The 288,358-nt window shown below is 43.7% G+C and overlaps 3 protein-coding genes across 4 annotated transcripts; all 3 read left to right on the top strand.

Moving 5' to 3' along the window:
* Window positions 1-15,328: 15,328 nt before the first annotated feature.
* LOC141098514 (XK-related protein 6) lies at window positions 15,329-22,922 on the top strand. The gene is made up of 2 exons (XM_073586371.1): window positions 15,329-15,561; window positions 21,203-22,922. The coding sequence occupies exons 1-2, from the start codon at window positions 15,378-15,380 to the stop codon at window positions 22,165-22,167; spliced, it is 1,149 nt and encodes a 382-aa protein (XP_073442472.1). The 5' UTR covers window positions 15,329-15,377; the 3' UTR covers window positions 22,168-22,922.
* Window positions 22,923-62,187: 39,265 nt separating this feature from the next.
* On the top strand, window positions 62,188-193,750 carry PINX1 (PIN2 (TERF1) interacting telomerase inhibitor 1). Of its 2 annotated transcripts, none has more exons than XM_073586368.1 (7): window positions 62,188-62,366; window positions 65,067-65,176; window positions 66,537-66,629; window positions 67,827-67,905; window positions 77,952-78,044; window positions 101,742-101,821; window positions 193,000-193,750. In XM_073586368.1, the coding sequence occupies exons 1-7, from the start codon at window positions 62,348-62,350 to the stop codon at window positions 193,579-193,581; spliced, it is 1,056 nt and encodes a 351-aa protein (XP_073442469.1). In that variant the 5' UTR covers window positions 62,188-62,347; the 3' UTR covers window positions 193,582-193,750. The 2 variants fall into 2 exon arrangements, with proteins under 2 accessions (XP_073442469.1, XP_073442471.1); XM_073586370.1 differs by lacking the exon at window positions 62,188-62,366 and adding an exon at window positions 63,922-64,014.
* Window positions 193,751-258,913: 65,163 nt separating this feature from the next.
* On the top strand, window positions 258,914-264,602 carry SOX7 (SRY-box transcription factor 7). Its single transcript, XM_073586367.1, has 2 exons — window positions 258,914-259,265; window positions 263,350-264,602. The coding sequence occupies exons 1-2, from the start codon at window positions 259,037-259,039 to the stop codon at window positions 264,228-264,230; spliced, it is 1,110 nt and encodes a 369-aa protein (XP_073442468.1). The 5' UTR covers window positions 258,914-259,036; the 3' UTR covers window positions 264,231-264,602.
* Window positions 264,603-288,358: the final 23,756 nt, after the last annotated feature.

Here is a 288,358-nt window from a genome sequence, read left to right as displayed (position 1 = left end):
TTCTGCTGGTGCAGTCACTGTGTACATACATTACATTACTGATCCTGAGTTACATCCTGTATTATACCCCAGAGCTGCACTCACTATTCTGCTGGTGCAATCACTGTGTACATTACATTACTGATCGTAATACAGAGATCCGTTCAGTCCCTCCTTATTATGCCGCCTGATTGTCTCTCATCATCCTGAAGACATTTTTCCTTTGTCAGAGATCCTGGTAGTGATGTATTGTCCTCTGTAGCGTGAGAGGAGAGGCCGTGCGGGGGCCGGATCGCACCACGTCCCCTTATAAAGATATATATTCATAATTATGAAGCGCAGAACTGAGATTTTCCAGAACGTAAAATTTGTCTGAAATTTATTACACAGATGAGATTCAATTATGAGTTCGGCAGAGTTTCCTATAATAAAACGATATTTAAAATCCGGGGAAACTTGTGTTACGCATCGCGGCGACTGCTCTGCTGCGCCATGGAGTAATGGGGGTCCGCCACCCCAACGACACAGCGTAGACCTCCAGCGGGGAAATTCTGTAGCGGTCATAAGTGGAACATCAGGTCCAAATGTCTAATTCTAAGAGCTTTCTTTTGTAAAGAGCCATGCGGAGGAATCACCTTTATATCTATTTAGAAGAATGTTTCCATTCCCTGACAGCAAGTGGTGATTATTAACCCCTTCATGACCGGAGCCTTTTTTCAATTTTTCGTTTTCGTTTTTTCGCTCCACTTCTTTTCAGAGCCATAACTTTTTTTTTGCTTTTCCATCAGTATGGCCATGTGAGGGCTTATTTTTTGTGGGACGAGTTGTACTTTTAAATGACACCATTGGTTTTACCATGTCGTGTATTCGAAAATGGGGGAAAAAAAATTCCAAGTGCGGTGAAATTGCAAAAAAAAAGTGCGATCCCACACTTGTTTTTTGTTTGGCTTTTTTGCTGGATTCACTAAATGCTAAAGCTGACCTGCCATTATGATTCTCCAGGTCATTACATGTCTAGGTTCTTTTTTTCATCTAAGTGGGGAAAAAAAATTCCAAAGTTTGCTAAAAAAAAAAAAATTGCACAATTTTCCAAGATCCGTAGCGTCTCCATTTTTCGTGATCAGGGGTTAGGTGAGGGCTTATTTGTTGCAGGCCAAGGTGACGTTTTTAATTATACCAATTTTATGCAAATACGCTCTTTTGATCCCGTTATTGCATTTTAATGCAATGTCGCGACGACCAAAAAAAACGTAATTGTGGCGTTTTGAATTATTTTCTCGCAGGAATTTAACTAGTTAAGGCTGGTTTCACATTTGCGTTTTTTAGCGCTGGAAAAAAACGCATATGTGCGCATGCGTTTTTTCCCCTATATTTAACATGGGTGCGCATACCTGCGCGTTTGTAAGCGCATGTATGCGATTTTCATGCGCTGCGTTTTTTTGGGGTGTGCGTTTGTATTTTCCAGACGCAGCATGTTGCATTTTTTGGCCCTGCAAAAAAGCGCATGCGCACATATGCGCACGTTTTGCGCTAAAAATGGCCATTATAGCCTATGGATGCGCATATGTGCGCACTGGCATGCTCATGTATGCGTTTTTTTGCACATGCGTTTTTTTTTGTTAACCATGGAATTTAGGGGTTTGGGTTAGAGTTAGGGTTAGTTAAGGGGGTTTAGGGTTAGGGTCAGGGTTAGGGTTGGGGTTTGGGTCAGGGTTAGGGTTAAGTATGGTTTGGTTAAGGGTTAGGGTCAGGGTTAGGGTTAGGGTTAGGGTCAGGGTTAGGGTTAAGTATGGTTTTGTTAAGGGTTAGGGTCAGGGTTAGGGTTAGGGTCAGGGTTAGGGTTAGGGTCAGGGTTAGGGTTAGGGTCAGGGTTAGGGTTAAGTATGGTTTTGTTAAGGGTTAGGGTCAGGGTTAGGGTTAGGGTTAGGGTCAGGGTTAGGGTCAGGGTTAGGGTTAGGGTCAGGGTTAGGGTTAAGTATGGTTTTGTTAAGGGTTAGGGTCAGGGTTAGGGTTAGGGTTAGGGTTAGGGTTAGGGTCAGGGTTAGGGTTAGGGTTAGGGTTAGGGTTAGTTAGGGTTTAGGGTTTGGGTTAGGGTTAAGTATGATTTGGTTAAGGGTTAGGGTCAGGGTTAGGGTTAGGGTCAGGGTTAGGGTTAGGGTTAGGGTCAGGGTTAGGGTTAGGGTTAGTTAGGGTTTAGGGTTTGGGTTAGGGTTAAGTATGATTTGGTTAAGGGTTAGGGTCAGGGTTAGGGTTAGGGTCAGGGTTAGGGTTAGGGTTAGGGTCAGGGTTAGGGTTAGGGTTAGTTAGGGTTTAGGGTTTGGGTTAGGGTTAAGTATGATTTGGTTAAGGGTTAGGGTCAGGGTTAGGGTTAGGGTCAGGGTTAGGGTTAGGGTCAGGGTTAGGGTTAGTAAAGTCATGGTTTGGGTTAGTGTGAGGGGCCACCTAATGTTGGAAAAAAACGCAAACGCGGTAAAAACGCACTAAAAACGCATACAAAAGCATAAAAACGCTGCGTTTTTTTCATGCATGCTCATAAAAATGCTTGAAAAAAACGCAGCAGTTGTATGCTTTTGTATGCGTTTTTTCAATGCGTTTTTTTGCGGGAAAAACGCGCTGCAAAAAAAAGCAAGTGTGAAACTAGCCTAATAGGCGTGAGCTGATCGTGATTCCGATCGCGCCTATTGCGGGCACATGTCAGCTATTTATAACAGCTGACATGTTGCGGCTTTGAGGCAGGCTCACCGCCGGAGCCCACCTCAAAGCAGGGGAGTCTGACCGCTGACGTACTATCCCGTCAGTGGTCAGAAAGGGGTTAAATTGGAACGAGGTGAGAGCAGGAAGTAAGGTAATATTGTGATCTCCTGCCCCGTACAACCTCTAGTGACCCAGGAACCTTCCTCCAAGTTATCACCCCTCTTACCAATCACAGCCTGTTCCTGTAATATCTCCCCGTATACAGCCTTTGTTGATCTTATGAGAATGGATACAAGAACCTTTCTCCATGTTATCACTTCTGTTACCAATCACAGCCTGTTACTATAATAACTGGCCACGTACAACCTCTACAGTTCTTATGAGAATAGATATAAGAAGTTTTCTCCATGTTATCAGCCCTCTTACGAATCCTAGCCTGTTACTGTAATAATTCCCCATGTACAGCCTCCATTGACCTTATGGGAAGAAATACAGGAACTTTTCTCTGTGTTATCACCCCTCTTAGTGATCGCAGCCTGTTAATGTAATCACTCCCCATGTCTACCCACCCTCTATTGGCCTTATGAGAAGTGATACAGGAACTATTCTCCATATTGTCACCCCTCTTACTGATTATAGTTTGTTACTGCCATCTCTTCCTGTGCAGCATCCAATGATGCCATTGGGGAAGCTTTTGGGAATACTGAAACTTTTCTTTATGTTCATACCTTTCCTTACCAACCACAGCCTGTTACTCTAAATATTCCCAATGTACAAGCTACAGTGACCGCAGTAGGGATATGTTCAGGAACCTTTCTCCATGTTATCACCCCTCTTATCAATCACAGCCTGTTACTGTAATCACTTCCCCCCCCCCATGAGCACCCTCTTTTGGCATTTTCAGAAGGAATACAGTAACTTTTCTTCATGCTATGACCCCTCTTCTTAATCATAGTTTGTTACTGTCTTCTCCTTCTATGTAGCCTCAAAATATGCTCCAATAATTACCCATATACAGTCTTTATTGACCTTATGGGAAGGAATACAGGAACTTTTCTCCATGTTATCACCCCTCTTACCGATCATAGTCTGTTACTGTAAATATTCCCAATGTACAGGCTACTGTGACCCCAGTAGGAATATATTCAAGAACTTTTCTCCATGTTATCACCCCTCTTAATGATCACAGCCTATTACTGTAAATATTCCCAATGTACAGGCTACAGTGACCCAGTAGAAATATATTCAGGAACTTTTCTCTGTGTTATCACTCCTCTTACCGATCACAACCTCTTACTCTAATCACTCCCCTTGTGCAGCCTCTATTGTCCTTATGAAGAGGACTATAAGAAATTTTCTCCATGTTATCACCCCTCTTACCGATCACAGCTTGTTACTGTAATCACTCCCAATGAGCAGCCTCTATTGGAATTTCCAGAAGGAATACAGGAATTTTTCATTATGTTATGACTCCTCTTATTAATCATAGCTTGTTATTGTCATCTCCTGTGCAGCCTCAAAACATGCCAAGGTGGAGAGTCTTTGGAAAACGGAACCTTTTCCTTTTGTTTGTACCCCTCTTATCCACACAGGCTACAGTGACCCCAGTGGGGAAGCATTCAGGAACTTCTCTTCATGCTATCACCCTTTTTCCCAGCCACAAACTATTGCTGTCATCTTTACCCTAAATAGAGCCTTCCAGTGACTCCAGGATGCTATTCAGGAGTTTTTCTTTATGTTATCATCCCTCTTAACAAATGGAGAGAATACGGTCTTCTGCTGTAATATATTGTATATGTCTTCTTTATTTTTTGCTAAATAGGGATAAATCAAACTGAACATTTGTTGATTTTATGACTCAGATCTAGATTGCAGATGTTTTGGGTTTCTTTGTAACGATTTTGATAAAGATATGTGCAAGTAAACATAGAAATAAGTGACATGTTGAGAACTTTGCACATCCTATTGTTTTTTGAAAAATTGTGCATCTCAGGCTTTGCTTGAGACAAATCTTTAGGGAAACATACATTTCCATGCACATTTTACAAAAATTAGTCTTTAAGAGGAAAATAGATAAAAGATGCATATAGATGTTAAGCCCAGGTGTTTTCTTGCTAAGGTATCTTCTTAAAAATAAATTATACAATGTAGATATTATGGTCATCTAATATGATGTTCTCTTTTTTTGGAATTCAATTTTTCTTTATTTGTGGATATAAAATTTGTGCAAATTTATCTCTGAACCTCAAGTGGCAAAAGGGATAAATGAAGATTCTTAGTACAGGGCAGGATGTGGCATCAGAAGAAACACACCAAAGACAGAATTCCAGTATTTGGTATCGGGTTCTGCGCTTGTGACTGTGACTGCGCTTGTGACTGTGACTGCGCTTGTGACTGTGACTGTGCTTGTGACTGTGACTTTTATGCTGTGTGTTCCTTTAAAAGGGACATACCATTTTGTTACTCATCATGTACTGAATGATTGTTCTACCGAGGGAGAAGAAAGTTCTGCCTGAGCTGCCTTTTCCATGTCAAGAAAGCCTCCCAGGGTTCTCGGGCATGAAATGAGGTCAGAAGATTTCAAGAGAAGGCGAGGAATGTTTCGTATTCCCCATGTGCCGCTCTGTTCATGTTGTATTCCTGCTGAAACACACAGGAAAAAACAAAGTACTGATCTCTAACCTGTGCGGTTTAATCCCAATCACTGAATAGGGCCAGGGATCTTAATTAACTCCCATAATCTTGTACGCTGTTTGCCACCACTGATAACGCTATTCCTTGGATTTTGGAAACTGCACAGAAGGAGAAAAAATTGAGTCTTACACTGAGCTGTGCAGCTTAAAGAACCAATGAAAGAAACAGATACAAATCTCAGAGAGGAAAAGAAAAGCTTTATCTGTCCCCAGACAGCCGAGCCAAGAAACCCACAGATCTTATGTAAAAGGCTGTGACTCCTTGAGAAGACATGATTGTACCTACACCATGAATATACTAATCCCTGCAGAAAATTCATATCATATCCTATTACAGTGACCTAATCAATCGTTAGCACATACATTGTCATAAGGGGCATGTACATGTCTATAAATCACATACAGAAATCTATAGAAAGAGCAATCTGTCATGTACATTACTGATCCGGTACTGATCGTGAGCTACACTCTGTATTATACCCCAGAGCTGCACTCACTATTCTGCTGGTGCAGTCAATGTGTACATACATTACATTACTGATCCAGAGTTACATCCTGTATTATACCCCAGAGCTGCACTCACTATTCTGCTGGTGCAGTCACTGTGTACATACATTACATTACTGATCCTGAGTTACATCCTGTATTATACCCCAGAGCTGCACTCACTTTTCTGCTGGTGCAGTCACTGTGTACATACATTACATTACTGATCCTGAGTTACATCCTGTATTATACCCCAGAGCTGCGATCACTATTCTGCTGGTGTAGTCACTGTGTACATACATTACATTACTGATCCTGAGTTACATCCTGTATTATACCCCAGAGCTGCACTCACTATTCTGCTGGTGCAGTCAATGTGTACATACATTACATTACTGATCCTGAGTTACATCCTGTATTATACCCCAGAGCTGCACTCACTATTCTGCTGGTGCAGTCACTGTGTACATACATTACATTACTGATCCTGAGTTACATCCTGTATTATACCCCAGAGCTGCACTCACTATTCTGCTGGTGCAGTCAATGTGTACATACATTACATTACTGATCCAGAGTTACATCCTGTATTATACCCCAGAGCTGCACTCACTATTCTGCTGGTGCAGTCACTGTGTACATACATTACATTACTGATCCTGAGTTACATCCTGTATTATACCCCAGAGCTGCACTCACTTTTCTGCTGGTGCAGTCACTGTGTACATACATTACATTGCTGATCCTGAGTTACATCCTGTATTATACTCCAGAGCTGCACTCACTATTCTGCTGGTGCAGTCACTGTGTACATACATTACATTACTGATCCAGAGTTACATCCTGTATTATACCCCAGAGCTGCACTCACTATTCTGCTGGTGCAGTCACTGTGTACATACATTACATTACTGATCCTGAGTTACATCCTGTATTATACCCCAGAGCTGCACTCACTATTCTGCTGGTGCGGTCACTGTGTACATACATTACATTACAGATCCTGAGTTACATCCTGTATTATACTCCAGAGCTGCACTCACTATTCTGCTGGTGCAGTCACTGTGTACATACATTACTGATCCTGAGTTACATCCTGTATTATACCCCAGAGCTGCACTCACTATTCTGCTGGTGCAGTCACTGTGTACATACATTACATTACTGATCCTGAGTTACATCCTGTATTATACCCCAGAGCTGCACTCACTATTCTGCTGGTGCAGTCACTGTGTACATACATTACATTACTGATCCTGAGTTACATCCTGTATTATACCCCAGAGCTGCACTCACTATTCTGCTGGTGCGGTCACTGTGTACATACATTACATTACAGATCCTGAGTTACATCCTGTATTATACTCCAGAGCTGCACTCACTATTCTGCTGGTGCAGTCACTGTGTACATACATTACAGATCCTGAGTTACATCCTGTATTATACTCCAGAGCTGCACTCACTATTCTGCTGGTGCAGTCACTGTATACACACATTACATTGCTGATCCTGAGTTACATCCTGTATTATACCCCAGAGCTGCACTCACTATTCTGCTGGTGCAGTCACTGTGTACATACATTACATTACAGATCCTGAGTTACATCCTGTATTATACTCCAGAGCTGCACTCACTATTCTGCTGGTGCAGTCACTGTGTGCATACATTACATTACTGATCCTGAGTTACATCCTGTATTATACCCCAGAGCTGCACTCACTATTCTGCTGGTGTAGTCACTGTGTACATACATTACATTACAGATCCAGAGTTACATCCTGTATTATACCCCAGAGCTGCACTCACTATTCTGCTGGTGCAGTCACTGTGTACATACATTACATTACTGATCCTGAGTTACATCCTGTATTATACCCCAGAGCTGCACTCACTATTCTGCTGGTGTCCGGCAGGTGGCACTTTTGTCTTTGATGTTTTTGCTCTTCCCTTAGATATATAGTGATCAGATTGTGGTAGACATTGTCGTTCCTCCATGGATGAATCCACAGTTTAGGTCCCTCCATCCTATTTAGCGGTATGATATTCTGACTTTTAATACAAATTATCCTGAGCAGTAATGATCGTTTATTGCATTATTATCAGTTGATTACATTGACACATGATTTATTTTTGCACTCAGGGTGAGGAGAAGCCTTTATGCTTTATCTGATGCATTTTCTACTTAAAAAAAAAACATTTAAATTTCCCTGGAGAATTTTATTGCAGCTCATGATAAATTCACTGAAAATTGTTTGCCCCCAGAGTAGAATGTTACCTTTCACTTAGAGCCTGTAATAAGCTTTCCCCGAGGATTTCCGCAGCTTAATCTATTTGCAAAATGTTTAACCTCAGCATAGCAAGTGTCTAATCAGGCAGCCATGATTATGGAAAATAAAACTCCAACATTTGTACAATATGGAGACTGCTGAGTCCGAGGGAAATGCTGAGATCACATTTCCAGGAGGTCCATTAATAAATATCGAGACAGATCCAAGATAGCATAGAGCAGAGTGGTGCAGATGTATTAATGTATTCATTGTGGCATTCCAGATGAACACCTGGCCATTAAAGTTGTGGGGGATAGGGAAATATAGAAAGAGCCAAGTATTGGGCTATCAGAAAGAGACAATGTGCACGGATCGGGAGTCAATAAGAAACTTCCACCAAGCACCGATCAGGAGGGGTCAGTAAGAAAGATCCACCATGCACCAATCAGGAGTCAACCAGAAAGAGCACCATGCACCAATCAGGAGTCAACCAGAAAGAGCACCATGCACCAATCAGGAGTCAACCAGAAAGAGCACCATGCACCAATCAGGAGTCAACCAGAAAGAGCACCATGCACCAATCAGGAGTCAACCAGAAAGAGAACCATGCACCAATCAGTCAACCAGAAAGAGCACCATGCACCATTCAGGAGTCAACCAGAAAGCACCATGCACCATTCAGGAGTCAACCAGAACGAGTCACCATGCACCAATCAGGAGTCAACCAGAAAGAGCCACCATGCACCAATCAGGAGTCAACCAGAAAGAGCACCATGCACCAATCAGGAGTCAACCAGAAAGAGCACCATGCACCAATCAGGAGTCAACCAGAAAAATCCATTATGCACCAATCAGGAATCAACCAGAAAGAGCCACAGTATAATGATCAGGAAAAGTCAACCAGAAAGAGCACCATGCACCAATCAGGAGTCAACCAGAAAAAGCCACTATGCACCAATCAGGAATCAACCAGAAAGAGTCACAGTATAATGATCAGGAAAAGTCAACCAGAAAGAGCTACCATGCACCAATCAGGAGAGAATCAGAAAGCGGCACCATGCACCAATCAGGAGAGAATCAGTAAGAGCCACCATGCCCCAATCAGGAGAAAATCAGAAAGAGTCACCATGCACCAATCAGGAGGGAATCAGAAAGCGGCACCATGCACCAATCAGGAGAGAATCAGAAAGCGGCACCATGCACCAATCAGGAGGGAATCAGAAAGAGCCACCATGCACCAATCAGGAGAGAATCAGAAAGCGGCACCATGCACCAATCAGGAGAGAATCAGAAAGAGGCACCATGCACCAATCAGGAGAGAATCAGAAAGAGGCACCATGCACCAATCAGGAGAGAATTAGAAAGTGCAACCATTCATGAATCAGGAGAGAATCAGAAAGAGTCACCATGCACCAATCAGGAGAGAATCAGAAAGCGGCACCATGCATCAATCAGGAGAGAATCAGAAAGCGCAACCATTCATGAATCAGGAGAGAATCAGAAAGCGGTGCCATGCACCAATCAGGAGAGAATCAGAAAGCGGCACCATGCACCAATCAGGAGAGAATCAGAAAGCGGTGCCATGCACCAATCAGGAGAGAATCAGAAAGCGCAACCATTCATGAATCAGGAGAGAATCAGAAAGAGTCACCATGCACCAATCAGGAGAGAATCAGAAAGAGCCAACATGCACCGTCAAAAAGAATTCGCTATTGTCCACCAATCAGGAGTAAAATAGAAAGAGCCACCATGCACCGATCAGGAGGAGTCAATCAGAATTAGGCCTGTTTCACACTTCCGTTTTTTCAAATCCATCAAAATCCGTTGTTTTCTGTTAAAAAACGGATCCGCCATTTTTTGCAGGATCCGTTTTTTTTGTCCCATAGACTTCCATTAGCGGTTACCGCGGATCCGTCAAAAAAACGGATCCGGTTTTTAAAAACGGATCCGTTTGCATCCGTTTCCGTAAAAAAAACAGAAACGGATCCGTTTGGCGGACACAAAAACGGAAGTGTGAAACAGGCCTTAGGAAGAGTCAATCTACACCTATCAGAAAGAGCAGACCGATAAATATAAGAAGGTACTAGCCCTGCACCCAGCACCCACCATTCTGAAGAGCTGACCCCAATCTACCAGAATTAGAGTAGTAGGCCCCCCCACCTATCAGAAAAGCCAACTGGCACCTAATAGGAGGAGCTGACCGAAATCCCTCCGAATCCATCGGCTTGGCAATATTCTAGTAAATAGTAGTTTTGATGTTAGTAGGGTCAGCTATTACATTATATCCCCTATATACAGTATAGGTAATACTTGTTAGATTGTTGGTAGCTTAATTATTCAGCCCCCCAGGAATCATTAGTGACAGCGACCCTGGTTCTCATTCTGTACAATCTGTGAGGTTTCAGTAGTTAGACCCCACCAATGTCGGTGATACATGTCATATTCTGCAATGCCCCTTTAAGCTTACCGCTAATTACTAATCACAGATATCTTCCAAAGAATCTATCAAGAAATATTGAATTCTTCTGCAGCGCCACCACAGGCGAAAAGAGAAACTACATGTCGCCAATTAACCTCAATAGGGAGACACTTTTTTGCAGCTACTCTCCACTTAGAGAATTATTTTTCAGAACAAGACAACCCCTTTAAAAAGAAAACTCCTGGCAGAATTCATATTGCAAGAGTTTGAAGAACACCAGAGAGAAAATCCTTGCGTCATGCGCCGTAATTTTGGGGTCAGTTACACGTAGACAATACATCCTCCATCGTAGCTTCTGGCAACGGAAATGGTCTCCTCTATGTATCGCTATCATAAGAATTTCCCTTAAAGTGCAGTAAATCTCACTTTATTCTTAGTTAACTGCCAATTAGTTAAATTAATCTCACGATATTTGGATTTGTCTGAAATATTTTCCTTTTGCTCTCCTGGCAGCAGTCTCCAGATAACTCATTATTTTGCTAAGCGTGTTCATTACACTTGATATATTACAATCTCCTGGCATTACATAGCATGATGTATTTAGGCAAATTGTAATAGATTAATGGAAGCCTAGGCCTGGCCAAGATATTACTTGTACAGTAAATTGGAAGAAGGATTCAATAGTCCGTGATAAGATTTAAAATGATAGTTATACAACTGTGAAACGCGTTGGTGCGTGGCATTTGTTGTCTGCCAGGAAGGGATTCCACAACTCCATATTGTCACCATCCATGGTCAATAGAAGAAGATTTTGGTTAGAGAAGCTTGTGGTGGTGGGGGGTGATGGTCAACAACATTTTTATTTTGTGCTGATTCATTTCTTATAAAATTGCCTGGCCAGAGATGAACCACAGAAAAAAACAGACTTGGCAATGCTGTGAGAGGCGGAGAGCTGATGGAAGTGTTTGTCACATGGCTAAACTCAGCTGGGCTGTCCTTATTTGAAAAATTTGAGTCATCACTCCTATCACTTTCTAATCGATCAGGAGGTTAGACCAGGAGATCAGAGCTGTATCCTTACATGTCACACACTGAGAAACCTTGCTCTAAGCTCTAGTGGAGGCGTGTTCTTTTCCTGCTGTGTTGCTTCCTGCTTCTGATTGGGTAACTCATAAAGGGAGAAGAAGTACACGCCCCCCCAATTATTATTATTATTATTATTATTATTATTTATTGTTATAGCGCCATTTATTCCATGGCGCTTTACAGGTAAGGAGGGGTATACATAAAAACAAGTACAATAATCTTAAACAATACAAATTATAACTGGTACAGGAGGAGAGAGGACCCTGCCCGCGAGGGCTCACAATCTACAAGGGATGGGTGATAATACAGTAGGCGAGGGTAGAGCTGGTCGTGCAGCGGTTTGGTCGATCGGTGGTTACTGCAGGTTATAGGCTTGTCGGAAGAGGTGGGTCTTCAGGCTCTTTTTGAAGGTTTCGATGGTAGGTGAGAGTCTGATATGTTGTGGTAGAGAGTTCCAGAGTAGGGGTGATGTGCGAGAGAAATCTTGTATGCGATTGTGGGAAGAGGAGATAAGAGGGATCGGAGGTTGCGTGCAGGAAAGTACCGGGAGACGAGGTCACAGATGTATGGAGGAGACAGGTTGTGGATGGCTTTGTATGTCATGGTTAGGGTTTTGTAATGGAGTCTCTGGGCAATTGGGAGCCAGTGAAGGGATTGACAGAGGGGAGATGCTGGGGAATAGCGGGGGGACAGGTGGATTAGTCGGGCAGCAGAGTTTAGAATAGATTGGAGGGGTGCGAGAGTGTTTGAGGGGAGGCCACAGAGCAGGAGGTTGCAGTAGTCAAGGCGAGAGATGATGAGGGCATGGACTAGGGTTTTTGCAGATTCTTGGGTGAGGAATGAACGGATTCGTGAAATATTTTTGAGTTGAAGTCGGCAGGAAGTGGAAAGGGCTTGGATATGTGGTTTGAAGGAGAGATTAGCATCAAGGATTACTCCGAGGCAGCGAGCTTGTGGGACTGGGGAGAGTGGGCAGTCATTTACTGTAATTGATAGGTTCGTAGGGGGGTCACGTGAGATGGGGGAAAGATGATGAATTCTGTTTTGTCCATGTTGAGTTTCAGAAATCTAGCGGAGAAGAAGGATGAAATAGTGGACAGACATTGAGGGATTCTGGTTAGTAGGGAGGTGATATCTGGTCCAGAGATGTAGATCTGTGTGTCATCAGCGTAGAGATGATACTGAAAGCCATGAGATTCTATGAGCTGTCCCAGGCCAAAGGTGTAAATGGAGAACAGCAGGGGCCCAAGGACTGAACCTTGTGGGACTCCGACAGATAGGGGGCGAGGTGAGGAGGTGGTGTGTGAGTGGGAGACGCTGAATGTCCGGTCTGTTAGGTATGATGAGATCCAGGATAGGGCCAAGTCTGTGATGCCGAGGGATGAGAGGGTCTGTAATAATAGGGAATGGTCCACTGTGTCAAAGGCAGCCGACAGGTCCAGGAGGAGGAGGACAGAGTAGTGTCGCTTGCTCTTGGCGGTTAAGAGGTCATTGGTGACCTTAGTAAGGGCAGTTTTAGTGGAGTGGTGTGACCGGAAGCCAGATTGTAAGCGGTCGAAGAGGGAGCAAGAAGAGAGATGGGAGGACAGTTCAAGGTAGACGTGTTGTTCCAGTAGCTTGGAGGCATAGGGGAGAAGTGATATAGGGCGATAGCTAGATACAGAGGATGGGTCAAGAGAGGGCTTTTTGAGGATAGGTGTGATGGAGGCATGTTTAAAGCTTGAGGGGAAAACACCAGTTGTTAGTGATAGGTTGAAGAGATGGGTTAGGGTTGGGATGAAGACTGTGGTGAGGTTTGGGATGAAGTGGGATGGGATCGGGTCGAGTGCACAGGTGGTGAGATGTGATCTTGAGAGTAGAGTGGAGAGTCGATCTTCTGTAATGGTGGAGAAGTTGGTTTTGAAGGTGGAGGGCTGGGAAGTCGGGAGGAAGGGTTCTGGGGGTTGTTGAACTTTCTCTGATGTTATCAATCTTCTGCTTGAAAAATGAGGCAAAGTCTTCAGCTGAGATGAGTGGGGAGGGAGGAGGTGCTGTGGGGCGGAGGAGAGAATTGAAGGTGTTGAATAACTGTTTAGGGTTGTGAGACAGGGAGGATATGAGAGATGAGAAGTAGGTTTGTTTAGCTGTGGCGAGTGTGGTCTTGAAAGTAGTGAGGGACTGTTTGAATGCGATGAAGTGCTCGTTGGAGTGGGATCTTTTCCATCTGCGCTCAGCAGCCCTGGAAGCTCGCCTCAGCTCTTTGGTCAAGCTGGTGTGCCAGGGCTGTCTGTTGATTTTGCGAGCTTTGGTATGTGTAAGTGGGGCAGCGGATTCCAAAGCTACAGCTATTGTGGTGTTATATAGAGCGGCAGCGTCATCCGCATTGTGTAAGGAACTTATATCTGTGAGAGGGAGGAGGGATTCAGAGAATGAGTGTAGGTCAAGGTGTTTAAGATTTCTGCGAGGGTGTGAAAGTTTGTGGGGTGGGGATTCTAGACAATGAAAGATATCTGATAATGCCCACTTGGACTTATGTAAATGTTAACTCATTAAGTGGCAAATACTAACGTTGCTAATTTCTCCATAACAGAGAGTCGTAATTAAAAAAATAAAAACTTTTATTCTGCTCCGCTGATACTATTACATGAAGTGTCCAGTTCAACATGAAAAATTTGGTGAAAAGTCCTCTTTAAACCCTATTACATGCCCCTAGAATATACATTTGGAGCATCAAGCACCAGAAACTATCTGGAAATTCTTGGCAGCACCTAGCTGTTGCGGAAATCTGGGACTCTACTTATCACAAATATTAATGTTTCACAGGATTTACTTTTACAGGAGATACACCATTCCAAATTTGGGCCATACAACAGATTTAATCATCATATAGTGCATATGTCAGGATTGGTTCGTCTTATGTTTGGGCCAGTTGGTCACTGGTTCACAATATTTTCCTGGATACGCATGGTGGAAATGAATTTCTCATCTGGACTATGCATCTGTCATTATCTTGGATCGCCACCTGGTGGCCAAAGTAAAAAATAAATACATATCTATATCCTTTTTCTATTCGACAGCTCACAATTTTTCAGGATTTTTTTTTTTTTTTTTAGATTTAAATGGATTCTCTGTCACCTCCTGCTTCCAAAAGGGAAGGTGAGATGCACTTACATTGCTACATCAACGTATGTCTGTCAGGCCGCATACATATTATGATGAATTGGACAGGATATCTGCTGGCCATCTATGTATCCTGTCCTGTTTATGTAACGTTACGATTGCTTCTTACTTCCTTATGCAGGAATAGGAGGTTATGGAGAATCCCTTTAAAACTTCCAAGACATACTTGGACAGGTAACCTTTTGTTAAGAAAATCTAAGTGTTCAAGTTCATACTAAGAGAATAAAATAATATTATTATTATTATTATATTATGGCTAAAATGTGACAAATCTTTTATTTTTATGTATATAAACATATATGCTCACTTACATATGGTTTGGAAGTTGCCTTTTTGTCAGTATAGTCCCCTGATCATAAATGATCGTCTGTAATCCATGGAGGAACCGTATGATTTCTCTACAGTGCCGCCGCAGGACAAATAAAGTATTACACCAATGGGAAATCCATAGGAAATAATTTATTGTGACCTAATTTTAGGAAAATATCTCTGAATTTCTGTTCTGCTTTTATTCTACAACAGTTACATAGACATTTATCACGGGGATGTGATCATGACGACTGTTTTACTTTTTATCTAGATACATACGAACCATGTACCTGGGCATTCAGAGCCAGAGGCAAAAAGAACATCAACGTCGGTTTTATTGGGCTATGATGTATGAATATGCAGATGTCAACATGTTACGCCTCCTGGAGACCTTCCTGGAGAGCGCCCCCCAACTGGTGCTACAAGTCTGCATAATGATACAGAAGAACCGCGCGGACGCACTTCCATGTAAGTAGATGTCAGTGCAGCCGTTATCGCAAAGATTAAGGGTTGTTGGATATAATTTGCAAAAAATTGTAAAAATTGTATCAAACAATATAAATATCATAGAACTAATCACTAAGCCAATTCTAGCTTTGGATGACCCTAACTTTTAAAATGTTTCTAAACTTTTGCAATAATATATTTCAACATCCGTGTTCTTTTTTTTTTTTTTTAAGTACAGCGATCCCCATGTTGCATTATTAAAAAAAATATATAAATTCTACAATTGCTAATGTTTGGTCCACCCAAAAAAAAAAATAGAATAAAAAGGGATCAAAAAAGTTGTATGTATCCCACAATGGTACTAATAAATACTAAAATGCCCTGAAAAAATCACCTTAATACAGCTCCAGCAACCTGAAAATAAAAAAAAAGTTATGGGTCTCAGAATATGGCACCACAAAGATAATATATGGTGGGTTTTTTTCAAGATTTAGTAAAATTTTTAAAAGATATAGTAAAATAGTAAAATTGAAACTACGCTCCTCAATATTGAAATTATAACACCAAGAGGGAAAAAGTCGTGGACTGGTGGAAATCGGAGGATGGAGACGTCACTGATCTGCAAATGATCAAAAAATAGAAATAATATTTTAGAAACATCCAGTTTACCCAATCTGGAGTCTGAATCACATGCAGAAATCATGTCACTTCCAGCCTCCGCTGCTACCCCTGAGGTTATTAATGGTTGTCTGAGGAAAGATCTGCTGCTGAATGCACTTGGGAAAATCATCAAGATCCTCTGCTGGCAGCTCCAGTGTGATCTCCGACCAATGATGTCCCAGATGTGCTTGATTTCTGCACGAGGCTCGTACTCCAGACTGAAAGAATCCAGAGATCTTGAAAATACTGTTTCCATATTTTCCTCATTTGCAGATCAGTGACATCTCTATCCTGTGATTTCCACGACTCCACGATGTTTTCTTCTTGGTGTTGTGATTTCAGTGTTGAGGAGTGTATATTTTTGGTTAACACCAAAAAAACAAACAAACCCAAAAGCCATTGGAGACTTGCTTATTTTCCATCTCATCCCACAAACAATTATTTCAGCATGTTTTTCAGTGCTAGTCCTCAAGATGGTGAAGGCCCAGGGGGCACGTCATGGGTACTGTTATGAATGAGTTACCGGAGGAGGAAAAAACAAAAATACAAGCTAAGTCCAGAAAACCGGAGAGGTTGGTAGCTAGCAGATTGCAGACCCCTGATCCTATTCACAACAACTAACAGTAGCCGTGGAGCTTTCCTATAGTGGTCCTAGACACCTCATCACAGCCAGAGAACTAAATAAGCCTAAAGAAAGAAAGGGGAAATCTAATCTGCCCCTGAGCAGACCCCAAAGCAATAGACAGCCCCCAACATGTATTGTCAGTGAAAACAGATGAAAACACAAACACAGACAGAAAGACAGGCAGAGCAAACGATGGGGCCCAACTAACTAGATAGGAAAGGACAGAAAAGATGCTGGCTGCAATCCGCAAAAACCCTGCCAAAAATGTCCCAACACGTCTGATAGGAAAAATGGCCCTGAAGTCACTAGACTTCAAAATCCCTATATCAGCACTCCGATATATTCTGAAGACAGAGCAAAAGAGAATTAACCGATCAGGGACAAAAATGGAAATTCAGCAAAGCCCTAGCCGGGGCTGGCTGAACACAAAACTAAAAAAATCAGACAAAATCTCATGGAACAATAACAGAGCAAAATCTTAGCTTTAGAAGACAGGAACTGAACTGGAGGCCAGAGCTCAGAGCAGAGAAATCACCAGCAACCCTACAGGGCGTCGGCAGCCTTATATCCACTCAGAGATTCCAGATGTCCAATCGCAATCCACCTGTTCAGGTGACAGGTCTCTCCCATCCAAATCAGTTTTACCACCTCCTTTCACCAGCAGAGAGAGTTCATCAGACATCAAAGGTGAACGAGAAAACGAGCTCATAACAGGGTACCCTCCTTATATTATAAGACCATTGAGAAGATTGGGGCCTACAGTTGAGAGTTAGAAGATACTTTACTATTATTCCTCTTCATTTTTTAATTTTGTTTTAGTTGCATTTGATATAGTGGATTCTTTTTTTTAATCCAGTTTCTTCTGATCTTAAAAAACAATGTTGAAAAAACCAGCCGGAGATATTTCTGCACACGTTGAAAGTCAGAATTCAATCATGCCGTCCGCGCTCCCTGTGGACAGAAGGTAGAGAACAATGTGATAGTCTGGTGAGAAACAGAGTGGCAGGCAATAATAGACGAGGTGTGGATATTTCCACACATCTCAGTGGTCCGGTGTGTAGTCATTGAAGGTACATCGAAACACAAAGAGGAAGAAAGTGCTGTCAATTTACTGAGTCAAAATGACAAACAGGTCTACACTGCTCTCCAACTGATTTGTACGAGTAAGAGCAACATAAAATACAATGGACAACTCGACATTCCAGCCGGTAATTATGGCAGTCGGTGATGGTGGCTTGTAAGAGACATTAACCTCTTACAAAGAGTCAGTCCCTTTTTTAGCCCAACCAGGACTTGTTTTGTTTCCTGTTGGGCAGTCAGCCCAAGTGTAATGTTGTAAAAACATGTTTATTCCAGGCACTTTATAGAGTAATTTGTGACTGTGGGTACGTGTCTGTGTGATCTTGATTAGTTCTTAGGTGCCACTCCTTACCTGCCCTGAGTATGTAGGCATAAAGCATAGTGTGTGCATTCAGGGTTAGCATGAGAAAACAGCATTGAATGTTGCCTAGATTATTTAGCTGCTGGTTTCCCTCCACTCAGGTGTTAAGTTGCAGAGGGAAAGTCAGCCGGCACACTTCTGGTACGGCTGAAAATGGATCATTTGCGTTAACTTCTTACAAAGAGACAGAACCTTTAAAGGTGTTGTCCAGGACTAAATTATTTTTGACTATGAGCCCAAAAACTACCACATATGTCTGATCTATCTTGCGCAAGCTAAGAGCATGGACCAACCTTCTTCCGAGCTGCTGACGGGAAGTGACTGCTGTCATCATGCTGATTGACAGACGCCTCCTGTGATGTTATACAGCGGTGAGCCGGCTGTCAATCAGCATGACATCAGCAGTCATACCCTGATAACATAGCAGAGCGGAAAAGAAGCTGCTGCACTGTCAACATGACGTCAGTGAAACCGCAGAATCGCTGATAGGAGCGAGCAGTGACTGCACTGAGCTGGCAGAGATCTGTGCTGGGCAGAACAAGCAGGTAGTTAGCAGCTACCCGCCTCTAAGTTTTTAGTAAAAAAAAAATATATATTTATGGATAACACCCTTAAGTTGTCCCCTTTAGTCTGAATTAGTTTTGTGCTTATCACATCTTTATTTTATGGCTTTAGTCATGTGACGTGTATAAGTGGGCACACATGGTTTTGTGTGCAGGACTGGCAAATATAGTTCATAAGTGACACCATCTACCTGTCCTGGAACAGTATTTTATTGAAGTAAGACTGAGGGGAGTGTGTGCATGTGTCATTGGCATGGGAAAGCAGTTATGAGCTGGACCTGGGTTAATTAGGTGCTGGTTTGCCTTCACTTGGGGTCAGTCACAGAGGAAAATTCAGATAGTAGATGCTAATGTAAGGCATCAGCTGGACAGTAGATACGTGTCACTGAGGTGGTTAGCTTTGGTGATGTGCAGCCCAGAAAAGCAGAAACCAGCACCGTTAGTGCTGAAAGGGTTTTTTAATGGGCCCAGATTTTTGGTCTGGTTTTTAGGAACGGCCAGAAGAGTTGGGTGGGCATAGTTATTTCCATTCTCACTTCCAGGTTTTGAATGGCTTATTTAAGGGATCTGACCAGCCTCAGTGGTGTCTGTGAGTCAGAACTGAAAGAGCTTTTGGTGCTAAACTCCTTGAAAGTAAGTTGAGAAAGAGCTGGACTTGTAAATGGTTTTGTTTTTCTTTATCCTGATTTGTATGCCGGAGAAAGACTGTTTTTCACCAAGCATCCTCATGCCTGTGCCTACCTCAACCGCTGTCAGTGAGAGTGTGAACCCCTATATTAGTCTTCTTCATAAAGGCCAAGAGTGAGGGCCTAGAACACTTATAGTATGGTGGCCCTACCCAGGTTACTGCAGAGGGGAGGTTGTTTCTGTGAACTGCAGAGTAGGAGTTGTCCTGTTAGCAAGCTTGAGCAGGGGAATTGGAAACGAGGCTTGCCACAGTGTAAGGAAGATGAATCTTTGAGGACGGCAGGGAGAGCAGGTAAAGTGTGTCACCAGAGTAGGAGGAGAGGTCAACCCCTGAAGAGTTGTAAAGTCCTGGAATGACAAGACCACACGCAAGAGGACCTAGGCTGAGGAACCAGAACAACTGCAGGAAGCAATGGCCAGAGTAAGAGTGAACTGCTAAGTAAGTGGAGAGTATGACATGTCAAAGAGATGGGCTGAGTAGTGACAGTACAGTGAGAGTGAAGCAGAAGAGGAAGGTTCAGCCTAAAGTGAGAGTCCTTGCTGTCACTTGTAAGTAAGCTTCAATGAAACACTCCCCGACTACCCCTTACATGTGAGGTAATGGGTACTTCCACAATCAAAATTGCCTAAATTCTTTTTTTGGCATGCACTGATTCCAATATTTCTGTCTATCATGGTGGTGAATTCTCAACTCACTATCTTCCAGTCGAAAAACAAATGCCAAAATGATCCTTGTGGTCCAATGTAGGATCAGAGCAAGTAAGCTAGGTTAGATATTTCTAAAGACATTGTAATCTTCAATTAACGTTCTTTGCTGAGTGGTAGACTTAGATAGAGATACATAACCTCACTGTGGTTTCTATAGACAGTGAGAATCTAGGTCAAGGTTTAGACCACGCATAGTGGAAATGACCTGGTGGTTGGATTCGCTTGGTACCATAATGATTTTCAAAAAGGTTTTAGATTGCCTGGTTGTTAAATCCACTTCAGTTTACAGTATTAACTCCACTAAGGGTTCCCTCAGGAGGTAACATCCAAAGAGTTGACAACAGTTGTAGAGACCATTTGGTGTGAAATAGAAACAGAAATGTGTCATCGTGTCTGATTGTCTTATGGTGTCAAATGTTAACAGACAACCATGAAGAGCCATCAAGCAAGCCATATTGTTTTTTTCTCATCATTTCATTGCCGTCATTTTCCTTTTACTAGGAGATAAAAAATTATCTTAACCTACGCTTAGAGATTTTGACAACAGAGGTGTAAGTTTTTAATTAGAAGCTGACGTTGGCAGTAATGCTTGAATGCAACTAAAGGAGAGATCTGGAAAAGTGGTGAAGAAGTAAAATGTTGCTTGTGTTAGAAAGTTATTATAGAACGTTTAGACGAGTTCTCCAAGTTGGACAATCCCAACTTGTTTGAAGGTTCTCTTGATGATAGGCTAACTGCAAAGAGGCTTCTTGTTGAGACCTCTTGTGATCATCTGTGATCCACAAAGAAACCTGGTAGTATGTGCTTAATTTCCCTGTAGCATCACCTCTCTTGACTCCACTCGAACTCCAGTTTCAATAATAGGGAGTATGACAACGTTTTAATTGCTTTTTCTTGCAGAAGCTGAAAAAATGAACGTATGTATTACATAGATCTATGTCATTAACCTTTGTCTATTGTTTGACTACTTTCTGGCAGGTGTTTCCTCTGTGGCTTCCCTGATGTCCCTAGCTTGGGTGCTAGCCTCCTATCACAAGCTCCTACGGGACTCCCGGGATGACAAGAAGAGCATGAGCTACAGAGGGGCACTTATTCATCTCTTCTGGCGACTTTTCACCATATCATCTCGAGTTATATCTTTTGCCCTCTTTGCTTCAATCTTCCAGCTCTACTTTGGGATCTTTGTAGTAGTTCACTGGTGTGTCATGGCCTTCTGGATCATTCATGGTGGGACAGACTTCTGTATGTCCAAATGGGAGGAGGTCCTCTTCAACATGGTGGTAGGAATTGTGTACATTTTTTGCTGGTTTAACGTCAAGGAAGGCCGGACTCGATATAGAATGTTTGCTTATTACACTGTTATTCTGACAGAGAATGCTGCCTTGACGTTCCTATGGTATCTCTACAGAGACCCTGACACAACTGACTCCTATGCCGTGCCAGCACTGTGTTGTGTTTTTCTTAGTTTCGCAGCCGGGATCGCATTCATGCTTCTCTACTATGGTGTGCTGCATCCCATGGGGCCACGAGCTAAGATATTTGCCAGCTCCTGTTGCGCCGAGCTGCTCTGGGGCATTCCTTTGCCCCCTGATGTTGAGCCCATGGCACCCCAAACCCCTGGGCACCGAGGGGGCCAGGCAACGCCTACCAGAGCGGTGGCGGAGCAACAGGACGATCTAGCAGCTGACACATGCTTGCCCGTTTTCCAGGTGAGACCAATGGTGCCATCTACTCCATCTGGGCGCCCTTATTACCCAGAGGGGCCCCTGATAAAGATCGACATGCCAAGAAAACGATACCCAGCTTGGGATGCTCATTTCGTTGACAGACGATTGAGAAGGACTATCAACATTCTTCAATACGTCACCCCAACAGCTGTAGGTATAAGATATAGAGACGGTCCTCTCTTGTACGAGCTTCTCCAGTACGAGTCTTCTCTTTAGTGCTCCGAACCCAGAGGAACCTTATTTTTGTTTACGAGAAACACAGTTCAATGAGAAAAAAAAACAAAAAAAAAAAAACGTAACACAAAGAGAGAGCTTGTCCCAAGCTTCATTTATGGTCGCTATATGTATACAAAGATATTCTCTATGTTTTGTAAGTAAAAACAAAAAAAAATACGAAGACTAACCTTTGGTGTTTTACACACGAGAAACAGTATTGAAACATCCATGCTACTTATCCAGGGTGGAGAAATGAAGTCTCCGCTCCGTATTTTATACATTGTACACCAAGTGTAGAGAATTCATGGGACTGGTGCTGATAGAACAAACTAACCTTCAACTGCCTTATGCCCTTTGGTGCTGAGTTTCATTAACTACTGTCACCTCTCTAATGCAAAACCGGTGGTTATTCAAGTCAAGAAAGTGATGAAGCCTTTTTGTTTTTTGTTTTGTTTTTTTTTTTAAATTTCCTTCGTCCGACTACTACTTTTTACGAGGCCAAGATCGGAGACGGAACGCGGAAACGAGGAAGGGACCTGTGTGGCTCTTGTGCTTAACCCTTTCACTGCTGGCCCGCCTCTCCCAACAGCAGCCAAAGGGTTAACGGCGAAGAACAGGGGGAAACAAAAAAAGGGAGCTATGTGATGGTCAGCTGTATCCTGCTTGCACTGTATTCACATAGTAATACCATTTTTACTTTCAAAAAAAGAAAAAAAAAATCCAACAACATAAAAGGAAAGAAAAAAAAAAAAGAAGACTAACAACGGTTGACCTTTTGATCACAAACACCAAAAAAAAAAAGCTGTTACAAGGAAAGAAAGAAAGAAAGAAAGAAAGAAAGAAAGAAAAAATCAGTAATAATTAAACTCAGCATGGTAGCAAAAAGAATGAAGACAATTTAAAGGCACAATACTTGGTTGGTGACTGTAAAATTCAATTTCTTCTAATTTCTCATTTTTTTTATATATTATTTTTTTTAATTTTAAGGTCGTTGTTACAAATACTCACTAAAGTCCTATTTGTGTCTCATGTTCAATCTGAGCCTTAAGGTGATCTTTAGTGCTATTCTCTATATCTAAGGTTATATTCCTCTAACAGAGATACAATTACTGGTGCTTGTTACTTCTTCTTTCAGTTGTGATTGGCTAAAAACCGTTCACATGGTGCATTCTAGAACTGCGGTGAAATCACGGAAATGAATGAGACAGCTGCTAGAATTTTTTTTTTTTTTTTTGTATTTCACCCGCAGTTCTATAAGATAATATCTCTTTCTGTAAAAGCTTGACGAACAGTACTGTGTTTTTAGTTTATCGAAACCGATAACTGAAAATAAAAAATATATATTGTTTTTACAATTTATTTTTTTATTTTATTTTTTTTATGTTTTTTGGTCGTTTTTCTCAGATAAGTGCACAAAACATTCATTTCTGGTGTATTACAAAAAAAAAAAAAAAAAAAATTTTTTTTTTTTTTTTTGTTCCTCAAATTCACACCTCGATAGACTGTATTTAGAGTATTGCTCCTTTAAACGGCCATCTTGTTTCAAAGGCATTGTTTCCCACATTTGCTCTACTTGGCAAAATAAAATGGTAAAAAAAAAAAGTTATAAAAGATATATAAATATATATATACATATATAGAGAGAGTATATTTAACTAAATACTGTTAGTCTTTTCTGTGTGTGCAGTCGAAAAGGAGTTTGTTTTTTTTCCAAAAACTCAAAAGTTCCATCGCTCAATCCGATGTTGCGCCGTTCAACGTTGTGCATTGCAGTGAAAATTTTTTTTTTTTTACCCTATTTTTTTATTATTTTTTTTAATGCTTTTTTTCTTACCTTTTATCGTCCTGGTTATTCAACAAGGTGTTGCAAGATGAGATTAAAAAAAATAAAAAAACAAAACAAAAAGTGAATAACTAAGTTGTTTTCCGAAATATACATTTTTGGATCCTTTTCTTTGTGTGTCTACAAGGGATCATGGGAATTTATTCACCATTTTTATTGACAACAAAAAATAAAGACCGTAGCCTATCTACCAAGAAAAAAAAATTAAAAAAAAAAATTGAATGGTTTTGCTTTACGCCAAACTGTTCCGTAAAATTTCGATGATCCCGAAAAGCGATTTTAGGTTGTATTTCTACTATTTAAAGTTTTTGCTTATGGACTTTTACTTTTATGTGTGTATGTGTATGTTTGTTGTTGTCTTTGTGTGCATGCTATATTTTTTTATTATTTTTTTTTATTATTTTTGCTAATTCACCAGGGACTGTTTTTGAATAATCTAGTGCAATACAGTTAGAATAAAAAATAATAAAAAAAAAATAATATATCAAGACAGAAATATTAATTAAAGAGGTTTTTCAGGATGTGAAAATTGATAACCAATCAATAAACCTGGGTCCATCTCAGCTCATCGAAGGAGTCGCGGCCGCGTCATTAATTACCCTAATAGCTCCATGCTGTCTACTAGTGGCAGTGCCTGGTATTACAGCTTAGTCCCATTCCAAGTGGAGAACTCCGAGCTGAAATAACATCCATAGCCGCTACTGAACGTATCGAGTCCTTCCTAGTAAAAAGTGAAGAAAATGGGGAAACACTGCGGCCCCTTTAAATATCTGATAGGCTGAGTTTCCAAAAATATTTGGCCATCTATTTTAAGGAAAATCAGTCCGTTTTCTATAACTCTGGAAAACCCCTTTAAAATAAAAACTGTAAGGGTTTGTTCACATGTGATGTTTCTTCCCTAATTTTTCATTTTCCTATATCTTTTTCTTAAGGGATGGAAAAATATTTTCCTATAATAAAAAAATATTATTATTATATATATTTATATAATTTGTTATATTCGATTATATTATTTATTAATAACAACAATTATTATTTATTATATTTATGTTATTTATAATCATTTTGTTTTTGTTCATAATGATGCTAATAGCAATTATTACTATTATTATTATTATTATTATTAATAAATTATAATATAATAAATATAATAAATAGCATATATGCATATATATAACAAATATATAAAATAATAATTATTATTACTGTTGTTCTAAAATATATATAAATGTATATATATATATTTAGATATATAATTTGTTATATAAGATTTATTTTATTATTCATTAATAACAATTTTGATTATTTGTTACGTTATTAATTATAATTTTATTATTGTTAATAATAATGCTAATAAGAATTGTTATTATTACTATTATATACATTATAATATAATATATATGCATATATAAATATAATAATAAATATACTATAACAAATATCTAACATAATAATAATTATTATTATTAATTGTTATTAATAATTATTAATATATTATTAATAATATATATATGATTTGTTATATAGGATTTATATTATTTATTAACAACAACTATTATTATGTATTATATTTGTTGTTATTCATTATTATTTAGTTTTCATTAATAATAATGCTAATAAATGTTACCATTATTATTATTATTATTATTATTAATATTAAAATATTAAGTAAATTATAATAAATAATATAATAAATGATATACATATATATATATATATATAATATAAAAATTGCTATAGTAGTTATTATTACTGTTGTTATTATTATTATTATCATTATTAAGAAAAAGGGAAAATCACATGTAAACAATCCGAGAAAAAAAAGACGAATCAATGCGTAATTAATATTTGATGGGGAAACTTAAAAAAAAAAAATTGACTAGTAGATATTAAAAAAAAAAAAATGATACCGTTTTGTATTCTGGTGCGTTAACATTTTGGTGAATGCTGAGTATTTTTTGATTGGCTGTGACGATATCATCCTCAAACACGCGATGAAATCTGTGTAGCGGAAAAGGCTTTGATGATGGTTATGACTAGCGCTCGGCCTGACGGGAAGGATAGAAGAGATAGGAAGAGAGCAGCACAAGCGGGCGGCCGCCTCTCTGCTGTCACACCGGTGCGACCAAGGCAGATTTCGGTCTGGGTGGAGGCGGCCCGCATCTGCCATACAGTTCCGGGAGGGGAAACCCCTTTTTAAGGCTACGTACATAAATTGAATTTGATTCTATTGGGAGCCGCTGATTTATACGTACCGGGATCTATCAGGTTTCCGTCAAGTGCTTTTAGTGTCGTTGGAGGAGAGATGACACTACTTTTAGCATGAGAAAGTAATGGGCCTCGCGGGTTCATTAAAATATTATTAGGCTGAATGTGACTTTAAGGATTACTTAAGATCAGATCGCAATTATTATATTTAAAAATGAATATTTTGACCGGTGATTTTCTGGGTCACGATGCAGCAAATGTCAATCACACTTCAAAAAAAACAAAAAAACAAAACCAATCACTATCTCTGGTGCGGTGCTAGTGCTGCGAACGGGACATTCTTCAAAAGAGGTTCTGCAGCAGCTACTATTAAACCAGTTAATTCAGCCAAATAAAGACTTTCTGTTGTGACCTTAACCCTTATGTATAATGTCTTAACGAGTTGGTCATTAGACTTCCAGAATTCCTGGGAAACTTTTGTGTATTGCGACACTTGCCATATGCCAAAAGGTTCCCCCCTATCTGTCTGTTACATCTCGTTTACTAACCTGGTGCAGGAAACTGTAATTATTACCACGTTTCCGAGCTGTAGACCTCAACCTTTGGTGCTTTTTTTGCTAAAACATTTCGTGTCAAACGTTTGCGTTGATGGCAAATTTCGCAAATCAAATTTTTTCAGTCAAATTGTACAGGCCATCCAATGGGAAAGTTCGGTATTAAAAAGTGATCATCCTGAGGTCCTAAATTCTCCATTTCTTTCCTTAATACAAAAGTCGGAACAGAGCTCCAAATTCTTTAAACCCTGCGCAACCAACGACTTTGGTGCCTAAATGTCCACGCGAAAATTTCATCCTCTCGAAATAACACATTTTACGGAAGAACATTTTTTTATAATACACATGTATATAATTTTTTTTATTTATATGCTTTCGCGGCATAGATTGATGGCTTTCATTTGGTACCAAAATAAGAGCAGTATTTTCATTTTGGAAATTAGTATTTTTTTATTTATTTTTTATTATTAATATATTTTTTTATTTATTATATGAAAATAGTTCACAATGGTGTAAAATTTAAAAAAAAATAAAACATTCTCACCTTTCAGCTCTTCTACTGCTCTGGTTCTCTTTCTTTTTTTCCTGATCCATCACTGCTCTTCTCTTCCTTCTTCAGTGATTTCATTCCATCCTAGACATGTGACCGCTGCAGCCAATCACTGTAAGGCGGTCACTACTGCAGGCAGTGTTTGGCTACAGCGGTCACATGTCTGAAACCACTGAAAAAAAAAAAATGAAAATAAAAAAATTGGTGATGGTTGTGGGATGTATTAGAACTGTAGCAGCAGGGAATCTGATTACTTCACATACATATCGACTTTATGAGGTACGGACAGATACATACAGATGTACAAAAAATAAAATCTGGCTGATTTAGAGGGAGTTTACTGCATATTGTGGATAGGCTGAACTTAAAGCGGTTGTCCAAAATGAAAAATAAATAATAATAAAAAATAATATAATAATAATAAATTATATATATTAATATATATTAAAAAAGCTGAAAATGTGCTAAAATGAAAAATAAATAATAATATAATAAATTATATATATATATATATATATTAATATATATAAAATAAGCTGAAAATATGCTAAAATGAAAAATGAATAAAAAATAAATAATAATATAATAAATTATATATATATATATACTAATATATATATTATATAAAAAAGCTGAAAATATGCTAAAATGAAAAATAAATAAATAATAATAATTTATATATACATATATATATATTAATATATATAAAAAAAGCTGAAAACATGCTAAAATGAAAAATAAATAAATAATACATAATATAATAAATTATATATATATTAATATATATATATATAAAAGCTGAAAATGTGCTAAAATGAAAAATAAAAAGTGCTTACCTATTCTATACCCTGACCATCCAGAGAGGACACCCTTGTGTTGCTCCGAGTGTTTGTTTACCCATTTAACAATAATACGATATATATTTTTCTCACTAACTCCCTCTAGTGGTGAATGCAAACAGATAGAATTTTGCAATTTGGAGCTCTGTATCCACAAATCAGTGCTGCGATCACTATAAAGATACATTAGGAAATTAATTTTGCATTGAATTTCAGACCTTAAAATGAAATGGTGCTAAAGGTAGACAGTTTAAAAAAGATTTCCCAGCAAACTGTAACCTTATTCAGAACATACTGGAAATCATTTTTATCGCCTGCAGTACCGCTTATCACCACACGTTGCGATCGCTATTTTCCATAGACGGCAATTAAACAGCGCCCCCCCTCAACATTAATCTACCTGAGGTCTAAAAATCTTGTAAAAAACAATATCGCAACACATTTTCTGGTGCTATGACCATACACACTTCAGGCCAGTTCCTTAATAATTTACTTGTATATTGTTACCATAACTAAAGCGTGATGCCAGACTTTGTATTTTCAAATACGTTCCGATAAGTCAAACTTCAGAAAATTTCTTCTTTATAAAATTCCAAATTAGTGTATTATGCATTGGACTTGAGGAGGTTTCGATATTACGTATATAATTCGGAACGGGTATTTCCTGTTCTAGAAGCCATTTGGGGCAATGGTTTTCTGCATGCCTCCTATAATCCCACTATAGTAGATTGATTCTAAAGTGGCTTCAATTATGTTGTCACTTAGTTATTTTTGGGCTGAGGAGTCCCCCCGAAATTCCGGCTGCTTTGGATCTCATAGGACAGGTATACCCAAAAACCACATTATCAGTGGTCTTGTACATACGCTTCTATGTTGGATGGATCTGACACGCAGATATGGTCCACAAATCATAGGGTCTATGTATAATGGGAAGATAATGTCCAGCTCCCACGTCCCATTAAAATTGACACGGCTTTATGAAATATTCCATAAAGATAAGAACGATTATAAGTGATCCGAAACGCGTTGCATCTCTACACCAGTGTCTTTATGATATCTATGTGGAACACCAAAGTTTTCTCGAGTTTAATGGATCACGGAGCTGGATGTTTCTTCGATAGTCCTGATATCTTCTCTTAGCTCCTGTGCAGAATTTTGTGTCTTGTTGGTTATGCGGTCATATGTTGTTTTATTTCCTCTACTGCTTCCTTATTTTTAGGGAGAAAAGGGAAAGGACAAAAAAACAGATTTAATTTAGGAGATTCCCTCCATCTTATTTTTTTTTTCCTTTTATAAACAATTAGGATCAGACTTTCGGAACAAGAAGAAACTCTCGTTAATCTGTTTCATCTCTGTTCGGCATTTGCCCCTTCTTCTTCCTACGAGAGCCGATACAACCCGTGAAAAAAAAAAACGTCATATGGAAGAGCTGATGTTCCAAACATACTGTGCAAGTGACCACAAAGAGGGTCACTATGGAGCCACAAAGAGAAAAAAGTAAACAGAATCCGAGTTAAAGCTTGAAAGATTCCAACCTTATTCCATCTTTTTTTTTTTTTTTAAATCATCCACCATATCACGCGTTTCAGAACAGTATAACGATAGAGAAAAGTTGGAATCTTTTATACTTTTTCCTTGGATAGTGGATACTTTTCTCTCTTCGTTGCTCATACGTCTTTTCTTCATGGAGACGCTACGGTTTGTACAAGAGCTATATAAAAATAGCCAAACCTTTAAATAAGACTGACTGCAAATGGTTGCAAAAGTATAGATACCCTGTACCAAACATCAAAGACTGTTTTTTTTAGAGTTTTAGGAGAGTCATGAATCAGAATTATTTCCATCCGAACTACGTTAAGTTGATGATTTCTATGTTCTAAAGAGCACCTGAAATATAGGCCAACTATAGATCGTGAAGGTCAAACTGACGTCTCAAAAACAAGAGGTCATTGAGACGAAATCCCAAAAAACATAACCGTATTGCCAATGTCAGCTTATGATGCCATAAGTAGAAAATGCCAAGCAGGATTAACATTATGAATGGCCATTAATTCTCAATGTTCGCCAAGAGCCAGAACCAAATGGCCAAGCATTTTTAAGCCTAATATCTACTGGAAGTCTACCTAGTTCACGTAAAGTTGGGCCAAATTATAAAAAAAGTATGTCACAATTGACTTTCTTTTCACGTCTCAGGCCAGCCTCATGCTGAAGACTTAAGTCACCTAAGTCACCTGTCTTTCGAAACTCGGCATTTCCTTGATTTGTAGAGTTATTCTTCGATACCTACTTGTGTCATTTCTTGGTATATTTTAAAAACACATCTACAGTTGAAGTATTGTGAAATATTATCAGTTGCCTATAAGGCACATGTGTTTCTGATGTGGTTACGGGAACCACGTATTGACATCTTCATGTTTGATGGTATCTTTTTAAGCTTTGAACGTACTAATCATAGGGTTCGAAATGGACAAGATACCAAGATCTGTGAACAATGTATTAATATGGTTCTGTCCACTGTGCCACCACGGCTTCCATTCCTAAAGGTCCTTTAGATCTCCATGAGGTTTCTGCTGTTTAGGGCCATCAAAAAAATCAGATGCCCAACAGAAGAGAACACAATTTCTATGTTCAGAATTAATTTACAAAATTTGACTATTTTTATAAACAGCATAGACACTATCTAATGAGTAAGTATCAAAAGTTTTGATCTTTTGGAATCTCGGTGCTGAGACCTCTATCGAGTCAGAAGCTCTCATCCAAAATCTACTCGCCTTGGAGACTAAAGACCAGGTTACGGCCTATCTTAAGTAGAGAGTGCTCGGCTAAACATTTCTTCCCCTATTTTTGGGGTCTCAGCATTTGGAACCCCCAATAATCAAAACTTAACTTACTCTTTCAGTTTGGCAAACTTGCCTTGAGAGATACTTCTGATTTACTTAGCCTGCATTTCCGACCAACTGGCAAGCACTGTCTCAACTTTCTTAATTTTTGGTCAAAGACAATAGATAAATGTTGTGGCCAGACCCATTTGATTTCTGTGGACTTGAGCAACATTAATATGGAGTAGCCACTTGCCTAGAGCATGATCAGACATGTTGTATTTTTGATCCCGGGAAGGAGGAAACTCATCCACTTCTCCATATTGAAATATCCGTCCATACTTGGCTGACCCAAGAGTGTTTGTATGGGAGACTTGCAAGGAATAGCTGTTGGCTAAATGCATGTTCAACCATCATCGACTTCATATGCACGGCCGGTACTATATTTTATCTACCATTGCATTATAAGAAGACATTATATGATTTGATTTTTGTTAAACTTGTGAAGTCTTCCTTTTTCTTCTAAGAAAACAACAGGAAATGAAACCTGTTGGCATGAACTCTATATTTTTGATTTTCTTGTAAAACAGTGCAATAACTAAGCGTGATCGCGTGATCTTTTATCAACTGGGAAAGGGAAATGGAAAAAGACAGTGTGTACGTTTTTGTCTTGATCGGTAGTCATGTCCTTACTTACCCTTTCTGGCACGAGGCAATGAGTAACCTGATTTATCATTTTACCCATCAAGTAGCAATGATAGACGTTGGATAGGGTAGATTAAAAGTTGGGTAAAAATATTCCCAAATTTGATACAGAAATTAGATGTTATCTGTCCGATGTTCTAACCATTAGGATTTCCCTTCTCAAATATATATATGTAGGCTTAAAAGAAGCATTTATCTACCAGCTTACTTTGGAGGGGGGAACAATATCAACAGCTCAAGAGATCCAACCCATCTAATTTATCAGTTGCCCAACCAGTGACTTTGGAGTTACTTATGGCTTTAGGTGGCCCTACAGTTGATAGAGACGCTATCAACTTTTGTACCCTAGAAGAAGCAGGGACGTCATAATATTACTGAAACTTAAAATGTACTTACAGTTTTGACTATTTTTACACTATGCAGATCTGCAGTATACCGAGCCCGGAAGACCTCACGGTCATTCGAATGACTTTGCAGAGGTGTTCCACCTGAGCATGCGCGTAGAATAGTGCATGAGCTCAAATAGATAGACTATACACCCATACACAACGTTGTGCACATGTGTGACAATACACCACGCTGTGCGCAAGTGCGCCAACAGACAACGCTGAGCACATGTGCACCAATACACCACGCTCTGCGCATGTGTGCCAATATTCAATGCTGTGCGCATGTGTGCCAATACGCAATGCAGTGCGCATGTGTGCTAATGCACAATGCTGTGCACATGTGCACCAATACACCACGCTGTGCGCAAGTGCACCAATATACAACGCTGAGCACATGTGCGCTAACGCACAACGCTGTGCACATGTGCGCTAATGCACAACGCTGTGCACATGTGCACCAATACACCACGCTGTGCGCAAGTGCACCAATATACAACGCTGAGCACATGTGCACCAATACACAACGCTGTGTGCAAGTGCACCAATATAGAACGCTGAGCACATGTGCACCAATACACCACGCTGCGCGCATGTGTGCCAATTTACAACGCTGTACGCATGTGCGCCAATACACAATGCTGTGCACATGCTCTCAGGCAAGAGCCAGGAGCTTCTGCTTCCTGAACAGCGTACAATTTACAAGTCTATTGAGTGGTGATCTATGGTGGTATCAGGACCCAGACTCTCATCGATCTGCATGGTGCTTAGGTACATTTTAAGATACATTAGACAATCTCACTGTTTTCTATGGGACTGGCTGAGCATCTAACATGGTTGGCCAAAATTTGCTTGGCAGATGTAAAGAAAAACAGAAGGATTGGGCATGTTGAGAATCAACATGCCCTATCTTTTGTTTCCTTCTAAACTCAGGCCAGAGTTGGGTGGCAGTGCTTGTATCCATCTCCAATTTGGAAACTCATATATGCTTGGAACAACTGAGCATGCAAGGGGTGGGGGAAGGTTAGAAGGGATAGTCCTGGGTGCTATTGAAGGCTTAATTACTTGCAATTAAAACTATTAACACTAGACTAAGAGTCGTATGAATCAATAATGTTTTTAAAAGATATTCCCTTTTAACATCCGCTGTGGCTGACCACGATACATGAGAGAGGTTCCCAAGCTACAAAAAAAATTGGGAACTTTGTTTACGATACACAAACCTAAAACCCCATTAACGGCATCGCGACACAAGCACAGTCTCTCCATTTTCTGTAAAAGTCTACTTACCTGGATTTGCCAAAACTAGAAATAGAAGAAAAGTATCCTAGAAAGGAGAAATATTTCTTCCAAGAAGATGGATCTTGGGATTCAAACTTTTTTTAAGTTGATCTCTTTAGCACATTTAGGCAAATATCAAAGTTATTGGCTGGTGGAATAATACTCAGTTCTAGGAGACAGTTTAAAAGCCAAAAATCGATCATCTAGAAATGAAGGAAGTATTTCAAATGACTTTTATTGATTTTTTTTCTGCTATTTTTGTCTGAAGATTAACCAACCACTCAGCAGAGTTTAGGAAGTGGAAGTGCTTTTTCTCGCACCGTAACGGGGCCAGAGATATTACTATTAGGGAAGTTTCGAGTTTAGGATTATTTTGTCCTTTTTTATGGTGTTATGTGAATCCTTAGCCTATGAACAGTCTGATACTTCTGTGCCACCTTAAAAGTCTACTGCACCCATAGACTTCTGTGGGGCGTAACTGGACCTCCTATACCATTGATTTCAACTCAATCCATATGACTACACCATAGACTGTACGATAGCTTTCCCGAAGGAGATGTGTTTGGAGATCTCCCCTTTTCCATGCAATGACTGACACCACCACTTTAATAATGTCCAGTGTTGGCCAAGGACGCCATATTTCATGTTGAGCTCGTAAGGGTTATAATAATGCATTTTGGTTGTTTGGGGCCACGTAAATGCAATATTAAACCAACGGAGTAAAACAGACCACCATAATGGGCCAGGCTTCATATCTATCGTGTGCCTATAATTTACAGTTACGGTGAAAAATAAAGGTATTTATTGAAGAAGATGACCATTGATGGGCAGAATTGCTGTTTTCAGGTCTTTTTTTTTTTCGTCAAAAGCACAAATTTCAGGGTTAATTTAATGTCAGTATTAATTATGATATTCAGGTAAGTACATTTTGTAAAGGAATATTATGTAAAAGAAAAAAAATGTATAGAGACTTTATGGCTAAAAATCCAAAGTGTCAACAACAACCAAAAAGCCCAAATTGAATATCAAAAGTGCTATTTCGTAACAGTTTTTAGAGTAGGATGAATGTAATTGCAAGAGTGGATAGAAATCCAATTGTGGCCATCGACAGGCGAAGAACTCCTCTAAAAAGGGTATGTCCATTTTGAATGGGTCCTCGATCCAGCAACAACGAGGCCATTTTGGACATGTGCCCTCGGTGCTGTGGATCCAATTGTGGTCATTATCAGGCAAAGAACTCCTATAAAAGGGTATGTCCATTGTGAATGGGTCCTCCTTCCAGCATCGGGGCCATTTTGGACATGTTCCTTGGGTGCTGAGGATCCAATTGTGGTCATCAGGTGAAGAACTCCTCTAAAAGGGTATGTCCATTGTGAATGGGTCCTCCTTCCAGCAACGGGACCATTTTGGACATGTTCCCTGGGTGCTGTGGATCCAATTGTGGTCATTATCAGGCAAAGAACTCCCCTAAAAGGGTATGTCCATTGCGAATGGGTCCTCCTTCCAGCAACAGGACCATTTTGAACATGTGCCCTGGGTGCTGTGGATCCAATTGTGGTCATCAGGTGAAGAACTCCTCTAAAAGGGTATGTCCATTGTGAATGGGTCCTCCTTCCAGCAACAACGAGGCCATTTTGGACAAGTGCCCTGGGTGCTGTGGGTTACAAGCCATTTAGCTTTGGTCAGGGTCTTGAGGTGCAGTGGTAGTAAGAAACGTTCTGCCCAACAATCCTCTAGTCACAGGGTATCCCAATACTGAGATACCCAGCGATCTGTGGTGGAGCCTGACAGTAAGTGCTAAATTCCTAAGCAGCAGCACTGCAGGCGAAATGGGGTATTACATCTTTACATAGAAATGATTGGGCATCTGTTTAAGCCACGGAAGTGCAAGATCTTATAGACCAAAAGCCATGAAGGTCTTGAACGGGGGGGAACCTTGCTACTATGATATGAGTGTCCCCTAAAATATATGAAAATGGTCATTATACTCTATCCTTTTCAATTTTGACCATATAACACTTAGCCATAAATTCTCAATACTTTTGTATGTGCCACCTTCTTTAGAGCCAAGTGGCCAGCATACATAGAGATCTGACTTTTTTTTTTAATTAATCCCCTATGACCGACCATATTGCCGACTGGTAGAAGTATAAACAACAGAACTTTGACATCTCATGTCTCCAGCATGAAAACTTTCTTGGATCATCAATCATCTGATCTGTCATGGTGCCTTTGAAACTGGTGCTTCATGTTACAATAAACCAAGGTGGCCATTACCAATAGTGTTGTCTAGATACTCCTAAGCATTTCGAGCTTGGCCATGAAGAAGTTGGAGAGATTTGCCGGTGTTCAGTGTTTGCCAATATATGTGAAGGACATATCCAACTTTGGTTGCCATTTGATCTTAACGTAATACCCCCTTAAAAGGGATTTCCAATTTTTCTAATCTTTTTTTTTATCTTACACTTATGCACAAGGAATCAGAACCTTCCGAAATAATAAAAATATAACTTCTAGTGCCCACTCTTAACCATGTTTCAAAATATGACGTCCCTCTTTTCCAAGATGAATTATCCTTAGGATAAGGTCATAAATACCACTCGGCACCACTGTCAATCAGCTGTTCTTCGTAGGGGTGGTGGCCGAATATTCTTAGTTTTGGGGCTGCACAACGCAACTTCATCAACTGCATAGTGGCCATGGCCAGATAAGGACCATCTGCCCGTTTTTAACTGAATAGGCATAGATCTGCAGTACCCCATTGCGACCACTATGCCATCCTTTACCGCTCCACAACTAAGAACATCCGGCCATCCCCGGGAACAGCAGATCAGTAATGGTGCCGGGTGTCCAATTGATGACCTATCCTAAGGACGGTGCATTGATACAAAAGCACCGGACAACACTTATAACTAGTTCAGCACTGCTGATAAGGTCCACAAATGCCTCCACCTTTTCTGTGGGACATCTGCTTAGAAAGGTGTCCTCGCTGTGGGCTACTTGTAGTGCTCTTGCAGGCCAGTTGACACATACGGAAGACATATTTTTTTTACCAAGTATTAGGAAAGCTCTCTCACCATGAATAAGAGGGCTAGAAAAAAATACATAGCCCTGGAACTCTTTTAAAAAAAAATCATACAATTTTTTTTTCTTTTCACGTAACGTGTGACGGACATTGGTAAAATGTTGTGGCGGAGATTGTAAGCTAGGCTGGTCCATATATCGTAAGGGTTTCTCCATACCCAGGTCTTCGGCAACTTTGGGATGACAGTAAACGTGAGCCGTAAGGATGATTACTGAACAGCTGGGCAAATTTTTCCTTTATTTCTTTCGGAAAGTGGTTGAACTTTGGAAAGGTTTCTCGACTCAAATAATTGAGTTGCGTTTGAGTCGTGAGTCATCTCCGGCATAATGAGACTCTGAAGTTATGATATCTTCATGGGCCACCCTTCCCTTTTCCTTGTGTTTCCATGAGTTGGCTGACATTACACCATATGAGACTGCAACCTGTGATGACTTATGCCTATCTGAAGACAAGATCGCGGGCCAACATCTGAGGTTGTCCCAATTATGCCACCAGCTTTTGGACAGTGGCCAACATTGCATTGCAGCCATTGGCTTTTCTCGTAGAATGTGAAGGGACACAATGTGATGTTATGGAGATCCTTCTAAACCCAGACCAAGGCAGTATTACTCTCAGGTACACCGCCCTCCCGGCAAACGTCAGCATTGTCCATTTGCCGATCAAAGCCAGTTCCTTCCAGATTTTCAAAGAAAAAACTTCTGCAGGTGCTATCCTCTAGCCTTATGCTTCACCAGAACATCCAGGAACCCTTTACTTCAGGACTTCTACATCTCCGTACTTAGGAGACTATGTATTGCCTCCATAATGACCAGTGGATATTATGTACATTTTTTTAATTTATGTTATGCAGATCAACCAGCAACCAGACCAACCTATAGCCGCAAAAATATGCTTTCAATTAGGTTATGAAATTGTGTTTGTCAACATGCAGGTGACTAAACATTTACAGAGAAAAGTGAGGGAGTATATTGTATGAGGCCCGATATACGCAGGCCTGTATGGATAAAGACGGAATTAAATAATCTGATGTACCTACTATGACATGCAGTCCTGGGGATTTGAAGATATACCTTACACTCAGTACATCCTGTATTATACTGCAGAGCTGCACTCACTATTCTGCTGGTGCAGTCACTGTGTACATACATTACATTACTGATCCTGAGTTACATCCTGTATTATACCTCAGAGCTGCACTCACTATTCTGCTGGTGCAGTCACTGTGTACATACATTACATTACTGATCCTGAGTTACCTCCTGTATTGTACCCCAGAGCTGCACTCACTATTCTGCTGGTGGAGTCACTGTGTACATACATTACATTACTGATCCTGAGTTACATCCTGTATTGTAATCCAGAGCTGCACTCACTATTCTGCTGGTGCAGTCACTGTGTACATACATTACATTACTGATCCTGAGTTACCTCCTGTATTAAACCCCAGAGCTGCACTCACTATTCTGCTGGTGCAGTTATTGTGTACATACATTACATTACTGATCCCGAGTTACATCCTGTATTATACCCCAGAGCTGCCCTCACTATTCTGCTGGTGGAGTTACTGTGTACATACATTACATTATTGATCCTGAGTTACATCCTGTATTATACCCCAGAGCTGCACTCACTATTCTGCTGGTGGAGTCACTGTGTACATACATTACATTACTGATCCTGTATTATAACCCAGAGCTGCACTCACTATTCTGCTGGTGCAGTCACTGTGTACATACATTACATTACTGATCCTGAGTTACATCCTGTATTATACTCCAGAGCTGCACTCACTATTCTGCTGGTACAGTCACTGTGTACATACATTACTGATCCTGAGTTACATCCTGTATTACTCCAGAGCTGCACTCACTGTTCTGCTGGTGCAGTCACTGTGTACATACATTACTGATCCTGAGTTACATCCTGTATTATACTCCAGAGCTGCACTCACTATTTTGCTGGTGCAGTCAGCATGCACATACATTAATGATCCCTAGATGCATCTTGGTCATTACTCCAGAGCTGCACTCACTATTATATTGTGTACATATATTACATTACTTATCCTTTATTATTTTTTACAGCTGCAATTACAATATTGAAGACTTCAGAGCTGAAATCTCCCAGCATTCCCTGCTGTCTATATGCTTGCAGACTGCATGTTCTAGTGATTTGCATTCAGTATTGTCTTTATACCAACAGCTGTACAGTCATCTGATATAGGTAACACTAACTGCCCTTCTGCAGTGTTGGGGGCTCTGTAAACTGTTAGCGGTGTGCCTGACTGTTTTCAATAATCAGCAGAATAGTGAGTACAGCTCTGTTTGTTTGTTGTTATTTTTTTTGCAAAAGTTGCCAAAATGTATCCAGTTTAAAACAAAGAAAATAAAACTTTTCAAATATTATTTTCAAATTTTTGTTATTTTGCATTTACAGCTCATGTGCACTCCTATGCATCTCCATGGTAACAGACAACAAAACAACCCTTTTGTAGTCTGAGCCTGACACATTTCCTTCCATCCGTCCTCCAACTTTTTCTAACTTATTAGAAAGGCTAATCCCTTAAAAAAAAAAAAAAAAGGGAGCCTCTTACTTTTCAGTTCTTCTAAAATCAGGCGATAAACGTTACGATACCTATTTTTGACCAATGCTTTTCAGACACACACTGTATACTCTTCTCTGTAATGCCCCCAGACTCTGATTTTATAGAAGTTCATCACAGAAAAATAGTGTTAAAAGGTTCCACTTCGGACCTCATACGTCATTGATGAAACTTGTTCTGTCGGTGCTATGTGTTGCTCAGTTCTGGGTTTATTTGTTGGAGAAAATAGCAAATATTCCTAAATTTTCAAAAAAAAAAATGTTCCTACTCATTTCAGACATTTAAAGGGAATGTGTCAGCATGTGTTTACTTATGGAAGTAGTGGTATGGCTGTCTAGGCGCTTGTCCCCCAATAAAAATGATACCTTACTTGTTTAGATCTGATGTACCAGTCCTGAGAAATCTAACAGAGATGCTACATGCAAATCACATTGGAAGTGCACGAGGGGGCGTGTCATTTTAACTTAGAAGATGGACACGCCTCCTCACTGCACTTCCTGCCTGATTTGCATATAATTTCTTCTCTAGATTTCTCATGACTGGCACATCGGATCTCTGCGAAAGAGGTGTCATTTTTATCAGGGGACAAGCGCCTATACGGTCCTATCCTTACTGCCAGATGTTAAAAATGTGCAACAGTTTCCCCTTTAAGTGATATTAATAGACATGAAATTACAGAATGGCAAGAACAATCGCTTTGAGTTTATCTGTTTCAGCACTTTTTAACGATCCACTTTCAAAACTATGCAATATAAAACGGTCCTCAGTTAACTAGATGGGTTCCTAAAGTGTCGCTTCACCTTAAAAAGAAAAAATCCTACTAAAACTGAAGAACGTCCATACTGCAAAATATCAACCTCAGTCTCAAGTCGCAAATGTGCTAAAAAAAAAAGTAACTGACAACCAACAGCCAATGGCATTCGTGAAGGCTTAAAGGGAATCTGTCACCCCATTTTTCGAATTTGAGCTGCCGGCTCCGCCATCAGGGACTTATCTACAGCATTCTGTAATGCATTCTGTAATGCTGTAGATAAGCCCCTGATGTAACCTGAAAGATAAGAAAAAGGAGTTAGATTATATTCACCCACCGGGGGGGGGGGGCGGTCCGGTCTTGGTCTGATGGGTGTTGCGGTCCGGCGCCTCCCATCTTCTAACGGTGACGTCCTCTTCTTTGCTGCTCCGGCGCAGGCGCACTGCTCTGCCCTGCTGGGGGAAGAGCAGAATACTGCAGTGCGCAGGTGCTGGACCTCTCCCAGCGCTTGCGCACTGCAGGACTCTGCTCTGCCCCCAACAGGGCAGAGCAGTGCGCCTGCGCCGGAGCCACGACAGGCAGCAAAGAAGAGGACGTCACCGTCAGAAGATGGGAGGTGCCGGACCGCAACACCCATCAGGCCAAGACCGGACCTGGACCGCCCTCCGGTGAGTATAATATAACTCATTTTTCTTCTCTTTCAGGTTACATCGGGGGCTTAGCTACAGTATTACAGAATGCATTACAGAATGCTGTAGATAAGTCCCTGATGGCGGAGCCGGCAGTTCATAGTCGAAAAATGGGGTGACAGATTCCCTTTAATATATTGAGGTATAAATGTTTATTATTGGGTGGGGTGATCCATTAAAGGAAATCCACCATAATGACTTGTACAATATATACAAATGCTGCTAACACTAAGATAGCAAATATATATTTATGTTCAAATTTTCCATAGACTTCCAGGAAAATGTACTTGTAAATTTGAGGAAAATAATTATTTTTTTCAGAAATATCAGCAATTGTGACCAACGAGTGTCTGATATTGTTGAAATGCTGAACTGCAATACCAGAAACAATCCTCAGGCGGCTGTAACACAGATTCTGGGTGAAGGGATGGAAGTAGGTTTCTTTCAATCTTCTCAGAATATTGTATTTTACAACAATACACAGTTTCCAGAAGGGACAGGAGGACGTTTAAATATACACCGTGCTCAACCTAAAATGTGCTCCTGTCCTTGGTCAATGATGCTAATCCAAATTTAAATGGCAACTAATTCAATAATGAATAATCAATTTAATAATTAATCATTGCTTTATTGGCCCAGTTGTATAAAAAGCACAAAAAAAAATGGTTGAACACAAAACCACAAAAATTAAAAAAAAAAAGGCAGAAGAGAAAAATCCACAGCGCTCCCAGGAAAAAAGTTCCTTTTTGGAGATGTTTTGAGCAGTTTTTATTTTCCTGGAGCGTTTTAGTCTTAAAATGTTTTTTGTTTTTTTTTTTTACTAGGTTTTTTTTTTATATCCAGCATTTTTTTTTTTTGCAGCCTCAAAAAAGTGACATATAAAAAAGTCACTTTTTTTTTTTTTTTTCAACCAGACCTAGTTCTTTCAACATTAGTCAACAAACCGGTATTGGAAAGTGAAATAATCTTTTTAGGCATCAGATATAAACGATAGCACAAAACAAAAAATCAGCAAATAAACTTAATAAAATCTTTTTATTTTAATCTCAAGATAGTAAGTTAAAGCCAAATCTGTGTAATTATTATGCTTCCGGGGTCCCTCATTGTTCTGTATCTACCTCACCTTTATTAGTTCCGGATCTTGAGAGTAAATGGTATATGTAGATATAAATATATATAGATACACAAATATATATATATTTTCTTTTTTTTTTTTTTGCAATAAACTACAAAGCTAAGCAAAGAAAACAAGATCCTCAGAATTCCGAGTATAGTAAGGCAGTGAAATGCAATTCATTATTTGGGTGTTTTTTTTTTCCTTCCGGTAAAGTGTTGTCCGGATCTGTTCGTTGTATTATTGTTTTTCTTTTTTTTTAAAGGTATTTTATTTCAGATATAATAAGCGCTTATCATATATATTATCGTCTCCACCCTCTCCAGTATCGATGCTGCTTAAGAAAATGTGTACAGAATACGTGATAGGAGAGTTTCACAAACTTTCCCGAAAAGTTCGTATTTTTGGAATTGGTGGGCACACGAGTGATGATAACATTTGTGAGTCGTATGAATGTAAAAATGTAGATACGCAGCTTTGTCAATATGAAGGGTAGCTTATTAGGGGGGATTTTTTTTTTGAAAGCTAAAAAAAAGTTCATTTCTTAATAGAACTAATATTTATTCAGCAATTCTGGCATCAAGCATTGATTTTAAAGAATGATTTCAGATATTTCCACGCAAACAGAATTGATGCAAGATTTTTCGTCCAGGTTTAGACTGTCCGGTGGCAGAAAAGTGGATGAGATTTTAGAGCAGCTGTCATTTCACTTGTCATGTGAAAATATGAGAAATTACACTATTTATGGTCATTGTATGACTTGCATCTGGCCTTTTTAGCAGTTCAACCCCTCTGCACGCTTGGTTTCCAATTATTAGTCTTCCTTTAGCTCAGCTCCAAAGAAGATGGAGATTAGCTGCTATGATGTCCCCCATACACTGCACACAAAGAAGAGGAGATCCTGCTCCCCAATCTCTCTGTAGTACAACATTAAAAGCAGCATTAGCAGTATTGAGCAGTGTAGTTGTGAATCCACCTCTTAAGTGAGATAAAACACTTACTAGTAGATGCATTTTCCTCCTTTTCATTCCTTTCCCATTTTCCGACTCCCTTATCTCTCTGTAGTACAACATTAAAAGCAGCATCAGCAGTACTGAGCAGTGTAGATGTGAATCCACCTCTTAAGGGAGCTAAAACACTTACTAGTAGATGCAGCTTCCTCCTTTTCATTCCTTTCCCATTTTTCCAGCTCCCCTCTCTCTCTGTAGTACAACATTAAAAGCAGCATCAGCAGTACGGAGCAGTATAGTTGTGAATCTACCTCTTAAGTTAGATAAGACACAAGTAGATGCAGCTTCCTCCTTTTCATTCCTTTCCCAATTTCCGACTCCCCTATCTCTCTATAGTACAACATTAAAAGCAGGATCAGCAGTACTGAGCAGTGTAGTTGTGAATCCACCTCTTAAGGGAGCTAAAACACTTACTAGTAGATGCAGCTTCCTCCTTTTCATTCCTTTCCCAATTTCCCACTCCCCTCTCTCTCTGTAGTACAACATTAAAAGCCGCATCAGCAGTACTGAGCTGTGTAGTTATGAATCTACCTCTTAAGTTAGATAAAACACAAGTAGATGCAGCTTCCTCCTTTTCATTCCTTTCCCATTTTCTGACTCCCCTATCTCTCTGTAGTGCAACATTAAAAGCAGCATCAGCAGTACTGAGCAGTGTAGTTGTGAATCCACCTCTTAAGGGAGCTAAAACACTTACTAGTAGATGCAGCTTCCTCCTTTTCATTCCTTTTCCATTTTTCCCACTCCCCTCCCTCTCTGTAGTACAACATTAAAAGCAGCATCAGCAGTACTGAGAAGTGTAGTTGTGAATCCACCTCTTAAGGGAGCTAAAACACTTACTAGTAGATGCAGCTTCCTCCTTTTCATTCCTTTCCAATTTTTCCCACTCCCCTCTCTCTCTGTAGTACAACATTAAAAGCAGCATCAGCAGTACTGAGCAGTGTAGTTGTGAATCTACCTCTTAAGTGAGATAAAACACTTACTAGCAGATGCAGCTTCCTCCTTTTCATTCCTTTCACATTTTTCAGTCCGCAGCATGGCTGTATCCCTAATGTCTGTATAATCAAACCTCCTGCTTTAATATCTCGTTCCACATGTTTTACTGCTGTGATCACATGGGAAAAGATGTTCTTGGAGGAGGGAAGAGGACAAGACAAAGGAGTCACAGACGCCCCTTTGGAGGTGTATATACAGGGGTATATTTACTGAGCCAAATATGCCAGAATTATGACTTAATTTGTGCCAAAAAGATGTCTTGCATGCCTTATTATTTATATTACATATAATTTTTCTCAAGAGGAGGAAACCAGGATCACTGGAATGTGGGTGTGACAAAATGGGCTTGTCTTAAATGTCCACCGTGTGAAACAAAATTTGGTGCAGATTATTGACTCACAGTAAACCGACTAATAGATGGTGTGAACATAGACTTAGACCATCCACCAAATTTACCAAACAGCATGAACCACTTTTGTTAAGACTGTCCAAAAATTAGCCAGTTTTAGTGAATCTGCCTGAAAGTGATTTTTTGTTGGATTTTTTTGGCTTTTTTACCCACTCTGCTTTTTTTTTTATCTTGGAAGCAAGATTTGCACAATTAACATATTGTAAATACTAGTCATTTGAAATAATTTGGCACATTTAAAAACTGTCCAAAAATTAGCCAGTTATAGTGAATCTGCCTGAAAGTGTTTTTTGCTGGATTTTTTGGCTTTTGCTTTCTTTACCCACTCTGCTTTCTTTTTTTTCTTGGCAGCAAGAGCTGAACAACTAACATATTGTAAACAATATATAAATAAGGATATGACAGAGAGTTGGTTTGGGGTCCAGTTTCACAGATTTCTGATTTCTTATATTATCTAACAATTGTAATTTTCAGTGTTCTTTTTGGTGCAGATTATTGGCACAAATTACACCAACAAATAGGTGGTACAAACTTAGACTCGACCATGCACCAAATTTATTGTACAGTGTAAGTCATTTTAACTAATTTGGCACATTTTAAAACTATCTAAAAATTAGCCAGTTATAGTGAATCTGCCTGAAAGTGGGATTTTTTTGGCTTTTTTTTTTTTTTTTTACTTTACCAGCTCTGCTGTAAACAATTTGAGCAGATCTATCCTTGCATGATTCTTGAAAATTTCCTACGTAAACTTACAGCAGCACATCCGCTTTCGTGTGACCGTACCTTTAGTGTCTCAAACTGTGTTAAGTTTATCCCGGTCATACTAAAAATGATCACATAAGTATTAACAAAACAAAAAGAAAATGCATGCATTTATGTACCTGGAAAAGATTTATTCACGTGAGACGGTAGTTTATAATATTGAGATTTGCGTGAAGGTAGTTTATAATATTGAGAGAGGGAGGGCACCTTGGTATGAAAACCATTTGTGAACCCAGCTGTTGTTTTGTATCTATCATGATATAAGTTGGTAGTTCAACTTTTTTAGGTTTTCACAGTAATAGTTTTACATGAAATTATTACAGGCGGTTGTCAAAAAAAGCCCGGGAATTAAATGTTATGCTTTCCGGATATCATTTGATGGCAGCGCCAGGTTTAACATAGAATGTTTTTAAATGACAAAGAATATTACAAATCCATTGATAATGGAAGAAGGGAAAATATTTATTGATGTTTTTTAAGAAGTAAAATAATTGATGTCGTTGTGGCGCTGTGAACATCTTCGGAAGTAGGAACGTGGTTTTTGAACAATGTGTGACTCTGTAAACAATCTGTAAATAAAGACCTGACGGAGGTGGTTTTGGGGCCAGTTTCAGAGATTTCTTGTCATATCTCTAACAGTTGTAACTCTCAATGTCCTCTTAAAATAAAAGTGATTATTAAATACGGTAACCTTTTTTTTTATTTTATTATAAAGTATACTGCACAATCACATACTGTCAATGTAAAAGGAGAGTCCAATTTTTTAGAACTATTTAAAGGGAATGTGCCATCAGAAAATAATAATTATTATTTTGTTTTTGTGTTAATTATTTTTTCCTATTTTTTTTTCATCTCAAAATCTGCATTAAAAATGAGAAATCTTGCAATTCTCACACTGACCACTGGGGCTTTTTAGACTCCAAATTTCCTGTTGTTTCAGGAAATGCACATTTACATGAGCAGCAATGAACAGACTTCTGAGCCTATCATTGATATTGAAGCATCTAATGAGCATGTGCAAAGGTCATTGTGATAGAAGGAGGAGGCGAGCTGTGACATTTCCTATTGTGATTGCAGGATGGTGTATTATCAACTGTGTATAGAGAGATGTTATCAGTTATTGAACAGGAGGAGGAGGTGAGCTGTGTCATCACCTATTGTGAATGGTGGATCCTGTGTTATGTAAAGTACTGTATATAAAAGTGTTATCAGTCATTGTACAGGAGGAGGAGGTGAGCTGTGACATCACCTATTGTGAATGGTGGATCCTGTGTTATCTACTGTATATAGAGGTGTTATCAGTCATTGTACAGGAGGAGGTGAGCTGTGACATCATCTATTGTGAATGGTGGATCCTGTGTTATTTACTGTATATAGAGGTGTTATCAGTTATTCTACAGGAGGAGGAGGTGAGCTGTGACATCACCTATTGTGAATGGTGGGTCTTGTGTTCTCTACTGCATATAGAGGTGTTATCAGTCATGGCACAGGAGGAGGTGAGCTGTGACATAATCTATTGTGAATGGTGGATCCGGTGTTTTTTACTGTATATAGAGGTGTTATCAGTCATTGTACAGGAGGAGGTGAGCTGTGACATCATATATTGTGAATGGTGGATCCTGTGTTATCTACTGTATATAGAGGTGTTATTAGTTATTGTACAGGAGGAGGTGGAGGTGAGCTGTGATATCACCTATTGTGAATGGTAGATGCTGTGTTGTCAGCTGTGCAAACAGATGTTGTCAGTTCATTTTCTGTTGACACATTCCCTTTAAGTTATAATGATAATGGTTGGAAAATTGTTATTTTAAAGTGCAAAATATTTTTTCAAACGTTTTGTCATTCTGAGACCGTAAAAATCGTCCTTTCTTCCCATGTAGCAGATATATACAGTATAATAAAGCACAAGTACTTTCATAGCACAATGCCTAGGCAAGTATTATTATTATTTATTTATTTATTTATTTTTGTTTAAGATCTGTTCTCTTACTTTTTTTTTTTTTAATAATTTTGGGTGTAGGAATTTAGGAAAGCAAAACACCTTAAAATTCTGGAAAAAATATCAGATCTGTATAATATAAAAAAATAAAAATAGAGATAATCTCCTCTCTCCCCCATTTCCTTGTATTCCTCTTTTACTTTATTTTATATAATTATTAGATATATTTTTGTCTATATGTTAATGGTTAACTAAGCACATGGCAGGTTATTGTCGACAAAAAGCACACTGAAATAATGTCCAAGTATTTAATTTTTAATTTTTGTTACAAAAAAATGAAATAATATGGCAATAAACACAGTGGGTTTCTTCGCGCCATCCGTGCTGTCCGTTTTTTTTTTTACTGCCTAGTGGAACATTGATAAAAATGGGCACAGACCAAAATGGATGAAAATCCAATCTGACATACAGATATATATATTATTATTTATTTATTTTTCCTTTCGGTTTACTTTTTTTCTATTTATTTATAAATGTTGTAAATGGTTTATTACATCAGAGGCCAAAAAGATTTATGTCAGCATAATATTTTTTTTTTTAATTTTTTTATTTTTTCATTTTTTTTACTTTTTTTTGGAAATGCACTTAGCATTTAGGAGGCTCGGAGTGACAAAACAAACTTTTATCAATTTTTTCTTGTTTGTCTTTCAATTTAGTTTTATCAGAGAATGAGGCAAATGTATCAATACTGTCTTAATTGCTGGACTGGATACTCCTAAACTGCACCAAATTTATCATAATGGTCTAATTTTAAGACTGTCTATTCTAACTTTTTACCACTTTTTAGTTGTCTAACTTTGTGCCAGAAATGTGCGCCATGGGTTCTGGCGCATTGTGTCACCCATTATTCCACATCCCTTTTGGGAAAACCACGACCCTTGGTCCGAGTGCGATCCAATGAATCCGTGGAAGACATTGGACTGCACTCGGATGACATCTGATTGCGGTCCGATTTCCACGGACTGACACAATGGAGAAGATGGAGAAATTCTTCATCTTCTCATCCGAGAGAATCAGAGTACACTCTGATCACAGTCTGATCAGTGTGTGATTTGCATAATCGTCCCGATCCTCTCGGATGAAAAAATACTCGCTCGTCTGCACCTAGCCTAAAACACATACATTTAGCGATTATCATGACATTTTGGGGGACAAATTCTTTTTTGTTGCAAAAAATTTGGGGTTCAAAATCATTTTTAGGTGCAAAAATTTTTGGTGCAAATTCCTATTTAAGTGCAAAACGTTTGGGTGCAAATTCCTTTTTGGGTGGAAAAAATGTTGGGCGCAAATTACTTTTTGGGTGCAAAAAATTTTGGGTGCAAATTCGGCCAGAATTTTGGCACACTTCGTTTGATAAATCTCCCTCATTCTATAAAAATATATGTTCTGCAAGTTGGCGCTGAGTGAGAAATTCAATGAGAACCTTGAGTGTGTTTTTGTTATTGTAATTTTTTTTAATTTTTTTTGGTAAGCTGTAGATAAATTTTCTTGAATTCCACCTGCCATAGTGAAAGGCGAGGCTTCCTTATTTTTTTTGACTAGTGACATCACCACTCACCATTTAACCCACTAATGTAATTGATTTCCGGTGAAATCACCTAAATATTGATATGGTCCACAAAAGAAAAAAATCTATTTTTTTTTTTCCTGTATGCTTGGATTTTAACCGTTATTGTGCTGGGGTCGTCTTTAACCGGTGCAAACAACACTTTAACATCAGGGAGCTGCCTCTATTCAGTGATAAGCTAGCAGTGTTACTGTAATACACACATCTTATACTGTAACGAACCTTGCACTGTAAAGGTTAGTATTAGATAATATCTTAAGACTAGTTTTTTGTATTTTTATTATAGATCTAAAAACTGTAACATTTTTGTACATTGTAACTATTACAACGATGTTCTGTTGTTCTTTTGTTTATTTTCCTTTCCCCCCCTCCATCTCCACATCCCATCCCCCCGGTATTTTATTTGTGTTGTTACAAGTAATCATATAATAATAATAAAATAAAATGTGTATTTAATAACATGGTGCAAATATAACTAATGTGTAATGTGTAAGACATTTCTTCTCAGTGTACCACCTTGGTGCTACGTTCATGGCATCTAGAACCTGACGGGATGCTATGATTCTTCAATGGACCTTTGCTACTTGTATCATGGTATTAAATAGCCATCTACCGTATGTTAGTTCAAATATTCAATTTTGGGTGCTACATTTGCCTTCGAGGAGGACAACCTGGTTGGTAAAGGTCTTAAGATTTTAGCTTTTTTTTTTTACTATGTTGCATTCAATCGGTTTAATGAGCCGGATTATTTTCTTTTGTGGGTTTTGATATAGAGGTCTAAACTGTAATCATAACCTTGAATCATATTTCAGGACAGCTATAGTACATTATAATCTAATCCATGCATCCATTCTGTTGCTTTTATTTATTTTTTACATTTTTTAAATTTTTTTTGAGAGGGGCGGCTATGGGGGCGTAGTTTATCCCTACCAAATAAATGAAGAGTGAAGAGTTTTGAGAATTTACTAGTTCACATTTAATTAATTTTTTACAAAAATATTGTGACATTAAAGGGGTTGTCCTTTACTGGACGACACCTTTTTAACTGCTAAACTGCCCTTTATAAAAGAAAAAAAACCCCAACAAAACTCCCAGAATGGCGCCATTCTAGATATGTCAGCGCAGTGTCATGTGACATTGCTATGTCACGTGACTGCTGCTGCCTTTAACTGTTCTGTAAGGGCGGACGTCCACTTTGATGGATTAGTGAAGGCTGCAGCTGATCAGAAGCTGCTGATTGCCTGCAGTGGTCACATAACATAACAATGTCACGTGACTGCCCGGAGATACAGTGCTGACATCGCTGGTCAGGCAAGTGAATGCGTTAATTAGTCTTGATATATAGATATATTTTATTTTTATATTTATTTATTATGTATTTTTTCCTTTATATTTGTTTCCACTATTTATTTGTCAATGTTGTTATGTTTTACTTAGTTTATTGCTGTTTTTTTTTCTCTGTTATACGGGGCACATTAGCAACTAAAAAGAAATTGTCCAATAGTGGACAATCCCTTTAAATAATGATGCTATTTATAGAAAAGGTAACTTAAAGGGGTTGTCCACTTTTGAACGAATTGACAAAAATCCGATGATTGTCTACTGCTGTGGGGGAAATTAAGATTTCAATTTTCCTGCAGCGCCACCGGAGGACAAATTAAGAATTACACCAAGCCCATTCAAATAAAAAGGCTGTCTGTGTCATACAAGACGAGACAGTTCCAACCCCATAACAAAAAAAACAAACATTTGTAACCACTTTGGTCAAGAGATTTGGATCCGGAACGAAAACTCAGAATTACCTACTGGAGTAAAAAAAAAAAATGTTTTTTTTTTCCCAAACTAGACAACCCCTCTAAACTTGCCATTTCTGTATACTTAAAATAAAATTCACCTATTGTCTCCTTCCTACATGGAATACATCATAATTATACATATAGTGTAGGTTGTCTGCATGTATATATAATGTATGAACATGACTGTTTAACACTTGGGGCAAAAAAAAGTTTAAAAAAAATCTAATATGGTTACACAACTGTCCAGAGGGAGAGGTACTAGAGTACAGACCCATGTCATGTACTTTGCTCCTTTACATCTCTCTGTATAGAGCTTTCCTACAGATAACAATGCAGTTGGCTAAACCAATAAGCGGTAACTTCCTGATACCTTTTTTTAACAGCTTTTAGGTTTCTGGCAATAAGTGGGTAAACTTTAAATATTACAATTTCTGCCCAACAATAGATTCTATTCAATTATTGAGGCATTGATGCAATAAATGGGATTAGTTATAGTTTATGCATAATTAAAAAAAAAATAAAACTTTTTTTGTTCAGTATAACATGAATGATAAGCATTACAGGTATTTTGACCACCTTTTAAGACTGTGGTCTGTAAAGGCTATGGACACCTCTGTGGGAAAAATATATATATTTTTACACGCTAGTAGTTGCACTCAGTTTAAGGCTTGTCTTGATTTATTTTCAGACGCATTGATAGGGAGTTTGAAACCTGCTCCTAGTCTTAGAAGTTTATATGTATTCACTTCCATACCAGAAATACAGACTGGATGTAAGATCTGTGTGTAAAAGATTATTCTGTCTTCGCTAGCTCTCATGTATCAGCACAGCTTCATTCCTGCACTGCTTTTCCCTTCTAAAGCCCATAAAGGATTGAATACTTTGCCTTAGATGCTCTCTTCCCTCTGCACAGACACACTATCTATATGTTTACTCCATTCCCTCCCTATCTACAGCCTTTGAGAATTGTCCTCTCTGAAAACTTGAATGCGTTCCTCTTTTTCTTTTGATTAGCCTTGTACTACCTCCTTCCCCTCCTTGCTGCTAACTCAAACACTGAGAGAAGGGAGAAGAGCTGAGAGAGCTTATAAAGCCAGGAGCATTGATCTATATCAGAAGCAGCAGGACAGCCAGCTATGTGAAGGAGGTCCCCACCACACCTATCTACAGCCTTTGAGATCTGTCCTCTCTGAAAACTTGAATGCGTTTCTCTTTTTCTTTTGATTAGCCTTGTACTACCTCCTTCCCCTCCCTGCTGCTAACTCAAACACTGAGAGAAGGGAGAAGGGCTGAGAGAGCTTATAAAGCCAGGAGCATTGATCTATATCAGAAGCAGCAGGACAGCTAGCTACGTGAAGGAGGTCCCCACCACACCTATCTACAGCCTTTGAGAATTGTCCTCTCTGAAAACTTGGATGTTTTCTTCCTTTTCTTTTAATTTGCCACTTACTACCTCCTTCCCCTCCCTGCTGCTAACTCAAACACTGAGAGAAGGGAGAAGAGCAGAGAGAGCTTACAAAGCCAGGAGCAGTGATCTATATCAGAAGCAGCAGGACAGCTATGTGAAGGAGGTCCCAACCACCCCTATCTACAGCCTTTGAGATCTGTCCTCTCTGAAAACTTGGATGCTTTCTTCCTTTTCTTTTAATTTGCCACATACTACCTCCTTCCCCTCCCTGCTGCTAACTCTAACACTGAGAGAAGGGAGGAGAAGAGCAGAGAGAGCTTACAAAGCCAGGAGCAGTGATCTATGTCAGAAGTATCAGGACAGCCAGCTATGTGAAGGAGTTGCACACACTCTACAGCAGCAAAATGAAAAGAATATTTAATAAAGCCTATCTTAAAAATTGTTTGCTTTTTTTTTGCATTCAGGAAGCAAATGAACAGTAAGAAAAATGTAGTGCAAAGGTGTCCATGGTCTTAAACTATATGTCTTGCTCAATCAAACTTAAATCGTATTAAGATTTGATGGTCCGGGACAATTTCCGTTGAACGACGACGCTACTGATACATAAGTAGTAATCCGGAAATAACTTGGATTCTAGTCATATGGTCCACACACCTCCAAATGACAAGATATGCCAATGGATGAGCTACAAAATATAATGTCCTAGGTTCTAACAGAAATATTGATTTCTGTTCCGCCATTGTTAAAGGGCATTTATGAGCAATTTTTGCAAAAGTTAATACTAGCAAATCATAAAATTGTAATTTAGATGAGCAAATCAATCTGCCGATTCTTCTTCTTCTTCGCCCCGAGCTGCCACATCCATAAAATACAACAGGTAGATTGATTGACTTGATTATTTTCTTTGCTTTGCAGAAAGCAAGGTTCCAAAAAAAAAAAAAAAAAATTGTCATATTGATTTGCCAAACTGTACAGTAGTGGAGGGAGAACGTCGATGTAATTTGCGAGTCGGGTAAATAAATTGTTTTATCTCTGTACAACAATATGATGCAGATAACGCTCACAAGTAACTGAACTTACAGATTCCATCAATGTTATTCTAAATGCTTTATATCCAATTTATCTCATGTTACAAGCTCCTAAGTGTCCGGCACCACCGACCACGTCAGCACAATTTATCCTATACGTGTGAGTGTATTATTAGTCATCTCGTTGCCTATAATTTATAGGAGCCTACAGATGCATATATCTTACTTTGTTTGCCTAAAAGTGCCTGGATCACTCTGATTTATGTGCCCTTTTGGCAAGCATAAGGTTTAAGCCATTTCCTGTATTAAACTCATTTTTTTTCTTTTATTACATTTTAATTTGTCTGTCTTTTTTTTTTTTTTTAAAGGTAATTTTTTATTTCTGTTTACGCTTCCAGCCACAACAAGTGTGATTTTTTTTTTTTATATATATATATATATATATATATATATATATATATATATATATATATATATATTTTAACTCCAGATGTGCAATGTTCTGTTGTCCAGATTATGTATAAAATATGTATATGATGTATCTGATTATTAACAGCCTATGGCTGTAATTTTAACCAGTATAATTAATGAAAAAAAAAAAATGCATAATGTTGGTGTTTGAAAAAAAAACAAAAAACTATTAATAAAATGTAATAAAAAAATGTTTGTGTACTCTTGCATGGTAAAAATGTACTTAGTGCATTGAGAAATGTTGTTTAGGTCTTTGTGAAAGGATGGATTATTTTTTTTATTTTATTTTTATTTTATTTTAAGTGATTTATTTGTTAGTCTGAGTCCCCGCCTTTTTTTTCCCCTCTGAAATATCTCAATTTTTGTTTTTCTTCTACTGGGCATATTTTAATATAATTTATGAATAATATATATATATATATTTTTTTTTCAATTCAGATTCCAGCATAATATATTATATTTATGTGCAACGATGTTCCTTAAAACCAAGTTGTGGTTATTATGTCTGTCTAACATTGTGATGGGTGACGAATAATGAAATGTGTTTCAGTTCTCATCTGGTAAATGTATGTTAAGTGGTTGAGGATGGCCCTGTTATAAAGCTGACGAAAATAACTCCATTCCAAAAAAAAAACAAAAAAAAAAAAAACTTTGTCAACAAGAAAAAAAAAAATCTTAAAAGTTACCGTACTGCTTATACAAGCTGAGGATATTCGACTAGTTGAGCCTATCTGTTCATTTAGGGTTGCGTTGTTGTTCCCCTGATTGGACGGGTCCATTAGATGAGAAGATTTGCCCAAGTTTAAAAAAAAAAGTTCACATCTGAAATCTTCTTCTAATCTCTAATCTGGAAAGTTGGAGAAAGAACATGACAAGTCAACAGTTAGTCTTACTTCTTAGCCCTTTCAATAACTTTCATACTGTGTGATCTTCTTCGATCCATGCTCAGGATCATTCAGTATGAACTTAGATTAGTTGTGGAACCGTAAAAAAATAATTCAGGTTCCATTGTCAAAGGCAGAAAAAAAAATGAGTCGTTACTTTTTGACTTGTAGTTACACTAATACAGTTCAAAATGGCTGCCTAACTACAAGAGGCATTGCTAAAATCCACTATACCCCGGTGTACAATTTGGACCTGGCTCCCCACCTGCATGTTGGACAGATGTATGGGCCCTTGAAGCACTTTAGACCCTAGAAAGACACCCCATCATGTAATAATGTCTCCCATCCTGTAATAATGTCCCCCATCATGTAATAGTGAACCCCATCCTGTAATAATGTCTCTCATCCTGGGCCCATTCAAGTAATAATGTCCCCTATTCTGATCCCTTCCAGTAATAATTTTCTCCTTACTTGGCCTCTTTGAGTATTATTGTTCCCCATCCTGGGCTCCTTCCTGTAATAACGTGTTCTATCATGGGCCCCTTCCTGTAATAATATCATCCATCCTGGGCCCCTTCCAGTAATAATGTTCCCCTTACTTGGCTCCTTTGATTATTATTGTTCCCCATCACGGCCCTCTTCTTGTAATAACGTCCTGTATCACGGGCCCCTTCCTGTAATAATGTCCTCCATCCTGGGCCCCTTCCAGTAATAATGTTCTCCTTAATTGGCCCCTTGGAGTATTATTGTTCCCCATCACGGCCCTCTTCCTGCAATAACAGCCTCTATCACAGGCCCCTTCCTGTAATAATGTCCTCCATCCTGGGCCCCTTCCAGTAATAATGTTCTCCTTAACTGGTCCCTTTGAGTATTATTGTTCCCCATCACGGCCCTCTTCCTGTAATAACAGCCTCTATCACAGGCCCCTTCCTGTAATAATGTCCTACATCCTGGGCCCCTTCCAGTATTAATGTTCCCAACCTAGACCCCTTCCAGCAATAATGTCCCCATCCTAGGCCCCTTTCAGTAATAATGTTCCCTATTCTGGGACCCTTTCTAGTAATATTACACCCATCCTGAGCCTCTTCCTGGTATAATGTCCTTAGTCAGGGCCCTTTCCTGGTATAATGTCCCCCATTCTGAGCCCCATTCAGTAACAATATCCTCCGTCCTGCTGCTCTTTTCCAACACATTTAAAAAAATATATATATATACCCGACGCCCAGTGTACACCCGACGCCAGTGTGGCGTCCTCTTCTCTATCCGGCAAGGAGCCCGCTACCAGCTGACTTCGGCATGCCAGCTACGGACTGTGCATGTCGTCACTGCCATGTGCTGGTCATGGTAGGCCATGCCAATGTCAGCTGCTGGCCTCGGATTGGCTGATGGCTTGTATTGCAGTGCAGGGACCTGGCAAGTCTCTGTGCCGCAATATATTTCAGCTGAATGTGTATCGTCTGACCTTGGACCACCAGGACGAAGGTTCCAATGCAAGCATGACCCTAGTTTTAAATAATGACGCAAGTTACTCCGTTGACTACTATGCTGACTGCTGTTCGCGTACAAGGTCGTCCAGGATTAGAAAAACATGGCTGCTTTTTTTAAGACATTTGTCTATAGGTCTATGTATGATATTGCAACTCAACTCAGCTCCAGAGACAATTGGTGATCCCAAAAATAAAGCACCGTGCACTTTTGACCCCTGTTGGTTTCGCTGTGCCTTTTTCAAAGGCCACATGTTTCGCCTATTATAGATAGTGGCCGACCATGCAAAAAAAAAACCTTTACCAGTTTAGTCGACAACAACAAAAAATATAAATAAAAAATGTATGGGGTTTAGAAAGTTTGAATAGGAGAATAAAAAAAATAGTGGCCAAAAATGACTTTTAGCTGCCAACAAGCAACCCAAAAAGAACAGATTGTGGAAAGATGTCAACAAAAGTAAAAAAAAAAAAAATCGACCCTATTTATCATTCTTTATAACCGGGCCTCTCCCAATTTTTGTCTGTCTGCGTCCTTTGATTGTTCTTATTTTGAAATGATGTTTATGATGATAACCCACGCCGCCGGGGGGGGGATGTGCTATAAATTATCTAAAGTATACCCTGGCGTAGTTTTGGGATTACTGTAATGTTAGGACTTTTGCATCTTGTTTATGGTTATTATGTTCTTTTTTTATTAATTTATTTTTACGGTTGAAAAACAGAAAAAAAAATAATAATAAATAATTTTCCATTAACTCTTCTAGCGGAAGTCAGTGGCCGTCTTCCCTGACAAAATGAATGTATATATCGTAAGCGCAGACTTCGCAGAAAGATTCGAAGGAGATATAGGAGGTTTTTTTTGTAAAGTCTGTTTTATTTTTCAAATCAGTTTGACATTTCTATTTTACTACCATTTACGTGGTTTTGGGGAACCCAGGTAGCGTCAAAAAGATCATGCCAAAACGAGCCAAAAACAAAAAAAAAAAGATTTTGTTTCAACTTTTCTTCCATTCATCGTCTTTCATATAGTTTCAATGCCATTTTAAGTGTTTTATTGAAACATGTGCTGACAAAAAAAAAGTCATCTTGACGACAGATTTATACATGAATCAGAAAAAATTTATTTGAATTTTGTACCTTTCCATTTTAATACATTATAATGTACTGACTTAACTGAAAAATATAAATGATTCATTTTAATAAAACTTTGTGTGTTTGCTTTTCTTATAATTCATAGTATCGGTGATTCTCAACTGGCAGCTTTCAAGAGTCCGATTGTGGACCCTAGGGGAAGACCTAGTCATGTCCTTGTCGTGAACAAGTATTGTCTTTGGTCTGCTCCTCCATTTTGGGGGCACTTTGGTATCTTTCCCATCTCAAAAAGTTGTCTAGTCTGTATGTTTAAGGTAACCCTCCACCGCCAAACCTAAATGTGAACCCACATTTAGTCAGCACACTTGATGTCCTCTGTTCTTCTACAGCTGTCCTCCTCTACCAAATCAGCTCCTGTCCTCCACGAAAGCATGATAAGAGTTGTGGAAAGTCTCAGCCATGACTCCTTTGCTTTTTATTGGTCTGGGATGGACACAACACCACCATCATGGACGCTTGTCTATCCCACAGCCATGGAAAGGTAGGAGAGGAGGTGGTTCTGGATTTCCATGTTGCTCCTTAGACCTCTTCGCTTTGGATAAGGAGAGAATTGGCAGTGACCTGACAGAAGGAGGCAGATGTCACAGAACCGAGTCCACCAGGTATGGTGACTGTGGCGACACGGGGGGTCAATGGGTGCTCTCGTCCACTGGCCCGAGACCGAATAGACCAGGTTTCATCCCACCGAACACCCGCATTACTTTTCCGTGGTCAAAATACCATTCAGACAACACAGAGTGAGTGTAAAACAGCGTGGTAATAATTTATTGAACCACCAACACCAGACAATAACATTTAGAAAAGTCCCATCAAATACCCAAGATGGTGTAAACTACAGAGTCTCACCCATCCGCTGGCTCGCCGGGATTAGAGCATCTGCGACTTTGGGGCTTCCAGGGCTGACTACCCCAACCATCCACAGAGAGAACGTAATGACAAGCTTAGGAAGCTGACCAAGTGCAGTGAGGTATGTGGCCAGGTGACCTGATTTCCCAACTTGGATTCTCCAAATGTCTTTGAAGGTTCAGTGATGATCAATAGAGAAGATCTGTATTCATCCTGTAGAACGTCAAATCTGTGTGCCCCTTGATGGTGTCATGGTGCCTTGGCTGTTGTTCTTTTTGCTCTTCTTTTTGCAGGATAGAAATCCCTTTTTGTACCCACATCTGTGGTTCAGGTCATTATCCAAGGGTCAGGAGGGAGGTGGGATGAGATGAACTGTCATTGTTTGAGTATTTAATCAATCTGCATAGTTCATCCTCCTCTGTTTTGCAGGTCAACAAGCTACATGGACTTATACAATGGGTAATCAACATATTAGCAAACATCAATTTTTCAATGAACCTGCGTCCCTGTCCTCCAAAGACAGTAACATAATAAACTGTAGGAGCTGATATATTAGACTCATACGAATAACAGTCCATGTCTCCTGACCCACTAAAAAAATGCGTCTGGCATAATTATGATTAAATCGAAAATGTCTGGTCATATTTCAGTTGGGGTGGAGGATCACCTTAAAGGGAAACAAACCATGGGCAGCATGAATTGAAGTCAGGTATATTTTCTTTTAACCCCTTAACCCCAAGGACATTATCCATTTTCTTGTCTTTGTTTTTTTCTCCCCTGCTTCCCAGAGTTATAACCTTTTTATTTTTCGGTCAATACGGCCATGTGATGGCTTGTTTTTTGCGGGACGAGTTGTACTTTTGAAAAACACCATTGTTTATACCATGTCGTGTACTGAAAAATGGGAAAAATATTCCAAGCGCGTTGAAATTGCAAAAAAGGGCAATTCCACAGTTGTTTTTTTATTTTTTTTTACCATGTTCACTAAATGCTAAAGCTGACCTGCCATTATGATTTTCCAGGTCATTACGAGTTCATAGACACCAAACATGTCTAGGTTATTTTATATTTAAGTGGTGAAAAAAAGTCCAAAATTTGTTAAAAAAAATAAAATGGCGCCAATTTCCCAGACCTGTAGTGTCTCCATTTTTCATGATCTGGGACTGGGTGAAGGCTTATTTTTTGCTGGCCAAGCTGACGTTTTTTATTTATATCATTTGGCGCAGATACGATCTTTTGATCGCCCGTTATTGCATTTTATTGCAATGTAACAGTTGATCAAAAAAACTTAATTCTGGCGTTTTTACCTTTTTTACGCCATTTAGCAATCGGATTAATTATAGTCTTATATTGATATATCGGCAATTCTGAATGCGGCGATGCCAAATACGTGTATATTTGATTTTTTTTTACGGTTTTATTTTGAACGTGGTGAAAGGGGGGGGTGATTTGAACTTTTATTTTATTTTTTTAATATTTTTAAAACTTTTTTTTAACTTTTTCATGCTTCAATAGTCTCCATAGTAAACTAGAAGCATACTTATCTGCCATGGTGAGGTCAGAGCAGAGTACTGCAATGTGCAGGCGCCGGGAAAGGCAGAGAGGTCCGGCCCCTGCGCACTGCAGTACTTTACTCTGCCCTCAACAGGGCAGATAAGTATGGCTGCTCAGGAGCGCGATGCCGGGGAGCCTGTAAAGCAACAGGAGGGCTGCATCGCAAGAAGATGGGAGGTTCTGAACCCGGACCTGCGACACCATTATAGAATGCTGTAGATAAGCCCTGAAAGGCGGTGGCTGTAACTTGTATCGGCCAAACCTGGTGACAGGTTCCCTTAAAGTATATGTATTTGTTAATTATATTGTCACCTGTGCTCATTCTATATGCATTTTGCCAAAAACAGATCTGGACTGATTACCATCCACCTTGAGAGGAACATTACTCTAGAAGACCTTTCTGTGCACACTGTGCATAGGCAGAAAGCTGACACTCAGTGATGGGGTGGGGTTATACAGAGCTCATGAATATGGAAGACTACAAGGCACCAGGTTTACTAGTCCTCTAGTGATAATCTCCTGCTGATAAAACTGATTTTATCAAAACTGTAGCAAGCATCCCAGTAAGTGACACATTGCTGGAATCAGGGTAACTGTCCTTACATTATGCTGCTCTCGGATTACGTGGCAAAAACTAGTGACAAATTCCCTTTAAAAGGAATCTGTCAGTAAAATCAACCTCTCCAAACTGCATATATGGGCATTCAGTTCTTTGACACGTAAATTCATTGACACATTAATATTTTCTGTCTGTTGCTGCAATCCTGAGGATTTAATGCATATGCAAATGAGGTGTTAAAGGCTTTGGGCATTACAGAGCACTAAAGGAGGTCCTGCCTTCCGATTATTTTTATCTGCTGGGCACCAACCTTTTAGCTATCACTCAAATTAAAGGGGCTGGTATTAGGTTGGAATACAACCTGGGGAGGTCCGGAAGTGCTCTGTAACACTCAGAGCACTTAACACCTGATTTGCATATGAAGGAAAATGCTAATTTCTCAGAAATACATCAACAGATCATCGCCAGTGATCAACTGACCTGGCATTTCCTCTATGTTTAAGCCAGATCTAGGAAGAAGAGAACACCAGGGACTGGGTTTGAGTAGGAATCAGTGGAGGTGAGTATGGTGCCTCTCAACAAAAAAGAAAAAAAAGAAACACAGGACAGAATAAATAAAAGCCATAGAACGCGACAATAGGAAAGTGTTTCTACCAATATTGATCTGTAAATTGCCTCTTCAGAGAGGAAGAAAACTTGACCTCTAGGGCCTAAAAGTCAAAATCGGCCCTAAATCCAAACCAGAATCTCTATTTGCAAATATGTGTTTCGGGGAGTTGCCCCTCCCCAGTGCAAGGGAAGAGATCGGATTTGGGTCTGTGGGGAAACGCTTCTCCTTGTGGAGAGCGACATGCCTGACAGGGTAAGGAGACTTATAGGCCCGGCAATGCTCCTGTGGGAAATTCAATAACTGCATGGCCTATAAGTCTCCTTACCCTGGCATGTTAGATATGTCACTGTCCACAAGGAGAAACATTACCCCTTAGACCCCATTAATGATGCCGTAGTTTCCGTGCCTTGTCTTAAAGTAAGCTGCTTTGCTTTTGATGCTTCCTGGTACTTGACAAAACTTTATCGATACTGTTGTGTGTAGATTAGGCCGGTTTCACATTTGCGCTTTATGGCCCAGCGACGGCCTACGCATGGCCGCCGCTAAGCCCCGCCCCCTGCCGGCTCTCTGCCCGCCCCATCCGGTCATCGCCGCCTACTAGCGCACGTGGACGCTTGCGATCTGCGCACCCTATCTTTAGCATAGGGTGCGCAGATCGTGCACTAGCAGGATTTTGCCGTGCGCTGCGCACTTTTGAAGGTGCGCCCGTGTGCGCCGAACGCAGCATGTTGCATTTTGGCGCGGTCGGCGCACCTTCAAAAGTGCGCAGCGCACGGCAAAATCCTGCTAGTGCACGATCTGCGCACCCTATGATAAAGATAGGGTGCGCAGATCGCAAGCGTCCACGTGCGCTAGTAGGCGGCGATGACCGAATGGGGCGGGCAGGGAGCCGGCAGGGGGCGGGGCTTAGCGGCGGCCATGCGCAGGCCGTCGCAGCGCCATAAAGCGCAAATGTGAAACCGGCCTAACAAGCGTTTTTTACCTGTAGATGTTCTGCATCTAATACAATTTTATAGGGAAAATTAGCACCTAAAATCGCCCGTGCTTCCAAACTATCCAACTTTGGTCCTTGCGCTTTCGTCTTTTCCATCACTTTCTCCAAGAGCCATAACTTTTATAATTTTGTTTGTCGCAGGGGCTTGTTGGGAATTGCCAATGGCAAAAAGCCAAAATTGCAATTTTTGGTCACCAAACTTCAGTTCCTAAAATCAATGTAAGGCAATAAAAACAATATTTGACCCCCCGCAAAAAAAGAAAAAAACAAAAACAAACTCTCACTCATCTCTAGGATCGAAATTTAAAAAAAAAAGGTTACTGGTTTTTGGAAAATGGGGAACTAAACCCAATTTCTGTATTTTGTTTTTTTTTACAAAAATATTCTAAGCCACTAAAATAATAATAAAAAAAAAGGAATATAAGTCTGATATCTCCGAAATTGTAATGAACCCGAGAATCGGGCGACCAGGTTACGGTTACCGCACAATGAACATTGTAAATGCAAAACCCAAAACATATTTATGTTTCCCTTATGGAGGAATTGCAGGGATTTTTTCCGCCATTTTTCACTGCACTTGGACTTCCAATTTCTGTATATATATATATATATATTTTACGTCCATCATCACAGGTGTAGATTTGCGCCACTTCGCCAAAAAAAAAAACCTTCTTGCAGAACGAGAAAAGACACAAAGACGCAAAATTGGGTCATTTTCAAGTCTCAACACACCGACGTAAGCTATTGAAATTAATACGGAAACCCGCATGTGAAACGGAAACTATTGTATTTTTTTGCTATTATTATTACACTTGTACAAATGGTGGCACAGGGCCCCGAGGGGCCACATAGCAACGCTCTAATAAAGAGGTGCCCATAGCGACCAATCACGGGGGAGCTTTCATTTTTCAACAGTAATCTAAAAAACGAAAGCTAAACGCTGATTGGTCTTTCCCTTATAAGGAAGGAGCCGGGATCTGACTGCCGACGCACCACGCACTACAACACGTGCTCGGTAGAATTCAATGTTACGTCATCAGCCCCGGCCTCCTCTGTCCGGCGCCAGCGGTGAGGTTAGGACTACAACAAAATGGCTCCTGCATAGCGGACAAATACGATACGTTGGGTTCAATGCCATTTTCCTTACCCTGTAGTGTTTTTTTTCTCGCATGACGTCACCTCTCTGCGACCAGCTGATCTCCACATTGAGTGTCAGGAGCTCCGGATCATGGCGATGCTGGCAGAACGTAAGTCTCCTCCTGGCCGTGCGACATTCACTCCTGGCTGGGAGAAGCGCATGGGTCCGTGTACTGATCGTAGGACCCCGGTGTACACAGAGCCGTGCAGCCCGGAGGGACACTGGCACCGTCTACAGCTGATACAACTATATCTAATGGGAGGTCTGCTTCACTGACAGCAAGCAGAGGTGCTGAGGGGGATCCAAAGAGACCTCCTCCATTCCCTCCGTGTCGGCTGATTTCTGGTTTTTTCCTCTCTCGCCTCCCAGAACCATCTTTTTTTCACGTCTCCAATCCTGCAGGGGTTTATTATTGCTGCGAGGGGTTTGTTATTGCTGCCGCGGGGGGGTTTGTTATTGCTGTGGGGGGCTTATTGCTGCCTCGGAGGGGCTTGTTATTGCTGCATGAGGCTTGTTATTGCCGCTGGGGGGCTTATTATTGCTGTTGGGGGGCTTATTGCCGCGGGGGACTTATTGTGGGGAGTGGGTGTGTTGTTGCCGCGGGGAGTGGGCTTGTTGTTGCCGCGGGGAGTGGGCGTGTTGTTGCCGCGGGGAGTGGGCGTGTTGTTGCCGCGGGGAGTGGGCGTGTTGTTGCCGCGGGGAGTGGGCGTGTTGTTGCCGCGGGGAGTGGGCGTGTTGTTGCCGCGGGGAGTGGGCGTGTTGTTGCCGCGGGGAGTGGGCGTGTTGTTGCCGCGGGGAGTGGGCGTGTTGTTGCCGCGGGGAGTGGGCTTGTTGTTGCCGCGGGGAGTGGGCGTGTTGTTGCCGCGGGGAGTGGGCGTGTTGTTGCCGCGGGGAGTGGGCGTGTTGTTGCCGCGGGGAGTGGGCGTGTTGTTGCCGCGGGGAGTGGGCGTGTTGTTGCCGCGGGGAGTGGGCGTGTTGTTGCCGCGGGGAGTGGGCGTGTTGTTGCCGCGGGGAGTGGGCGTTTTGTTGCCGCGGGGATTGGGTGTGTTGTTGCCGCGGGGAGTGGGCGTGTTGTTGCCGCGGGGAGTGGGCGTGTTGTTGCCGCGGGGAGTGGGCGTGTTGTTGCCGCGGGGAGTGGGCGTGTTGTTGCCGCGGGGAGTGGGCGTGTTGTTGCCGCGGGGAGTGGGCGTGTTGTTGCCGCTGCGGAGGCCTATTATTGCCGCGGGGGGCTCATTACTGCGGGACCATTTGTAGCTTTGACCCCATTAACTTTTATCCATTTTTCCAAATCATTTACTGACGTTTTTTATCATTTTACCGTCTTAAAATAGATTTCTGAGACGTCACTTTCCTTATTTTACTTTTTCTGTCTTTTATATTGATGACATCTTTGGGTACACAAAAGGATGGGGTGTTTTTATTATTGTGGCGCAGTGACCAAAAAAATGGCAATTTTGGTGTTTTTTTTTTATATTTCCCCCCCCCCCCCCCACACTTTATTTTTGGGGTGGGTATTTTGTAGCATGTGCTGCGATCCCGCAATGCCGAGATGCCACACGCTGCGACGGCACATAACTCCTTGGCACCTTGAAATTAAGGGGGGTGTTGGGCACCTCAGCTAGAATCGTCCGACTTTAAAGTGTTATCTGGTCTAAAACTCTCTGTAACTGCAGACTTGTGAATATTCACACCATCACCGTGTGCTGTTAGAATTCTCCGGTGTCAGCACCCCGGGATCGACGGTCATGTGACAGCAGGTATGCAACATACCGACAAGACGGGCGCAGCCTCGCTCAATGCAAGTGTGTAGAGTGACTGCGGACTTGTCATCTTAGACCAAACAACCCCCTCTAAAATCTTCAGTCAGACATTGATTAAACAGCAGCAATCTGAGCTCGCCCCGGTCGCTGCTGTTAGTTGCCGGCTGTATAGCGCAGCTGCCTCGTGGCATGTACAGATCGGGCTCGGGAGCTGTTGTAATAGTAGCACGTATCCAGCCCATCGCTTTTTTTTTTTTAACTTCATACCCTGATCCCCCTCCAGTGTCCGTGTGTCCTGTGTGGGTCGGACAGGAATATGAGCTCACTAACTGCTGCTGTGATGCGCTGGTCACCGCTGCAACCAATGATTGGCTGCAGCAATCCCATGGATGAAATGGGAAGCGTAAACACCAGTGGGCGATCAGAGAAGGTCGCTGGCATTGGCTGGAACAGAATGTGAAGACTGCAGCCGATCAGTGGTCACTTTTGCAGCAGTCACATGACACCTATGGGTCGATTATTTTATTTGTTATTGTTCTCCAAAATGGGTCCATTGAAGACACCCCCCCCCCCCCCAAAAAAAAAAAAAAAAAAGCCCCTATGCAATGACATAATAATAAAGAAAAAAGTTACACCTACTGAAATGCCCAGAAAATATCTGCGTCCCTGAAGGGGTATTTTCATGTTTGAAAGTTATCCCTGGGGTCCGACTGCCATGGCCCCCATCCGCTCCGCACAATCTTGGTTGATTGTATGGACCGTCACTCCACTCATCCTAATGAGCTTTCCGGAGACGAGTGGAGTGCGGTGCTCAGCCGTCTCTGGCGCTCCTGAGAATGGAGTGGTAGAGCGTGTGATCGCCCCTTGCTCCATACTGGTTTTCAGGGGGCAAGTCAGTTGTACCCCCAGTAATTGGACAGTTATCCCCTGTCTTATAGATGGGAGATAACTTTCTGACTTGGCAATGCCCCTTTAAGGGGTTCAGTAGTTGTGTTGACCCGTGATGGCTCGCACCTTTATAGTCTTATATTGGCTGTTATTTCCCGCAGCTCGCAGGAAGCAGAAGTGGTCGGTGGATCCCAGAAACAGCGCGTGGAGCAATGATGAGACCAAGTTTGGGCAGAAGATGCTGGAGAAGATGGGCTGGTCTAAGGGCAAGGTGCGGTTCCAGAGGGGGCACTGCTGTAGGGTTACCCTCATCTTAGCAAATGATCACCGCTGAGACCCCCAGCAATCCCAGGAGCGCTCCGTTCATTCTCAGGGATGGCTGAGTGCTGCGCTCTCTTTCTGATGCTCCCATAGACAGTGCATGGAGTGGTGACCACTACTCTCTAGCAGGGAGTTTCAGAACCTCATTCTTAGGATTGGGGGGGTTCTCCCAGTGCTCGGACCACCAGCAATCTGCAATTCGTCGCTTATGCTGTGTATTATATGATACTGTGACCAGATGAGAATATTACTTTAACCCCGCAACAACCATGCACAGTCCTTACATTTCTTGTAATGTAAGTGCTGAGTGCGCAGTGATGTCTCTTTATCATTAATGTTACTGCAATCTAGTTACAAATATGATGTAAAAGCCCCCACCACTCCACAACGTGAAAGCAATGCCATTAGTTTGTATGGAACATCGCGCAAAGAAATATATTGTATATACTGTACTGTGCAAAAGTTTCTCCCGCTGCGGTAAACAACGCCGAATAGTGAGAAGCTTTCAGAAATAGAAGTGTTGGACTCTTACTGCAGTTTATTGCAACCAAGAAAATATCATTTTGGCACTTTTGATTTATTTATTTACACCATTTACTGATCTAATTAATACTTTTTATATTTGGATAGATCGGGTGATTCTGAACGCGACGATACCAAATATGTATATTTTTATTTTATTTTGAATGGTGCAAAAGGAGGTGATTTGACTTTTTTTTTACTTTTTGTTTTTACTTGCTTCGTCTCCTTAAAAGACTTGAAGCTGCGATCGTCCGATCGCCTGTGTTATACATTGGGCTTCAGCCATGCTATGTATAGCAGAAATCGTCATCATCTCCTGTAGCCTGCTTTCATAGGAAATTTACATTGACAGGCACGGGGGTCTTCTGCAGACCCCCAGCTGTTAGAGTGTTAGAGCAACCCACCTGCGACCCGCAATCACGTGACTGGGGAGCCGATGGGCGTGTCATATGACTCACTAACGGAACGAACCATTTAAATGCCGCTGTCAGAGATTGACAGTGGCATTTTAACATGTTAACAGCCGCGGGTGGATTGTCATTCCACCCGCGGCTGTTAGAGGCGAATCACAGCTGATCAGATCAGCTGTCATGTGCAGGGAAAGATAGAAGCTCCGCACCAGAGCCCACATCAAATGCAAGGAGACGACCAATGACGTGCCTATACATCCAAGGAGTTAAAAACCTCTTCAGAAGTCGCCAACTCCTTTTAGACTTTTCTGCACTAAAACCTTCTGACCGAAGGACTTTCCGCTGCTGAAGCTAATAACATTCGTTCTTGATTTACAGGGGCTCGGTGCTCAGGAGCAGGGATCCACCGAACACGTCAAGGTTCACGTGAAGAACAACACGCTGGGACTCGGAGCGAACAGCAATCACGAGGTACTGACCCCACAGGAGCCCAAATGGATGGAAGACAGGATAAAAGCAGCAGTCTGAAATACAGAGCAAACAGATTTGCAGGACCCTGGTCTAGCGGCCATGGCGGTGGCCACCAGACCATTGCACTGTGGACCGCCTCCTGCTTGCCGGCTCGCCCAGCCCAGCAATGAAAGCTCAATTTTGATATGGACAGACATCGGCTTAGAGGACGGTCACTGTACATTCAACATTCACTTCATACAATGAGTTGTATAAAAATGTTGTAATTTATCTTATTAGAGAAATCTTCTTTCTCCACGTATGAGCCACTTCTCCCTTTCTGAGCTCATCATTGACGCTGAAGGATGGTTAGCACAGTGAGGGATCAGATTACAGTTTTATTGAAATCTATGAAGTGGGAAGGCCCAGGTTGAGGCAGGCCAACAGATGGTGCAGATTCTAGCTAACTTATCATAGAGCTGGATTCAGAAGTACACTGTACAGTACTTCTGTATGATGTCCTCCATGCTGCTGCTATCTGGATTTACAGCTACACTGTACAGTAATGTCATAAAATGTCCTCCATGCTTCTGCTATTTGGATTCACCGCTACACTGTACAGTGCTGCTCTATGATGTCCTCCATGCTACTGCTATCTGGATTCACAGCTACACTGTACAGTACTGTCATATAATGTCCTCCATGCTGCTCCTTCTTCTGTGAATTTATTACATAGAGACAGAAGAGCAGGAATTCCTTGTGTCTGCAGTGTATGGGAGACATCATAGCATTTAGTGTATACACATGAGCGAAAGCCTGCAGCGGGGAAAAGTCAGGAAACAAGATATATGATGGCAGCAAGTGAAGCACAGGTCCTGTCTCCTAATCTAACGTATGACCAGATGAAAGTAAATCTATGGTTTGCTCATAAATCGGCTTGGAAGATGGTTCAGGAGAAGAGAGATAAGCGTTTGAGACCAGTACGAGCTCACTGACAGATTCACTGGTGACTTATTCTCTACAGTAGTGATAGACAGAGGCCGTAGAAGACAGAAATCTGGGACAACATTTTTCAGACTTTTGCAAAAAAATATATTTAGCCACTAAAATAAGATTAAAAAAAAAAAAAATTGGGGTAATAGTGCGAGCGTAGCTGCTGTCCATGGACGGCGTTGTCTACACTACGTTTTATTGTCCGGTTTTCCTCTATAATTGCAGGATAACTGGATCGCCCATCAAGATGATTTTAACCAGCTGCTGGCAGAGCTGAACGACTGTCACGGGACCGGGAGCGCAGGTGAGTTCTGCAAAAACTACTGATCAATGTGATCACCTACCTGACAAGGGCAAGTTCTGGGGTATTTTTTCCTTTTCTTCTTCCAAGAGTTATAAAAAAAAAAAAATGTTATTTTTCCATCTACATAATAATGACCTGACAACATGATTGTCGAGATAGAATGTATTTTATTTCTATGAAGCTCAGCCACAGGATGGGCTTCACAAGAGAGCAAAGATGGCAGCCATGGGGGCATTCACCTGGCCCCCGACTGCCATAACAACCCATCAGTGCCATGCGATCTCTTCATTTACATGCTGCTCTCAGAGATGATTGACACCAACATTCAAATGGTTAAAAGCAATGATCGCAGCTAGTGATGAGCGAGTATACTCGGTGTTCGGATCTCCCCGAGCATGCTCGGGTGCGAGTATTTTGGTGTGCTCGAAGATTTAGTTTTCGATGTCTCAGCTACATGATGTGCGACTGCTAGACAGGCTGAATACTTGTGTGGAATGCCTGTTTGTTAGGAAATCCCCACATGCATTCAGCCTGTCCAGCAGTCACAAATCATGCAGCTGAGACAACAAAAACTAGATCTCTGAGCACGCCAAAATACTCAGAGACCACCCGAGCAACGATGCTACTCGCCCATCACTAATCACAGCAAATTCCAGCTGCTGCAGATGCTGGCTGTGTAACACCACTGTCAACTTCTGAGTATTGTGCAGGCTCGGCTTTTAGGGGACTGAGGGCGCATCTGTGAAAGGGCCACCACTAAATAAGAGCTGCAGACCCTTGGTTCTCAGTATCAGTCAGATCATCTGTTTAAAGGATCCAGTTTTGATCACTGAGTTTCATCCTGGTGCAGTCACTGTGTACATATATTACATTACTGATCCTGAGTTACATCCTGTATTATACCCCAGAGCTGCATTCACTATTCTGCTGATGCAGTCACTGTGTACATACATTACATTACTGATCCTGAGTTACATCCTGTATTATACTCCAGAGCTGCACTCACTATTCTGCTGGTGCAGTCACTGTGTACATACATTACTGATCCTGAGTTACATCCTGTGTTATACCCCAGAGCTGAACTCACTATTCTGCTGGTGCAGTCACTGTGTACATACATTACATTACTGATCAGGAGTTACATCCTGTATTATACTCCAGAGCTGCACTCACTATTCTGCTGGTGCAGTCACTGTGTACATACATTACATTACTGATCCTGAGTTACATCCTGTATTATACCCCAGAGCTGCATTCACTATTCTGCTGATGCAGTCACTGTGTATATACATTACATTACTGATCCTGAGTTACATCCTGTATTATACCCCAGAGCTGCATTCACTATTCTGCTGATGCAGTCACTGTGTACATACATTACTGATCCTGAGTTACATCCTGTATTCTACTTCAGAGCTGCACTCACTATTCTGCTGGTGCAGTCACTGTGTACATACATTACTGATCCTGAGTTACATTCTGTATTATACTCCAGAGCTGCACTCACTATTCTGCTGCTGCAGTCAGTGTGTACATACATTACATTACTGATCCTGAGTTACCTCCTGTATTATACCCCAGAGCTGCACTCACTATTCTGCTGGTACAGTCACTGTGTACATACATTACATTACTGATCCTGAGTTACATCCTGTATTCTACTTCAGAGCTGCACTCACTATTCTGCTGGTGCAGTCACTGTGTACATACATTACATTACTGATCCTGAGTTACATCCTGTATTATAATCCAGAGCTGCACTCACTGTTCTGCTGGTGCAGTCACTGCGTACATACATTACTGATCCTGAGTTACATCCTGTATTATACCCCAGAGCTGCACTCACTATTCTGCTGGTGCAGTCACTGTGTACATACATTACATTACTGATCCTGAGTTACATCCTGTATTCTACTTCAGAGCTGCACTCACTATTCTGCTGGTGCAGTCACTGTGTACATACATTACATTACTGATCCTGAGTTACCTCCTGTATTATACCCCAGAGCTGCACTCACTATTCTGCTGGTGCAGTCACTGTGTACATACATTACATTACTGATCCTGAGTTACATCCTGTATTCTACTTCAGAGCTGCACTCACTATTCTGCTGGTGCAGTCACTGTGTACATACATTACATTACTGATCCTGAGTTACATCCTGTATTATAATCCAGAGCTGCACTCACTGTTCTGCTGGTGCAGTCACTGCGTACATACATTACTGATCCTGAGTTACATCCTGTATTATACTCCAGAGCTGCACTCACTATTCTGCTGGTGCAGTCACTGTGTACATACATTACTGATCCTGAGTTACCTCCTGTATTATACTCCAGAGCTGCACTCACTATTCTGCTGGTGCAGTCACTGTGTACATACATTACTGATACTGAGTTACCTCCTGTATTATACTCCAGAGCTGCACTCACTATTCTGCTGGTGCAGTCACTGTGTACATACATTACTGATCCTGAGTTACATCCTGTATTCTACTTCAGAGCTGCACTCACTATTCTGCTGGTGCAGTCACTGTGTACATACATTACTGATCCTGAGTTACATTCTGTATTATACTCCAGAGCTGCACTCACTATTCTGCTGCTGCAGTCAGTGTGTACATACATTACATTACTGATCCTGAGTTACCTCCTGTATTATACCCCAGAGCTGCACTCACTATTCTGCTGGTGCAGTCACTGTGTACATACATTACATTACTGATCCTGAGTTACATCCTGTATTCTACTTCAGAGCTGCACTCACTATTCTGCTGGTGCAGTCACTGTGTACATACATTACATTACTGATCCTGAGTTACATCCTGTATTATAATCCAGAGCTGCACTCACTGTTCTGCTGGTGCAGTCACTGCGTACATACATTACTGATCCTGAGTTACATCCTGTATTATACCCCAGAGCTGCACTCACTATTCTGCTTGTGCTGTCACTGTGTACATACATTACATTACTGATCCTGAGTTACATCCTGTATTATACTCCAGAGCTGCACTCACTATTCTGCTGGTACTGTCACTGTGTACATACATTACATTACTGATCCTGAGTTACATCCTGTATTATACTCCAGAGCTGCACTCACTATTCTGCTGGTGCAGTCACTGTGTACATACATTACATTACTGATCCTGAGTTATATGCCCCTGCAGAATTTTTGCTTTCTTGGCCTTTTTTCAGAGACTATGAATAACACCAAATCTTTTTCTCCACTCATGGTTAGTGGTTGGGTGAAGACATTTATTGTCAGACTACTGTGTTTTCTCTTTCTAAATCATAATGACAACCCAAAATATCCAAATGACCCTGATCAAAAGTTCACATACCCTGGTGATTTTGGCCTGATAACATGCACAGAAGTTGACACAAATGGGTGTGAATGGCTACTAAAGGTAACATCCTCACCTGCGACCTGTTTGCTTGTAATCAGTGTGTGTGCATAAAAGCTGAGTGAGTTTCTGGGATCCAGACAGACTCTTGCATCTTTCATCCAGCCACTGATATTTCTGGGTTGTGAGTCATGAGGAAAGCAAAAGAATTGTCAATGGATATACGGGAAAAGATAGTTGAACTGTATAAAACAGGGAAGGGATACAAAAAGATATCCAAGGAATTGATAATGCCAGTCAGTAGCGTTCAAACTGTAAGTAACACTCCCTTCTCCCCATCATTGCCTTCACCTCATCACTCCCCTCTCCCCATCATTGCCTTCTCCCCATCACCCCCTTCTCCCCATCATTGCCTTCACCCCATCACTCCCTTCTCCCCATCATTGCCTTCTCCCCATCATTGCCTTCACCCCATCACTCCCTTCTCCCCATCATTGCCTTCACCCCATCACTCCCCTCTCCCCATCATTGCCTTCACCCCATCACTCCCCTCTCCCCATCATTGCCTTCACCCCATCACTGCCATCTCTCCATCATTGCCTTCACCCCATCACTGCCCTCTCCCCATCATTGCCTTCACCCCATCACTGCCCTCTCCCCATCATTGCCTTCACCCCATCACTGCCCTCTCCCCATCATTGCCTTCACCCCATCACTCCCTTCTCTCCATCATTGCCTTCACCCCATCACTTCCTTCTCCCCATCATTGCCTTCACCCCATCACTGCCCTCTCCCCATCATTGCCTTCACCCCATCACTGCCCTCTCCCCATCATTGCCTTCACCCCATCACTCCCTTCTCTCCATCATTGCCTTCACCCCATCACTCCCTTCTCTCCATCATTGCCTTCACCCCATCACTCCCTTCTCCCCATCATTGCCTTCACCCCATCACTCCCCTCTCCCCATCATTGCCTTCACCCCATCACTGCCGTCTCTCCATCACTCCCCTCATGGCCCTCTCCTCATGTCCCCATCTCCTCCAGGGCCAGGCTACACAAACACAGACCAACACATACACACACCACACACACACACACACACACACCACACACAGACAGAGACACACACACACACACACACAGACACACACAGACATACACACACACCACATCTCTCCTCTCACCTGTCGCAGCATCGCCCGCGCTTCCTCGCTCTCACACAGCAGCGGCCGCGCTCCTCTCTGTGTCAGAGACAGGAAGCGCGGGCGGCGGGCAGGAAGCTGGACGGGTCCTTGCAGCTCCGCTCCTGCTATTCCCTCTTGCAGGCAGCGGAGCTGCTTGGATCGCTCCCTGGCCGCCGCTAAGAACTGCTGCGCGCCGCCCCAGCCCCCGCTACGCCACTGACCGCCCCTGGCTCCCCTTGTGTCCGCGGACCGGCAAGGGCACTGCAGCGGCCCGGTGCTGGGCCGCGGACCGGCGGTTGGGGACCCCTGGTCTAACAGACTATGCAAAATACCTAAATCTTAAAATACCTCAATTTGGATTTTTTCAAACTTTGAGCGACGAGCGGCATGGGTTAACGTCGTTTGATCGAGCTCAAATTTTGGCTCTCTCAATATCTGGAAAGGGGAATCGTTTTGTGGCGTCCAGACGGACAAAATTCCGACATCGATTTTTTGCGGTCACCCTAATGTACACTCTACACCCCATCTTGACTGAAAAAAACAGAAATGTAGAAATTTTTGCAAATTTATTAAAAAGAAAAACTGAAATCTCACATGGTCATAAGTATTCAGACCCTTTGCTCAATATTGGGTAGATGCACCTTTTGAGCTAGTTCAGCCATGAGTCTTCTTGGGAATGATTCCACAAGTTTTTCACCCCTGGATTTGGGGATCCTCTGCCATTCTTCCTTGCAGATCCTCTACAGTTCCGTCAGGTTGGATGGTGAACGTTGGTGGACAGCCATTTTCAGGTCTCTCCATAGATGCTCAATTGGGTTTAGGTCAGGGCTCTGGCTGGGCCGGTCAAGAATGGTCACAGAGTTGTACTGAAGACACTTCTTTGTTATTTTAGCTGTGTGCTTAGGGTCATTGTCTTGTTGGAAGGTAAACCTTTGGCCAAGTCTGAGGTCCAGAGCACTCTGGAAGAGGTTTTCATCCAGGATCTCTCTGTACTTGGCCACATTCATGTTTCCTTCAATTGCAACCAGTCGTCCTGTCCCTGCAGCTGAAAAACACCCCCATAGCATGATGCTGCCTCCACCATGTTTCACTGTTGGGATTGTATTGGGCAGGTGATGAGCTGTGCCTGGTTTTCTCCACACATACCGCTTAGAATTATCACCAAAAAGTTCTATCTTCACCTCATCAGACCAGAGAAACTTATTTCTCATAGTCTGGGAGTCCTTCATGTGTTTTTTAGCAAACTGTATGCTGGCTTTCATATGTCTGGCACTGAGGAGAGGCTTCTGTCTGGCCACTCAGCCATAAAGGCCCGACTGGTGGAGGGCTGCAGTGATTAAAGTTAACTTTGTGGAACTTCCTTCCATCTCCCTACTGCATCTGTGGAGCTCAGCCACAGTGATCTTGGGGTTCTTCTTTACCTCTCACACCAAGGCTCTTCTCCCACGATTGCTCAGTTTTGCTGGACGGCCAGGTCTAGGAAGACTTCTGGTGGTCCCAATCTTCTTCCGTTTAAGGATTCTGGAGGCTCCTGTGCTCTTAGGAACCTTCAGTACTGCGGAAATTCTTTGTAACCTTGGCCAGATCTGTGCCTTGCCACAATTCTGTCTCTGAGCTCCTTGGCCAGTTCCTTTGGCCTCATGATTCTCATTTGGTCTGACATGCACTGTGAGCTGTGAGGTATTATATAGACAGGTGTGCGCCTTTACAAATCAAGTCCTATCAGTTTAATTACACACAGCTGGACTCCAATGAAGGAGTAGAACCATCTCAAGGAGGATCACAAGGGCGTGTGACAAATGAGTGTCTGAGCATAGGAGCTGAATACTTATGACCATGTGATATTTCAGTTTTTCTTTTTTAATAAATTTGCAAAAACGTATACATTTCTGCTTTTTCAGTCAAGATGGGGTACAGAGTGTACATTAATAAGAAAAAAATTAACGCTTTTGGATTTACCTAATGGCTGCAATGAAACAAACAGTGAAAAATTTAAAGGGGTCTGAATACTTTCCGAACCCACTGTAGATATATAATGCAATGATGGCTGATGGAGCATGGGAAAGCTTCCTTTCTAATGGAGGAGCTGATGGACTGGTAGTTTGGTCACCGGCTCCTCCATCAGCAGTCATTTTATATGTAACAAGAGAGGGGACTATGTGTAATAAAAGAGGGCGCTGTGAATAAAAAATAACAAGAATACACTATGTAAGAGACAGCACTGTATATAACAGCAGAGAAGCTATATAATAAGGGACGGCACCATATATAACTAGAGAGGGTGGTACGTAATAAGGGACGGTGTTATACATAATAAAAGAGGAAACTATGTAACTAAGGACGGCGCTATACAGTATAATAAGGGACTGTGCTATATATAAGGCTACATTCCTGTATCCGTTTGCAGTGTCGGTGTGCTGCCGCTTTTACAGATGCATTGAGCATGTCTTGTCAAAAATGGATCTGAACAAAACCTTTTCAGATCTGCGATTTTCATGTATGTGTGAATGGACCTGTAAAACTCTATGAGCCCATGTGCCCTCTGAGGAAAAAAAAAACCTGGAAGCATACGGACATTTTACTCAAATGTGAGAATGTAGAATAAGGGATTTTGCAAAAAAACATTATCACTCCATGTGACACAGTGCAGATACAGAATAATATCTACATCCAGGCACTTACCGCTGACGGGTTGTCTAATTAGAGCCACTTTCTCCTGTTTCTTCTCCATCTTGTCAGACCTTCATGTCGACATCTCCCAGCTATGATTCGTCTTGTCACAATGATCGTCACAGCCCTGAAAATAACAAGGTCACATACTCTGTATACATACATGTGTCTCCCCCCCCGAATACAGATATGTGCCCCACCATTACTATACTATTAGCCACGCACCATTAATAATATAAAGTGATGAGCAGCACTGTGCCCCCCATTAGTATAATATAAATGATTCAGTCTGTGACTCTCCCCAAATACCTGTCCGGCTGTGTGCACACGGCATATATGCGATCTTTTACAGTACAGGAAAAGTGAGTGAGATCCCTGAAGTCTCGGGCACACCTTGCTTATTTTTTCTTTGCAGATTTGCAGCAGGTTAAAATCTGCATAATGTCAATTCTTACAGCGTATTTCTCCTGTACTAATGGGGAAAATACGTAACAAAAGCGTGGGAAAAACTTGGGGAAAAAATATATGTATTTTACGCAACTTTCTTTCTGCCAGCACATTAGGAGATGCAGCAGAATTATCTCCTGCAAATCCTGAATGTGTGCACATAGCCCGAGTCCCTGTCCTGTGTCCCCATCATTCATTATAAGTCCTTGATAGCATCATAATGAATCTAGGGGATGGGAGAAGACGCCATGAGGTACTGGGCCTCCTCCGCCACCTCCCAATTCATTACAAGTCCCTGACAGCATCTTCTCCCACCTTTCAGTTCATTATAAAGTGTCCTATGCACCTTATCACCTCCTCTCCCCAATACATTTTAGAGCCCCCGTTACACACTGCGATATCGCTAGCAATATCGCTGTAAAGTCACTGATTTTGTGACGTTATAGCGATATTGCTAGCGATATCGCTGTGTCTGATACCTCCGACCGGCTCCCTCCGCTGGTTATCGCTGATCGCGCGGGAAGCTGCTGGACCATTCCTCGTCGGCCACTTCCTGCGGCGCTTCCTGCTGTGACGATGAGCGGCGCATGGAGCCGGGCGGGAGGACGCAGGATCATCGCGTCTAACAGGTAAGTAGCGACCCCCGTCCCCAGCGATGTCGCTATTGAGATCTGCCTGTGTGGCAGCTCACTAGCGACCACCTAGCGATGCACCAGGGATCCTGACCGCGTCATATCGCTGGTCGGGATCGCTGCTGAGTCGCTAGGTGTAACGGTACCCTAAGTCTTCAATAGCATCACAATGAAATGTGAGATGGGGAGGATGCTATTTGCTATCAGGGGCTTGGCACCCTCCTCCACCACCCAATTAATTTTACCTCTATATCTAATGCCCTACCCCCCCTCCTCCTGCTCGTAACTCCATTATAAGTCCCCCTTCCTCCCATTCAAATCCCCAACACCCCTCCCCCCGCATCCCATCATTGTCCTCTCCACCACCCCCATAACTCCCATCATTGCACTTTCCATCACCTCTATTATCTCTATCATTGCATTTTTCTCCCCCACCACTCGTCCCATCATTGCCAATTCCACCACCCCCATCATTGCCCTTTCCACCACCCCCATCATTGGCCTTTCCACCACGACCCCATCTTTGCCTTCTCCCCCACAACTCCTCATCATTACCCTCTCCACCACCACCCCCATCATCGCCCTCTCCTCCACCACCCCCATCATCGCCCTCTCCTCCACCACCCCCATCATCGCCCTCTCCTCCACCACCCCCATCATCGCCCTCTCCTCCACCACCCCCATCATTGCCTTCTCCCCCACTACTCCCCATCATTGCCCTCTCCACCACCTACACACACACCACTCACCTCTCCGCATGTTCCCCAAAGCCACAGCGTTGTTATTGTCGGCAGCCACAGAAGCCACGCTGAAAGCTGAGGTCATCCAGCCATGCTGCTGTGTCAGACAGGAAGCGTGGGCAGGAAGCAGAGCATGGCTCCCTGCAGCTCCGCTACCTACACTGTTTTCTTCTGTAGGCTGCGGAACTTCAGGGATCACTCCCTGCCCTTTGCACATGAGGGCAGTCTGGCCAGGAGGCCCCTGGAGCCTCGGGGTCAAATAAACAGGCCAGATTGCCTTCAGTGTTAGCCGCCCTACAGGGCCCCCCCCCCACCTCCGGGCCCCGTTGCAGCTGCACATGTGGTATATCCGCCCCTGTATTACTTATCCTGTTGTACTGATTCTGCCGCAGTGATGTAAACCTATAATGGTCATTGTCATTTCTTCTATTGACCACATGGTGGCAGCATTGTTACACCTTTCATTAGAATGTGACTGTCTTATATGTGTGTATATCCCCAGTAGATTGTTTCTGTGCACACACAAGTACTGAGGTCCCTGCCCTCCAGATCGTCTCAAATCATTATTTATATATATAAAATAACATGAAGAATTTCACAGTGTGAACACACGCTCACACCCCAGGCATTAACCCCTTCCGTTCCAACAGAGAAGAGAACAGGGGGCCCTGATCTGCAGGGACACGCTCAGACACTGTAGTCCTGTGTAATCTCTTGTAGCCAGTTTTTGGTAATGAAGATGACAGACACACATCGGTCTCATGCTCTTTTCTAACCTCGGGAATTGTAGCAATTAACATGTAAAAAAAAAAAGTTGCAATATGCTCCAAACTTTATATTCGTTTTTTTGGAAAGTGTTTACTTAAAATGTGCCACAGATCAGTTATCAGAAATAAACTTGATGAGGCCGTTATACTGACACGTGCAAAGTATATGGGCGTTGAAGGGTGTCGTGTGCGATCTGCCTGGATACAGATATTGATATTTATTTTATGGTTTTTGTTTTTTTTTCTTCTCTTAAGCGTCTTCTGATAATGAGAATAAGAAGTCTTTTAGTTTGGAAGAGAAGTCTAAGTCCTCTAAGAAGAGAGTGCACTACATGAAATTTGCCAAAGGTGAGTGCAATAGAAAGGAATCGGGGATGAGGGAAAAAAAAGTTTGTTTGTTTTTTTAAATAAATCTTTAAAATGTTTATATGCTAATACAATAGATCTTTAAAATGTTCCAGCAACTCTCAGGTCATCGTGTCTGCTCAGATTTGGGCAACGGCGTACAAGGGAAAAAAAAAAAAAATACCACCAGCGGGATGTTAATAGGACTTGAGCTGACTTTTACAGGTTCTGTCAGCATAAGTAGCAACAAACAGAATTCAGAATGCAGCTCTGGATGTGAGCGGAGTTAATGGAGTACAGTCATTATAATGGTAAAATGCTGTGAAATGGAACGGGCGCTCTCCTGGTGTCAGGCTTGATATAAGGTTGTTAGCAGACAGGGGGCGCTCTCCTGGTGTCAGGCTGTGGTGTAGTACTGGTGTTAGCAGACAGGGGGCGCCCTCCTGGTGTCAGGCTGTGGTGTAGTACCGGTGTTAGCAGACAGGGGGTGCCCTCCTGGTGTCAGGCTGTGGTGTAGTACCGGTGTTGGCAGACAGGGGTAGCTCTCCTGGTGTCAGGCTGTGGTGTAGTACCGGTGTTGGCAGACAGGGGACGCTCTCCTGGTGTCAGGCTGTGGTGTAGTACCGGTGTTAGCAGACAGGGGGTGCCCTCCTGGTGTCAGGCTGTGGTGTAGTACCGGTGTTGGCAGACAGGGGTAGCTCTCCTGGTGTCAGGCTGTGGTGTAGTACCGGTGTTAGCAGACAAGGGGTGCTCTCCTGGTGTCAGGCTGTGATATAATACCGGTGCTAGCAGACAGGGGGCGCTCTCTTGGTGTCAGGCTGTGATATAATACCGGTGTTAGCAGACAGGGGACGCTCTCCTGGTGTCAGGCTGTGGTGTAGTACCGGTGTTAGCAGACAAGGGGTGCTCTCCTGGTGTCAGGCTGTGATATAATACCGGTGCTAGCAGACAGGGGGTACTCTCCTGGTGTCAGGCTGTGATATAATACCGGTGTTAGCAGACAGGGGACGCTCTCCTGGTGTCAGGCTGTGGTGTAGTACCGGTGTTAGCAGACAAGGGGTGCTCTCCTGGTGTCAGGCTGTGATATAATACCGGTGCTAGCAGACAGGGGGCGCTCTCTTGGTGTCAGGCTGTGGTGTAGTACCAGTGTTAGCAGACAGGGGGCGTTCTCCTGGTGTCAGGCTGTGGTGTAGTACCGGTGTTAGCAGACAGGGGGCGCTCTCCCGGCGTGTTAAGAGTTTGGAGGTCAGAGGGGTTTGGGATGTGATGGGTGAGTGGTGTTGCCCCCCCCCCCTTATATCATTCCATTAAGATGTGCACCGGGAGACACTGCGGGGTAATTATGGGGGGAGGATAATTATGCAGCTCCAGTGTGTTTTGGCCCCGGGTCCTCCTGACAAGTGCGCTAAACACACAAGCAATGATACAATTATCCCCCCGGTAATTATAGCTCACACTGAGGAGGCTGCTGCATGTGTGACGGCTGACCGACAGCTCATATACTGTCCCAGCATATATACTGTACCTGCTGTATATACCAGAGAGTAATATGACGTATATCTGCTGTATATACCAGGGAGTAATATACCGTATATCTGCTGTGTATACCAGGCAGTAATATGACGTATATCTGCTGTATATACCAGGGAGTAATATACCGTATATCTGCTGTGTATACCAGGGAGTAATATACCGTATATCTGCTGTATACACCAGGGAGTAATATACCGTATATCTGCTGTATACACCAGGGAGTAATATACCGTATATCTGCTGTATACACCAGGGAGTAATATACCGTATATCTGCTGTATACATCCGGGAGTAATATACCGTATATCTGCTGTATACACCAGGGAGTAATATACCGTATATCTGCAGTATATACCAGGGAGTAATATACCGTATATCTGCTGTATACACCAGGGAGTAATATACCGTATATCTGCTGTATACACCAGGGAGTAATATACCGTATATCTGCTGTATACACCAGGGAGTAATATACCGTATATCTGCTGTATATACCAGGGAATAATATACCGTATATCTGCTGTATACACCAGGGAGTAATATACCGTATATCTGCTGTGTATACCAGGGAGTAATATACCGTATATCTGCTGTGTATACCAGGGAGTAATATACCGTATATCTGCTGTGTATACCAGGGAGTAGTATACCGTATATCTGCTGTGTATACCAGGGAGTAATATACCGTATATCTGCTGTATACACCAGGGAGTAATATACCGTATATCTGCTGTATATACCAGGGAATAATATACCGTATATCTGCTGTATATACCAGGGAATAATATACCGTATATCTGCTGTATACACCAGGGAGTAATATACCGTATATCTGCTGTGTATACCAGGGAGTAGTATACCGTATATCTGCTGTGTATACAAGGGAGTAATATACCGTATATCTGCTGTATACACCAGGGAGTAATATACCGTATATCTGCTGTGTATACCAGGGAGTAATATGCCATATATATCTGCTGTGTATACCAGGGAGTAGTATACCGTATATCTGCTGTGTATACAAGGGAGTAATATACCGTATATCTGCTGTGTATACCAGGGAATAATATACCGTATATCTGCTGTATATACCAGGGAATAATATACCGTATATCTGCTGTGTATACCAGGGAGTAATATACCGTATATCTGCTGTGTATACCAGGGAGTAATATACCGTATATCTGCTGTGTATACCAGGGAGTAGTATACCGTATATCTGCTGTGTATACAAGGGAGTAATATACCGTATATCTGCTGTATACACCAGGGAGTAATATACCGTATATCTGCTGTGTATACCAGGGAGTAATATGCCATATATATCTGCTGTGTATACCAGGGAGTAATATGCCATATATATCTGCTGTGTATACCAGGGAGTAATATACCATATATATCTGCTGTGTATACCAGGGAGTAATATACCGTATATCTGCTGTATACACCAGGGAGTAATATACCGTATATCTGCTGTATATACCAGGGAATAATATACCGTATATCTGCTGTATACACCAGGGAGTAATATACCGTATATCTGCTGTATACACCAGGGAGTAATATACCGTATATCTGCTGTATACACCAGGGAGTAATATACCGTATATTTCCTGTGTATACCAGGGAGTAATATACCGTATATCTGCTGTATATACCAAGGAGTAATATACCGTATATCTGCTGTGTATACCAGGGAGTAATATACCGTATATCTGCTGTATACACCAGGGAGTAATATACCGTATATCTGCTGTATACACCAGGGAGTAATATACCGTATATCTGCTGTATACACCAGGGAGTAATATACCGTATATCTGCTGTATATACCAGAGAATAATATACCGTATATCTGCTGTATACACCAGGGAGTAATATACCGTATATCTGCTGTATACACCAGGGAGTAATATACCGTATATCTGCTGTGTATACCAGGGAGTAATATACCGTATATCTGCTGTGTATACCAGGGAGTAATATACTGTATATCTGCTGTATACACCAGGGAGTAATATACTGTATATCTGCTGTATACACCAGGGAGTAATATACCGTATATCTGCTGTATATACCAGGGAATAATATACCGTATATCTGCTGTATACACCAGGGAATAATATACCGTATATCTGCTGTATACACCAGGGAATAATATACCGTATATCTGCTGTATACACCAGGGAGTAATATACCGTATATCTGCTGTATACACCAGGGAGTAATATACCGTATATCTGCTGTGTATACCAGGGAGTAATATACCGTATATCTGCTGTTTATACCAGGGAGTAATATACCGTATATCTGCTGTGTATACCAGGGAGTAATATACCGTATATCTGCTGTGTATACCAGGGAGTAATATACCGTATATTTCCTGTGTATACCAGGGAGTAATATACCGTATATCTGCCGTGTATACCAGGGAGTAATATACCGTATATCTGCCGTGTACACCAGGGAGTAATATACCGTATATCTGCCGTGTACACCAGGGAGTAATATACCGTATATCTGCCGTGTACACCAGGGAGTAATATACCGTATATCTGCTGTGTACACCAGGGAGTAATATACCGTATATCTGCTGTATATACCAGGGAGCCAGGGAGTAATATACCGTATATCTGCTGTATATACCGTGGAGTAATATACCGTATATCTGCTGCGCACACCGTGGAGTAATGGAGCATGTATACGGTATATTACTTCCCAGTGTGTACAGCAGATATACGGTATAAGTGCCGGGAAGTAATATACCCTATATCTGGTGTATACATCGGGGAGTAATATACTGTATATATGCGCAATGCACTGGGTAGTAATATACCGTATAACTGCTGTATATACTATGGGGGCTAATACACTGTATTCTATTTGCCCCTGTTCTCCCACTATTATTATTTATTATTATAGCGCCATTTATTCCATGGCGCTTTACATGTGAGGAGGGGTATACATAATACATACAAGTACAGTAATCTTAAACAATACAAGTCACCACTGGTACAGGAGGAGAGGACCCTGCCCGCGAGGGCTCACAATCTACAAGGGATGAATGAGGATACAGTAGGCGAGGGTAGAGCTGGTCGTGCAGAGGTTTGGTCGATCGGTGGTTACTGCAAGTTGTAGGCTTGTCGGAAGAAGTGGGTCTTCAGGCTCTTTTTGAAGGTTTCCATGGTAGGTGAGAGTCTGATATGTTGTGGTAGAGAGTTCCAGAGTAGGGGTGATGCGCGGGAGAAATCTTGTATTCGATTGTGGGAAGAGGAGATAAGAGGGGAGTACAGGAGGAGATCTTGTGAGGATCAGAGGTTGCGTGCAGGTAAGTACCGGGAGACGAGGTCACAGATGTACGGAGGACTCAGGTTGTGGATGGCTTTGTATGTCACGGTTAGGGTTTTGAACTGGAGTCTTTGGGTAATGGGGTGCCAGTGCAGGAATTGACAGAGGGGAGAGGCTGGGGAATAGCGGGGGGACAGGTGGATTAGTCAGGTAGCAGAGTTTAGAATAGATTGGAGGGGTGCGAGAGTGTTAGAGGGGAGGCCACAGAGCAGGAGGTTGCAGTAGTCAAGGCGGGAGATGATGTGGACTAGGGTTTTTGCAGATTCTTGGTTGAGGAATGTACGGATCCGTGAAATATTTTTGAGTTGAAGTCGGCAGGAAGTGGAAAGGGCTTGGATATGCGGTTTGGAAGAGAGATCAGCGTCAAGGATTACCCCGAGGCAGTGAGCTTGTGGGACTGGAGAGAGTGGGCAGCCGTTTACTTTAATGGATAGGTCTGTTGGGGGAGTCGCGTGAGATGGGGGAAAGATGATGAAATCTGTTTTGTCCATATTAAGTTTTAGAAATCTAGCGGAGAAGAAGGATGAAATAGCAGACAGACATTGAGGGATTCTGGTTAGTAGGGAGGTGATATCTGGTCCAGAGATGCAGATCTGTGTGTCATCAGCATAGAGGTGGTGCTGAAAGCCATGAGATTCTATGAGCTGTCCGAGGCCGAAGGAACTGAACCTTGTGGGACTCTGACGGATAGGGGGTGCAGTGAGGAGGTGGTGTGCGAGTGGGAGACGCTGAATGTCCGATCTGTTAGGTATGATGCGATCCAAGATAGGGCCAAGTCTGTGATACCAAGAGAGGAGAGAGTCTGTAGTAATAGGGAATGGTCCACTGTGTCAAAGGCAGAGGACAGGTCCAGTAGGAGTAGGACAGAGTACTGTCACTTGGCCTTGGTGGCTAGTAGGTCATTGGTGACCTTAGTTAGGGCAGTTTCAGTGGAGTGGTGTGGCCGGAAGCCTGATTGTAATCGGTCAAGGAGGGAGCAAGAAGAGAGGTGGGAGGACAGTTCAAGATGGACGTGTTGTTCCAGTAGTTTTGAGGCATAGGGGAGAAGTGATTTAGGGCGATAGCTAGATACAGAGGATGGGTCAAGAGAGGTCTTTTTGAGGATAGGTGTGATTGAGACATGTTCAAAGCTTGAGGGGAAAACACCAGTTGTTAGTGATAGGTTGAAGAGGTGGGTTAGGGTTGGGATGAAGTGGGATGGGATCGGGTCAAGTGCACAGGTAGTGAGATGTGATCTTGAGAGTAGAGTGGAGAGTTGATCTTCTGTAATGGTGGAGAAGGTGGTTTAGGAGGAGTGCAGGGCAGTTAGGAGGAAGGGCACTGGGGGTTGTTGACCAAAACTGTCTCTGATGTTAGCAATCTTCTTCTTGAAAAATAAGGTAAAGTCTTCAGCTGAGATGAGTGGGGAGGGAGGAGGTGCTGTGGGGCGGAGGAGAGAATTGAAGGTGTTGAATAACTGTTTAGGGTTGTAAGACAGGGAGGATATGAAAGATGAGAAGTAGGTTTGTTTTGCTGCAGCGAGTGTGGCCTTGAAAGTAGTGAGGGACTGTTTGAATGTGATGGAGTCCTCATTGGAGTGGGATCTTTTCCATCTCCGCTCAGCAGCTCTGGAAGCCCACCTCAGTGCCAGGGCTGTCTGTTAATTTTGCGAGCTTTGGTATGTGTGAGAGGGGCAACTGATTCCAAAGCTACAGCTATTGTGTTGTATAGAGCGGCGGCGGCATCCGCATTGTGTAGGGAACTTATGTCTGTATGAGGGAGGAGGGATTCAGACAGTGAGTGTAGATCGAGGTGTTGAAGATTTCTGCGAGGGTGTGCAAGTTTTTGAGGTGGGGATTGTCGGCCTGAGGAGGAGAGGGAAGAGAATGTAAGTAGGTTGTGGTCAGAGAGAGGAAGAGGTGAGTTAGAGATGTTAGATAGGGAGCAGAGGCGGGTGAAGATGAGGTCTAGTGTGTGGTCATCTTTGTGGGTGGCTGCAGAAGACCATTGAGTGAGGCCAAAGGAGGAAGTGAGAGATAGAAGTTTAGTGGCAGCTGAGAGGGAAGTGTCAATGGGGATGTTGAAGTCGTCCAAGATGATAGTGGGGATATCAGTGGAAAGGAAATGAAGTAGCCAGGTGGTGAAGTGGTCGAAAAAGGTGGTGGCTGACCCTGGAGGGCGGTATATGACAGCTAGTTGGAGGTTGGAGGGGGAGTAGATGCACACAGAGTGCACCTCGAAGGAAGGGAGGGTAACCGAGGGTGGCAGTGGGATTGGGGTGAAGGAGCAGTTTTCTGACAGGAGAAAACCAACTCCTCCACCATGCTTGCTGCTGGGGTGGGGGGTGTGGGAAAGGTGGAATCCACCATACGAGAGTGCAGCAGGAGAGGCTGTGTCAGAGGAGGTGAGCCAGGTTTCGGTGATGGCGAGGAAGGAAAGTTTGTTAGTAATAAAAACATCATGGATGTAGGAAAGCTTGTTGCAGACAGAGCGAGCGTTCCACAGAGCTCCTGTTAGTGGGACTGGGGAAGCTGGGGCCGGGCGAATGTGTATAAGGTTGGAGTGGTTACGGAAAGTTGTGATTGGGCGTGGATGGGAGGTAGAAATGACTGTGGGAATGTGGTGAGGAGGACCAGGATTTGTAGAGATATCGCCGGCAGTGAGGAGGAGCAGAGAGAGTGTTAGCAGGAGAGGGCATGATGGGGCTGTCTATGCAGGGAACTGCCGCAGAATACCGTCCATTTCATCAGTAATGACTGTGATCTGAGTAGAACAGTCATGTCATTGCGGAGCTCAGATCACAGGCACAAGCGGTAAGCGACCCCTGGGTGCAGGCACCATCCAGAGGCGAGTCCATAGCATTGCAGGAAATCTCCACCGCAGCCCTGGTGCCCAGAACGGTAGAGCACTCACCAGTCGTTACTGTGATCTGAGCACCGTAGTGACATGACGACTCTGCTCAGATCACTGTAGTTGTAGGTAACAGATGGAAATGGAAGCTCAGAGCACCGCTCCGGGCTACAGTGAGGTGGCACTGGACTCCCTCCACATCCGTGAGCTGGGTGCGCCAGGGGCTGACGGCACGTCTTGGACCCAGAAAGGGAAGTGATCAGTGCTTTATTATGGGGCACGCTCGTTCTCTGTTGGCTGTCAGTGATCGGAAACACTTGCTTAGATTCAGAGGCTGGGTATCCTGTGTATGTGACCCTATAAAACATCATTTTTGGGGTGGAGTTGCAGCTCGCTTGCACATAGTTCACAGTTCTGTTGATGCGGAGGTGCCGTCCTCAGGTGAGAGGTGACACTCGGGGTGGGGACCCTGTGTTGGTACATATGGTGTGCCTCGTTGACCAATGTTCCCAGCCTGGTCCTCCGCCCTTCTGTGCTGCTTCCTTAACAGCAGGAAGAAAGCCAGTCGGTAGCCCCGGTGGCTGCCCTGGTGCCATTATGGGTCAGGAGTTCAGGCTTTGTGATATAAAGGGACGTTGGCGTATATAGGATGTGTGTGCAGCGCCCCGGGCCGCGATCTGGCATCCACTGCTCCAATACGGATTTAATACCTAGGTACGGGGGCCGAGGGAGCCTCCTTCACTTCCTAATATTCACCTTTGTGTGAAATTTCTGCCTTCGGGTGTTTAGGATTTGAATTCGGGAGCAGGAAATAATTATATGGTCTTAGACCCCGAGTCGCGCAGATCTGTCTGACTAATAGGTGGGAGGATACGGCGATGCCGAGAGGAGGCTTGATTGGCATTTCAGGGTTTAGGGGAGAGTCCTTTACGTCAGGTTTCCTTAAAGGAACGGCTCGTGCGCGTGCGGTTGATACGACCGTCTACAGTTTGGAGGAAGGCGAGATCCCTCTGCCTCCAGGATCGACATGATCGTGCCCAGGTGCCGGATCTGGCATCAGTTGTGTCCGGCACCGGCTTTTCTGGTTTATGAAGGCCCTTGTCATCCCTTGTAATTGACTCCCTTTCCCCGGGGTTTAGCGCTGAGTCTCCACCGCTTCTCCTGGTGTCTGTGATTGCCTGCAGCGCTGATATCATGTTGACAGAGCTGCAGCCAATCTGTGAGCTGTAGAGCTCTGTAACTGGCTGCATCACTGCTTTCAAAATGTCCTTTTTCTGCATTTTTCGCTGTGTTTTTGCAGCGTTTTTTGGTTGCACATACTACATGTTTTATTCACCTAAAAAAAAAGCAAAAACTTTTTTTTCAGCATTTTTTTTCTCATTTCATGCTGCAGATTTAGCGGAAAAAAACCCATTGCAAGTCAGTCCAGAAAAATAAGTGCATGCACGAGATCTGAAATGTCAGCGCTTTAGCTTGTATTGCAAAAGAAAAAAAAAAAGCAGTAAAAACCCGCTGCGTGTGAACATAGCTTTACAAATACCCGTGAGAACTATTCAGTCTGCAGGTTTTCAGCTTCTGGATGTTTCCATTCACTGACTGCAAGTAGAGCGAGTCCTATACAGCTCTGTAGCATGAATACCTCTATTTTTATGGCGGCCGTTGCAGTGGCCACCGCTCCATCGTGGCCGACCCTCTGCTCTCGGCAGCGATCAAGTAAGCACTGGTGCACAGATTCTGATGCAGACACCGGGGAAAGAACAGAAACCGGTCCAGAAAGTCGGCATTTTATATATTATTTAGGTCCCCCCCCCCCCCTGCAATATTTGAGCACTTGTGTAAGTGGAATGTGTGCGACTCGTACGTGAGTCCTGGGACGGACGCTTGTTTGTGTTACCAGTCTCCAGTTCCTTCCCGAAACGGAATCAGGTCTTTGATGAGGAAGTCCATATAGGGTGGAAGAAAAGCGTCCTTTTTGATGTTGACTTGAGAAAATTTCAAACAAAATTGGAATTTCGTCTCTAGAAAAGCCATTTATCTTCTGCTTCCTCCCTCTCGGGATCCCCTTGGGGCATGGTCACCCCTGGAGAAGGATCGCAGTGACCTCTATATAGCGGTGTTTTTAGATATATGTATCACTTCTCTGCCCTAATAAGGTGGCTCATCTGTAGCTTTACATTAAAGGAGTACAATCTTACTTGTTGAAATAAGTATGTCTGTGCTCGGACCTCCCATCTAGGAAGTGTTCACTGTCTATTGAATTCAATGGCCTGCAACAGGGTTCCACTTTAGCCAATGATCTAGGAATCCTGAATAGTCGATCCTCCAATATTTGACGTGGAGGCGTTGCAGCAGCTGTTGTTTCCGCCGCAGCAGCTGTTGTTTCCGCCGCAGCAGCTGTTGTTTCCGCCGCAGCAGCTGTTGTTTCCGCCGCAGCAGCTGTTGTTTCCGCCGCAGCAGCTTCTAAACAGATTTAGCCACATGACAATATATACTGTACACTACTCGACATTGAAATCCTGGTACTTACAGCCTCAACTGATGGTCGTTAATGGGGCAATTCATCAAGATCCACTGCTGGCAGCTACTGTGTAATCACCTACCAATGACCTTCAAGTTGTGCGCATTGGGAGACAAGTGCTTAGATGCTGCAGCAATTGGAGCAGGTTTAGGCCATGCAGCTGCTTACAGTCGCACCAGCAAAATGCGATCCTGTGTTGTCGTGTTGCTCTTTGGACACATTGGAGAAAAGGCCACACTACTAGTTCCAAAAACTGAGTCAATGTAACACTGTACTGTTAATGCACCTAGACTGAGACTAGAGGGGTCAGAATAATGTACATTATGCCACCCCGCGCCATAATCCCCTTGTGAAGACCTCTTCTTTAACCACACTCCACCACTCTCATGGTGCAGAGCAAGACAGCAATGTATCCTCTTCTGCAATGAGTCCTGCTTTTCTCTGGGGCAATTTTTGGCTATCATTCATGCGTCCAAGAGGAAAAGGACGGACCTCCATTCCATTCTTGACTGCCGTATTGCTCTGCACCATGATGAGAGTGGTGGCGTGAGGTCAATAAAGAGGCCTTCACCATGTGACATCACAGCGGTTCTAATCACGGCAATATGGTGTGCGATGGCATAACGTACGGTAGCCAGACCCCTCTAGTCTTCATTCCAGGTACGTAAATGTGCACGTAGTATGTAATTACCTAGAGTTGCACTATTAATTTTAGGAATGCTCGTGCCACCTGCGGCTCGGTGTCACGGGATGGTGAGTGCCAGCCTCCAGTATGCAGTAATCTCCTGCAGTGTCGGGATATAATTTATGGCGGGCTGGTTTATATAGATTTTACACGTTTTCGCTTAACACTTTTTTTGTATTTTTATTGCTCATTCTCACTGTATGTAAATGTCATTTAATGGTAAGAATTACATAGATTTCATGTTATTTATGACCTTAATTGTGTAATTGACAGATAATTAATAGTACTGGAACGGGCATTGCTTCACGGCTCCAGCGAGGAGATGAAGCGTTGCTTTGTCTCTGTCTTTTGAAGAATGCTTTCCTATTTGATTCCCTTTTTAAGGGTTTTTTTTCAGGGACTACATATGACAGTGGGATCAGTTTGTAGTCTTATTTCCTGGACATTTTGTAATGCCTCATGTACCCTGCGGGGGTGCTACAGGGTGATTGAATACTTTAGGAGGTATTTCCATCTCCAAGATCTAGATCCCAATATGTAGTAGGTGTAGTAATAATAATAATATTAGCAAATCTCTCCAATTAGAAATGTAGTATAGTTCTTCTGATTCGCTATGCCACTTAACCCATGTACATGCATGGCAGTAGCTTAGGTATCCATGGTTACGACCACTAATAACTGTCACTATGAGTTTTAGTATCCATGGATACCTAAACAATTGCAGTGCCTGCACATGAGATAAGCGACATAGCAAATCAGAAGAACTATACAACATTTCTAATTGGAGGTATTTACTAATATAATATTATTATTACAGCTACTACATATTGCGATAGGATCTTGGAGATGGGAATACCCCTTTTAATGCCAGGTTTCACAGATTATAGTGGATTGTTAGGTCTTTGATTAGTTATCTTAATGTCCCTTTTATTAAGAGGCTAGACCCACCCCCACCCCTCCAGCAACCGCGATGTTATGCCCTATTCCTTGGATAAGGGATAACTTCCAAACTTAAGAATGCCCCATTTAATATCAGGATTATACAGACCATTCTGGTTTGGATTTTCAAAGTAAGTACATCAGCCTCATCAGTTTTGACGAGTCTGTATATGGAATCTGTTGACAAGAGGGATGCATTTTACACTGGCTGCCTTGTTATTTCATGCAGAACATCTGACCTGTCATTACAGTGATATTTATGTGGGTCGTTGCAGTAATTAGGAGAACAGATGTTGTGCCGTGAAAAGCTGTTCTTCCTTAAATGCAAGAACCTGTCGCTGAAATTTGAAGATAAAACCTGCTGCGTGGTGGGACCCTGCTGGATCGTGCACCATCTCATTGTTCTCGAAGGTCTTGACCCAGATGAGCAGTTGGGAATCGCAAAAGACCTAGAGGCTGGACGGCGACTTAGAAGTGTAGTGAAGAAGTCAGAGACTCAGCGAAGGAAGACCGACGGAACAGAGGGAGTATAACTGCTAGGCAGAGAAGATCAGGTGACGTGGCTTGGAAGAGGGGGTATGTCATTGAGAAACATACACCAGAGATGTACCAGAACTGGGTAGGCCTCGAAGATGGCAGAGCCCGACGAAGAAGCAGAGTTAGATATCTCAGGAGACTCGCCGAAGCAAGCTGTCCACGCGCTGTCTCCCCATACTAACACCATCCAACACCCAAGACCTCCAATGCCCAAAACTGGAAGAGTTGAAAGTGACTTTGTGCTGATTAGAATTATTCTTCTGTCCATGGATAGTTCTACCCAAAATAATGACCTTTGATATTTTTGGTCTGCCTTTATTACATGTTTATGCCCCATAGAAGAACTTAACTGAAACAGCAGAAGTAATTGGTGAAGGTCCATGACATAAGGTTCCACTAAAGACACCATTCTTCTCGATTTCCGGGACGAGAGATATTCTTTGGAACAGTCCCATTGTTTTCAGTGGGTTGTGATATTCTTTTGCATAAGACCGAGTAGATTATTTGCGAATGGCACCCCATTAGCTATGGATTATCTAGGGCAAGTAACCCAAACTCGTCAGCTGCATTGTTTTCTGGTGAAGGCAAACGTTCTGTATGTCTCCGGTTTGCTTTCCCACGTGAAGACCTGCAATAGAAGTTGCCTACCTGGTGGACTCCAGCCATCGTGGGTGAATTTCAGGTGGATGGCCTTTGTATAACACTACCGCACATATGCAGAATATGGCTTCCATCAGCAAGGTCAGCTGTTTGCTGAGGATGCCGAGAATGGGACCTGCGACTTTCGGCAATGTCTTAAAGAAACATGTTTAATTCTTACCAATGTCTCTTGGGGGTTCCTTGAGGATTGGAAGATGCCCCTGTTGGCCAAAGCAAAATTTATTCTAGTGTTTGACTTCAACATCAAAGCACTATTTAGCCATTTCATTGTTGTGCTACATGTGATCGAACACCCTGTGAAGTTTTTGGGGGGATTTTTGTCTCATTCTTCCATGTGGAGGTGCATCATGACCCAATGCATGTCTATAGGTGCGGTATTATGAATCCCAAGTAGAGTTGTGCACAAGAGGCTCGTAGATCCCAAAAATGATCTCCTGAGGGCTGCTTCTTGAAGGTTCTTTAATCACTTTAAGAAAATTAACATAAAACAAAATCCGGAATCTTTCATCATGACCTGACGAAACGGGATATCCAAGATGATGTACGCGAAGCTCAATGCCTTAATGTGCTGATACGGTGGATTGGGTAATTGCACATTTAATGAAGATGTTTTAGGATTTTTGTAGCTGTAATTACACCAAGGAGGACGGAAGCTCATTTTAACATAGGAATTTCTGGAAGACTTCAGGATCCATGCCAAATGGTGACTTGACTCACTTCCTCTGTCTCCCGCCCTGGCTGCTGTGTGATATACACCAGCTTTCTGAGGAAAGGTGTAAGCACTCGCAGATACGCTCACCACTAAATGGAATCTGAATGGCGTCACCGCCTCAGAGCAGAGTTTTGAATCTGACCTTGCTGATGTCTTGGAAATTGTGGGAACCATACCTGTTCTTGCCTATATATTATGAGATGTCCATGGTGCTGAGATGTCTCCTACTTTCCGAATTCCGAACACCTTTTTTCTTGGTTGCATAATCATCACGTCATTTTTCAACACATTGTAAAATCTGTGTGAGATAAGTAGGGCAAACTGAACTGATTACACGGTTTATACGGTTCCCAAATCGGGTTCCGTTCAGATGACCCATTACGTGGGCTCGGTGGCCAGTCGTGGGTCAAATAAGTACTGTCACTACGGATGACCAAAAGTTATTGGGTGGCTAAATGTCCATTTAGGAAACGTGTTATGGTTGCACCATGTGGTCACTAACTGGTTTGGGTGGTAGGGATGAGCGAACAAGTAAAAGTTTGAATTCATTGGGTTCGACCGAACTTTAGTCCAAAGTTCGGTTAGGGTACTAGAACTGTACCCGAACTTGAACCTGAACCTCCTAAAAAATAAAAAAAAATTTGAAGCTGGAAAATATCTTTGTCTCTCACTCCTGAACAGTAAAACGGACTTCCAGGAGAAATCACCGTTAAGAACTCTGAATTTTGCAGTTCGGAGTTGCCCGTCCCTGAAGAACTTTGTAGTATCCAAAAGTGATCTGAGCTCCGAGAGCGACCTAGAGCGGTGTCGTAACCCAGAGGTATAGATCCCGTACCCTGCTCTGTGATCATGAATTACTGAGCGTCTCTCTGCTTCCTGAATAGTATTTTGAATGATCAGTGTGGGGATCTTAGGATGCTCACCCCCCCACCCCCCCACCAAAGTAAAAACTTTGAAAAGTTTAGGAAATCTTGTTGGACTTGAAACGATTGAAAGAATCATTTCGGCTGACTTTGTACGTTCCCCAACCTCGCTTGTTAACGTGTTCGTCCAGGCTGGCTGATCACTCTGAACATATCTGGACCTCCTACTGAAATTTTAGAGTAAACTATAGTTTCCAACGGGTTGTAATCTCATCTATTCGCATCACCGCAGACCAGATATGATGTGTGGGTCCTGCGAAAACTGACATCTGCTGTGGAAAAGAAAAGTCCAGCAGATGAAAGAACAAGATGGCGCAGCAAAAATGATTTGAAACGAAGCTATATTAGCAATAACTTGAGTTCTTCAGTCCATGATTGAACCTCGGCCTCATTCAATCCTCCTCATTTAGTGCACAGCAGATTCAGGTCTCACAGTTGTTGTTTTTTCTCATATAAATCCACAAGATAATATTTACTTAGAAGGTGTACGATAAAAGCGAAAAGTGCTCTTCACTCAATTTTCAGCAAACAGGACTCGATGTGGGTTTAGGGCTGAAGCCTCCAAGACACTTGGAGGTGACAATCAGAAGCTCTGACCCGGGAGCAAGTTGTTCTCAGAAACTTTCTGCTAAGTTGTTTTTTTGCGCTGGCACTGGTTATATTCCAACGAGATTGTACATGGGGCATCATTATTTTGGGGAAAACTGGACCATGAACTATACCGGTAATCTGCAAGTCATTGCTTACGTGGTTATAGCCAACAGCAACAGAGTCAAGTATGGAGGGAACACCTATAATGTACCGTGAGCCCTGTGACATTGAGGAAGGAATATAATGGCACAGATCAAGATTGTTCCTCTGTACTGGACTGGTGTCGAGCTGAACCAGCCTTAAGGATAATGGGAGACATTAAATGGTTGCTGCTGTTTTAGGAAACTAATCAAAATTCAACGGTGCAATAAACTTTGCAGTATATCTTCTCGTACAAATCTCCTTCTTTTTCCACTTATGAGCCATTTTGTCTCCCAGCTCCTCACTTGTTCACAAAACCTGTGTTTGTTGAAACAAGATGGACAGCCAGCTCACTGAGGGATCAGATTACTACTTCCTATTGAGTAGTGAGAGGAGCAGAGTGGGACACCCACATAGCGCTTTTTTTTTCTAGTAAGTGTTCTATCTCAACCACGAGCTGGATTAATAGCCACACTGCTCATTCCTGCTACATAATGTTGCTGATTTCTGGTAGGTGTTTATCTCGCACAAGTTCAGGATTCGCAGCTACGCTGCTCAATACGTCCACAATGTTGCTGCTTCCGAACATTTGCCTCTTAGACATGAGATCAAGATTCCCGTGTGTCTGTGTGTGCTTTGTATGGGAGACCTAAGATCCGCTAGTTACACACCCACTAGCTCAGAGGTAACTGAAAATTAGTGGGGAAAAAATGCAGGAAAGGAGTCATATAAGATATGGCATTATTCCTCATGTACACACAGGACAGCTTATTCTGAGAAGTCACCTGAAATAACAGGTATCATTTTAAGGGGAGTTACTTTTTGAGACATCTATGGCATTTTGAAAGGCTATCCCATTCTGGGATTCTCCCCTGTTGGAAGATTGGGGGTCTCCTCCGTCCCTGTTTGAAGTCCCTGCATTTGGCACTTTCTGCTTTGGTTTATGGTAGATGATGAAACGGCTGAGCACTTTGCATTTTATAGAAAATTATCTATTCTGCGCTCTTTTTGGTGCACCATTAGTACTTGCCCACCTCTACGCTTCGCCTCCGACATGCCACCAGGCACAGTCAATCATGTCTGTGTTTAGAGAGCTGGGTGGGGCACAGAATGGCACAGCAGGCCGCGGCTTGTGCAACCCCGGCATGCGTGGTAACACCTCTAAAGGGCCATGGATAGGGACTAACTCATGTACAATTAACCAGTTTTTAAAAAAGAAAAGGGGTAGTTTATTCAAATTTGCTCAATTAAAGGACATTTCTTTTGATAATTGTCTTGAGTGCTACAAGGCAGGACCTAAAATTAATTCTCTGTAAATTTGATTTTCAGATTTTTATAAGCGTTTCATCATCTCTGTCCCCATTGGGACTCACAATCTAGATTCCCTATCAGTATGTCTTTGAAGTGTAGGTGGAAAGTGGAGAAAACCCACGCGAACACTGGTAGAACATGCAGACTCCTTGCAGATGTCATCCTTGGTGGGATGTGAAACCAGGACCCCAGTGCTAACCTCTGAGCCACCGTGCTGCCCCCAATAGTCTCCTTTCACATTAGTCTTCATCCGATCGCCGTTACTTTCACCCACTGTCTCTTTGCTTTTTTCTCATGGGCACACTGAGAAGCCTCCATGTTCCACCCATTGCGTCATGTCAACGAGCAGATGTTGCAATGGGTGGATCTCTTGTATGACAAACCCTCGGATTAGGCAGGAGGTGAGGTGAGCAGCTGCGATAATGACATAATTGAATAAATACTTGTATTCCCGCAGATCACACACCCCTCCGCATTCCTCCATGACCCTGACAACCTCGCCGATCACCGGCACCTTGGCTTCCTCCATCTCTCCGTGTGTTACCTAGGAATGAATCCATCCCACCTGTTTCTTGGAGCTGCTAAAACTTTCTCGCTCATCTTAATCTCATCGGTTTGAGGAAGTTATTCTCATAATCCACCACAAGTGATAGGTGTGACTGGGCCGAATATATAGCAACATTCCTGGGAATGTTTGTGCGGAGATCCTCGCCCCAACCTGACCATGCATGAGAGAGCGGGTCATTCGTGGTATGCTACCATATCACACTCTGTGCGGTGCCGTTATGTCTCCTGACCCCATTATAAACGTGCAAGCTTGACTTGAGTGAGCATGAATGGTTTCATTGAAAGGGAATAAAAAGGATTTATCAGTTGTCATAAATGTGTGTGTGTGTGTGTGTGTGCGTATATATATATATATATATATATATATATATATATATCATATTTATCTGGAGTAAAAGCCACAGTTCTAGTGATGAGCGGGCATGCTCAGGTAAGGCGTTATCCGAGCATGCTCAGGTGCTAAGCGAGTGGCTTCGGCATGCTTGAAAAATTTGATTGAGTCCCCGCGGCTCTTCGACAGCCACAGCACATGTGTTGCAGCTGTCGAACAGCCATGAGACATGCAGCCGCCCGGACTCGAACATAATTTTCAAGCACGTCGAAGAAGCTCGGTTTGCACCCAAGCATGCTCGCATCATCACTGTACGGTTCTCTTGATTCCGACGTTGTTCTTCTTTTGTTCTTGCTCCTCTCCGTTCCCTGTATGCTAGTCCAGTTTTTTTTTTTTTTTTAACAGGGAGTGGCTTTCCTAACACCTCCCATTTGTAACATTTGCAGGCCACACCCATTTGGCTAAATAGACTATATTTGCATACAAGGCAGAGGGGACCGTGTCTCCAGAACGGAAAGGAAAATGTCAGATATGGGTAAACATCGACATTTACATAAGGCGAAATTAGGGAAAATGGAATCTTTATAATATACATATAAGCTGGAACTCCACTGTGCAGGGGAACGCCATAGAAGTCTACGGGCGTCGGATTACAGCTCTGGAGCAACAATGCAGCCAAGTGCATGAGATTGGAGGCCACCTGCCATCGATCCATTCTATAGCGCGGTTGCGTTTGTGATCGGACTTTTTTTTGGGTTTTTTTTTTTTTTTTTTCTTCTATCCCGACAGCAGTGAGTGCCGAGCCCCCCGCAGAGCTGACGCTCCTTTGCTCAAGGTCATTTCGATGACACAAGGATTTGTGTCGGTCTCGCCCATTTTGAGAGCGGTGACTTCACCTTTCTGCTATGTTTTCCCTTTAATTACTTTCCTCATTGCCCAACAGGTTTTTTTTTTTTTAGAAAAAAAAAAATCACTTAAAGTGAAGCGTTACATTCAGAGGAGAAAAAAACCACAACTCCCATCATCCACCCGAGGTGGAGAAAGTTTTATTTCTGAGGAATCAGTGCAGATTAATCCGTAGTAATTGATGAGCTTTAGCGGTGAGTAAGACGAGCGCTTGTGTGACTCCGACCCATAAACTTCATTTCCAATTACTGTTACGATCATCTCGGATTAGATGGTTTGTGCCTGACTTTGGCAGGAGATGGTTACAGTGCAAGTTTTACGCATTTTTCTCCTCCTTTACATGATTTATGGTCTTCAACAGTCGCTCGTTTTTACACAATTTATTTAAAATCTTATTTTATTTTTATTTCTTCCTAAAAACGGCACCACGCCTGTTCGCAGTCCATGTGTGGAATTACAGCTCAGGAGAGCTAAGGTACCCGACCTGAAAACCAAGTGTGGTGCCGTTTTTGTAAAACAAAGCAGCCATGTTTTCCTAGCCCTATGGAATTTGTCAGATGTTAGAAACCCCCAAATTATTGTTCTGGAGTGACTTTAATGGAGGTTGTCCCATATATGGACAATGATGGGAGTTGTGCAAATTGTGGGTATGCTAGAAATGTTGAGATGGCACACTTTGTTTCATTAAAAGGGGTTAAGGGCAGCAGAATCAGTCTTCTTCCCCCTCTGGCAGCCTAAAGTGTAGTCCCCTCATAATTCACCAGCAGAACGAATGCTACTGCAAAAGACTCTGCTCTTTCCCCGACAAGTAGGCCAGAAAGTGTCCTCTAATGGTTGTTCAAATCACTATGTATTGATCTGGACTAGCTTGTTACAAGCAGGGCTGTGGAGTCGGTAAGCCAAACCTGCGACTCCCGACTCCGACTCCTCAATTTCCCTTACACGGACTCCAACTCCCACATATATTGCTTATATTTAAGTGAAAAATGTATTGTAGTACAATGTGAACACCAGACATTTAATCATTTCTATCATCCAATAATCAAGACATTTAGATAGAACATAATATCTATTTATTGGAATACTACTTTAGAACACAAAAAACTGTAATAAATTGTAAATATGTAATACACTATGTAATATCGATTACATATATACAGTACAGACCAAAAGTTTGGACACACCTTCTCATTCAAAGAGTTTTCTTTATTTTCATGACTATGAAAATTGCAGATTCACTCTGAAGGCATCAAAACAATGAATTAACACATGTGGAATTATATAATTAACAAAAAAGTGTGAAACAACTGAAAATATGTCTTATATTCTAGGTTCTTCAAAGTAGCCACAGTTTGCTTTGATTACTTCTTTGCACACTCTTGGCATTCTCTTGATGAGCTTCAAGAGGTAGTCACCGGAAATGGTCTTCCAACAGTCTTGGAGTTCCCAGAGATGCTTAGCACTTGTTGGCCCTTTTGCCTTCACTCTGCGGTCCAGCTCACCCCAAACCATCCCGATTGGATTCAGGTCTGGTGACTGTGGAGGCCAGGTCATCTGGCGTAGCACCCCATCACTCTCCTTCTTGGTCAAATAGCCCTTACACAGCCTGGAGGTGTGTTTGGGGTCATTGTCCTGTTGCAAAATAAATGATGGTCCAACTAAACGCAAACCGGATGGAATAGCATGCCACTGCAAGATGCTGTGGTAGCCATGCTGGTTCAGAATGCCTTCAATTTTGAATAAATCCCCAACAGTGTCACCAGTAATGCCCCCCCACACCATCACACCTCCTCCTCCATGCTTCACAGTGGGAACCAGGCATGTAGAGTCCATCCGTTCACCTTTTCTGCGTCGCACAAAGACACGGTGGTTGGAACCAAAGATCTCAAATTTGGACTCATCAGACCAAAGCACAGATTTCCACTGGTCTAATGTCCATTCCTTGTGTTCTTTAGCCCAAACAAGTCTCTTCTGCTTGTGGCCTGTCCTTAGCAGTGGTTTCCTAGCAGCTATTTTACCATGAAGGCCTGCTGCACAAAGTCTCCTCTTAACAGTTGTTGAAGAGATGTGTCTGCTGCTAGAACTCTGTGTGGCATTGACCTGGTCTCTATTCTGAGCTGCTGTTAACCTGCTGTTTCTGAGGCTGGTGACTCGGATGAACTTATCCTCTTCAGCAGAGGTGACTCTTGGTCTTCCTTTCCTGGGGCAGTCCTCATGTGAGCCAGTTTCTTTGTAGCGCTTGATGGTTTTTGCCACTGCACTTGGGGACACTTTCAAAGTTTTCCCAATTTTTCGGACTGACTTACCTTCATTTCTTAGGCTATGTGCCCATGTAGCGTTTTAAAACGCTCACTAAAAACCGGACTCCTTCCCAGAAATCGTGCGTTTTTTTCCGCGCGATTTCACCGCGATTTTGCCGCGATTTTCGTGTGCGATATTCAAGCACTTTCCAAGCGATTTGAAGCATCGCTTGGAAAGTGATTGACAGGTTGGTCACACTTGTCAAACATAGTGTTTGACAAGTGTGACCAGGTTTTTACTATTGAGGCTGCCTATGCGGCATCAATAGTAAAAGATAGGATGTTAAAATGTTAAAAAAAATAAAAAATCGGGGTATATTTACCTTCCGGCGTCCCGCGCTGCCATCCCGGGCCTCAGCGTTCCCAGTAATGCCTTGCGAGACCTGTGATGACGTAGTCTCGTGTTACTATAGCGATCTCGCAAAACTACGTCATCACAGGGCCTTGCCGCAAGGCATTACTGGGAACGCTGAGGCCGGGAACGCAGCGCGGGACGATGGAAGGTAAATATACCCTGATTTTTTTATTTTTTATTCTTTTTTTTACAGGGGTATGGTACCCAGGGCCTGGAGGACAGTCTCCTCTCCTCCACACCGTGGGTACCAACCGCACATGAGACGCTAAACTTTGCGCATGGTGGGCATAGCCACATGCGGGAAGTAAGCGATTCTCATGCATTCCTATGGGTGCGGAATCGCGGCAATTCTTTGCGATTCCGCACAAAAGAATGAGCATGCTGCGATTTTTTCCGCGATGCGATTCCGCCGCGGAAAAAAGCGCAGCATTAGCACAGCATGTGCAGAATGCCATAGGAATGCATGGGGGGCGTTCTGTACACGATTTTTAAACGTTTTCGCGGCTATAACGCTTAAAAATCGCTACGTGGGCACACAGCCTTAAAGTAATGATGGCCACTCGTTTTTCTTAGCTGCTTTTTTCTTGCCATAATACAAATTCTAACAGTCTATTCAGTAGGACTATCAGCTGTGTATCCACCAGACTTCTGCACAACACAACTGATGGTCCCAACCCCAGTTATAAGGCAAGAAATCCCACTTATTAAACCTGACAGGGCACACCTGTGTGTCCCTGACTGGTGCTAAAAAAAATAAGGAGTGTTAGTCTGTGTGCTATCCGGCTTTCATTCTTTTTGGTACAGATATGATATGGATAGAAAGATATGGATAAATGGATATATAGATAGATAGAGCAGATTTCTAATCTGCTTTTGCTATTGAAAACATTATCTATGAGCTCAAAAACCTTTCAGGTGATGCGGTTGTTTTAAAAAGCTGATCGGCTTTTTGCAGCTGAAAAACGTATTCTCAAAAAACGCAGCAAAAACGCTGTGTGTGAATGTAGCCTTAGATCAGGAATATAACAGCCATTTATAGGACATTTCATAACTTTCCCAAATTCCTATGAAAAAATATTCAGCACATTCTGCATTGAACTACTGTACCCAATTTATTATATATTTTAGGAGTCGGAGTCGGTCCATTTTATACCGACTCCACAGCCCTAGAAACAAGAGTGCCTGAGCTTGTGTGACCATCATCACTCCACTTGTAATGTGCACTGTGAACACCAGGTGGTGGTGAAAGTAAATGTCATGTGTATGGAGGAGTCAGGAGAGAAACATTGTTTGGAGAGATGTATTAGCCGTATGTCTTCCTCATTGACTTCAGGTTTTTCATTCCATCCCATTGCCCCCGATGTACAACTAGAGGTAAGAAATGTCACCACCACTCTGTAGACTCCATAACTACAGGGTCCAGACCTCCTCTAGTATAACATCAGCACAGACACTGAGCCCCACTGGGAGCTTCATGGCCGAGCAGCTGCATGCAGCCGTACAACACCAAGCACAATGCCGAGCATCGGATGGAGTGGCGTAAAGCCGCCATCACTGGACTCTGGAGGAGACGTGTTCTGTGCAGTGACGGATCACACTTCTCTATCTGCATCTGGTGGAGGAGTCTGGGTTTGGTGATTCCAAGAGGACGTTACCCCCTGACTGTATTGTGCCCCCTGTACAGATGGTGGAGGAGGAGGATGCTCTGTCTGTTATCAGGGGTCGGCATTGGGCCCTTAGAGTGAAGTGAAATATTAATCCCTCCGCACAAGGCATTGAGGACAGTTGTAGCTTCAGCTTTGTGGGAACAGATTGGGGAAGACTCTTTTCTGTTCCCCATGACTGTGCACAGAGCACAAGGTCCATACAGGCATGGAGGGGAGAACATGAGCGGCTGCATAGAGCCCGGACCCCCAGCCTCATCCAACACCTATAATGGAGATTGTGAGTAGAGTTGAGTAAATTTGTTCGGATTCGGTTCCCAATACGATCGGCAGCGAATATTGTTTTTGCAATATTTGTTGAACACAGCCGAACGTCATTAGAGTCAATGCGAGTAGAAATTACCGAATATGTTCGGAACTGATCATCAAACATACATGCGGTGTGAATAGAGAACCAATATGGCACGAATATGGCAAATTCAGATTCTGCGACCAAATCCAAACAAATTCACTCAACTCTAAATGTGAGCCCGGCCGTCCCCCAACATCAGGGTCTGACCTCACAAATGTTCTTCTGCAGGAAGGGGCAAAAATTCCCAAAATCTTGTAGAAATCCTTCCCAGAAGAGCGGAGGCCCTTATATCTGCAGAGGATTGACTCCATATTGATGTCAATCGGTGTAGATGGAGGTCAGAAAAGCTCCTGAAGGTGGGATGTGGAGGGCACGCTTCTTATCCATATGTTAGGTCTGTATCTCGTATATAGACCACTTTTTATTGATGATTTAACGATGATCCTAGCGTGAAAATTTACCATAGCTCCCCCCCCCCCCCCCCATTATCTTCTCTAGGAAAGGACCTGTCTTGCCGCAGTGACACTGACCTCGCATGCATTTTTGGAAAACGAGAAAACGTCAAGAAGTCTCTTCAGGTAATGTAGTATTTTCCTGTACCGGGACGGTTGTCCCTTGTGTGTTTCCTCACCGATCAGTCTCATGTCCATTCATTAGGCTGCGTCCGTCTCACACGTATTAGTGGATGAGAGGTCCAGTCTGCAGTGTGAGAGCGGCACATGCCATCCGCTGTCTCATTACAGTGGCAGTATAAGGACTTGGGGCCTCCCCCCATCTCCCGCAGCGAGCCGGAAGGACGCTCCGCCGCCTCCCGCAGCGAGCCGGAAGGACGCTCCGCCGCCTCCCGCAGCGAGCCGGAAGGACGCTCCGCCGCCTCCCGCAGCGAGCCGGAAGGACGCTCCGCCGCCTCCCGCAGCGAGCCGGAAGGACGCTCCGCCGCCTCCCGCAGCGAGCCGGAAGGACGCTCCGCCGTCTCCCGCAGCGAGCCGGAAGGACGCTCCGCCGCCTCCCGCAGCGAGCCGGAAGGACGCTCCGCCGTCTCCCGCAGCGAGCCGGAAGGACGCTCCGCCGTCTCCCGCAGCGAGCCGGAAGGATCCCAGCTGCTGTAGGGAGCAGGAAAAGACCCTCCCCCGGCTGCTGTAGCGAGCATGAACCTTCTCCCGGTCCTGTAGCGAGGAGGCGTGACCCTCCCCAGTTCTTTGATTCCATCTCGACATCTCTGCTGCAGATTACACCTGACAACGGACAGTGAACATTAACTTTCACAGAAGGAAGACTTAATGATCAGCATTTTTGGATAATTTTCTGGGTGTTAGACCACATTACTTTTTTTTTGTGTGTGTTTGGGTTGTAGCATAATAAGCTGTGTGACCATTGATGGGCAAACAGAGGGCGCCGAGCCGGCTAGGTGCATCCAATGCAGCGATCGGTCATCTGTTGGTTTAAGCCATCACCTGCTGGTTACAGCCATCACCTGCTGCAGGTGGAGTGGGCTTGGCTCCTGCTTTTCCCGTCAACATTTACCTCTCTAGGTGGGAATTACAACCTGCCAGCAGAGTATGGACAGTGTGGTGCAGGAGTGAAGGGGAATGAACCCAGTAAACTAGGTTATGTGGGAAGCCACATCACTGCAGGGAGGTTACACAAGGAGACGTCCCCACACCCGTCACACTGGGCTACGGACCAGTGCTGCTTATACCCCTGTGAGCGGTCATACACTGATACGAGCCTGCACCAGTGCTGCTCATACCCCTGCTAGCGGTCATACACTGATACGAGCCTGCACTAGTGCTGCTCATACTCCGTGAGCGGTCATACACTGATACGAGCCTGCACCAGTGCTGCTCATACCCCTGCTAGCGGTCATACACTGATACGAGCCTGCACTAGTGCTGCTCATACTCCGTGAGCGGTCATACACTGATACGGGCCTGCACTAGTGCTGCTCATACTCCGTGAGCGGTCATACACTGATACGAGCCTGCACCAGTGCTGCTCATACCCCTGCGACCGGTCATACACTGATACGAGCCTGCACTAGTGCTGCTCATACCCCTGCGAGCGGTCATACACTGATACGAGCCTGCAATAGTGCTGCTCATACCCCTGCGAGTGGTCACACTAATACGAGCCTGCACCAGTGCTGCTCATACCCCTGTGAGCGGTCATACACTGATACGAGCCTGCTCCAGTGCTGCTCATACCCCTGCGAGCGGTCATACACTGATACGAGCCTGCACTAGTGCTGCTTATACCCCTGTGAGCGGTCATACACTGATATGAGCCTGCACCAGTGCTGCTCATACCCCTGCTAGCGGTCATACACTGATATTAGCCTGCACCACTGCTGCTCATACCCCTGCTAGCGGTCATACACTGATACGAGCCTGCACTAGTGCTGCTGATACCCCTGTGAGCGGTCATACACTGATATGAGCCTGCACCAGTGCTGCTCATACCCCTGCGAGCGGTCATACACTGATACGAGCCTGCACCAGTTCTGCTCATACCCCTGCTAGCGGTCATACACTGATATGAGCCTGCACCAGTGCTGCTCATACCCCTGTGAGCGGTCATACACTGATATGAGCCTGCACCAGTGCTGCTCATACCCCTGCTAGCGGTCATACACTGATATTAGCCTGCACCAGTGCTGCTCATACCCCTGTGAGCGGTCATACACTGATATGAGCCTGCACCAGTGCTGCTCATACCCCTGCGAGCGGTCATACACTGATACGAGCCTGCACCAGTGCTGCTCATACCCCTGCTAGCGGTCATACACTGATATGAGCCTGCACCAGTGCTGCTCATACCCCTGTGAGCGGTCATACACTGATATGAGCCTGCACCAGTGCTGCTCATACCCCTGCTAGCGGTCATACACTGATATTAGCCTGCACCACTGCTGCTCATACCCCTGCTAGCGGTCATACACTGATACGAGCCTGCACTAGTGCTGCTGATACCCCTGTGAGCGGTCATACACTGATATGAGCCTGCACCACTGCTGCTCATACCCCTGCGAGCGGTCATACACTGATACGAGCCTGCACCAGTGCTGCTCATACCCCTGCGAGCGGTCATACACTGATATGAGCCTGCACCAGTGCTGCTCATACCCCTGCGAGCGGTCATACACTGATACGAGCCTGCACCAGTGCTGCTCATACCCCTGCTAGCGGTCATACACTGATACAAGCCTGCACTAGTGCTGCTCATACTCCGTGAGCGGTCATACACTGATACGAGCCTGCTCCAGTGCTGCTCATACCCCTGCGAGCGGTCATAAACTGATACGAGCCTGCACCAGTGCTGCTCATACCCCTACGAGCGGTCATACACTGATACGAGCCTGCACCACTGCTGCTCATACCCCTGAGAGAGGTCATACACTGATACGAGCCTGCACCAGTGCTGCTCATACCCCTGAGAGCGGTCATACACTAATACGAGCCTGTACTAGTGCTGCTCATACCCCTACGAGCGGTCATACACTGATACGAGCCTGCTCCAGTGCTGCTCATAGCCTTGCGAGCGGTCATACACTGATACGAGCCTGCACCAGTGCTGCTCATACCCCTGCGAGCGGTCATACACTGATACGAGCCTGCACCAGTGCTGCTCATACCCCTACGAGCGGTCATACACTGATACGAGCCTGCTCCAGTGCTGCTCATACCCCTGAGAGAGGTCATACACTGATACGAGCCTGCACCAGTGCTGCTCATACCCCTGAGAGCGGTCATACACTAATACGAGCCTGTACTAGTGCTGCTCATACCCCTGCGAGTGGTCACACTAATACGAGCCTGCACCAGTGCTGCTCATAACCCTGTGAGCGGTCATACACTGATACGAGCCTGCACCAGTGCTGCTCATACCCCTACGAGCGGTCATACACTGATATGAGCCTGCACCAGTGCTGCTCATACCCCTGCTAGCGGTCATACACTGATACGAGCCTGCACCAGTGCCGCTCATACTCCTGAGAGCGGTCATACACTGATACGAGCCCTGCACTAGTGCTGCTCATACCCCTGAGAGCGGTCATACACTGATACGAGCCTGCACCAGTGCTGCTCATACCCCTGAGAGCGGTCATACACTGATACGAGCCTGCACCAGTGCTGCTCATACCCCTGCGACCGGTCATACACTGATACGAGCCTGCACCAGTGCTGCTCATACCCCTGCTAGCGGTCATACACTGATACGAGCCTGCACCAGTGCTGCTCATACCCCTGCTAGCGGTCATACACCGATACGAGCCTGCACCAGTGCTGCTCATACCCCTGCGACCGGTCATACACCGATACGAGCCTGCACCAGTGCTGCTCATACCCCTGAAAGCGGTCATACACTGATACGAGCCTGCACCAGTGCTGCTACAAGTGATCACTACAGCTTCATCCTCAACAAGGTTTCCATTCACTGCCAGCAAGCAAAGCTCCTGAAAATGGTAAGAAATGGAAATGCAAAGTATGTTATAAAGTTGCAAGACATTACTAGTGAAGCTACATCAGTGACTGATTGTAATGGGCTACAAGTGAGCTCTGGTGGTCTGCAGACGCCTGTGTCAGCGTCACCGTGGGTCGTGCCATTCATTGGCATGAAGCCGAGGTGGTGCTGACGATCGCCGGCGTCTCTGGCATTGGGGATGTAATGGTTGATCGCCGATCAGCCTTTTCTCCAGCGGCTGGATACCTGCTCAGTCATCTCCTGCTCCGCTCGGACAGGTGGAGCCGGGCGTGGTAACCCGTTTTGACATAGGGTTTGTTTTTCTTGCACTGGAAATCTTTGCATAGTTTTCTAAGTGCTTAATGTGACAGACGTGATGCACATCGGCCCTTACCGGAGAGGTCAGTTGTGTAATACCCATGTTGCACCATACCCGCACCTGGCCCTGAGACGGCATGCACCGCGCTGCGTCCAGATGCACCCGGCCTATTAATTCTCCCTTCCGATATGTGACTCTGGGCTGCGTAGGCTGCATGGGGCCATCATCTCTGGGGGTCATTTCATTACTCATGATAGATGAGGCTTTGGATGCTGCGTAGGAAATCTCTCCACGGCTCATAACCGTTTCTATGCCTGTATGTGACGAGGAGGCTTTGGTCTGGTACGGCGCTGTTGGAGGCACAGCCTTGGATGGATGTGAGCAGGTAAAATAGTGTCTAAAGGGTGTGACTGTTCAAACCGAGCATAGGCATTCTGAGCAGCATTGGCAAGAGCAAGCAGTTCTAGGCACCTTTCCACCTGCCTAATCTATCTCGCCCTGCCTCTGACTCCTGTATAGAGCTGTCAGTCAAGGAAAAGGAAGGCAGAGATGTATGCCAAACAAGGAGGTGAGAAGTGTGCACCGAGCTGTGAAACCGTATGAACCGAGCGCTTCTGCTTGGTTTGAACAGTCATTTTAGTGCTGACAGACACCCTTTAACCTTTAACATTCTCATAATTGAGTCCAGGCTTTTTTTTTTTTTTTGTACCTTTCGATTAATCTATTTGTCAACCAGACAAAGCAGCAAAAGAACGAGAAGAAAACAAGAGGGGGAAGGAGGGAGATGGAGCTGAAATGGGTTCACATTGAGCACGACCTTCACTGATGTATCCAAGCGTCCATGCTTTTCCTGGCAAAGCCGTGTAAACAATCGAAGCCCAAACAAGGACCCGACCCCACCAATGTCACGTTTGATGCATCTTTTGATGCTTTTTTTCTGGCCTTGCACCACCCCTTGGGTTTGACACTTTTTTTCCCCAGATAATTTTTTTGGTACAATATTATGGCCTTTTTCCCAAAATAGCCCTCATTCCATTTTCCTCTAACCCCGCCCACTTGTCAAAATAGCCACAAAAAGCCTCTAACGCACATAATACCCTTGAAAACATGATGAGACATTCGCTGAAACCTGCCACATTTTAACCCTTTTTTTCTCCGCACTGAAGGCCCCACTCACTTACCAGGCCGCTAATTAAGAATAATGGTGACTGCCATCAAGGATATAATATCAAAGCTTTCAATCCTTATTGGTTACACAGTCCCAGAAGGGTCTGAATATTTTTGCAATCCCACCAAATCTTCTGTCAAGGCAGAGGCCTCTTACTTAGAACTTCTCTGCAGATCCCGTTTGTTTCTGGGGGAGTCCACAGTCGTAGCTGATAAAGTTGTTCCCGGCTAATTAATTTCTTGGAGAGCCTGCTGCGGCCATGTTTAATCTTGTGATTCATGAAGGCTCCGTGGCCTCCATAACCTTCCTCCTACCTCTCATTTGCAAACAATACAGCGCAGCAGAGCTGGACGCTAAACTGGACACCTATACGTATTTATGGGAAATGTACTATTTCCACTCAATATTTCAGATCAATTCAGTTGTGTGTCTGCTACTCCAGAGAAAGCGGAATCCAAATTCTGGTGAGACCTGACTGTACTGAGGAGTGTGACTGCGTACTAGGAAAGTACCAAGAGGTAATACTGGGGATTTACTATATATTACTGATCCTGAGTTACATCCTGTATTATACTCCAGAGCTGCACTCACTATTCTGCTGGTGCAGTCACTGTGTACATACATTACATTACTGATCCTGAGTCACATCCTGTATTATACTCCAGAGCTGCACTCACTATTCTGCTGGTGCAGTCACTGTGTACACACATTACATTACTGATCCTGAGTTACATCCTGTATTATACTCCAGAGCTGCACTCACTATTCTGCTGATACAGTCACTGTGTACATACATTACATTACTGATCCTGAGTTACATCCTGTATTATACTCCAGAGCTGCACTCACTATTCTGCTGGTGCAGTCACTGTGTACATACATTACTGATCCTGAGTTACATCCTGTATTATACCCCATAGCTGCACTCACTATTCTGCTGGTGCAGTCACTGTGTACATACATTACATTACTGATCCTGAGTCACATCCTGTATTATACTCCAGAGCTGCACTCACTATTCTGCTGGTGCAGTCACTGTGTACATACATTACATTACTGATCCTGAGTTACATCCTGTATTATACTCCAGAGCTGCACTCACTATTCTGCTGGTGTAGTCACTGTGTACATACATTACATTACTGATCCTGAGTTACATCCTGTATTATACTCCAGAGCTGCACTCACTATTCTGCTGGTGTAGTCACTGTGTACACACATTACATTACTGATCCTGAGTTACCTCCTGTATTATACCCCAGAGCTGCACTCACTATTCTGCTGGTGTAGTCACTGTGTACATGCATTACATTACTGATCCTGAGTTACCTCCTGTATTATACTCCAGAGCTGCACTCACTATTCTGCTGGTGCAGTCACTGTGTACACACATTACATTACTGATCCCGAGTTACCTCCTGTATTATACCCCAGAGCTGCACTCACTATTCTGCTGGTGCAGTGACTGTGTACACACATTACATTACTGATCCTGAGTTACATCCTGTATTATACTTCAGAGCTGCACTCACTATTCTGCTGATACAGTCACTGTGTGCATACATTACATTACTGATCCTGAGTTACATCCTGTATTATACTCCAGAGCTGCACTCACTATTCTGCTGATACAGTCACTGTGTACATACATTACATTACTGATCCTGAGTTACATCCTGTATTATACTCCAGAGCTGCACTCACTATTCTGCTGATACAGTCACTGTGTACATACATTACATTACTGATCCTGAGTTACATCCTGTATTATACTCCAGAGCTGCACTCACTATTCTGCTGGTGCAGTCACTGTGTACATACATTACATTACTGATCCTGAGTTACCTCCTGTATTATACCCCCGAGCTGCACTCACTATTCTGCTGGTGCAGTCCCTCTGTACATACTTTACACAGCCAGTACCACCACAATCACATGGCTGACATGTATATCTGTAGAACACGCTGTTGATCTCCCTGGGCAATAAAGAATCTCTCTAACTCCCAAATCTACTGTTGAGGGGGATTCGGAGTTTCCTTATTGGAGGATCCCACTGAAATGAGTGAAGTTTCGTCTGTGCATGGAGTCTGGGATCGGGGACCCTCTCAGATCCGGACAGTGTCCTCACCCCTCGGTGCCGGTGGCTTTCCCTCACCATCAATTATAGAGCTGCCATCGCTGTATCTCTGAGGCTTATTTTTTTATAGATGTCTACATTTCCGTTGTGTGAGTCCCTGGAGAGCTGGAAATAAACTTGTAAAAGTTCATGATGTGCAGATCACCAGTTACTGCCTCATAAATGTAATCCCGCTGATTGAGCTGCTGCACTTGGCTCCGCTGACCTGAGCAGACACGTACCGGTGTGACTGCGCCTCTCCGGGACGCACCGGCCTGGACATTACCTGTGTCTGTGCGGGGATGGGGTAAGCGTGCCGGGGCTTGTAGGACTCTAAATCACAGCGCACATTGCAGACACAAGAAGTGTTGAAATATATAATGGTCCTATTATCCTCTAGCAGCCGACATTTATAGGTTCTCCATCAAGAGCCAGAAATGTATACATCACGTATGTGAAATATTACAGCGGCCGGCTGTATAATTATGTGCAAGAAGCTGTAAAAGTGATGGAGGTGACTGGTGTGTAACAACATGGAAGGATGTGTGACTGTTGCGGACGAGGGGCCCGGGTCACCACAAGGTTATATTTTAGGGTCTCGCTTTCCAACTCATTTTGTCTCCGACGTTCGCTCCTTCTGTGCCACTTCCACCTCTCCGCCACTGCCTTTTCTACCTCCTCTCCCCACTGCCTCCTCTCCGTCACTGCCTCCTCTACCTCCTGTCCACCACTGCCTCCTCTACCTCCTCTCCCCACTGCCTCCTCTACCTCCTCTCCCCACTGCCTACTCTACCTCCTCTCCCCACTGCCTCCTCTACCTCCTCTCCCCACTGCCTCCTCTACCTCCTCTCCGTTACTGCCTCCTCCACCTCCTCTCCGCCACGGCCTCCTCCACCGCCTCTCCGCCACTGCCTCCTCCACCTCCTCTCCGCCACTGCCTCCTCTACCTCCTCTCCGCCACGGCCTCCTCCACCTCCTCTCCGCCACGGCCTCCTCCACCTCTTCTCCGCCACTGCCTCCTCCACCTCCTCTCCGCCACGGCCTCCTCCACCTCCTCTCCGCCACGGCCTCCTCCACCTCCTCTCCGCCACGGCCTCCTCCACCTCCTCTCCGCCACGGCCTCCTCCACCTCCTCTCCGCCACGGCCTCCTCCACCTCCTCTCCGCCACGGCCTCCTCCACCTCCTCTCCGCCACGGCCTCCTCTACCTCCTTTCCGCCACTACCTCCTCTCCGCCACGGCCTCCTCCACCTCCTCTCCGCCACGGCCTCCTCCACCTCCTCTCCGCCACGGCCTCCTCCACCTCCTCTCCGCCACGGCCTCCTCTACCTCCTCTCCGCCACGGCCTCCTCCACCTCCTCTCCGCCACGGCCTCCTCCACCTCTTCTCCGCCACTGCCTCCTCCACCTCCTCTCCGCCACTGCCTCCTCCACCTCTTCTCCGCCACGGCCTCCTCCACCTCCTCTCCGCCACTGCCTCCTCCACCTCCTCTCCGCCACGGCCTCCTCCACCTCCTCTCCGCCACGGCCTCCTCCACCTCCTCTCCGCCACGGCCTCCTCCACCTCCTCTCCGCCACGGCCTCCTCCACCTCCTCTCCGCCACGGCCTCCTCTACCTCCTTTCCGCCACTACCTCCTCTCCGCCACGGCCTCCTCCACCTCCTCTCCGCCACGGCCTCCTCCACCTCCTCTCCGCCACGGCCTCCTCCACCTCCTCTCCGCCACGGCCTCCTCCACCTCCTCTCCGCCACGGCCTCCTCCACCTCCTCTCCGCCACTGCCTCCTCCACCTCCTCTCCGCCACTGCCTCCTCCACCTCCTCTCCGCCACTGCCTCCTCCATCTCCTCTCCGCCACGGCCTCCTCCATCTCCTCTCCGCCACGGCCTCCTCCACCTCCTGTCCGCCACGGCCTCCTCCACCTCCTGTCCGCCACGGCCTCCTCCACCTCCTGTCCGCCACGGCCTCCTCCACCTCCTGTCCGCCACGGCCTCCTCCACCGCCTCTCCGCCACGGCCTCCTCCACCGCCTCTCCGCCACGGCCTCCTCCACCGCCTCTCCGCCACGGCCTCCTCCACCGCCTCTCTGCCACGGCCTCCTCCACCGCCTCTCTGCCACGGCCTCCTCCACCTCCTCTCCGCCACGGCCTCCTCCACCTCCTCTCCGCCACGGCCTCCTCCACCTCCTCTCCGCCACGGCCTCCTCCACCTTCTCTCCGCCACGGCCTCCTCCACCTCCTCTCCGCCACTGCCTCCTCCATCTCCTCTCCGCCACGGCCTCCTCCATCTCCTCTCCGCCACGGCCTCCTCCACCTCCTGTCCGCCACGGCCTCCTCCACCTCCTGTCCGCCACGGCCTCCTCCACCGCCTCTCCGCCACGGCCTCCTCCACCGCCTCTCCGCCACGGCCTCCTCCACCGCCTCTCCGCCACGGCCTCCTCCACCGCCTCTCCGCCACGGCCTCCTCCACCTCCTCTCCGCCACTGCCTCCTCTACCTCCTCTCCGCCACGGCCTCCTCCACCTCCTCTCCGCCACGGCCTCCTCCACCTCCTCTCCGCCACGGCCTCCTCCACCTCCTCTCCGCCACGGCCTCCTCCACCTCCTCTCCGCCACGGCCTCCTCCACCTCCTCTCCGCCACGGCCTCCTCCACCGCCTCTCCGCCACTGCCTTTTCTACCTCCTCTCCGCCACTGCCTTTTTCTACCTCCTCTCCGCCACTGCCTCCTCTACCTCCTCTTCGCCACTGCCTCCTCTACCTCCTCTTCGCCACGGCGTCCTCCACCTCCTCTCCGCCACGACTTCCTCCAACGCCTCTCCGTCACTGCCTCCATCTTTCCCCGTCTGCATCTTTCTCTACTCTGCCAAAGCCAATGTAGAGTAGTAATAGTGACTGTAGGAACGATGTCTTTCACTAACAGGATAGGTTTTCTCTTTCTCCTCCATGGAGCTGAAATCCTGGAAAACATTGGAGAATCTTTTGAAGCAAGTGTCCTTCACTGCTGAGTATTCGGTGCAGTGTATCAGTAGATGGGTCTCCTCCTCCAGGTCACAATGTTGGCCCAGTCTGTCTCCCCTGGACTTGTAGTTCTGTCCGTGCTGGCCGGACTTGGTGGCCAGATTGTGGGCACTGAGTCTATACCGGCTCAGGATCTGGTGGTCTCTGGGGTCCGATAGTTTCTCTGGATATGGAGCCAGTCTGTAGTTTCTCCGTAGACTCCGGTACATGGTCAGTTTCTGTGAGGTGATGATATGGGTCTTCCAGGCTCCGACATACCTCTCCTGGTCCTCGTCTATCATGTTTCTGATTCTGGCTTTTGTGAAGCTGCTTTGGTTGGTGTTTTGGCCAGGATGGGTTTCAATGATTGGTTCCAGGGTTCCTGTTTCGCTTGAACTACCTACATGTAGCAGGGCTTTATGATGATGGAAGGTTGGACTGCTATGATGTTAGGGGAGCCCAGAATAACCGCACACTCATCTGGACTGCTACGTGTAGAGGGAGTGTACGCGCTTTTTGTCCTTGCGCTGGCGCGCTCTGTCAGTGCCCCCGCGCGCGCTCTGTCAGTGCCCCCGCGCGCGCTCTGTCAGTGCCCCCGCGCGCGCTCTGTCAGTGCCCCCGCGCGCGCTCTGTCAGTGCCCCCGCGCGCGCTCTGTCAGTGCCCCCGCGCGCGCTCTGTCAGTGCCCCCGCGCGCGCTCTGTCAGTGCCCCCGCGCGCGCTCTGTCAGTGCCCCCGCGCGCGCTCTGTCAGTGCCCCCGCGCGCGCTCTGTCAGTGCCCCCGCGCGCGCTCTGTCAGTGCCCCCGCGCGCGCTCTGTCAGTGCCCCCCCCGCGCGCTCTGTCAGTGCCCCCCCCCGCGCGCTCTGTCAGTGCCCCCCCCGCGCGCTCTGTCAGTGCCCCCCCCCCCCGCGCGCTCTGTCAGTGCCCCCCCCCCCGCGCGCTCTGTCAGTGCCCCCCCCCCGCGCGCTCTGTCAGTGCCCCCCCCCCGCGCGCTCTGTCAGTGCCCCCCCCCGCGCGCTCTGTCAGTGCCCCCCCCCGCGCGCTCTGTCAGTGCCCCCCCCCCGCGCGCTCTGTCAGTGCCCCCCCCGCGCGCTCTGTCAGTGCCCCCCCCCGCGCGCTCTGTCAGTGCCCCCCCCCGCGCGCTCTGTCAGTGCCCCCCCCCGCGCTCTGTCAGTGCCCCCCCCCCGCGCGCTCTGTCAGTGCCCCCCCCCCCCGCGCGCTCTGTCAGTGCCCCCCCCGCGCGCTCTGTCAGTGCCCCCCCCCGCGCGCTCTGTCAGTGCCCCCCCCCCCCGCGCGCTCTGTCAGTGCCCCCCCCCCGCGCGCTCTGTCAGTGCCCCCCCCCGCGCGCTCTGTCAGTGCCCCCCCCCCGCGCGCTCTGTCAGTGCCCCCCCCCCCCGCGCGCTCTGTCAGTGCCCCCCCTCGCGCGCTCTGTCAGTGCCCCCCCTCGCGCGCTCTGTCAGTGCCCCCCCCCCGCGCGCTCTGTCAGTGCCCCCCCCGCTCCCCATCTGATTACCAGGGGGAGCCACAGAGATGACTATGATTTGTTGCTGGCGCTCCACAATCCTGTGCTATTAATGCTGGTGCCCGCCAGACCTCAGGGCTTCTCCTCCATGTGGCGGGCTGGACATGATGCACACCCCGGCCGCTGTCTGCCTCTGGCCATCTATATATTTTTTGTAATCCGGACATTTCCTTCCTCTGTCCAGCTGTGCTTCCTGCTCAGACCTTATCATAAGGGAAAGGCTGACGGGCCGCACAGGGGCCTGACCCCCTCGGAGATCAGCAGTCTGGTCCTCTGTGAGCTGCCAGCAACCACTGACAGAAATAGTAACGGGGTCCCGTCCACCACTGACCCCACTGCAGACATCCTTAACTGTTTACATCCCCTCCCTGTATGTATCATGCAGAAAGCCGGGACAGGAAGGTTTCCCCTGCGTCTGTGTGAGTCAGACGGGAGAGGCGTCATTCTCTGACACCACAAAACTTCCCAGAGTTATCACTTACTGGAGGATCCAACTCCGTGTGCGACTACACAACGCAACATGGAAGCTGCAGCACCAAGAAGGAAAAGTGGTGGAATGATAGCGATCACAGGATGGAGACGGCACTGCTCTGCTAATGATGAAAATTGGGAACATTTAAAATATCTGGGTGTATTTAGCATCAAGTAGAAGAGTCACATGCTGAAATCCTGGCACTTACTTGACACCTTCACATGTCGCTTGAGCTCCTGTGAGCAGCCTGTGTGGCCTAAACCTGCTCCCTTGGCTGCAGCATCTCCAGATTTGTCTCACATTGGGCACATCTGGGACGTCATTGGTCGGTGATCACACAGGAGCTGCCAGCAACGGATCTTGATGATTTCCCTAAGTGCAATAATCTGACTGATATCAGCTGAATCTGGAAGTGTCGAGAGTTCTGCATGTGGCTCATACTCAATACTTAATACATCCGGATTGTTTGAAAATTTTGTTTCCATTTTTTCATCACTTTCTGCAGATCAGTAACGTCTCCATCATGTGATTCCCATAAATCCAAATCTGGAACCAATTCCCACCTGGCATAAGGTAGCGCTAGTTTATTACTATGCTTAGCACAAAGATTTGCCAAGTTTTTAAGTAATACCATTAAATCAGAAAATTTAGTCTACACTACAAGCTGGCGGATATTTCAGCCACAGTGTATGTGAGATGTGTGTTTGTGGAATTACATCTTGTACTATACCCCAGAGCTGCACTCACTATTCTGCTGGTGCAGTCACTGTGTACATACATTACATTACTGATCCTGAGTTACATCCTGTATTATACCCCAGAGCTGCACTCACTATTCTGCTGGTGCAGTCACTGTGTACATACATTACATTACTGATCCTGAGTTATATCCTGTATTATACTCCAGAGCTGCACTCACTATTCTGCTGGTGCAGTCACTGTGTACATACATTACATTACTGATCCTGAGTTACATCCTGTATTACACTCCAGAGCTGCACTCACTATTCTGCTGGTGCAGTCACTGTGTACATACATTACATTACTGATCCTGAGTTATATCCTCTATTATACTCCAGAGCTGCACTCACTATTCTGCTGGTGCAGTCACTGTGTACATACATTACATTACTGATCCTGAGTTACATCTTGTACTATACCCCAGAGCTGCACTCACTATTCTGCTGGTGCAGTCACTGTGTACATACATTACATTACTGATCCTGAGTTACATCCTGTATTATACCCCAGAGCTGCACTCACTATTCTGCTGGTGCAGTCACTGTGTACATACATTACATTACTGATCCTGAGTTACATCCTGTATTACACTCCAGAGCTGCACTCACTATTCTGCTGGTGCAGTCACTGTGTACATACATTACATTACTGATCCTGAGTTATATCCTCTATTATACTCCAGAGCTGCACTCACTATTCTGCTGGTGCAGTCACTGTGTACATACATTACATTACTGATCCTGAGTTACATCCTGTATTATATCCCAGAGCTGCACTCACTATTCTGCTGGTGCAGTCACTGTGTACATACATTACATTACTGATCCTGAGTTACATCCTCTATTATACTCCAGAGCTGCACTCACTATTCTGCTGGTGCAGTCACTGTGTACATACATTACATTACTGATCCTGAGTTACATCCTGTATTATACTCCAGAGCTGCACTCACTATTCTGCTGGTGCAGTCACTGTGTACATACATTACATTACAGATCCTGGGTTACATCCTGTATTATACTCCAGAGCTGCACTCACTATTCTGCTGGTGCAATCACTGTGTACATGCATTACATTACTGATCCTGAGTTACATCCTGTATTATACTCCAGAGCTGCACTCACTATTCTGCTGGTTTAGTCATTGTGGAGCTCTGGGGTATAATGCAGGATAATTAGCGTAATCTATGCACACAGTGACTCCTTCCTACCGTCTACATAGGATCTACATAAACTGATGTGTGATCATACACCTTAAGCCCAGTGCTTGTACATAGGTATGTTTTAGGCTCTGAACTTGGCCCTTGGGGGCACCTTCCATGATTTATCTTCCCTTCCTTGGCTTTTGTCGCATCCCTGTGCTAAAAGCGCAGAGCTGGCGTTAATATGCCTCTGTTGGAGAGCTGAACTCCACCACACTGCATCGCTGTGAAAAATGGCCTCTGATTTGCTAATTAATCAGTCAAAAGAGGAATGACACGGCTCTCGGCTTGGTCCCTGCTGTGGAGGTAGTCCGGGCTGGTGATGGATGGTTTCCTTCGGAAATCATATATCAAGAAACCTTAGTCCTTTCTAACTACTCTGGTGAGAGCTCGGCGGCATCTTTGTGCCGAGCGCAGGTTTGTGCTGCATTGGCGAATTATCCACCTTTGCTGTGTGTAGGTGCTTCGGGGCGCCGGCTTCCGTGCTCCCCTCCTGCAGACGCTTTTAGGACACCCTTTGTGATATTTTGCTTTAACTATCTTGGACGGCTCTGCAGTGACATCACATTCCACACGCCCGTCACCGAGCCGCCCGGCATTTGCTTTTTGTCTGACCGGGCGTCTCGCTGACTTACCCTGTCTGATCAGTGTCTGTAAGCTTTTTCTGCCCCTGAAGTCTGATGGACACTCAACATACAGTTGTTCCTGACTGCCGGGTTGTTTTCTCTTCCTTTCGTGCGTTTGACAGCTGGCTGCCCAGGATGTCACTGACCGCATCTAGCTTTCCCGATCACAGATCCCTCCTGTGGGGCAGAGGAACCCACAAGAGCTGGGGAGCGGCTGCAGCTACGATGGGTGGGTTAGGGGTGTGTGTTGGCGTTGGGAGTGTCCTCTGGCTGACTTGACTATTGGGGTAGATGGGGGGGGACACTGGAGGGGAGTGGGGAGCACAGGTTGCCCCCTCTAGGGCAGTTGTCTTCTGACTCCTGGGAAGTTGAGGTCCACACGGAGCAGTTCCTGGATTCTTGTGGGGGGGGGCTTCCCGGTATCCTGACCTCCCCTCGTACGGTTCATTCTGCAGTGCTGAGGAGTCACTATTTGCCATCACACCCAGGTTGGGCTCATTCTACAGCTGATTAAGCAATTGTCGTGCCTGTGTGCAGATGGAAACCAGTTTATCTGCTCCGACCCCCCACATCACCCAGACGTCTCCTTCGTATGTTCTGGCTTCCATATCACTGGGATAGTCCAGGCCTAATTCCTGTCATGTGAGACGTCATACCTGCGGCTGCGGAGAGCTTCTACTACACACCCTGTAGTAGTAGGGGGGTGTTTAAGAGATTTTTAGGAAGTTGATCTGCATGTTTGAATCTATTGTAGCCCTGTTACATTGGGGTCTTACATGCCTTCTTTATAACCCAATGTATGGATCAGATCACATGTATCGTCCAACTATAGATTTGTTTAAAGGTACAGGCCGACCCGGTTGTCATTTTTGGCCGTTTTTCCACAGTTCGCACACGGATGTGTTATGCTCTATGGGTTTAGTCTGATGAACGACTTTTAATTTTTGCGATCAGTGGGAGTTGGTTGAGCTCTCTGTAAGTCTCGGGGGTTCCTTGTTTCTCACTCTGTAAATTACAGGCGCGGACGGCCTAGTTGCTTGCGCTGTAAGTCCTGGGGAAGGGGCTGCCTGGTTGCTCACGCTGCAAGTCCAGGGTAAGGGGCGGCCTGGTTGCTTGCGCTGTAAGTCCTGGGGAAGGGGCGGACTGGTTGCTTGTGCTGTAAGTCCAGGGTAAGGGGCGGCCTGGTTGCTTGCGCTGTAAGTCCTGGGGAAGGGGCGGACTGGTTGCTTGTGCTGTAAGTCCTGGGGAAGTGGCGGCCTGGTTGCTCGCGCTGTAAGTCCTGGGGAAGGGGCGGACTGGTTGCTCGTGCTGTAAGTCCAGGGTAAGGGGCGGCCTGGTTGCTCGCGCTGTAAGTCCTGGGGAAGGGGCGGACTGGTTGCTCGTGCTGTAAGTCCTGGGGAAGTGGCGGCCTGGTTGCTCGCGCTGTAAGTCCCGGGTAAGAGGCGGCCTGGTTGCTTGTGCTGTAAGTCCTGGGAAAGGGGCGGCCTGGTTGCTCGTGCTGTAAGTCCTGGGGAAGTGCGGCCTGGTTGCTCGTGCTGTAAGTCCTGGGGAAGTGCGGCCTGGTTGCTCACGCTGTAAGTCCCGGAGGAGGGGGGAGCCTGGTTGCGCACTATGTAAGTCCTGATGGTGGGGTGGCCTGGTTGCTCACGCTGTAAGTCCTTGTGGGGTCCTATTTACGCATGCTGTAAATTCCTGGAGGGGGAGGCAGTTGCGTATGCTTTAAGTCCCAAAGGGTGGTCCCGCTTGCATGTGCTGTAAGTCCAGAGGGGAGCCGGTTGTATACTTTGTAAGTCCGGGGGAGGTGGGGGTTGGTTGCACATTCTGTATATATCAGGGGGGCCTGGTTGCGCACTTAGAGAGTCCTGGAATGAAGGGAGCCTTGGTGCGCATGCTGTTAATTACTTGTGGTGCTTGTCGCGCATGCGGTGAGTCCCGGAGTGAGGAGGAACTTGGTTGCGCACACAGAGAGTCCCAGGGGGAGGAGGAACTTGGTTGTGTACACGGAGTGTCCTGGGGAGGAGGCTGGTTGCGCACCGTATAATAGATAGAAGTTTCTCAAGTACTGTAGTTTCTATGTGTACACTAAAAATAGGTGACACGCGAAATGCAAACTGATGAGCAGCTGACCATTATCTGGATCTAGTACAGACGCTCACGTGTGAATAAGGCCCAATGCTTGGTTCTTAGATTGTTCATTTACCCCACTTATAATGGATCCCATTATTTTCTCTGCCTTGTTGGCAGCCGCCTGGCCCTTGTTGCTCCAGTTCATCTTCCTCTACAGTCATTTTTCAGTACAATATCTGTGAATATTTTGTGTGCTACCCTACCAGAATTTCCACATTTCCTTCCACGTGCTTTTGCTGTAGCTAAATAACCACCCATGGTTCCAAAGTGACCGCGATTAACTCTTGGCTTCCCAGGTGTCATGTTCAGCTGTGGAGGACATGATGTTTGGTGGAGTCTGGGACGCCTCCTCGCCCGGACATTTATCGCCTTACTGCATTGCACAACCCCAGTGACATGAATTATATGAAGCGTCCCCGAGTTGCACAACTCTTGCTATGTTCCATCAGTGAACCTCTGTTGAGGTTCCTGCATATTTCGAGGTGGAAATTAACCCCTTAGGTAAAGTTATGACAAAGGATGTCACCGCTTTAAGGAAGCAATGCTGCTCATAAGAGATGGGACCGCGTCATCTCGCACGCTAGGTCTTGTAGTCCATCAGTGACGGCCTGATTTCATGAAACATGAAAACATTGTTTTTTCTCATTGGATCCTCTTAGCTGCGTCCCAGGGGTTCATTTGGCCCCCGGGCAGTTAGTATTTTGCATAATGGCCCCATAATTGTTGTACACAGGAGCCGCACTCCTCGTCCGCTGTCCACGCTTCTTCTTCCAGCTCATCCATCATATCTGGATGGGGATGCTGCCATTTAGACTGACAGTTCCAATTACCACTCCTGATTTATGTTTTCTTCTACCCCTGGTTATCGCCAGTCATTCTGCACAGTGGCTATACCTCCTTTCGCTGACCAGAAGCTTTATATGTGTTAATATTGGTCGCCCTCCATGTATCTGTTCTAATTTTGGGTTATTGTGGGCAGAATGGTGGTCCTAGGCTTGAATATCTGGGTTTAAAGGGAATCTGTCACCCCATTTATCGAGTATCAGCTGCCGGCACCGCCATCAGGGTCTTATCTACAGCATTCTGTAATTCTGTAGATAAGCCCCCAATGTAACCTGAAAGATAAGAAAAACAAGATAGATTATACTCACCGGGGGGCAGTCCGGGTCCGGTTTTTGTCTGATGGGTGTGGGGTCCGGTCCGGCGCCTCCCATCTTCTAACGGTGACGTCCTCTTCTTTGCTGCCTGTCGTGGCTCCTGCGCAGGCGCAGTGCTCTGCCCTGTTGAGGGCAGAGCAGAATACTGCAGTGCGCAGGCACCGGACCTCTCCTGGCACCTCCTCAGTGAGTACTCTGCTCTGCCCGCAAGAGGGCAGAGCACTGCGCCTGCGCAGGAGCCACGACAGGCAGCAAAGAAGAGGACTTCACCGTTAGAAGATGGGAGGCGCCGGCCCGGACCGCCCCCCCGGTGAGTATAATATAACTCATTTTTCTTCTCTTTCAGGTTACATCGGGGGCTTAGCTACAGCATTACAGAATGCAGTAGATAAGCCCATGATGGCGGTGCCACCAGCTGATACTCGAAAAATGGGGTGACAGATTCCCTTTAAAGGGCATCTCTCCTCTCCCACAATATATCTGTTTTAGTAAATACTTTTATTTTTCTTGAAATTACAATTCTGCAGCATCTTTTCTTCAAGATCTGCATCTGTTAGTCCCCTTGTACAAGTAGTTTGACAACTGGCTGTTACCATTCCTCCTGTCAGAGGTTTGTTTTCATTCAATATGATGCTGTCTAAGCAGTGCTGTTTGTAGAGATGTTCCTACTAACCTATGGGAATGGCAGTAATGTGGAGCAATAACAACTTGGTGATCAACAGAACTCAAGGAAGCATAAAGCCACATAGTAATCAACAAAGCGCAAGGTAGAATATAGACACATGATGATCCACAGAGCACAAGAAAGAATACAGATACATGGTGATCAACAGAGCGCAAGTAAGAGTGCAGATACACGGTGATCAACAGAGCGCAAGTAAGTGTGCAGATACACGGTGATCAACAGAGCGCACGGTATTGATATAGCCACATGGTGATCAACAAAGCGCAAAGAAGAATACAGAAACATGGTGATCAACAAAGCGCAAGTAAGAGTGCAGATACACGGTGATCAACAGAGCGCAAGGTAGAGTGTAGATACATGGTGATAAACAGAGCGCATGGTATTGATATAGCCACATGGTGATCAACAAAGCGCAAGGTAGAATATAGACACATGATGATCCACAGAGCACAGGAAAGAATACAGATACATGGTGATCAACAGAGCACGAGTAAGAGTGCAGATACACCGTGATCAACAGAGCGCAAGGTAGAATACAGATACATGGTGATCAACAGAGCACAAGGTAGAGTGTAGATACATGGTGATAGAGCGCACGGTATTGATATAGCCACATGGTGATCAACAAAACGCAAAGAAGAATACAGAAACATGGTGATCAACAGAGTGAAGGAAGAATACAGATATATGAAGATCAACAGAGCGAAGGTAGAATACACATACATGGGAATCAACAGAGCGCACAGTAGGGATATAGGCACATGGTGATCAACAAAGCGCAAAGAAGAATACAGAAATATGGTGATCAACAGAGCGTAAGGTATAGTGCAGATACAGGGTGCTCAATAGAGCGCACGGTAGAATATAGACACTTAGTGATCAACAGAGCGCAAGGTAGGAATACAGATATATGGAGATCAACAGGGTGCAAGGTAGGAATACAGATATATGGCGATAAACAGAGTGAAGGAAGAATACAGATACATGGTAATCAACAGAGCGCAAGGTAGAATACAGATACATGGTGATCAACAGAGCGCAAGGTAGAATACAGACACACTATGAGCACAAGCTCGAGTTCCTTACTAGGACTATAGAAGAAAAAATAAATTTGACCAATATGTGGATTATTGCTGTGTACCCTCCAATAAGTCCTGGACTAAGCAAGTTATGAAAAAATGAGACCTGGGGGAATATATGGCAAGTCTGCCTGCACCTCCTCCAGAGCTGGACGGACTGGTTCATAGTGATGGGAGACCAGCGGAAAACATGACATTCTACCCTGCAGACAAACCGGTCATTTCAGCCAGCGTCCCCTGCTGTGGTGATATGTCAGGACTGGTGTGATGATGGGGGTAATATCAGTCATCTTCCACGCTTCCTGTCACTCATCATTGTGTAATCATGGGGCGCTGTCCAGCCTTGGGGGATGTGCTTTTCGGACTTGTCGTGTATCAGTGAAGCTGGCACCTTCAGAGAGGATATCCCATGCCCACTAGGTCCTGAAGGAGGGCTCTCTTTTCTGCGTATTGTGCTTTTCACGTTTTTTGGGGAGTCTCAGTGATGAAATAATCACACAGGAGCACGGCTCCTTATCATAGATCTCACCTGTAACGAGCCGTGCCCCTGTGTGTGCATCACATGACCTCTATTCAGTGACTGAAAGCAGACCTCTTTAAGACTGTAGGCAGTGGTTCTCTCGTGGGACCCTCCCCTTTATTTTTTATTTTTTGTGTGGGGTGGGTCCCTCTATAATTAGATGAACATCCTGGTTTCCTGTGGGATTTTAAAGGGATTGTCCGCCCCTTTTTTTATTTTAAAAATAAGCCCATCGTGGTCTGAAATCAAACTAAATAGAGCTCCCGTCCCAGACTTTTACCTGCTGCATTTGTCCTGCGCAGTGTCTTGGCTTCTATGACCGCTGCAGTCAATCAGTAACTTGTCTATCCATCCTTTGATTTCCTAACTTCATGACTTTTCCTTCTCGGTGGTGTAGTTTCACTGTTGAGTAGTGTATTTTTTGTAAAAGCAAACCATGAGCCTTACTGATCATGATAAAAAAAATCGTAAAAAAAGTAAATTTTTTCGATACCTAAAAATGGCATTAAATGGCTGTGTTGTTTTTGTGTTTTTCTTTTTTAGTTTTTTTTTTTCCCTCTTCTCTGTCCCCGCCAGAGATCTGGCCGCTCGACTCCTCGCTTCTGTATGTTTTTGTACTCGCTGTTCCACTTAGGCAATCTCTTTCCTGACAGCCATTCATTACGTCCCAACAACCACCCAGGACTATTTTTTTTTTTTAATAGAGGCCACGGTGACTTTTTTTTTTTTCTTTTCTGTGTTGGGTTTCTCAGTTACCAAACTTGATAGGAATGCGGAGTACCAAGAATGAGCACAGCCATGTAGAACCAGAGTGATGTGCCAAAAACCTCCCCACACCCCGCTCTGCAAACCACAGGTGGATTTTGTAGGGCATACCTGGCAGGGCTCAGCCATCCCGAATGACATGTCCTAAACTTGGCCAGCGGCTTTAACTTCTTCAGAGTCGCCTTACTTTTTAATGTATCCAATGATAGATGAAGAGTACTGAGCCCCCCAAACTTCATGTATTAACCCTTCATCTTTATACTAATTTCATTTGTTGTCCAATTTGGAGGCTAAAAATCTTGTAACATAAGTGTGAAGATTTTGTTTGTAGGTGACTTATAATATATTTAGTTTTCATTCCTGAATTTTTTTTTTTTTTTTATATTACCTTTTTTTTTCAGTGCTAGACTTTTTTTTGCAGTTGTTATTCTTCTTGGTGCCAGTTTTAAGATGCCTAGATGGCCGCCGGTAGAATGCTTGGTCTGCCAATGGCCATCTCTCCCAACGCCCCCGTACCATCCTTCAGCCGACAGCTTTGTTAGTCGAGAGTCAGGAAGTTCCCGTACACATTAGATGGTCAGTCAATCCCTCTGACTTTAATCTAACATGTATGGGGGAGACTTAAACTATTGGCAGATACCTCTGACCGCCACTTTTTTACTGAAGGGTGAACAAAAGGATCGGGCATGGAAGTCTAACATCCAAGAGCTTTCTTCCACCAACTTCTGTCAGGTGGTCTGGCAAGTCCTGCTTAAAAAAGTTGGATGATTTTTTATGGAAAAAGGGGGTCTTCTCAGCGAGATCCTTGGATCCATGTTTTAGCTTATAACTGTAGATGACCATCACTAGGGTCCCTTTAGTTGACATTTTATGGTCATCACTTAGGGCAACTCAGTTTTTTGTCCCCGACCAGTTTTAACTTCTTTCCTCACTCTCCATCATGCCCCCATAAACGTAAAATCTACTTTACCAACATGTATATTTAACCTTTTTAATGTTCCAGTAGTCATCTAGAAACAATATGGACGGTCTTGTATGTCACCGCTCCTTCTGGGGAAACTACAGTGGTCACAAATTTTCTACACATTTTCTTAACTAGAGTCTGATAGGCTTTGGTGCAAGATTTGGACCAAACCCCCTCATTCTGGTCTATAAATATGCCATCCATCCTAGTATATTCCCTTTCCTGGCCTATATATTTTCCTTTCCTGGCCTATATATTTTCCTTTCCTGGCCTATATATTTTCCTTTCCTGGCCTATATATTTTCCTTTCCTGGCCTAGATATTTTCCTTTCCTGGCCTAGATATTTTCCTTTCCTGGCCTAGATATTTTCCTTTCCTGGCCTAGATATTTTCCTTTCCTGGCCTATGTATTCCCCTTTCCTGGCCTAGATGTTCCCCTTTCCTGGCCTAGATGTTCCCCTTTCCTGGCCTAGATGTTCCCCTTTCCTGGCCTAGATGTTCCCCTTTCCTGGCCTAGATGTTCCCCTTTCCTGGCCTAGATGTTCCCCTTTCCTGGCCTAGATGTTCCCCTTTCCTGGCCTAGATGTTCCCCTTTCCTGGCCTAGATGTTCCCCTTTCCTGGCCTTGATGTTCCCCTTTCCTGGCCTAGATGTTCCTCTTTCCTGGCGCGTAAGTTACCCTTTTTGGTATATATGTCCCTTGTCCTGGGCCACATTATGGTATATATGTCTCCTATTCTGCCACTGTTTTTTAATGCATAGAAATAGATAAATGACTCTACTCCCCTTCTCTCCGCTCCCCTTGCCACGCGGCGTCCTCTTCTGAAACCGGCAGCTGACTTCAGCGTCCAAGCGACTGAAGCTCATGACATCACCGCCATGCTCCCCCACTCAGGTGCACACCGTCGTCAGCTGCTGACCTCTATTTGGTCGTGAGCGTGTATTGCTGCACCACAATACGCCTGAGCTGACTGTGCATCCGAGGACGTACATCCAGTTGAAGTTTGCGCTGGCGTCAGCGGGCATCTCAGCCTTACTGGCCTGATCATGACCTCTGCGACCGCAGTCGTTACACCCCTGCTCAGAAGGTTTTTGCATTTCTTTTGGGCTATACGCTCCTCCCAGCGCTGCGAGGACGGCCCCAATGCGGATGCACAGTCTTTTGTGTTGTGAATTCACTTTCTGGCCTACCCCTGGTTACTAGTGAAGGTAGTGGAGCTGGTTATATTGACAGAGGGGTCGCGAGTTCTCTTTCCGGGCTCCCTCTGGTGGTTAATGAAGGTAATGGAGCTGATCTAATTGACAGAGGTCTGCCACCTGATAATGAGGAGGATGACTGGAGATCTGGAGTTTCTGACTGGATTTAAGACAGCCGACTCCCTCTATCCCTGCTGGTGATTTTTTCCTGCCTCCTGAGGTCTTAGTTTCCAGCTCAGCCCCTGCATGCTCAAGCTAAGTGTTCTTTTGCTATTGTTCACATTTGATCTGGTTTTGTCTATTTCAGTTTTGTGTGGTCAGCCAGCTCCGGCTGGGGCTGTGCTGAATTTCCATCCTTATGTTACTGTTTGTGCCAGTTTGTTTTTGTCCCTTATTAGATTGGCCTCTTTTTGCTTTGCTTTCAGAATATACCGGAGTGCTGATATAGTGGGCGAAGTCTAATGACTTCAGTATTTTGCTATCAGACGTGTTGGGCATTTTTTGCAGGGTTTTTTGCGTGATTGCAGACAGTGTCTTTCCTTTCCTGTCCTGTCTAGTTAGTGTGGGCCCCATCGTTTGCTCAGTCTATTTTCCTACCTGCGTTTGTGTTTTCATCTTGTCTCACCGACAATATATGTTTGGGGGCTGTCTATTCCTTTGGGGTCTGCTCTGGGGCAGTTTAGATTTCCCCTTTCTTGCTTTAGGCTTATTTAGTTCTCCGGCTGTGTCGAGGCGTCTAGGATCATCGTAGGCACGCTCCACGGCTACTGCTAGTTGTGTGGATAGGATCAGGGGTCTGCAATCCGCTTAGTTACCAACCTCTCTGGTTTTCTGTGGCTTAGCTTGGTCTTGCTCTCCTCCTCGGTGACCCAATCAAAACTCTTCTGCTCAGATAGAAGTGCTGCCCTTACCATAGCCCATACAAAATTGCTTTTTGGCGACTACTAGCACCCAGGCCAAATGCCTCGGTTGCCCCTCTCTCCCTCCACCCACATTCTCCCCTTGTGGGTTTTATGGAAAGGGTTTTAGTCTCTGGACACGACGATTTGGTTAATTTTACCGTCGTTGAGAATCATTCGATCTCCAAAATTTTTCGGGGGTCGTTACTGCTAAATTCTGAAAATGAATAATATATAAAGATCAAACAATGCATAAGTGGCTTGCCACAATTATTTTGGAATTTCAAAATTAAGTAAATTCTCTCGATCCCAAACATTTGACCCTATTTAACTACTAATTTTACGCTATTTTTTTTTTTTTTATTTTGTTGCTACTGAAAAGCTCCTTCAGCTGATATTTTGTAATCCTCTCCCAACCTTCGGTATATGAGGGTCATGTGTTATATGCAATCTACGCGGCCCCCTCCATATAAAGCTTTTTCCCCAGTTTGTCGGTGCCGGCGTTGTTTCTGTCTCTTACAAATAAATACAAAGCCGTCCATTTATCAGCAGCATTCCTCCTATTATTGTGACTGTGCGCCCAACAATGCAGCAACGTATGGTAATATCTACAATAAATTTTACTCCTCGGCCTGTCAGACTGGGAAAAATGGCAGGAAATTTACCCTACAGGCAGGGAGAGGAAACGTAGCCTTTTACTGACCCCCCATACATTTTCACATCTTCTTTTATGATATTGAATGTATTGTGGATTTTGCTTTTTTTATTTTTTTTTCTTTAATATTGGCTGCACTTGAAAAGCATTTTCTATATGTTGTGTTTGAAGATTGTTTTTGAAGTTTCGTGAGAACTTTTTTTTTTTTTTAAAGTAATTTTAAGATGTCACATTATATAAAGAAATGCAGATGGTCCCCGATATAGAATGGGGGCAGATAGGGCAGAAAAATGGCTGCCATCCCGATGCCTTCTTCGATATCACGTTGCGCACTGGCTCACGTCAAGAAACTGGGCACGGAAGGTGACCTGTATTACTAAAAATGGCTGCACTTTGTGGGATTAGGTGGAGCATAGATGATTTCGACATTGCTGGAGCCGGTGCGGCTTTGGGAGAGAAGTATAGGACTTAAGCAATTAAGAATGGGTTGTCCAATAATGGACAACCACTTTAAGGAGAGAGTCAGACGGCTGTATAACTCATTGAAAAATCGATGCTCGGACCGGCCGTCGGCTCTCCCTACTCTAACCTGACAGCACGTATTTGTATTCAGCTGCCACGTTTGGGTAGGGAGAGCCGCCGGCCAGTCCGAGCATTGCATTACAACCCTCGTCTGAGTTATGCACACCCGACTGGCTCTTACCTAAGAGTAGGCCATCAGTGTACAGTCGTTCCCCACTTCCTTTAGATCATGTTCCGGTTCTGCAGCTCGGCCCCAATCACTTGCGTTGAGATAGACAGAGATTCAAGTAGAGACTGCTTGGACTGCTGATCCCTATGGGGCCAGAATTCCACCATCGCATATTGATGGCCTTTTGTTAGGACACTCCATTTTAGAAAACCACTTTTTATAGCAGACTCCCCAAAATAAACGAGTACCCGGCATTCCCTGAAATCAATGGACCAACCGTGTAACGCACACATGGCGACGCGCCCACATGGAGAACTGGTCTTCGCATGCAATACGACCTGTTCTGCCATAAAGAAAGGTGTTTTTCTTAAGACTTCTGCTTTATTTTTTCTTTTAAATTTTTCTCTACTTTTTTATCTTTTTTTTTAGTTATTTTGCGTGTATATATTTTGGCGGATAACGTTGGGTCCACAGAGAGGAGCCGAGGCCCCAGGTTTTTCATTCTTTTATCATGTATTTATACGGGAGGACACGGCTAGTCCTTCGGTGTCGTGGAGCAGAACGGATGACTGATGGCGAAGGATTCCCAGCTCCCGTACAGCATATGAATATTCCAGGGCCCTGACTTTCACAACTTTATCACTGTCTGTCACTGTGTGAATGTGTAGTGCCGGGTGGAGACTGACCTCGGTAGTTTTAGATAAATGATCGCTGGGAAATAGCCAATTCTTATTTCCCTCCGCATCCCCCCAAAAAGAGCAGAATCTCCCTGCAGAGGACAGGGTGCAAATACTTATGTTAACGGAGACCTAGCACAGACTTAGATGACCTGGGGAGGGAGAGCGAAGCCGGTAAATGATTCAGATAATGAGATAAAAATGAGAAATGTTGTATTATATTATTGTAATTTGTTCTGATAACCCAAGTAAAGGACAATCCAGGATTAAAGGACGCTCGTCAGTCTGGAAATGCCGTGCAATCTATGTCCAGTATGGTATAGGGCAGTAGGAGCTGAGCAGAGTTATAAGTATAAATCTTAGGAGTCCAGTGGGAGGAGTCTCTATATACTCGCTTATACAGGAGGAGGGCTGATTAGAATCTCCGCCTTGACTTGTAAAATTTTTGGGGAAAATATTTAGCTAAATTCCTAATTTATTCCTTGATATTCCTGCACATTCTGAAGGTAACAGTCCAGTGGGCAGTTCTAATTGGTGCTGTCAATCTCTGCCTAGGGCCAACCCACTGGACTCCTAAGCCCAAGATGAGCAGAGATTTCAGTGAACTAATTACAAGTTATACATTTTTTTTTCCCCATAAATCTAAATTTCAAACCTGCACTGCTCCTCCTGCTCTGTAACCTCCCGTCCATATATTTATTACTTGATGGGTTCCTTTTAACAGGAAGTCAATCGGTAGCAAGGTGAACTCCCTAAAAACTATAATTTGGGGTCTGCTATTAAGCAACTATAAAGCTGGGAGGCGAACAAGGTCTCTTAGTGCCACCCATTTGAAGTAGCAATCCGAAAAGTCAGTTTTGTCATGTCTAAGAATGTAAAACCAAACCAGAATTTCTATTTGTAGGCACCTGTTTCGGGGTTCTTGCCTCTCATCGGTGCAAAGCAGTAGTAGTCTGGTTGACTTGGTAAGAGTCTTTTAACAGAAAAACATAAGATCACTTGTTGAAACCCTCTCTGCCAGCCAACCAGTTCTCCTGCTTTGCACTGATGAAGTACAAGAACCCCCGAAACAGTGGAATACCCTATTCTCTGCCTCTGTGAGGAGCTTATGTGCATATTTTGTTTCCCAGGAAGCATTCATTGATGGCTTACAGTCTCCTTTTCTCCTTAAGAACAAACTTTACCCTCTTTAATAACATTTCACTATTATCATGTTTGATTGGCGATGTCTAAAGACCCCGTGTCATCTGAATTTAGCACTTGGCTATCATCGCCATCCTAGTGAATTTGAGCCATTGCCATCGCACTCAGAATATGCAAAATTCCCCTCCCTATACCTTCCTCCTGTGTTGGCCTTTGTGTCTTATGAGGAGGGAGGGTGAAATGAGTGAGGAGACAGTAGAAGGGAGAAATGTATGAGGAGACAGCCCAGTGTTGTGAGTGGAGGGAATGTGTGAGGAGACAGTATGGTGATTGGGGGTGGAAATGTGTGAAAACACAGTATAAGGAGGGAAGGTAAAATGTGTGAGGAGACAGAAGAGGGGAGAAATGTATGAGAGGTCACAGTATAGAGACTGGGAAGTGATAAGGAACAGTATGCTGTGGAGGAGGAGTGTGAGACAGGTGCACAGTATAGAGCAAGGCTGCACAATGTATGGCCTGCCAAAGGTTTCCTGGTGGCTCACAGAGAATCTGGAGACTCCAGTTCTCTACTTCTTATATTTCTTTGGGAATTATTAATAATAATAATCTTTATATAGCGCCAACATATTCCGCAGCGCTTTACAGTTTAACAGTTTCAAAACACAAGTCATAAGTAACAACGTTAACAATACAATAATTAAAGCAAAATAAGACGAAATAAGACGACTCTGCTCGTGAGAGCTTACAATCTACAATGAGGTGAGGAAGATACAAAGTACAGGTGTGTAGTTACAATGATGTATTTACAATGAAGGTCCAGCCATCCTGAGGGAGTGAAGGATAGATGGAGATAGTGAATGGGCTACACACGCACACTTACACATAGAATGACTGTGATTAGTGAACGTGATAGGCCGCTCTGAACAAATGAGTTTTGAGGGAGCGCCTAAAACTATGCAAATTGTGGATAGTCCTGATTTCTTGGGGTAGAGCATTCCAGAGGATTGGCGCAGGGCAGGAGAAGTCTTGGAGTCGGGAGTGGGAGGTACAGATTGGTGCAGAGGTTAGTTGAAAGTCGTTTGCAGAGCGCAGCGGTCGGCTAGGCCGATAGACAGAAATGAGGGAGGAGATGTAGGGGGTGCGGCACTGTGGAGAGCTTTGTGGGTGAGAACAAGTACTTTGAATTGGATCCTATAATGAATGGGCAGCCAGTGTAACGACTGGCGAAGAGCGGATGCGTCCGAGTACCGATTATCCAGATTGACAACCCTGGCTGCTGCATTAAATATGGACTGGAGAGGGGATAGTCGGGTAACGGGGAGGCCGTTTAATAGAGCGTTGCAGTAATCCAGGCGGGAGTGGATCAATGCTACAGTGAGGGTTTTTGTTTCCATGGTAAGAAAAGGGCGGATTCTAGAGATGTTCTTTAGGTGTAAGCGGCAAGAGCGGAATTCTGTCATCACTGCCCTAAATTACCAACCAATTATTTATCCATACAACTGATTGGGCAGCTTCCTTAGACATTTTAATGGTTTGCGTCTTTGCTAGAGAGTGTGCAGTGTGCTCATCGTCACCCATTACTAAAGGAAGCGACAACTGCTCTGACCTTATTTCTCGGTTACAAAAGTGGCTTTCATTTTTCTGTTCCTTGACTGGTTGCATGGTGTAGATGTAAGGTCCCCATCGTTTAGTAGCCTGGTGGAAGTCCTGCTCTGATGCCGCATTGCCTGTGGCCAGCATGTGTCTGGATTTCGCAATCTCTTTTCTCTGCGCCGCAGCGTACCTCTGTTCTCCGCGCCACAGCGTACCTCCGTTCTCCGCGATGCAGCATTTCTCCGTTCTTCTTGCCGCAGTATACGCCTCTTCTCCACACGGCAAGGTTTCTCTGTTCTCCACGCCACAGCGTTCCTCCATTCTCTGCGCCGGTGCGTTCCTCCGTTCTTCGCACCGCTGAAATCTTCTGTTCTTCGCACCGTAACATTCCTCCGTTCTCCGCGCAACAGTATTCCTTCATTCTCCTCGCCGCAGTATGCCTCTATTCTCCACACCGCAAGGTTCCTCCATTCTCCACGCTGCAGCGTTCCTCCATTCTCCACACCGGAAGATTTCTCCATTCTCCAGCGTGCCTCCATTCTCCACACTGTAAGGTTTCTCCTTCCTCCACGCCGCATCATTACTCCGTTGGGGTCCAGCCTGTCTCCCGATTTAGTTGTATGACTTCATAGAATCAGGGAAATGTTTTCCAATACAAGGCTTTCAGTCTCCCCTTTCATGTTTTACATATTCCATTTCTGGCTCCCGACCCTTAACCTTTACGGAAAAGCTGTTGCTTCTATTTTGGAGACCTGTCACAGATCCTGCGGATTCGCGGAGAGACGTTTTGAAGCTGTGTCCTCCGTCGGGGCAGAGTTCACCTGCAGACAGGAAGCCCTCCTCCCGCTTTGTTTAATTCCTCATGTCAGCCATCTCTACATTGGAATATGCAAATATTAAGAATGTCACTTATTTTTATTTTGCTGGCTTGAGATTTTTCTCAAAGGGATTGTCATCAGAAAAGGACCTGTCGCTTAGATCAGGTTTTTATGTTCAATGTATACACGAAGATTTCATCCATTATAAGTTTATGCTTCGAACATACAACACTGCCCTTCACCTCTCTAAACAAACCTATTTCAACACCCTCATCACCTCACTATCTAATAACCCGAAACGTCTCTTTGACACTTTTCATTCTCTACTCAACCCACGAGTACAGGCCCCAACCACGGAGCTCTGAGCTGACGATCTGGCCAATTACTTCAAAGAAAAAATTGACCAGATCCGACAGGAAATTATCTCCCAATCCCCTCATACCATGCACTGTCCTCCCTCCCCCACTGCATCTAGCTCACTCTCTGATTTTGAACCAGTCAACAGTAGATGAAGTAAGCAGGCTCCTTGCATCTTCTCGCCCAACCACTTGCACCAGTGACCCATTTCCGTCACATCTCCTCCAGTCCCTTTCCCCTGCTGTCACCCCTCACCTAACTAAAATATTTAACCTCTCTCTCTCTTCTGGTATCTTTCCCTCCTCATTTAAGCATGCCATCATACATCCACTACTTAAAAACCATCCCTCAACCAAAACTGTGCCGCTAACTATAGACCTGTCTCTAATCTTCCCTTCATCTCTAATCTCCTGGAACGCCTGGTCCACTCCCGTCTGATCCGCTATCTCTTTGATAACTCTCTTCTCGACCCTCTCCAATCCGGTTTCCGCTCTTTACACTCCACTGAAACTGCCCTCACTAAGGTCTCTAATGATCTACTAGCCGCTAAATCAGATGGTCATTACTCCATGCTAATTCTCTTGGATCTCTCTGCAGCATTCGACACTGTGGATCATCCAGCTCCTCCTCACTATGCTCCGTTCCATTGGCCTCAAGGACACCGTTCTCTCCTGGTTCTCCTCCTATCTCTCTGACCGCTCCTTTACTGTATCTTTTGCCGGTTCCTCCTCCTCTCACCTTCCCCTTACTGTTGGGGTTCCTCAAGGATCAGTTCTAGGCCCCCTCCTCTTCTCCTTGTACACTGCCCCTATTGGTCAAACAATCAGTAGATTTGGGTTCCAATACCATCTCTATGCTGATGACACCCAATTATACGCTTCTTCTCCTGACATCCCGCCAGCCTTTCTAGAAAACACTGGCAATTGTCTAAACGCTGTGTCTAACATCATGTCCTCACTATATCTGAAACTGAACCTGTCAAAGACTGAACTTGTGTTTCCTCCCGCTACTAATGTACCTATACCCGACATTGCCTTTTCTGTGTGTGGTTCCACTATTACTCCCCAGCAACATGCCCGCTGTCTTGGGGTCATACTTGACTCCGAGTTTTCCTTCGCCCCCCACATTCGATCACTGGCTCGCTCTTGTCATCTGCACCTCAAAAACATTTCTAGAATTTGACCTTTTCTTACTTTTGACTCCGCAAAAACCCTTACTGTTTCTCTTATTCATTCTCGTCTCAACTATTGTAACTCTCTTCGGTCTCCCTCTTACCAAACTCTCCCCTCTCCAATCTGTCTTGAATGCTGCAGCCAGGATCATATTCCTCACCAATCGTTACACCGATGCCTCTACCTTGTGCCAGTCCTTACACTGGCTACCCATCCACTCCAGAATTCAGTACAAACTTATTACCCTCTTACCCTTAATACACACTTAACATTATGGCTGGTCCATACAATCAGGGCTATTGTTACCACCCACCTTTTGTGTCTACCTCTTTCCTCATAGACTGTAAGCTTGCGAGCAGGGCCCTCATTCCTCTTGGTATCTGTTATGATCTATGTGATTATTGTTATGCTGTAATGTCTATTGTCTGTACAAATCCCCTCTGAAATGTAAAGTGCTGCGGAATATGTCGGCGCTATAGAAATAAAATTTATTATTATTTATTATTGGGCTTTTTTAGTTTGTTCTTGTCCTCACTCATGTTTGATAGATATATATAGATAGATGGATATATATATATATATATATATATATATATATCTATCTATCTCACACAATCATTACTAAGAATGAAAATTTTAAGAGTCTTAAAAAAAAAAAGTTCCAGTGTGAAAATTAGTGAATTTCTAGCATCCTGTTATTTCAGGGAATGCACATATAATTAGCTGCAATGAACAGAATGTGACCTTATCTTTTTGTAATGAAGCATCTAATGAACGTGTGCAAAAGTCATTGTGAAGGGAGGAGGAGGAGGTGAGCTGTGACATCACCTATTGTGAATTGGGGATCCTGTGTGGTCTACTGTATTTAGAGGCGTGATCAGTCATTGGACAGAAGGAGGAGGTGAGCTGTGACTTCGCCTATTGTGATTGGTGGATCCTGTGTTATCAGCCTTGTATACAGGTGTTATCAATCATTGTAATCCTGCCTGTGATAAAGTAACTGCTAAAAACTCTTCATGTACTAGCCTAAATTGGCCACAGATTCCGGTGTGAAAATTGCAAGATTTCTAATTTTGTGACAGGAGGTTTTTGTTTTTTTGCTCCGCATCTTCCCAGAGCCCTAACTTTTTTTTTTTTTTTTGGTCAGTATGGCCGTGTGAGGGCTTGTTTTTTTGCGGGACGATTTGTTCTTTTGAACGACACCATTGGTTTTAATATATCATGTACTGGAAAGCAGGAAAAAAATTCTAAAAGTGGTGAAATTGCAAAAAAAAGTGCAATTCCACAGTTGTTTTTTGTTTTGCTTCTTTAAAACTATGTTCACTAAATGCTAAAACTGACCTGCCATTATGATTCTCCAGGTCATTACGAGTTCATAGACACCAAACATGTCTAGGTTCTTTTTTATCTAAGTGGTGAAAAAAAATTCCAAAGTTTGTTACAAAAAAAATTGCGCCATTTTCCGAGACCTGCAGTGTCTCCATTTTTCATGATCTCGGGTTGGGTGAGGGCCTGTTTTTTGCGTGCCGAGCTGACGTTTTTAGTGGTACCATTTTGGTGCAGATACGATCTTTTGATCACCCGTTATTGTATTTTAATGCAATGTCGCGGCAACAAAAAAAAACGTAATTCTGTTTTGACCTTCTTTCTCATTACGCCGTTTAGCGATCGGGTTAATTCTTTATATTGCTCGGGCGATTTTGAATGCGGCAATACCAAATATGTGTATGTTTGTTGGTTTGTTTTTTTTTTGTTTTATTTTTAAAACTTTTTTTTTTTTTTTTTTTTTACTTTTGGCATGTTTCAATAGCCTCCATGGGAGACAAGAAGCTGCCATAACCCGATTGGCTCTGCTGCATTCAGGCGATGGTCAGATCGCCTGTATGTAGCAGAATTGCTGATTTGCTGTGAATACCGACCACCGGGTGTTGCTCATAGCAAGCCGGCAATGACAACCATAGAGGTCTGCTGGGAGACCTTTGGTTGTCATGCCAAACCATTGGTGCCCCTTGATCACGTGACGGGGGTCACCGATGGGCGGGATTTCCGGCGTGCTTTTCGGAAGCGCGTGTTAAATGCTGCTGGCAGTTTGACATCGGCGTTTAACGTGTTAACAGCCGTAGGTGGAACGCGATTCCACCCGCAGCTGTTAGAGGCAATGTCAGCTGTTCAAAACAGCTGAAATGTGCCGGAAAAGATGTGGACTCACCGCCGTAGCCCACATCAAAGGGAGAGTGTCCGACAGTGGCGTACTATTACACTCGTTGTTTGACATGGGTTAATATTGTGATATGAAAAGCAAAATTTGTCCAAAATTTTTAAAACTTACACATAACCCGTTTACAACCTATGACATATAGGTACGTCATAGCTCGCCTCCCTCTCTTTGGTGCATGTTCCAGTGGCTGACAGTGGCGGATTAAGTGGACTATGGGCCCGGGGCTGTTCATAAAACCTGGGCCCCTGTACCCCCCTTGCGCTGGTGGCGGCGCTGCACTTGTCCTGGAGCACATGATGGGTAAGCACTTTAGCATGGGATAAAGGGGTTGTTCCTCAAATAAATTTCTTACGTTTCTAAAATATTTTGGACTTTCACTCCATTTTTTTGTGTTAACATATAAGTTACACTTAGGCTGTGTGCACACGCTACGGATTAGGTGCGGATTCATCCACGCGGATTTTGTAAAATCCGCAGGTGAAACCGCAGGTCAAAATACCTGTGGTTTTACCTGCGGATGTCAAAAACCACTGCGGAACCGCAGCAAAATCCGCAGTGTGTGCACACAGCCTTACACAGGCTGCCTGCCTGCGGCTGCCTGGCTGCTGTGTGTGTGAGTGTGACTTAAGTTGTGAGTGACACTGAGTGGAAGGAAGCTGCCCGCAGGGAGAGCTCAGCAGATGACTGAGCATGGAGGCAGCCGCATAATGCATTGGAGGGAGCAGCCAGGGAGGCTGGGGAGAGGCAGAGCATGGAGGCAGCCGCATAAATTGCATAATGCATTGGATTGGAGGGAGCAGCCAGGGAGGCTGGGGAGAGGCAGAGCATCCTCCTCCCAAATGGTGACGGTGAGTGTCAGTGACCCACCTGCCCTGCGCTAGCTGCTGCCAAAATCTCCTGGGCTGAGCCTGATGTCTCTAGTCTCTTCTCTCCGAGTCCTCACTGTGCCAGTCGGCCGGCCGCCGCCTCCACGCTTCTCTCCCGAGTCCCGGCCGCCCACAGCACAGAGAGAGGAGGAACTTCTGCTCCCGCCGTGCTGCGCCGCCCCCACACACGTGCTGCCTGGGACTGCCCGCCCCCCTTCCAAGTTCCTACGCCACTGGGCGGCGGTGGGCGGCTCACACAGATGCGATGCCGACCGACCGGATTGGCCCCTGCCCTGGGCCCCCTAAAAACCTTGGGCCCGGGGCGACCGCCCCATCCGCCCCTATGAAGATCCGCCATTGGCGGCTGAGCCCGCATCTTTCCCTGCACATGACAGCTAAACTGATCCACCCGCGACGTTTAACATGTTAAATTCCTCTGTCAATCCCTGATAGCAGCATTTAACATGCATGCGCCGGAGGGTGTCACTAACCCCGCCCATCGGCGCCCTTGTCACATGATCGCGAGGTGCCAATGGGTTAGCTTTGCTTGTCATTGCAGATCTGCCATGAGCGCCGTCCCACTCTGCCGCTTGTCATAGTAGATGAGTATCTCTGCTACACAGATCGCACAAGCGATCGGATGATCACAGATTCAAGTCTCCAAAGGAGACTATTAAAGCAAGTGTAAAAAAAAAAAAAAAAAATTAATATAAAAGGTTAAATCACCCCCCTTTTGCCCCATTTAAAAAAAATAAAATAAATATTTGGTATCGCTACGTTCAGAATTGTGACCTGGAGAACCATAATGGCAGGTCAGTTTTAGCATTTAGTGAACATGGTAAAAAAAAAAAAAAAAAAAAAAAAACATTTTTGGAATTTCACTGTATTTGCAATTTCACCGCAGTTGGAATTTTTTTTTCTGTTTTCCAGTACGCGATATGTTTAATCAAATGGTGTTGTTCAAAAGTGCAACTCGACCCACAAAAAAACAAGCCCTCACATGGCTATATTGACGGAAAAATTAGGAAGTCATAGCTCTGCGAAGAAGGGGAGCGAAAAAAATGAAAATGCAAAATCCCGAGGTGGTGAAGGGGTTAAACAATAGGTCATTTTCTTACAACCCATGCCCTTTAAATCTGTATTCATGTCCAAAAAATATAAATCTCACTCTTTATCTACGAAGATGCTTCTGAACAAAGAGGGGTTTGTTTTTATTTATTTTTTTTATTATTTTTTTTAGGGAATCTGTCAGCAGGTTTTTGCTACGAAATCTGTGAGTAGCATGATGTAGGCGCTGAGACCCTGATTCCTGTGATGTCACTTGCTGTTCTGCATGCGGTCATTTTAATTTAAAAAAAAAATGTATAAAGTTTTCTCTGCTGCAGATCTCGCAGCACTCTGAATGCTGAGCTGTGTATAACCCCACCCATACTCCTGATTGGCAAATTTCTGTGTACACAGTGCATAGGCAGGAAGCTGCAAAATCAGTGGTGGAGGTGTGGTTGGACTAGTAAGCGCAAGACAGCTTGTCCTATAGTAGTAATGTGATTTTGTTGAAACAAAAACACAACCTAGTAAGTGACACATCGCTGGAATCAGGGTCTCTGCCTCTACATCTTGATGCTCTCAGGTTGCATAGCAAAAACCTGCTGACAGACTCTGTTTAAGGGATTAGTATTAAGCCTTAATTCTCTAGTCACCTTCCACGACAGCCATATCAGAGGATGTCTCCCCGCCCTAATGGGGGACAGGAAATGCACAAGAGGTTAAATAACCCTGCCCTTCCTGCTACCTCCAGTGTTTTTCCTGTCCCCTATGGGGCATGAAGAGGTCCGGCTAGTGCTGCCATGACCGGCGACCGGAGGCACTACGACGGTTACCTGGAGCCGGGCGGCCAGTGGTCAGGGGCTCCGCTCTCTTCCGCGTAATCGGGACCCCTGCCCGCCTCTCCTGTGCCCCTCTGTGGGGTAAAGCGGGGCAGTAATGTGCAGCCGGGGTCCTCTCTGAGCTCCCCGGCATCCTCCTCCCCATGCGGCAGGCGCACGTGCGCATCGGAAGTGACGGTGGGACCCGGCGCCTGACTTCCGGTTTACCTCCCACCTGCGTTCCTGGCTGGAACGCTCATGCAGCCTGTATTACCAGGCCGCTGACAGCGTCTCGGGGCCCCCATGAGCGCTGTAGCTCCAGCGCCCCACCGATACCGGCCGCTAAGCAATGAAGCCGGAGCGGGGCCATGTGGGTGGAGCCAACCCCAAACGGGGTGGGGGACGGGACGGCAGCTGAAGAATCAGCTGCAAGGAGGGGTGATTGGAATGGCCCCAACCTGTGGACCGGGGGAGGAGAAGCACAGGACACGCTGGATGGACCTCGGCTATTTAAACCCTGGTCTGGGTGCATCCAGGTAAGGCCATCTTCTGTACAGGTGACTGACAGACTGACCATGGACGGCGATAAGCCCTCACTGCCTGCTTCTGCTTAGCCCAGCGTTCACCCTCCTTCTGTAAGTAGCGGGGTGGGTCCCCCCTTTATTCTCTCCAGGTGGCCTGTGGTGACTTAGTATGCCTTCTCTCTCTGTTTTAGGGAGACAAGGCTCCTGACCCTATAAAGGAACCGAGCCGCAAGTGTGTGTGTGGTACCAAACTTCCCTCGGCATATAGGAAGAAGCTATGTCAGCCCTGCACGGATGACGTAATACGTGCAGAGCCGCCCTACCTACTGGACAGTATAAAAACTCTCATCAAATAAGAAGCCCAAACTTCTATGATGACCATTTCCCAAACCCCAACACCACAGCCCCCTTCTACTAGGAAAAGGAAAGCGGCCCCTGTGGAATCTGACTTTGGCGCAATCGATACCTCTAACTCAGAGGATGCGTGGGAAAATGAGAGTTCCACTTCCGCCCCCAAACCTGATAACAAAAAATACTACTTCTCGTCTGAAGATATGGGAGAATTAGTTTATATGGTAAGGGGCACTATGGGATTGCAAGAGGCGGAAGTGGAATGCTCTATACAGGATGAGATGTTTGGGGGACTGAAGCCCAAAGACCAAAAGGGGTTTCCCATTCACAAAAATATCCAAAATCTGGTTATGCAGGAATGGGCCCTCCCCGAGAAGGGACTTGGTGTCCCCTCAGAACTGAGGAATCGGTTTCCCGTGGATGGAGATTGCTCCCTATGGGAAGTCCCTAAAGAGGATGTGCAGGTGTCCAGGGTAACGAAGAGAACGGCTCTTCCTTTTGAGGATTCATCTCAGCTCAAGGATCCCATGGATTGGAAAATGGAGAGCCTGCTCAGGAAATCCTGGGATGCCTCCACAACCCTGCTAAAGGCCAGTATAGCCTCTACGTGTGTAGTCTGGTCCCTTTTCCGCTGGCTGCGTACGCTGGAGGATCACCTCACTCGGGGGACCTCCAGGGAAGAAATCCTTGACTCTCTTCCCCTATCACAGAAAGCGACAGGGTTCCTAGCTCATGCTTCTGCTGAATCCATACGAGTAGCAGCAAAGTCTGGGGTCCTCTCCAACTCAGCCAGAAGGACACTGGCTGAAATCTTGGGGAGGAGACTTTGTCAAAAACAAAACTCTGTGCGATTCCCTTCCATGTATTTGGCCCAGCTCTGGATGACATCCTGGAGAAAGCCACGGATAAGAATAAGTCGCTTCCACCAGAGAGAATTCAAAAGGAAGGGCAAAACGGGCCGGTGGCGTTATCCGAAAAGAGGTAAGGGCAGAAATATTCTGGCCCCACAACAACAACAAAATACTACGGACAAACAATGACAGTTCTCCGGTCGGGGGCCGACTCTCGAATTTCATAGATCAATGGCAATCCATAACCTCAAACCAATGGGTTCTTCGCACCATTTGCGACGGACTGAGATTGGAATTCGAGAGTCCTCCCCCTCAATGCCTGAGAGTAACCTCCCTACAGGCGCACCTCCAAAAATCCTTGCTGTCAGCTTACAGCGGTTTGTGCCAGTCTACACTGCTATCACTATATTTACACTGTGATAACAAGGTACACAGCGCCTTACAGCCAGGGCAGAGAGCCTGCTGTGAAAGCTGCCAGGCTGGTGATTTACATCTGCATCTTTTCAGAAGCTGAGAGGCAGGGTAGGAAGGGGAGCAGCCAACTGCTATATAGAAATCAGTGGGCTGGGGAGAGGTGGCTGGGATGTTAAGAGTTAACCCCTCTCCAGGAATGTAACTCATGGAAATGAGCTGTAAAACTATAAAAGATAAAATGTATCATTGCAGGAGAATGACAGTAGATAGAGAGAAAAAATAAGTTGCAAATTTGCTTATTTTCACGCAATTTAAGAACTTGAGACCTATGGAGTCTCGCAAGCAGTGCTTCAAGGGAGAAAAAGTATGTAAATTGTCTCTCTTTCCTTAAGGAGACCTGCTACTTTCACCCCAAGGTAGACCCTGCTCTGTACGTTGAGGGCAGACAACCCGAAACATGGTGTCTGACAATATGTAGTAAGGTAGAATACCACTAGCAAGGCAAGGAGCCTGCCACATATGGGAACAGCACAACATGAGTTGCTCAGAGACACATATATATATATATATATACAGTGGGGCAAAAAAGTATTTAGTCAGTCAGCAATAGTGCAAGTTCCACCACTTAAAAAGATGAGAGGCGTCTGTAATTTACATCATAGGTAGACCTCAACTATGGGAGACAAACTGAGAGAAAAAAATCCAGAAAATCACATTGTCTGTTTTTTTTTTACTTTTATTTGCATATTATGGTGGAAAATAAGTATTTGGTCAGAAACAAGCAATCAAGATTTCTGGCTCTCACAGACCTGTAACTTCTTCTTTAAGAGTCTCCTCTTTCCTCCACTCATTACCTGTAGTAATGGCACCTGTTTAAACTTGTTATCAGTATAAAAAGACACCTGTGCACACCCTCAAACAGTCTGACTCCAAACTCCACTATGGTGAAGACCAAAGAGCTGTCAAAGGACACCAGAAACAAAATTGTAGCCCTGCACCAGGCTGGGAAGACTGAATCTGCAATAGCCAACCAGCTTGGAGTGAAGAAATCAACTGTGGGAGCAATAATTAGAAAATGGAAGACATACAAGACCACTGATAATCTCCCTCGATCTGGTGCTCCACGCAAAATCCCACCCCGTGGGGTCAGAATGATCACAAGAACGGTGAGCAAAAATCCCAGAACCACGCGGGGGGACCTAGTGAATGAACTGCAGAGAGCTGGGACCAATGTAACAAGGCCTACCATAAGTAACACACTACGCCACAATGGACTCAGATCCTGCAGTGCCAGACGTGTCCCACTGCTTAAGCCTGTACATGTCCGGGCCCGTCTGAAGTTTGCTAGAGAGCATTTGGATGATCCAGAGGAGTTTTGGGAGAATGTCCTATGGTCTGATGAAACCAAACTGGAACTGTTTGGTAGAAACACAACTTGTCGTGTTTGGAGGAAAAAGAATACTGAGTTGCATCCATCAAACACCATACCTACTGTAAAGCATGGTGGTGGAAACATCATGCTTTGGGGCTGTTTCTCTGCAAAGGGGCCAGGACGACTGATCCGGGTACATGAAAGAATGAATGGGGCCATGTATCGTGAGATTTTGAGTGCAAACCTCCTTCCATCAGCAAGGGCATTGATGATGAAACGTGGCTGGGTCTTTCAACATGACAATGATCCAAAGCACACCGCCAGGGCAACGAAGGAGTGGCTTCGTAAGAAGCATTTCAAGGTCCCGGAGTGGCCTAGCCAGTCTCCAGATCTCAACCCTATAGAAAACCTTTGGAGGGAGTTGAAAGTCCGTGTTGCCAAGCGAAAAGCCAAAAACATCACTGCTCTAGAGGAGATCTGCATGGAGGAATGGGCCAACATACCAACAACAGTGTGTGGCAACCTTGTGAAGACTTACAGAAAACGTTTGACCTCTGTCATTGCCAACAAAGGATATATCACAAAGTATTGAGATGAAATTTTGTTTCTGACCAAATACTTATTTTCCACCATAATATGCAAATAAAAGGGAAAAAAAACAGACAATGTGATTTTCTGGATTTTTTTTTCTCAGTTTGTCTCCCATAGTTGAGGTCTACCTATGATGTAAATTACAGACGCCTCTCGTCTTTTTAAGTGGTGGAACTTGCACTATTGCTGACTGACTAAATACTTTTTTGCCCCACTGTGTATATATATATATATATATATATATATATATATATATATATATATATATATATATATATATATATATATATATATATATATAATTATTTATTACATAAAGGTGTTTTAGGATGCTCCTAAAACTCTGGACTATTTCCAGTTAACCTTATAGTTTGGGGTAACTCATTCTAGAGACCTGGTGCAGCGCAAGGGAAGTAACTTTCTGCATTCTTTAAAAAAAAAAAAAAAAAGGGAAAATAAAACACTTGGCTAGAGAGTAGCCTCAAAGATAAAAGTCAAATGAATATATTTGAGGTTTTCCTGTTCAATTGTTGGCAGGTGCAGTTGTTTGCATTGAAACAAGCAGTATCTCGTTTTTGTCATGGTCAGTCTGCATGGTTTTCTCCATTTATTTAAAATAGTCTTAAAAAAAATCCTGCAAAAGAGCACAGGGGTTATTTTTTTTTTTTTCCTGCTGATCAGTGAATCAGAGGTGGTGCTTAACCACAGCAGACAGTGGGGGGAGGCTCCTGCTGCAGCTAGTTGTTTTACAGCCAGACACAGGACGGTCATGAGTGGGAATGAATTTAATGCTGGGCTTAGATTTATTAACACTTTGCTGGCCAGCTTTATCATGTATGGCTTTGTCGTCCATCAGGTATAGGATGAGCCAAATTTGAGAAGCTGAGAACCAATGACCATAACATTAATACTGGATTTCTCTTACACATTTTCCCTAAGGAGTACATTTGAGAAAAAAAATAAGGTCCTAAAGGGAACATCTGATGGCAAAACATCCGTAAAGACTCCAGGAAGGGTTAAATGTCGCCACTCCGCATTAAAGTGAACTAGCACATGTGCAGTAGCTGTTAAACGTTGAGAGTTTCCTGTTTATGCGGAGTGCTGATAGGAATGGTGACTGCGGCAGGAAAGCCGAGCAGCCAATATCGCTACACATGCTGATGTCCGTGTCATTACCTCACCGGGGGGAAATGAGGCACGATGTTTTCTTCATGTACCACCTCTCCCCAGAGGGCGTTCTTGAAGGCATCTTCAGGCGGACACCACGTCACGGGTGTGTCACCCGACGAGTCTAATCGGCTGTGCAGAAGGTAGCACCGGGCCAGCTACAACAACAAGATAGATCTTCCTGTCCTCTAATTTCCCTGTAATGATAGAGATGTGACGAATGAACTGTAAACCTACAGACCAGTCACCTAGGAAAAAGTTGTTCATGATTCTCGTGAAGATGTCAAGAACTGTCGTGGGCACTAGAGCTTTAGTCTGTGCCGATAAAAGATCACTAAACATGGAAGATAATTCCTTACTTTCCTCTTTTCATCCTTTTTTGCCTCACATTACTATTTAAAATTGAGAAAAATATTCAAACAAAAATTTTGTTAAATATGTCGCTCGTGCTCACTTTCTTCTGCCTTGTTGTAAGACCACTAGCTGCAGTAGGAGCCTCCCCCCTTTCTTCTGCCTTGTTGTAAGACCACTAGCTGCAGCAGGAGCCTCCCCCTTTCGTCTGCCTTGTTGTAAGGCCACTAGCTGCCACCCCCCTTTCTTGTGCCTTGTTGTAAGACCTGTTATGAACGGGTCACCGAGGAGGAAAAAAGCAACACGCTAAGTCTCAGAAAACCGGAGAGGTTGGTAACTATGCAGACTGCAGAGCCCTGATCTTAGCACACAACTAGAAGCAGTCGTGGAGCGTGCCTACGGTGGTCCTGGAGGCCTCGTCACAACCGGAGAGCTAAATAAACCTAAAGTAAGAAAAGAGGAAAACTAACTCCCCAGAGCAGACCCCAAAGGAAAGACAGCCCCCCACATGTATTGACGGTGAAGCAAGATGAAAACACAAACAAAGGCAGAAAAATAGGCTGAGCAAACGATGGAGCCCGACTAACTAGAAAGGACAGGAAAGGAAAGACACTGTCTGCAATCTGCCAAAAAACCCTACCAAAAATAATGTCCAACACTTCTGATAGCAAAATTAATGCTGAAGTCACTAGACTTCTTCCACTGTATCAGCACTCTGGAATATTCTGAGACAGAGCAAAAAGAGGCCAATCTAATAAAGGACAAAAAGGCAAATTGGCAAATACAGATAAATAAGAGTGGAAATTCAGCACAGCCCAGCCGGGCTGGCTGACCACACAAAAACTGAGTTGACCAACAAGAGCAAGTGTGAACATTAGCAAAAAACAAACTTAACTTGAGATGACTGGAGCAGAGCTGAAGTCCAAGACCTGAGAAACAGACTGAATCACCAGCAACAGGATAGGGCGTCGGCTGTCTTATATCCAGTCTGATACTCCAGAAATCCAATCACAATCCTACTCGTCAGGTGGTGGACCATTACCAATTAAACTAACCTCACTACCTCCTGTCACTACCAGAAGGAGAACGGAGGGAGAACTCCCAGCTGGTGGAGCAGAAAATGAGCTCATAACAAAGACCACTAGCTGCAGCAGGAGCCTCCCCCCTTTCTTGTGCCTTGTTGTAAGACCACTAGCTGCAGCAGGAGCCTCCCCCCTTTCTTGTGCTTTATTGTAAGACCACTAGCTGCAGCAGGAACCTCCCCCCTTTCTTGTGCCTTGTTGTAAGACCACTAGCTGCAGCAGGAGCCTCCCCCCTTTCTTTTGCTTTATTGTAAGACCACTAGCTGCAGCAGGAACCTCCCCCCTTTTGCTCTGTCTGCAGTGGAACACAAGTGTCTCTTCCTTGTCTATACTCCACCCTGAATCTGTTTTCCAGCAGAAAATGCAACAGATGAGTGGAATTGGATCCTTATTTTCTGCAGGATTTCTACAATACTGTTCCGTGAACATGCAGAAAATCCTGCAGACTTCCTAAGACTATATTCACACACCCATTTCCATTTCTACATCCATTCAAAATTGGCAGTTTTTCTTTTATATGATATCAGGTTTGATTCTGCTTTTGCATCTGTTTCACCTGGTTCTGTCTTCAATTTTTGGCAGACCCCCCCCGCCCCCCCCCATCCATCCAGCCTGATCAGCAAAAACTGGTGAGAATACGTAATGCTCTGAGTTTAACAAATTTATTTACAAAATGCCTAAAACATTAATTTAATAATGACCCTCCGTCTACAGTGGATATAAAAAGTCTACACACCTCAGATTTTTTATGTATAAAAAAAATAAAAATCTTCAACGGAGAATAGTTTGAGATCTTTTCTCTTATAATTGCGGATGTGGTTGGGCTCAGAATTGGCCGATCACATGTACTCACATGTCACATTTTAGTCAGTGCACGGCCGCCATCATTTACTGGGATTTTGATTAACCCCAGAGGAAGTTTGACTGATCTAGGAGGATTTTGCATTTTACAGCAAACAGCTGACAACACAGCAGAGGGATCTCATTGTTGAAATTTATCAGTCAGAAGAAGAATACCAATAAAATGTCCAAATCGTTAGATATATCATGAAAGAATGTGAAGACGCCATAAAGAAGTGGCCTAAATTTGGCACAACAGTGACATTACCTAGAACCGCTAGGAAGAATGATCGTCAATTCTGATAGACCCCAATTTAAAAAAAGACTGCCGTCATAAATTCAAAACATACTGCGTCAAAGACTTTGTGTAAGGGTTCAAAGATTTATGCAACCACATTATTTTAGTTCTTCATTTTACCTTTTCCACCTGGAAAGATTTACTTAATGTGTTTTGGGAGCAGTTTTTGCCTTATGGGGAAAAAAAAAGAAAAACTTTCATGAAAAATAAACACCATTAGCTATGATCACAGATCAGTCCAATCCAGCTTCTCGAGCTTCTTACCATCGAGCCCTCGAAAGTACAACAAGAAACCACGTGGGCAAATGTTTTTATTCCAAAGCTTCCAAATGGCATCTCCGGGATTATTTTGGGATCGTCGCGGGTTCCATTACTATTCCTTTTACCACTACACGAGAACGTCCTGATTTTCTTTCGCAGCCACCTATTGACGCTGAGCAGACCTGCTTTGTGTCCTTCATTCAATGGGTTATGTGACTTGCGCACTAACAAAGTAACTCGGACTGCGAGTGCAAAAATGCGGTTCAGCGTGACCTATAAAACACATACGGGAAACCTAGGAGAGCAGCGACCACAATCCGTCAGGGGAGCAGGTTCGCCCTCTGCTTCACTTCTTGCCTCTGTGCTGATAAGAAATGTGACTTTCTCCAGTTGGGTCTCGTAGCTCTGGTTAATGAGTTTCTTTTCTTGAGGTCTGTGGCTTCCTAGCTGTGGGCAGCGGTCATTTCCTGTGGGCAAAGTTAGATGAAAGTATAACCTGATGACCTTCGGAGGAAGAGGATGAGGAGTGAGCCACGGCGATTTATTATAGGAGATTTATTATCCCGCTCATTTAACACCGCCATAACTGCTGGAAATAATCGTCTGCAGCACCAAGACATGGCTGATAAAGCGAAAAAATGAAATTCCTTTTTTTTTTTTTTTGGGTGTCTAACACTTTTATGATACTAATATTAAATGTCTTTATGAGAAGTCATGAAGGGGTTGAGTCAAGGACAAGTGCACAATTTCCACATAGTGAGTGCATAGATGTACAGTAGCTTGCAAAAGTATTCACACAACCTCCCCTCCACCTTGGCATTTTTTGTGTTTTGCTACCTCAACCTGGAATTTCACTGTTTTTTTTTTTTTTTTTTGGGGGGGGTAGGGTGTGCATCATTTCATGTAAGAACATGCCTTCATCTGTGAACATTTGGTTTTCTTTTTATTGGGAAGCAAACAACAAATAGGACAAAACAAACTGAAAACTTCAGTGTGCTTAACTATTCACCCCCCTAAAGTCAGTACTTTGTAGAGCCTCCTTTTGCGGCAATTACAGCTGCAAGTCGCTTTGGATATGTCTGTGTCTTGCCATTTGGATTTTTGTCCATTCCTCAAGGCAAAGCTGCTCCAGCTCCTTCACGTTAGATGGTTTCCTCTTGTGAACAGCAATTTTCTAGTCTCACCACTGATTCTCACTATGATTAAGGTCTTGGCTTTGACTAGTCCACGCCAAAACATTTACACGTTTCCCCTTATACCACTCAAGTGTTGCTTTAGCAGTATGCTTTGGGTTGTTGTCTTATTGGAAGGTGGACCTTTGTCCCAGTCTAACATCACTGACAGACTAAAACAGGTTTTGCTCAAGAATATCCCTGTATTTCTCACCATCCATCTTTCCCTTGACTCAGACCATTTTACGTCTCGCTGATGCTGAAAATATTCCCACAGAATGATGCTACCACCACCATGTTTTACTGTGGGGATGGTATATTTGGGGTGATGAGCTGTGTTGGTTTGGTGCCAGACGTAGTGTTTTACCTTGGTGAAATTTTGGTCTCATCTGACCACAGCACCTTCCTCATACATTTAGGGAGTCTCCCACATGTTTTTTGGCAATCTCAAAACGATCTTTACAATTTTTGTGTGTAAGTAAAGGCTTTTTTCTGCCCACTCTTCCTTAAAGGCCATCTTTATGGAGTGTATTTCATATTGTGGTCATATGGACTGATACTGCAGCTCCTTCAGGGTTCCCTTTGGTCTCTGTGCTCCCTCTTCGATTATTGCCCTCCTTGCCCTGTCTGATAGTTTTGTCGGGCAGCCCTCCCTTGGCAGGTTTGTTGTGGTACCATGTTCTTTCCATTTGATGATAATGGATTTGATGGTGCTCCGGATTACATCAGATTGGGAGAATTTTTTTTATAACCCAGCCCTGACTTGTACTTCTCAACTACTTTGTCTCTGACTTGTTTGGAGATCTCCTTGGCCTTCATGTTTGGAGATCTCCTTGGTCTTCATGGTGTTGTTGGAAATCTCCTTGGTCTTCATGGTGTTGTTTGGATATCTCCTTGGTCTTCATGGTGTTGTTTGGATATCTCCTTGGTCTTCATAGTGTTGTTTGGATATCTCCTTGGTCTTCATAGTGGTGTTTGGAGATCTCCTTGGTCTTCATGGTGTTTGCAGATCTCCTTGGCCTTCATGTTGTTTGAAGATCTCCTTGGTCTTCATGGTGGTGTTTGGAGATCTCCTTGGTCTTCATGGTGATGTTTGTACATTTCTTTGGTCTTCATGGTGTCGTTTGGAGATCTCCTTGGTCTTCATGGAGGTGTTTGGTTAGTGGAGCCTCTTGTTAATGGTGTTCGAGCTTCTGTGGCCTGTGAGAAAAGGTAAAGTGTATATACTGACAGATATGTGACACTTAGATTGCACACAGGAGAACGTCCTGTCACTTAGTATGTGAACTATGACGGGAATTGTTTGCACCAGAAATTTTTAGGGGCTTCACAGCAACATGGGTGATTACGTATGCACAGGCTAATTTTTATTTATTTTGCCCCATAAATGTAATTTATGCCTATATTTTCTCACTTCACCAACTTAGACTATTTGTTGCTGATGCATCACACACAAATTAGATTACAAAGATATTTACACACAGGTTGTAATTTTACAAAACAGGCAAAAAGCCGGGGGGGGGGGGGGGGGATACTTTCACATGCCACTGTAGATGGCACAAAATCGTCCACATGGATCACAACTAAAATCCACAGAAGCACCAGGCAGGGGGATGAGACTTTACAAATCTCATTCAGATGCCAAAAACCTCCTTGTGCCATATGTTTCAGATAAGTAGGATGTTATCATTTTCTGTTGCTGATTTTTCACCCGATTACCGCTGATTTTGTAATTGAAATATCTGTCATTCATCAACCTATACTGAGGAATAATAAAGCCTTCAGAAACCCACAGGCATCAATTAAGCCATTGTCTCTTCCCGGTGAGCCATTGCCGAACCTTTTGACATTGGTGAGACAAAGTCCAACGTGTATGGGAGCCCTGGGGAATGTCAATCTGGCATGTCCGATTTTGGACTGCCGGTCGTAATGTCTACCAGAAATGAGCTGCCACCAGATGACAGCCCTGTCATAGTGAGCACAATCAAATCTTTGATTTTGGCTAGGACTTAAACCACTGGTGAGACTCAGATGTCTCCATTTTCTGGTTCTACAAGACCTAGTAGAAAAACTTGAGAAGTCTGTTTATGGAAGTCATTCTTGAGAACTCGTGGGTTTCTGTTTTTTTTTTTTTTTGTTTTTTAGCAAAGACCTTTCATGACTAAAAAGTGAAGTCAATGTCAAGAAAGTAAAAAATATCTTAATAAATGAGAAATACAATTATCAAGGTCTTAGTCACGAGTGTGACAGATATACTAAGAGGCGCACACTTACTAGATCATCCGGGGAGCCCATGCACTATGAGCATGCAGATGTTTCTCCTGTAATTTACATCAATTTTCTGAATAAAATTATAATAAATCTGTGGGGCTGCAGACCACCTTGACTTTGTTTTAAAACCCTTGCAATCAAGGGCATAAATACAGCACTTGCAGAACCATCCGGGCACTGGAGTCTGGCGAGACCACCCAAAAAGTCTCTTTGGCCTATAGGAGAAGACCAATACTATAATAGACGACTTACTGCCAGATCAAAATCTTCCAGAGTAAGAAAAAGGCCCATACCTATGGTTTCAGAGAGATATGGACCTTTTATTTAGGGATAATTTATATGGTCTTTACCAAGGAGGCGTGGATGCAATGATGGCCAAAGATTGGTTTGTAGACACAAGGGCAATACCATGAAGAAGACTTCACAAGGGAACATGAAAATGTCCCAAGAGCTATTTGCAACATGACCACCCCAGGCCACATGTTCCTGGTGCTACTGTGTGCGGCCTAGGTGGCCTAAGTATGCAACCATGACCTGCAGCGTTTCCGGACTTGTCTCCCATTGAGCACATCGGAGCCATCATTGGGAGGTGATTACGCGAAAGCTGCCATCAGCGGATATTGATGATTTGCTCAAGTGCATTTAGTGGCATAATCTTCCTCAGATGACCATTAATATGCTTACTGATGGCCGAGGTTGGAAGTGTGGCACTTGTGCTCCAGACTCAAATCAAAATATTTTTAAAAAATCCCATGTTTTTTTCATTTGCTGATCAGTAAAGTCTTCATCCTGGAATTTTCATAATTACACAACTTCTATTGCAATTTCAATGCTGAGGAGTACAGCTCTGGCAAAAATTAAGGGCCCACTGCACAGTTTTATAAAAAATCAGCTTCTCTCCATGTCTGACAGCCATTCCATTCCACTGTCAGTTGAATTCCATCCAGAGTCCACCTCATTCTACTTAATGTGCTTCTGATTAGGTGATCACCTAAACCAACTCTTATTTAACGAAGGAAAGTATAAAAAAAAACCCTGCTGTGGTGTTCACAATCATCTTGCAATAGGACAAGCTGGATGGCAAAACAAGTGCTAGTAATAACCCAAAAGTAATAGGAATGAAAAAATAACTTTTAACCATGCCAAAGGAGTTGAAAAGAAAAGTCTTGAGTGAGAAAAGGAAGGGCTCAATTCTGGCTTTACTAGCAGAGGATTACAGTGCTGCCTTCATCCTTAAAATTTCTAAAACAGCAGTCGATTACAACAAGGTCAAGCAGCAGACATTGAGGACAACAAGGCTACAGGCTGGCAGAGGGCGAAAACAACTCTCCACTGACCGGGATGACCGTCATCTTATTCGAATGTCACTCAGCATCCACAGGATGACATCAAGTGACCTACAAAAGGAATGGCAAATGGCAGTTGGGGTGAAGTGCACGGCAAGAACAGTTCATAACAGGCTCCTAGAGGCAGGACTCAAGTCATGTAAAGCTAGAAAAAAGCCTTTCATCAATGAGAAGCAAAGGAGAGCCAAGCTGAAGTTTGCCAAAGACCATAAGGATTGGACCACAGAGGACTGGAGTAAGGTAATGTTCTCTGATGAGACTAATTTTCAGCTTTGCCCAACACCTGGTCGTCTAATGGTTAGACGGAAACCTGGAGAGGCGTACAAGCCACAGTGTCTTGCACCCACTGTGAAATTTGGTGGAGGATCGGTGATGATCTGGGGATGCTTCAGCAAGGCTGGAATTGGGCAGGTTAATCTTTGCGAAGGATGTATGAATCAAGCCACATATCGTGGAAAAACAGTTAATTACTTCTGCTCACACAATGTTCCCCAACTCTGAGGACTGGTTTTTCCAGCAGGACAATGCGCCATGCCACACAGCTAGGTCAATCTATGTGTGGATGAAGGACCACCACATCAAATCCCTGTCATGGGCAGCCCAATCTCCAGACCTGAACCCCACTGAAAACCTCTGGAATGTAATCAAGAGGAAGATGGAGAGTCACAAGCCACCAAACAAAGAAGAACTTACATTTTTGTACCAGGAGTGACATAAGGTCACCCAAAAGCAGTGTGAGAGACTGGAGGAAAGCAGCCAAGACTCAGGAAAGCTGGGATTAACAATCATGGGTATTCCACAAAATATTGATTTCTGAACTCTTCCTGAGTTAAAACATTAGTATAGTTGTTTCTAAATGATTATGAACTTGTTTTCTTAGCATTATTTGAGGTCTGCAAGTCCTGCATTTTTTGTTATTTTGACCATTTCTCATTTTCTGAAAATAAATACAAAATTTAATACTTGGAAATTCGGAGACATGTTGTCAGTAGTTTATAGAATAAAAGAGCAATTCACATTTTACTCAAAAATATAGAGAAAAATCAGACAAACTGAACATTTTGAGCGGTCTCTTAATTTTTCCCAGAGCTGTAAATGAGTTATGATCCACTTTCCCCGGGCGTGCAGGTTCTCTGAAATGCACCCAGTTCTCATCATATACACACTTTGTGTCTTACTAGTGACAAGTCTGTTTATTTTTACACAAGTATTTCCTTGTGCTATGTCTTCGTAGGGTCCTTTTTCAGGTCCTGTCTTTTTAGAGCGGCCGTAAGCAGTGTTCAAGCTGTTGAGGAGCAGGAAGAACTGATAAGCCCCCAGCATGCAGGATTCCTCCAGCTTATCAGCCACTCGCACATGGATTCGGAAAGTGCATCCTTTTCCTGAGAAAGGGGACACCAGACGTAAACCAAGTAGAACTTCAAAAGATGCCTCAACTTTCAGCAACCTTGTGCATCGTGGGAGTGCAAATGGGGAGCTGGTGCCTAGGAAGGGGAGCCCCTCGCTCAGTACCATTAGGCTGTCAACTCTCAGGTCGAAGGAAGGGAATGTGTTGGGGGTCTTAACCCTTTCACATGCTCTGATCCCTGGAGTTGCACTGGAGTGGACAGGATGGCCTCTAGTAGTAGACTTGGCAGCAGATCCAATGCACGAAATCTGCAGAAAATTGGTACAGCTTCATGAGATTTGTCAACATTTTCTTAACCTAATCAGCTTAACTGAACTGTGCACTGAACTAAAAATTGTGCAGATTTTTTGAGATGCTTCTTAAGATCTCACTGTTCTCTCTGGATTTTCTTGTCCTCCATTATGATCTTGGATTCATTGCTTCTTTGGCAATGTGTGCACCTTTTGTCAACCCTGCATTGTCTTCCTTTGTCTTTGCTAATTTTTCAGTTGGTGTGACTTCTATTCTTTGCAAATATTTTCATTTCTTAGGGTTGTGGAAAAGATTCCCAAGATCTTCATCTAGTGGCTACATCGGTAGTCCATGGTTGACAGACCAGTACCCTTCGAACTTACTCCTACCTGCTGGCATTCCTGATCCTCCGACTGGCCCTACGTCACACATGCATCACACCACATCTATATACAGCATTTGTCATCTCCCACATCAATCCCTATCTTTATTGTGGCTGCAATAACCTAATAGCATGTTTGGGATGTTTTAACCAAACTTAGGGAAACTCTGAAGCTGGCCATACACATAAGCCTTCAGATAAGTGTTCAACTGACAGACGGCTATTTCTGCCGACTTCCCGGTACACAAAGGGTAAAGAAAAGAAAGCTGAAGTTAGACAACTCCAATGGGCCTATCCTCCCTTAAAAACAAAAGAATTGGTCATTGGATATCCAACTGTTCGATTCTTCTCTACTTCAATATCATCTGTCAGGGGAAAGCAAAAGGCCCCACCATACAACAACAGGTGGGCGGCCAGTCCTGCCGAAATCGGCAGGTTCTGCTGACTTTCATCTGTGTTGGCTGGGAGGGAGAACAGAAACCTCATATGTTGCTCTTGGTTGGATTCAAACCCAGGAGCCCTGGAGTGTGATGCAATAATGGTAACCTCTGGACTATTGTGCTACTCCTGCAAAGTGTTGTATTTAAAGGACTTGTCCTAACTTGCCAACGTTATCACCAATCCATAGTGTATGTGATACCTGGCACCTCATCTGATCCAGAGATCGTCGGTTGGACTGCCAAAAGTGCACGAGTACAACACTTGGCTGTATCTAACGGCCACCATTCACATTAGATTAATTTAAGGAGAACTTACCGTTATCAACTGTTTCAGCCGACAGTCTAATGTGTTTGGGAGCCCCGGACAACCAATTGTAGGGCGAGATGTCAAGCAGGCGTGTCCCATTCTAGACTGCCGATCGATTGTCTATGGAGATAGGCCGCTTTCAGACCACCGTCTCATAGAGAACGCACAGCTGACTGAGTTCACTTGTATACGGGAGGGATGGCTGCTGGCCCAACCACCCTGTGGTCGAAGTCTATCTAATGTGTATGGCAGACTTAAGGCTACTTTTACACTTGCCACTTTTTTGCGGGCCATATCGCCGCAAAAAAAGGCGGTCTTCCACAATAATAGGCCGAAAAAAAGTTTGCGGATCGCCAGGTTTTTTTCCAATACTATGTAAATAGTATTGGGGGGAAAAACGGCGGTCCGCAAAACCGGAAGTCACAGTGCGCCGCAAAAACAAACTTCTGTTTTTTGCTGCTCCATTGACTTTTAATGTGGGCCGTGTCCATACGCAAGCTCGATCTTTTTTCACGGCCGCAAATACGGCCCTCACAACCGTACGGCACACGGCGCACCGTGGAATTTTTGCGGGCCGATTGAAATGCTTTGGGGCCGCAAAATTGTGCCGCAAAAACACAGCAAGTGTAAAACCAGCCGAACAGTTCTATGGTTGGGACCAACGTTTCCGGAATCTTCTCTCTCTCTCTCTGTTATTTTACTTCGTGGTCACCCCATTATTTTTGTCATCAGGCTTTGGTATTTTTGTAAATTTTGATCCGCTCATTTAAATAAGTTCTGATGTTTTACAGATAGCAGAATACAGTATGTGTGGGAATTTCTATTGTAATTCCATGTCTTGGCTGGCAGTGACTGAATGTTTCATAGAGGAAAAACGATATAGTATTTTTCCTCTGTGTCTGCAGTTACATGGTAACCTGTCCTCAGCATGGGGTCTGTTGCAGCGGGCTGTGTGAATGACGTTGGTTGTGCTGTCAGGCCGTTGTGATTGTTTGAGAAGATATATGTTCTCCTGACTGCCTCAGGACAGGTCCGACATCGGCCACCTCTCCAGCTGACACTTGTCTGTTGCTGATAATGTGTGGTTACACCTCTGTTTCTATAGCGAGTCTGTTACTGTCTCCAGTGTAATCAGGACTCGGTAAAGGGTGAAAATTAGGTGTGAAAAGCCGCAAATTAGTTGGGATGTATCCTTCAGATTGAAGGCAGACTCTAAAGATTGCCATTGATAGCCATGTTCAGTTACAATTTTCGAGCCGGTGCTACACAACTTCGTTTGTGGATTGGTTGACTTCTGCATTAAACATGAGCAATGCGGATATCATTCCAACTCTATGCACCGGCTGAAACAACTATGATGTTTCGATCCCACTTACCTGCCAAGGGGGAAAATGTTCATGACATCTGTCGATCATGTACGTGTCCGGTTGCGGGGGGTCTTAACTTAATCAGTCAGTACTGCTCACATCCGATGCAGGTAAGAGCAGCATCGGATAACCTTTTAGAAAATGAACCTACCCCTCCATCATGTCCGGATGCCTGCTCAATAGGTACATACCGAACCAAGTCGATGCTCATTCTATTCAGTAGGGTCTTGCTTAACAAACACTTCCATTGTCGTCTTGGTAATTTTTCACTTTTGAAATAGAATTTCAATTAAATTTAGTGCTCTTGCCCACTATCCTTTTTCTGTTTAGGCGTAACTCTGTTAGTAAACAGTCATGAGCCAAGACTCATCAAAGTGTGTTAGTCTGTCTCATCAATGGCAGCACACGAGGTCTCTCGCGATTCTGGGATCCTTTTGCATTGCGAATGCACAACATTTTTATTTTTCTCATGGATATGTAAAATTACATCCAATTGTCCGCCTCTGTTGCCTACCAATTTACACAGGATTTTATCTTGTATAAATTTGTAGTTTACATCTGCAATGTTTCCGACCCGTTCATATCCACATTTCGATGGAAATGCTTCTAATTCAACAGTGAATTAAGGTGCATTCACGCTGAAAGATTATCGTGATTATCGTTCCCAAGAAGACTTGCTCCGTGATAATCTTGTAGAGAAACAGGCTGCCGACCAAAACGTTCATTCGTTGGGTGAAATAATTTTTTAGCGGGCATAAAAATTATCCTTTTTGGCAGCCTACGCGCACCGAGCAATCTCTCACGCACAGTTTAGCGTGATCTGCCTGCGTAAACAAGCTTTTAGATGACCTCCTTTCAGTACTACTGGCCAGTCCGTCTAACCAGACCCTTACGGTATCGGCCACATGGATGTAATCTCATATATACTGGTAATCTTCTAAAGAGGGAAAATAAACGCACCAGTTTTCAGATACACATGCTTATACTACTTTTAATGTACCAGGGTGAAATCTGTGGGGCTCATGCAGGTTTCTTGCAGATTTGCTGCGGGAAAATTCCAAATTATATGGCCTGATAGGTCTATGATCCACATTTACGTAATTCGTGGCTGCAATCTTGGTAATGTAGACCTAATATATAATCATACAAATGAATTTAGTCAGCTGTTGCCACACAACTCTGTTTTCCAAATTGTTTAGATCCTGGCCAGTTTCCTAATTTGTGCCTCGCAATTTCTAAATTTGTCATGTACCGAAATCTTACGGTTCTCCTACTGATGTATTGTACAGTCAAGAACAGATGTACATGAATCATAAGATTTTGGAGTATACCACGTTTGTCAATTTTATCAACTAGAATAGTAAGCCTTCACTCAAGATCTAAGAAAGACTTGGATCCCCAAAGCAAAGATGTTGACTTATCTCCCCTTTTACAGCAAGAGGACCATTCTTTCATCAACAGCTTCAGTCGTATGTATGTGATGTGTCCAACCTGTCTCACCAATTTTGCCACCACTTGTATGTATGGCCACATTATGGTTTCCATAACTCGTAAGATCTGTCTGGATTCCGATACGACAAGAATGGCACTGCTCTCCGAGATAGTCATGTCCTCAAAAACACCCGATATCTTCACAGAAGTCAAGTGTGAACAGAGTTTTAGCAAAGTCTCTGGAAAGTATCCAGATCAGATTTCTTCAAATTTACACTCTGGAAATGTAGAGCTGTCGAAGGAGGGGGAGCAATGTAGGGTTACGAACAATGACACAAGTGGAGAAGTAATATATGACTGTCTCCGCAAGTAAAATGTACTTGTGTAATGAGACATTTCATAATAAACCCATCCTAATAGACCGTGATGGTGTATGTATATATATATATCTCAATGTCCAGTAATGTAGCTGTAAATTGAGTCTGTCACGATAGTCATCTGGGCGCAATTGCTCCTCTAACGTAACCGACTTTTTGGACAGCGTTGTCTACCTTTATGAAAGGTAAGATTTTTTTTTTTTCGTTATTCTTTAATATCTGAGAAAGATCCACCCACCCCCAAACTCTTCTGTTTCCCATCTTGTCTTTTTCTTTATCCTTCCCTAGTTTGATATTTCAATACCGGCTGGTTCTTCAGTTGGTGACTTGTGATCCATCACCGAGATGTAGTGCATGATGCAAATGCTTAATTTCCTAACTAAATGAAATTGATATGGCCAAGGATTCCTTCTTAGAAGATCCCGGTAGAACCCTAGAATTTTAATCTATTGGTTCCTTGTTTTTTACATATCTTTTGAAGCTCCCAAATTTGTCAAATTGTCAATAGATTCTTAAACTTGTTGAGCTATATCATTTGTAAAATGGGACAGAGAAGAATATATTTTCATTGAAGATCCCATTCAACCTCAAAATACCCGACTCCCGGAATGTCCTGTGCATTTTTGTACAGTCATGAGCAATGTTGACTGTATCATGTAAAAGGAAAATATGTAATGATGGTGTGCAAAATCGTTTCATTGACCTTTTTACTCTTGATCTGGAATTTTGACCATTCAAAAATTGTTGTCAAGTAAGGTTACAAGAACCTCCCCTAGCCTTTCCAGAAGATCAGTCCTCCACTAATTAGCATCAAAGGCCGGCATCACACGCTACCCTTTACACAGCCTCCATTGATGATATCAGTCATAACCTGGCGCGCGTTACCGGCTCGATCATTGTCCTAGTGCACGTGAATATTAATGTCACGTGTACCATCAACGTGAGTGCTTTTACTTCTCTGCCGGGACGACCGTCTGTGCGTTTCGGATCTGATAAAAGGTTGGTTGTATGATAACCACTTTGGCCTCCTGACCCTTGCGAATTTCCAGTAATAACGCACACAATCATAGACCTTTTTCATACTTTATAGCCACAGGTTACAGAGCATTCCATTCAATATAAGTCATGTGTACATTTTTTTTGTTTTTGACTGACACCAATTACATGTTATTACCGTGTGGAATACTGTAGGCTGATACCTCTGCAGAACATCTGGCCATCCTGCTTAATAGCCTTGGTAATACTCCTAAAAATGTGCTCATCAGTATCTGGTGTCGGAGACAAAAAACATTTCAGATGCACTGCTATTTTTCTTAACTAATTTCAATACAGCAGTCCAACGCGCTTCACTGTAAAAACAGATGAAATACAACTTTACCGCATCAGCGTTCTCTGGAGCAGAATCTGCCCTCTTCGTAAAACTTCCCGTATCGGTGTGGTCATCTGATGATGATGATGTCGTCAGTCCTGCTAAGACCATCAGTTCCATTAGTGATCACTGTACACAATACTATCACGAGTTTCCTTTGGGCTACGCTCCCACTAACAATATTGTGAATTTGATTTTGCAGATTTTTTAAACTAGGTTACTTGCTTTTTTTATCACATTTTTTATGCTTTTTTTTGGTCTTTTTTTTTATCATAATTTAAATAAAGCTGCTTTTGTTTTTGATACTTCCTGGTATTTGGCTTTGACAAAACATTGATGGTCATGTGGGGATTAAATGCATTTTTTTTTTTACCTGTGGATTCTCCGCATCTATTGCAATTCCATGGGGAAAATCCATCTATAAGACTCGGGGTGAGATTTCTATACATCCTATCCACTTTACTAGAAGTGTGAGACGCTGTGTTTTTGACACAGCTAATCTATTTAGCATCAAAAACTCATCGTGATTGCACAGCCTTAAAGAACGACCAGACATAGAGCAGCACTGTTGGACAATTTGCTTCCGTTTGTTTGTTTGTTTTTTATTTTAAAAAATGAGTCGACAACACCTGGGTTTCGCCTTTCGGAAGCCCCAAGAAGAAGCAAAAAGGTGAAACCCAAGGTCATATAGAAGCTAGCATGCCATGTGTTTTTGATAATTTTTTAGTGTTTTTAACATTTTTTTATTCATTTGTATATATTAAAAAAAAAAAAAACAATTGGAAGCTAATTGTCCAGCAGTGCTGCTCTACGTCCGGTTGTACTTAACCCCTTACTGACATCGGACGTACTAATACGCCAATGTCAGTATCCCCCTGCTCTGATGTGGGCTCCAGCGGTGAGCCCACCTCAAAGCCGGGACATGTCAGCTGTTTTGAACAGCTGACATGTGCCCGCAATAGCCGCAGGCGGAATCGCGACCCGCCCGCGACTAACTAGTTTAATGCCGTTGTCAAACTCTGACAGCGGCATTTAGCAAGTGCATCCGGCCGGAAGTGCGCACACTGTTGACCTTTGTCACGTGATCATGGGTCAACAGTTTGTCGGCATGACAAGCAGAGGTCTCCTTGATGGTTGTTGGTGCCGTATTAAGTTATGGCTCTGGGAAGAAGGGGAGCGAAAAACGCAAAACTGAAAAAAAAGCCCCGGTCATGGAGTGGTTAAAGGGAAACTCGGAACCGTATTGTTTGCAGTGAATACTTTGGTAACAAGTGGTGTGAGCTTTTTTTTTATTTATTTTTTTTATTCCTAAAATGTCTGCTCTACAAGAATATATATATTTATATTTCTTTATATAATACAATTTGAGACAAGGCTCTAGAATCTATCATTTTATTTCTAACCAAGTGATTAAACTTTTTGTTTTACTTTTTTTTTCCTTTTTTTTTTACTATTAGAGTTTACATGTTGCGCTTATAATGTTCAGATTGTGGATCGTAAATCTTTCGTTGTTGGTGTTTTTTTACGATGGTAATTTATGAACTCACTCAAAAGTAGCGCTCACAAATCATCCCGCGAATGTTCGACAGAACGGGGACTAGGCGAAAAGCATAATTACCGTAAGTGTCGTCCTCATTGTTGTATATCAAAATTTGTTGACATTTCCGCCCCTCCTTCACGCAGATAATTACAGATATTTCTGTTAAAGTGATCTGAAGTCAGAGGGCAGCATAACTTATCAAAATTGGGTCTGTGACTTTTGTGGGATGTGAAAAGGTAGCACAATATACATATTCGAGCTTTGTACATTTCCTATTCCTCAAGGAGGAGGGTTGTAGAATATGTGGAGGCTTTTGGGATATTATAGTTTTTCGAAAATGTTTCCCTTTTATCTTTTTTATTATTATTATTACCGCATTTATAGTCCATCAGTCCGAACACCACTTTTAACTGAGCTGTACCTCCATCTTATGTCTTTCTGGGTAGGAAGGGGTCAGGGTCTTGGACCTCTCGGGTACCACCCATGTAAGGAGAGCAACAGGGAATTGAGGAATGGAGGTCTACCGCCTCCAAAGACGTGTCAAGATTAGTGCAGTTTCTGGCACCATTAGAAACCCCTGATAAACATTAATGCCAAGTGTTCATATTAAATAGATCAAAATGAACAAAACACGAATGAGTTATCAAAAGTTCATATTTTCTTTTTTTTAATGGCCAGGCAAATTTTAGTGCTATTGCATTGTTTTTTTTGTTTTGTTTTTTGGGGGGTTTTTTTAGGCTGTGAAAGTGCTTTTTAAATCAAATTTTTCTGACAGATGAGACTTTCCTTAATTCTGTAAGTTTTACATGTCTACTAGTAAGATTTTAGAAGCCGCCGTTTTTGACCACAATTCCCGGCATAAAGCTACATGAAATGTCACAAAGCTTTGGCGCCACTTGAAGTGAGACGTTAGTTACTTTTGGCACTTTTATGCCAGTTTTTGTCATCTCCGCGCACTTTGTTTGAAAAGATAAAAAGGCGTCTGACAAATTCATCAGAACTTAGGTCACCCTAGAAACGTACGCCGTACCCCACTCGAGTACATATCTGCCAGTTGTGCGCAGTCGTTGAAAGATGAACCAAACTTGGTAAGAGGTACGCTCCTCTTAATTAATTTGGTTCATCTTACTCCTGCACACACTTCATGAGAAGTAAAGTGCAAAAATGGGTAGACTAGTTGAAAAAAATCAGAAATGCCTGTTTTTTGGGTTTTTTTTTTTTTGTTTTTTTTTAGTCCCAGTCACACGGGAAAAAAAAAAAATCCTGATGACTGATCACCTAATTTAGGAGCGAGACTGAAACACTTTCTACTATAGACTTGGCACTCTCTGAACTCTGTATGTAAAGACATCAGTAAGATATCTCTGTTCTGTTAAAATTTGATTTTTCTTTTTTCATAGGGCTGAAAAATAAACCCCCAACGCGGCCATCATAAAAACTGTCTTATTTAATGGTGTCATTATTTTACATGTTACACGATGGAAACATTAGAATTTCTATAGGTAAATAAGAAACTGCAGGGAGAGAGTATCTGCCTGAAGTTATGATGAGGTTGGGGGCATGTCCCAGACGCCTGGTGACTACCTGTAGGCGGTGCAGCTAAGTCGCAGTCACAGATCACAGCTTTGTATTAATGAAGTACTTTGGGAAATAAATACCAGGCAAATCATCCCTTGTAAAATAATGACACATCATTTACTGGATAGTTGCTTCCACCCCTTCCCCCCTATCAATGTGTGTAGTATATATAATTATACTGTTCAAAAAAATAAAGGGAACTCTTAAACAACAGAATAATAATAATAATAATCTTTATTCTTATATAGTGCTAACATATTCCGCAGCGCTTTACAGTTTGCACACATTATCATCACTGTCCCCGATGGGGCTCACAATCTAAATTCCCTATATTAGTATGTCTTTAGAATGTGGGAGGAAACCGGAGTACCTGGAGGAAACCCACGCAAACACGGGGAGAACATACAAACTCCTTGCAGATGTTGTCCTTGGTGGGATTCAAACCCAGGACCCCAGTGCTGCAAGGCTGCAGCGCTAACCACTGAGCCACCGTGCCGCCTATAACTCCCAAGTAAATCAAACTTTTGTGAAATCGAACTGTCCACTTAGGAAGCAACACTGATTGACAAGCAATGTCACATGCTGTTGTGCAAATGGAATAGATAACAGATGGAAATTATTGGCAATTATCAAGACACCCTCAATAAAGGAGTGGTTCTGCAGGTGGGGACCACTGACCACATCTCAGTACCAATGCTTTCTGGCTGATGTTTTGGTCACTTTTGAATGTTTGTTGTGCATGCACACTCGTGACAGCATGAGACGGACTCTACAATCCACACAAGTGGCTCAGGTAGTGCAGCTCATCCAGGATGGCACATTAATGCGAGCTGTGGCAAGAAGGTATTATATATAATAATCATGGTCATCTCGCTGGCTGTCCACAGTTGGTGTCAACTATATATTACAGTTGGTTCTGCACCTCTGATTACATATAATTAATAATTAAGGTCTAACTATGCATCTTTTTTTACACCGATAGGGATATAATGCATACACTAAAGGGAATCCCTCATTCAAATCTTCTAAAAATATATACAGTGCCTACAAGTAGTATTCAACCCCCTGCAGATTTAGCAGGTTTGATAAGATGCAAATAAGTTAGAGCCTTCAAACTTCACACAAGAGCAGGATTTATTAACAGATGCATAAATCTTACAAACCAAAAAGTTATGTTGCTCAGTTAAATTTTAATAAATTTTAAACATAAAAGTGTGGGTCAATTATTATTCAACCCCTAGGTTTAATATTTTGTGGAATAACCCTTGTTTGCAATTACAGCTAATAATCGTCTTTTATAAGACCTGATCAGGCCAGCACAGGTCTCTGGAGTTATCTTGGCCCACTCCTCCATGCAGATCTTCTCCAAGTTATCTAGGTTCTTTGGGTGTCTCATGTGGACTTTAATCTTGAGCTCCTTCCACAAGTTTTCAATTGGGTTAAGGTCAGGAGACTGACTAGGCCACTCCAACACCTTGATTTTTTGCCTCTTGAACCAGGCCTTGGCTTTGTTGGCTGTGTGCTTTGGGTCGTTGTCTTGTTGGAAGATGAAATGACGACCCATCTTAAGATCCTTGATGGAGGAGCGGAGGTTCTTGGCCAAAATCTCCAGGTAGGCCGTGCTATCCATCTTCCCATGGATGCGGACCAGATGGCCAGGCCCCTTGGCTGAGAAACAGCCCCACAGCATGATGCTGCCACCACCATGCTTAACTGTAGGGATGGTATTCTTGGGGTCGTATGCAGTGCCATCCAGTCTCCAAACGTCACGTGTGTGGTTGGCACCAAAGATCTCGATCTTGGTCTCATCAGACCAGAGAACCTTGAACCAGTCTGTCTCCGAGTCCTCCAAGTGATCATGAGCAAACTGTAGACGAGCCTTGACACTACGCTTTGAAAGTAAAGGTACCTTACGGGCTCGTCTGAGACCATTGCGGTGGAGTACGTTACTTATGGTATTGACTGAAACCAATGTCCCCACTGCCATGAGATCTTCCCGGAGCTCCTTCCTTGTTGTCCTTGGGTTAGCCTTGACTCTTCGGACAAGCCTGGCCTCGGCACGGGAGGAAAGTTTCAAAGGCTGTCCAGGCCGTGGAAGGCTAACAGTAGTTCCATAAGCCTTCCATTTCCGGATGATGCTCCCAACAGTGGAGACAGGTAGGCCCAACTCCTTGGAAAGGGTTTTGTACCCCTTGCCAGCCTTGTGACCCTCCACGATCTTGTCTCTGATGGCCTTGGAATGCTCCTTTGTCTTTCCCATGTTGACCATGTATGAGTGCTGTTCACAAGTTTGGGGAGGGTCTTAAATAGTCAGAAAAGGCTGGAAAAAGAGATAATTAATCCAAACATGTGAAGCTCATTGTTCTTTGTGCCTGAAATACTTCTTAATACTTTAGGGGAACCAAACAGAATTCTGGTGGTTTGAGGGGTTGAATAATAAATGACCCTCTGAATAAACTTTTCACAATTTTAAAAAAAATTAAACAAAGAAATAACATTCTTTTTTGCTGCAGTGCATTTCACACTTCCAGGCTGATCTACAGTCCAAATGTCACAATGCCAAGTTAATTCCAAATGTGTAAACCTGCTAAATCTGCAGGGGGTTGAATACTACTTGTAGGCACTGTATATATATATATATATATATATATATATATATATATATATATAATCTTTGCAAAATGTCCGAATTAAAAAAAATTACAAAACCATAAAAAAATCATGTTTATTGGGTAAAACACCAAAAAATGTAGGGATGTTTTGCCCCATAATATTAACACTGTAAAATTATAAAAATATAAAAAAGCATGCCTAAAATAAAAGTGCGTAAAGTGACTGAAAAGTCAAATATACCCCAAAAACGGTAACAATATAAACTACAGCTTGTGACAGCACAAAGTAAAAGCCCTCATGTTTTTTGATCGACTCTACAAGTAAAAAAAAATAAAAATGAATTGTGCAAAAAAAAAAGCCGTAAAAAACATTGTATCTGCCACAAAATGGTGCACAGTTATGCAGTGATTCGATTGGGTCTATCACATTTAATTGCTAGATGATTTATAGCCCTCAATGAGAAAAGTGTCCAGAAGTTCTCTAAATGCTGATCGTGATCGTGTGTTACGGTCTGACATACCGCAGTCTTGACTGCGCTACCTGTAAAGAACTCTTTCCTATTTTATTACGGGTATTGCCTTTCCTCCACACCTAATGAATGTCCCATGGTCTTTGGTAAGAAATAATGTGTATTGACCACACATTTATTTATACCTGTAAGCGAGATCCCTACTTGGGTGCCTTTTTATGTCCAAACCAAATTTTTCTAGCTAGAGGCGAGAAAATCGATTTGCTGCCAGGTCCATATTCAGCGGGAGTCCTAGGACCACCTCCTATCTGTCAGCACCACCAGCTCCTCTTTTGATTAGTCTGCCTGGCGCAGTGTCATCGTTGCGGAGTGACGCACACAGGACGTCCCACCAGGCCAACCAATCAAGAGGAACCAGGATACCGGCAGACGGTAGGTAGTCCTTGCAGGACTTATGGTCATGGAACACTGACCTGGCCGGTATACCCGTGTTCTGCGAAAACTGACTTGATCAAGGCATTCTCTGATAACATCTTATCTGAACATGTTTGCTCAACACTAGTAGGGAATAAAAACAATGGTGAAGCTGCTGTTTGTTTTACATTTCCTACCGTCCAAAAATTATACGTACACCAAAATGCTGTGATTTTAAAAAAAAATGCCAAAAACTGAAACCATGTTTAGATCACCGGGAAATTATCGTTCTGACATTCACATATTATATAAAGTTTATAGAATGGAAGATCCCTCAGAGTGAGAACTTTTATTATTCATTTAAAAAAAAAAAAAAACTTGCAAAACTTTTTTCTATTATTAAAATTAAATATTAAAGTTTATTTATGCAAGTGCGGATATTAACTTGAAAACTTCTGCCTAGAATTATAAAGCCCCGTCGCCCTCAGGACAGAACACGCTGAAGGAATATATCTCCTTGCTTGAAGGGAGAGCATGAAAAGCACTTGGCGCGGTGCAGAGATCTCCACATGCCGTGAAAAGTTATTTGTAGATAAATATATTTGGAATTACAAGACTTTGTGACCTGAGCGCTGACATTACAATGGAGCCATCAATTAAGGAGGGTGAAGAATTATCCCTCGCTGTGTTATGCACAAGCACCGAGTCTACATTTGTTGGCTCTCGACCACGTTTCGCGATTAGAACTGAGTGACCCGTAGATAGAAACGATAATTCCATCTAACTTTATTCTACGCCGGCCGGGAAGTTCTGCCCTACACTAGGGGGAGTAGCAGCGGGAAAACCACCAAGACTGTCGGAGACACTGACCTGTTATTCCTCACCAAAACATTCCCTCGCCTCTTTATTTTTTTTTTGACCGTTCCATACTGAATCTGAGCGTTAAAAAGAGGTTGCAGATTTGTAAAACTACCGCTACCAAATCTTCTGTCGCGTATGGTCGGCTTAACGCCGCTACAGCCTTACAAGCATGCGCATCCTTGGCAGCACGTTGGCACAGTAGCCTTGCAGTAGTGGGCTCCCGAAATGATTAAAAGTGTATGACAGGTTTTTGTAAGTTTATAGTTTGTTAAATATTATTTTTATAAGCCTTTTATAGATTTATAAACCTGTCATACACTTTTAATCATTTCGGGAGCACACTACTGCAAGGCTACTGTGCCAACGTGCTGCCAAGGATGCGCATGTTTGTAAGGCTGTAGCGGCGTTAAGCCGACCATACGCGACAGAAGATTTGGTAGCGGTAGTTTTACAAATGTGCAACCTCTTTTTAACGCTCAGATTCAGATAAACTCTTTAGTATGGCACGGTCAGTACTAAACAGGGGGTTGACACAATGAGGTCCCTTCCAACTCGGAACATTCTATGATGACAGTATTTAAAGGGAACCTGAAAGATGATTCATGCTGCCTGAACTACGGAAAGGCTCCATCATTTAAGCCGTCCGTTTTGGGGTTTGGGCTGCTGAGATGACTAGTCTGTGTGTTTGTAAGGGAGAGACCTGTCACTCAAGGAGATTGAGATGGGCAAAAGCCATTAGGTACTGGCCTCTTGTACTAGTCACAGTCAACGGCCGGCTTTTAAATAAAAGTAAAGAGCACTTTAGATTGAAACGTACCCGGCTGACATTACAGAACTCATTTCTGATTCTTCCTTCTCATGAATCATCTGTCAGGTACACTTTTAAGAAAGTTTTTAGGGCATAAACTGCACAAAAGTGCTGGCAAAAAAACGGTAATTATATAGCAGTCCATTATATTAAAAGGAAATAAAAAGAAAATAAATACTCTTAACATTTTATAGCATATTGAACAGAAAATGTCTAACTTTAATTTATGATCAAGAACATTAAACTCCCTAAATAAATATTAATCTAAATTAAACAATGTCTTAAGTAATCTAAATGACGTAAAACAAGTCCTCGTAAAACTACATTAACCTAAACTCAAAGTCGTGGATGCCAGAATACAAAGGAAAAAAGCTTCTGCAAACTATGCCTGGGCCCCAAAGGCGTGAAAAATTAAAAAAAAAATCATTAAACCTAAAACCGCAAAAAAAAATGGAGGAATAAAAAGGTCTCTGCTCATACAATCTAGAAGACCTCCTCGCATAGGGGCTCTAAAGCCTACAAACAAAATTGTGCCCAGGGATTACAGACCGTTGTGTTTTTTGGCCATCGAGGATCAAATATATTTATACAAAACCCTTGAAATTAAAACTAAAAAATTTAGACGGCGGTGGTTAGGTATTTATGGTAACGTTGCATTATCCTTCTTTTCAATAAAAATAAAATTGTACTTTGTGAACAAGGCCTAAAAGGTTGGTGAGCGATTATAAGACTTTTGGCATTAAAACTTGTTGTTCGTAATTTAACGGTAGGGATTCGGCAATGGAATCAATCAAGTTGGAGTTTTATTTTAGCGAGACGTTCTTTGCGTTCACCAATAAATATTTTGCTTTCTGACAGTTTCCATTGTTTTTGTTCCTCTCGGGTCGCTAGCTCCTGGCGCGAGCTAGCAACGTGGCTTGTTTTGGGCTATTCGGCAGCTCGGTTTTTCAGTAGGACAGCACTTTTTTTTTTCTTTTTTGAGAAATAATTGTTATGAAGAAACAGCTGTTTTTTTTATCTTAAAAGTCCTGCACCCCATTGCTAAAGGCTTGCCACCTGCTCAGGTGCGCTCGAAGTCTTTCTACTACTCACCTGCTAGTGAAACATCACGTTCCTACTTGTTGACTGCGCACCAACGTGGAATGCAAGTCTCCCTCTCCCACTTCCTCCCGGTGACATCACCCGATCTGTTTTACCTGATGGTTTAACGAGCCATAAGAACAAAGAAACAGAAAGAAGAAGAAAAAAAAGATATTCTGCTTTTCCGCTCTCCCTTTTTAACATGTGAAATTATGGAACGAGGATGCGTCGCGGTAACGAGGCACATTCCGTACCGGCCACACGTGGCAGTTTGTTTGTTTGACTCTTTTATCATGTGACCTCCATTCGCGGAGGAAAAATCAGGTCAGCGCTACGCCGCAGGGCCAACAGTCGTCTTACGTCTCTTAACCTTTTTATTCCCGATGACAACGGTGTGCCCGTCCGCTCTACGAAACCTCCAGATTCTCAAACTTTTTTTTTTTTCATTTTAACGTGATGAAAACCCGATACAATTAATAATATCGTTCCGTCTCGTTAAACAATCACCCATCATTATGAACAATTCACGTCTTTCAACGTATAAAGCCTAAAAAAGAAAAAAAAAGAGAAAAGTCAGTGATGAATTTTTTGTTTTGTTTTTTTTTGCTTCATTTTGCTTTTTCCGAAGTTTATATCGTGACTAATTAGACCGTACATAGAAAGCCGCCGCTACTTTCTTTTAAGTGCCTGTAATTTGGGCTCTTAGCAGCATAATGATAAATGTGAAGAATCCGTACAAGTTCCTACAATGCTAACATCAAGCCCAAGTAATAGACAATGATTACAACTCGGAGCTAATAGTGTGAAACTTTTTCTTTTTTTTTTTTCTTTTTTTTTTTGGTCTTTTTTTTTTTTTTCTGGCCTCTAGCAAATTAAGTCCTTCTTTTTTGGAATTGCACAAAAATGAAAGTGCCTATAATTGATCTAAAAAGCCCCCAAAAATGCTACTGTACTTATTATACTTGACCATTTTAGCCCGAGGACCATTCGTCTGATGTCGGAGAAATCTACAAAGTCTTACATTATTGCAGTCGTTTTTACAAGAAAAGAGAAATCTACTCTTGTAATTAGAAATTGAAATTTGGAGTCAAATTTTAAAAGGCAAAAATTATTTCTAATAGTTAGTCTAGACTCGCCGGAGACCCAGGTTCAAAGTCCAGGGCCGACTCTTTTCTGACTAAGCCCCAGGCGCGAAATAAATTTGACTTGCTTGTAAGCTATTCTTGTAGAAAAAAAAACAATATAATATAAATATATATATAGTGAAATTTAAATAGTGTATAAGTAGTTTTAATTTAAAATAATTCTTACAAATTGTGTAAGGAAAAAAAGTCGAAGTTTAAAATTTAATCCGTTCCACTTCTTACTAAGAGAATTCCGACGATTCGGTTTCTAGACCGCTGCGAACAGTACTGAGCAATGAAACATGTAATATGCAGTGGTAAAACCTATTATACCGCTAAATGGCAATTAAAAGCGATGCCAACGTAGTCTCCAGAATGTAAGTGCGTGTACGTCGTTAGTAAAAATGGTAATTATCTTCTGTTTCCATAAAATGAATTCTTGCGCCTTCATTTCCGTACAGTAACCACAATGCAAAGACGGAGGCGGAGAGGAATCCGAACCAGAATCCTCCGATACGTCGCGGGTTAACTATTGACGAAGCAGCGGGTGACCTAAGGCGGCCCCTTCTCCACCTCCGTCGCCTCTTACAATGTTACACATGGATTGTTCATACTACACGACTCGTGCGTGGTATAAAACATGTTGCGATGTGTACAATGAAGGATAGCTATTTGTATTCGAGATTCCTATAAACTTGCTCACACAAGATTTATCATTCTAGGTAATAAAGGTTGAGCAAGTGGGGTAACCGTGTGTGTCATGTTTCATGCGGGAGCTTCCGGTAGCGTACACACATATCGAGATAGGAGGTACCTATTTACCCGACTCATCTCGCTTACAGGTATCACCTCTGATCACAATTTGACAGGTTGTTTCTAGAATTGATCTACATAAATATTTTAACTTTGTAAAATCCTGAGTTATGTCTTGTATTATACTTCAGAGCTGCACTCACTATTCTGCTGGTGCAGTCAGTGTGTACATACAGTTGTGGCCAAAAGTATTGACACCCCTGCAATTCTGTCAGATAATGCTCAGTTTCTTCCTGAAAATGATTGCAAACACAAATTCTTTGCTATTATTATCTTCATTTAATTTGTCTTAAATGAAAAAACACAAAAGAGAATGAAGCAAAAAGCAAAACATTGATCATTTCACACAAAACTCCAAAAATGGGCCAGACAAAAGTATTGGCACCCTCAGCCTAATACTTGGTTGCACAACCTTTTGCCAAAATAACTGCGACCAACCGCTTCCGGTAACCATCAATGAGTTTCTTACAATGCTCTGCTGGAATTTTAGACCATTCTTCTTTGGCAAACTGCTCCAGGTCCCTGATATTTGAAGGGTGCCTTCTCCAAACTGCCATTGTTAGATCTCTCCACAGGTGTTCTATGGGATTCAGGTCTGGACTCATTGCTGGCCACCTTAGAAGTCTCCAGTGCTTTCTCTCAAACCATTTTCTAGTGCTTTTTGAAGTGTGTTTTGGGTCATTGTCCTGCTAGAAGACCCATGACCTCTGAGGGAGACCCAGCTTTCTCATACTGGGCCCTACATTATGCTGCAAAATTTGTTGGTAGTCTTCAGACTTCATAATGCCATGCACACGGTCAAGCAGTCCAGTGCCAGAGGCAGCAAAGCAACCCCAAAACATCAGGGAACCTCCGCCATGTTTGACTGTAGGGACCGTGTTCTTTTCTTTGAATGCCTCTTTTTTTCTCCTGTAAACTCTATGTTGATGCCTTTGCCCAAAAAGCTCTACTTTTGTCTCATCTGACCAGAGAACATTCTTCCAAAACGTTTTAGGCTTTTTCAGGTAAGTTTTGTCAAACTCCAGCCTGGCTTTTTTATGTCTCGGGGTAAGAAGTGGGGTCTTCCTGGGTCTCCTACCATACAGTCCCTTTTCATTCAGACGCCAATGGATAGTACGGGTTGACACTGTTGTACCCTCGGACTGCAGGGCAGCTTGAACTTGTTTGGATGTTAGTCGAGGTTCTTTATCCAACATCCGCACAATCTTGCGTTGAAATCTCTTGTCAATTTTTCTTTTCCGTCCACATCTAGGGAGGTTAGCCACAGTGCCATGGGCTTTAAACTTCTTGATGACACTGCGCACAGTAGACAAAGGAACATTCAGGTCTTTGGAGATGGACTTGTAGCCTTGAGATTGCTCATGCTTCCTCACAATTTGGTTTCTCAAGTCCTCAGACAGTTCTTTGGTCTTCTTTATTTTCTCCATGCTCAATGTGGTCCACACAAGGACACAGGACAGAGGTTGAGTCAACTTTAATCCATGTCAACTGGCTGCAAGTGTGATTTAGTTATTGCCAACACCTGTTAGGTGCCACAGGTAAGTTACAGGTGCTGTTAATTACACAAATTAGAGAAGCATCACATGATTTTTCGAACAGTGCCAATACTTTTGTCCACCCTCTTTTTATGTTTGGTGTGGAATTATATCCAATTTGGCTTTAGGACAATTCTTTTTGTGTTTTTTCATTTAAGACAAATTAAATGAAGATAATAATACCAAAGAATTTGTGTTTGCAATCATTTTCAGGAAGAAACTGAGTATTATCTGACAGAATTGCAGGGGTGTCAATACTTTTGGCCACAACTGTACATTACATTACTGATCCTGAGTTACATCCTGTATTATACCCCAGAGCTGCACTCACTATTCTGCTGGTGCAGTCACTGTGTACATACGTTACTGATCCTGAGTTACATCTTGTATTATACCCCAGAGCTGCACTCACTATTCTGCTGGTGCAGTTGCTGTGTACATACATTACATTACTGATCTTGAGTTACATCTTGTATTATACCCCAGAGCTGCACTCATTATTCTGCTAGTGCAGTCACTGTGTACATACATTACTGATCCTGAGTTACATCCTGTATTACACTCCAGAGCTGCACTCACTATTCTGCTGGTGCAGTCACTGTGTACATACATTACATTACTGATCCTGAGTTACCTCCTGTATTATACTTCAGAGCTGCACTCACTATTCTGTTGGTGCAGTCACTGTGTACATACATTACTGATCCTGAGTTACATCTTGTATTATACTCCAGAGCTGCACTCACTATTCTGCTGGTGCAGTCACTGTGTACATACATTACTGATTCTGAGTTACATTCTGTATTATACTCCAGAGCTGCACTCACTGTTCTGCTGGTGCAGTCACTGTGTACATACATTACTGATCCTGAGTTACATCCTGTATTATACTCCAGAGCTGCACTCACTATTCTGCTGGTGCAGTCACTGTGTATGTGACATAGCAGTTGATGAATATTTGGTATATTTTTGTTACCCTTTTAAGCAACTTTCCATAAATGATCCGTTAAATGCTCTTCTTCATCGCAATAAATTTGCATTTTGAATTTGACATTTGCGTTTGTACAATATAATGAGTCACTTACACAGACACAATTGAGCTGTTTCTGGCCACAATCTCGGTTACTGTTCCTTGATAAGTGATCCATTCGAAAAGAGAACTTTAGGAGATGTCTTTTTTTTTCTTCTCCTGACAAGTATTTTGGGGTTACATAATGTCTCTCGACACTTTAATTGTTTGTTGCTTCTTTTTTTTTAGTTTAGACTGAATCTGAGCAGTTTTCTTCTATAAGAAAATTATTTGGTTTTCTCTCGTTTTCAGTGGCTGTTTTTGTCCAATTTTTTAATCTTTGTTTTGGTGCACTTTTTAAAATTCATTTCCCTTTTTTAGTTCATGTAAATATCTCAAAGGACGCCTGTATGGTGCTATGTCTAAACTCTTACCCTAAATAGATAACCAGATTCTAGTTCTCCGATTGGACAATAAATGAGCAGTTATCGGGGTTTTCTTCTTGCTGCGGGTGTTTTGTAGGCGCGGGCAAGTTCCAGGTAGTCGGTTCTGACACCGGATAAGTCTAGAGAGTTGCACGGGATTTGTCAGTTTTGTCCATTTTTCATTTCTCAGTCAACACATTTCACTTGTCATATCGGTGTTGAGTCCTCCCGACATTAGTTGAACATACTTTTTTTTTTTTTGGTAGTCGTGGAATTATTTCCCATAAGGAAAACAAGGTAATTGCTGACTTTGAAATAACCATTGCAAAAAAAAAAAAAAAAATCAAAAACATTTGGACAAAAAAAAAGTTATTTTTATTTTTTTTTTTAACCTGGGAAACCTTGAAGTTGAATTACAGCAGTCCCCCTAGTCTACAAATATTCCCGAACAACCAGCTAGACCAGTGTCGCCGATATAGAATATTTGTATCCCTTCCCGCAGATATCGGCTGTATGTTACAATGGCTGCAATAGCAAAAGTAGTTAAAAATAAAAAAATATATTGCACGCCCCACTTTTCAGTTTTCGAATTTCCACAAAAATGTAAAATACGGTAACTAGTAAATTTCGTTCAACTTCACAATTGTGTCCCACTTGTTGATTCTTCACCAAAAATTTACATTTGGTGTCTTTATGTTTGAAGCATATGTGGGAAAAGGTGGAAAAGTTCCAGGGGGGCCGAATACTTTCACAAGGCACGGTATAACCACCTATGGAATAAAATGAGTATTGGATATATCGTAGGGAGAAAAAAAAACACCCCCCCCCCCAACAAAAAAAAAAAAAAACCATGGCGGATCATTTGCAGAGTTTTGATGTTCCATCTTTTGATGGCAACGATTGATACACCGTAGACATGTTCTTTCCCATTCTTGGTGGGTGACTTCTATGAGTTGTGATGACTGAATGCGCTTCTGTTTTTTGTTTTCTTTTTTTCTTCGTCTAGAAGGAAACACGTCCTTTATTATGCTGATTTCTGTTTCGTAACCCCTGAATAATATAGACTTATTCCTATAAATCTTCCTGACATAGATCTCTCGCAATCTTGGAAGACCTCCAACGACGCTCTTTCCTTATTTTTTTTTTTTTTGCTCCGAGGATGCGGCATCGAGATCCTGATCCGTCCTCTTCATGGGATGAATGCCGTCTTTATCCTCCAGCTCTCGGGCTGTAAGTTTAAGATGGCCGTAGATAGGAGAACTTGCAGATCTTTTGGCCGATAGGTCCGTGGACACAAAGCTTTGGTTGTACGGGCCTAAACCATTGGAAGGATCGGTGACAATGACTATCCAGTGTAAATGCGCCAAACAGTCGGCGACGGACAACTACAATATTGTTCTTTGTTGACGAGATTGGACGTTCGCAGACAATTTGCATGTATGTAAATGTATCTTTCTGCCCCTTAGGCGATACATGGGAGTCTTCACTAATGGCACAATATTAGCAATCCATTCTGCGTAAACAGGGTTTACAACAATGATCAGTACTTGGCACGTCAATTATTTCTTATGAGTATCTATCACTTGTCACAGCTACTGTGGGAGTTATAGAAGGAATACGCTGATTTATGGGATTTTCTCATGGAGCCAAATCCAATTTGTGCATGTGGATATGATTGAGGGCACCCCGCACCTCCTCGTACAAGTCAGAACACAGAGCTGCTCTGTATTAATGGCTCCCGGTCTGGTGGCAGTCATTGTAGTAGAACTTTTGGGAAATCCGTGGCTAGACAGGCATTTTTTTGTCCTGCAGTGGAACTTAGAGATATTAGCTGACTTTGGCTGGTGTCTTGGGGGCGACATTGGGTGACTCATAGGAGACAATCCATTTAAAGAGGTCTTAGATACTTAACTGGAACCAGTCGTCAAGGTTGTAGATATTAACCCACTGCCAAGATGTTACTAGGCTCATAAATAGCTTTGTAGTTGTCCTATAATGATTTATGCTTTTACTTGGGTAGAGAAATTAAAGTTATTAAACAGTTCATAGTCATCTGGGCGGTGTTTAAGCAGTGACTATTCCCATTCTCCTGACTATACAGAAGACAGTCTTATAACCTCCATTTTTTCATAGCAAATGGATGTCTACAAAATTATTTACATGCCCTATAGCATCCTGACGGTAGTTTAATGACCCACAACATTTGTAACTAGTAGTAATGAGTGAACGTACTCAGATAATGAATTATCTGAGCATGCTCGTGTGCTAATTGAGTGTCTTCGGTGTGCTCGAAAAATATGTTCCTGTCCTCGCGTCTGCATGTCTCGAGGCGGTTCAACAGCCGCAACACTTGCAGGTGTGGAAGTGATGGAGTTGATTGTTTGCTCCCTGACACTCTAAAGGGTTCAGAGTATTTGATATTCATGCATGTTGTAAAAGGATAACACTCACTGGGGCAGTAGTTAGCTTAGACAGGGTTAACTGTAATGGCCAGCCCAGTTTGGGAAGGGGAACATAGTGTCATGGGCAGGAAGTAACAAGGTCAGTGAGAACTGACCTCACACAAGGAGCTGCTAGGGACAGCGTGAGCCCTGAACCTCAGGGCAGTAGATGTGCAGAGCGGTACTCGGGCAAAGTACCGCCTTTGGCGGCCTGGGAATCTCGAGATAGATGTCGGGGCCCAGGGGCAAACTCCTGCGAAGCTGCAGGAGAAACTAAACTCAAACTCTTAGAGGCGGAGTGAGGTGGAAACCAGATATACTTCTAGAAAAGGAGAAGATCCCATGGAGCTAGACAAGGCCATAAAAGTAATGATCTACCTATACCGAGAACCAGGGCTGAAGTTGTGTCCAGGACCTGTGGGAAAGATGATAACCCGTTGGGCCTTATTCTCTACACCTGTCTGTAAATACTGCCATTCACAAAGTAAAAGTTTGCTTGCTTTTATGAACCTCGTGTTTCCTGGATTGATTGCTGCCCTGGTTTCAGAAGAGGGATTCCTGGAGTCAGAACAGGCCTGCAACCCCAAAGTAAGTGCAATGCACCTCACACACAGCACACTGGGACACGAGTTGTCTATAGGATACCAAAGTGAATGGAAACCGAAGCTCGCTCCCAACTACCGCACTTGGGCATCTTAAATTTGGCGCAGCCGGTAGTATGCGAGTGCCTGGCATGAAGAAAGCGCAGAAGATATGGCTTATGGTGCAGATCGAAGACCGACGAGATACATGCGGCTGGAGACTGCAAAAAGGTGATCGGCCCGGAATGGGAGGTACATTCTGGAGGAGGACGTGGCACAGTGTGAGGCGCGTTACACTGAGTAGCAGATTGCGATGGAATGGGGTGCTGCTGAAGGTGGAGCCACCAAGAGTAAAGCGTGACATGGCGGTCGCTTCAGAAGTTTGACCTAGGAAGAGACGGAGTCAGACGTGCAGGAAGCACATCTTGGAAAAGACAGCGCCATTGTCTGCGTTACACTTGTGGTGTAATGTGTGCAGCAGCAAGTCCCCTGCAGAGATCGCACAAAGTGAGCGGAACCCAAGTGATCCCAATGGTTGTCCAGAAGACATAAGTGGGGAGGAGATTCCAGAGATCTTCACTCCCGGGGCAGCAGCGCAAAGCTACCAAAGGAGAGTCTTCCTTGGCTGAGGAAGAAAACCCCCAAAATCTGGACATGACATTCCCAGAGGAGCAGTGTGTCCCGATGTGACTGAGCCCTGCTACGGCTACAATCAGGGATGTCTCTGAAATGGGGATGAGAATGCATGTTCCCAAGAAAAAGATGCCGAAGGTAAGACTGGCTAAGCCCCCTACATCAATTGGAAGAACATAAAGCGGGATATCCATAGTACCCTGCCGACAGCCCCCCTGAAAATCGCCCACGGTGTTTAAAAATACAGTTGCCAGAGATGGTCTTGCTGGCCCACAGGAAGAGGGGTTCAACAGTACCCGATGGGAGGCGATAGAATAGGCTCAAACATGAGGACAGGTCACTGCTTTTGACATTTGGAAAGTATTCGGGTTCCTGGAAGAGGAGTGGACGGGGCACGAAGTGTATGTGAGTTACGACATGGTCAAGCACAAGTACTTGCCTTCCAGACTTCATCATCTATGTCCAGGCATAGCTAGAGTTTGTGAAGTGTGAAGCAGGAAAAGGTTAGCACACAGCAGCCCTCGTGCTTCCCTACACTTATGAGGACATCCTGGAGCGGGACTTAGGAGGTCCTTGAGCATAGAGCCCAGAGAGATGCCTGTCAAGGGGGATGTTGAGCAGTTCCCCGCAGAAATGATGCCGATGGCTGGGACCAGGTATCCTAGTGAGGGGAAGGTAACCCCCGTAGGGTCTCCAGAAGAGCTGGTGGGTGCTGGTCAAAACCCCTCGACGGACCGTGGACCGGCTGAGTTTCCCAAGGAGGCGCAACCATCCAGCTTGCTGGCCTGCAGGGTGGAAGGTGAACTCCACAACGCCAGGGCTCAGTGAAGACAACCAGGTCATTGCCAGTCAGGTAGTTAAAAAATTTAGGTCACCAACTATGGCCCTTCCAAGGTGGGCTGTGGGAGTAGTACAACAGGGGAGGAGGACATCGGCCCAGTTAAGTTCCCAGATTAGCCTTGGAGATGGAGACCACCATCTCCAACTTCCTGGGCTGACTTCTTGGAGGAGAGGAGGAAGGCCCAGAAAAGGCCTTGAAGAGAGAAGTAACCCGGTACTTTAACTCCTTCCTAATCATTAAAAGTTTTACAGGGAACTGCCTCAGACTGGTCGGGAGAGGCTTTTGCAGTAAACCTCCCTGTTGGGGGGACTGCCCCATCATAACAAAGGACTGTTTTTGAAGTTTTAGTTGAATGTTCATTATATTGACCAAAGGAAGTTTTAAGGACTGTTTCCTGTTTTCCTTTTGGGGCCGAAAAGGCCTGAAGCAGTCGAGTTTGACACCATTGTTTCTTTATTTTTATCTTTTGTTGTGCCTGTTGAGCCTTTTTGTGCTGGAATAGTAAATACTGGTTCTTTTTGAGGGTTTGATGTGCACAATAACAGACTGTGCGTTTCCTGGATGGTGTTCTAAAGAAAACTACGACTGTATGAGTCTGTATAGTCTGTTGATAAAAATGAACTTGGACACTTTGCTTCCAGGATCCATACCGAGGAGGACTGGTACTACCAAAACGTTTTATGTTTATAGACTGTCATGCTTTGGACCAGCCTGCATGTTTCATAGTGTTTTATAAAGTTTTATAATATCTTGTCTTATATAACCATTTTAAGGCCTGACATGGTCGAGGACGACCATAATTAAATGGTGAAGGAAGCTCCCTGACGCTTTAAAAGGTTCAAAGTATTTGATGTTCATATATGTTGTAAAAGGATAACACTCACTGGGGCTACAGTTAGCTTAGACAGGGTTTACTGTAATGGTCGGCCCAATTTGGGAGGGGGAAGTGTCAAGAACATGAAGTCAGTGATTGCTGAGCAGTGACAGGCCCAGGACAGGCTAGGGACAGCGTGAGCCCAGAACCTGGGGGCATTGAACTGCCAGACAACCCCTCCGCACAAGTCCCCTTTTTGCCGGCATGGGTACCTCGAGCTAGACGTCGGGGCTCGTGGGCACACTCCTTCAATGTTCTGAATTCAGCATGGCCTCAGTAATATCTACATTTTCTAAGGCTAGTTAGGCTATGTTCATAAAGTGTTTCTGCAGTATTTTTTTCTGCCGCCAAAACCTGCTCACTTTGTAAATGGCTTCCCTACTGCCCTCTAAAATAGAGGTTAAAACCAAGCAAACCCCACCCAAAAAAACATGAGCTTACTGGGTGCCACATTGGTACAGGGCTTACAATGATATTTTAATCTTTTCTTCACCGCTGCTAACCTGAAAGCTTTCCCTTGAGATGGTTTAATGATTAAGTCATCCAGGACTTTTCGCGGTACTTGGAAGCCCGGCCACAGATAAAGTTGCCATGGGTTTGTGAGCAGGCAGCCTTGGCTGCAGACAGTAGAGGTAGTTGGGCACCGAGCTGGCATAGACCAGGACCTCAGTTTGATTAATGGTTCCCCATCAGCTGAACAGTTTCCTCGGGCTGGCACCATCCTGCCTGTCTCCATGCCCTGCTGGCTCTGTGTGCACTGGCCCATGCTTATTAAATTTCTTATCAACATAAAAGTTAGTGACCACAGGGTTCTTGTTTGGAGGATCAAAAAAAAAAAGAAAAAAGCCTCTGTGAAGACCTGCCTGCAACAGCGAGAAGAGAGGGCAAGGGAGGAGGGATGTGTTTGTGCCGAGCAGAATTCTTACAGGAGCATTACTTCATATCAGTAGTCGGTTACAGTCATTAACCTGTCAGATTCGGAATTCAGAAGAGTAAGCGGAGACGGGTGTTGCTAGTTTCTGGTACCGGGGAGTGCCTGCTGTGATTGGCAAGACTCGCTCAGGTGGAGAGCGTTGGCTCAGAAAGGACAAGTGGTCAGCAACGTGCAGAAGTGCATAAAGCCTTAACGTACGTTTCCAAAAGGATCTGTAAATCCTGGTGGGAAAAAGACCTAAAAAGCGCACATTTAGGAGAAATAACGGGGACCAAATAATGACAAAAAGTGTGCACCATAACCAAGACTTCACGCACGCCTTTAGCGCTGCTGCCTGACACTAGTCAGTAAAGTAAAGCCTAATGTCCGTTTCAGCTTTTCACATCGCTGTAACATTTTATATAGTGGTGGAGATGCAGGGAGTTTTCTTTTTTTCAGGGTGGTGGGATTCAGTGGTTCTTAATACAATCTATATTCCAATTAGTGTTGAGCATTCCGATAACGCAAGTATCGGGTATCGGCCGATATTCGCTGTATCGGAATTCCGATACTTAGTTCCAATACTTTTTTCATATCAAATACCGGAATCGGAAGTTCCCATAATGCTAGGAGCCCGCTCGATTTGATTCAGCCAATGGGGATCCTCAGACGTGTGGGCACATCCTGTTAGGCATGTAGGCATGTTTACTACTGGCATGGCTGTGATTGGCTGCTGAAATGATGTCATGATGCACTATAAAAACCGCAGCAGCCGCCATTTCTGGTCACTCTGCTGTGAATTCAGTTAGGGACAGGCTGCTGTTGAAGACTGTGAGGGACAGTTAGAAATAGCGATCATCAAACATATCTATTGCTCTTCCCAGGCTACATAATCCACCACTGTAGCATTTTTGTAGCCCAGCAGTGCTGTTTTAATAGCTGTCTGCAAGGGCTGTGTGAGTGCAGACCCACGCTGTGTAGTGTGTCCTGCAGGCACGTCTGCTTGTAGGCCGCCCAGCGTGTGTCTCTGCCTCATACACATTTTTCTTTTATTGCTGCTTTTTTTTTCTCCTGTATAGTGTGCTTCCATACGTATCCATATACGTTGGTTGCAAACACTAAAGGAGTGGACAGCGGAGCCTTTCAGCAGCCTTTCAGTGCTATAGCCCATTTCTCTGCACTGTTTTTGGCTGTCTGATAGGTCTCTCTGTGTGTGAGTGCAGCTCACGTTGCAGTGTGTTCTACAGCCACCGCTCGTTGTAGTCCGCTCAGCGTGCGTCACTGCCTCATACATAGTCCTTTTTTTGCAGCAAATTTAGCCAGATTTTTGCTCCTATATTAGTGTTCTTCCATCCGCATCCATTGTCATTGGTTGCAAACACTATATAGGATTAGATAGAGGAGCCTTTTTTCTGGCTTGTGCCCTTCAGGGCCAGCCAGACTAGTATCACCCTATTTTTTGGAGCCTCATCAATTGCATTGTAGGTTAGCTTCCTGCATTGTAATCGCTCCAAAAAGTTTGTGATACTATATCTTTCAAACTTTGGTCACATCCTTTTCTTTCCCGCCCCCCCAAAAAAAAAAAGGAAATAAAGTTCACCAAACACTCCACTTTACAGTTGTGTAGGCCACATTAGATCATATTAAAGTGTAGTACACACACTCTTAGCCAAACTAGTGTTTCTTATTCTGGTTAGCAGGTGTTCAGGAATAAGAACACTAAGCCACCCCTTTTTTACTTTTCTGCCTATCTTTATCAGTCTACCAAGATGAAGAAGGCAGGGAGTAAGGCACGTGGTCGTGGCCGTGGAGTTTCAGCAGGGAGAGGACGTGGGGATTCGGTGTCTGCTGCGGCCACCAGTGACCCGGCATCCCACACTTTTACCAGGCAACAGTCCTTCATGCGCAGCTTTGTAGGACCTCGCCGTACCCCACTGCTGCGTGACGAACAAATTGAAGCCGTTGTCGGATGGATGGCAGCTAATGCATCCACTTCAATGACTTCCGCATCCTCCCAGGGCCAGAGCACTGAAGAGCAACCATCTGTCTCTTCACCACCTGCCAAATTGCCCAGGCAGTCTGAGAGCACTGGACAGGAGTCATCTCAATCTTTACTTCTGTTCTCAGAATCTGTTGGCTTGGAAAGAGGTGGCCAGCCAAGCAGCATTCTAGAGCGTGAAGAAGAGGGAGTATGCAGTGATGCTCAACTGCTTTGTCCCTCTGAATCTGAAGAGGCGGGTGGGCCAGTGCCTATTGTCAGCACACCTCAGTGCTCATCTGATGATGATGAGACTCAGTTGCCAATTTCTGGTGCGTACGGTGCTGGCGAGACAACCCAGGACCAGCCGGTGCTTGAAGAGGGGAGTGGAGATGATGAGGTCCTTGACCCATCGTGGCGTCAGCCACCGGAAGGTGGTGGGAGCAGCTCTGAGGAAGAGATTCCCCGAACGGCCAAAAGAGGAGGGAGAGGGCGGGGGCAGACTTGGTTGCCTGTAGCCTCCACTTTGGCACCCGTGAGGAGCAATCCTCTTCCAAAACAGAAAACGGCCGCTCCCAGGACTTGCAGTGCGTGGTCGTTTTTTGACACAGTTGCAGATGACATTTGCTTTGTCAAATGCAAGCTGTGTCATCAGAAAATTAATCGAGGGAAAAATGTGAGCAACCTCAATACCACAAATATGTGGAAACATGTGCGTACCAAGCACGAGGTGGAGTTACACAGACACACTGAAGATGTAGGCCAACCTTCAGCAGCACCTACCACCTCTTCAGCTCGTGTTGGGGCCTCTTCCTCCAGCTCACACACAGCTGGTTTGGCTTCCTCACTGGAACGCCATGGAAGAACCACTGCCACTGTTGTCCAGAGACCCAGTGAAATTCCACCCACTGAACAACGTTCTCAGTCATCAGCACACTCCCTGGCCACTCACCAGCAATTGGTAGCACAGGCATGGGAGAAAAAGCGGCCATACTCGGCAAACCATCCCCGAGCACTGGCTCTGAATGCCGGCATTGCCAAACTACTGGCCCTTGAGATGCTGTCATTCAGGCTGGTGGAGACTGACACCTTCCGGAACTTGATGTGATTGGCAGTTCCACAATACAATGTGCCCAGCCGCTTTTATTTCAGAAGGCAAGCCGTCCCTGCCCTGCAAAAGCATGTGGAGGTAAAAATTAAAAATGCGCTACTAAACGCCGTCAGTAGCAAGGTCCACCTGACCACCGATGCGTGGACCAGTAGCCATGGACAGGGACGATACCTTTCCCTCACTGCCCATTGGGTCAATGTTGTGGAGCCGGGTACAGATCTGGAGAGTGGCTCTGTACGTATTCTGCCAACTCCAAGGATTGCAGGAATGCAGTCTGTACATATTGAGTCCTCGTCCTACTCTAGTTCCTCGGAATCAGCACTGCATGAGCCTGTTAGGCCAGATATGAGCACAGGTGTGGCCAAACGTCAACAGGCCGTCCTTAAATTATTTTCTTTGGGGAATCGGAGCCACACAGCACAGGAGCTCTGGAATGCCATCAAGCAGGAGAGCGATGTGTGGTTTGTGCCAGCGAATCTCCAGCCAGGTTTGGTAGTGAGTGACAATGGCCGAAATCTAGGGGCAGCTCTGGGCCTAGGCAACCTCACTCACATACCATGTCTGGCACATGTGCTCAACTTGGTCGTGCAGAGCTTTCTGAGGGACTATCCGGATCTTGATGCACTGCTGCACAAGGTTCGCCTAGAGTGTGCTCACTTGCGGCGTTCCAGCATGGCAAGATCGCGCATTGCATCTCTGCAACGCCGATTCCGCCTGCCAGAACATCGCATCATATGTGACCTCCCCACCAGGTGGAATTCAACGTTACATATGTTGGAGCGGTTGTGTGAGCAGCCGGCAGCAGTAATGGAGTAGCAGCTGCATCAGGCGCAAACAAGTCGCACTGTGCGCCGGACACACTTCACCACCACTGAGTGGGCCACTATGAGGGACATCTGCCAAGTTTTGCGTGCCTTCGATGACTCCACGCGGATGGCCAGTGCAGATGATGCACTAGTCAGCATGACTGTCCCCCTTATCTGTCTGCTTCAAAAAACCTTACAAGCACTAAGTGAGGAGGTTTTTGAAGAGGTCGAGGATGAGGAGTCAGAAATGCCATCATCTTCTGGCAAGTCTGCGCAACGTGCCTCCACACAAAGGCCCAGGCAGGGGACACTTAGTGAGGAGGATGATGAGGAGTCAATGGAGGAGGAGGAACACATCTCTCCAGAGGAGGGAGGTACACAAGGCTCTAGTAGTCAGTGTGTACAGCGAGGGTGGGGTGATGCTGAGCAGGCTGAGATGCCGCCTCAAGCTGGGGACAGCGTTTCCGGTCCAGTTGGCAGTCTGCAGCACATGGTTGATTTCATGCTGCAGTGCTTGTTAAATGACCGCAGCATCGCCAACATTCTCCACACGGCTGATTATTGGGTGTACACCCTCCTAGATCCTCGCTACCGGGACAACTTACAAAGCCTCATACCACAGTTGAACCGGGAGCGAAAAATGCGGGAGTACCAAGAAACTCTTGTGCAGGCCATCATGTTCTCCATTCCCCCCGCAAGTGTTGCTGGTAGTGCTTTTCAAAGCAGCCATGTGGGTAGAGGCAGTGGAGGAAGCTCTGCACAAAGAGGTAGCAGAGGCAGTGCCGCTGGTCAAGGCAAGGCCAGTATGGCCCAAATGTGGAAAAGTTCTGTGGGACCGCCACAAACGGCTACACCATCACAGACGGCTCCAGTCAGCAGGAGGCAATGTTTCCGTCAGATGGTGACAGACTACTTGTCTTGCCCTGTTAGTGTACTCCCAGACGGCTCTTCCCCGTTCAAGTATTGGGTCTCTAAGCTGGATACATGGCCAGAGCTTAGCCAGTATGCATTGGAGGTGCTGGCTTGCCCTGCTGCCAGTGTATTATCGGAACGTGTCTTTAGTGCTGCAGGTGGTGTGGTAACAGACCGTCGCACGCGACTATCCGCCAATAATGTTGACCGGCTTACTTTTCTGAAAATGAACAAGGCCTGGATCTCACCTGAATTTGCCAGTCCTCTTCCAGAATAAATAATTGGCTGGCAACAGGATCCAGGTCTCCTGTTGTGTTCATGTTTCTATGACCTGAACTTTATTTCCTGGGCTACAGCAACGCCCGTTGTTGCTCAGAAGTGCTGTCCGCACAGACAAAACACTCGCTCATGTGTAAGTGGGGTTCGGTAACGTCAGCTGATCCCCTGCTGTGTGTATGGCAAAGTGTCCTGCTCCCTCCACAGTCAAACAACCTCAGATTTGCACCTGGCTCCAAGTAGGCCTCGGCCTACTACCTGATTTTCCCTGGCCTCCGACACCGCCAGTTGTTGCTTAGAAGTGCTGTCCGCACAGACAAAACACTCGCTCATGTATAAGTGGGGTTCGGTAACCGCTGATCCCCCTGCTGTGTGTACGGCAAACTCTCCTGCTGCCTACAACTTCTGACTACCTCTGATTTAATATGTTCTCTGATTTGCCCTCTGTCTCCACTCTGTTTTGAGTATTTCCTCCGGCCTACAAAACCGCCTGTTTGTGCTCTCAAGTGCCGTCTGCACAATCCACACTTGTTCCTGTGTTACCTGGGTCCTGTAACATCTGCTCATCTCCAGAGGTGAGTCCGGCAATGTCTCCTGCTTTGTCTACATTCCCACTACTTGTAGTGGAAAAGTGGACAGAGCAGGAGACATTGCCTGACTCACCTCTAGGGAGAAGCTGCTGTTACAGAACCCCAGTAACACAGGAACAAGTGTGGGTTGTGCAGACGGCATTTCAGAGTAGCAACTGGCGTGGTTGGAAGCCAGAGGAAATACTCGAAACAGAGTGAAGACAGAGACCTAATTGGAGTACGTTGACAGTTAGTAGCAGTCTAGAAACAAACAATCGAAAACTGCCACCAAGTAGGCCTCGGCCTACTACCTGATTTTCCCTGGGCTCCGACACCGCCAGTTGTTGCTCAGAAGTGCTGTCCCCACAGACAAAACACTCGCTCATGTGTAAGTGGGGTTCGGTAACGTCAGCTGATCCCCTGCTGTGTGTATGGCAAAGTGTCCTGCTCCCTCCACAGTCAAACAACCTCAGATTTACACCTGGCTCCAAGTAGGCCTCGGCCTACTACCTGATTTTTCCTGGGCTCCGACACCGCCAGTTGTTGCTCAGAAGTGCTGTCCGCACAGTCAGAACACTCGCTCATGTGTAAGTGGGGTTCGGTAACGTCAGCTGATCCTCTGCTGTGTGTACGGCAAACTCTCCTGCTGCCTCCAAATTCAAACAACGTCTTATCTTAAACTGCCTCCAAGTAGGCCTCAGCCTACAAAATGACTGTCCCTGGGCTCCAACATCGTCAGTTGTTGTTCGGAAGTGCTGTCCACACAGAAAAAAAACACTCGTTCATGTGAAAGTGGAGTTCGGTAACGTCAGCTGATCCCCTGCTGTGTGGAGGGCAAACTGCTGCTGCCTCCAAATTGTAACTAATTCAGATTTAAACATTCTCTGATTTGGCCTCTGTCTCCACTCTGTCTCTAGTATTTCCCCTGACCTCCAGCACCGCCAGTTCCTGCTCACAGTTGCCGTCCGCTCATTCCACACTTGTTCCTGTGTTCCTGGTGTTCTGTTACGTGAGCTGATCCCCCAATGTGTGTCCGCCACTGTCTCCTGCGCTGTCCACCTTCCCACTGCAAGCGGTGGGAATGTGGACAGAGCAGGAGACAGTGGCAGACACACATCAGGGGCTCTGCTGACATTACAGAACCCCAGTAACACAGGAACACGTGTGGATTGGGCAGACGGCTGCTGTACGCATAAACTGGCGGTGTTGGTGGTCACGTGAAATCCTGGAAACAGAGTGGAGACAGATGCCTAATTGGAGCACGTTGACAGTCTGTTGTAGCCTACAAACAATGTAAAACTGCCACCAAGTAGGCCTCGGCCTGCACCCTGATTGTCCCTGGGCTCCAACAACGCTAGTTGGTGCTCGGAAGTGCTGTCCACACAGAAAAACACACTTGTTCATGTGTAAGTGGGGTTCGGTAACGTCAGCTGATCCCCTGCTGTGTGGAGGGCAAAGTGCTGCTGCCTCCAAATTGTAACTACTTCAGATTTAAACATTCTCTGATTTGGCCTCTGTCTCCACTCTGTCTCTAGTATTTCCCCTGACCTCCAACACCGCCAGTTCCTGCTCACAGTTGCCGTCCACGCATTCCACACTTGTTCCTGTGTTCCTGGTGTTCTGTTACGTGAGCTGATCCCCCAATGTGTGTCCGCCACTGTCTCCTGCGCTGTCCACCTTCCCACTGCAAGTGGTGGGAATGTGGACAGAGCAGGAGACATTGGCAGACACACATCTGGGGATCTGCTGACATTACAGAACCCCAGTAACACAGGAACACGTGTGGATTGGGCAGACGGCTACTGTACGCATAAACTGGCGGTGTTGGTGGTCACGTCAAATCCTGGAAACAGAGTGGAGACAGATGCCTAATTGGATCACGTTGACAGTCTGTTGTAGCCTACAAACAATCTAAAGCTACCACCAAGTAGGCCTCGGCCTTCACCATGATTGTCCCTGGGTTCCAACAACGCCAGTTGGTGCTCGGCAGTGTCTTTGGCACGGGTACTCCCTGTTGCCCAGCCTGGTTCCAGCACGCCAGCTGTTTCCGGGTAGTGTCAAGGTCACTATGCCACCAATCCGTTGTCCTGTCGTCTTGCGGCCGGGTTTGCCAACTCTATGGTGCCTGCAGTTTAGGTGACTTCTATGTGGGCTGCGGGAACTGGCACTGAAGGCTGGATCCGTAGTGCCAATGGGACATGGACCCCCTGTAGGACTGTGGGTTTCGGTAACTGCGGCCGGCTTGCGGCCTGGCTACTTTGCTTTGGATGGGTACCTTCTGCTACCCACCCGGGTGCCAGCACTGTCAGCTGGTTCTCGCCAGAGCCTTTGGCCTAGGTGCCTCCATCTCTGTATCCGAAGGTCCAGCACCGTCAGCTGGTCCTTGGTAGTGCTTTCTAGCACAGGTACCTCCTGCCTAGTAACCGTGGTCCAGCAACGTCAGCTGTTCCTCGGTAGTGCCATTGGCTCTTGTAGCTTTTGCTACCCATCTGAGTTCCAGCACCGTCAGCTGGTTCTCGGCAGTGTCTTTGGCACGGGTACTCCCTGTTGCCCAGCCTGTTTCCAGCACGCCAGCTGTTTCCAGGTAGTGTCAAGGTCACTATGCCACCAATCCGTTGTCCTGTCGTCTTGCGGCCGGGTTAGCCGACTCTACAGTGCCTGCAGTTTAGGTGACTCCTATGTGGGCTGCGGGAACTGGCACTGAAGGCTGGATCTGTAGTGCCAATGGGACATGGACCCCCTGTAGGACTGTGGGTTTCGGAAACTGCGGCCGCCTTGCGGCCTGGCTACTTTGCTTTGGATGGGTACCTTCTGCTACCCACCCAGGTGCCAGCACTGTCAGCTGGTTCTCGCCAGAGCCTTTGGCCTAGGTGCCTCCATCTCGGTATCCAAGGTCCAGCACTGACAGCTGGTCCTTGGTAGTGCTTTTTAGCACAGGTACCTTCTGCTTAGTAACCGTGGTCCAGCACCGTCAGTTGGTCCTCGGTAGTGCCATTGGCTCTTGTTCCTTCTGCTACCCATCCGGGTGCCAGCACTGTCAGCTGGTTCTCGCCAGAGCCTTTGGCCTAGGTGCCTCCATCTCTGTATCCGAAGTCCAGCACCGTCAGCTGGTCCTTGGTAGTGCTTTTTAGGACAGGTACCTTCTGCTTAGTAACCGTGGTCCATCACCGTCAGTTGGTCCTCGGTAGTGCCATTGGCTCCTGTTCCTTCTGCTACCCATCCGGGTTCCAGCACTGTCTGCTGGTTCTCGCCAGAGCCTTTGGCCTAGGTGCCTCCATCTCGGTATCCGAGGTCCAGCACCGTCAGCTGGTCCTTGGTAGTGCTTTTTAGCACAGGTACCTTCTGCTTAGTAACCGTGGTCCAGCACCGTCAGTTGGTCCTCGGTAGTGCCATTGGCTCTTGTTCCTTCTGCTACCCATTCGGGTTCCAGCACTGTCTGCTGGTTCTCGCCATAGCCTTTGGCCTAGGTGCCTCCATCTCGGTATCCGAGGTCCAGCACCGTCAGCTGGTCCTTGGTAGTGGTTTCTAGCACAGGTACCTCCTGCATAGTAACCGGGGTCCAGCACCGTCAGCTGTTCCTCAGTAGTGCCATTGGCTATTGTTCCCTTCTGCTGCCACTACGGGTTCCAGTACTGTCAGCTGGTTCTCGCCATTTTCTCAGCCTTCTTGTACCTTCTGCTACATTTCCAAGATCAAGCTTTTTGAAATTCTTTGGTAATCCTTATTGATCTCCATGACGACGACCCTGATGACGACGACCCTGAAGACCACACCAAAGAAGCCCAGAAATATGACCCTAAATAATAAGACCAAGAGGACAAAGAACATGAAGACAACCACCAAGATACAGAGCAAAAGACAGAAGAACAAGAAGCAGAAGAACAGAAAGCAGAAGAACATTAAGCATAAGACTAAAAATCAGCATAGAAGAAATCAAAATTATAAGCAGAAGAAGACTAAGCAGTAAATGGGGGTGAGTCCGTTCCTCCTCGTGGTGCCCCTGGAAAATGCCTGCTGCTGCAGGCCAAACTGAACGCGGACAAATCCTGTTGTAAATCTTTTGTGACAGGCAGAACGGAAGGTGTAATCTTATAACTTTTATAGATAAGTACTACAGGAATGCCTGTCACCATAAGAAAATGAAGAAAAAGAAGAATAGGAAGAAGATGAAGAAATAGCATATGAAAATTAATAATAGCTGAATAAGAAGAATATGAAGAATGGGAAAAAAAAATTAATGGGAAGAAGGTGAAGAAGAAGAAGATGAAAAAAATGCTACTGCTGCGGATCATGAAGGAGAAAGTGTGGGAGAAGTACAAAAGAAGGTGAAGAGCATGGAAGTTGTGAAACATACATATCTGACTAAATATAAAAAAGTTAACATAGTCAATATCTTTTTAACTCCGAACGTCTTGGAAAAAAAAAATGGAGTTAATGCTATGCCATGTGATTTGAATAAACCACTATGCCTTTAATGTCTCCTCCACCTCCCACAATTCTACATGATTCTTATTTGCTTTCAAATATGTAGAATTAGCCAACAAGGAAATAAAGGGCTTTTTTTAATTCCGATACCGGAAGTCCCATTGACTTGAATGGGACTTCCGGTATCGGAATCGGCGATACCCGATATTCGGGTGATACTATCCGATACGATATTTTTGGGTATCGAACAGTATCGCTCAACACTAATTCCAATATGAAGCGTGCATCTACAACCATGAAGTTGCGCAGATGTACGCACGATTCACATATACAAAACGCGCTAACATTTTTGATGTCACAGTCTGTTAAGAGAAAAATCATAACATTTTGACGTTGCAAACAGTCTTCCGGTTGAAGCCAATAATAGATAATGCCTCCATTATAAAGCTGCAGGCGGATGACGCCGGATCCTCTATTGCTGATAGGTGAAATCTAGTGACAAGTGAATTCCGCAGTCTATTTAGAATTTGGCCAGGAAGTTCCAATTTTTTCTTTGTGGATTTTTCCAGACCCCAGAGCATAATAGACATTGGGGTTAAACAATAAAATGGTAAGCTCCACCTGACTGTTCTGCTGTCCCTGCCTCCCTGCCCAGTCCTAGCTCCCTCAGCTTCCAGTCTTTTTCTCAGTGCTTCCTGTGTTGAATAGAATCTGGGAGCGTGAGCGGAGAACCAGGCAGGTATCGTCAGCTGGACAGATGAGCATTGAGCTGTTTCGATTTTGGGGTTTTTTTTCCTGTCCTTTTACAGTCAGATTTGCAAAAAGTGAATCAGATTTTAGCAAATCTGATTTTTATATATTTTTTTTTTTTTTTAAATCTGAGACTAGTTTGATTCTCGGCTAACTAATCTGCTCATCTTTAGTGAAGACCGCCATTCTCCTCTCCCTCCTTGCACAGGTCATAGAGCATTCTCCCTTAGAAGTCATCTCCAGGCACCAGTTTTGTTTGGCCCATAAGATCATGTCGGTGAACTGCTGATCTCAGGCGTGATGTCCGTGCCCATAATTGTCCCCTAAAAAAAACATAAAGTTAGAAAAAAATTAGAATATGTATCTCAATGTATAGATAGAATTTTGGTGATATATTCCCTTTAAAGCAGCAAAAATCATCTGTAATAACACCAGAGATCTGCCCGTAAAGTCCTTAACATGATGTTTATAAACATGATGATTGGGCATGTAACGGGGGCAGATGTGTCCACGGCTTAGAGACAAACTGTGAACTTTCTCCAGAACCCCGGTTTCATTTTTCTCCTATTTATTTTCTCTTCTCTCCTCTTGTCCTGACCCCTGGATCATGTATACACCAATTTCTGAGACTGTAGACTCCAAACATAAAAGTAAAATATTCGCCTGAAATTTAATTTGACACTTGTCGTTTTTGCATCATGATGAACCGAAGAGCTTTTTGTGATAGGAACTTTTTTTGGCAGAAACCGTGTATTTTTCTTCTTTTTTTTCCTCATTGTTTGTGGAATTCGGCCTAACTTAATTTGTTGCCTTCTTCAGCGATGGACATATGGCCGATAGTATATCGATCAAGCCATATATCATCTCTTCCTAATGATGTCTCCCCAGGGACGACACTAGCAAAGTTTGACTTTGATGGATCTGTTCGATGAAAGGCTACTAAGATGTCAAACTTTACTCCTTCCTGTAGGTACCGGCGGCCATCATCAAAGTTTATCATTTTTATCATAAAACTATATTTTGTGCTACATATCAAATATTTGTGCAGAAAACGATCCTGGGTTATGGGAATTACACAGACGTATACACTAGTACAATGTTTTTGCATTTTGTATCGGGTTCATAAAATTTTCTGGTTATATAAAAATTAAAATGTAATATTGTTTTCATCAATGTGGAATATTAGGACAAAATATTACCAGTGTAAGCCACCATTTCACAGGTTACACATATTACTGATATAAGTTAGGTAACTAAGTTGTACATTGTGATGCTGTACTGATCCTGAGTTACATCCTGTATTATACCCCAGAGCTGCACTCACTATTCTGCTGGTGCAGTCACTGTGTACATACATTACTGATCCTGAGTTACATCCTGTATTATACCCCAGAGCTGCACTCACTATTCTGCTGGTGCAGTCACTGTGTACATACATTACATTACTGATCCTGAGTTACATCCTGTATTACACCCCAGAGCTGCACTCACTATTCTGCTGGTGCAGTCACTGTGTACATACATTACATTACTGATCCTGAGTTACATCTTGTATTATACTCCAGAGCTGCACTCCCTATTCTGCTGGTGCAGTCACTGTGTACATACATTACATTACTGATCCTGAGTTACATCCTGTATTATACCCCAGAAGCTGCATTCACTATTCTGCTGGTGCAGTCACTGTATACATACATTACATTACTGATCCTGAGTTACATCTTGTATTATACTCCAGAGCTGCACTCCCTATTCTGCTGGTGCAGACACTGTGTACATACATTACTGATCCTGATCCTGAGTTACATCCTGTATTATACTCCAGAGCTGCACTCCCTATTCTACTGGTGCAGTCACTGTGTACATACATTACATTACTGATCCTGAGTTACATCCTGTGTTATACTCCAGAGTTGCACTCACTATTCTGCTGGTGCATTCACTGTGTACATACATTACATTACTGATCCTGAGTTACATCCTGTATTATACTCCAGAGCTGCACTCACTATTCTGCTGGTGTAGTCACTGGGTACATACATTACATTACTGATCCTGAGTTACATCCTGTGTTATACTCCAGAGTTGCACTCACTATTCTGCTGGTGCATTCACTGTGTACATACATTACATTACTGATCCTGAGTTACATCCTGTATTATACTCCAGAGCTGCACTCACTATTCTGCTGGTGTAGTCACTGTGTACATACATTACATTACTAATCCCGAGTTACCTCCTGTATTATACCCCAGAGCTGCACTCACTATTCTGCTGGTGCAGTCACCGTGTACATACATTACATTACTGATCCTGAGTTACATCCTGTATTATACCCCAGAGCTGCGATCACTATTCTGCTGGTGCAGTCACCGTGTACATACATTACATTACATTACTGATCCTGAGTTACATCCTGTATTATACTCCAGAGCTGCACTCACTATTCTGCTGGTGTAGTCACTGTGTACATACATTACATTACTAATCCCGAGTTACCTCCTGTATTATACCCCAGAGCTGCACTCACTATTTTGCTGGTGCAGTCACCGTGTACATACATTACTGATCCTGAGTTACATCCTGTATTATACCCCAGAGCTGCACTCACTATTCTGCTGGTGCAGTCACTGTGTACATACATTACATTACTGATCCTGAGTTACATCCTGTATTATACCCCAGAGCTGCGATCACTATTCTGCTGGTGCAGTCACTGTGTACATACATTACATTACTGATCCTGAGTTACATCCTGTATTATACTCCAGAGCTGCACTCACTATTCTGGTTGTTTTGGAAACCATTTGACAAGCACAATCCAACACACATTTTAGGTGTTTTCCTACATGTGGAGACCAGACAAATTGTATCTTATGGGAACATGGCACTGAACAATCAGAATTTTAAAGGATTTCAGCTATGAAGACAGAATAAGTATGAATGCAGCTCTGGACTGTACAATAGACAAGCCCAGGATTAGTACCAGATAGATTAAATGTTCTATGACTGTATTCACACTGTATTATTTGCTCTTTTCCATATGTGACTGTGAAAATGTCCCGTTTGAGTCACTTTTCTTCAGAATTATTGATATTTTTGTCTTTCTGCAGGAAAGGACTGATTCTGAGCCAGAGGACAGTGAGAACACAAATCCGAGCCCCACTAATGAGGTTGAGCCCGAAAACACAGTGACAAGTTCTCTGTCTGTAAATGAATACTTTGCAAAGCGGATGGCAGAGCTTAAAAAATCCCACGCAAAGCGAGCCGAGCAGGTCACGGAGCGTGTGAAGCCATGTCCAGAAGACGCTGATGACACATATTCAGAAGACTCAAAGAAGAAATCTAAAAAGAAAAAACACAGAAAGAATAAGAATGACGACTCATCAGAGGAGCTGAAAGAAGAGATGAATCCTGAAGACGAAAACGATGTGGACACCACAGATTGTCAGAAGAGAGGAAGAAGAAGAAAGCCAAAGGGCAAGAAAGAAGACAAAGTCCTGAACGTGGAAAACTCTGAGGACTGTGAAGAAGACAACCCGAATGAGACGCTAAAGAAAAAAAACAAAAGGAAAAAAGAATCGTGTGATGAAAGGCAAACGGAAGATATCACTTGTACCCCTGATGAAAATATTGGCACGGTCCAACCAAAGAAGAAGAGGAAGAAGAGAAGGCGAGAGAGAACAGAAGCGTAAACCGCTGTACACTTGACCCATCTCACGGCCGGTGCCGATACAGAATCAAGAATTTTACAACACTTTTTAACAACCTGTGTATTTTCTGATGAACTAAAATACACCAGTGTCTTATTCTTGTACCTATGTATTCTGAAAATTGGGTAAATTAAATTTTTAAGCATTCAGACTTCAACTCTGGGCTTTTTTTTTGTAAATATGGCAACCGAAAGTTGAAACTTATCGCGTTCATGATCCCAAGGAGACAAAAGTAGGGAAGCAGGGCTTGTTTTAGGAACTTCCCAAGGTTCATTGACATTGCTCGATAAATAAAATTGTAGACTTTGACAAAAAAAAAAATTGCAGCCTTTGACTCAAAAAACTGTACACTTTGACTCCAAAATTAGTAGACTTTGACTCCAAAAAAAATTGTAGACTTTGACTCCAAAAAAAATTGTAGACTTTGACTCCAAAAAAAATTGTAGACTTTGACTCCAAAAAAAATTGTAGACTTTGACTCCAAAAAAAATTGTAGACTTTGACTCCAAAAATTGTAGACTGACTCAAAAAACTGTACACTTTGACTTCAAAAATTGTAGACTTTGACGCCAAAAAAAAATTGTAGACTTTGACGCAAAAGTTTTACCAGTTATTTAACCCCTTTCTGCCATTAGACGTACTATCCCGTCCATGTGCCCTGGGACTTAATTCCCAAGGACGGAATAGTACGTCTAATGCGATCAGCGGCGCCCACGTGGTGAGCGCCGCTGATCGCGGCCGGGTGTCAGCTGATTATCACAGCTGACACCCGACACAATGTGTCAGGGGCGGTCACGGACCGCCCCCGACACGTTAACCCCTTGTACACCGCGATCAAACACGATCGCGGTGTACCGGGAGTTAAAGGGAAGCATCGGCAGGGAGGGGGCTCCCTCCGTGCTTCCCTGAGCCCCCCACGGCAGCGCAATGTGCAGCGCTGCTGCGGGGGGCTCTTTCCCTACAGGCCCCCGGATCCAAGATGGCGATGGGGGCCTGTATGGAGCTGACTTCCTCACTGCCTGCAAAGCGCAGGCATGAGGAAGTCTGCAGAACTACCTGTGACAGATTGCTGATCTGTCACAGTGATCTGTGATGTGACAGATCAGCGATCTGTCACAGGACAGTGATGTCCCACCTGGGACTATGTAATAAAGTAAAAAAAAAATTAAAAAAAAGTGTAAAAATAATTTAAAAAAAATCGCTAAATAAATTAGTAAAAAAATAAAAAATATTCCACAATAAATTCATTGTTTGAAAATAAAAAAAAAAAATAAAAGTACACATATTTGGTATCGCCGCGTCCGTAACGACCCGCCCTATAAAACTGTCCCATTAGTTAACCCCTTTAGCGAACCCCTTAAAAAATAAAAATAAAAAACGAAGCAAAAAATGATTTATTATCATACCGCCAAACAAAAAGTGCAATAACGTGCGTTCAAAAAGACGCATATAAATATCCATGGTACCGCTGAAAACGTCATCTTGTCCCGCAAAAAACAAGCCGCCATACAGCATCATCCGCAAAAAAATAAAAAAGTTATAGCTCGCAGAATAAAGCGATGCAAAAATAATTATTTTTTATATAAAATTGTTTTCATTGCAAAAAACCGACAAAACATAAAAAAACGACCTAAATGAGGTATCGCTGTAACCGTACTGACCCGAAGAATAAAACCGCTTTATCAATTTTACCGCACGCGGACCGGTGTAAACGCACCCCCCAAAAGAAATTCATGAAACGCTGGTTTTTGTTCATTCTGCTTCCCAAAAATCGGAATAAAAAGCGATCAAAAAATGTCACGTGCCCAAAAATGGTACCGATAAAAACGTCAACTCGTCCCGCAAAGAATAAGACCTCACGTGACTCGGTGGGTCAAAATACGGAAAAATTATAGCTCTCAATATGTGGTGATGCAAAAACTATTTTTACAATAAAAAGCGTCTTTTAGCGTGCGACAGCCGCCAAACATAAAAACCGCCATAAATAGTAAATCAAACCCCCCGTTATCATCCCCTTAGTTAGGGAAAAATAATAAAATTAAAAAAAAGTATTTATTTCCATTTTCCCATTAGGGCTAGGGTTAGGGCTAGGGTTAGGGCTCAGATTAGGGTTAGGGGTGTGTTGTGGTTCGGGTTGGAGTTAGAATTGGGGGTTTCCACTGTTTGGGCACATCAGGTGCTCTCCAAATGCAACATGGTGTCTGATCTCAATTCCAGCCAATTCTGCGTTGAAAAAGTCAAATGGTGCTCCTTCCCTTCCAAGCTCTGCCATGCGCCCAAACAGTGTTTTACCCCCACATATAGGGTATCAGCATACTCAGGACAAATTGCAAAACAACTTTTGGGGTCCAATTTCTCCTGTTACCCTTAGGAAAATAAAAAATTGGGGGCAAAAATATCAATTTTGTGGAAATAAATGATTTTTTTATTTTCACGCCCAGGCGTTATAAACTTCTGTGAAGCATTTGGGGGTTCAAAGTGCTCACCACACATCTAGATAAGTTCCGTGGGGGGTCTAGTTTCCAAAATGGGGTCACTTGTGGGGAGTTTCAATAGTTTAGGTACATCAGGGGCTCTCCAAACGCACATGACACCCGCAGACCAATCCATCAAAGTCTGCATTCCAAAACGTCACTACTTCTCTTCCGAGCCCCGACGTGTGCCCATACATTAGTTTTCTCCCACATATGAGGTATCAGCGTACTCAGGACAAATTGGACAACAACTTTTGGGGTCCAATTTCTCCTGTTACCCTTGGGAAAATAAAAAAATTGGAGACTAATTGATCATGTTTGTGGAAAAAATACGATTTTTTTATTTTCATGCCTGGGCATTATATACTTCTGTGAAGCCCTTGGGGGTTCAAAGTGCTCACCACACATCTAGATAAGTTCCTTAGGGGGTCTAGTTTCCAAAATGGGGTCATTTGTGGGGGGTTTCCACTGTTTAGGTACATTAGGGTCTCTCCAAAGGCAACATGACACCCGCAGACCATTCCATCAAAGTCTGCATTCCAGAACGTCAATACTTCCCTTCCGAGCCCCGACGTGTGCCCATACAGTAGTTTTCTCCCCCATATGGGGTGTCAGCGTACTCAGGACAAATTGGACAACAACTTTTGGGGTCCAATTTCTCCTGGTACCCATGGGAAAATGAAAAAATTGGTGACTAAAAGATCATGTTTGTGGAAAAAATAAGATTTTTGTATTTTCACGCACTGGCGTTATAAACTTCTGTGAAGCACTGGGGGGTTCAAAGTGCTCACCACACATCTAGATAAGTTCCTTGGGGGGTCTAGTTTCCAAAATGGGGTCACTTGGGGGGTTTCTACTGTTTTGGTACATCAGGGGCTTTCCAAACGCGACATGGTGTCCGATCTCAATTCCAGCCAAAAACGTCAAATGGCGCTGCTTCCCTTCCGAGCTCTGCCATGCGCCCAAATAGTCATTTACACCCACATATGGGGTATCAGCGTACTCAGGACAAATTGCACAATAACTTTTAGGGACCTATTACCCTTGGAAAAATAAAAATTGGGGGTGAAAAGATCATTTTTGTGGAAAAAATATGATTTTTTAATTGTACCGCTGTACGTTATAAACTTCTGTGAAGCCCTTGTGGGTTCAAAGTTCCCACCACATATCTAGATAAGTTCCTTGGGGGGGTCTAGTTTCCAAAATGGGGTCACTTGGGGGGTTTCCACTGTTTAGGTACATCAGGGGCTCTCCAAACATGACATGGCGTCCGATCTGAATTCCAGCCAATTTTGCATTGAAAAAGTCAAATGGCGCTCTTTCCCTGCTGAGGTCTGCCATGCGCCGAAACAGTGGTTCCCCCCCACATATCAGGTATCAGCGTACTCAGGACAAATTGCACAATAACTTTTGCAGTCCAATTTCTCCTGTTACCCTTGGTAAATTAAAAAAAATTGAACCTGAAGTATTTTTTTAGTGAAAAAAAGTTAAATGTTCTTTTTTTTTTAAATATTCAAAAAATTCCTGTGACGCACCTAAAGGGTTAATAAACTTCTTGAATGTGGTTTTGAGCACCTTAAGGGGAGCAGTTTTTAGAATGGTGTCACTTTTGGGTATTTTCTATCATATGGACCCCTCAAAGTGGCTTCAAATGTGATGTGGTCCGTAAAAATAAAATGGTGTTGTAAAAATGAGAAATCGCTGGTCAACTTTTAACCCTTATAACTTCCTAGCAAAAAAAAATTTTGGTTTCAAAATTGTGCTGATGTAAAGTAAACATGTGGGAAATGTTACTTATTCAGTTTTTTGTGTGCCGTATCTCTGTGATTTAAGGGCATAAAAATTCAAAGTTGGAAAATTGCGAAATTTTCCAAATTTTCGCCAAATTTCCGTTTTTTTCACAAATAAACGCAAGTTATTTGAATGAAATTTTACCACTAACATGAAGTACAATATGTCACGAGAAAACAATGTCAGAATCACCGGGATCCATGGAAGCGTTTCAGAGTTATTACCTCATAAAGGGACAGTGGGCAGAATTGTAAAAATTGGCCCGGTCATTAACGTGCAAACCACCCTTGGGGCTTAAGGGGTTAAAAAAAAAACAACTATTTCATGTTTGGTATCTCCGCAATCGTACTGACCTGGCGAATCATATTGCCAAGTTGTGGAATTGCACTTCTTTTTGCAATTTTGTTAAACTTGGATATTTTTTTTTTCTCTTTCAAGTACAACACTTGATAAATTGTTAGCTATCATTCAAAAAGTACAGTTTATCCCACCAAAAAACAAGACCTCACACGGCTTAGGTCGATGGAGAAATAAAAAAAAATTGTTGGCTGTTGGAAGAGATGGAGGTAACGTTAAGGCGCAAAATTGGAAAATTGCCATTTCGGGAAGCGGTTAAAGACAAAAATTAAAAAAGTCATGTATTGTCGTTTCTAGTTTGAAGAATCTTCTGCACGTAGAGGTAGACAAAGGAACGCTGTCTATTTAAATCTTCCACTGGTTTATTATTCCCCGGAGGTATTTTCGTTTTTGCGTTTTCGTTTTTTTCGCTCCCCTTCTACCCAGAGCCATAACTTTTTTTTTTTTTCCGTCCATATGGCCATGTGAGATCTTGTGTTTTGCAGGACGAGTTTTACTTTTGAACGACACCATTGGTTTTACCATATCGTGCACTAGAAAACGGGAAAAAGTTCCAAGTGCGGTGAAATTGCAAAAAAAAGTGCAATTCAACACTTGTTTTTCATTTGGCTTTTTTACTTCACTTAATTCTAAAATTAACCTGCCATTATGATTCTCCAGGTCATTACAAGTTCATAGACACCAAACATGCCTAGGTTGTTTTTTATCAAAGTGGTGAAAAAAAAATTCCAAACTTTGTTTTAAAAAAAAAAAAAAAAAAAATGGCACCATTTTCCGATACCCGTAGCGTCTCCATTTTTCGTGATCTCTGGTTGGGTGAGGGTTTCTTTTATGCGTGCCGAGCTTACTGTTTTAATACCATTTTGGTCCAGATACGATCTTTTTATTATCGCCCATTATTGCATTTTAATGCAATGTAACGGCAACTAAACGCAATTCTGGCGTTTTGACTTTTTTCTCGCTACCGGGTGGCAGATTTCCAATGTGATTGCCGGAAGCGCATGTTAAATGCCGCTGTCAGCGGTATTTTTAAAGGGTTATTAGCCGCGGGTGGATCGCGATTCCACCCGCGGCTGTTCCGGGCACTTGTCAGCTGTTCAAAACAGCTGACATGTGCTAGGAAAGATGTGGACTCACCACCGAATCCCACATCAAAGGGAGAGAGTCTGACATCGACGTACTATTACGCCCAATGTCAGAAAAGGGTTAAAGGTACTGCATAAACCAGTGCAGTGTTATCAGAACAAATGCAGAATTTCTGGGCTAATGGGAAAACAAAAACATAACGTGTGGCACAGTGCGTGTTGCTGCAAGGATCTGCCCACTCAGGAACAAACAACAAAAGTTGAGCTTTCTTTATGAAAACACAGCTCTGGATCTTGCACCTCACACACCTAAAGGCCCCGTCACACGCTAGCGAGATCGCTGATTTTGTGACGCCACAGCGATCTCGCCAGGGAGATCGCAGTGTGTGATGGGGATCAGCGACCGGCCCCCTTGCCGGTTATCGCTGATCATGCAGCATCGGCCTGGGCCGTTTTTCGATTGCTGGTCAGCACGCATCGCTGCGTGTGGCAGCGAGAGACCAGCGATCAGCGACACTGGTTTCCAAGGTAAACAGCGGGTATCCAGGAGTCGGCTCTTAGATACCCGCTGTTTACTTTGGAAACCAGCGTCGCTGATCCTGATCGCTGGGGCTGTCTTGTGACAGCTCACCAGCGATCAGCCTAACGATGTCCCAGCGATCCCATCATGTCGGATCGTTGGTGGGATCGCTGGGACATTGTTATGTGTAACGGGGGCTTAACACTGAGCCAGAAGGCTTTGTATTTATCTTCTGAACTCCACCCAGTCTACAGCTGTTCACTCAACCTAGCCCTAAACATGGCAGATTAACCCCTCTCAACACTTAGTTTGCTGCAGCATTTTTCTAGGTTCATATCACTGAATCTAACAACCACAGTGATACATATCTCCCCTCCGGTAGTTTGCCAGTAATTTTGTCACATATCCCCCCCTTCCCAGCTGTCATGGCTAAATTTGGGGCTAACCACCAACAGTATACCACCCTTCCCAGAAATGTCCAAACCTGTTTCTTGGAGACCGTTTGCAGCCAATTTTGAATTGCCTCCACCTTAGTCACTTGCGGCTTTATTTTTCCTCAAGCGTAGCCTCATCTTTCCCCATAGCACACTTTTGGTTTATGGTAAACCCCACCTTCCTCAGTGCATCCAGCACAGCCTGGACCTTCTGCAAATGACTTAAACAAAGCGGACTGAATATCACAATATTGACGAGGTAAGCGGCGGCGTACGGTTTGTGAGGGGCTAGGATCCAGTCCATGGCCCTCTGGAATGTAGCTGGGGATCCTTGCAGCCCGAACGCATTCTGATATACTGGAAGCACCCATAAGGTATAGGAAAGGCCGGCTTCTCCTTGGGATTTTGAGAGAGGAGGGTTTGCCAGTAACCTTTCGTTAGGTCCAGGGTGGTTATGTATCTGGCTGATCGTAGCCTCTGTAAGAGTTCATCCACGTGGGGCATCGGATACGCATCAAATTCAAACACCTCATTTAATTTCCTGTAGTTGTTGCAGAAATGCCACTTAACATCAGGCTTCGCACCAGGACAGAGGAGCTGGACCAGCCGCTTGTTGACTGCTCTGACTCCCAGGTTCAACATTCTCTTCACATTTTTCAAAATCTCACGGTGGGCTTTGGGGATTTTATATGGCTTTTGGTTCACCCGCGCATGTGGTTCTGTCGGGATTTCATGTTCACCAACCTGCGTACGTCCTGGCAACTCCAAAAACAGGTTCAGCTGAAGCAGTTCTCGGCACTGTTCTTTATGGTCCGGTGACCATGTCTCTGCTACTGTGACATCCATGACCTTGGCCTCAGGATTTTTCCCCATGGCACATAACTTACACCAGTTCCCTCTCTCCATGGTTTAGGTAGGTTGATTTGGTACACTTAGTATGGCTTTCTTCTCCCTGACTGGTGGACCTTGTAGTTGATGTCACTCAGCTTTTCGACTACCTCATATGGCTCCTGCCACTTGGTCAGAAGTTTACTTTCCGCCTTCGGAATCAACATCAACACTGTCTCCATGGCTAAACTGTCTCGACCGATTGTAGACCCTTGTCTGGACCTCTTGTGCTTGAAGGAGGCTGTCGGCATCACCATTGCAATCCTGTCCTGCATCTGGGCCACATGCTCGATCATACTTCGGTAGGGTGTAACCTCTGCTTCCCAGGTTTCCTTTGCAAAATCCAGAAGTACCCTAGGGTGTCGGCTGTATGAAAACAAGAACGGTGAGAACCCCGTAGACGTCTGTGGAGCTTCCCTAATAGAGAACAGCAGATATGGGAGTAGGCAATCCCAGTGTTGGCAAGCCTTTTCTATGACCTTCTTAAGCATGGACTTCAAGACTCTTATTGAACCTCTCCACCAGGCCGTCCATCAACGGATGGTACACCGATGCCCTGAGTTGTGTAATCTGGAGAGCCTTACATAACTTTCTCATTAACTTAGACATGAACAGCGTTCCTTGGTTCATCAGGATCTTCTTTGGAAGGCCCGTCCAGGAGAAAATATTAACTAGTGCTATGCTTCTGGTGGAGGAGTTTCTTAGTGGTGCCACCTCCGAGAACCGTGTTGCATAGGCCATGACCATCAGGATATATTGATGCCCTCTGGCAGACTTTACTTAGGGGCCTGACAAGGTCCATAGCAATTCAGTGAAATGGAAACTTTATAATGGGTAACAACACTAGGAGACTGCGGAATTTGGAGACGTGAGCAGTTAGCTGACAGGAAGGACAGGACTGGCAATTATTAAGAATCTGTGACACCCCGGCCAATAGAACCTTTTGAAGTACTTGCTTCTGTGTTTTGTGTATGCCCAGATGCCCACCCAAGACATGAGAATGGGCCAGGTATCGTACCCTAAGCCTATAGGGTCCTGGTACTAACAGCTGCCCTAATAATTCCCTTCTCAGTTTAGTGACCCAATATAGCAGATACTCATTTACTGCAAAATATGGAATACTGATGTCGGCTCCTGGCTCTTGGGAAACCCCATTCATCACAGTAAAATTGTCCCATGCCTCTTGTAACATAAGGTCATCCATTTGGACAGTCCCAAAATTCCCCGTAGAAACCTCCATCATGGGAACTCTAGGCCTCATCGTTACATCCTCTTCACCTGCAAGGACACACTGGAGGAACTCATCCACCTCCGACTGCAATGAGGATTCTTCATGGTTGAACCAGATCCTATCTGGGTAACTTGGAGACCCTGCCTTTCACCATAAGTCCCAGAACAATCTAAAGTCTCACCCTATTTTTACTGGTTGTAGCAGGTCTTTAACTACTCCGACCTCATGGTACTCGAAGCCACAGTTGATTTTTATAGACATTCTAGCAATAAGAAGAACCCAAACTACCATGTGATGTACACAGACCACAGAAAGAAAATTGTGTGAATATGGATAAAGAAGGAGTTCTTCCGAAACGCGCGTCGGGGCGCGTTCCTGTGGCCATCCACCTCTACCACTGTTCCTCATCCACCGGGTAATACATTATGCTTCACCTATTCTTATGCCTTTTTTAGTATTGAGCGCTGGACACTTTGTTTAGTCCACCACACCACAGATTTAGTCTGGTGTTGGTTTGGATCTAAGCCTTATACTGGCCCGTGTCCATGCTGGTTCATGCGTTATATTTAGCGCTCCATTGTGGCTTATTATATTACATTGGGTCTATCACTTTTTGTGTTAAAGAAACACTCATTGCATACAGTATATTATGTGCTAGAGACATATGTATATATTCCTTTCATACAACCGCTTATTAGTTTGTTGATTGTATTTTTTTCTTTGTCTCGGTGCTGGCCCATTTTTACTATACAGCGCTACATGGCAGTTTAATTCATCGCATGGGTTTTGTGCCCGCTATCACATTGGGTTTATCACTTTTTGTGTCAAAGAAACACTTATTGCATATATTATGTGCTGGAGACATATGTATATATTTCTTTCATACAACCGCTTATTAGTTTGCTGATTGTATTTTTTTTCTTTGTCTCTGTGCTGGCCCATGTTTACTATATAGCGCTACATGGCAGTTTAATTCATCGCACGGGTTTTGTGCTAATATTTGAGGATTTGACAATCAGCCTTTTTGCACACTTAGCTACACACCTTGTGATTAATTATAATATATAGCGCTATATGTCCATTCATTTTAGGCTTTATGTCCGGCCACTAAGTACTATTTAATTTATATACTGGCATTGCATATTTGTGAACAAATTGTGTTTACCCAACTATTTCAGCAGTTGATTATACTACATATATTTTATTATATTTTATTTATTTTTTTCTTGTACTCACATTATAAGCATATTTATCATTACAATTGTCACTCAGTGTTTAATATTAGATGTGTATTTTTCTCACATTATAAAAATATTTTTTCTGTTTTTTCACATTTTTTTATTTTCTTTTATACACATATATTGATACACATATATATATATATATTTTCTCTGCTGTTTTATTGGGGATCATTACATAATTTTTTTCCCTTACCATTAAAAAATCCTTTCCTGCAGTGGTTAATACATCTAAGTATGATATTACCAATATATTGAGGTGTTTTCTGTGCCACATTTTTAATCATTTTATTTGTTTTTTATATTGTTGTGCATTGTGCTTGAATTTATAACAATAAACATTATTCTTTTCGATAAATCCCTTGGATTTTCTTTATCCATATTCACACAATTTTCTTTCTGTGGTCTGTGTACATCACATGGTAGTTTGGGTTCTTAATTTTGATACCGGATGGTCTGCCATCCAACTCTAAAGGTACACATTGCTAATTTATTATAGTTTCGATTTATTATATTATATATTGCTGGTGTGCTCCTTTATGTTTATTCTAGCAATAAGGTAGTCCTTGGCATCCCCGTGAAAATAGCAGGTGCCCACGATTTTTCCGGGAATCAACTGGTGGGGTAGAGTTAGCAAAACAAACCACGGACTTTCTGGCCTAGCTGGAAAACAAAATCATAACATATGGCATAGTCTGTGTTGTTTCTTTCCTTATGAAAATACAGCTCTGGAGCTTGCACCTCCAGAAACACTCGACACTGAATGAGCAAGAAGGTTGTGTATTTATCTTCTGAACTCCATCCACTCTACACTGTTCACTCAACCTAGCCCTAAACATGGCCGATTAACCCTTCTCAGCACTTATTGTGCTGGAGCGTGTTCCTAGGTTTATATCACTGAAGCTAATAACCGCAGTGATACATATCTCCCCTCCAGAACTTTGCCAGTGACTTTGTCACACCCTGTACGAATGAAAACTGCCCGCTCACCCCCTGATGAAAAGACTGATGTTATTGGCCATGGATTTTCATCAGCTCTTTCAAAGTCAAGTCCAGCCAATACATGGACATCTGTTCTTCCATTAGTGAGAAATGGTATATGTGAAGCCTGTGTCACTTCAGCTCTATTCTCCACTCAGTGCCACCTCCTTCTGCTTGACTGTTGGCCTCTGTACCTGAAGTCACAGAGGCTATCAGGTAGGAGGATGCATCTCTAGACAGGGAATAGAGCTGGAGTGACAGAGGCTTAAGATTTACCATAGCTCTTCAGCCTCATTTGTATATCAATTCAAATGCAGATTTCCCGGTAACAAAGGGATAGAAGGGCCATATAAATATATGGCTGGACTTGTCTTTGAAAGAGCTACATGTGCATATATATACTTTAGGGAGTGAACTCTTTGTGACAGATTCCATATATTATCAAGCTGGTCCTTCCCCCCCCCCAAACCTTTTGCGGCTAAAACAGCTCCCACATTTCTGGGAAGAATTTCTACAAGATTTTTTGAGGTGTCAGTGGGAATTTTTGACCCTTCATCTAGAAGAGTATTTGTGGGATCAGACCCTGATGTTGGATAGAGGCCGGTCTCACCATCGCCAATCTAGTTCATACCACAGGTGTTTCATGGGGCTGAGGTCTGGGCTCTGTGCAGCCGCTCATGTTCTCCCCCATCCATGTCTGTATGGAGCTTGTGCTCTGGGCACAGTCATGGGGAACAGAAAAGGGTCTTACCCCAAATGTTCCCACAAAGCTGAAGCTACAATTGTCCACAATGTCTTGTGCTGAAGATTAAGATTTCCCATCACTGGAGCGAAGGGCCCAATGCCGACCCCTGATAACAGCCCATAGCGTTATCCTCCACCATCTGTACAGTGGGCACAATGCAATCAGGGGGTAACGTCCTCCTAGAATCACCAAACCAAGACTTTTCCATCAGACGTCAGATGGAAAAGTGTGATCCACCACGGCATAGAACACATCTCCAGAGCCCAGTGGTGGTGGCTTTACATCACTCCATCCGACGCTCGGCATTGTGCTTGGTGATGTACGGCTGCATGAAGCTCCCGGCGGGGGCACAGGATTTCTGTTATTCCAGAGGAGGTCTGTATTCTGCAGTTATGGGGTCAGCAGAGCGTTGGTGACTTTTCTGTCCTCTGCTCCTCATTACTCGGTCTCCTTGCTCTGTATCGTTCCGGGGTCTCCACATCATTGCTGAGTTGCTGCGGTTCTAGTGGTTTCTAATCAAGAAGGCCACTTTCCTTTTCATCCTTATTGCACCTAGGCCATGTTGTGTTCCCCAATGCTGATGCCCTCGGTGTGACTGGCGCTCGCCTGCCTCCTGAAATGATGCATCCAAACTTAAAATTGTTTCTTTTGTTGAACAAAAATAAAATAAAGGTGCAATTAAAGGATTATTGTCTGTGCCAGGCTTGGAAACCAAAAAAAAAAAACCTTTGTGTTGATTCTTTGCCAGGTGTCCGTCAGGTGCCAGCGATGTACGTGCTCCGCACAGCATAAGTCCACGAGAAGCCACCACAACCCGACGCTCTGTTGGCAGCGCCGGTGTTTGTGCATCTTCTTGGCATTCGCGCTCGTTTCTTGCCAGTTGAACAGTGAGTTTCTCCTCGGTGCGGAGCCATGTACGTCTATCACGGGGCGCTGATCTCTCCCAGGGAGGTGACGGCGTTTCCCGACACTTTCAAACAACAATGAAAAAAAACGAAAAGTATAAAATTCCCTTTTTTTACGCTCACACGTTCTTAGAGCGACTGTATCCAGACGGAGCAGCAGAAATTGTATCTGTGCGAGACAATGAACTGATTGTCTGCCCGGAAAAGATTTCCTTTGTTATGAAGCATGGCAGAAATCTCTCTGAACCTCCAGCTAGGACTTAATCCTTAAAGGGGTTGTTCATGGGACAGGTGATAACTTACTGGTCGTGGCAGTCCAACTGAGCAGCAGGACGGGGGAACTTTTATCTGCAGTAGATACTGCACTGCTCCTCAATCAGTTCCCCGTCAGGCTGCTGAGCTTTGTGCCTTTTTCTGGCAGCAGGATAGACACTGAATGGATGAAGCTCCATTTTGTAACCGGGATCCAAGTGCCCTTTGGGGATAAACATCCCTCGCTCTGCCATCCACCATTCACAATAGGTGATATCACAGCTCCCCTCCTCCCCCTCCTGTACAATGACTGATAACACCTCTATATACAGCAGATAACACAGGATCCAACATTCACAATAGGTGATGTCACAGCTCACCTCCTCCTCCTGTACAATGACTGATAACACCTCTATATACAGCAGATTACACAGGATCCACCATTCACAATAGGTGATGTCACAGCTCACCTCCTCCTCCTGTACAATGACTGATAACACCTCTATATACAGTAGATAACACAGGATCCACCATATGTGATGTCACAGCTTACCTCAACCTCCTCCTCCTGTACAATGACTGATAACACCTCTATATACAGAAGATAACACAGGATCCACCATTCACAATAGGTGATGTCACAGCTCACCTCCCCCTCCTGTACAATGACTGATAAAACCTCTATATACAGTAGATAACACAGGAGCCATAATTCTCAATAAGTGATGTTACAGCTCACCTCCTCCTCCTCCTCCTGTACAATGACTGATAACACCTCTATATACAGTAGATAACACAGGATCTACCATTCACAATAGGTGATGTCACAGCTCACCTCATCCTTCTCCTCCTCCTGTACAATGCTGATAACACCTCTATATACAGTAGATAACACAGGATCCATCATTCACAATAAGTGATGTTACAGCTCACCTCCCCCTCCTGTACAATGACTTGTATCACCTCTATATACAGTAGATAACACAGGATCCACCATTCACAATAGGTGATGTTACAGCTCACCTCCCCCTCCTGTACAATGACTGATAACACCTCTATATACAGTAGATAACACAGGATCCACCATTCGCAATAGGTGATGTCACAGCTCACCTCCTCCTCCTTCCTCGCTCTTCAAAGTGACTTTTGTATTGATGAGAGCATGTTTATTAAATACTTCTATAGAATTCAATAGGGTTTACGGGAGTCTGTTGCTACTTATATCCATGTGCCCAACATGAAGTAGGAGTCCAATTTTCGGCCTAGTGGCCTGTATGACAGTTTGAAAACTGTAAAATTGTATTTAACCTAAAACCTGATGTAAACCATGTCCTGTCCTGATGACACATTCACTCTGAAGTCTGAGTGTTGCAGGTTGTGTTTTATATTCTAGCGTGCCATATACCGGTAATCAATACTACAAGAAAATCCACCTCCATAAAATAAATCACCACACCATCATGTGAGATGAATATGCTGGGGTATGAAATTCTAAATGCACAGAGCGCTGATTTTTCCATACAAATAAGTTTATTTTTGCACAGTTGGGATAAAAAGCCCCTTGGTTTGATAAATGGAAACAAGGCCACAGTCCATTATCCAGATGAATGCTCGGCAAAAATGTTACAAATCCATCTAGTTCCCGATTCTAACAGCTCTTTCTGCTCTCTCCTTCCCTTCTTCCAATGTTGAAAAAAAACAGCAGGAAGTTTTACAATGTGGAAAAGAGGGGAAAGTATGTACAGCCTCGGGGAGGGCAGAGAAAACAAGCTGTAGAGAAGGAGGAAAGCACTTGAAAAGGGAAATAAGTGCAGGATAGATGTGAAGCTTACTGTTTGCCACATGGGTTTTTTTTGCCTTCCTCTGGATCAACATGTTAGGGCAAGTTAGGATACGATATGGGTTGAACTAGATGGACTTAAAGTCTCCCTTCAACCTTAATAACTATGTTACTATGTTACATTGATAAATTGTAGCACCCTCAAAGACCCAGAAAAAAACCTTAAAGGGGTAAGGCAGGATATGTCATAAGTGTGGGGGGGGGTTTCCACCTTTGTTGAGAATGGGCGTCCCTTGCTTCCCACGAAAGGATAGAAGATGAAGTCGCCATTCTGTAAGTAATGCTGTACATGAAGGGGCTGCAGATGCAGGGGGCCTCCTTTGTAGTTGAGGGCCCTAGGCATTTGCCTTGTTTGCCTGCCCCTAACGCCGGCCCTGCACTCAGATCTGGCATAAACTCCATTGTAGTCGATGAAAGTTACGGAAGCAGCTCCACGTTTCACCTTCCTCATGGAAAGCGCCACATTATACCCGATCTTCTCCCTGTAGAAATGAACAGAGAGGAGCCCCAGGAGTGGTGGTGCCATAGATGACTAGGGGCCACGCAGACGACCACAGGTCACCGGCTCCGTCCCCTTCTATACAGGAGCATTTCCAATAGCAGTAAAACAGTCACGGGTTTGTAAATGATGTCTGATGTGATGGTATTAGAAGATTTCAGCCTCCTGTATCTTGTCCCTGTCACTGCGGAAATATCTGCGGAGATTGATGACTGCGCGGAGAAATTAGATGTTACCCTGTGTAATTTATATATGCCCCGAACAAGTTTAAACACTTGATGTCTCCCATAAATTCAAGGTCGGGGAGTGAATTTCTGATGATTGGGGAGGGGGGGGACTATCAGCAGGACATTTGCTTCCATTACCCGAGTGTTAGGAGGGCGGGTTGTATCCATCAGGCGCTATCATGCCATTTTTCATAGTAATTAACGAATCACATCTCACTAAAGTCATCATTCACCGCGTTCCTGGAGAACGTCCCGCCACCTTCCTGAGCCGGCGCTCAATTGTATGTTAGGTAACAATGGTACAGCTGGGACGAGAGATGATTCAGCGAGCGCACAGGTGACCCAGGAGAAAGATTCCAGCTCCTGACAAAGTATTTTTTATTTATTGGCTTATTTATCACTGTCTGTCTGTAATATACTCTCACCTATCAGTCTGATACTTCCCTAAGGGAGCTCCAAAGTTCAGCTCCTTCCACCCTACTAATAAAACATATAAGAAACAATAATCTATAATTGATGCAGCGAATGAGCGAGGCGATCGCTGGCAGGCAGCAGATGAGTGAGTATTATCCTACCGGGTTCATTGGAGGATTTGTGTTCACTGATTGTAAAGTGTCATATGGTTAGAAAACTGTTCATCCTGAGACTCCTGGTTCGGGTGCAGCTATGGCACACGCTCATTAACAGCATGGCACACGCTCATTAACAGCATGGAGCTCTGCAAAGGAAGAGGTGGATTTTGTCAGCGCTGCCCAAATGATGAAATTCCAGAAGGTTGATAAAGTTTGACAGTGGTTTATTCTATGCGTTTCAAGGTTTTTTGCAACCTCTTCTTCAGGAAATACCACATGAAGCATACATAGGTGGTGCATTATTAAGTACACACAGATTTAAAAAAAATGAGCTCCAAACAGTCAGATGACACATGTCAAAGTTCATAGTTAGCAGACAGTATAAAAATTCATAGTAATAGTTAGAAGCTCTTCTTATATCGACATGTCTATTTTAATTTCACAGGTTGTTGAACAAAAGGGGAAAAAAAACATAAGGAAAATTAAAAAACACCTATATACTGAGCAAGAAAAGCAAATCTCAGACATGAACTCCTAGAGATCTGCCTCAGCTTCCTCCAGATCTGCCGCCTGACAATTAGACCACTCGGCTATACTAAAAGGTTCCTGCAAGTGTATCCAATGTGGAAGAGACATATGTTGAAATAAACCATTAGTTAAAAATTAAATTGCAAGGATCTAAATTTTAATCAATTCAAAATAAATGTTTTATTAATAAAAATATAGAATATATATATATATATTTTTTTTAAACTTTGTTTCGGCTTTGAAAATGAGTTTTACCATCAAACGAATGGGACCGCGATGGGCTCGAAAGTAGCACCTACGTTTGCAAATCTTTTTATGCTCAGTATGTATATATGTGCTTTTTAATTTTCCTTATATTTTTTTTTTTTCCTTTTGTTCAACAACCTGTGAAATTAAAATAGATATGTCAATATAAGAACAGCTTCTAACTATTACTATGAATTTTTATACGGTCTGCTAACTATGAACTTTGACATGTGTCATCTGACTGTTTGGAGCTCATTTTTTTTAAATCTGTGTGTACTTAATGCACCACCTATGTATGCTTCATGTGGTATTTCCTGAAGAAGAGGTTGCAAAAAACCTTGAAACGCATAGAATAAACCACTGTCAAACTTTATCAACCTTCTGGAATTTCATCATTTGGGCAGCGCGGACGAAATCCACGTATTCCTTTGCAGAGCTCTGTTTCGGATAGTCGGTGACCGACTTGTGGATCTGCAGCAGCCCTTATCTATACATGCTTTGAATACCTACTACCAGGTGAGCAGTTTTTTGTCAAACCGCTTACTTTATTTGTGGGATAAGACCCTATATTGTGATTGTGTCTCCCTCTTTCCTCACTATACCATTAACAGCATGGGGCACACATTGCTAAAATGACACACACTCATTGCCAGTATGGCACACACTCATTATTATCATGGCACACTCACATTACTTCACACTCCTCCTCCTCCGCTAGATTTCTAAAACTTAATATGGACAAAACAGAATTCATCATCTTTCCCCCATCTCACGTGACCCCCCCCCCCAACGGACCTATCCATTAAAGTAAACGGCTGCCCACTCTCTCCAGTCCCACAAGCTCGCTGCCTCGGCGTTATCCTTGACACTGATCTCTCTTTCAAACCACATATCCAAGCCCTTTCCACTTCCTGCCGACTTCAACTCAAAAATATTTCATGGATCCGTACATTCCTCAACCAAGAATCTGCAAAAACCCTAGTCTATGCCCTCATCATCTCCCGCCTTGACTACTGCAACCTCCTGCTCTGTGGCCTCCCTTCTAACACTCTCGCACCCCTCCAATCTATTCTTAACTCTGCTGCCCGACTAATCCACCTGTCCCCCCGCTATTCCCCAGCTTCTCCCCTCTGTCAATCCCTTCACTGGCTTCCCATTACCCAAAGACTCCAGTTCAAAACCCTAACCATGACATACAAAGCCATCCACAACCTGAGTCCTCCGTACATCTGTGATCTCGTCTCCCGGTACTTACCTGCACGCAACCTCCGATCCTCACAAGATCTCCTTCTGTACTCCCCTCTTCTCTCCTCTTCCCACAATCGCATACAAGATTTCTCCCGTGCTTCCCCCCTACTCTGGAACTCTCTACCCCAACCTGCAGTAACCACCGATCCACCAAACCGCTGCATGACCAGCTCTACCCTCGCCTACTGTATCCTCACCCATCCCTTGTAGATTGTGAGCCCTCGCGGGCAGGGTCCTCTCCTCCTGGACCAGTTGTGACTTGTATTGTTTAAGATTACTGTACTTGTATGTATTATGTATACCCCTCCTCACATGTAAAGTGCCATGGAATAAATGGTGCCATAATAATAAATAATAATAATTACTAGTCTGCTACACTGATAGAATCAGGGAAGACGCAGATATCTTAAGGAGGCAACATCTTTGTGAACCTAAAAACCGGTTTGAGATGCGCTAAGAAAGAGCATTTTGATGAATATTCAAAAGTGTAATGGAAGATGAGGATAGCTGAGACCGCTCCATTATCTGTGCCCGATGTGCAGTGGGGATGGTCCCTTCTGGATACTGATTTTGGAGGATGGAGTCCTGTTGCCGCACTGTACTCCATGTCTAGGACAGTGTGACATTAGGATTCCAGGATGCAGGATTCCTCACACGTACATCAAAACGCTCTTTTTTTTTTTTTTTTTTGCGCATCTCTAACCGTTTTTTCTTCTGTATCCCAGTGTGCGCCAAGGATAAAGGCACCTTTGAGAATGCTGCTCTGAAGGAGATAGGTGCTAGCGCCGACCTTGTGATGAGATGTTACCTTGTTAAAGTACCGCTTTCCCGTGTGGAACATCTCCACCATGCTGGGAAATATTGTACATTTGAAAAGGAAAAATGATTTTTTTTTTTTGCCAACAAAGCGGAAACAACTTCAGAAGAAACATCCATTGTCGTGAGATACTTAAAAACTTGTTCAAAATTCGCCACCATTATGGGGGTTTTCAGAGACTTATTGGTCATGGAAGAAGAGATCACAACTCCTCCTAACGAGGTTATTAAAACGGCCACAGTACCTCCGATCTACTGATTGTCAGGGGTCCGCCTACCGGACCCTCATAGATCTAATACCGATTACTTATCCAAGAAATAGGTCATCCATATTAAAGTCTCTGTTGTTAACACCTTTAACTATTGGCGATGGTGTATGGTCCATCAAGGTCATGACTGAGCAAACCATTACCCACTGTCCCTTAGTCTGCTGTCTCCAGCCGGCGGACAAAGAATCTCCGTCGCTAATACAAGTCTATGAGAGAAAAGCTGATCCAGCAGCATCAGTCGGCGGAGATCCTTTTTTTTTTTTCAAAATTCGACGGATTGTGACGGATGGCAAAAAAAACTGAAATGTGAAAGGGGCCAAAGCAGGGAAAGATGAGGAAACCAGTGAATTCCATGATGGAAGCGGGACCGTCGCCGCCTGGGAAGCGCCCAGTGGGACCTGAACCTGTAGATGCCGGTACGCTGAGAAGTGGAATACAGTTTTCTTTGAGGGAAGGTCGGGACACGGAAGCTTCAGTGTCTCTGGTCGCGACCACAGTCCCCTTACATAAGCAAAAAATGTAATCATTGAGTGTAAATGAACAGTTAATATTACTGGTGGGCCTTTGGCGCTCCAGTCCGACACTGGTGGTGAACGAGCCCCGAGGGTCCATGTTCATGACAATGCAGCGCACACTCCCCCTCATAGAGGACCCTCATATGGGACCCCATTAAAAAATCCATACACTGCCCCCATAACTGATAATAAAGAGTGAGTGTGATCTAAGGGATCCACCGAGACGCAGACGTGGCAGTGACACCATGCGCCTACAGTAGCCGGGGGGTCACAGAGTAATCGTGATGATGCTAATAGCGATAATGACACATAAGCTGCGAGGAACAATACTGGGAATTTAGCAGAAAAGCTTCACTGGTCATTGTAATAATAAAGCAATTACCATCATTACACACAGGCGCTATGTAACAAGTGGCCGGATTACTAATCATCAGGTATAATGATAAGTACTGGTAAGAGGCGTTCTGCACTGAACGCGCAGTGCACGGTACTGAGCACGGGGGTGTCTCGCCTCACCGCTGGCATCATCAGCTCCGTCAGAATATTTTACTTTCCTAGATGTCATTTATATCACATGCGGAGAACATCACTATGATCTATAGAGTGAGATCGCGATGATGGTGATCCACCGGATCTAAGAAGCTCCTGAATTCCCAAGTTATGACACAAATTGTAAAGGGTTGTTCTCAACATCGATGATCAGGAGCGCAGCGCTCCCCTGCCTGCCGGCTTCCTACTTGGCTCCTGATGATTGACAGGTCAGATTGGCGGCTCGGTGGCATCGCTGGCCCGAACTGTACGCTCTGATATGGACGCTCTACGCCTCTGCAGGTGCATTGAGGCTGTCTGGATCCAGCAATCCGCCCAACTTAATTTTTGAATTGGAAAGAGCTTGTAAGTGCTGCGCACCTTCACTAGGAGAAAGAGGAGGCCAGTAACCTTGGCAAGAAGCAGTAAAGACTAGAATTAACAATCCCTCCATTCTTGACAGAATGTAGAGAAGTTTTAATAATAAATGAATGACAAAGTTACTTGTTTTAATAAGCACATTCCAAATTATTCATTTATGATGTTAAGAAAAAACTCCTTTAGTTCTGACTCTTCATACGTGGAAGAGAAATGGGGGTTCTAGGCCCACTCAAGATTTGTAACTGAAACGTCTATAGGTATAGAACTATAAAAAAGAGACAAAGGCACTCATGACAAGGACAACTAGGTTTGTAATGATGAGAAAGGGACATCCTAAATGCCTTGAGGAAAGAAGGTTTCATTATCATCACAGATTGGGATTTTTATCTGCAAGAGAAGTGATACTATGGATTCCTTACTGTACAAGCAGTGATAATATGGATTCTTTAATGTACGAGCAGTGAGACTATGGATTCTTTACTGTACAAGCAGTGAGACTATGGATTCTTTACTGTACGAGCAGTGATAATATGGATTCTTTACTGTACGAGCAGTGATACTATGGATTCTTTACTGTACAAGCAGTGATAATATGGATTCTATACTTTACAAGCAGTGATAATATGGATTCTTTACTGTATGTGCTGTGATACTATGTATTCTTTACTGTACGAGCAGTGAGACTTTGGATTCTTTACTGTACGAGCAGTGAGACTTTGGATTCTTTACTGTACAAGCAGTGAGACTATGTATTCTTTACTGTATGTGCTGTGATACTATGGATTCTTTACTGTATGAGCAGCGAGACTATGTATTTACTGTACGAGCAGTGAGACTATGTATTCTTTACTGTACGAGCAGTGAGACTTTGGATTCTTTACTGTACAAGCAATGAGACTATGGATTCTTTACTGTAAGAGCAATGAGACTATGGATTTTAGGCTTTTCAGGCTAATGCCTGTCTGGTTTTTTAACCTGTATCCTGCTTTTGGATTTTTAATGAAGATTTCTCAATAAAGATTCTATTTCTAAGTAAGAAGATGTGCTGGAATATTTGGATCTATGGATTCTTTGCTGTATGAGCAGTGAGACTGTGTGTAAGCTGCAAGAAAAAAACAACATTTTCCCTACTAATCAGAGGGAATGTGAGGACCCAACCTAAATTTATTTTTAGACTGCACCCCAGTTCCTTCCTGGCCTAACCTCGCCTTGATGACAATTCCTTCTGCCTGTTTTGCCCCAGACTCGACATCATCAGTCACCTGGTTTGGTTGCCTCTGGTAAAGCATTCGGCCTGTCTGTACCATTCTCATCAAAGCTCCAACTTGCTTCCTTCCTAAAGGCGTCTGCCCAGGCGATGAGTCACTACATCGTTCCTTTCCTGTACTGGCCCACTGATATGATGCACAGTGGCCATGGGTAACGTGGACTGCAGCTATTTAATGTTGCGTGACTGCCGAGCCGTCCGGGGCCTATAGCCCATGTGGACACTTCGGGCACCCTGGCCTCGTCTGAACTAACGTCCTAAAAACTCCTGTCTTACCACCCGGCAGTCCCTCCTATACTTAACCCTCTTTAACCATACTATGAACTATACCTACAGTGCATACTAGTATGCCCCCATCTAGTGGTTCCCACATGTCCTACAGTTACCCTTAGTAATAAAGAACGCAAACACTATAATGTCCCCCTCTATTGTCCGAAGGGTACACTTCACTTTCCCTAAACTGTACATGAGCATTAGTAAACATTATTACATTATATACAATGTAACCTTGTGCCAAAAAACAGCAGCCATGGGCTCTTCTAAGCAGCTGCCAAGCACTCTGAAAATGGTTGAGGTCCACAAAGCAGGAGAAGGCTGTAAGGAGATAGAAAAGTGTTTTCAAGTTTCCATTATATCAGTTTGAAATGTAATTAAGAAATGGCAGGTACCAGGAACAGTGGAGGTCAAGATAAGGTCTGGAAGACCGAGCAACATTTCAGTGAGAGCCGCTTGTAGGATTGCTAGACAAGCAAATCAGACCCCCCCACTTGACTGCAAAAGACCTTCAGAAAGATTCATCAAACTCTGGAGTTGTGGCACATTGTTCTACTGTTCAGAGACACCTGCACAAATATGGCCTTCACTGGAGAATCATCAGAAGAAAACCTCTCATGCGTCCTCACCATAAAATTCAGTATCAGAAGTATGCAAAGGAAAATCTAAACAAGCCTGATGCATTCTTGAAACAAAGCCTGTGGACCAATGAGGTTAAAATAGATCTCTTTGGCCACAATGATGAAAGGTATGTGTGGAGAAAAAGTGCACAGAATTTCAGGAAAAGAACATCTCGTCCACCATTAATCATGGGGGAGGATCAATCATGCTTTGGGTTTGTGTTGCAGCCAATGGCACCGGAACATTTCACAGGTAGAGGGAGGAAGCAATGAAATTTCAACAATTTCTTGATGCAAACATAACACCCGTCTGTAAAAAAAAAACTGAAGTTGAAAAGAAGAAGATGGCTTCTACAAGTGGATAATGATCCTAAACACACGTCACAAGCCACAATAGATGCTCAAAAGGCGCAAGCTGTAGGGTTTACAATGGCCCTCACAGTCCCCTGATCTGAGCATCATTGAAAATCTGTGGCCAGACCTCAAAATAGCAGATGATGGAAGACGGCCCAGGAATGTCACAGACCTGGAGGAATTCTCCAAGGAAGAATGGAGGAAAATCCCTCAAACAAGAATTGAAAGACTCTTGTCTGGCTACAAAAATCATTTACAAGCTGTGATACTTGCAAAACATGGTGTTACTAGGCACTAACCATGCAGGGTGCCCAAACTTTTGCATCAGTCCATTTTCCCTTTTGTCATTTTTAAAATGTAAAAGAAGAAAATATAAAAATATATTTTTTTTTCCTAAAATACAAAGGAAATGTGTCACCTTTAACTTTAGCCCTTATAGAGATAATTTCATCTTCAACTTGCGTACCTGTTCACAATAACAGTCATTTTAACCAGGAGTGCCAAATCTTTTACATGCCTCTGCATATAGTAATTACGGCCCACCGGGGGATTCTCCGGTTCGCCTGTGGGCCGATCTGAGCCTGTTCTTAAGGTTACATTTCTATAAAAATAATTCTATTTAATTGTAATATTGTTATACAGAAAGGCCATATAATAATTATATGAGCCCTAAATGTAAAAAAAAAAAAATTAAAAAAAAATCCTATTTTCAGCTCCAGCTATTATAGAATGACTGAAATACTGGAGAATTTTCTGAGTTCATCCGGGCCATTCCCCTCCCTGCAGCTACAGACAGAGCCGACAATCTGCAGTGCAGAGCCCATGGCTATGGTGGCTACGGACAACGCGCACCTCGTAGTCTGCAGTCACCGGGGGATGGGAACTGGTGGGGATTTTACAATATTCAGTGATTTCAGCACTGGAATTGGGGTGGGGGCTGCGTCTCATGGATTTACAACAGATTGCTAAAAATCTGCAGAAAGACGGTCAAATCCTGCTCCACAGGTTAATTTTTTTGCAAGCAACTTTGTAAAATTTGCATAGAAAATCCACATCCACTGTTGACCTGTTTGTTTTCTCCAGCCTCTATTTATCAGAGTACATTGCGGACTGCATAATGAGTTACCAGCGCATAACTCTCTTCTCCTAAAATCTTCTATGCTGATATATGACCATTTTAAATGAAAGATGAACTTTTAGAGATAAGGATCACAGACCAAAGCATGCGCTCACCGACAGATCCACTGATTCTGCAATCTGCTATGTACAGTGATACATAGAGGATGTTGAAGTCAAACCACCCAACATTTTTTAATGGCTCCCTATTACAAAAAAAATGTGGATTTTTTTTAAGCCAAAATGGGTTTGTTTTTTTGTAGCCAAAAATACATGCATTTCACACAAAAAAAAAGCCCAAAGCCCAGAAAGTGACTATATCCCTGGTGTTGGTTTCCACCATGGTTTCTATTTGCAATTTTTTAGATATTTTTGAAATCCTCCAAAAGAGTCCAACTCCTTAGCAAAAAAAGTATTTACTTAACCATAAAACTGAAGAATCATCATTATTACATTTGCGCCCTCTTTTTGTCTACTTTTTCTGCTTTTTTTGATGTATATTCTTTTAATTTGTTAACTTTTTTTTTTTTACTCTATTTTATATGTTCACCTTTTTGTTAATGTTTGTCATTGGGGTCGGATTTGGGGGTCTCCAGATATTTTTGTCTTTTTCATCGTGATTTTTTTTTTTAAAAAGTTGCAGAATTATTGCCCAAGTTTGCTCCAGTCTCGCGCTCCCCTGGGTGATTTTATGTTTGTCTGAATTTTTGAGACATTTTAGTGCAACTTGCAGCTTTTTGCATTAAACAGTCAGTAACGTGTCCGGTCGTTCTTCTTTCCTGCTCTCTTCGCCCTCCGTAGCTGTCAGTCTTCTGTATGATAAACCAATACGCATGTCTATGTGCATTCTTGTACACAGAGCACAAGGTAATTAATGATCACTTCCATCCCTGATAACATAATACATGTGGATTCTACAAAGGCTGGAAATCCGTTTCCACCGATCTGTGATGCAAACGAGACGCTAATGTAAAGGACTGTAAGCTACTTTCCCACTTCTTCGCCCTGTTGACCTCTTACACTCCATGAGTTGCTTTCTCCGACCTTTGCCATCAGTCATCGTAAATCATCCTCACTTCACACCTATCTTCTGGGGATCTTTCAACCATCCTTCATCGATGTCTTGACTACAGATATCCTCCTGAATCTTTCCTCTGCCAAACCTGTCCTGTTGCCTTCTCACCTGCTTTTCCTCTCTAGATCTCCACGATTCAGTTTATCCAGATTATACCATAGTGTTTTTGTGTCTAAACTTTCCCTCCGGCCTCAATGACAGTGGAGAGGTCTACAGGTCATCAAAGGGAATGGTCATCTCCCCGGTGATGGTGGTGGCCTCGCCGGATGTTGGTTGAAACAGTGACTCTCCTCTATTCTATAGAGCCATTACACACAGAGTGATCTATTTCACGTGTTTATTTCTGGTAATGTTGATGATTATGGCTTACAGCCAATGAAAACCCAAAAGTCATTATCTCAGTAAATTAGAATAGTTTATAACACCAGCTTGAAAAATTATTTAAAAATCTGAAATGTTGTCCTACTGAAATGTATGATCAGTAAATGCACTCAATACTTGGTCGCGGCTCCTTTTGCATCAATTCCTGCATCAATGCGGCGTGGCATGGAGGCGATCAGCCTGTGGCAGTGCTGAGGGGTTATGGAAGCCCAGGTTGCTTTGATAGCAGCCTTCAGCTCATCTGCATTGTTGGGTCTGGTGTCTCTCATCTTCCTCCTGACAATACTCCATAGACTCTCTATGGGGTTAAGGTCAGGCGAGTTTGCTGCCAATCAAGCACAGTGATACTGTTGTGTACACCAGGTATTGGTACTTTTGGCAGTGTGGACAGGGACCAAGTCCTGCTGGAGAATGACATTTCCATCTCCAAAAAGCTTGTCGGCAGAGGGAAGCATGAAGAGCTCTAAAATGTCCTGGTAGACGGCTGCGCTGACTTTGGTCTTGATAAAACACAGTGGACCTACACCAGCAGATGACATGGCTCCCCAACCCATCACTGATGGTAGAGACTTCACACTAGCTAACATAGAAAAAATTCAAAAAAACTCACACAACAAGATATGGCCTTACCAAAACCCTGTCTGATGACAAATGCACATATAGCAGGATGCAGCGGGACTCCACTAATAAAGGCAAGCGGCAGCTCAGGTGCAAACTACTGATAAAAACAACCACCCCACACCTAACAAACCATGGTGGGGTTGGCTGCCTAGTGGGAAAAATGCACACTTTTTGCAGGATGCAGCCGGGCCTCTTTCTGTTAGCTTGGTCTATTGGGGCGTCTGTCACTGTGTGTTGCATATTATAGTGCTGTAGCAGCCCGCCTGATAATACTATGGGCGTCATTAATAGGTTGCAAGCCAGACACTTTGCATCACACTTATATGTGTGACTGGCGTCCTATGCAAGCCTTATCTATGTGCATTTTTCCTGCTAGGCAGCCAACCCCACCATGGTTTGTTAGGTGTGGGGTGGTTGTTTTTATCAGTAGTTTGCACCTGAGCTGCCCCTTTATTAGTGGAGGCCCGCTGCATCCTGCTATATGTGCATTTGTCATCAGACAGGGTTCTGGTAAGGCCATATCTTGTTGTGTGAGGTTTTTTTTTGAACTTCACACTAGACCTCCAGCAGCTTGGATTGTGGCCTCTCCACTCTCCCTCCAGACTCTGGGACCGCGATTTCCAAACGAAATGCAAAATTTACTTTCATCTGAAAACAACACCTTGGAGCACTGACCACAGTCCGGTTCTTTTCCTCCTTGGCCCAGGTAAGACGCTTCTGACATTGTCTATTAGTCATGAGTGGGTGACACAAGGAATGTGACACTTGTAGCCCATGTCCTGGATACGTCTGTGTGTGGTGCAGGTACGGACTGGGGCTGAAATTCAGCCCTGGCATTTGAAATCGCACAGGCCCTTGCTGTCCCAACCCCAAGCACCAGGTGGGATACATTACTAATATTACCCAAGATTTACTACAAGACCAATATTTCTAATGATACCCGTGGCCTTCTGGAGTAAGTGATGGAGTCAGCCACTTTGTGGTCCGTCACGACTCTTAACAGTATGGGTGTCTTGAGACCACCGATTCTGTTATCAATGTAGCAGACAAGGCAACCCACGACCAGACAGGTCCTTCTGGCATTTGCCAGTATTGCCAGATGGCCAGTCTGGCCCTGGTGTGGTGGCTCTTGAAGCAATGACTCCAGAAACAATGGCCTTTTCTTAACAATCCCTTCCAGGCTGTGGTTATCCCGGTTGCTTGTGCACCTTTTTCTACCACACTTTTTCCTTCCACTCCACTTTCCATTAATATTCTTGGATACAGCACTCTGTGAACAGCCGGCTTCTTTAGCAATGACCTTTTGTGGCTTCCCCTCCTTGTGGAGTGTGTCAGTGACTGCCTTCTACCACGAAAGACTTCAAGCTGTCATTGATGTTAGAGGGGGCAATACACCATTTTAAGAAATGGGGTATGTGAACTTTTGATCAGGGTCATTTGGATGTTTTGGGTTGTCATTATGATTTAAAAAGAGAAAACACAGTAGTCTGACAATAAATGACTTCACCCAACCACTGACCATGAGGGAAGAAAAAGTTTTGGTGTTATCATTCATATTCTCTGAAAAAAGGCCAAGAAAGCAAAAGTTCTGCCGGGGTATGTAAACTTTTGAGCACAGCTGTAGAAGGATAAGAAGAAGTAACTGCACACTCCTCGCCTTATAATATGTGGCTTCATCTGTTGGACGATAAATCATCATCTCGTCTTCACTTTCATTCCGTTGACTATTAATACGTGATATATTTTATTTCTCTATCTGTTCTGCAGTTGTAGCAGCCTTACAGAGGTTGGCTGAACTGTTGATGTCCGGGGCATTGGTGTCAGCATCTGCCATCACTCTTGGTCCCATAAGCACAATAGGTGTCGGATTTGCAATGATTCCTTTAGTTGTTCCCTGCCCTCCACCTGCCATTCCATAGCTACTTCTCAAGTATTGTATTGATAGTTCTCTATTTCCCCCAAACCCCTCACACACGTGCAGCAGACCACCCAACCTCACACAGTATGTGTAAGAGTGCCCGGTTCTCCAGCACCTTTGTGTCCTTCACCCCTCACCTCTCGCTTTTGCCTCTGTGAAGTTGCTACCTTCATCCATCCTCATTCTCTGAGCCTGCACATAACACTGGAGTCACACGTTACAGAGCCTCCATCAGGGTCATTCAATTTCACCAGAAGAAAAAGCAAAGTGAAGCATGTTGGGATGTATGTGTTGTTTACTGAGGCTGTAAGGTTTAAGGTGATGGTGGTGTTGTGTATTTCTTGTCTCGCTCCATCCCTTTTACCATTAATTCATACATTTGTTCCCACTATTCCTTCACCTTTCTTTCTTTCTTTCTTTCTTTCTTTCTTTCCATCTTTCTTTCTTTCTTTCTTTCTCTAGCATCCTCCATCCCTTTCTTCTTGCCTTCTTCCTTCCCTCACTCTCTCTTCCCTCCATTCCTTTTATTATCCCTCCCTGCCTCCTTCCCTCATACCATTCATTCCTTTTCTCCTCCTGACCCCACCATAACATCTTTCTTTCCAACGTCTTTCCTTTGCCTATCTCCCATCACCCCATTTTATCTCTTTCTCTTTCCTCTTTTTCTCTCCTCTCATATTTACTTCCTTGCCTCCCACTCTTCATCATCCCATCCCTCCCTTCCTTCCGTCATTCCTTGTCTTCCTTTCTTTCCTTCTCTTTCTTCCTTCCTCATTCCCTAGCTTCTTTCCTCTCTCCTCTCCCTTCTGTTCGCCATCTCTACCTTCCATCCCTTCTTGCCTTCCTTTCTTCCTTCTCTTTCTCCCTCCCTTCATTGATCCCTCCATCCCTATCTCTCTTCTTTCCCTGCCTCCCTTTATTCCTCCCCTATCTTCCTTCCATCCTTCCTTTCTTCCTTCTTTTCTTTCCCGACCTTTCCTGGGTTCCCATATATCAGGTGGACTTTCCGGCTGTTTTATGGCTGAGACGGATAGACACTGATGGCCGACGTCTCACTGTGTGGCGTTACACTGTAATCTCATGTGAGTGTGAGGAGACTGCAGGCACGTAGGATGCAGCAATGGACCGTACACAGACCAAGGGTGAAAGGGGTTTATCATACAGTAGAAACTCCACACAGGGAGAAAAGGGAGGGATAATATTCCCTAACACAGCAAAAGGCTAATGGGGATAACTTAAGGAACAGGGACAAGTAAAGCCGACAATGCAATAAACATAGCTTCTCACTCAGGCGCCAGTCACAGTTGAACTTCCGTCTGTGGCTGGTGCTGCCTAGATTGTGTCGCAGTGGGGGTCTGTCACCATCCTGAGGTAAATGATGTAGTATCTTTTGATGTTGGCGGTGTCCTCCCATGGTCCTGACGATGGCGGTGAATCCTTGGGATCCTGATGCGGGTCTTGGGTCCAGCAGATGAGGTGATGAAGAGGGATACGTCCTTATCCTCACCGGTGAGATTCCCAACACTACGGAGATTTGCAGCACTGCCCAAACACAGTTTACAATGGGCAGCCCAGTTCGATGTGCCAAATCGACACAAGCCTAAGTCCCGTTCACAGACCTTGTCTCTCACGGTCAGCACTGTCTGCGGGGGCGGCTGTGGCAGCGTTGTTGGCTGTGGCAGTGGTCTCTGCGAGGGCAGTGATGTCGGCTTGGACAGGTTTATCTCTAGTTCTCTGCGAAATAAGCAGCTGTCAAAGGTGTCTCCTCTCTACTCAATGGAAATTCGCGAGTGCCAAACATTCATGTGCATGGGAAGAACTTTCATCCAACACGTTTTTCTTTGATTTAATACATTGTTAATAAGCTACCATGTATTTTTTATTATTTTCGTGTCCACGTGTGATTTGGGATTTGGGATTTGGGATGTGGCTTCGTCCACTGCATCCTTATCCTCAACATGAGTAGAAGAACAAGATACACAATGACAATCAGGCCATCGTCATCATCGTGCTACATTAATGGGAGATAATTGCTGATTTGCTTTGATTATTAAGTAATTTATTTTCTTTTATATATTTATTTTACATGGTGGGGTATCTAAAAGCTAGAGCAGAATCTATGGTCTTGGGTGCACCTCTGGCACCGACCCTGGGTGCAACAGTTGCCTCTGCAACCCGTACAGTTTACATTCTGCATGTTTTTGTAGGGGGCATCGTATGACATGGTCTCCACTGTGTGTGCTCCACGTTTGGCCATTATTTTTAGACCACTGACTTCTAGGACTACTTAAATCTTTCTTTGGAAGACACCTTCTTCACTGAGCACCCGTATTTCTGCATTTCCTCAAGATTAACGCTATGTTTAGTGCTGAGGCTTTAGTTCTCCCCGAAGCAAGAAATAGCTTGCCCAGATTAAGTAGAGATTGTGTATGTGATCCAGAGTTTACGCTTTGACAAGCCGTGACGCCTATGGACTGTGCCGATTTCAGGGCTTCCTTGTCTGTCAAGGTGATAATGTTTTTCTCACTTTGATATGAGGCCGATGTTCTTCTTGACCTTGAAGGATACAAAATCCCGAGACGTCTATTCAATAAATGATGATCGATTCTTGGTTGGTGAAAGAAGAAAAATGAATCCTAAGGAATTGCAAATTTGACATCTGGAATTACTGGTGGAAATCTGCAGGGAAAATAAGAGCAGAAAAGTGGGTGATCTATTAAACGGCCACTGACCTTGCATGAAGCAATATTACAAGCAAATATACAGTGGTGAAAAAGTATTTGGTCAGCCACCAATTGTGCAAGTTCTCCTACTTACAAAGATGAGAGTGGCCTGTAATTGACATCATTTTTTTATTTTTCCATCAATATCGCCATGTGAAGGATAATTTTTTGCGGGACGAGTTGTACTTTTGAACGGCACCATTGGTTGTACCATGTTTGTAGTAGAAAACCGCACAAAATTCCAAGTGCGGTGAAATTGCAAATAAAGAGCAATCCCTCACTTGTTCTTCGTTTGGCTTTTTTGCTAGGTTCTTTAAATGCTAAAACTGACCTGCCATTATGATTCTCCAGGTCATTACAAGTTCATAGACACCAAACATGGCTAAGTTTTTTTTTATCTAAGTGGTGAAAATAAATTCCAATCTTTGCTTAAAAAAAATTGCACCATTTTCCGATACCCGTAGTGTCTCCATTTTTCAAGATCTGGGGCTGGGTGAGGGCCTATTTTTTGCAAGTCGGGCAGATGTTTATAATTATACCATTTTGGTGCAGACACAATCTTTTCATCACCCGTTATTGCATTTTAATGGAATGTCGCGGCGACCAAAAAAAAGACGTAATTCTGACATTTTGACTTTTCTTCTAGCCACGCTGTTTAGCGATCAGGTTAATCCTTTTTATTTATTGATCGGGCGATTCTGAATGCGGCGATACCAAATATGTGTATGTGTGATTTTATTTCTACTGTTTTATTTTGAATGGGGTGAAAGGGGGGTGATTTGAACTTTTATATTTTTTTATTTTTTTATATTTTTAAACACATTTTTTTTTTTACTTTTGGCATGCTTCAATAGTCTTCATGGGAGACTAGAAGCTGCCATAACCCGATCGGCTCTGCTACATACAGGCGATGAGCAGATCGCCTCTATGTAGTAGAATTGCTGACTTGCTATGAGCGCCAACCACTGGGTGGCACTCACAACAATCTGACACTGACAAACATAGAGGACTCCAGGAGACCTCGGGTTGTCATGCCGACACACCGGTGACCCGCAATCATGTGACGCGGGTCACCGGTGTGCGAATTTCCGGCCCGATGGCTGTGAGCGGCATTTAACTAGTTAATAGCCATGGGTGGATTGCAATTCCACCCGCGGCTATTGCGGGCAAATGTCAGGTGTTCAAAACAGCTGACATGTCCCTGGAAAGATGTGGGGTCACCGCCGGAGCCCACATCAAAGAGAGGGAGTCCAACATCGGCGTAAATATACGCCAGATGTCGGAAAGGGGTTTAAAGGCTCCTCTGTCCTCTACTCATTTCCTGTAGTAATGGCACCTGTTTGAACTTGTTATCAGTATAAAAGACACCTGTCCACAACCTCAAACAGTCACACTCCAAACTCCACTATGGTGAAGACCAAAGAGCTGTCGAAGGACACCAGAAGCAAAATTGTAGCCCTGCACCAGGAAGACATACAAAACCACTGATAATCTCCCTTGATCTGGGGCTCCACGCAAGATGAAACCAAAGTAGAACTGTTTGATAGAAACAAAACTCGTCATGTTTGGAGGATACAGAATGCTGAGTTCCATCCAAAGAACACCATACCTACTGTGAAGCATGGGGTGGCAACATCATGCTTTGGGGCTGTTTATCTGCAAAACATCCAGGACGACTGAACCATGTACATGAAAGAATGAATGAGGCCATGTATCGTGAGATTTTGAGTGCAAACCTCCTTCCATCATCAAGGGCATTGAAGATGAAACGTGGATGGTTCTTTCAGTCTGATAATGATCCTAAGCACACCGCCAGGGCAACGAAGGAGTGGCTTCGTAAGGAGCTTATGAAGGTCCTTGATTGGCCTAGCCAGTCTCCAGATCTGAAAACCTTAGGAGGGATTTGAAAGTCTGTGTTGTCCAGCAACAGACTCAAAACATCACTGCTCTAGAGGAGATCTGCATGGGGGAATGGGCCAACCTTGTGAAGACTTACAGAAAACGTTTGACCTCTGTCATTGCCAACAAAGGATAAATAAAATACTGAGATGAAGTTTTGTTAATGACCAAACACTTATTTTCCACCATAATTTGCAAAATAAATCTTACCAAATCAGACAAGGTGATTTTCTGGATTCATTATCTCATTTTGACTCTCATAGTTGTGGTCTACCTATGATGTCAATTACAGGCCTCTCTCAACTTTTTAAGTGGGAGAACTTGCACAATTGGTGGTTGGCTAAATACTTTTTCCCCACTGTAAGAAACTTTGCAATATATTTAGAGAAATATGTGTCTTTCTCCTCTTATGAGCCACTTTTGTGGTCAACCTTTTCCTGGTCTTTTGATTTACATTGAAAAATTGCCAAAATCAGTCCTGCGAGATCACTGAGGAGTCAGATTTCAGTTACCACTTGAAGGCTATAGAGGGGGGCACAGACACACAACGACTTTGTTGCTTTCTAGTAAGTGAGATGAAGGTAGAATCTTACAGGGTCCAAAAGGGGGAAGTCAAGGAAGCCTCTGAAGAGACAGGAGCGGTGACTGTAGTGTTTTATTACTTACACGCTGCAAGTAGGAAATCCTCGTCAACGTTTGGTGCAGATTCTTGAGGAACAGATGAATGTATCTATAAAGGGGTTTTCACAAAGTCTTTTAGGGGTCAGTGGGGGTCCTTTTTTCTAATGGATAAAGGAAAAGGACAAAGTGCTCTGATGAGGGTTGCACCCCCTCATCTACATTTGCTAGTGACCGTGCTAAATTTTTTTTGCCCCAAATACATGAATTTAAGTTAAAAAAAATGACCCACTGCCCTTTTAAATGAGGATACAGTGACTTGAAATATGGTTGACTGAAGCTCCTTACAAATAGTTTATCTACCAGTGTAAAAAAAAACTTAAAAAGAGAAGCAATCAGATTCAGGACACCTCATAGCAGGGGCCAAACTGAATTTGCTTTTTTATCTTATTGCTTTCATACAGACAAAACTTTTGTATTTTTTGTTTTTCTAGCTGCTTCTTACTTGTGGGACGTCTCGAAGATTTTACTGGTCCTTACACATAAAAGTGTCCAATTTCCATGAATCTTATGTGTGAAGGTAACAATGTCACCTTGTTTTATTTTAGGCTGTTTACCAATAAAAGCACATTAGTTTTATAGCTCAGGTAATTGTGTTTTCGGAGATAATTAATATCTTTGTGTTTTATTGTCTCTGGTTTCTTCTTATGTTGTTCACTAATAGGTTTTATATACAACTGGAAACAACAACGTCGTCCCTGATCTGTCATCGCAATGGACGTCAGCACCACCGGACAAACGATGGGGCCACCGGACAAACGAAGGAGCCACAGGATGTCACGTCGCCGTCGGACTCGGGGGCTGGTGTTCCTGCCTCGGCCACTGGGAGGCGCCGGACTGTCACGTCACCGTCGGACTCGGGGGCTGGTGTTCCTGCCTCGGCCACTGGGAGGCGCCGGACTCCTTCGACTGGTGGTGTCGGCGATAGGAGGGCTATGTCCTCATGTGGTCCCACTCCTTTGACGCATGCCTCTGTCGTTTGGCATAGCCGTGTCTCTCCTGTGGGTGATGGTGGTTACAGAGAAGGAGCCCCTGCGCAGGGGTCTGGTGGGCGCAGGCTTCGCTCTTCTGTCAGAGGTGATGGGGTTGGTGCATCGCCATTTGGCCTGGTTCTGGGGGCAGTCCAGATTAGGTCATCAGGCTGTGAGCCTGTGAGGGATAGCCGTATCCTTCAAATACTTTGGAGCCTGTCCTGCAGGCCGCCAGATATAGTCTTGGTTTCCCCAGTGTGCTAGTGTTTATATTGCTATTTTGACTCTGACCTTAGCCTGGATTTCTGACCCTTCTACAGTCTGCCGATTTTGTACCTCTGCTGCTCTCCCAGTTTTTGACTCTGACCTTGGCCTGGATTTCTGACCCTTCTACAGCCTGCCGATTTTGTACCTCTCCTGCTTTCCCGGTTTTTGACCCTCCTTCAGCCTGCCGATTTTGTACCTCTGCTGCCCGCCCGGTTTTGACTTGGACTCCTGACTACACTTTCGGTCCCGGTTATTAATCCCTTCCTGGCGACCGTCCAGCTCCGGTCCGCTGCTCTGATAGGCAGCTACCCCTTGGGCTCTGCTGTAATTCCAGATCCCTGTATGGGGGTAAAGGGTCTCGGGGTGCTGTCTTACTTGCAGCTCAGACTTGGACCAGACGGACGTCACACAGGACAAACGAAGGAGCCATCAGACAAACGAAGGAACCACCGGACAAACGAAGGAACCAACGGACAAACGAAGGTGTCACCGGACAAACGAAGGAGCCACCGGACAAATGAAGGAGTCAACAGACAAACGAAGGAGTCACCGGACAAACGAAGGAGCCACCGGACAAACGAAGGAGCCACCGGACAAACGAAGGAGCCACGGGCAAACGAAGGAGCCACCAGACAAACGAAGGAGCCACTGGAAAAAACGAAGGAGCCACCGGACAAACGAAGGAGTCACCGGACAAACGCTCCTTCCTGACTTTCCAAGGATGAATTCATTATATCAGTGATCGGTAAAATGTAGCAATGTGAATGGGTGTTAACGCTGGGGCCATGCTCACACCACATCTCGGTCCTTGTTCACGACTACGTTGGGGGCTTCTGTTTAAATTTGTGGAATACGGAAATTAAAGACAAATAAAATCCAAAATATGAAAGTTTATGGATTTTATCTGACCTCCAGTTTTGTCCATCTTTTTGAAGTCATTGGCTCCTACAAGGGAACGTCTGAATTCCGTTTTAGGGAATTCAGACTGTAGCTCCAATGTAGACATGAATGGGCTCCATGACATGGTGGGAATCTGGCTTAATTTTTACAACATCCATTTTCCTGTCCTGTATCAATCATAAAAATAATTTTAAAAAAGAACCTAGAGAAATATGACTGGTCTGTCCTTCTCGTGTTTTCTTTCTCCTCCTGTCGGGATTTATTAGGACTGATTTCCACAGTGCAATGTTTCATATAAGCGAATATCAACCCATGTTCATACTTGGTGGATATGTGGAGTGGAAAAGAATAAGGCTGCGTTCACACAACTGTAATGTGGTTCCCTATCTACATACAGTTGTGCTCAAAAGTTTACATACCCTGGCAGAATTTTTGCTTTCTTGGCCTTTTTTTCAGAGAATATGAATGATAACACCAAAACTTTTTCTCCACTCATGGTCAGTGGTTGGGTGAAGCCATTTATTGTCAAACTACTGTGTTTTCTCTTTTTAAATCATAATGACAACCCAAAACATCCAAATGACCCTGATCAAAAGTTTACATACCCTGGTGATTTTGGCCTGATAAAGGCCTCCTCTTTAAGGGGAAGTGTCACAGCGGCGGTGACCCGGTCCGTGGCCCTGGGCATCCAAAAAATGGATGTATTTACAAGGGGATGAAAAATAAAGAGTTTTTGTATTAAGTGTTCGTGACGCCACCTGTAGCTTCTGGTCAGTCGCGGCCAGCGCTGCAGTGCAGATCCTCTGGGACTGTTGGTATGATGCAGCAGAGTTGGAAGAGCTTTCCACAGGCAGAACTGTTGTCCCAGGGCAGTTGTGGTTGGTTGCGGATGCAATAGTTGCTGATGGTAGATGTAGGAGTCCTGAGTGAGTGTTGAGGCAAGAATTCAAAGGACACAGTGGGGTGCAGTTCCAAAGCTTTACTCACAGTTCTGGTGCACACAGATGCCCGCTTGGTGCCGTGTCCTCCAGGTGAGGGGCCCAGTCAAATCCCAGGCAGATGAAGTACACCTTTCCAGCACTCGCTTCAATATGTGCCTTCCCTGGCCGTCTCACAGTGCTGATTTCTATGCCTCTTCCTTCCCAGCACCTCACAGTCAGTGTCCCAGGCCAGCAGCCTCGAACCCTGTCGGATAACGTGGCCCACAACGTTTCCTTGATCCTTTCTGGCTGCCTTTCCAGAGAAGATAACTGTGGTAGTTGGCTGTGATCCCTAAAGTTGCCACAGCTGTCGGCTTTCTAGCTGAGTCCTGATGTCCACTCCACTAGGCTAAGGGGCTGAGACCCTTCTGCGACCTGATCCCTCCAACTGATGGCTGTCAGCGTGAAGCGAGACCCACAGTTGGCCTACGCTCTGCCCATGCCTCTGGGATCCCTTCCCTCTTCAGGGAGCTTCCTTCAATTACTTTCCTTCCCAGCAGCTCCTGTTGACAGGGAGCTGCTGTCCACATGTCCTCTCTCTTCCTCCTCCTAAGGGGAACTGCCCCTAACTTCCTACAGTTCTCCCGCTCTGTTCCTAAGCTCCACCCACCTCCCAACACCCTTCATGAACCAAGCAGGGGTCATATAGGCTGCCCTGCTGTTCTAAGGTGTGTGTTGGATGCAGGTGTCAGAGTGCGGTCCGGTGCCTCCACCTTACCTGGGTAGTGGGATACTACACCTCAGAATGAGGTGCAGTACCTCTGTGGCGACTGAACCCTCAGGGGCACCACATTCCCAGTATACTACAGGTCTTGTGGGGTGTTCCCAGTATATGTCTGCAACAAGCTATCATTTATCCATGACCTCTTTGTCACCAACAAACTCTCCTTCCTTGCCATCACTGAAACCTGGCTCACTCCCTCTGACACAGCCTCTCCAGCTGTGCTTTCCTATGGCGGATTCCATCTCTCTCACACCCCTCGCCCCAGCAACAAACGTGGTGGAGGAGTTGGCTTGCTCCTGTCTGATACCTGTTCCTTTACCCCAATTCCTCTGCCACCCTCCGCTACTCTTCCCTCGTTCGAGGTGCACTCCGTCCGCATCTATTTATTCCCCCTCCAACCTCCAACTGGCTGTCATCTACCGCCCCCCAGAACTAGCCATCTCCACCTTTCTCGACCACTTCACCATCTGGCTACTCCATTTCCTTTTTGCTGACATCCCCACCATCATCATGGGTGACTTCAACATCCCCATTGACACTTCCACCCCGGCTGCCTCTAAACTTCTATCGCTCACGGCTTCCCTCGGCCTCACTCAATGGTCCTCTGCGGACACTCACAAAGATGGTCACACACTGGACCTTATCTTCATCCGTCTCTGTTCCCTCACTAATCTCAATAACTCACCCCTCCCACTGTCTGACCACAACCTACTGACATTCTCTTCCCTCTCCTCTCCTACTGCGCAACCCCCGCTCCATAAACTCGCTCACCCTCGCAGGAATCTCAAACACCTCAATTTACAATCACTCTCTGAGTCCCTCCTCCCTCTTACAGACATAGCTTCCCTTCATGACACAGATGCTGCTGCCACTTTTTATAACACCACAATAACAGCAACACTTGATTCGGCTGCCCCCTCATACAGAGCAAAACTCGAACAATCAACTTGCAGCCCTGGCTGACCAGCCTGACCAAAGAACTGAGACGGGTTTCCAGGGCCGCTGAGCGGAGATGGAAGAGAATCCATTCTACTGAGCACTTCAACGCATACAAACAGTCCCTTGCCAGCTTTAAGTCCACGCTCTCTGCCACAAAACAAACTTACTTCACATATCCTCCCTGTCTCACAACCCTAAACAGCTCTTCAACACTTTCAATTCTCTACTCCATCCCACAGCACCTCCTCCCCCTCCTCTCATTTCTGCTGAAGACTTTGCCTCCTTCTTTAAGCAGAAGATCGACACGATCAGACAAAACTTTGGCCCGCAGCCCCCAATGCCCCTCTTAGCCGCTCAGCCCTGTTTTGCAAAAGCCAACTTCTCCACCATGACAGAAGATCAGCTCTCCACCCTTCTGTCAAGATCACACCTCACCACTTGTGCCCTCAACCCACTCCTGTCTCACGTCATCCCTAACTTGGCCACAGTCTTCATCCCATCTCTAACACACCTCTTCAACCTTTCACTTACAAATGGTGTCTTTCCCTCATCCTTCAAACATGCCTCAATCACACCCATCCTCAAAAAGCCCTCCCTTGACCCATCCTCTGTGTCTAACTATCACCCGATATCTCTTCTCCCTAAAGCCTCAAAACTACTGGAACACCATGTATATCTTGAACTGTCCTCCCACCTCTCCTCCTGTTCCCTCTTTGACCGGTTACAATCTGGCTTCCGACCGCATCACTCAACTGAAACTGCCCTAACTAAAGTCACTAACAACTTACTAACCGCCAAGAGCAAGCGACACTACTCTGTCCTCCTTCTCCTAGACCTGTCCTCTGCCTTCGACACCGTAGACCATTCCTTCCTGATACTGACTCTCTCATCTCTTGCATCACAGACTTGGCCCTATCCTGGATCTCATCATACCTAACAAACCGAACATTTAGTGTCTCCCTCTCACACACCACCTCCTCACCTCGCCCCCTGTCTGTCGGTGTTCCTCAAGGCTCTGTCCTAGGACCCCTTCTATTCTCCATCTACACCTTTGGCTTGGGACAGCTCATAGAATCCCACGGTTTGCAGTACCACCTCTATGCCGATGACACACAGATCTACCTATCTGGACCCAACCTCGCCTCCTTACTGACTGAAATCCCACAATGTCTGTCTGCTATCTCAGCCTTCTTCTCTGCTCGCTTTCTCAAACTGAACATGGACAAAACAGAATTCATCATCTTTCCCCCATCTCACTCTACCCCTCCACCAGACCTATCCATCAATGTCAATGGCTGCTTTCTTTCCCCAGTCCCGCACGCTCGGTGCCTTGGGGTTATCCTCGACTCTGCGCTCTCTTTCAAACCACATATCCAAGCCCTCGCCTCCTCCTGCCGCCTCAAACTCAAAAATATTTCCCGGATCCGCTCATTCCTCAACCAAGAAACCACAAAAATACTAGTGCATGCTCTTATCATCTCCCGCCTCGACTACTGCAACTTCCTACTCTCTGGCCTCCCCTCTAGCACTCTGGCTCCGCTCCAGTCCATCCTGCACTCTGCTGCCCGACTAATCCACCTGTCTCCCCGCTATTCCCCAGCCTCCCCCCTATGCCAGGCTCTTCACTGGCTTCCTATTGCCCAGAGGCTCCAATTCAAAACCCTAACCATGACATACAAAGCCATCCACAACCTGTCCCCTCCATACATCTGTGACATGGTCTCTAGGTACCTACCCGCACGCAACCTTCGATCATCTCAAGATCTCCTTCTCTACTCCCCCCTTATCTCTTCTTCCCACAACCACATACAAGACTTCTCCCGTGCTTCTCCCATACTCTGGAACTCTCTGCCGCAACACATCAGACTCTCACCATCAACGGAAACCTTCAAGAAGAACCTGAAGACCCACCTGTTCCGACAAGCCTACAGCCTGCAATGATCCTCGGTCTACTGAACCACCGCACAACCAGCTCTACCCTCTCCTAGTGTATCCTCACCCATCCCTGTAGACTGTGAGCCCTCGCGGGCAGGGTCCCCTCTCCTTATGTACTTGTGTGTCCCTTGTCTTACACATGCTTATTGTACCTGTCTATATTTCCCCTTTTCACATGTAATGCGCCATGGAATAAATGGCACGATATAAATGCATAATGATAATAATAATAATAATAATATGACAGGTTTTCCAGTGTGTTTCTGATAAACGACAGATTTTGTCAGGTGTTTATGGTATATGGTGGGTCTTGTAGGGTGTTCCCAATAAAGCATATACACAAGCAGAGGGAAGTCCATTCACCAGCAATTGGATGAATGTCTGGTGAGGTGAAACAGTTTTTTCATAGTTTTTTTTTTGTTCTTAATAAAGGACAAGTGTTGTGGGGTGTTCCGGGTATACGACAGGTTTTGTGGGGTGTTACCAGTATTCAGCAGGTCTTGTGGTGGGTTCCATATATACGGCAGGTCTTGTGGGTGTTCCCGGTATATGGTGGGTCTTGTGGGGTGTTCCCAATAAAGGACAAGTGTTGTGGGGTGTTCCGGGTATATGTCAGATCTTATAAGATGTCCCCAGTATTCAGTATGGTGGGCTAGTCCCGGCAAGCCGTGGTTAGCACCTACACAGGTTGAGCTGATAACATTTTATCTGAGCTTATATAAAGATATATACACATGTATACAGCTCAGGTCTGGAATATGTCTGTTTGCAGAAGTCTCCTCCCTGTGTGAACCAGGCATGGCTTCCCTGTGGGCGACCAGATAAGCAGTACTTGGATATTACAAAGTGTCAGGGACTGATAATTATGACAGCGATTTAGTGTGAAATCCTTATTTTAAAGCATCTTAAACCCCGTGTGAAAATCCTCGGATACACCCAGATCTTTTTTTTTAACTTTAACTTGTGATACCTGCAAAATGCGCGGGGTTAAAGTAAAGGAGCTAAGCCAGCATGACCAATCACCTGCTAATTATACCTGATGGCGGCTAATCACAACTGCTCAGTTAATACCTGGCTTGTTCTCAATCACCTGTCTCGAGGAATGTCTCCATGAACTGGTCGGACTCGTCCTTCATGGCGTCATGGTGATGAGAAAGCCACTAATCATTCCAAGGTGCATCGGTATCTGGAACGAGGGCCGGTTCCTCCTCTGTAGATGGCGACTTAGTTTATAGAGTGGTGAAAGTAAATAGCAATATTATGATACACATGTAATGTACGTGGGTCGGGATCCTATGGGACACAGAATGAAGAACCAGAAATATCCGACATCACGGAAGGACATTTATGGGTCCTTTCTTCCTCTAGTCTCTATCATTTATGTTCTTTAGGTTCTTCCTATTGATGGAAAAAGTACAAAATGCGGCAGCGCTTACCATTTTCTCGTGTACCCGGTGCCATTTTTCCATCAATTTCCAGTTGGGTACCATTTGGATATTGGGAGCCATCATGGACCGCATTGGCTTTCTGGGGTTCCTTTGGCTCAAGGGTCTATTCTTTATTTTCTTTGGAGAAATTGGAAAAAGATGGCGCTGTTATTCACCGCTCACACTACACGGTAGGACGTTTTAGGGCAGTGATCCAACCTGTGGTTTTCCAAATGTAATCTGCTAGGTAGTGATGTTTTGCAACAGGTTTGGGGATTAAAGTTGCTAAGGTTGAGGGTCTGGTTTGAGGGTCCATTTATACATTTGCATTCACAAGTTTTGATTTGTTTGTAAATATTTTATGACTGTTGTTACGCATGCATCCATACACAACTCACATTGGCCATGTGGTCAAGTTGCTGCCAAACTTTGCAGAAGCGTACAGGTCGGAGTAATCTTCTCTTTTCTCTGCATATCGGGGGTGAGGCCTCCCGCTCGGGCTGCAGTGAGGCCTAACACTTCTCATGCTGAGGTCTTAGCATGATTATTACCGTCCTCATATAAACCCAGGACTAACCCTACTGATACTTGAGCTATGGGTCAGGCTGCTTTCAAAGTGCTACATGGACTCATTTCTGCCCCATGGGTTGTACCAAGATATCAGAAAGGTTACCCAAATACAGGATCCGATACAGTTCTTAGCTCTAAAACTATGGCTTCTGTACAGAACCATCGTAACAGGGTTGTCTAGTTTAGAAAACCCACTTTCATATAATCCGGAGTCAATAGTGATGCTTTGGTATTATTATCTTCATTTAATTTGTCTTAAATGAAAAAACACAAAAAGAATTGTCCTAAAGCCAAATTGGATATAATTCCACACCAAACATAAAAAAGAGGGTGGACAAAAGTATTGGCACTGTTCGAAAAATCTTGTGATGCTTCTCTAATTTGTGTAATTAACAGCACCTGTAACTTACCTGTGGCACCTAACAGGTGTTGGCAATAACTAAATCACACTTGCAGCCAGTTGACATGGATTAAAGTTGACTCAACCTCTGTCCTGTGTCCTTGTGTGTACCACATTGAGCATGGAGAAAAGAAAGAAGACCAAAGAACTGTCTGAGGACTTGAGAAACCAAATTGTGAGGAAGCATGAGCAATCTCAAGGCTACAAGTCCATCTCCAAAGACCAGAATGTTCCTGTGTCTACCGTGCGCAGTGTCATCAAGAAGTGTAAAGCCCATGGCACTGTGGCTAACCTCCCTAGATGTGGACGGAAAAGAAAAATTGACAAGAGATTTCAACGCAAGATTGGGCGGATGTTGGATAAAGAACCTCGACTAACATCCAAACAAGTTCAAGCTGCCCTGCAGTCCGAGGGTACAACAGTGTCAACCCGTACTATCCGTCGGCGTCTGAATGAAAAGGGACTGTATGGTAGGAGACCCAGGAAGACCCCACTTCTTACCCCGAGACATAAAAAAGCCAGGCTGGAGTTTGCCAAAACTTACCTGAAAAAGCCTAGAACATTTTGGAAGAATGTTCTCTGGTCAGATGAGACAAAAGTAGAGCTTTTTGGGCAAAGGCATCAACATAGAGTTTACAGGAGAAAAAAAGAGGCATTCAAAGAAAAGAAAATGGTCCCTACAGTCAAACATGGCGGAGGTTCCCTGATATTTTGGGGTTGCTTTGCTGCCTCTGGAACTGGACTGCTTGACCGTGTGCATGGCATTATGAAGTCTGAAGACTACCAACAAATTTTGCAGCATAATGTAGGGCCCAGTGTGAGAAAGCTGGGTCTCCCTCAGAGGTCATGGGTCTTCCAGCAGGACAATGACCCAAAACACACTTCAAAAAGCACTAGAAAATGGTTTGAGAGAAAGCACTGGAGACTTCTAAGGTGGCCAGCAATGAGTCCAGACCTGAATCCCATAGAACACCTGTGGAGAGATCTAAAAATGGCAGTTTGGAGAAGGCACCCTTCAAATATCAGGGACCTGGAGCACTTTGCCAAAGAAGAATGGTCTAAAATTCCAGCAGAGCATTGTAAGAAACTCATTGATGGTTACCGGAAGCGGTTGGTCGCAGTTATTTTGGCTAAAGGTTGTGCAACCAAGTATTAGGCTGAGGGTGCCAATACTTTTTGTCTGGCCCATTTTTGGAGTTTTGTGTGAAATGATCAATGTTTTGCTTTTTGCTTCATTCTCTTTTGTGTTTTTTCATTTAAGACGAATTACATGAAGAGAATAATACCAAAGAATTTGTGTTTGCAATCATTTTCAGGAAGAAACTGAGTATTATCTGACAGAATTGCAGGGGTGTCAATACTTTTGGCCACAACTGTATATATATATATATATATATATATATATATATATATATATATTTATTTACATACCCCGGCAGAATTTTTGCTTTCTTGGGTTGGGTGAAGCCATTTATTGTCAAACTACTGTGTTTTCTCTTTTTAAATCATAATGAGAATCCAAAACATCCAAATGACCTTGATCAAAAGCTCATATACTCCATTTCTTAATACCGTGTATTGCCTCCTCTAACATCAATGACAGCTTGAAGTCTTTTGTGGTAGTTGTGGATGAGGTTCTTTATTTTCTCAGATGGTAAAGCTGCCCAATCTTCTTGGAAAAAAGTCTCCAGTTCCTGTAAATTCTTGGGCTGTCTAGCATGAACTACGCGCTGGAGATTTCCCCAGAGTGGCTCAATGATATTGAGGTCAGGAGACTCAGATGGCCACTCCAGAACCTTCACTTTGTTCTGCTGTAGTCAATGACAGGTCGACTTGACCTTGTGTTTTGAATCGTTGTCATGTTCGAACGTCCAAGTACATCCTATGCGCAGCTTCCGGGCTGATGATTGCAAATTTGCCTCCAGTATTTGCTGATAACATGCTGCATTCACCTTTCCTTAAACTTTCAAAACATCAGCGATCCACCTCTGTGCTTTACAGTAGGAATGCTGTTCGTTTCATCATAGGCCTTGTTGACCTCTCTCCAAATGTAACGTTTATTGTTGTGGCCAAAAAGTTCAATTTTGGTCTCATCACTCCAAATTACCTTGTTCCAGAATTTTGAGGCTTGTCTCTGCACTCTTTTGCATATTGTAGGCAAGATACTTTGTGGCATTTGCGCAGTAATGGCTTTCTTCTGGCGACTCGACAATGCAGACCATTTTTATTCAAATGCTTCCTTATTGTGCATCTTGAAACAGCCACACCGCTCGTTTTCAGAGAGTCCAGTATTTCAGCTGATGTTATTTGTGGGTTTTTCGTTGCATCCCAAAAAATTTTCCTGGCAGTTGTGGACAACTTTTTGTTGGTCTACCTCACCGTGGTTTTGTTTTTACATAGCCCCTGAATTTCCATTTGTTAATCACAGTTTGAACGCTGCTGACTGCCATTATCAATTCCTTGGATATCTTTTTGTATCCCTTCCCTGTTTTATACAGTTCAACTACCTTTTCCCGTAGATCCGTTGACAATTCTTTTGCTTTCCCCATGACTCACATTCCAGAAACGTCAGTGGCTGGATGAAAGATGCAATAGTCTGTCTGGACCCCAGAAACTCACTCAGTTTTTATACACACACACTGATTACAAGCAAACAGATCACAGGTGAGGATGTTACCTTTAGTAGCCATTCAAACCCATTTGTGTCAACTTCTGTGCATGTTATCAGGCCAAAATCACCAGGGAATGTGAACTTTTGATCAGGGTCATTTGGATGTTTTGGGTTATCATTATGATTTAAAAAGAGAAAACACAGTAGTCTGACAATAAATGGCTTCACCCAAATACTAACCATGAGTGGAGAAAAAGTTTTGGTATTATTTATTAATTTATTTATTTTACTCATTTATATAGCGCCAATAATTCCACAGCGCTTTACAGACATTATTATCATTCATATTCACTGAAGAAAAGGCCAAGAAAGCAAAAATTTTGCCGGGTATGTAAACTTTTGAGTGCATATGTATGTGTATATATATATATATATATATATATCTCAAACTCTGTATTAAAAATATAAATGAGAAATCTTGCAGTTCTCACACTGGCCGCTGGGGCTTTTCTTAGACTCTTATATGGAAGCATCTAATGAGCGTGTGCAACGGCCATTGAACAGGAGGAGGTGGAGGAGGAGGAGGTGAGCTTTGACAATGTCATCTGTGATTGGGGGATACTGTTTTAACAGCTATGCATAGAGGTGTTACCTGTCATTGTAACCCTATCGCTGATGATAAGGAAACTGCTGTAAACTCTTCCTGAAAGTACTGGAAATATCAATCTAAAATAAAATAATAATTGCCAAGTTTCCTTTGTAAAAAGACACATTACACAAAAACCCAATCTAAAAAAAACACACCATTTTATGACTACACAATAAAGAGTGTTGTCAAAATGACCATTCAGCTGTTATCCAATTGGTTTCACTAACAATTTCCCATCAACAAATACTTTCCTCACTGAAACAAACAAAAAAATAAAACCATCAAGAAAATTATAAAGCTATAGCAACACCATCATGCCATTTACAAACAAAAATCCACTGGGGTAATAAGATGATCAGCCATAACATTAAATGTTCCTGTGTGACATTGTGTAGGTCCTCTTTGTGCTGCCTAAAAGACGTCCTGTGATGCCTGGCACCAACACATCAGCAGCAAAATGTCACCAGCTCCAAGCTTGTTCTTCCTGGTCTACTTGTGGTTGGTATGAACCTCTGCATAGAGGAGACACTACAGAAGACTTTCTATACAAAGGGAGCACCACTCAGGAACCAATGTATCCTAAGAATCCTCCACAAGACCTGCCGTATACCGGGAACACTCCACAATAACTGCTGTATACCGGGAACAGCCCACAAGACCTGCTGTATACCGGGAACACCCCACAAGACCTACTTTATACCAGGAACAACCCAAAAGACCTGTTGCATACTGGAAACATCCCACAAAACCTGCTGTATCCCAAGAAACCCCCACAAGAACTGCTGTATACCGGGAACAATCCACAAGATCTGCCGTATACCAGGAAGACCCCACAAAACCTGCCATATACCAGGAACACACCACATGATCTGACATATACTGGGAACACCCCACAAGATCTGGCATATACCAGGAACACCCAACAAGACCTGCCATGTATCAGGAGCACCCCACAAGACCTGCCGTATACCAGGAACACCCCACAAGACCTGCCATACACCGAAAACACCCCACAAGATCTGCCATATACCGGGAACACTCCACAAGACCTGCCATGCACCAGGAACCTGCCACAAGACCTGCCATGTACAAGGAACACCCCACAAGACCTGCCATGTACTGGGAACAGCCCACAAGACCTTCCATGTACCGGGAACAGCCCACAAGACCTGCCATGTACCGGGAACAGCCCACAAGACCTGCCATGTACCAGGAACAGCCCACAAGACCTGCCATATGCTGGGAACACCCCACAAGACCTGCCATATACCAGGGACACCCCACAAGACCTGCCATGTACCGGGAACTTGTCACAAGACCTGCCATTCTGGAGATACTCTGATGCAATCAGCTAGACCCCACAATTTGACCCTTGTGACATTCTCTTAGACGCTTATTCTTGCCCATGGTTCCTACTTCCAACACTGTAACGTGAAGAAACAATTCATCATGTGCTGCCTAATTTATCCCACACCTGCAGGGACCATTGTCACCAGATAATCTGTGTTATATCACCTATCATTGGTTCTAAAGTCATGGAAACAAAATCACATGGCCACCGTCGACCATGAGTGGGTGAAGTTTCGGCCACGTGCAATCAGCCATCCATGTGGTCTCGCCAGTTACCTCCTTTCAGTTTTTATTTTTGAGAAATTATACAAGTAAAGAGAAAGTCAAACCTGCAGAAGAGTCAGTGCTAGCACTTGGTTAATAGCGTGACTCGCTGCGATGAATTCACGCATGATTATATTGGGTTTGGTCTTATCAGTGAGATCATCATTGCAATGACTTTTAATCCTGTAATGCACCTACTGTAGAAAAAGTGACATCTAAAATACAGAATGTGGCCAGAATTAGAGACGAGGTGGGGAGAGTAGACCCTGGGAAACCAGGTGGGGAGAATAGACCTCGGGAGCCAAGGTGAGTGGAGTAGACCCCGGGAGCTGAGGTGGGAGGAGTAGACCCTGGGAGCCGAGGTGGGCCGAGTAGGCCCTGGGAGCCGAGGTGGGGGGAGTAGACCCCCGGGAGCCGAGGTGGGGGGAGTAGGCACGGTAGCCGAGGTAGGGGGACTAGGCCCCGGGAGCCAAGGTGGAGGGAGTAGGCCCGGGAGGCGAGGCGGGAGGAGTAGGCCCCGGGAGCCGAGGTGGGGTGAGTAGGCCCGGGGAGCCGAGGTGGGGGGAGTAGGCCCCGGAACCCGAGGCGGGGGGAGTAGGCCCCGGAACCCGAGGCGGGGGAGTAGGTCCCGGGAGTCTGGGGCGGAGATATCTTTGGTGCAATCTGTGCAGCCGCACATGGGCCAGAGAGGTCATGGGGCCCATTTCCACTTAAAAAGCAGGTGGTATTGTGAATTATGATGAGATATTGGATTGCAAAAGGCCCTTATACTTTTCTTGCACAAGGTTCGGGACCCTTTTCGGTCTGTGTCCACCAGTGCTGGGAGCACTGCCACCTTTTGTAGCTTCATCAGGAGTGAGCAGAATTGGGCACCAGTCCAGCGACCATAGGCAGATAAAGAATCGTTAAACACCAAAGGAGAAAACAAGGAAGGAGCAAAAGAGATCCAAAAAATACAAAATTTATTTCAATATATTAAAAAACACATCATAGCAGCACTATATAATACATATTGAGATACAGAGCACATATAGGGAGGTAAATACCTCACCTGAACACACAAAAAACATAGTTGTGAATGAGATGAATTGTACAGGGTCACAACAACCAGGTCATAAGCAGCAGTGGCTCACATGACACAAATCCTCACTGTGCACCATATAAAAAGGGATAAATACCCCATGTGACATAAATAAATGGATTTTGAAATATAAGCACAGAGAGAGTCACCATAAATATACTATAGATGTACCTGTAGTCATACTGCTGCCTGGTAGTGCGCCCGTGACGCACCCTGACGCGCGTTTCACCGCCTCTGCAGTTTCATCAGGAGGTCATGATATTAGGTTATAATCGTTTGGATTGTAGATAAAGAATCGTTGCATGCAAAGTTTTGTGGCTCCAGGACCAGTAACTAATGCAATGGATGCCAGGGGTAATGCCATAGAAGGAAAGGGACATGTTTATATAGAAATATATGTATAAAGCACAGAATGAGTGCGGTATTGGAGGCATCTACTCGATGTCTCCTGAGTGCACAGGGTGGAGCCGCGTGCCTCTATGAACACATTCGGAAGTGTTTTCCTTTTTCATCCTAATGGTTTTACCAGCGTCTCCGGCCTCCAGGGACTGGTAAAGCAAATCATACGGTTTCCTTTCCATATGGCTAAACAGGGGGCTCAGGGTATATTATTATATGTTGGTGAACAAACATCTCCTGACTAAAATAGTCCTGAGGACATTTCCCTCTATCAACATCCTACCGATGCAGAACTCAACCCCCGAGCACCATATTTCCTGTGGTTTCCGCACTTGACCCGATGCCCCATGTACCGTCATTAAAAATATTGACATTGAAAATATTTGCATGTGCCGATCAGATCGCCCCTGTAACTCCTCTTTCCTCTTGTGCGAGGTTCAGCAACCTTTATTCATAACTTCACTTTTTGGAGAGCTCAGGGAGTTTATCGGATTTTCCATCGCTCCATCTATTACGTCAAAATGGAGCAAGACTTATTTTACTATCTTTTTACTATTCCGTAAAGTTTTTCATCCTTTTTCTCCACCTTCGTCGTCTATATCACTTTTTTAGTTCTGTGGTTCCGTACCATTGGACTCGGTTCCTCTTGCTACATTTTTCTTACTTTGGTCTCACACTGGTCCCTTTCAAGTATTACAGGGGTGTCCTTACTTTAGGCCTCATTCAGATGTCTGATTTTCACGTATGAGTTTCATCTGTGATTTTCACGGATAGAACTCGCACCTATGATAGTCTACGGAGAAAAGTTGACCCTTTTCTGGGAATCCCTGTAGCTAGCATTTAGCGGCTAGATCAGTGAGGAATCAAATACGTTAAGAATCTCACCCAAATTTCGGACTCGCCAGTCGGACGTCATTTTGCTCGATTCTTTTGACGGCAGAGAAAAATGCAAAATATACAGGACGGCAACACATATTACTGGTGTCAATGGTGTGTAATGCCCAATCATTCCTGTGCCCCAATAAGGTTAATCACTGGCCGCAGTGCCAGAAGGGGGCGCTAGAAGAACCAAAGACCAGAGTGCAGGACATGGGAACTCTGGTGGCATCAGAGGCAGCGAAGGACAGGGGATGATCTAGAACAAGAGAGTTTAAGATGTTTAATTTTTTAACCCCTTCCAGTGGCGTAATCGGTCCCTAATGCAAAAGCTCCAACGGGGCCCCCAATTTTTGCAAGTAATAGTGTGTTGTTTTTTTCCATAAGGGCCAAAGAGACTTTTTAGGCTCCTTTGTCTCCAGGGCTCCGGTGCAATTGCAGCCCCTGCACCTACTGCAGTTACCCCTGACCCCTTTATCATACTTTAGGGTCCTCATAAACACCTTATTCAAGCAACTGGAAGACGATAAATTCTGACTTCTTTTATTTGGACTGATAAGAATCAAGCAAATCTGTCCGAAATGAATTTTGGGGAGGTCCGCTCATCTCTAATTGTGGCATATCTTAGAAATGCCCCTTTAAAGGGAATCTGTCACCCGTTTTTAGTGATATCATGTAAAGCTATCACCCAATTGTGCGTCCCATAATGATTCTATTAGGGCTTTTGATTCCCCCTGACCCCGCACCTTTGATGCATAAATGCCTTTTTTATCTTGGTGGAGATGTGTGGAAATCGCTGTGGTCCAGTCCGATGGGCGGGGCTTATTCGCCTTCTCCCCCCCTCCTCGCCTTGCTGAATGTAGCTTCACCTGTGAATATCACAGATGCCGTTGTTTTCCGCACTTGCGCATTGTAAAGGCCTCCGGTGCTTGCACAGTATGCTTTGCCCAACTGTGGGTGAAGCATGTAATCGGTATTGCGCATGCGCTGGTATTTTTCAGCGCGGTCTATAACCCGGAAGTGTGTCCTGCATGTGAAGACTTCCGGGGCATAGACTGCGCTAAAAAATACTGGTGCATGCGCAGTACCAAATATATGCTTCGCCCACAGTTGGGCAAAGCATACTGCGCAAGCGCCACGGGCCTTTTCAATGCGCAAGCACGGAAAACAATGTTATCTGTGATATTCACAGATGAAGAATACGTTCAGCAAGCCAAGTAGGGGGGGAGAAGGTGAATAAGCCACGCCCATTGGACCGGACCATGGTGATTTCCATACATCTCCACCAAGATAAAAAAAAGTATTTATGCCTCAAAGGTGCGGGGTCGGAGGAAATCAAAAGTCCTAATAGAATCCTGATGGGACGCACAATTGGGTGATATCTTTACATGATATCACTAAAAAGGGGTGACAGATTCCCTTTAACACCTCATCTGCCTTAATTAGACGTTCACCCATGTGCTTGATGCCTTACCTGCACTTATGATGCCTTTTCCAACCCTTAAAATGTGCATTTCCACTTGCAGAATGGGCGTCACTCCCTGCACTGCCCTGACATGCAGTCTCAGGGACACCAGGACAGGCTGCAGCTGCACACCCCTCCTCCCTTCCTTTATAAACTCCACTACTCTGTATGAATTTTGGAAACTAATCAGGTTTTTTTTTTTTTTGCAGTCAGAGAAATAGTAACTAGGAAAGATAGATATTATTTTCTCCAAATAACTTAACTCTTAAAAGTTTCCTATATTTATACGCGCTGCTAATTTATGCCATAAAATGGTTAACAATAGGTACATGAATGTAAGGCTAGAGCGCACTAATATTTATTGTTGGGGTGTTTTAGGCTGAAGAGTAGAACAGAGCAGATTTGTCAGAGATGTCTAATGGAGATAGGGTTATTTCCTGCAATTAATAATATTCCAATGTCCCTGGGTGCGATGGTGACACAGGACAATGACAGCTAATTATAGCAGAGAGTTTGCAGAGGGAAATGAAAGAGTAAAGGAAGTAAATAATTACAGAACTGAAAAAAAAAGGTCAACAATGAAGATTGAGACTGCAGGTGTTATAGAGAGGCTGAGGGTAAGAGGAGAGGAATTGCACTGTGATAAGATCGGCCATACACGGTGCGATCGCAAGGAGAGCGTATGACCCCTGCAATCAACGGATCAGCTCAGAACCGCAATGTGTGAACAGAGGGAAAGCAATGATCTAGGAACTGTCCCTAGACTTGTCCTAACAAACATCGGATTGTGGGGCTGGAGATCAATTTACTAGAATTATTTAATGCCATAAACGGACACAGAATGGTGACTTTTTAAAAAAAAAAAAAAAAAAGAAAAAGTACAAAAGTAGAAAGCAAACAATAATAATAATAAACTGATATTACTGCTAAATGTGAATGGAAAGACGACACGAAACATTTATCTCTCCAATATCTCTATTTCACCTCGTGTCTCTCCATAGCTCCTATATGCTCCTGTCTGTACATGTCTGACCATCTGTATAGCGGCCTCATGTATAGGGAAATACTAGAAAAGTCTATTTATCTACTGAAATATCTGTCTATGATTTCTCTCTATATAATCTGTGCCTATTTAACTTCAGATTATAATGATATTTCTTTCTAAATATTTATCTATTTCCTGTATTCATATATCCATATATTCACCTATTGATCTCACATTTATAGCTATGCAAAACCATCTATTATCTGTCTATTATCTATCTATTATCTATCTATCTATCTATCATCTATCTATTATCTATCTATTTTCTGTCTATTATCTATTATCCAGCTATCATCTATCTATCTATCTATCTATTATCTATATATTATCTTTCTATCTATTATCTTTCTATTATCTATCTTTCTATCTATCTATCTGTTGATCTATTATCTATCTATTATTATTATTATTTATTTATACAGCGCCATTAATTCCATGGTGCTGTACATGAGAAGGGGTTACATACAAAGTTATAGATATTGTTGACAGTAAACAAATTTACAATGACAGACTGGTGCAGAGGGGAGAGGATCATCTATCTATGGTCTACATATTATCTATATATTATCTCTCTCTATTATCTATTATCTATCATCTATCTATTATCTATTTATCTATTATCTCTCTATCTATCTATTATCTATTTCTTTCATCTATTATATATCTGTTATGTATCTGTCTATATTACATTACCTACATCTATCTATTTTATATATATATATATATATATATATATATATATATATATATATATATATCTGGCACCACATCAATCCCTGTCATTGTCAGCCCAATCTCCAGACCGAACCCCATTGAAAACCTCTGGAATGTAATCAAGAGGATGATAGTTAGTCACAAGTCATCACACAAAGAAGAACTGCTTACATTTTTGTACCAGGAGTGACATAAGGTCACCCAAAATTATTGCTTGGAAATTCGGAGACATGTTGTCAGAAGTTTATAGACTAAAAGAACAATTTACATTTCACTCAAAAAAAAAACCTATAAAGAGAGAAATCAGACAAGCTGAACATTTTGCAGTAGTCTCTTAATTTTTCCCAGAGCTGTGTATTCATCTCCCATCTCTAACTGTGATATCTGGTGTGAGGTGCAGGATCAGGGCCATGAGCACCATTATCTGCTGTGGAACAGAACATGATCTTTGAGCCATCATCTAGTCTTCTGCATCCATGGCCTCCAGTCCAGCAGGTGTACAGGCATTTACATGGATCGAAATATACACCGGTTTGTTTGTTTTCATGTAATGTTATATTTGGGGTCATTATTGGCCTCTTACTGGGAGGAGTGATCAGAATAATTCACATGTTCAGCATTTGTTTTATATATTTCATTATGGGACAATGAGTGAATGTGAAACAATTGAGACAAAATCTTGTGTCTCCTCTAAAAATATTGCTCCGTCTGTTGTCGGATCAGAAGTCGGTGACAAGAAAAGCCAAGAGAATATCAGCGCTATAAGAGAGAGAAGGTGAGGAGGTGATAATGTGCTGCAGAATAATCACTGACAGGAGAAGAAGAGCTGGAGACCCCGGGAGAGAGATCAGGAGCTGGAGACCCCGGGAGAGAGGTCAGGAGCTGGAGACCCCGGGAGAGAGATCAGGAGCTGGAGACCCCGGGAGAGAGGTCAGGAGCTGGAGACCCCGGGAGAGAGGTCAGGAGCTGGAGACCCCGGGAGAGAGGTCAGGAGCTGGAGACCCAGGGAGAGAGATCAGGAGCTGGAGACCCTGAGAGAGAGGTCAGGAGCTGGAGACCCCGGGAGAGAGGTCAGGAGCTGGAGACCCCGGGAGAGAGATCAGGAGCTGGAGACCCCGGGAGAGAGATCAGGAGCTGGAGACCCCGGGAGAGAGATCAGGAGCTGGAGACCCCGGGAGAGAGGTCAGGAGCTGGAGACCCCGGGAGAGAGATCAGGAGCTGGAGACCCCGGGAGAGAGGTCAGGAGCTGGAGACCCCGGGAGAGAGATCAGGAGCTGGAGACCCAGGGAGAGAGATCAGGAGCTGGAGACCCCGGGAGAGAGATCAGGAGCTGGAGACCCCGGGAGAGAGGTCAGGAGCTGGAGACCCCGGGAGAGAGGTCAGGAGCTGGAGACCCCGGGAGAGAAGTCAGGAGCTGGAGACCCCGGGAGAGAGATCAGGAGCTGGAGACCCCGGGAGAGAGGTCAGGAGCTGGAGACCCCGGGAGAGAGATCAGGAGCTGGAGACCCAGGGAGAGAGATCAGGAGCTGGAGACCCTGAGAGAGAGACCGAGAGATCAGGAGCTGGAGACCCCGGGAGAGAGATCAGGAGGAGGGGAAGGGTCCTGGAGAGGTGACAGCAGCACTGTCCGCTATCACCCGTCTATCTCCAGTCTATCTGTCCACGAGCTGCAGATCTATAGATCTGTATTACTCTATCAGTCTATCGACTTATCTATTCTGACTACATTTCAGGATTTTAATTTTTCTATATCATACAATAGTTTTCGACATCAAATGTATCTATCTATCTATCTATTATCTATCCATCTACTGTATCTATTATCTTTCTATCTCTATCTACCTATTATCTATCATCTCTATCTATCTACTATCTACCTATTATCTATAATCTATTATCTATCTATTTATCTATCTATATCTATCATCTATCATCTATTATCTATCATATATCTATCTATTATCTATTTAATATATATGTATTATCTATAATCTATTATCTATCTATATATCATCTGTCTGTATTATCTATTAACTATCTCATATCCATCTATAAATATCGCTTTTATGCTAGCCATCTATCTGCCTATAACACTCTGTATTATCTATCTATCTATCTATCTATCTATCTATCTATCTATCATCTATTATCTATCTATTATTTATCATCTATTATCTATCATATATCTATCTATATCATCTATGTATATATCTGCTATATCTATCTATTATCTATTATCTATTTATTATCTATCTATCTAGTATCTCTCTAATATCTTTGTGTGTTAGCTATCTATTATCTATGTATTATCTATAATCTATTATCTATATATCTATCTTATCTATCTGTTATCTATCTATAAATCATCTGTCTGTATTATCTATTAACTATCTCATATCCATCTATAAATATAGCTATTATTCTAGGTATTATCTATCTACTTAATATTTGCGCAGAGCTAGAAAGCAATATAATACAGGTCTCTCTAGAAGAAGTGCTGTCCATCTTCCCCTCTCCAGCTCCTCGGTCCCTGTGGGGACATTATAAACCCTATTTTCTCCTCCTGGAGTTCCTGCTCCTCTTCCTTGTCCATGGCTGCAGTTTGGGTGGGGATGTGCAGCCTCACACCCCTCCCTACACAGCAGTATTAGGGATTATGTATTGGGGTCCTTTCCTTCTGCAGCTCATTGTGCCTTCCTTATACCCCCTGTGCCCATGGAATCTGGTGGAATAACACCAGTGTCTGAGCTCCTTTATTGTCTAACCTCCCACGGAAGACACAGGGCCCCCACTCCCTCCCCACTCTCCACACAACAATGTGATCATTCACACTTCCACTTTTCTTAGGAAATGTACAGAGATCCTGCAAGTCTCTGCCATTATATTGGCCAGGAAAGCTGTGAGTCCACGCAGGAGGGTCAGGAAGACACAAATCCATCTACAAGTTTCGTTAATAAGAGAAATATAAGCTTTTCTGTTTCTCAAAAATAAGTTACAAATGTTCCCAGTTTTCCTTATGAGACAATCAGCAGGCTGCACTCCTACATTGGATACATCAGGTTTTGCTCTTTCGTTCCTATCTTTGTATTAATGACTTTAGTATTTAGGGGAATAAGGAGAATAAACCCTAAATCCTGAGGTCCTTTAATAGTAAACACCAGTCAGGGCTTGCTGTGACTTGTAGTGCTTTACCCCCAGAACTTCATATAATTTGACTTTGTGTCATTCAGATCCGGATTAAAGACTGACAGTCATTTTATTCATCTTCATAACTCAATAGTGCATATTAAATAATAAACTCTGTAATATATCTTATTCTTTCTACTCCAGGATTGATTTTTTCAGTCACAAAAAAATCTTAATTCACCGGTAAAATTTGTACTCAGTGAAGTCAGATTTTTTTCTACTATTGACATTGATGAGACACAATATAACAGTTGGTGCCCATAACGTTCTATGGAAGGTCTGTGTATCTATAGCTCCTCCCACTCCACACTCCATGGAATTTAAAAAACACACCAAATATCTCAGTAATGTGAAAATCTCTGCAGATTTCACCCATGATCTGAGAATAAATAATCAGTCCAGGAGGAGAAACAAGAAGCAGATTCTACTTATAAGATATATTGCAAAGTTTTTCATTTTCATGTGTATTAATAATTTATTAAATAAAAAAAATAAAATAATGGTTAATGATTAACTATTTTGCTTCGAAAACCACATTTTCCAAGTATAGAAGGAAATCACCGCTAATTGTCTGCAGAGGCTATAAATCAGCACTGTACTGTATATGGTCAGCACTGCACTGTATATAGGGGCGACAGAATATATATTGTGCCACATAAAAGGAGCACACCAGTAACCTATGAATGAGCTTCCTATAAAAAAACACATCTAAAGGATATTAAAGCCTCAATTCATCTGCATTGGTTCTAGAATGTCTTAAACCGATATAAAAAGGTGATCAGAACAGCAATGGAACACAGTACACGATATACTATCGCGATATAATAGCAATATAATATTATTACACCGCTTCATACTCCGCATTATACATTCTGCTCCTTTCCAATTCGTTTAATTTAATGATTGAATGTGAATGTACAAATACAATCTACAACCTGGGATTTGCCGACAATTAATATTCTATTGATAGTAATCAACATCTATCTATCTATCTATCTATCTATCTATCTATCTATCTATCTATCTATCTATCTATCTAATAAATAGCACTTTGACTGGAACTCTTTTGGTATGCTGCTTTCATCTTGAGAACTATCTATCTATCTATCTATCTATCTATCTATTATCTATTTATCTATCTATTATCTATCATCTATCTATTATCTATCTATCTATCTATCTATCTATTATCTATCTATCTATTACCTATCTATCTATCTATCTATCTATCATCTATCTATCTATTATCTATCTATCTAGGCGCACAGCAGGAAGAAAAGGCTCCAGTAAATGTCTGTGATAAGAAGAATTTAATTGTAACAAAATAATAAAGGTTTGTTATATGAATATTACAGCACTGACCAGCCAGAAACATGAGATCAGCAAGATGCCGCACTGTGTGACCAGCGCCTGGTGAAGGGTCTGACGCCTCCGAAACATTGGAAATATCCATGGGTCTGATTACAAGTAACTGTCCGAAAGTGCAAAGGAATAATAGAAACAGAAGAGACACTAAATGGAGAGATCTACGGGGAAAGATATGCTGCAATATAGAAGATAAAAATATAAATATTTCCATATACATGGATAGATAATATATAAAAGATAGATATGAGATAGATAATATATAGATAGATAGATAGATAATAGATAGATAATAGAAAGATGATAGATAGATAGATAATAGATAGATAGATAGATAGATAGATAGATAGATAGATAGAGAGAGGATAGATAGATAATAGATAAATAATGGATAGATGATAGATAGATAATAGATAGATAAATAATAGAGAGATGATAGATAATAGATAGATAAATAGATAGATAGATAATAAATAGATTATAGATAGATGATAGATAGATAGATAATAGATAGATAATAGATAGATGATAGATATATAATAGATAGATAGATAGATAATAAATAGATGATAGATAGATAGATAATAGATAGATAATAGATGGATGATAGATATATAATAGATAGATAATAGAGGTGATATATAATAGATAGATAGATAGATAGATAGATAATAGATAGATAGATAATAAATAGATGATAGATAATAGATAGATAGATAATATATAGATAAATAGATAGATAATGGATAGATGATAGATAGATAGATGATAGATAGATAATAGATAGATAGATAATAGATACAGTAGATGATAAATAGATGATAGATAGATAATAGATAGATAGATAATAGATAGATGATAGATAGATAATAGATAGATAGATAATAGATAGATAATAGAGAGATGATAGGTAGATTATAGATAGATAGATAATAGATAGATAATAAATAGATGATAGATAGATGATAGATAGATAATGGATAGATAATAGATAATAGAAAGATAATAGATAATAGATAGATGATAGAAAGATAAATAATAGATATATAGATAGATAATGGATAGATAGATAATATATATAGATATATATAGATAGATAGATAGATAGATAGATAATAGATAAAGGGCATAAATATATATTCAAATTGAAATATACTCGACATAAGTAGATACATAGAAGATAAAATATTAATATTTTCTTATATACTATTAGATAAATTGATAGAAATATATAATTATAAAAAGGAAATAAAAAATACAAATATTTCCAGATACATAGATAGACAGAAAGTTATAAGGAATTCAATTAAAATATACAAGTATTTCCTGCACATCGTCATATGAGAGTGAGACATTAGATAGACTGTACAGACACATCCATGGAAATAGATATACTAGAGATACAAATATACAAATATATATATAGTAAAAATACAGTAATTGCCATATACCCAGATATAAGTCAGATAAGGCAGTGGATGGGCACAGCTGGCAGCAGGAGGGCACAGGGGGCAGCAGGGGGCAGCAGGATGGCATGGGGGGCAGCAGAATGGCACAGGGGGGCAATAGGGGGCACCAGGGTGCAGCAGGAGGTCACAGGGGGCAGCAGCTGACAGTCCACACTTGCTGTTAGAGGATTGCTCACAATCCCAATCATTCCTGGCAGCAGCAATAGGAAACATTCACCACCACTTCACATCCATGTCGGAGATTCCGCCTCCACGGTGCCAGGGGTCAGGATAATCCGGGGGACGATGACCCTGCAGGTGTGAAGCCTCCTCCACTGCTGCTGTGCGGTACCGCACACTGCTGCTGCGGTGTGAACGCTCCTCTCACCTGCGGTCACCGCTTCTCCCCATTGTTAGAGCAGTGGGTCTCTCGGGTCGTCTCGGCTCCTGCAGACTGTCCCCACATCCCCTCTGCAGCTGTGGATGACTCTGGGATGTGGGGGGTGAGGAGTCTGCACAGCTCAGTGCTATTGTCTGGGATGACAGCAGAGCTGGGGGCGGCTATACCCCTCTGGACAGTAATGGGATCGCTGTATGTATACGGTGTATATACAGTATATACCACCACACATAACACTGGGGAGACGCATTCTAGAAGATCACTGTCAGTGACCCAGCATTAAAAATCTAACTGACCTAAGACATAATGCACCTGACTCTGGCAGAATGTGTTCAGCGCCTGGTTTAGTAACGCACCCTGTCCCCCATTTGCCCCCCATGTGCCTCCCATGTACCCCCCATGTGCCTCCTATGTGCCCCCCATGTGCCCCCATGTGCCTCCTATGTGCCCCCCATGTGCCCCCCATGTGCCCCCCTTGTGCCCCCCATGTGCCCCTCCATAGCTGCACACAGGGCTGGACCTGATCCCCTCCTGTACACTGTGTGCTTGGTGCAGAGATGTCTGAGCCCTGGGATTGTGTGATGATGAAGCTGAGCTGGGGCAGGATGTCCCCCAATCTCTCCCTCATGGATGAAGGATGTGTGGAATTCATATTCCAGGAACTGGAAGGAAGTTTTGCAATTTAGTAATTAATGTGAACAAGACGAGAGAAAAAAATACTCCATGAATAAGAAGAAAAGCACAAAGAGTCCACAGGAAGCAGAGCTGCTACTGTTGAGGAATATTTGGCTTCATGTATAATTCTGTGTATTATATTGTCGGAAAAATTGTAATAATTCACCAAAACCCTAGAGAATTCTTGTTGGTAACTGCTCTATGACACTCAGTGCAGGGCCTCTAGTTAGTCATGGAGGAGGCCCCTGGTGTGAGACTGTCTGCCTGTGACTGTGTTGCTCTATAATGAGTAGTTGCACAAGTTCTATGCACTTTATATCAATACTGAGCAGCACTTCCAGCACAGTGTGTTGGGTGAAGCCTGCTGATTTGGGGTGTGCCAGGACTGGGCACCTCTGTGCAGGGTGGGTGATGGCGCCCAGGATTCCCATCATGTGTGCAGCGTTATGTTGGGTGCAGGTTTTCATGGTGTGGACAGCTGGGTCACATTCGTTCTGAAGAGTTGTGTGTAGAATTGGGGTCAGGCTGTTTGATACCCTGAGTACTGACTGATGTGTAGATGGTGTGATAGTTGGGTGATGACAAGTCCTAGTGAGTAATAGATCAGTCATGGGTGACACATCATATCTGTAGAGAAAGTTGGGGGATGTGCAAGTTAACTTTGTGCTTCTTGGAATGTTGGGGGATACATGTCTTCTTGGCGCCTCTTGGTGTGTTGGGGGATACATGTTTTCTTGGTGCCTTTTGGTCTGTTGGGGGATACATGGCATCGTGGTGTCTCTTAGTGTGTTGTGGGATACATATCTTGATATCTCTAGGTGTGTTGGAGGATGTATGGTATCTTGGTGCCTCTTGGTGTGTTGGGGGATGTATGATATCTTGGTTCCTCTTGATGTGTTGAGGGACACATGTCATCTTGGTGCCTCTAGGTGTGTTGGGGGATGTATGGTATCTTGGTGCCTCTTGGTGTGTTGGGGGATGTATGATATCTTGGTTCCTCTTGATGTGTTGAGGGACACATGTCATCTTGGTGCCTCTTGGTGTGTTGGGGAATACATGGTATCTTGGTGCCTCTTGATGTGTTTGGGGATGTATGTTATCTTGATTCTTCTTGGTGTGTTGGGGGATCCATGATATAGTTGTTCCTCTTGATGTGTTGAGGGATGTATGGTATCTTAGTGCCTCTTGGTGTGTTGGGGGATCCATGATATCTTGATTCCCCTTGGTGTGTTGGGGGATCCATGATATCTTGGTACCTTTTGGTGCCTCTTGTTGTGTTGGGGGATGTATGGTATCTTGGTGCCTCTTAGTATGTTGAGGGATATATGTCATCTTGATGCCTTTTTGTGTGTTTGGGCATGTAAGTTATCTTAATTCTTCTTGGTGTTTTGGGGATCCATAGTATATTTGTTCCTCCTGATGTGTTGAGGGATATATGGTATCTTGGTGCTTCTTGGTGTGTTGGGGGGATGTATGTTATTTTAATTCTTTTTGTGTTGGGGGAGCCATGATATCTTGGTACCTTTTGGTGCTTCTTGGTGTGTTGGGGGATGTATGGTATCTTGGTGCCTCTTGGTGTGTTGGGGGATATATAGTATCTTGGTGCCTCTTGCTGTGTTGGGGGATGTATGGTATCTTGGTGCTTCTTGGTGTGTTGGGGGATGTATGGTATCTTGGTGCCTCTTGGTGTGTTGGAGGATGTATGGTATCTTGGTGCCTCTTGGTGTGTTGGGGGATGTATGGTATCTTGGTGCCTCTTGGTGTGTTGGGGGATGTATGGCATCTTGGTGCCTCTTGGTGTGTTGGGGGATGTATGGTATCTTGGTGCCTCTTGGTGTGTTGGGGGATGTATGGTATCTTGGTGCCTCTTGGTGTGTTGGGGGATGTATGGTATCTTGGTGCCTCTTGGTGTGTTGGGGGATGTATGGCATATTGGTGCTTCTTGGTGTGTTGGGGGGGTGTAAGTTATTTTTATTCTTCTTTTTGTGTTGGGGGAGCCATGATATCTTGGTACCTTTTGGTGCTTCTTGGTGTGTTGGGGGATGTATGGTATCTTGGTGTCTCTTGGTGTGTTGGGGGATGTATGATATCTTGGTGTCTCTTGGTGTGTTGGGGATATATGGTATCTTGGTGTCTCTTGGTGTGTTGGGAATGTATGGTATCTTGGTGTCTCTTGGTGTGTTGGGGATGTATGGTATCTTGGTGCCTCTTGGTGTGTTGGGGGATGTATGGTATCTTGGTGTCTCTTGGTGTGTTGGGGATGTATGGTATCTTGGTGTCTCTTGGTGTGTTGGGGATGTATGGTATCTTGGTGTCTCTTGGTGTGTTGGGGGATGTATGGTATCTTGGTGCCTCTTGGTGTGTTGGGGGATGTATGGTATCTTGGTGCCTCTTGGTGTGTTGGGGGATGTATGGTATCTTGGTGTCTCTTGGTGTGCTGGGGGATGTATGGTATCTTGGTGTCTCTTGGTGTGTTGGGGATGTATAGTATCTTGGTGTCTCTTGGTGTGTTGGGGATGTATGGTATCTTGGTGTCTCTTGGTGTGTTGGGGGATGTATGGTATCTTGGTGCCTCTTGGTGTGTTGGGGATGTATGGTATCTTGGTGTCTCTTGGTGTGTTGGGGATGTATGGTATCTTGGTGTCTCTTGGTGTGTTGGGGGATGTATGGTATCTTGGTGTCTCTTGGTGTGTTGGGGATGTATGGTATCTTGGTGTCTCTTGGTGTGTTGGGGGATGTATGGTATCTTGGTGTCTCTTGGTGTGTTGGGGATGTATGGTATCTTGGTGTCTCTTGGTGTGTTGGGGGATGTATGGTATCTTGGTGTCTCTTGGTGTGTTGGGGATGTATGGTATCTTGGTGTCTCTTGGTGTGTTGGGGGATGTATGGTATCTTGGTGTCTCTTGGTGTGTTGGGGATGTATGGTATCTTGGTGTCTCTTGGTGTGTTGGGGGATGTATGGTATCTTGGTGTCTCTTGGTGTGTTGGGGATGTATGGTATCTTGGTGTCTCTTGGTGTGCTGGGGGATGTATGGTATCTTGGTGTCTCTTGGTGTGTTGGGGGATGTATGGTATCTTGGTGTCTCTTGGTGTGTTGGGGGATGTATGGTATCTTAGTGCCTCTTGGTGTGTTGGGGGATGTATGGTATCTTGGTGTCTCTTGGTGTGTTGGGGATGTATGGTATCTTGGTGTCTCTTGGTGTGTTGGGGGATGTATGGTATCTTGGTGTCTCTTGGTGTGTTGGGGATGTATGGTATCTTGGTGTCTCTTGGTGTGTTGGGGGATGTATGGTATCTTGGTGTCTCTTGGTGTGTTGGGGATGTATGGTATCTTGGTGTCTCTTGGTGTGTTGGGGGATGTATGGTATCTTGGTATCTCTTGGTGTGTTGGGGGATGTATGGTATCTTGGTGTCTCTTGGTGTGTTGGGGGATGTATGGTATCTTAGTGCCTCTTGGTGTGTTGGGGGATGTATGGTATCTTGGTGCCTCTTGGTGTGTTGGGGGATGTATGGTATCTTGGTGTCTCTTGGTGTGTTGGGGGATGTATGGTATCTTGGTGTCTCTTGGTGTGTTGGGGGATGTATGGTATCTTGGTGTCTCTTGGTGTGTTGGGGATGTATGGTATCTTGGTGCCTCTTGGTGTGTTGGGGGATGTATGGTATCTTGGTGCCTCTTGGTGTGTTGGGGGATGTATGGTATCTTGGTGTCTCTTGGTGTGTTGGGGATGTATGGTATCTTGGTGCCTCTTGGTGTGTTGGGGGATGTATGGTATCTTGGTGCCTCTTGGTGTGTTGGGGGATGTATGGTATCTTGGTGTCTCTTGGTGTGTTGGGGGATGTATGGTATCTTGGTGCCTCTTGGTGTGTTGGGGGATGTATGGTATCTTGGTGTCTCTTGGTGTGTTGGGGGATGTATGGTATCTTGGTGTCTCTTGGTGTTATGGGGATGTATGGTATCTTGGTGCCTCTTGGTGTGTTGGGGGATGTATGGTATCTTGGTGCCTCTTGGTGTGTTGGGGGATGTATGGTATCTTGGTGTCTCTTGGTGTGTTGGGGGATGTATGGTATCTTGGTGTCTCTTGGTGTGTTGGGGGATGTATGGTATCTTGGTGTCTCTTGGTGTGTTGGGGGATGTATGGTATCTTGGTGTCTCTTGGTGTGTTGGGGATGTATGGTATCTTGGTGCCTCTTGGTGTGTTGGGGGATGTATGGTATCTTGGTGCCTCTTGGTGTGTTGGGGGATGTATGGTATCTTGGTGTCTCTTGGTGTGTTGGGGATGTATGGTATCTTGGTGCCTCTTGGTGTGTTGGGGGATGTATGGTATCTTGGTGCCTCTTGGTGTGTTGGGGGATGTATGGTATCTTGGTGTCTCTTGGTGTGTTGGGGGATGTATGGTATCTTGGTGCCTCTTGGTGTGTTGGGGGATGTATGGTATCTTGGTGTCTCTTGGTGTGTTGGGGGATGTATGGTATCTTGGTGTCTCTTGGTGTGTTGGGGATGTATGGTATCTTGGTGCCTCTTGGTGTGTTGGGGGATGTATGGTATCTTGGTGCCTCTTGGTGTGTTGGGGGATGTATGGTATCTTGGTGTCTCTTGGTGTGTTGGGGGATGTATGGTATCTTGGTGTCTCTTGGTGTGTTGGGGATGTATGGTATCTTGGTGTCTCTTGGTGTGTTGGGGGATGTATGGTATCTTGGTGCCTCTTGGTGTGTTGGGGGATGTATGGTATCTTGGTGCCTCTTGGTGTGTTGGGGGATGTATGGTATCTTGGTGTCTCTTGGTGTGTTGGGGGATGTATGGTATCTTGGTGTCTCTTGGTGTGTTGGGGATGTATGGTATCTTGGTGCCTCTTGGTGTGTTGGGGGATGTATGGTATCTTGGTGTCTCTTGGTGTGTTGGGGGTGCAGGCTTTGCTATGACTCTTGCTTTCTAGAATGCGCTGTGTGTATTTAGAGGGGGAGGTGTGAGGTACGTGGTGTCTCTTAGAGGCTGAGTGTGTGTACTAGGTGAAGCATGTTGTCTTGGTGTGAGAGCAGTTACAGCCTGGGGCTGGAGAGGTGAGCCTGTGTCGTATTTTCAGAGTTCTTGGGTGGAGCTGGGCTTGGAGAAGACTATAGCCATTGGAGGAAGTTGTTCTTAAGAGCTGATAAATACACCGGGCTGCCAGGAACTGTGTGCACACTCTTTAAGGAGTGTCTTTTGACGAGAGAGAGAGGGTGAGGTGGAGAATCTGGAGTCTAAGGAAGCAAGAAAGCAAATCAATTAACTCAGACAGACAGAGACAGAGAGGGGCACAAGACATGACTGCTCTGATGGGATCTTACTCCTGGTCTGATGGTTTGGACTGTTCCACCTTGGATGGAGACCTCTCAGATGGACTGTCTCCTCACAGGTCTCCCCGGGAGAAAGGCTCAGAGACCCGCATCAGGAGACCCATGAATGCCTTCATGGTTTGGGCGAAGGACGAGAGGAAGAGGCTGGCGGTGCAGAACCCCGACCTGCACAATGCGGAGCTCAGCAAGATGCTGGGTAAGACCTGGGCACCATGTGTCCTCCCTCCTGGCCCCAATATATGATGTCCTCCCTCCTGGCCCCAATATATGATGTCCTCCCTCCTGGCCCCAATATATGATGTCCTCCCTCCTGGCCCCAATATATGATGTCCTCCCTCATAGCCCCAATATATGATGTCCTCCCTCATAGCCCCAATATATGATGTCCTCCCTCATAGCCCCAATATATGATGTCCTCCCTCATGGCCCCACTATATGATGTCCTCCCTCATGGCCCCACTATATGATGTCCTCCCTCATGGCCCCAATATATGATGTCCTCCCTCATGGCCCCAATATATGATGTCCTCCCTCCTAACCCCAATATATGATGTCCTCCCTCCTAACCCCAATATATGATGTCCTCCCTCCTAACCCCAATATATGATGTCCTCCCTCCTAACCCCAATATATGATGTCCTCCCTCCTAACACCAATACATGATGTCTTCCCTCCTAACACCAATATATGATGTCTTCCCTCCTAACACCAATATATGATGTCCTCCCTCCTGGCCCCAATATATGATGTCCTCCCTCCTGGCCCCAATATATGATGTCCTCCCTCCTGGCCCCAATATATGATGTCCTCCCTCATAGCCCCAATATATGATGTCCTCCCTCATAGCCCCAATATATGATGTCCTCCCTCATAGCCCCAATATATGATGTCTTCCCTCCTAACACCAATATATGATGTCCTCCCTCCTGGCCCCAATATATGATGTCCTCCCTCCTGGCCCCAATATATGATGTCCTCCCTCCTGGCCCCAATATATGATGTCCTCCCTCCTGGCCCCAATATATGATGTCCTCCCTCCTGGCCCCAATATATGATGTCCTCCCTCATGGCCCCAATATATGATGTCCTCCCTCCTAACCCCAATATATGATGTCCTCCCTCATGGCCCCAATATATGATGTCCTCCCTCCTGGCCCCAATATATGATGTCCTCCCTCCTAACCCCAATATATGATGTCCTCCCTCCTGGCCCCAATATATGATGTCCTCCCTCCTGGCCCCAATATATGATGTCCTCCCTCCTGGCCCCAATATATGATGTCCTCCCTCCTGGCCCCAATATATGATGTCCTCCCTCATGGCCCCAATATATGATGTCCTCCCTCATGGCCCCAATATATGATGTCCTCCCTCCTAACCCCAATATATGATGTCCTCCCTCATGGCCCCAATATATGATGTCCTCCCTCCTGGCCCCAATATATGATGTCCTCCCTCCTGGCCCCAATATATGATGTCCTCCCTCCTGGCCCCAATATATGATGTCCTCCCTCCTGGCCCCAATATATGATGTCCTCCCTCCTGGCCCCAATATATGATGTCCTCCCTCCTGGCCCCAATATATGATGTCCTCCCTCCTGGCCCCAATATATGATGTCCTCCCTCCTGGCCCCAATATATGATGTCCTCCCTCCTGGCCCCAATATATGATGTCCTCCCTCATGGCCCCAATATATGATGTCCTCCCTCCTGGCCCCAATATATGATGTCCTCCCTCCTGGCCCCAATATATGATGTCCTCCCTCCTGGCCCCAATATATGATGTCCTCCCTCCTGGCCCCAATATATGATGTCCTCCCTCCTGGCCCCAATATATGATGTCCTCCCTCCTGGCCCCAATATATGATGTCCTCCCTCCTAACCCCAATATATGATGTCCTCCCTCCTGGCCCCAATATATGATGTCCTCCCTCCTGGCCCCAATATATGATGTCCTCATCCAGAGCATTAATTGCTATAATGATAATATACGGTCAGATTTCACCTAAATCTGTGCAGAGAATGTGATCAAATATTAATCCTTATTATATTGATATTATACTTAATCCTCAAAACGAATAATAAAAAAAAGCAAATAATATTTTACTGTAAGTAAACTCAATGATATCGGGATTGGTCGCTTGTTTCTACTGATTTATTTCTACATTAATGGCTCCGATTTAGCCCAACTATTATCGCAGGAACCGCAAGTTCCAGCAACTCCTGTCCTTACATGCAAGGAGCTTTAAGATGAGAAACCTAGAAGTTTCCAAAAGAAGAAAAAAACAAGCTTGAGACATTGCTGTTTAATGAGACAGTGAAGGGATTTGTCGCATTCCTCCTTTATGTGCTAATAAAACGCTGTTCACACCGCACGGTCCGACTTTTTTTTATTTCACGGTTATTAGTAATAATAGAAGAAATAAGGATAGAAGTGAGACAATGTAGAAATGTGGATGATCCCTGCCCTTGTGTGGGAGAACTTTCCCTCCCCGGGAAGGATTAGCTGCAGTCAGGTCTGCTCCTGCCCGGGATTCTCCAGCTTTATTTCTAGGACTTATTGGACCCAGGGAATTGGGAGGAAGCCTGTGATTGCAGACAGCAGGGCCCCAGCACTCCTTATCTGCCCCCACTGTACTCTGACCATTTCCACCTCTCCGGAAATGTTTAATGTCTCCCATTAGCCTTGGTGGAATGAGATGTTCATGTTGCACTTTTTACAGTTTTTATTTATTTAATTAATTCATTTATTTATTTTCTTTCTTTTTTTTTTTTGCATTCATTTATTATTTGTAAACTTGCAAAAATAATTGTTTGTTAAGCCTAAAGGTACAAGAAGGAAGTTACTATTAACGTTCTATTTATCTTACTATTCTATACCATAAAGTTATATTCTAAGAATATGAAACACATCAGCAAATGTCCTGTGTCTATGACCTGATCTGTCCTGATCATCGCAGGGTCCATTGGTTGTTCTAGGTTTAGACAGATCCAAAAATCTCAGCATTTTTTGCTATTTATTTTCCATTTATCTATTTATTTATTTAGCATTCATTCATTATTTGTAAACTTGTAAAGTAATCGATTGTGGCACACAAAGGTACAGGAAGGGTGCTACTATTGATGTCATCATGTATCTCTTATTATGTGTGTATATATATATATATATACACACTGTATATCTATCTATCTTGGTGTGTGTATATATATATATATATATATATATATATATACCATGATCTGCAAAGCTCCTATGACTATGCCCATGTTCTGCTCTCACAGTATTTATTTATTTTGTATTTTTTCACTAATTTATTATTTGTAAACTTGTAAAATAATTGATTGTTGAACATAAAGGTACAGGAAATATATATATATATACATATATATATATATATACACTGTATATCTATCTATGTATCTATCTATCTATGTCACATATATACATATATATCTATTTCTCTCTCTCTCTCTGTGTATATGTATGTATGTATATATATATATATATATATATATATATATATATATATATATATATATATATCTTAGTATTATCATATACCACCATCTGCAGAGGTCCTATGTCTATGCCCATGATCTTTTTTCACAGTATTTATTTATTTTGTATTATTTCACTAATTTATTATTTGTAAACTTGTAAAATAATTGATTGTTGAACATAAAGGTACATGAAATATATATATATATATATATATACTGTATACACTGTATATCTATCTATGTATCTAACTATCTATGTCATATATACATCTCTCTCTCTCTATGTATCTATCTATCTATCTATCTATCTATCTATCTATCTATCTATCTATATACACACTGTCTGTCTATCTATCTCATATATACATATATATCTATTTCTCTCTCTCTATATATATATCTATCTTAGTATTATCATATACCACCACCTGCAGAGGTCCTATGTCTCTGCCCATGATCTTTTTTCACAGTATTTGTAATTTATTATTTGTAAAGTTGATAAAATAATTGCTTGTTGTTCCTATTGATGTGATTGTATTTCTCTGCCCTGATATGTATCATGGCATTAGTGAAGCTCCTGGGTCTCTGCCCCTGATCTGTCCTGATCATCACAAGGTCTATTGGTTGCAGTAGGGTCAGACCGTCAGGAAATCTCTGTATTTCTTGCATTTCTTGCAGCAGTCTTCCTCTGAGCTCACACCTGGCCTGTTGATGGGCACATCCTCCTGCCACATCCTGTATCTTAATGGCTGTGTTTTTTTGTGTCCTGTTTGATGTAGGAAAATCCTGGAAAGCTCTTTCCCCTTCCCAGAAGAGACCTTATGTGGAAGAAGCTGAGAGGCTGAGGGTCCAGCACATGCAGGATTATCCCAATTACAAGTACAGACCCAGGAGGAAGAAGCAGATCAAACGGATCTGCAAAAGAGTGGAAACTGGATTTATGGTCAATGGTCTCTCCAGGGACCAGAACTCTGTGCCAGATAACAGGGGCTGCAGGTCAACTGGAGATAAAGAGGACAATCCAGGCTATCCTTCAGGGACAGGTCTGCAGGACATCAGGAGCTACAGGGAGACTCCGAGTGGTGGCAACAAACATGACCAGTCCTACCCATATGGGCTTCCAACTCCACCAGAGATGTCACCCCTGGATGTCATTGACCAAGAGCAGAGTTTTTATCCATCTTCTTGCCCTGAAGACCACCATCCTCGAATTAGTGGGCCCACTTATCAACCTGAATACACCAGAAGCCCCATCCTATGCAGTCACTTAAGCCAAATGCCAATGACACAGTCTGGAGGAGCCATGATACCTTCTGTACCAAACTGTCCACCAACCTATTTCAACCCTGGCTATCATCACTCCTCTCTTCCCCATAATTACCACCATCATGCCCATCTTGGTCAATTGTCTCCTCCACCTGATCAGCCACATTATGAAAGCATAGAGCATATCAGCCAAGCAGAACTCCTTGCAGACATGGACAGAAATGAGTTTGACCAATACTTAAATACCTCTATACAGGAGTCATGTGAAATGGCAATAAATGGACATATCCAGGTGTCTCAGTCTGTAGACCTGCAACCCCAGGAGACCACCAGCCTCATCTCTGTCTTAGCAGATGCCACTGCCACATATTACAACAGCTACAGTGTTTCCTAGACTTCATCTGCTATCTGAACCTGAAAAGACCATGCAGTATTATTGGCATCAGTAAGCTAAGGAGACTCACTGTGTATCCTCAGGGTTGGGTCACCTAACAGTGACTGCTCAATGGGAGACAGTCCTCCTATATCTTGGTAGAAAGCACCAAGAAGAAGGGACATCCTGTACATAAAGACGATCTTGTGGAATAGTCACAAACTGTTCTGAAAAGAGACCTTGTAGCAATCAAGTCCCTGGGTGATCTGTCAGATATGATGAGGAATAGAAGGTGCAGGCACTTATCAAGTGTCCACCTCTCACTATGTCCTCGCTGTATACAGAACTGGAGAAAGAGACTGCTATACATTATCCCAGCTCTGGGGTCTGTCTCTCTTCCCACATGAATCCCTGTTTTATACACCCAGTGAGGAATGAATTGTGATACAATGTAACCTGTTGTTTTTTTTTGGTTGTTTTACTTTTTTTTTTTTTTTTTTTGTTTGTTTTTTTTTATCCTCCAATAAAGATGTGATCTTTTTTTTCGGTTTGTTTCTGGTAATTAACCCCCTGTTGTCACTTGTCTACCATTGGGGGGTAACTAGAGGTAGTGGTGGAGATGGTTTTGCAATGCTGGGAATGCATCTGAACATTTTATTAGTTGAACGTATATATTTTACATTGACTTGTATTTTGAATGATGTATATAGGAGGATCCATAAATATTTAATTTAATTTTAGATTGCTTTTTTGTACAATAAAATACATAAAGGACCTTCAAAACGAGTGATTTTATTTATTTTTTTTATTCTTAGGGTGTTTGAGATTAATTATCTTTTTTTTTTTATCTGTCTATTTCCTGGCTTCTATATCTAAATTGTCCACCTAGGTGCACCAATAAAACTCCAGGTCTTTTCTGTTGGACACCTTCAGTGCTACTATTTTTTTTGTCAGACTCATATATATGTATATCATCTATCTATTATCCATCTATCTTTCTATCTATTACCTATTTATCTATTTATTATCTATCTATCTATTACCTATCTATCTATTAATTGTCTGTCTATTATCTATCTATCTATTAATTATCTATTATCTATCTGTCTATTTATCTATCTATCTATTATCTATCTATATATCTATTATTTATCTATCTATACACACATACATAGTATTTATATACATTTATACACATATATGTTAAGTATACAATTTATGCACAATATATTTGCTTCTACATTTAAATACAACAACACTTTTTTTCACTTGGTCCCCTTCAGTGCTGCCTTTATTTTCCAGTTTTCTTATAACAGAGTTTATATATATATATATATATATATATATATATACATTACACATATATTTCTTATTTTTTATTATAATTTTACAATTTTTTGCTGCTTATCTTATATTTATATTTTTATAGACGTACACTCTATGTATATTTCCATGTGTACATTTTATCATTATCTTTTAATTAATTTATTGAGCTCATCAATATATTATATCAGTAACTTATTTTAGTGAGTTACAATATTAGTTCATACTGATACAATTATTGTAAAAAAATAATAATAATAATTATACATATATATATATATATATATGTATGTAGACCCAGACAATAATTATGCTAACCAGTGACCTGAAGGCTGCCTATAACCGAAAAATAAATATAATTGTAAGTCAATAAAAATATATAACAATTTGTCTCTCAGCTACATTGGTTAGATTAAATTTAAACGGGTATCAGGATCTTTTTGAAAAAATACTTTATTAATTTAATTATTTTCTTTAATGTCATGTGCGCCCTATTAGCTTCTCCTTTATTATTGTTATTATTATAATTATTTATTTATATAGCACCATTAATTCCCTGGTGCTGTACATGAGAGTCCTTTATTTTATGAGTGTATCTTATAGTGTCTAACATATACAATTAATGATATTTTTACCCTATAAAATAATATAATACGCAATTTAGACAATTAACCAGATAGTCCTTTATTTTTATTTCCTTTCTCCAATGTAATACTATTTATAGATACAGTTTAGAATATACATTGGCTGTAGTCTTTTTTTAATGCGGATTTTATTACTTTTTTTTTTTCCTGATTATAACATTTACACAAATGATCAGACATAAATGGATTGTCCCATAACAGAGATAGATAGAGATAGATAGAGATAGATAGAGATAGATAGAGATAGATAGATAGATAGATAGATAGAGATAGATAGAGATAGATAGAGATAGATAGAGAGATAGATAGATAGATAGATAGATAGATAGATAGAGATAGATAGAGATAGATAGAGATAGATAGATAGATAGATAGAGATAGATAGATAGAGATAGAGAGATAGATAGATAGATAGATAGATAGAGATAGATAGATAGAGATAGATAGATAGAGATAGATAGATAGAGATAGATAGATAGAGATAGATAGATAGAGATAGATAGATAGAGATAGATAGATAGAGATAGATAGATAGAGATAGATAGATAGAGATAGATAGATAGAGATAGATAGATAGAGATAGATAGAGCCAAATGTGTCCTGGGATGTGCAGGACTCGGTGACTGTGCGATCTGCTGGGGATTGTGGCCGCGATTCATGGAATTGTCGGAGGATTGTCGGCGACAGCTGATTCTGGGTCAGACACGATCTGGATGCACAAGGGCTTTATTTTTTACTGATAGGACCTCGGGGTATTTAGGTCAGAGCAGAACACGTGACCTGTGACCCTGGATACATTGTAACAAGAGAAGAATCGGAGAGATCCCCCACACCTCCAGCCTAGGGAGGATCCGATGATCCACAGGCAGAGAAAATATTATCAGAAGAGTGAAGGCTGGAAACAAAACCCGAGGAAGCCCACACCACCATCCCCAGAGCTGCCTGCCCCAATACCATCCCCACAGCTGCCTGCCCCAATACCATCCCCACAGCTGCCTGCCCCAATACCATCCCCAGAGCTGCCTGCCCCAATACCATCCCCAGAGCTGCCTGCCCTAATACCATCCCCAGAGCTGCCTGCCCCAATACCATCCCCAGAGCTGCCTGCCCCAATACCATCCCCAGAGCTGCCTGCCCTAATACTATCCCCAGAGCTGCCTGCCACAATACCATCCCCAGAGCTGCCTGCCCCAATACCATCCCCAGAGCTGCCTGCCCCAATACCATCCCCAGAGCTGCCTGCCCCAATACCATCCCCAGAGCTGCCTGCCCCAATACCATCCCCAGAGCTGCCTGCCCCAATACCATCCCCAGAGCTGCCTGCCCCAATACCATCCCCAGAGCTGCCTGCCCCAATACCTTCCCCAGAGCTGCCTGCCACAATACCATCCCCAGAGCTGCCTGCCCCAATACCATCCCCAGAGCTGCCTGCCCCAATACCATCCCCAGAGCTGCCTGCCCCAATACCATCCCCAGAGCTGCCTGCCCCAATACCATCCCCAGAGCTGCCTGCCCCAATACCATCCCCAGAGCTGCCTGCCCCAATACCATCCCCAGAGCTGCCTGCCCCAATACCATCCCCAGAGCTGCCTGCCCCAATACCATCCCCAGAGCTGCCTGCCCCAATACCATCCCCAGAGCTGCCTGCCCCAATACCATCCCCAGAGCTGCCTGCCACAATACCATCCCCAGAGCTGCCTGCCCCAATACCATCCCCAGAGCTGCCTGCCCCAATACCATCCCCAGAGCTGCCTGCCCGAATACCATCCCCAGAGCTGCCTGCCCCAATACCTTCCCCAGAGCTGCCTGCCCCAATACCATCCCCAGAGCTGCCTGCCCCAATACCATCCCCAGAGCTGCCTGCCCCAATACCATCCCCAGATCTGCCTGCCCCAATACCATCCCCAGAGCTGCCTGCCCTAATACTATCCCCAGAGCTGCCTGCCCCAATACCTTCCCCAGAGCTGCCTGCCACAATACCATCCCCAGAGCTGCCTGCCCCAATACCATCCCCAGAGCTGCCTGCCCCAATACCATCCCCAGAGCTGCCTGCCCCAATACCTTCCCCAGAGCTGCCTGCCCTAATACCATCCCCAGAGCTGCCTGCCCCAATACCTTCCCCAGAGCTGCCTGCCCCAATACCTTCCCCAGAGTTGCCTGCCCCAATACCTTCCCCAGAGCTGCCTGCCCCAATACCATCCCCAGAGCTGCCTGCCCCAATACCATCCCCAGAGCTGCCTGCCCCAATACCATCCCCAGAGCTGCCTGCCCCAATACCATCCCCAGAGCTGCCTGCCCCAATACCATCCCCAGAGCTGCCTGCCCTAATACCATCCCCAGAGCTGCCTGCCCCAATACCTTCCCCAGAGCTGCCTGCCACAATACCATCCCCAGAGCTGCCTGCCCCAATACCATCCCCAGAGCTGCCTGCCCCAATACCATCCCCAGAGCTGCCTGCCCCAATACCATCCCCAGAGCTGCCTGCCCCAATACCTTCCCCAGAGCTGCCTGCCCCAATACCATCCCCAGAGCTGCCTGCACCAATACCATCCCCAGAGCTGCCTGCCCCAATACCATCCCCAGAGCTGCCTGCCCCAATACCATCCCCAGATCTGCCTGCCCCAATACCATCCCCAGAGCTGCCTGCCCCAATACCATCCCCAGAGCTGCCTGCCCCAATACCATCCCCAGAGCTGCCTGCCCCAATACCATCCCCAGAGCTGCCTGCCCCAATACCATCCCCAGAGCTGCCTGCCCCAATACCATCCCCAGAGCTGCCTGCCCCAATACCATCCCCAGAGCTGCCTGCCCCAATAAATTCCCCAGAGCTGCCTGCCCCAATACCTTCCCCAGAGCTGCCTGCCCCAATACCTTCCCCAGAGCTGCCTGCCCCAATACCATCCCCAGAACTGCCTGCCCCAATACCATTCCCAGAGCTGCCTGCCCCAATACCATCCCCAGAGCTGCCTGCCCCAATACCATCCCCAGAGCTGCCTGCCCCAATACCATCCCCAGAGCTGCCTGCCCCAATACCATCCCCAGAGCTGCCTGCCCCAATACCATCCCCAGAGCTGCCTGCCACAATACCATCCCCAGAGCTGCCTGCCCTAATACCATCCCCAGAGCTGCCTGCCCCAATACCTTCCCCAGAGCTGCCTGCCACAATACCATCCCCAGAGCTGCCTGCCCCAATACCATCCCCAGAGCTGCCTGCCCCAATACCTTCCCCAGAGCTGCCTGCCCGAATACCATCCCCAGAGCTGCCTGCCCCAATACCTTCCCCAGAGCTGCCTGCCACAATACCATCCCCAGAGCTGCCTGCCCCAATACCATCCCCAGAGCTGCCTGCCCCAATACCATCCCCAGAGCTGCCTGCCACAATACCATCCCCAGAGCTGCCTGCCCCAATACCATCCCCAGAGCTGCCTGCCCCAATACCATCCCCAGAGCTGCCTGCCCGAATACCATCCCCAGAGCTGCCTGCCCCAATACCTTCCCCAGAGCTGCCTGCCCCAATACCATCCCCAGAGCTGCCTGCCCCAATACCATCCCCAGAGCTGCCTGCCCCAATACCATCCCCAGATCTGCCTGCCCCAATACCATCCCCAGAGCTGCCTGCCCTAATACCATCCCCAGAGCTGCCTGCCCCAATACCATCCCCAGAGCTGCCTGCCCCAATACCATCCCCAGAGCTGCCTGCCCTAATACCATCCCCAGAGCTGCCTGCCCCAATACCATCCCCAGAGCTGCCTGCCCCAATACCATCCCCAGAGCTGCCTGCCCCAATACCTTCCCCAGAGTTGTGCTGCGCATTATATGAACCTCACCCATCATCCACCATCTGTGTCAGCCACAGAATGGAATCTGGTACAGTAATTCATAGAAAGGATGATGATAAAATTAGACAGGTCAGCTCTAACAATTTAGAGGCTCCAGAAGGCTGAAGTCAGTGTACCTGTGCTGGTGAATACGGGATCCCTACAGGTTCACTGTTTGTTTGCGTGGGTTTCCTCCGGGTTCTCCGGTTTCCTCCCGCACTCCAAAGACCATACTGATAGGGAATGTAGAGTGTGAGCCCCGATGGGGACAGCGACGATTATGTATGTGGAATATGATGGCGCTATATAAGTGAGTTCAATAAATATATATATATATATATGTACAGACACACACAAAATCACATCTGTATAACTTCCCATTGCTATAATTATAATTTTATCATCACTGTCCTATCTATTAATTATTCCATCAAATTGATCTTGATATAAATGTAATATTATCTATGGATTATTTATCGACTAGTCTACCTAGCTCAAAATTATATAATACTTGGTCTATCTATCTATCTATCTATCTATCTATCTATCTATCTATCTGTTATCTATCTATTATCTATCTATCTATCTATCATATATTATATATTATCTATCTATCTATCATCTATAATCTATTATATATTATCTATTATCTATCTATCTGTTATCTATGTATCAATTATCTATCTATCTATCTATCATATATTATATATCATCTATCTATCTATCTGTTATCTATCTATCTGTTATCTATCTATTATCTATAATCTATTATATATTATCTATCTATCTATCTTTCTGTTATCTATCTATCTATTTGTTATCTATCTATCTGCCTATCTATCTCCTTTTTATACCTGTTTCTTTTATTTTACATCTATTTCTTCACACATAGATGTCTAAATATTTCTATATAATTTTAAAGAGTAACCTAGTCTGGAGCCTCTGTCCACAGAGAGCTAACTGGGAGATGAAAGTACATTTCTTGTAACAACCATGACAATAGCTGTAGATAACAGAGCTGCCCCTGGATTAGAGTTTCCAGACAAAGAAGAATAAAAGCTTCTGTTCTCTTCAGGGCAAAGTGTAGATGTGACTGGAGAGGAAGCGGAGTCCTGTGGGCTGGGAGGATTCATGGCGGGGGTATTTTGGTATTTTTATGATGCACATGATCGCTATGGAAGTGTGGTGACTCGCAGGTAAAGAACATAAGACTGGGAGGCACCGACCTGGGGCACAGAAACCTCTGCTCCAAACCCCTACTATTCAGACACAATGCACCCAATATATATACATATAATTATATGTGCATTATGTATGTCTGAATTATATATATACACACCTTCCATTATTTGGATCCCCCTGATGTCACATTTCATATTAGTTTCCATTTTACGTTGCATGTTCAACAGATCATTAGTAAATGATATATGAATAGCTGGACTTTGCTGACTCAATATATCCATCATCTTGAATGTAATTAAATGATTTCGTTTTATTGGTCATTTGTAACCCTCAATAACATTTGCAATTTTTAATTTGCTGAGATTAATTGTCAGGCTTTTATGGGCAGGGTGGCATGCGGCTAATCTCATCCCTGTCCACTTATGCAGATGACATTCTATATTGCACTGGAAGATAATTAGAAGCTTCTGGATTAATTAGTATGGAAGCTGTAGGACTGCCGACATCAATAGAGATTAAAAAGAAAGAAAAGACACTGGAGACACTGGAGACATTCTCTGGAGCTGGAGGAGGACGGGATTTATTCTGCTACATACAATTATGGAATATTACCAACATCAAAAGTGTCTATTATTTCCATAATCCATACTGTTTACTATAATGATCAGTGACGTTAATAGCCATCGTAATGGTCACCAAGAACGACAGAAAGAAAAATGGATAAATAAATAGATAATCCAATATTCAATAGTTTATTGACGCACCATGCCCAAATATGTTATATTTAGATGAACAGATCGGCTCACAGGACCTTTAGTCAAGCCCATAGCCAAACCATTGACTTGAGAAACATTATGGCTCCATGGGCTAATAAAAGTCTACTTTTACTTCTGCATTTTTTTGTGGAGCGCTGCTTTTCTATTTCCTTAGATAGATAGATAGATAGATAATAGATAGATAGATGATAGATAATAGACAATAGATAGATAATTAGATAGATAATATATATGAGATGGATGGATAGATAATAGATATATAATACATAGATAATAGATATATAACAGATAGATAATGAATAGCTATGTAATAGATAGATAGAGATATAGTAAGGCAATAGATAACTAGATTAATATTATGTAAAAATAATATGAATAAATGAATAAATGTAATCTATTTATATACATATATCAACTAGATATTTATATGTACATAGATGATTCTTCTCAACTATTTATTTATTTGTACAAGAAGGAAATGGAAACACCGACAATGAAGCATTAGATAGCAGAGAGAGGTGCACCATATTACTTTTGGATGCCTTGGCTATAGTATCTCTAATAGTAGTAACCTAATTCATAAGATTAATACAAATAATAATTAAAACCTTGGATCATGTTTGTGACACTTCTGGTCACTACATATAATAATAATAATAATAATAATAATAATAATAATAATAATAATAATTCGTATCATTAGTATAAGGTTTGATAATAATAGTTAGACTTCTGTAATCTACAAATAATAATGATAATAATGATAATAGTAATTATTATTATATTATTATCAATGGCTTTAATAATAATAATAATAATTATTATTATTATTATTATTATTGTTAATAATAATATCTTTGATAATGTTCGTGAAACTTTTGGAACCTACAAATAATAATAATAACAATAATTATTACGTTTTGATAATGTTTTTGAGACCTCTAGACTCTACATGTAATAACAATGATACACATAGCATTACCATAGTCCCATTTTCTAGATCTAGACTCTATTTTAATAACATGACCCTGATGATGATGATGATGATGATGATGATGATGATGATGATGATGATGATGATGATGATGATGATGATGACAGGATGGTAGCCCCTGTGTGTGCCTTGCAGGTAGTGGCAGCTTGCACAGGTGGGGGGTCTCTGTGTGCAGCAGAGTTAACCCTTGGTGACCAGCACAGCCCCCATCTTCCTGCAGGGAGCTGCTGCCCTCCTGTGAGGAGCAGAGGATGTGTCCCCAGCTGAGTGTTTCCTGCCTGATAACAGCAGCAGGATGCCACAGGCTCAGCTTCAGCTCACAGAGAAATGGGAGCAGCAGAAATGTTATTGTTTATGCTAAGAAAGCTCAATCCACAAGTTACCATCTTCCAAAACCCAAACAGCTCCCTGGACTCAGGAAAGAGGTCCCCAAGGGACAGAGCTTTGAAGTCAGTGGTTACAGGGAGGCAAACACATAGTTAGCGGAAGGTTACAAGTTCCAACACCCTCATATTAAAGAAATAGAAAAGCTTGGTGAGAAGTGAAGGTTCCTTCTACTTTAGAACTCGGTGCATAAATCAAAGCTGCAGCAGAATCCCCCCAGAACAGCCCCCTGTGACTGCAGGAAATGGGGCTGCTGCACAGATGAGGCATAAAATGCCAAAAAAAACCCTGTTTGGAATGGAAACTATATATTATATTACGATTTTAGCAAAATAATTACTTTTTTACAGGATCAATTCAGTATCCAAGATCTCCTAGAAGTCATTCACTTCTAGGGGATCAAAATCAAGACCCCCCCCCTGTGTCCCTCAATGATCAGGAAAGACTTTTCTAATAAGTGACAGTAGAAATATCCCAAACTCAGAGGGAATTGATAAAGGAGACATATTGGGAGAATATATAACTTTTCAGAGCACAATATCCCTTATTTGCTGAAACTGTAATCCTACATGTATCTGGTCTGTCACTAAATTAGGCTAAAGGTGCATTTCATATTCTGACTTTTCTATTTTTGCTTTTTTTTTTTTTAAAGGAGTTATATTTTTTCCAGCTTTTTGCAGAATTATTTCTATACTGTGGAGAGGTTTATTGGTGTCTAGAGAGCAAATTCGTGGATCTAAGACACTTCTTGTACGCCAATCCCCCATCCTCAATTTGTAACTTATAAAGTCTTCCATTATAGAAAAATTGTCAATTATTATCAAACTTTCAAATGTTAAAAAAATAATCTGCTCACCTCTACTTACTATGTATGTGAGCTGGGATGGTCTCATGGGGTTTATAATTTGATTCAGAAGTTTTCTCTTCTGAGGAATGAAAAATACAGCAAAAAGGGAATCCTAAACTAATCACCCTTATTACAAAAATATTAAAATAAAAAAATATATCAAAATCATAAAGAAAAAGCAGACGCATTTCACGCACAGTTCTCAGATATTGCCTTGTGATTGTGTCTGAAACACGTCTGATCTTTCCTTATGGTGTTGGATTCTTCTGGATTTTAATAGGATTGTGTCTGAAACGCGTCTGTATTTTTCCTTATGGTGTTGGATGGATTTTTCTGGATTTTAATTTCAAAAAATCTAAAACGAGTCGCTGTTTCCTTATGGTGTTGGATGGATTTTAACAGGAATGTGTCTGATTTTTTCCTTATGGTGTTGGATAGATTTTAATAGAAATGTGTCTGAAATGTGTCTGATTTTTCCTTATGGTGTTGGATTATTTTTCCCCTGGATTTCAATAGGAATGTGTCTGAAACACGTCTGCTTTTTCCTTATGGTGTTGGATGGATTTTTCTGGATTTTAACAGGTAAATGTGTCTGAAACCTGTCTGATCTTTCCTTATGGTGTTGGATTAATTTTCCCCTGGACTTCAGTAGGAATGTGTCTGAAACGCGTTTGCTTTTTCGTTATGGTGTTGGATGGATTTATTCTGGATTTTAAGTTAAAAAAATCTAAAACGCGTCTGCTATTTCCTTATGGTGTTGAATGGATTTTTCTGGATTTTAACAGGAATGTGTTTGAAACCTGTCTGATTTTTCCTTATGGTGTTGGATTATTTTTCCCCTGGACTTCAGTAGGAAAGTGTCTAAAACGCGTCTGCATTTTCCTTATGGTGTTGGATGGATTTAAACAGAAATGTGTCTGAAATGTGTCTGATATTTTCTTATGGTGTTGGATAGATTTTAATAGAAATGTGTCTGAAATGTGTCTGATTTTTTCTTATGGTGTTGGATAGATTTTTTTCCCCCTGGATTTCAATAGAAATATGTCTGAAACACATCTGCTTTTTCCTTATGGTGTTGAATGTGAATGGATTTTTCTGGATTTTAACAGGTAAATGTGTCTGAAACCTGTCTGATTTTTCCCTATGACGTTGGATTATTTTTCCCCTGGATTTCAATAGGAATGTGTCTGAAACGCGTCTGCATTTTCCTTATGGTGTTGGATGGATTTTTCTGGATTTTAATTTCAAAAAATCTAAAACACGTCTGCTATTTCTTTGTGGTGTTGGATAGATTTTAACAGGAATGTGTCTGAAACACGTCTGATTTTTCCTTATGGTGTTGGATTATTTTTCCCCTGGACTACAGTAGCATTGTGTCTGAAACGCGTCTGCATTTTCCTTATGGTGTTGGATGGATTTTTCTGGATTTTAATAGTACTGTGTCTGAAACATGTCTGATTGTTTCTTATAGTGTTGGACGAATTTTCTGAATTTTAATATTTTTGAAATTAAGGTTAAGATTCCATTTTTGCTGCAGTTTTGCTTCTTCCTGGACCTTTCTTATCCTTTAGCTGAACTGAATGCAGCATGTATGCAACATTTCATGTAGATTTGTCCGGCCAGTTACAGCTGATGTACCAGCTGAATTATGAATGCAGCTCCGGGGTATAATATAGGGTGTAACTAGGTATCGATATAAAACAAGCAATACACTGTGACTCATGTAAAATGCAATATAATTCTAAATATTAAAGGTAAAATTGTGCGCAAAGGTGAATATACCCCTTAACATACAATGGAAAAGCAGATTTCTTACTCATTCTATGACACCGAAAATAATAATAATAATAATAATGAGAGCCAATGGACCTGTCCTCACAGGCTTTGTGATTAGGGTTTGTGCTTCATCAATTTATATGATGCCTGCAGCCACTGGAGGAGTGTGATCTTCAGCAAAAAAGTCAGTGGTGCTCTAAGGGAAATGTTCATTTAGTGTCTGAAAATACATAGTATGACATCAAAACAGTAAATGCATTAATGAACGTGTCTCAACACTCCGCTGAGCTAAGTGCAGGTTACCTATTCCCTCAGGTTTAGAGGGTTCGTACAGATGCCATGGACACTTCATTACTTTCATGTTGGTGGACGTTCTAACATAATGACAGTGGACAGTTAGCCGAATCCCTTAGAAATCCTTTTTTTATAATTTTTGGTACCTATGGACTCTAGTGGTCCCTTAACATCTAAAACATATAATATAGAGAATATTTTTTGTTCATTTTCCCCGTGGCTGCACTACTAGTATTTGCTCCAAATTTCTAAAAAATGTTGCACAATGCCTTGGCGTATGTTTAAATATTAACCTTCTGTCTAAGGCCTCGTTCAGAATATTTAATGAACAATTCGGCACTCCCAAATATATGATGCAAAAATCATAGATTATGGTTTTATTCAGGGTTGGACTGGCCCACCAGAGAACCGGAGAATCCTCCGGTGGGCCCTGGCTTCTCCTTCAACAGAATTCATAGTGCAAACCTTGTAGTTGCTATGGGGCTCTTCAGTGGGGGAGAAAGGTGGGCCCTCAGAATCAAATCCTCTGGTGGGCCCAATGTTCTTCAGTCTGACACTGGTTTTATTAATTATCCACTGTAGACAAAAACGTTGACGTTTCGGCCAATTCTTAGGCCTTCATCAGAACTATTGTCTTCAGTGTTTGTGGACGGCAAGATCAAATTAGAGCGTATAGCGTTGCGTACTGGTGCGCATTCCATTCTCCCTAGCGCACCAGTACGTGACGCTATTTGCTCCAATTTGATCTTGCCGTCCACAAACACTGAAGACAATAGTTCTGATGAAGGCCTAAGAATTGGCCGAAACGTCAACGTTTTTGTCTACAGTGGATAATTAATAAAACCATAATCTATGATTTTTGCATCATATATTTAGGAGTGCCGAATTCTTCTTTAAATATTTTGGAGTGGTATCCTATTCGTGCACCCCACTTTATCGGAGTGCCGCACAACCCTTTTGTAAGGCCTCGTTCAGACATCCGATTTTTTCAAGTACGAGAAAGTCAGACTGATTAGAGTACGGTCCGAGTGTCATCCGATTTTCTTGTACATGGAGAAATTTAAAAAAAAAAGTTTATCTACCCTCTGCATTCGATGAAAATTGCACTGCACTCGGATGTTGTCCAAGTGGGCTGCAATTTGGTCACAGACCCTTTAACTTGCATTGCCAATTTTGAAGTGACCCTTGCATCAAAATTGGACATGCCTCCCAAATTTTCTGTGGACCTTTAGGTCTTCAAAAAAAAAATAAAATCACAGACATGAGAATGGCCCTGTAGACGATTTTGATCCAAGGGTAAGATCAAAATTGTCAGTGTCAAAATGGCACCCCACTCTGAAAACAACTGAGTGCAGTCCGATTCTCACGGACTGTCAGAATGGAGATGGGGGAGAATCTTTTATTTCTCCACTTACCAGAAAATTGGATGACCCTCGTACCCTCCTCTGATCAGAGCATGATCCGAATAATTGATTCTATTTTCTCCTACATGAAATAAATAATAAGAACTCCTCCGCCACCATTGAAGTAGAAATAACATTTTTGTTTTTAAGTCAGAATTCATGAATTTAGTAACCATGCCCACTTTGACACGCTCTTTTCCAAAATGGTAAAAAATATCAAAAAATCAAAATGGTTTTTGCAAAAACAGTTTAATTTATTTTTGCTACATTTTGGATGCAGGAAACGATCTCAAAAGCAAATTAAGGCATAACTCTTATACTTTTAGAATAGAAATCCCACACCTTGCTTCCTTTATGAAAACAAACAACAAACTCCAAAATAGGATCCATATCCCTAATTGGATGCCTGGGCGAATGGCTGTAAGGCTACTTTCACACTTGCTTTTTTTTGCAGTGCGCGCAAAAAAACGCATGGAAAAACGCATACAAACGCATACAAATGCTGCGTTTTTTTCAAGCATTTTTATGAGCATGCATGAAAAAACGCAGCATTTTTATGCGTTTGTATGCGTTTTTAGTGCGTTTTTACCGCGTTTGCGTTTTTTCCAACATTAGTTGGCATCACCAAAAAAATCAAGATAGGGTTAGGATTAACACTAACCCAAACCATGATTTTACTAACCCTAACCCTAACCCTTAACCAAACCATACTAACCCTAACCCTTAACCAAACCCTTCTAACCCTAACCCAAACCCTAACCCTAACCCTAAACTCTAACTAACCCTAAACCCTAACCCTTAACCAAACCATGCTAACCCTAACCCAAACCCTAACCCTAACCCTAAACCCCCTTAACTAACCCTAACTCTAACCCAAATCCCTAATTTCCATTGTCTAACCAATGGTCAACAAAAAAACGCATGCGCAAAAAACCGCATACATGAGCATGCCAATGCGCACGTATGCGCACCCATAGACTTACAATGGGTGTCTTGCTGTAAAACAACGCATTGTGCGAGCATGCGTTTTTTTGAGGCAAGTCGGACGCCCAAAAAATGCAACAGGATGAATTTTGTGCGCCCGAACGCACACCACAAAAAACCGCATGCGCGTAAAAACGCATACAAATGCATGTGTATGCGCACATAAGCGCATCCCATGCAAAATATAGGAAAAAAAAGCGCAAGCGTTTTTTAGAGCTAAAATACAGCGCAAAAAAACGCAAGTGTGAAACCAGCCTAAGTGGACCTCTGATGATTGATTCTATGTCCTTAATGTTAAATGATGGGAGTCCAACCAATGGGACCCTAACAGTACTTAAATGGATGGAGTGAGGGGTTTGATACCTTTTAACAAGCTATCGGGGGGTTTCCACACAAGTGGCAATTTCTTCAATGAAATATAAAAAGACTATACTTTTAATAATAAATGGTTAAAATGTCACAGCAGTGATTCATATAGCTGAAAAGTGCTGCAGCTATGAGCAGGGGAAAAACAGATAATTGCTGGCTTATGGACTATTATCACCCTAAGTTTTCTCCTGCTAATCCCTACAACCTCATTACAGAGAGTAAACCCCCCTTTGGCGCTTCTTATTTCAGATCATGAAATCTGACATTGTAAGCAAAGGATCACTGAAATCACTGGCACTTTACGAGACGATCACTGAAACCTTAGGCTATGTTCACAAGAAGCATTTTTTTTTTTGCTGTGCTTTTTGGTGAATAAAATTAACATTATTGAACATGCACTCAGAGCCGGGGATGAGGGCTAAGCAGAGTAGGCAGCTGCTTAGTGCACCACCTCCTGCCAACCCAAGGAGGGCCCACTTAAACAAAAAAAAAACAATTGCTGAATGTCTGCGGTCACCAGGCATCTGCCTGCAGCCGCAGGCATTCAGCACAGTGACAGTGGGGCACGGGCACACAGAGGAGCAGTGTCAGTCACTGACACAGCTCACCTCTCCCTCTGTCCTACGCCCTGGCAATCGCTCCCTCACTGCACAAATACAATTGTTGTGTTCGCCGCCTGATACAGAAGCATGGGAGCTGTCATCTCCCCTGCTCTGCCGGGCTCTACAGCAAGAAGCAGGCCTATTGGAGAAGGTGCATGCAGGGTCCAGGAGACAGTGGATGAGCTTGGATTATGTATGAGCTTTTTTTTTTTTTTTCATTCCTATATTACTGTGCAGTGGGGCATAAAATGAGGGGCTGTGCAGAGAGGGGGAATAAAATGTAGGGCTGCGCAGGGGGGCATAAAATAAGGGGCTATGTAGGGGGGCATAAAATGAGAGGTAATGCGGGGGGGCATGAAATGAGGGGCTGTGCAGAGAGGGGGAATAAAATGTAGGGCTGCGCAGGGGGGCATAAAATAAGGGGCTATGTAGGGGGGCATACAATGAGAGGCAATGCGGGGGGGCATGAAATGAGGGGCTGTGCCGTGGCCATGAAATGAGGGTTATGTGTGATTGGGCCATGAAATGAGGGGCTGTGAAGGGGGATAGCAAAGTATATATAGCTGTGGTGACCAAACTGTATATGGGACTGTGGAGGATGTTATACTAGGGGTAGTGGTGACCATACTGGATAGGGGGCTGTGGTGAATATCATACTGTTTGGGGTGTTGTTTGTGGGCCGTAATATTGTATGAGGTGTTGTGGGGATCATCATAGTATTGTACTGAAAGGGCGGCTGTGATGACCATCATACTGTGTAGGGGGACAGTGTGAGGAGTGGTAACAGTTAGAAGACGGCAGAATGGTTGGCCATATGAGGGCATAGTGTCAAAGGGGGGCACAGAATGGATATGGAGAGGGGACAGCGTGAAGTGGAGGCACAATATGGAGAGGGGATAGCATAGTGGGGGGGAAATGTGGAGATACAGAAAGTGTAATGGAATATTAGAGAGGGGACAGCCATGGTGTAGGCTGTGGTTCATAAGGGCAGATGGAGTGTGGAGGCCATATATCATAGTAGGCTGTTTCAGGATATAATATGAAACTGGCATTTTAATGTCACTATTAATCTTAGGGTCACTGTGTCAGGATGTGCTGTAAAAGGTCAGAGAAGAGAGAGGTCTGCAGAGCTGTGGATGTCAAAAGTTATTATATCATCTAGACAAGATGGAGAGGAAAAGAAAGTTGACTCCAGTAAAGATGTAATCTATAAGATACCTGGATGTAAATGTTAATTTGTGATACTAATTATCATCAGTGCTGTGGTTCCTGTATGGTCTGCAGTCTGATGATAGCTGTTAATAACAAATCCCAGTATCTCCTTACCATTGAGTTGTAGGGTTATAAGTTCATGCAATACAATTGTTTATGGGGCTGACTTGATATTACAATTGATTGCTGTACTAGCCTTGATTCTTGTATTCAGGTACTCTTCGTTCTGGTCACGTATTCATGTACTTACGGTGGTTCTGGTGACGTATTCATGTACTTACGGTGGTTCTGGTAACTTATTCATGTACTGATGGAGGTTCTGGTAACGTATTAATTTACTTATGGTGCTTCTCGTGATGTAGTCAAGTGCCGATGGTCGGTCTGTTAATGTATTCATGTACTGATGGTGTCACGATCTACTCTCTGTTCCTGCCTGCTATGTTACTTTGTGTAGAGGCTGTCAGTCTGTTTTGGTTGTGCTGGGTCTTTGCTGCAATCATCTGTGTTCACTTTCCTTGATTAGTCCTCTACTTAAGCATGCTAGCTCCTCCATCCAGCGTCAATCATAAACTTGCTGCTGCCGGTGTAAAGCCCCCGTTACACATAGCGATATCGCTAGCAATATCGCTGTAAAGTCACCGATTTTGTGATGTAGCAGCGATATTGCTAGCGATATCGCTATGTCTGATACTTACCTCCGACCGCTCCCCCGCTGGCTATCGCTGATTCCGCGAGAACATTCTGGACCATTTCTCATTGGGCGCTCCCTGCGGCGCTTCCTGTGGCGCCGACGAGAGACGCGTGGACCCGGGCGGGAGGACGCAGGATCGCCGCGTCTGACAGGTAAGTAACGACCCCCGACCCCTGCTATGTCGCTGGTGAGATCTGCCTGTGTGACAGCTCACTAGCGACCACTTAGCGATGCACCAGCGATCCATATCATTGTCGGGATCGCTGTTGAAGGACACCAGAAACAAAATTGTAGCACTGCACCAGGCTGGGAAGACTGAATCTGCAATAGGCAAGCAGCTTGGTGTGATAAAATCAACAGTGGGAGAAATAATAAGAAAACGGAAGACATACAAGACCACTGATAATCACCCTTGATCTGGGGCTCCATGCAAGATCTCACCCTGTGGGGTCAAAATGATCACAAAAAGGTGAGCAAAAATTCCAGAACCACACAGGGGGACCTAGTGAATGACCTGCATAGAGCTGGGACCACCGTAACAAAGGCTACCATCAGTAACGCACTACTCTGCCGGGACTCAGATGTAGATGTAGATGCAGTGCAGTGCCAGATGTGTCCCCTGCTTAAGCCAGTACATGTCTTGGACCGTCGGAAGTTTGCTAGAGAACATTTGGATTATCCAGAAGAGTATTGGGAGAATGTCATATGGTCTGATGAAACCAAAGTAGAACTGTTTGGTAGAAACAAAACTCGTCATGTTTGGAGGAGACAGAATGCTGAGTTGCATCCAAAGAACACCATGCCTACTGTGAAGCATGGGGGTGGCAACATCATGCTTTGGGGCTGATGCTCTGCAAAGGGACCAGAACGACTGATCCGTGTACATGAAAGAATGAATGGGGCCATGTATCGTGAGATTTTGAGTGCAAACCTCCTTCCATCAGCAAGGGCATTGAAGATAAAATGTGGATGGGTCTTTTAGCATGATAATAATCCAACTAACTTTTGTTAATGACCAAATACTTATTTTCCACCATAATTTGCAAAATAAATCTTATCAAATCAGGCAAGGTGATTTTCTGGATTTGTTTTCTCATTTTGACTCTCATAATTGCGGTATACCTATGATGTCAGTTACACAATTGATGCCTGACTAAATACTTTTTTCCCCACTGTATTCCGCAGCACTTTATATTTTAGAGGGGACTTGTACAGACAATAAAAGACATTACAGAATTACAATAATCATATAAACAACAGATACCAAGAGGAATGAGGGACCATAACAGGCAGAATAGCAATGACAAAGTAACAACTCTACAAACTGATAAGACAAGATCCAGCAATTACAACAGGTGATGTCACAGCTCACCTCCTCCCCCTCTTTTTACAATGATATTTACACACGCTCATTAGAAGCATCAATACAAAAATAGGGTTTGACTCGGTCTATTGCTGCTAATGTACATGTACATTTCCTGAAACAACAAGGGGTGGGGGTCTGAAGGGACCTTGGTGGCTGTTGTGAAGACTGGAAAATTTCTAAAAAATTTTTTTTAGCACAAATTGACATGAAAACTTTAAAAAATAATTGAAAATGAAAAATAAAATAAATGTAAAACATGTACTTTTGACAAATCACCTATTTAATTCGCACTAAAAAAATCAAAACAACTAACAAAAATGATAAGCCGCCAAGAGAGAAGGTTTTGGCTGCACAAAAAAAAGATACAAAAACGCTGTATGTGAACATAACCCTATACGGAAACCCAGCCTAAGGCCTGTTTCACACATCAGTTTTTTTGTGCAGTCAAAATCCGCTAAAATGGCGGATAGCGGATCCGTTCCTGTACGGACCACAACGTTTGTCACCAGACCGTTATTTTAACAGATCCGTCAAAGGAAGAATTTTAAAGGAACCGCTGCCTGGGGAAGGAGAGAGAGGAGAGAGAGAGAGAGAGAGAGGAGAGAGAGAGAGGAGAGAGAGAGGAGAGAGAGAGAGGAGAGAGAGGAGAGAGAGGAGAGAGAGAAGAGAGAGAGAGGGGAGAGAAGAGAGAGAGGAGAGAGAGAGAGGGGAGAGAAGAGAGAGAGAGGAGAGAGAGAGAGGAGAGAGAGAGAGAGGAGAGGAGAGAGAGGAGAGAGGAGAGAGAGGAGAGAGAGAGGAGAGAGAGAGGAGAGAGAGAGAGGAGAGAGAGAGAGGAGAGAGAGGAGAGAGAGAGGGGAGAGAAGAGAGAGAGGAGAGAGAAGAGAGAGAGGAGAGAGAGGAGAGAGAGAGGAGGAGAGAGAGAGGAGAGAGGAGAGAGAGGGAGGAGAGAGAGAGAGGAGAGAGAGAGAGGGGAGAGAAGAGAGAGAGGAGAGAGAGAGAGGAGAGAGAGGAGAGAGAGAGAGGGGAGAGAGAGAGAGGAGAGAGAGACAGAGAGAGAGGAGAGAGAGAGGAGAGAGAGGAGAGAGAGAGGAGAGAGAGAGAGACAGAGAGAGCCACCGCCATCAAGGGCTTATCTACAGCATTACAGAATGCATTACAGAATGCTGTAGATAAGCCCCTAATGGCCAAAAATGAGGTGACAGATTCCCTTTAAGGGGAATCTTTCAGGACGATTTTTACTATTTGCTGTAAAGTCATTAAATCTGTAGTAAGCTACTCATCTAGCCAATGTGACTTTAATATTTAATATTTTTTCCAGTGGAAAGATTCACAAATTACTTTTTTTTTTTAGTTCTTAGTAAGTATATAGTAATCGTGACAATTAGTTGATATACATATAATTTACTTTGTGTGAATTTATTTTCGCGGTAATTGGATAATTGACTTTGATTACTGAGAAGATATTGACTCAGCGGCTCGTTATTGTACGTTTACAAATTAAAAATGATGGGAAGGAATGAGAAAATGAAAGAACAAGGGCTTGTCCACACGCAGCGTGCGTAGGGCGATAATAACTCTGCAATGCTGCATTCCCCATGGAAAGTGCAGATACCTCCAAGTGGCAAAGCAACAGGACTCTATTTCTCACTTTATTTTTTAATCCAAAATTGCACAAATAAGTGACACGTCAACAAGTGAATTGGTTTCTTGGCAGATTTTCGTACCAAAAAAAACATGAATCGGGGGGAGCCTTGATGTTCTAGTTAGAATTTCTGCTGCAGATTCCAAAGCATATAAATGTCAGATTTTCCCACCCTAAGGTCCTGTTCACACTACTGTGGCTTTGTTACCATTGCTCTTGATAGGCAAAATAAGATAGTCTGCTGTATTACTCTGGCTGGTAGAAAAATGCAAGAACATAGGACACAAGAACATCTATTTTGTTGCACAGCAAATAAAAATGCCATCAGTGTGAACAGAGCCTTACCTTGCATCTTTGCGTCATTGATGAAAAACTAAACTTACAGTGGGTACGGAAAGTATTCAGACCCCTTTAAATTTTTTTGTTCTGAAGCCACTCCTTTGTTATTTTAGCTGTGTGCTTAAAAGGGTCATTGTCTTGTTGGAAGATGAACCTTCAGCCAAGTCAGAGGTCCAGAGCACTCAGAAGAGGTTTTCATCCAGGATATCTCTGTATTTGGCCACATTCATGTTTCCTTCAATTGCAACCAGTCGTCCTGTCCCTGCAGCTGAAAAACCCCCTAAAGCATGATGCGGCCACCACCATGTTTCACTGTTGGGATTGTATTGGGCAGGTGATGAGCAGTGCCTGGTTTTCTCCACACATACCGCTTAGAATTATCACCAAAAAGTTCTATCTTTGTCTCATCAGACCAGAGAATCTTATTTCTAATAGTCTGGGAGTCCTTCATGTGTTTTTTTAACCAACTTTAAAAAAATTTAAAGGGGTCTGATTACTTTCCGTACCCACTGTATGCAATGTGAAAATATGTGTCTATTGGTTGCAGAGAGCCCTGCACCTGCTCTGTTATAAACCCGGCTTTGTCCGTTCTCATTATTTGGATCAGATATTTCCTCTTAAGGGTTTAGATAAGGTTAATAAACCCGGAAACAGAAATTTTATTTGCATAGATTAAGCCGGGAGAAATGGGGTAAACTGAAACTCCTGCCGATAATGAAATAGGAGTTGACTCACGTTTTATGAATGATGGATTTTAACTACCTGGGTATGACAGGAGAAATTAAATTTGCAGAAAAGTTATGGAAACTTTTCTTAAGCATGTTGAAAGACAACTATATGCCTGAACTCGCACGGAAACCAACGAGATAATGGGGCTTTGCCATTAAAACGTTTATAAGATAATGGGGGGAGATAGACTAGAAATCTGTTTGGCAGTAAAGTAAAATTACAATTTTAGGAGATAGGATAAATCAGTTCCCTCTGAAAGGTAAATAAGAGTTTTGTTAAAGTAACCATAAAAGCACAGAGCCGGTCACATCGTCATATAATAATGCTGTACTAATAATGTCCTAGGATGTTACTTATATTTACATGGCTTTTACCCTCCTTTGATCAAAACAGTGTCAACAATTCAACAATTTTGTTTCTCACGTCCTCAGACCGTTCTCTTCTCCTCTTTATGTTTCCCATCCTTAGTGTGACACACAGTGCAAAGATTGAGTCAACTTCTCCCCTATTTATCTTGTTTCATGTGTGATTTCATTATTCCCCACACCTGTTACTTGCCATAGGTGAGTTTGAACGAGCATCACATGCTTGAAACAAAGTTGTTTTACCCACAATTTTGGAAAGGTGCCAACAATTATGTCCAGCCCATTTTGGGGGTTTTGTGTGAAATTATGTCCAATTTGCCTTTTTTTTTTCTTTCTTTTTTTGTGTTGCTTCAATACACACAAAGGAAATAAACATGTGTGTATAACAAAACATGTGTAATTGCAATAATTTTATGGGACAATTTCAAGGGTGAAAACATTGACGGTCATGACTGTAGCTCCTATAACATGAATAAATCATATAAAGGCTCTATTGAGTCCTAAAAATAAAATGTAAATTATAACTCCAGGCAATGTTTCGTAATCAGTAAAATGGTCATCGTTCCTGATCTGTGCCTATTGGCTGAGGCTGCGCCTTTCCGACACTCCTGCCTGCACCCCGCACATAACACTGGTATATTCAGAGCTCCCTGTAAGCATCTTTCTCTTATATTTGAATGGGAAAAAAATGTGATTATCGGGCTCCAGTAAAAATGAAAATGGTATAATTATAATTCCAGAATTATTAAAAACAAAACCACTTCCTCAATAAAATAATACCGTTTTCACTTCTTCCAGGTGCGCGCTCTTTTTTCTCTCTTCTTACTCAAAGAGACTGAGAATTGGGAAATACTCGTGATTGCATTCCTCTACGTGGTGATGAGCTTTACATTTATTATACTCTTATATTTGAACCAAAAAAGCTGAGATTATTACTAAAGTCAGACTGCATGCAGAAGGAGGCAGGACAAACGGAAAGTTTATGGGGTGCAATTTCAATCAAAGGCATCAAGACAGGAGGTGACATTTTTTGCAACGTCCCAAAAAAGTGTTGTCATTCAGTCATTACCTGGTGGCTTCTACCCACCATGCTCCCCTACATAGGTCTCTCCAAGCAATATCTGTGCAGAGGGAGAGACCTGTTAAAGGGATTGTCCAGGCGCTCAACACTACCGTGACTGCAGACTTGTGAATCCTCACAGAGCGCACTGTCAGGATTTTCCGATGCTGGAAGCGGGCGTGTGACCGCAAGTTACGTGATTTGCATGCTTCAAGCCACATTCCAACTAGACGTTTCAAGTCACTTGTGTTGAGTGAGGCTTGACATGTCTAGTTGGAATGTGTCTGCATGTATGCAAATCGTTCCCGGAGAATCCTGACAGCACACGCATTGCGCCCTTTGAGGATTCACAAGTCTGCAGTCACAGAGAGTGACTTTAATCTTGAACCCCCTTAGGACCAAAGGAATGGGGGCAGGAGAAGTCGCTTGGGTTCGGCCAAGACGCATAGTTCCCAGTCCGACTTTTCAAAGTATGCTTTCTTTGAAATGCCACAGCCGGTCTGTGATTCAAGCCGCCCATAAATCGGGCAGCGTAATTCAGATCCCTTTAACTTGCATAGGCACAATAAAATACAGATATAAAAAAAACCATAAGGTTAGTTTTTACTCCTGCACTTTGTTAATGAGGGACAGGCTGCCTCCCCTATGAAATGATGGCATTAGTGCATGTTGTGATTACTGCTAATACTATGTCTATCGATAGACCTCCTCAGGCAAATCATTATTATTTTTGACAATGTCTATGTATAACAGTGAAGCATCAGAAGCAAGTTCAGTCTTGTTACATAAATGGATGACTTTCAGCATTTGAAGTAATGAAATCATTATGTGAGTAAATACTATAAAACAGGGATCGGCTCCCCGGCCAAGGTGGAGATCTGCCATGATGTTACAGAAGATCCCGTGTGTATACCGTTATTTCCCACGACCCGATTTACACCACGCATTGTTCTGACGCAAAACACTCATCATTCAAAGGATATTTTGAAAACGCTTTTTAATATTTTCACATGATTATTTTTGTGTTCTCCTCCATTGGAGGAAAGATGCTAGAACCTCAAGGGTGTCCATCATTATTCGCGTGGATCCACTGAGTGACAGATACAGTGCTTTGATAAAGCCTTCATACCTCGTGAACTTTTTTTTTTTACATTTTTTTTCACGTTATTCCCTGTGGGATCACAGGATATAGACTGCAAGTAACATGATATAAAAAAAAAGTGCAGCCAAAAAAAAAAACAAAAAATGACAAAGTGGGAGTAGAAATAAGTAGAAATGTCCCTGAGTATGGCTACCTGACCGGCCCTGGAGATCTCATGTGGCAAGCCAAGATGAGCAACGTGTCCGCA

Source organism: Dendrobates tinctorius, unplaced genomic scaffold, assembly GCF_039654945.1.
Source record: "Dendrobates tinctorius isolate UK_male_01 unplaced genomic scaffold, ASM3965494v1 ptg000093l, whole genome shotgun sequence".
NCBI lineage: Eukaryota > Metazoa > Chordata > Amphibia > Anura > Dendrobatidae > Dendrobates > Dendrobates tinctorius.
The sequence above is the reverse complement of the archived record's forward strand: the minus strand, read 5'-3'. Positions and strand labels throughout refer to the sequence as shown.

Bases quoted from the DNA above. Each gene is read 5' to 3' on its own strand.
- LOC141098514 (XM_073586371.1), top strand. From the start codon at position 15,378: ATGTACCTGGGCATTCAGAGCCAGAGGCAAAAAGAACATCAACGTCGG. The intron at 15,562-21,202 runs GTAAGTAGATGT...ACTTTCTGGCAG, and splicing joins CCGCGCGGACGCACTTCCAT to GTGTTTCCTCTGTGGCTTCC.
- PINX1 (XM_073586368.1), top strand. The intron at 65,177-66,536 runs GTGCGGTTCCAG...CTTGATTTACAG, and splicing joins TGGGCTGGTCTAAGGGCAAG to GGGCTCGGTGCTCAGGAGCA. The intron at 101,822-192,999 runs GTAATGTAGTAT...GTCTTTCTGCAG, and splicing joins ACGTCAAGAAGTCTCTTCAG to GAAAGGACTGATTCTGAGCC.
- SOX7 (XM_073586367.1), top strand. From the start codon at position 259,037: ATGACTGCTCTGATGGGATCTTACTCCTGGTCTGATGGTTTGGACTGT. The intron at 259,266-263,349 runs GTAAGACCTGGG...TGTTTGATGTAG, and splicing joins GGAGCTCAGCAAGATGCTGG to GAAAATCCTGGAAAGCTCTT.